At 40.4% G+C, this 254,995-nt stretch overlaps 4 protein-coding genes across 14 annotated transcripts; 1 reads left to right on the top strand and 3 right to left on the bottom strand.

The window, feature by feature from the left end:
* The first annotated feature begins 19,198 nt into the window (after positions 1 to 19,198).
* ABL2 (ABL proto-oncogene 2, non-receptor tyrosine kinase) lies at positions 19,199 to 139,986 on the top strand. Of its 6 annotated transcripts, none has more exons than XM_081216082.1 (13): positions 19,199 to 19,614; positions 112,408 to 112,470; positions 113,712 to 113,882; positions 117,375 to 117,670; positions 120,721 to 120,993; positions 122,295 to 122,379; positions 123,427 to 123,604; positions 124,221 to 124,405; positions 125,414 to 125,566; positions 126,456 to 126,545; positions 129,277 to 129,450; positions 130,238 to 130,471; positions 130,781 to 139,986. In XM_081216082.1, exons 1-13 carry the CDS (start codon positions 19,458 to 19,460, stop codon positions 131,935 to 131,937), a joined length of 3,216 nt encoding a protein of 1,071 aa, XP_081072208.1. In that variant the 5' UTR covers positions 19,199 to 19,457; the 3' UTR covers positions 131,938 to 139,986. The 6 variants fall into 6 exon arrangements, with proteins under 6 accessions (XP_081072208.1, XP_081072209.1, XP_081072206.1 ...); XM_081216085.1 differs by lacking the exon at positions 19,199 to 19,614 and adding an exon at positions 106,508 to 106,716; XM_081216083.1 differs by lacking the exon at positions 112,408 to 112,470.
* LOC308612692 (mitochondrial import inner membrane translocase subunit TIM14-like) lies at positions 50,262 to 50,965 on the bottom strand (the record flags this gene model as incomplete). The annotated part of the gene is made up of 1 exon (XM_081225336.1): positions 50,262 to 50,965. The coding sequence occupies exon 1, from the start codon at positions 50,727 to 50,729 to the stop codon at positions 50,262 to 50,264; it is 468 nt and encodes a 155-aa protein (XP_081081462.1). The 5' UTR covers positions 50,730 to 50,965.
* A 2,758-nt stretch (positions 139,987 to 142,744) lies between the features above and the next one.
* TOR3A (torsin family 3 member A) lies at positions 142,745 to 183,581 on the bottom strand. 2 transcript variants are annotated; one of them, XM_081216147.1, is made up of 6 exons: positions 183,247 to 183,581; positions 181,998 to 182,111; positions 181,136 to 181,401; positions 179,358 to 179,536; positions 144,220 to 144,344; positions 142,745 to 143,629 (listed from the first exon to the last, which is right to left on the bottom strand). In XM_081216147.1, exons 1-6 carry the CDS (start codon positions 183,509 to 183,511, stop codon positions 143,379 to 143,381), a joined length of 1,200 nt encoding a protein of 399 aa, XP_081072273.1. In that variant the 5' UTR covers positions 183,512 to 183,581; the 3' UTR covers positions 142,745 to 143,378. The 2 variants fall into 2 exon arrangements, with proteins under 2 accessions (XP_081072273.1, XP_081072274.1); XM_081216148.1 differs by lacking the exon at positions 181,998 to 182,111.
* Positions 183,582 to 187,442: 3,861 nt separating this feature from the next.
* FAM20B (FAM20B glycosaminoglycan xylosylkinase) lies at positions 187,443 to 229,473 on the bottom strand (the record flags this gene model as incomplete). 5 transcript variants are annotated; one of them, XM_081256288.1, is made up of 8 exons in its annotated part: positions 229,381 to 229,473; positions 216,935 to 217,443; positions 211,386 to 211,472; positions 207,687 to 207,796; positions 197,275 to 197,446; positions 196,866 to 197,057; positions 194,408 to 194,467; positions 187,443 to 191,874 (listed from the first exon to the last, which is right to left on the bottom strand). In XM_081256288.1, the coding sequence occupies exons 2-8, from the start codon at positions 217,309 to 217,311 to the stop codon at positions 191,643 to 191,645; spliced, it is 1,230 nt and encodes a 409-aa protein (XP_081112414.1). In that variant the 5' UTR covers positions 217,312 to 217,443; positions 229,381 to 229,473. The 5 variants fall into 5 exon arrangements, with proteins under 5 accessions (XP_081112414.1, XP_081112415.1, XP_081112416.1 ...); XM_081256289.1 differs by lacking the exon at positions 229,381 to 229,473 and adding an exon at positions 227,261 to 227,304; XM_081256290.1 differs by lacking the exon at positions 229,381 to 229,473 and adding an exon at positions 227,090 to 227,169.
* Positions 229,474 to 254,995: the final 25,522 nt, after the last annotated feature.

The raw sequence follows: 254,995 nt of genomic DNA, 5'->3' as shown, positions 1-254,995 counted from the left end.
GGAGATATTTTTTGAAGTACAAATCCTCCAGTGATATGGAGTGCTGACTGGCCCTTAAATCCTGCCTGCTTCAAACTCATTAAAAACCTGGGGTTGATTCCAGGACCATCTTTGGATTTGGGGTCCAATTCCATTTTAAATAAGAACCTTAATGTTCAGGCTTATGTACAATTACATGAAGTTTTAGCAACTTAGGGAGGGAAATTCTAAAATGCATTTAAATGGTTTGGGTTGATCCAGCACATGAAGATTAAGTGACCTCTCACAGTTTTAATCCTACATTATGACCTTGTGGCAGTAACTATCTATGAAGAAAAAGAATGATGACAAATGAAGACGAACTCATTATTTTGTAATGGCTTGATAGCATCATTACAGGAAGAAGTCCATGGACTTTGGAGCCAAACTACCTAAGTTTGAATCGTAGCTCTGCTACTTACTAGATATGTGACCTTTGGGCAAGTAATTTCATCTCTGTGCCTCAATGTCCTCATCTGCCCATTTAACCGAGCAGTTATAACAAAGGCACAATATTGAGCAATAAAGAAATCCTTTTAAAAAGGGATGGAAGTGGGGGAAACAAGTCTGAATACTTACGCTGGTTTATTTTTGCCCTGTGACTTTATTTATTATTCTCACATCTCCCAGTTTGCAATCTAGTTCACCTGTGCCAAATGTTTGTAGAATATATAAATTGAGCTTATGTATGTTCTGTTTAGAATTCTGAGGCATGATTAGACTCTTTGATCTATGTTGACCAAAGAAAAATGTATGTCTTCAAATAATGACTGCTCTGGAAAAGTCCTCGGTAGCAAATAGCTACAGATTTCTTCTATCCAAAGAGGACACCTAGAGGTTACTTTTGTAATATGGTTGCCTATCCTGAAATGCTTTCCAAATTCTGTTCTTCACAGATCCAATCATAAATCATTTATCACAGATTCAGTAAGTCCAAGTAGAATAAATGTTAATGTGTAGCTAATCTTTAAGGAGAGGAAATAGACCAAAAGAGGTTACATTTGTTTTCCAGGCAGAGTAGAAGTACATTACAAGGTACAGAAGAGCTTTCAAGTGTGATAGGTGGAGGGAACAGTTATGAAGGAATGTTTGGGGGACATTTGGGGAAATATGAGTATTGATTGAATGTTGGGTGACGTTATTGAGTTCATGATGATATTCTTAGGTATAGTTAGGGCATTGTGCTCCTGTAGGAGAATGTTTCTGTTCTAGGAGATGCAGGCTGACATATTCAAGGGTAATGTATAGTTGTCTGAAACCTAGTTTCAGATGTTTTGGCAAAAGGGAAGTGTCCACATATGGAGAAAGATGAAGCAGGTGTAGCAAGATGTCTACAGTTGGTGAATCTAGGTGGGGAGGAATATGAAGCTTCATTATACTGTTCTTCCAGCTTTTCTGCGCATTCAATTTTTTTCCAAAAGTTTCAAATTATAATGTAAAAGCATTGAGCTAAATCACTTAAAATGTTAACTGAATTTGTATCTTAACTTGTGACATCTCTTGTGCTGTTTTGTTCCTGTGTTGATATTTAACTTTTTAAGTCTTATATTCCCACTGTATTGTAATCACTCACATGATTATCCACTGCTCTTTGTATCTCTCATAGGAGACACAGCAAATACTCACAAATATTTGCTGATGCTTGAAAAAAACCTGATAGAAAACTTCATAGCTCCCCACTTGTGCCCTGCTCTTACTGACCTTATTTAGGGCCTGGAGGATGCTTCTTTCTGCCCTCTCTCCAACCCCCAGCTTCCCCTGGCTGACTCATGTTCATCTTTCAGATTCCCATTCTAGTGGAAGCCTTCCTTGCCCTGCCTCTGTGCTCTTAGGTCATTTCCTCTCTCTTAGCACTTCATTATATTACAGTGTCTGTTATCTCAGCCGAATACCCCATTAGACTATAGTTTTCTTGAGAAGGGATTTTTTTTTTTTGCCTTTTTACAGCTGTAACCTTAGACCCTGACACAGTATCTGGCACATAGTAAGAACTTAATAAATATTTAGTGACTGAATGGCCAGTGCTAGAGTGGCCAACTTTTTAGAGAGCCAAACTGGAATACTACCCTACCAGACTGCCCCCCTCCCCAAATATATGTGTGTGTGTGTAAACTATACACATATGTGTTATTAATTTCATATAAAACATTTTAAAATAAGTGTTTATTTTATATCAAAGTGTTTAGGAAAAGATACTATAATGCGTGTTAATCCATGTTAACTTGTTTGGTATGGCCTAACTAATTCAGTTCAGTCTATTTTAGACTGAGTATTGATGTCTTTGGGGGAGAGGAGAAAACTTATGATTGATTTAGAAGTACTTGCCTTTCTCACTCTGGATTTGTGAGATTCTCAAAGTCAGAGCTTTCACTTCCCCTTCACAATGTTCAATTCCAAATTCTTTTCTGCAAATTGTGTAGTATGCTCTGTTTTGGTTATTACTTTCTTAATCGTGCTGCATGGCTCCTTCCATCTACCTCTCATTAAAATAACACAGTTGTCTAACTTTCTTTTTCATGTTTAGATCATGCCGGTGTAGGTGTTGTAATTGTTATTTTTCATTACCTGAATTCTTAGAAAGTTCACAGTATTCACAGTGTTAAAAGTTAAACTAGTACTATCTTGATACAAAGCATAATAGTTAATCCACAGGCAAAGCCAAAAATGGATTGTTACAAGGCATTTAAATTGCCCACTTAAATTGTATCACTCCTAGCAAGGCAACAATGGATGATTCATTATTGTGAACTGGTAATTAAGGTTGCCAACATCAGCTTCAGGAGTAAAAACAGCAACCAGTGACTACACAGGTGGGGTAGTTTGTGTTGGAGCCATTTGACCCTAAAAACAGTGTTGCTTTCAGACTGTATTTTTGTGGGCTGCCACAAGGCTTTTGCAGGTTTCCCCTAACCTGTTGCACCAGTGTGGAAACTTTGTGTCCTGTGGAGGGGTTTCCCATTAAGTGGGACTTTTCAGTGCTACAACCCTGGCAAACTAGGACCATTGATCACGCTAGTACTGGCAGCAATCCCTAAAACGTCAGAAAGACATAAGCAAAGAGAACGTCAATAATCAATTTTCAGAAATATGTTCCTTTGAGACTGTAAAATCAATTCTTAACCAAAAGCTAATTAATAGGTAACTTGTCAGCATATATCAAAAAAAGCAGTAACCACTGAAGACAGCCTTTGTTCATTAAGAACAATTCTAATGTACCCTTGTTCATTTTAAAGTACCCTTGTTTCAGGACCTACTGTATAGCACAGGGAACTCTACTCAATATTCTGTGATAACCTATATGAGAGGAGAATCTAAAAGAGAATGAATATATGTGTACGTATAACTGAATCACTTTGCTGTACACCTGAAACTAACACAACATTGTAAACCAACTATACTGCAATAAAATTAAAATATGAACAAAATAAAGTACCATTGTTTCTTTTCTCGATAAGGTTATTAGATTAGTCAGTGAGGGTAAATTCATAGACCCATATATGTTGATTTTTTTTTTTTTTTTGGTAAGGCAGTTAAACTGTCAACTAAAAAAAATGCACAACCTAAAAGTTGAGAATTATGTTTTATGCAAGGGCATTACTGAGGACTATAGCCCGGGAAGATGCCTCTCAGACAGCTCTGACGACTGTTCCAAAGAGGTAAGGGAGGAGCCAGGATACATAGAAATTTTTGCTGAAAAAAAAAATGTAGTCGAACATCAAAAGATTACTGCTAATCACACACGAAAAACAAATGTCTCAAGTTAATGATTTTAGTGTTTTTCTACGTATGGGAAGATGCAAGTGTCTGGGCTTGTTAAATTTATTCCCTTGATACGCATCTTAACTATCTAGGGCCAGTATCCTGTTTTTCTCCATGCCAAATTCCCCTCAAGGTGCACCGTTGGGGGTGGCTGCAGCAGTGGCTGATCGCTTTATGGCCACAATATGCTTTGTTTACTGAAAAGGCAGGTGACATTCTTTGTCTACAGAACTATTTGAGAGTACGTTGCTGATGCGATGTGCCATTATTCCTTGGTACATTAGTATTTCCTATAAGCATTCTCTTGTATAATCACAATACAACTATCAAAATCAGAAAATTAACATGCATACATAGGTACCTTGTACTTCAGACCCTATTCAAGTTTTGCGAAATGTTTCTTAGAATAAACAGACCAATCCAGGATGATGTTGTCTTTAGATTGTGGTGCCTCTTTAGTCTCTCTCATTCTGAAATAGTTAACAGTCTTCCCTTGACTTTCATGATGCACTTTTGCAGACTACAGAATGTAGAATATCTCTCGTTTTGGGGTTTCAGTGTTTCCTGATGATTAGATCCAGACTCATTTTTGGTAGGAATATCCATGTTCTCTCCTTGCAACCTATCAGCGGGAGCATGATTTTGATTAGTCATGGTGATGTTATTTATTTTGATCACTTAATTAAGATGGTATCTGCCAGTCTTCTCCATTGTAGTGTCTCTTGATTAATAATTACTTATTAATAAGTATTTTGTAGGGAGGTTCTTGAAACATGTACATAACTCGTGGCTTATCAAACTTTCAAATTATTTATATATTAATTTATATAAGTATGGACTCATGGCTTCCTATTTTATTCAATAGTTTTCTCCCTTTCCATATCTCTAACATCCTTCTCAAATAGTGAGAAACCTTGATTTCATTATCCTGACTATATTTACTTTTTTCCTAATTATTTATTTTGATGCTCATATTTTCCAGATTTGTAAAAGAGGGCCCATTCAAGCTAGCCTTTGCGTTCTTTTGACGTGCCCCACCTTCTCTGAGCATTGCCTTCTGGCATAGCTCTAGAGTCAGCTATTTTCCTGCCCCAGACCTGTTTCAGACCATTTCTCTAAGAAGTTCTGGTTCCTTTTAGTAGAGAATTGTATTTAGAAGCCAAGATCTAGGCACTAGATGTGCTATTGCTATTGGGGTGTTTCTGATCTCAAATCTTTTCATGGATAGAGTAGGGAATATTATATATTTTAAATTACATATCATATTACATAATTAGTAATAAAAACAGATGTACATTTCCATCTATGTACATGAATACACCCAGGGCTGGCATCGTGGGTGTGAGACTATGTGGTTGCACAAGGCCCCCCACTTAGAAAGACAGCTGCACTTGGTTTAACGCTCTGCTCTCACCATCTTGAAATTCTTAATTTTGAACAATGGACCCCACATTTCCATTTTTCACAGAGCTCTACAAATTAAGTAGTCAGTTCTGAATACACCATAGGGTTCCTTTTAGTTTTCTCTCTTTCTGTATCTGTAACTCCTTTCTCTGATAGTGAGAAACCTGGCTGAAATTATGAATAAATTTACTTATTTGATTATGCCCCTTCTAGGTTACGAATCTCCCATAACTACTGCTCCCTCCCTGATGTGGATACTCTCCTCATGGCATCTAGGCTCTGACACCCCATGCTGAGCCACCACTTCCACATGGTTGCACTTCCCACATTATTCAGGTTCTGACAGTTCATGCAAGACTGCTTCTCCATGGAGATGCCCTGCTCACCCCACTTGGACTCTGACACTCTCTCCCCCCACTGGCTGGCTGTCCTCCCCACACAAATTCTCCTTTATCTTACTGGGCCTCTGACAACCCATTCCAAGCTGCCCCTCTGTAGGTATAGTGTTTATACAAACGAAGAAACGAATGGATATAGACGAGCCTAGAATAGAGAATATGAGTATATCACAAGAGTAAGCATTGTTTCCTGAAACTTTTTAAAGTTCAGTCATATATCAATGTATGTGTGTGTATGTGTGTGAACATACATGCTTGTATGTGTGTGTTTAACTGAATTGTAATGTAAAATATACTTTTTTACTATGGAGCAGGGTAAAATAAAATTCAAAAACCACTGGTACATACAGTATGATCCCAATTTTGCTTGAAAAAAGTGGACCCCGCCTCTATACACAAAGTAACAATATGAGGTGATGGATGTGTTAACTAACCTTACTGTGGTAATCATTTCACATTGTATACCTTAACCTTATACGATGCTATATGTCGATTATACTTCAATAAAGCTGGAGAAAAAAAGTGAACAAACTTTTAACAACTGAGGGGAGGCTTAAAGGACAACTTTCATTTCTTTTTTTTTTTAATTATTTTTATTTATTTTTATTTTTTTTGCGGTACGCAGGCCTCTCACTGTTGTGGCCTCTCCCGTTGCGGAGCACAGGCTCCGGACGCGCAGGCTCAGCGGCCATGGCTCCTGGGCCCCACGGCATGTGGGATCTTCCCGGACTGGGACACGAACCTGTGTCCCCTGCATCAGCAGGCGGACTCTCAACCACTGTGCCACCAGGGAAACCCCCAACTTTCATTTCTTAATCTATGTTTTGTATTACTTTAATTCTTAGGACAGAGGAAGTTGTGTATTACTTATTTTAAAGATAAAATTAACAAAAATGTGTGTGTGTGTGTGTGTGTATATATACACACACACAAACAAAAGAAAAAAAGTGAAAGGAAAAACACCAAAAATATTTATATCTGAATGGTGGTATTATAGACAACATTTGCATTCTTCTTTATAATTTTATACGTTTTCTAAGTCTCCTGAAATGAGAATTTATTACTCTGGTAGTTTTCCATTTATGTTTTCAAAAGAAATATATTTGACAAATTATTTGTAGAAATGATAGAAAGTAGAGATTTCTAATGTTCTATTAATAAATACTTAATGGCCACTTTGTGTATACCAGGCACTGTACTAAGTTGTTGGGAATACACTGGTAAATGAGATCAACCCACTTCCTGTCCTCATGGACTTAGAATCTAGTGAGGAAGACAGCTATTAAACAAGTAATTACAATAATGTGGGATAAGTGTTGGTAGCAGGTAATGAATTGCTTTGAAAGTGCGTAGCAGCATGAAGGTGAGGTAATCTAACCTAGACTAGGGTTTGGGGAGTCTTCCTAGGGGAAGACTTAGGCTAAGAGCTAAGAGATAAGTAGGAGTTAGCCAGGCAACCTGAAAAAAGGACTGCATTTTAGGCAGAGGGAACATTGAGAAGTAAGTTCGGCTTGCTTCTTTTGCTGAAAGCAGACTCACAAGAGATGTAGTTGTGGAGCTGGAGAGGAAACAAGGAAGCTGAGGAAGGTCTGGCAAACCCTCTTAAGGGAAACATGTGAAAATGTCTTTGCAGCTTCTTCCATCTGCACTTGCAGCTTTTCTAGATAGCTCAATGGAAAATATAGTAGTTCTTGAAGTCACTAAACTAGTCACTTATTGACTAAAGGAAGACATTTCTTTAGTGTGTACAATAAAGGACTGCACTTCTATGAGATTTTCAGCTTTTTTTTTTTTCAGGTCTTCATTTATTGCTAAAGGTTTCTCTTCAATTGTGAGAAAGTTTATTACTGATCACTTCAAAACATTAACATGCTGGGAAAGATCCTAATGGAGTAGCACAACTTATGAGCTCTACAGACATCATTCTCCTATTTACCATTTATGGATGAGTAATATGCATTAAATAAGCATGGTATTTTATGGCATTTGTATGGACTGTATTGGTTGTATTGATTAGGATTATAACAGAAAAACAGCTCAAACTAGCTTAAGAAAAAAAATGGATTATAAATATAAATGCTTGCTTTTTCTCCCTGCATATCAATTCCCTCCTCTTCTCTGCTCCAAATGAGGGGAAACATGGTTGCCAAAATATCTTGTGCTTTACATCTCACAGTCCAAGTTCTCAAAGAGGGGCTGGCCTCTCTCAATTCCAATTCCAAAATGTCCAGGGGAGGACTGTAATTGGCCAAGCTTAGGTCAGCTGACCATCCCTAGACCAATCACCATGGCTGGGGGTTTGAGAGTGAGGCAATTTTGTGTTGTTCTGAGAGCTTCACATATATTAACTCCTCATACAACCCTTGAAGGTATACATTATTATTAACCTCATATTATAGGTAAGGAAATTCAGAGAGGAGTTTTCAGAAGGAAGGCATAAACATTGTAGCAAATGCTGAAGTTTGCCCAAACAAAATGGTAGCACTTCTGGTATTCCCCTTCTCGTCTTTTCTGGTAACTCTTCCCCATTACCCCATCCAGAGAAGTTTTCATGTTCTTCTGTGACTTGCTATTTTTTTTTTAATTTTTATTTATTTATTTATTTATTTATTTATGGCTGTGTTGGGTCTTCGTGTCTGTGTGAGGGCTTTCTCTAGTTGCGGCAAGCGGGGGCCACTCTTCGTCACGGTGCGAGGGCCTCTCACTACCGCGGCCTCTCTTGTTGTGGAGCACAGGCTCCAGACGCGCAGGCTCAGTAGTTGTGGCTCACGGGCCTAGTTGCTCCGCGCCATGTGGGATCTTCCTAGACCAGGGCTTGAACCCATGTCCCCTGCACTGGCAGGCAGATTCTCAACCACTGTGCCACCAGGGAAACCCGCTATTTTTTTTTTTTTCAGTAAACTTTGGAGATATTTTTAAGCCCTATATACCTATTTCATTCTTTTTTTTTCAACCAGTGCTTAGTATTACATTAACTATTCCCATGTTGATGAACAGTTACTTTGGGTTCAATTTTTCACTATTAGAAACAATACTGTGGGATGAATTGGGAGATTGGGATTGACAGATATACACTAATATGTGTAAAATAGATAACTAATAAGAATCTGCTGTATAAAAAAATAAATAAAATAAAATTCAGATTTTCAAAAAAAAAAGAATTAGGAATAAAAAAAAAAGAAACAGTACTGGGTGGGACTTCCCTGGTGGTCCAGTGGTAAGGAATCCACCTTACAATGCAGGGGACGCGGGTTAGATCCCTGGTCAGGGAACTAGGATCCCACATGCTGCAGGGCAATTAAGCCCGTGCACCACAACTACTGAGCTGGTGTGCCTCAACTAGAGAGCCCGTGTGCTGCAAACTACAGAGCCCACCCACCCTGGAGCCTGTGCACCACAACTAGAGAAGAGAAAACCTGCACGCTGCAACTAGAGAGAAGCCCACGCACTGCAACAAAATATCCTGCATGCCTCAGCAAAGATCCTGCATGCCGCAACTAAGACCTGACGCAGCCAAAAATAAATAAAATAAATAATAAAGTCTTAAAAACAAACAAACAACAAAACAATACTGTGGGAATTCCCTGGCAGTCCAGTGGCTAGGACTCCAGGCTTCCACTGCAGGTGGCCACGGGTTAGATGCCTGGTCGGGGAACTAAGATCCTACAAGCCATGTGGCACAGCCAAAAAAAAACAAAAAACAAAACAAACAAAACCAATACTGTGACCATACTTGAACATGTATATTTGTGTAAATGTAAAAGTAATTTTTAGGAATTGCTAGGTAAAAGAATATATGAATTGTACACATAGTATGTATATTGTGTTTACGAACTGAGTATATGTATTGATAGATACTGCTACAAAGACCGGGTTTCAATTTACACATGGGCCAGTTTGTCCTTCATACTAACCTCAACAACTCTAAACAGATAACTTCTAAAGCCTGGGGCATAGATAAGGGTTAATGTGGGCCCAGAGAAGGGACATCTAATCCAGCATGTCAGTTAAGCCTTCTTGGAGGAGGTGACTCCTAAGCTGAGTCTTAAAAAGACAAATAGGAGTTAGACAGTAAAAGAAGTGTGAAATGGATTAAAAAGTTAAAGGATGGAAAATATCTAGTGTTAGTGAGGATTTAGAGCAACCAACACTCTCCTACATTACTTGTGAGAGTAAAATTGGTGAAGCCACTTTGGAAAACCATTAGATAGTATCTACTAAAGCTAAACATCACATATCCTTTGTTCCAGAAAAATACCTAACAAAATGCATATCTATGGTCACCAGAAGACATGTACTAGGATATTCATATGAAAACTATGCTCATCAGCAATAGAATGGATAAGTAAAGTATACTGTAATCTCATACAATGAAACACTATACAGCAATGAAAAATAAATGATCTGCAACTATAAATGAAAATATGAATGAATCTCAAACACATAATATTGGGTGAAAGAAGTCAGACACAATGATTACATACTGTCTGATTCCATTATATAAAGTACAAAAATATGCAAAAATCAGTGTATGTGATTAAAGTCAGTATAGTGTTACCTTTGTGGAGTTGGGAGGAAATGCATAGAGACCGAAAGGGAGCATGGAGAAGGCTTCTGAGGTACTGGTAATGTTCTGCTTTTGGACCAAGATGCTGATGACATGGGTGCATTTAGTTTGTGAAATTCATCAAGCAGTACACACACACATGCTTTTCTATATGAACATTATGCTTCAATAAAAAGATGGAAATAGGGCTTCCCTGGTGGCGCAGTGGTTGAGAGTCCGCCTGCTGATGCAGGGGACACGGGTTCATGCCCTGGTCCGGGAAGATCCCACATGCCATGGAGCGGCTGGGCCCGTGAGCTGTGGCCGCTGAGCCTGCGCGTCCGGAGCCTGTGCTCCACAATGGGAGAGGCCACAACAGTGAGAGGCCCACGTACAAAAAAAAAAAAAAAAAAAAAAAGAAGGAAATAAAAGAAGGGGGTATTTGCTTTCAAGACAGAGGAAACAGCATAAGTACAGACACAGAGGCTTGATGAGTTCACCTAGGAGCAGCCCTTAGAATGGAAATAGAAGGAGACCTTGGGAGTGGGAAGGAGGCAGAGGAAATTTATTCAGTAGTGGGAATAAGATTGGCCTGGGTCCCTCCTGATTCTAAGAATCTATGCTTTTATGATTAGCCCAAGGCCATATAGCTAGTTAACTGTCAAAAAGGATAAGACCCTATGGAAGACTGAAAACATGACCATAATATTTTGCTGGTCCTCTTATTAAGAGGTGGAGCCTATTTCCCCACCCTTTAAAACTGGGCGGGCCTGTGACTTGCCTTCATTAATAGAATGTGGTGGGAGTGATGTTGTGAGAGTCTTGGAGACTAAGACTCAAGGGATAATACAGCTTCTGCTCTTGCTCTCTTAGAATACTGAGACCACCATACTTTAAGGAAGCTCAGTGTTATGGCTTGAATTTGTTCCCCAAAATTCATATGTTGAAATCTTAACTCTTTTTTTTTAACATCTTTATCAGAGTATAGTTGCTTTACAATGAAATCTTAACTCTTAGTACCTCACCATATGACATTAAGAAATAGGGTCTTTACAGTACACACACACACACACACACACACACACGCACACGGAGAATGCCATGTGAAGACGAAGCCAGAGATGGGGTGATGCTATGCACCAAGGAACACCAAAGATTACCAGGAAACCACCTGAAGCCAGGAGGGAGGCAGAGAACAGATTCTCCCTCACAGCCCTCAGAACGAACCAACCCTGCTGACACCTTGATCTTGGACTTCTAGCCTCCAGAACTATGAGAAAATAAATTCCTGTTGTTTAAGTCACCCTGTGGTACTTTGTTACAGCAGCCCTAGCAAACTAATATACCTCTTGTTCTCCAATAGGTTAGACTGTTTACATTAGCTTGCTAGGGCTGCCATAACAAAGTACCACAGATGGGGTGAGTTAACAGAAATTTATTTTCTCAATGTTCTGGAGACTGTAAGTCTGAGATCAAGGTGTCAGCAGGGTTGGTTTCTTCTGAGACCTCTCCTTGGTTTGTAGATGGCTGTCTTCTCCCTTTGTCTTCACATGGCTGTCCCTCTGTGTGTCTGTGTCCAAACTTCCTCTTCTTATAAGGACATCAGTCATACTGGATTAGGACCCACCCTTAGGGCCTCATTTTAACTTATTTACCTCTTTAAAGACCCTATCCTCAAATACAGTCACTTTGTGAGGTACTGGGGGTTAGGGCTTTAACATATGAATAGGGAGGTGGGTATAATTCAGCCCACAAGAGCCCAATGGAGGAGAACCGAAACAGCAGCACCAAATGCCAGATAGGTGAATTGCCAGTCTTCCATCTCAGCTGAGCCTCCAGCTGAATGCCATCACATGAGTGAGCCTAGGTGAAATCAGCAGAAGAACTATTCAGACAAGCCACACAATTGCAAGAAGTGATAAATCGCTGTTGTCTTAAGCCACTAGGTTTTGGGATTGTTTCTTATTCAGCAATAGATAACTGAAAGAAAAACCTATTTCACATAAATTCTAAGCCAGGCTCAGTTCCACCACGCTAGTTAGTGGTAGGCTACATGTTAAATGGATTGTTTAGTCAGCTATTTCATTATTACCATAGAAAAGGAGTGGTACTAATTTATTAATTTAAAATGAATAGATATTATAGCTACTAGTAACTTTTTTTTTTTTTTTTTTTTTTTTGTGGTACACAGGCCTCTCACCGTTGTGGCCTCTCCCGTTGCGGAGCACAGGCTCCGGATGCGCAGGCTCAGCGGCCACGGCCCACGGGCCCAGCTGCTCCGCGGCACGTGGGATCCTCCCGGACTGGGGCACGAACCCATGTCCCCCTCATCGGCAGGCAGACTCTCAACCACTGCGCCACCAGAGAAGCCCTGCTACTAGTAACATTTATATAGCACTTTGCCAATTGTTTGAAATAGTCTCTTAATAATTTACAAAGTTTTTTAATGAAAGAAATATTGAATCATAGACCCTTGGGGCTAAAAGGAACAAGAGGTCATTTAATCCATCTCCTTATCTTCAAAGAGAATGACTTATTCTATGCCAGCCAGATAAGAATCCTCCTCCTCACTGTTATCCAAAAAAACTTTAAAAATGTCGATCTGTAAATGGAACTGTATTTGGTACTCTGTAAGCCTTTAAAGATTTACTACAACAACAATGCAGAGACAAACCATACATAAAACCCAAAGTACTGCATGTGCAAACAGCTTAAAAAGAATGGATAAAAAGGATATGGTGTACAGGCAATACTCGGACATACTATGGCTTCATTTCCATACCATTGCAATAAAGCAAATATTACAATAAAGTGAGCCAAACAAATTTTTTGGCTTCCCAGTCTATGTGAAAAGTTATGTTTACACTCTACTGGAGTCTATTAACCGTGCAATAGCATTGTGTCTAAAAAAACACCACAGGGCTTCCCTGGTGGTGCAGTGGTTGAGAATCTGCCTGCCAGTGCAGGGGACACGGGTTCGAGCCCTGGTCTGGGAAGATCCCACATGCTGCGGAGCAACTGGGCCCGTGAGCCACAACTACTGAGCCTGCGCGTCTGGAGCCTGTGCTCTGCACCAAGAGAGGCCGCGACAGTGAGAGGCCCATGCACCGCGATGAGGAGTGGCTCACGCTCGCCGCAACTAGAGAAAGCCCTCGCACAGAAACGAAGACCCAACACAGACAAAAATAAATAAATAAAATTTAAAAAATGCCACAATATACAGACTTCAATTAAAAAATACTTTCTTACTAAAAATGCTAATCATCATCTAAGCTTTCAGCGAGTCAGAGTAGTAACATCAAGGATCACTAACCACAGTGGTGCAGTGGTTAAGAATCCACCTGCAGGGGACACAGGTTCAAGCCCTGGTCAGGAAAGATCCCACATGCCGCAGAGCAACTAGGCCTGAGCACCACAGCTACTGAGCCCACGCGCCACAACTCCTGAAGACCGCGCATCTAGAGCCTGTGCTCTGCAACAAGAGAAGCCACCACAGAGAAGCCCATGCACTGCAACGAAGAGTAGCCCCCGCTCGCCACAACTAGAGAAAGCCCACATGCAGCAGCGAAGACCCAAAGCAGCCAAAAATAATAAAATAGATAAAATAAATAAATTTATTTAAAAAAAGATCACTAACTGGAGATCACCATAACAAATATAATAATAATGAAAATAATAATGAAAAAGATTGAAATGTTGCCAGAATTACCAAAATGTGCTACAGAGACACAAAGTGAGCAAACACTGTTGGAAAAATGGTGCCAACAGACTTGTGTGATGTAGGATTGCCAGAAACCTTCAATTTGTTAAAAAATGCAAAATCTGTGAAGCTCAATAAAGCAAAGTGCAATAAAATGAGGTTTGCCTGTATATACAACAGAATTTTATTCATGAGAAAGAAGGGAATCTTGCCATTTGTAACAACATTTGTGTTAAGTGAAATAAATCAGACAGAGAAAGAAGACTACTTGTATGATATCGCTTATATGTGGAATCTTAAAAAGCCAAACTCATAAAAACATAGACTAGAAAGATGGTTAGTAGGGGCTGGGGGGGAGCATGGAGGAGGAGGAGGATTGGTATTGGTCAAATGGCACAAACTTCCAGTTACGAGATGAATAAATTCTGGGGCTCTAATGTACAGCATAGTGATTATAGTTAATAATTCTGTATTACATACTTGAAAGCTGCTAAGAGAGTAGATCTTAAATGTTCTTACCATAAAAAGAAGTGGTAATTATGCACCTGCTAGAGGTATTCGCTAACTCTATGGCAGTAATAATTTTGCAGTATATAAGTGTATCAAATCAAGGCACTGTATACCTTAAACAATGTTATATGTCAGTTAAATCTCAATAAAGCTAAAAAAGGGTTGGTTGGCCTGGGGTGACCCAGCACTGGAGCCTACGGGCCCTTTGGTGGGGTTGATGACAGACTCTGGGAGGGCTCACGCCAGGGAGTGCCTCCCAGGGCTTCTGCAGCCAGTGTCCTTGTCCCCACGGTGAGCCACGGCCACCCCGCTTCTGCGGGAGACCCTCCAACACTAGCAGAATAGCACAAATGATTGCAAAATGTGGTAAGCTTCATGACATTGGTCTTGGCAATGATTTCATGGATATGACACCAAAAGCACAGGCAACAAGAACAAAAATAAACAAGTGCAACTACCTCAAACTAAAAAGCTTCCGCACAGCAAAGGAAACAATCATCACAGTGAAAAGGGAATGAGTGTCGCTATACTGGGACCCACGTTTCAAGATTTGGCAACAAGTGTGAATTGCAATATCAGCAGTCTTTCTCTGATTTTTGTGGGCCGTGACTTTGGATATTTGGGTGGCTCTGTGATTGGTGGAGTTCTTTTTGACAATATGAATCATTTTCTTCTTTTGGGGGTGTCAGTGTTCGCTACCACAATTGGTCTTTATCTTGTTCCATTTTGTAAGACTGCGGTGTTACTGATTGTCATGATGTCCATCTTTGGTGTTTCAATTGGCATTCTGGATACAGGTAATCCTATTGCTGGGAATAAACCTAACAAGGAGAAGACAAGCATACAAAGCCCAGGGACATTACTGGATATGTGTTGGCCCATAAAATGGTATAGGTATTGTGAAAATTGTGAAACCACAAAGCAGTCTCAATAACTGATGTCTAGTTTAAAAGTTTCTCTGTTTTATATAGATATATAAAATAGAAAGGATAATAAGAACAAAATAAAGATGAACAGGTATAGAATTCAAAGCATTCCTCCCTCAGGAAAAAATTTCTGTACTTGTACCATAGAATAAACTGTTGAGTTAAAAAAATAAAAAAATAAAAAAAATAAAGCTAAATAAAGAAGAAAAATGCTACATATGAAATTACATTTTTCTTCCAATTTATCTACACAAATATTTTGAGCCCATGTAGATAATATAGACAGAGATTAACATAACTATACAAGCATATGCATTATACAGGTAAAAGAAAAGATTTTGAGAAACATGACAGCTCCCAAATATTTGAAGGGCTGTTGTGTAGAAGAAAAGTGAAATTTATTCTATGTAGCTACTGGGTAGAACTAGGACCAGGGGTGAAACAGATGGAAGTTTCAGGGTGGCATGTGTCAGTTTACCTTTAGGAAGAACTTTTTGACAATTAGAACACTTCAAAATAAATGGAATCCCTCATTGGAGTTATTGTACAGGGAATTCCAGAAGATTATCCTAGATGACCTCTAAGGTTCTTTCTAACCCTATGACATTGAGCCATATGTCAAAATTAAACACATCTGGGGGATGTAGAGGGAGGTAATTGAATTTTATAGGCAAATAATTGTTAACCAGCTGTGGTTGTTTTAGGTATGGACCAAGTAGAGTACAGGGAAACTATTATGTCTCTATGGATAAGTCTGAGATTTTCCTAAGAAGGAGGGAGGATCTGAGTAGAACCCTGAATACTGTAAAGGGAGTCATTTGGGCACCATACTGGGGAGAACCTGAGTATTGCAAAAGTCAGAGTTAAAAGGAAGACATCCTAGAAATACGCCTATTGGATAAAACGTATATGCCTGCTATAGAAGGGGTGGGGATTTGAGGAACAGGAGCTGATGAACATTAGGCATTTATAATCCAGTGTATCCTGGAAAATAATTTTGAAACATCAGGTGAAAAATTTAGACATTGTACATGATGAGGGGAGGGGAAGCACAGTCAAAGCAATGAGAGGAAGAAGTATTTTTGTTTTAGTGAATTGCTTGGTGAGGAACCTAGAAAGAAAAGGCTAGTGGCAGGAGAATCCAGCAGAAAGATGATCTGAGTCTAAATGATCACTGTATCCATATAGACATAGAGAAAGAAATATTGACTAATATGGGAGAAAATGTAAGGATGTGGCAATAGCCTGGAAATCCAGATGGGTAAAGACAGGGATCAGTGAAGCATTGCTTACCAGTTCCCTGCTTCTGGAAATAGTGGTATTACTCCGATTATAGGGAAGGTAAAGATGATGAGCATCTATGTCTTCATTGTGCCTTGTTAGTGTTGATGATGAGTTTGATTTTTGGGGCCATCCCCTGGCCACGGTTCAGGCGAGGCTACCCCTGTGCTACTGTGCACCATCCCTGCTCCTTTTTTTCATCTGGTTTCTGCACCTGCCTGGAGTTCACAGCTGCCCTCATTTCAGCTTGAGCTAATACTACTTGGGATTGTTTTAAATGTTTTAATCGTTTTAAATGTTTAATTATAATTCTCAGGTGAGTCACTTGGGCTTGGTTACATTGAGATGAAATAGTGTCCTGCACCTAAGTAAGTAGGTTTCTCCCTGGTCTATCAACCGCCCCCCGCCCCCATTCTGAAAATTCCCATTTCACTTTGAAAAACATCTCCACTTACAAGATATTTGCTTCAGTCTAGGCAGGATCTTAAGACTCTATGGTAGAGGAATCTTCATATGCTAAACAAAGGTAATATTTCACATGCAATAGTTCACATGTGCAGGTAACTGGTGATGACCAGGTAGGAATGACTAATAAAGTGATGTATGATTCCACCTGTTTTTTATTGGTTGATTGGTGTTTTTGTTTTTAGTTAAATAAAGGTGGCAGGTGGTGGATGGGGGCTCACATGAATAAATACTGTAGAATTTGTTCTATTATCTAAGCATATACCACTTGAAAAAAATTAGGCCTGGAAAAGTTGATGGATTTCTGAAAACATTACATTTTTTGTACTAATAGTAAGTGCTTGTATGACGCTTTTTATATGCCAAATACTGTTTTAAGTGCTTTATGTATATTAACCAATTTAATTCTCACAACAGCCCTGTGAGGTAGATACTGTTGCTATCATCACTTCACAGATAAGGAACTGATGCACAAAGAGGTTAAATATTTGTCTAAGAGCAAACAAATACTGAGCCCAGTTTTGACCTCAAGCACTTAAGTGCCTCCCTTAACCACTGCACTATACTACACTTACCTGTTACATACTATGAAAGAATTAGAGAAGCCAGACCATTATCCCCCAAATTAAATTCTCTGATAATAAAAATCAAACAACAAACCAAATCATGGCTCTATGACCACCTTTATCCCTTGCCAATGGTTTTTTTTTTCTCAGTAGTTGCAACACTTCAGGAATTAAAAGGAAAAGACAAAGTATTTTAAACACAGGAAAACTTTGACTAAATGGAAAATTCATATTGTATCCAGTGCTAAAGCATAGTGTTTCTGTTCCCATTTGGTGGGCAATTTCAGTTATTTCTGGTCATACCCTGGATGGCAATGGAATAATTTCAGAGCACTTTTATAGTAGTGAGTATTAATGGTTCATCTAAGGTCAGCCTGGTTCTATGAAAGACATGTAAAGGAGAGCTGTATCCACCTTTTTCCCTGAAATTTATCTTCCCAATGGTTGTTTCGTTGCTTCTTTGCAATGGCTCCCACATCCTCTGCTTTAAAGCAAATTTTCATTGTGGTACCTCCAATAGTTGATGCTTTTTATAAAGGAAATAGGGAAGCTAAATGAATAGCTAAAGAATAATTATCAAATTCTTTGAGAATGTAAAAAACTGGATCAATATTAACATGCAAGAATGCTCAGTAGGGGGGAGATGGTAAGTGAATATTTATACATATATATGCATGTGTGCACGCATTAAAAACATTTCTCTTCTGCCTGAGTCACCGTCTTTAGACAACATAAGTTAAAGATAAGTTCTCATTCAGAAACAGGGTCAAAGGTAGTTTTATTTTTCTCCTTTGTCATCAAAGGAGACCTGACCACGTGCACTATATATAAAGCATGCCGGTAGGAAGATAAGCTTTACTGTCAAGCATGTAAGGGTAACAGAAACACACGTGGTTACACGGTAAAGGAGTTCAAGAGGAATTCATGGTAATACAATATGAGGAACCGGGTCATAACTGCTTCTCCAATGAGACTGTAGAGTGCAAACAACCGAGGCGAGTGCAACTTAACATTATGAAAGTTTCAAAAAATTACAATGAAATAATGTACCTTTTTATTATCTTCATGTACATTTTATATCATTTACTTTTGACTGTAGGTGGGCTTGGTGACGAGGGTATTTAAAGGAATTCTCCGGGGCATTTTAGTGAGCCTCACCTGGATGGCAAGCACCAAACGCCTTGTGCTTTTCTGTCCCAACTGTGCCTGCTAAAGAGTGAGCTGTGCACCTGGGGCTCTCAGCGCGACTGATTGATTTAACAGGTGGAGGTGGGACAGGGAAGGCTTTAGACCGACCAACCCTAAAAAAGGCGGTAGCATGTAGAACCTAACGTGGGAGGGGTTGGCTAAGGCGGATTCGGATGTGGGAGGCCGAGGTGCCGCGAACGAACCGAAGGTCCGAAAGACCTGAAGCAGCGGTAGACGTGCCAGTGAGGTAGGTACGGGGGCTGCGGGGGGCGGGGGCGAACCCACCCTCAGAGAAGAAGGGGGCGCGCGGGCGGGCCGGGGCAGGGGCCGGGGCGGGGCCGCCGGGAAGCCCTCCCTCCGAGTAGCGGAGGTGACTGGTCGGGTGGGGGGCGGGAGACGCTCTGTCCCACGCTCTCCCAGTGCTCGGTGGTTTAAAGATGGCGGCGGCGGCGGCGGCAGTGTTGAGGGCGCGGAGCCGCGGGATGGGGAGGGAAAAGGAGAATCTGTGAGGCGTCGAGAGGCAGCGCGGCGGCTGCTGTGAGGAGTTGGGTGCGGAGACGCCGGTGGCCGGACCGCTCAGGGCCGGGGCCTCGACTGGGAAGGAGAGGCCGGAACAAGCGCCTGGAGCCCGAGGCCGGAGCCGAGGAGGAATGTGACCACGGGTCGGCGGGTGCGCGGGAGTACGCAAGTGCAGGGATGGGGCAGCAGGTGGGCCGCGTCGGGGAGGCTCCGGGGCTTCAGCAGTCGCAACCCCGCGGGATCCGGGGCAGCAGCGCAGCCAGGCCCTCCAGCCGCAGGCGGGACCTGGCGGGGCGCACCGCAGAGGCCGGCTTCAATATCTTCACCCAGCACGGTGAGTGTGTCCGGGAGCCGGCGTGAGGGCGTGGGGGAGGCCGGAGGTGGGGTTGGGGCGGGGTGGGAGGCAGACAGGCAGCCCTAGGGGGTCGAGGGGTGGAGGGGTGCCCAAGAGTGGGGGCGGAATCTGCTGCCATCTGGGCCAGTCACGGGAGGCGAGTCACACCCCTCCCCCCCTCCCGTCTCTAGCCTGGCTGGCAGCTCTCGGGGGGCGGAGGAGGAAAGAGAAGTGGTCTTAGGGACCTTGGATGGACTGTCCTCTGCACTGGGACGCGACTGTGCGGCTCGCGGAAGACGGTGGATAGTGTCCTCAGGGGAGAGAAGGATGAAGGGAGGTGTGAGCTCAGTCCAGGTGTTAGTATAAATTGGTCGTTAGCGAAGGGAGCATGAGTTGTGCCTTGAGGGATTGGGAAATAGGAACTGAATCTCAGCAGGTAGTGGCCTATGAAGTATATACGTATAAATCAGGCAATGAGCAGTGTCAGGATAGTGAACAGTGTCCTGAAATACCCTTCTACGGGAAAGATAAGGGTAGTATCTTAGCACTTTGAATTTCTTTTTTTTTTTTTTTCAAACTGGAAATGAAGGGCTTTGCCAAACCAACCTCTCTTCTGCTCTTTTGAGTAGGACACATTTCTGAGATGGCTGGTAGGGGTTAGAGGTTGGTGGGCATCGTTAGGACTTTGGATACAAACAAGAGTTTTTCTTCCTACCAGGTGTGCATATATATATATATATATATATATCCACACATATACATACTTGCATCCTCTATATGGCCTGGAACCTATTACTTTATCCTCATTATCAAGGTATTTTTAAAACAGTTGTCTCCAGACTCGTGATCATGTACTCCAAGAATTTATGTATCTTTATTACTGAACTAATGGGTAACTTAGAAATGTACACAGAAATAGAATTTAAGAAAGGATGAGATGAAAAAATAAATATAACAAGGGTTCTAATAAATTGTTTCCTGCAGCCCAGTGGATCCTTTTGCACTTCCTCTGAGCTGCACCCACACCACTTTTGAGGCCACTTGTCTAGAGGAAGGAAGAATGGAGAAGGGGGGAAAAAAATTAACCTTCATGGAGTTGAGATACCCTAAGACCTGATAGAGGCTGAAGAGATAGATGTGACTTCTGTATAAACGACTGGCTAGTTGAGGTTGGATGAGAGGTAGCAAACTGGACTTTCACTGAAGAGGCATATGGAAAATAATAAAAGATAAAAGAGGGTACTCTATACTGCATGGTGTAGGGAAGACGAGGAAGGAAGAGAAGTGTGAATTATTTCTCAGAAATGGAGTTTTGGAGGAAGTTAAGACAAATGATAGTATACAGAGAAAGAGATGAACCTTAGAAGCTGTGGCTGCTAGGTGAGTTGTATCAGAGTTCTGGGTTTGGACTTTGTGAACAACCTGAGTTTCCTAATGGAAGAGATATAGGTGATTTGGGTCATTCAGGAGTTACGTGTCTACTCTAAAAGATGTGAGTGAGCTTCTCTTCCAGGTATATAAACATTTTATGAAGGTGCCATATAAGTTAGTCTGTATCGAAATCACTTCCAGAAACATTGGAGCAAAGAATGGGTAAATAGTTTTCAGGGAAGAAATGATCCAAGTAGCTTTGCTTTGTGGAAAGTGTTAGTTATGTATTAAACTTGGCCCAGTAGGTAGTGGTGATCCTCTTCCTCTAGCATCTATTCAGGACGTAAGATTTTCTGAGACGGAGGAGGTCATGAAGAATGGAATAGGAGGAGATTTTGAAGGATGAATAGGATTTGGATCTATGGAGCAAGAAAAAGAGGGCAGGCTGTGCAGGAGAAACAACTTAAGTGTGAACAATTGAAATGAACGTAATTTGTTGATGGAACAGTGAGGAGACACATCTGTCATGAGTGAAGCAAATCCTCCAGGAGTGAATCCTAGAGCAAAAATTGCAAGAATCAAGTCCTGGTCTTGGCTCCACCTGGCTGGATGATTTAGTCACTTACCGTCTTTGGGTTTCTTTATCTGTTAAATGTTGGATTGGATGATCTCTAAGGTACCATCTGACTCTTAAGATGTTATGATTCTACTGATAATTGAGAAGCAGTGGTAAGAAAACTTTGAATATGTTGGGTTATGGACTGGGTTATTGAAAATGTGGCAGAGGAGTTTATATCCATTTACCTGATTGGTTAGTTTATAGGCTATGTAAAGAAACCCAAGTGTGAGGTGCTGAAAGCCTTGGCCTTGAGCGGAGGCAGTGGAAACAGGTGGGGTGAGTGAGGGATATTTCATGCATTCAACAAAGAAAAGTTTTTTGAGCCCCTATTATGTACTGGGCCCTGGGGATGTTGCTGTGAGTATAACAGGGTCCCTGTCCTTGTGGAACTTAAGGATTTTATGATTTGGTTTAGAGGATGAAAGAAGAGAGGACGACTTTGGAATACTTAGGAGGCATTCTACCTGGATTTGAAACCTGGCTTGACTGCTTATTATCTTTGTGATCCTGGACAAATTATTTAACCTTTTTGTGCCTTGGATTCTTCATTTGTAAAATGGGGATAATAAGAATACCTGGTATAGTAGTACCTAGATTAATGAGTTAATATATACAAGGCACTTAGAATAGTGCCTGGCATGTAGTAAGGGCTAAATATGTGTTGGCCCCGGCCATTACTACTACAACTACTACTACTATTAAAAATAGGGATGAGTCCAAGATAATAAATTTTGAAACTGGCTGTATTGACAAATTTGGAAGTTAGAAGCTGATTGAAAGGATGGGAATAGGGTAAGTTTGTTGCCAAAGACTAGTATGTAAAGAATAGAATTGGCAAATAATATAGGAAACAAAGGTTAAGTGAGTACTGTTTTTAGACAGATGGGTGTTTATAAACTTCTATAGCTCAGAGTTTCTCAACCTTGGCAGTTATTGCCATTTTGGGGTGGGACGTTCTTTGCTGTGGGGGTCTGTCCTATATTTTGTAAGATGTTTAGCAGCATCCTTGGCCTCTGCTCAGTAGATGCCAGTAGCACCCCTTTCTGGCAAACTACCTCACCGCCCCCCCCAAGTTGTAACAACCAGAAATGTTTTCAGACATTGCTAGATTGCCCCTAGGTGAGAACCACTGCTTAGAAACACATGATAAATTCTGGCTTGAATAAATAAATTCAGTTAGATTCAAAAGCTTCTCAGTGGACCTGTTGTTTGACATTTACACAAAAAACCTCACAACTAGTGTACAAGTCACTGTCTTGAGTTTCAGTTTTGAGGTATTAGCACATAATTTCATATACGAAAGTTAGGTTTGACTGTTGAGTTTACATGTAGGTTTAAATATAGATTAAATATTGTACATAGTAAAAATGTATGTACGTTACAGAAATGGGTTTATCAGAGTCCATGATTTTTCTTCTGTAGATAAAAGAAATGGTGTAAATGAGAATGATTTTTTTATTAATATGTGAGTAAGTTGTTATAATAATTTGCTTTGCCAAAAATGCCTTTTATGAATGTAATTTAGAAGGAATAAAAATAATTGGGCTGTTTTTTGGTATGAAAGAGGTGAGTGCTGTGTGATTTTTCTGAAATCTGCTATTGAACCTTTTTGGTGAGCTGATGTTTTGTGACTAGTAATCTAAGGTTGAATATCTCCTTGTCTTTTTAATATCTGACATACATTACAACAGTTGAGTGATTTCACTTCAACTTTACTTCCTTCTCTCACTCATTTGCTGTAAATGCTATTAAAAATTAACCTTAAATTGTGAAGTTTTGAGTAATAAAACTTTTCCCTTAAACTCATCAGTTTAAGTGGTCTGATTTCTTTATTTAGAATTTGTAGTTCATGTTTTAGTCTTTGCAGAATGAAAAATGTCGGCACCACAGGTTGAAAATGATACTGTAGAAAAGAACAGCAAGGCTGTTGCAAGAGAATTTTAATTATGGTGACCTAGTACAGTGGCTACTGGTTCTTATGAAAACCAGACTTTTAAAAAGAAATCAGCTGTTAGGTTTTTGTTAACCTCCAAATCTGTGTAAGTTACAGGTATCTGGGTGTGTCTGTATTTTTAGAAAAGTGACAAAATAATTTGTGGTACAGATTCTTTTATCACAAGCCCAGTTGACAGTAAGGTCCCAGGTAAATTTTGAAGTCTGAAGTTTCTCCTAAGGGTCTTCAACTTGCTTTAAAAAGAAAAACCAGATCTTTCCCCCTTGCAATTATTACACTGTATCATTTTTTTTTCTCTTCACTCTCTCTGTCAAAATCAGTAATGATGATGGTAATACTAATTTATATTTGTGTAGTTTTTTTTGAGTTTATGAACACCTTTTATGTCCTTTATCTTATTTGATCTTTACAATTACAGTTGGCCCTTGAACAACATGGGTTTGAACTTGCAGGGTCCACTTACAGGCAGATTTTTTTCAATAAATATGTACTATAGTTTAATCGCGGTTGGTTGAATCCACGGATGCCAAACCTGGATATGGAGGACCACCTGTAAAGTTATAAGAGGATTTTCGACTTCGTGGAGCGTCGGTGCCCCAACCTCCGAGTTGTTCAAGGGTCAGCTGTACTCTGAAATAGGTGGGGACAGATATTAATCTTCCCATCTTATAGATGAAGAGTTAAGAGAATTAAGTGACTTCCCAAGAGCATATAGCTGTTAAGTTATGGGCCTGAAACTCAAGCCTTTGTCTCCAAATCTTGCCATAGTGTAGAGATTTAGAGAACATGGGTTTTATTTTATTTTATTTTTTTAAATGCATTTAAAAAAATATTTTTATTTGGTTGCATTGGGTCTTAGTTGCGGCAGGTGGGCTCCTTAGTTGTGGCATGTGAACTCTCAGTTGTGGCATGCATATGGGATCTAGTTCCCTGACCAAGGATCGAACCCATGGCCCCTGCACTGGGAGCATGGAGTCTTAACCACTGTACCACCAGGGAAGTCCCAAGAAGATGGGTTTTAAAATTAGATAGAATTGGGTTCAGATCCTGCCTTGTGTCTGACATTAGTAAGTGGTTTACAACTCCAACCTCAGCAGGTTGTTGAATTAAATGATAAAATTTTGTAAGGCTCTAAGTGCTCAGTAAATAGTAGTTTTGTTGTTGTCATTGTTATTTACCTCAAGATGTTTGTGAAGATTACATGAGTCTAATGTGAAAATGTTTTGTAAACTATCTCAAATGCTGCTATTGTCATCACGATAGCATGCTAAAGTGTAGAATTGTCTTAGCATTTATATATATATATATATATTAAATTTATTTATTTATTTTTGGCTACATTGGGTCTTCCTTTCTGCACATGGGCTTTCTCTAGTTGCAGTGAGCAGGGGCTACTCTTCATTGCGGTGCACAGGCTTTTCACTGAGGTGGCTTCTCTTGTTGTGGAGCCCGGGCTCTAGGCGCGTGGGCTTCAGTAGTTGTAGCATATGGGTTCAGTAGTTGTGGCTCATGGGCTCTTGAGCACAGGCTCGGTAGTTGTGGCGCACGGGCTTAGTTGCTCCGCGGCATGTGGGATCTTCCTGGATTAGGGATCAAACCCGTGTCCACTGCATCGGCAGGCAGATTCTTAAACACTGCACCACCCAGGAAGTCCAGCATTTATATTTTAAGTCTCTGTTTTGTCTAAGTCTCTATTTTTCTCACAAGTGACTCTTGATTATTAAAGAACTTTCAGAAAGCAGCAAAAAGGTAGGGAAATTTTGGGGATCTGAAATCACCTTAGACCTGCCTTCCTTGAGGGTAAATGTTACCTTCTTAGGATTATTTGTCTTATGGGTCTTTCTTACTCTTTTCATACTGGTGTTTTTCTTCCTTCACAGAAGGTGAACTAGAAGCACAGGCCAAGGCATATGTAAAGTTTAGGTTGAGACCTCATTCTAAGCTGGCACATTTGTTTGCTATTTAATATTTAATGATTTTTTATATTGTAATCTCCTTCATCTGACATCCTTTAAGAACTTTTTGTGCCTCCTTATATTATTTTTACCTCTGGTTATAAAGTTTCTTGTTAAAAGCATTTTTTTTTCTTTTTTCGCGGTACGCGGGCCTCTCACTGTTGTGGCCTCTCCCGTTGCGGAGCACAGGCTCCGGACGTGCAGGCTCAGCAGCCATGGCTCACGGGCCCAGCTGCTCCGCGGCACATGGGATCTTCCCGGACCGGGGCACGAACCCATGTCCCCTGCATCGGCAGGCGGACCCTCAACCACTGCGCCACCAGGGAATCTAAAAGGATGTTTTAATAGAACTTTTATATTCTTAATTTTGTGAGTCAAATTGGACTTTTTTTCATATACTATGTGTATAAGATTTTAAAATACATAATGTTAACCTCATCAATCTTAACAGATTTCTTCTGGAATAGATAAATTTGGAGTGTCACTGTTAATACTTCACCAGATCATATAGAACCGTTCTCAAACTTTAGTGTGGAGACCCAGATTGCTGGGTCCCACCCCCAGAGTTTCTTATTTACGTCTGAGGTGGGATTCAAGAATTTGCATTTTTGACAAATTTTTAGGTGTTGCTGAAGGCTGCTGGTTGGGGCCACACTTTGAGAACTGTTGGTAATGTGAGATTAAGAATAGTGGTGGATCAAAAGTAATTCAAAGTTTGTCAGTTGTCAGAAAACGTAATGTATTGACTCTTCTACTTAAAACTGGTTCAGAAGTCCATTTGTTGCAAGTCTAGTGTCCACATGCAGGTGTCCACTGTCTTATGCCACTTTTTTTGCGGCAGGAAGAGGTGCTTTGGCCTCAACTTTTTTTTTTTTTTAAATCTCTAAAAGTTCGTATGTTGAAGGTCTGTTGAGAGGTGCACTTTTGAAAGAATCTTGTGTCAGGGAAAAGGGAGGTAAGACACACAGAGTTCTGCTTAGAGTGGGCCTTAGTCCCTGGAAGAAGCTGTGAAGAAATAATTGCCACTTATTGAGTGCTGTGTGCCAGGCATGTTCTAAGTACTTAATTGCAGGGTTTTTTTCACGCAAACCCCATAAAACCTTGCTTGCTCAAATTGAAAAAGATAAGAGACCAAAGAAATTGGGATACCTATTTGTAATTCTGTAGTTATGTGTGATGATGCCTAGTTACCTTTTGGGGTTTGTGTATATGTACATATGTATATGTATGTGTGTGTATATAGGAAGATTTTTAGTCTTTTTTTTACCCTATCTCTCTTGAGACCAATGATGAGGGTTTCAGAATGGTAGACCAGGGTTAGATCTATATACTTACTCTGTGGCTATGGATTGAGACTTAGATATTATGGCCTAACAAATGGAGCAGTAGGCGCTCATAGTGCAATTTGAAATCTCATGGTAATGTTGAACTATTGGCTTAACCTCTAGACTTAGTATTACTAATATTTAAAGACTTTTATATCCCCCACTCCCTGTTGATAGATTACAACTCTCCTTTTCTCCTTGTATTGGAATCTGTGTAGCCACTTGAAGTGATCTATTTAGTTTATTATTGTAATATGCAACTTATAAAGACATTTCTTTTTCCTTTTTAGATAATATGATAGAATTAAAAAAAACTAGTTTAACACTCCAGAGTATTTTCTGTGTTTCTTTATTCAGTTATTTTACAGTAATTGCCTATGTTAATATCTCAGAGAATTTTTAGGTATAATTTAGAATTGCTGTCAAAAAGAATGATGCTGCTTAAGTAGATATTGATGAACACTCTCATGAAACAGTTAATAAACTAGTCTTGTTTTGTGTGTCTGTGTGTGGGGAAGTGTGATATTTTGTATAATAACTGTTGGTTACTAATCTCTGCCTTTTTGGGTTGAGGGTATAATTTCAGTATGTAAATTTGTGATCGTTGTACTAATTAGAATGATTTCTCAGTTCAATTCTTTTCTTTTTTATAAATAAATAGATTTATCTATCTATTTATTTATTTTTGGCTGCATTGCGTCTTCGTTGCTGTGCGCGGGCTTTCTCTCGTTGCAGCGAGTGGGGGTTACTCTTCGTTGCTGTGCGCGGGCTTCTCATTGCGGTGGCTTCTCTTGTTGTGGAGCACGGGCTCTAGGCGCACGAGCTTCAGTAGTTGTGGCTCGCGGGCTGTAGGGCACGGGCTCAGTAGTTGTGGTGCATGGGCTTAGTTGCTCCGCGGCATGTGGGATCTTCCCGGACCAGGGATCAAACCGTGTCCCCTGAGCTGGTAGGCGGATTCTTAACCACTGTGCCACCAGGGCAGTCCCAGGTCAATTATTGTCAATTGAACTTTCACTCAAATAAATGCACAGATTAATGCACATTAACTATAATACTGTGACAAATTTAATTTTGGTTGCTTAAAAAAATGAGACCTATATTGAGCTTCTTCTCTGTCTTTGCTTTGTGCTGTAAATGTGCTGAGTCTATGATGGTGGTACTGCGGGCTCCTCTGTAGTGAACTCTGCCAGTATTGGCTTTTGATCCAGCAGAACACAAAGTTCAGCAGGCCCAGGCAATTTATATTCCCTGGTTTGCTTTTCCAAGGAGAGGGAGGATTTAGAAAACCTTTCATTTGATGTGGTCAAGGTCAAAGAAAATGTTCTGTGGCTTAATATAATATACAATATGTACATACACAATTTTGTTAACATGTTCCTTTCTCTATGCTAATTTCAGCAAATTAAAATAACAATACTGAGTTAATACTAAAGATTGCCACTTGGCATTTTGTGGTTCCAGATAATTACTAAGAAAACTTGGTAATTTTCTTAGGAAATCTTAAAAATTTTCCTAAGACTAGCAGTACTAACAGGCATAATTCATATCACCGATCTTTTTCTTATAGGAAAGAAAGGTTGACACTTGAAGGTTTTTGTTATAGTAGCTTTTATTAATGTTGAAATTTGCATTTTTTAATTGTGTGAAAATATATAAAGAGGTATCTCAGTGTAAAAAAAAAAAAAAAACCATCAGTACAGAAGCATGTAGATGAGACATGAAAGTCCTCTTTGATGTCCCAACCCATGATCCATATATTCCCTTGTTAGAGGAAACTACTGTTCATGGTTTGATATGTTATCTTCCCAGAACTTTTTATGTAATTACATTTGTGTGAGTGCACATATTAATATTTCTCTTGCCATTTCATAAATGCAAGTAAATGCATTATACAGTATGATTTTTTTCTCCCAGATTTGGTTTTTGCATTTAATATGTCTGGAAGACCTTTCTATGCCAGGATGTGTACATTTCTCATTCTTTTCAGTAGCTTTATAGTGTTCTGTGCTCTTGATATATATTTTAACCATTTTGTTTAGATGTTAACCATTTTCTTATTGATGAGTATTTGTTTACAAGATTGTTAAAGATCTCCTGTTTTCCTCATATTTTTTCTTATTACCAGCTTGAACCTTTCTGAAATTTATATATACATATTTGAGGTTGGAACCAGCTTAATGTTTTTCCATTGTACTAATAATTGAATAGTTCATCAATTTCCACTGCTTTGAAGAGCTGTATTTCTTATATATTTAATTCTCAAATGTCCACAGATCTTTTTAAAACTCTTTCCATTGTTCCATTCATCTTTATTTCTTCCTGCACATTGTTAACATATTGTAATTATGGTAACTGTATTATAAGCTTAAAGTGTATATGTTTACCTTGGTAGCTCCCTATTATTGTGTTACTTTTCAAAGTTTATTTGGATGTTATTGCATATTATATCTTCCAAAGATTCTTGGGACCAGATTGTTAAGATTCAGAAATCTTGATGGGGTTTTGATAGTGATTGTACTGAATTATAGGTTAATTTGAGGGTGAATTGACATTGCTGCATTATTGTGTCCTTACATCTAAGAACATGGTGTCCCTTTGCCAGTCTAGGTCATCTTTGTGTCCTTAAGTAAAAGATTTTCCATTGGTTTCCCATTGTTTTTGGACATTTCTTGTTAAGCTTATTGGTGGGCTTCTTAAAATTTTTGTTGTGATCATAAGTGTAATTCTTCTGCATTACATTTCCTAATTGCTTATTGCTAGTATATGAGTAGTGATTTTTGTTTGTCAGCCCTGGGTCTGGCTGCCTTACTGTATTCGTATTGCATCTAATCATTTTCCCTTTAATTCTCTTTCTAGGAAGGCAGCCAGATTTTCTGTAGTAGTAACTTTCTACCAACATTTTTATTTTCTTAAAACTGATATTCCTAGAGGCCTTTTTTTAAAAATAAGGAAGAATTTTAAGCTGTTATTACTATTCATTCTTTATCACACTTCTGTACTGTAAGGCATTTGGTTGGAGGAGGCATGGTGGAAGTAGGAGTGGGTTGCAGGGAGAGAGACCGTCTATCCTTTTTCTTAATGAATTCTGGTTACTATTATTGGTGGTAACAATACATGTTTTGTCCATTTATTTTCTACACAATAGCTAAGGTATATATAGTACATATATCTAAAGTATATATGTGTGTATATATATATATATATATATTTTTTTTTTTTTTTTTGCGGTACGCGGGCCTCTCACTGTTGTGGCCTCTCCCGTTGCGGAGCACAGGCTCCAGACGCGCAGGCTCAGCGGCCATGGCTCACGGGCCCAGCCGCACCAGGGCACGAACCCGTGTCCCCTGCATCGGCAGGCGGACTCTCAACCACTGAGCCACCAGGGAAGCCCTGCCTGGTATATTTTAATACGGCAACTAGAGAAATTGTTTCTCTACATTTTCATTAAGAAGTGTCATTATTGGTGACTAGCGTCTAGACTAAAGCATACAATTTATGTTTTTGCGCTGAGGGGAATATTAAGTTTGGTAAATACATTCCTGATGTTGTTGACAATTCTTAGTCACAGTGCTACATCAGTAGTTGAGACCTCTGAACATTGATTTTTGGTAAACATAAGCCTTTTAGCTATGAAAAAATGTATTCTGTGGATACTATAGAGGAGTTCCGGATTCCCTCCAGATAGCATCTGGACTTGTGTTTAGCTCCTGAATCAATATATATATTTTTAACTATGCTGATAATCCATTAGGTAACTCGAAGACTGGATTCAGTGTGGAATGATTAATTTTGTGAAACTGAGAATTAACTTTAAGGAGGTATGAAGAAAGAATATTTTCTTTTATAAAAATGTATATTTATCAGAAGTTAAGTTTCTGATACCAGTAAACTCTGGTCTTTTCTTCAGAAATAGAAATAAAATGTGAAGAAAGCATTTTTTTTTAAAGGAAGTATTTCAAACATACAGAAAAGTAGAGCACATAACAGAATGTCCAGGTACCCGCCACCCAGATTTAACATATGTTAATGTTATGTCACATTTTTAAAAAAAGAAAACATTATAGAGACAGTTGAATACCCTTTGCAGGCCTTCTCAAACCCATTCTTCTCCCTTCCTATCCTGAGTTTAATACTGCCCTGATGGTGTTTATCCTTCCCCTCTAAATAGTTGCATTTTATATTCCACTTGTAATTATCTGTAGAGGGTGTGTGTGGGGTAGGCGCCAGTTTGTAGCTTTGTATGTTTGAAAGATTTACATAAATTCTATGCCAGATGTATCATCTTGCAACTTTCTGTTTCTATCCTGTGTGTTTCTGAGATATATCCATTTGAAATAATATAGTTCAGTATTCCGCTGTGTAACTATACCACAGTTTATTCAGAATTTTTCATATTGATGGTAGGTTGTTTCCAGTTTTGCATAAAATAGGTGCTTGGAGTTACTATTTGCTCTGACCAGAAAACTCTTTATAGTTATTTTTATCAGAGATATATGTGGAGAGTTTATAAATAGTCAAAGAATATGACAAGATTTGAAATGGAAAAAAAAGAAAGCAGCCCCATCCCTCTTCCTAGGTTGGCACTGTCCAGTATGGCACCTACTAGCCACATGTGACTATTCAGCACATGTCCTTTGTCCTCATTGAGAAGAGCTGTGTTAAAATACACACTACATTTCAAAAACTCAGTATGAAAAAAGAATGTAAAATATCATATTAATGTTTTTATGTTGATTACATGTTGACACGATAATGTTTTAGATATGTCAGATTAAATAGATTTAAAAAATATATGTATTTACTTATTTTTGGCTGTGTTGGGTCTTTGCTGTGCGCGGGCTTCTCATTGTGGTGGCTTCTCTTGTTGCAGAGTACGGGCTCTAGACGTGTGGGTTTCAGTAGTTGTGGTTCCTGGGCTCTAGAGCGCACGCTCAGTAGTTGTGGCACATGGGGTTAATTGCCCCATGGCATGTGGGATCTTCCCGAACCAGAGATCGAACCCGTGTCCCTTGCACTGGCAGGCAATTCTTAACCACTGCGCCACCAGGGAAGTCCCTAGAATAGATTGTTAAAATTAATTTTATGGATTAAAAAATTTAACCTAGCATTCAGAATATGTAAAATGACATATTTTTGCTCACATTTGTGGCTTGCATTTCTACTGGACAGTTCTGTTTTAAATGGTAAGCTCTATGAGAGCAGGAACTTGATCTTGTTCACCACCGGAGTCCCTGTACCTTTAACAGTGACAGGCACAAAGTTGACCCTCAATAAATTTAAATGAATTGGTACATTCAACAAGAGAAGGTATTTTTTGCATTGTTCACTTAGAAATATTATACCTGGCATGTTACAGTGCAGAGTTTATTCCGTAGAGGTGCTTTGAGTTTTCTTTGCAGTTACTGATTGGTAAAAAGTTACTTTAAATTTGGCTTTATTATCCAGTGTATGTTTTTCCTTTTACTACCCTATTTTTAACTTAACTGCACTTTTAAGTCTTAGGATTTCATAATATTTTCATTCTGTCTTTATCATTATATTTTTCATTTTCTATTTTATTCTGTTATTAATCCTGCTGTTTGGGAAAATTCTAATGGATTTATAAGTTCTTTGATCTAATTATTTCAAGTTATCTGTTTCTTGAAATTACTGTCTTCAAAGAGAAAAGTCATCTTGGCCATGGGCTGTATCAGGAGGGCTTTAGCTCTGGCAAATTTTCTACCACGCTGTTACTTTTTCAAGTCTGAGGTCATGCTTATCCTTTTATGTTTATCTGTTTATTCTTTTTTCTTGGCAGCATATAAAATCTTTTTATTTTAAAAATTCTTCCTCTTTTTTTCCTTCCAGTTTATTGGGATATAATTAACATATAACCTTATCTAAGTTTAAGGTATACAGCTATTGATTTGATACATTTATGTATTGCAGTGTGATTACCATCATAGCAATTAACTGACACTTGCATCAAATCACATAATTACCATTTCTTTTTTGTGGTAAAAACATGTAATATCTACTCTTTTAGCAACTTTCAAATATATAGTATTGGTATTATTAGGTATAATCACCATGCACTATATTAGATCTTCAAAACTTGTTAATCTTATAACTGGAAGTTTGTACCCTTTGACCAGTGTCTCCCCATTTCCCCCGCTTCTTAGGCCCTGTTAACCACCACTCTCCTCTCTTCTCTAAGTTTAGCTTTTTTAGATTCCACATATAAGTGATATCATACAGTATTTGCCTTTTTTCTGTCAGACTTATTTCACATAGCGTAATGCTCTCAAGGTCCATCCAAGTTGTTGCAAATGGCAGGATTTCTTCTTTCTCTTGGCTGAATAATATTCCATTGTGTGTGTGTGTGTGTGTGTGTGTGTGTGTGTGTGTGTGTGTGTATCTCTTCCATCTTCTTTATCTATTCATCTCTTGATGGACACTTAGGTTGGGTCCTCTCTTGGCTATTGTGAATCATGCTTAGTGAACGTGGGAATGCAGATACTCCTTCAAGATGCTGTTTTCATTTCCTTTGGGTATAAACCCAGAAGTTGGATCACTGTTCATATGGTAGTTCTATTTTTAGTTTTTTGAGGAACGTCCATACTGTTTTCTGTGGTGGCTGCACCAATTTACATTCCCACCTACAGTGCAGAAGGGCTCCCTTTTCTCCACACCCTTGCCTGCCAACCCTATCTCTTCTTTTTCTTAAATGATAGCCATTCTAACCAGCATGGGGTGATATCTCTTTGTAGTTTTGATTTGCATTTCCCTTGTGGTTAGTGATGTTGAGCACCTTTTCATGTACCTGTTGGTCATTTGTATGTCTTCTTTGGAAAAATGTCTATTCAGATTCTCTGCTCATTTTTAACTTATTTATTTTTCTTTTTGTCTTTCTTAAATTTTTGGCCACACTGCACGGCTTGCAGGATCTTAGTTCCCTGACCAGGGATTGAACTGGCACCCTCAGTGGTGAAAGCGTGCAGTTCTAACCAGTGGACTGCCAGGGAATTCCCTGCCCATGTTTTAACTGAATTGTTTTTGTGTTTTTGAGTTGTATAAAATTCTTCCTCTTAAAGCTTAAGAGCTTGGTAGGTAGATGTTTGAGGAGTCTGTCTTAAATGATTATTTCTCAGTCTTTATATCATATACCAACTGTCTTTGGTTTTTGGTTGTTCTTCTAGTTCAGGAAATTTTGACTCTTTCCCTGGTTTCCACATTATTTACCTTTTCTATTTCCTCTGTTGTCCTTATATTTATAGATTAGTTCTCATTGATCTTTTTTCTGTACCTCACCATTGGGTTCTTACTATTATAAAGTTTCATCAAATTTATTTTTGATTTACTTGTGTTGAAGTATTACTCTGCTATAGTCGATTCTTCTATCTTAGCAGTTTTCTGTGGGTAATGTATGTGAGTAGGACTCTTGGTTACAAGTAGGAGAGACCAACTCCATATTATGTAATACCTAGAAAATTTATATGGAGATAGTGGAGGCTCAAGAACAGGAATGCAGCTAGGCTGGCCCAGAAACGGGACGTGGAAGGCTGCTAAAAACTCAGGCAATATTTATTTTCTGTCTCTTGTTTTGGCTTCTGTTTGCTCACTTTATTCTTCCCTCTTAGACATTCAATTCATACCATACTTTCCTTCTTCTTTTTTTTTTTTTTTTGTAATCTCTGACCAAAAAGATGGTCTATATTGAACTTTAATTTCTTAGTCTCAGTTCCAGATTCCCAGGAGAGTAGCTGTGATTGGTGGTCAGATCACCTCCATAATATTGACATTTTGGGTTGAATGGTTCTTTTTGTGGGTTGTCCTGTGCATTGTAGGGTGTTTAGCAGGATTGTTGGCCCCTGTCAACTAAATGCCAGTAGCGCTCACCTTCTAACTGTAACAACCAAAAAATGTCTCTAGATATTGCCAAAATCCCCTTGGAGATAAAATCACCCCTGGTTGAGGACCACTGATCTAGAATGTATTTAGCTACTCTGGGCCTACCACAGTGTGAGATTGATGTTTCAGGAGAGTCTTTGCAAGCTAGGCAGGTACTCAAAATGCTTTAAGTATTTTCAGTTTTTTGTAGCAACTATAAATTAGCACTGTTTTTCATTATTTTTAGGTGTTCCTTTTTAAAATAATTTTTTCTTATTTAAAGTATTTGACATTAACATGTTTCTTATTAAAATATTCAACTGGAGGGACTTCCCTGGTGGCACAATGGTTAAGAATCTGCCTGCCAGTGCAGGGGACACGGGTTCGATCCCTGGTCCGGGAAGATCCCACATGTCGTGGAGCAACTAAGCCCGTGGGCCACAACTACTGAGCCTGCGCTCTAGAGCCCAAGAGCCACAACTACTGAGCCCATGCTCCACAACTACTGAAGCCCACGCACCTAGAGCCCATGCTCTGCAGCAAGAGAAGCCACTGCAATGAGAAGCCCGTGCACTGCAATGAAGATTAGCCCCCACTCGACGCAACTAGAGAGAGCCTGCGCACAGTAACGAAGACCCAATGCAGCCAAAAATAAATAAATTTTAAAAATAAATAAATAAATAAATAAAATCTTCAACTGGAGTTGTAGTGCTTACCAGTTTTGGCCATTTCCCTGAATCTCTAAATTTTTCAATCTGCTACAGGTTTATATTTTTTTTCCTTGAGGGTGAGTGTATGTATATGTGACGGTATTGGTTGTTTTAAGATAAAATTTATGACTTTAGTAGCCAGACAGACAGAGGTATAAAAATTTAGAACTGGAAGAGACCTTAGAAATTATGTATTCTGGGACTTCACTGGTTGGCCACTGGTTAAGACTTCACCTTCCAATGCAGGGGGTGCTGATTGCATCCCTGGTCGGAGAGCTGAGATCCCACATGCCTCGTGGCCAAAAAACCAAAACATGAAACAGAAGCAATATTATAACAAATTCAATAAAGACTTTAAAAATGGTCCACATCAAAAAAGAAATTATGTATTCTGATACACTTTTTTTTTTCTTTTTTTTTTTTTTTTTGGCTGTGCTGCACAGCTTGCTGGATCTTAGTTCCCTGACCAGGGATTGAACCCCAGGTGCTTGGCAGTGAAAGCACGGAGTCCTAAGCACTGGACTGCCAGGGAATTCCCAGTATTCTGGTACCCTTGATTTATAGGTGAATAAGCTAATGCTTAGGCAGATGAAACAAGTTGATCATGGACACATAGCTTAGTAGTAGAGCACAGAAAGATTAGAGTCTAACTTTTATTATTTTTCTAGGTTCAGTTTCTAGTTACCTTTGGTGCCCATTTTTTGCTTTTGGTAGTATTACTTATGTAGTAATACTTATTCAGCATTTATATGTTACTACTTCAGGTATTATCTCATTTAGTCCTTGGCAAAAAAATGATGAAAACGGTCTCACAATAAGACATGTCTAACTCTAAACGTTTTGCTCTTAACCATTGTGCTTTAGCAGTATAATAGCATTGGGAAAGGATTGGATGCTGTGTCCTGGATACTTTATTCTACCCTATCACTTAATCCTCAACACAACCCCAGAAGCTATATATATTTCCTGGTTTTACAGATGAAGATGTTTAGCTAAGAGAGAGTAAGTCTCCTACCTTAAGGCCACATAACTAGTAGGAAGCAGAGCTTGACTTAAGTTTTGTGGTTTTCCCAAGTTTGTGCTGTACCTAGGGGGAGATGTTCTGCACTGATTCTCCACTGTCTTCCCAAAGCTTTCATGGTAATAAAATAGAAGGAAAAATACAATATAACATATACAATTCACTTTATTAAGGATTAATAAATATTACCATTTTATTTTGAGACTAGCCTTCATGTACTTGTTTTGTGCCTTCTTAGATATTTTTTATTTTATTTATTCTTTTTGCTATGCCATGCAGCATGTGGGATCTTAGTTCCCTGACCAGGGCTCAAACTCCCACCCCCTGCATTGGGAGTATGGGGTCTTAGTCACTGGACCACCAGGGAAATCCCCTTAGATATTTTTTAGAATTGAATTTAAAAAAATACTAATAAAAGACAGCTAGATAATTACTATTAACAGGAAAATATTTCCTTGAAAAACTATATTTAAGAGATTACTGATCCTACCAGGAATGACTTTGTGTTTGTTCCCTAATCTTGATGTAAACAGATTTTTCACACTTGCAATTCTTGAAGCTTTGGGGTTTTCTAGTTGAGTGCTTTCAATTATAACATCAGTCAGTGCCATTTATAAGCATGCTGTTAATAGCTGTGGACTCTGGTGTTAGACTATGTGGGTTTAGATCCTGGATTAAATTTATGATTTAACATACCAATGTCTTGACATAGGTAGAAAATAAATAACTTGCATGGGAAGACATAATTTCTAAGGTCTCTTAGGGTTCTGAATTTTTTATATGTGTCTGTTTCCTCATCTGTAAAATAGTCATGCTAATAGTACCTGCCTCATAGAGCTGTGAGAATTAAATATATTACATGTAAAATTCCCAGAGGGTGCGTGGTGAATGGTAAGTACTCAAAAAGTCATAGCTATTAATGTTTTTTTAAAGTTGCCTTTCTAACATTTTTATTGGTTAATGTACTTAACAATTATGGTAGCATAAAGGCTGTTAATGTACTTAACAATTATGGTAGCATAAAGGCTGAGATAATCTTGAGACCTTAATACAAGATAGTGTATTGTATTTAGGCTTCTGTCCCTTGGTTTAATTCCCAGATTTCAGTGCTTCTGGATATATAGTTAAGTATAATGTATAGTTTTATTTTGGTACAGTTATCAGCATTCTGATTGGATATTTCTAGCACTTCACTTAGGTAGATCAGTCTTTCTGTCTCACAAAGGGCACTTTTCTCTCTCACAAAGGTGTCATCCTGAAATACCTTTCCATTCATATGAATAGGAAAGTTAGTTGTAGAGGCCTTAAGAGAAAAAAAAGGAGGGCGGGGAATGGTGAACCAGTGGAGCTAACTCCAGTGGAAGTGTGTGTTGTATGTGTGTACACTGGAGATCATGACACTCCGTCGGTTGGAGTCATGGTATGTCTGGGCCTCATGGAAACTGGAGCTAGTAAGCCATTCGAAATTAAGACTGCATACTCCATCTTTCTCTTTTAGGGGCTGCAAGGTTTTGGCATTGTTTTTGCTCTGTATATCTGTTCAGTTTTCCTTTCTTCCAGCTGGCTTTCTCGGTTTCAGCTTGTAGTACATGGAGTGTAATGGCTGCTCAGCTTCTTTATCATGATAACTCTCAATGTATTCTTTTGGCATTTATCCCTGCTGCTAAATGGCTCAGCCTTTCTCTTGTAAAATTTAAATCATTTATTTATTTATTGAATGCTCAGTATCTTTGCATAGTTCAAAAATCAAATGGTATAGGGACTTCCCTGGTGGCACAGTGGTTAAGAATCCGCCTGCCCATGCAGGGGACACGGGTTCGATCAGTGGTCCAGGAAGATCCCACATGCTGTGGAGCAGCAAAGCCCGTGCACCACAACTACTGAGCCTGTGCTCTAGAGGCTGCAAGCCACAACTACTGAGCCTGCGTGCCACAACTACTGAACCCTGCACACCTGGAGCCCGTGCTCTGCAACGAGAAGCCACCGCAACGAGAAGCCACCGCAATGAGAAGCCTGTGCACCACAACGAAGAGTAGCCCCCAATCGCCACAACTAGAGAAAGCCTGCGTGCAGCAACGAAGACCCAATGCAGCCAAAAATAAATAAATAAATCAAAAAAGAAAAATTTCTTTAAAAAAATGGTACAGAAGTGTTTCTGCCATCCCCTTTCCCTGGCCACTCAAATTTTGGCAATCCAAATCACCAGTTTCTTATGTATACTTACAGATAGGTGTGTGTGTGTGTATATATACACACATATATATACATATATATATATACACATAACATACATATATGCATGTGTATATGCATGTGTATCCCCCCAGGCTTTTTTTTTTTTTTTGAGAACAATGGAAGCATATATACTGTTTTGCACCTCGGTTTTTTTTTTTTTCCACTTAATTTATCTTGGAGATTCTTCCATGCTAGTAAGTAAAGAACTTGCTTTTCTTTTTTTTTTTTTTTTTTGCGGTACGCAGGCCCCTCACTGCTGTGGCCTCTCCCATTGCGGAGCACAGGCTCTGGACGCGCAGGCTCAGCGGCCATGGCTCACGGGCCCAGCCGCTCCGCGGCATGTGGGATCTTCCCGGACCAGGGCACGAACCCGTGTCCCCTGCATCGGCAGGCGAACTCTCAACCACTGCGCCACCAGGGAAACCCGCTTTTCTTCTTTTTAATGCATGGCATTCCATTGTATGGGTGAATTATAATTTGGTTGTTTCAAACAGTGCTGTAGTGAAAAATCTTATGTATCATTTGAAACGTGCTAGGTAATAGCTGTAGAATAAATGCCTTGAATTGGAATTGCTGACAAAGGATATAGGGATTTCAAAATAGCCATTTGTTGAATAAACTGTTTATTCACCTTTTTGTATAGTAAAATCCTGTGTGCATTTGATTCTGTTTCTGGATTTTCTGTTCTTTCTGTTGATTTGCCTAATCATGTGCCAGTATCACACTGTTTTAGTGTATTCTTATAATGTGTGGTATAAATAAGAATATATAGACTTTTGTGCTAAAGAATGGTGGTTAAGAATATATAGACTTTTGTGCTAAACTGCCTTGCTTTAAATCTTCACTTCCTTAGCTGTGTGATCTTGGGCAAGTTATTTAACACCCCTATAATTCAGTGTCCTTATTTTTAAAATAGAGATGATAATACCTATCTAATAAGGTTGTTATTAGGAGTAAATGAGTAAATTTAAATAAAGTGCTTAGAAATAGTGTTCGGCATGTAATTAGTGCTTTATAGGTATTAGCTCTTTGTTGTTGCTGCCATCCAGTAGGACTAGTTCATTTCTCTTTATTTTCAGAATATTCCTGGCTATGCCTGCTTGCTTATTTTTTATATTAACTTTAGAATCAGTTGGTTTGTCTAGTTAGATTAGGTTATAGGTTGGTAAGAACAGCTCCCCACCCCAATCTTAGTGCATTAACACATCAAAAGTTTGTCACTCACACTACCTGTTCAGTGTAGATCGGTGTGTGTTGGAGGAGGGGGTCTTGGCAGAGGTGGGAGAGGGATTCTGCCTATCTCTTCTCACCCAGAGACCCAGGCTGTTAGTCTTACACCGTCATTCTAGAATGCTGGCAGTTGCGTTGCAGAGGGAAAGAGAGAATGGTGAATCAAGTACTAGTGGAAACTTTAAAAACCAGAAGAGATGTTTGGCATCACATCATGTCAAGGGGATGGGGAAGGTGCAGTTTTGCTATGAGCCTGGGAGGGCAGCTAGAAATATTTGATGGAAAGCAGTAATGACTACCTTAAGTTTGCTCTGCTGGTTGCTAAATGTTGGGTCATTCTTTGTGTTGTATGCAACACACTAACTCCCTGCCTTAGAGAGAAGACCCAAATTTCTATCTAGTAACTATGTTGAGCTCAAACTCTACAACCTCTGAGTCTGTCAGATTCAGAGGAGGTTCCTTTAGGCCCACAGAGCTGTGAATGAAACAGATGTTATCAGCTGGACTATTAGAAGAGCATCCTATTAGTATCTTCTCAGGCTCCTTGGTGGTTGTGGGAGTAGAGATATGAAAGGAACTTCCACTTTCAACTCTACATATATCTATATTATTTGAAAAACAATTTTTTTTTACAGTTAGCAGGTGTTGTGTAAAGAGAAACATCTTAAGACAACCTACCACAAAAGAATCCTCTTATCTCCTATTTACACTAAATTAAATAATGTATAATAAGTGGCACAGCCAGAGCTGGACTGTAATGTAAGACTTTAGCCCACTGTGCTTTCCAGTATATCAAGCTGCCTCTCTTAATGCATGAGCTTCTGTGTTAGAGCTTTCTTTTTTTTAAAGACTATTTTAATATTTTATTTATTTATTTTCTTATATTTTTTTGGCTGCATCGGGTCTTAGTTGCAGCATGCGGGATCTTCGTTGATGCATGCGGGATCTTTCGTTGCGTGCGGGTTTCTCTCTAGTTGTGGCCTGCGGGTTTTCTCTCTTTAGTTGTGGTGCGTGGGCTCCAGGGCGTGTGGGCTCTGTAGTTTTGCGGCACGTGGGCTCTCTCTTTGAGGCGCGGGAGCTCAGTAGTTGTGGTGCGGCATGTGGGATCTTAGTTCCCCGACTAGGGATCGAACCCGTGTCCTCTGCATTGGAAGACAGATTCTTTACCACTGGACCACCAGAGAAGTCCCTAGCTTTCTAACAATAATATAAATGTAGTTTTTTTGGTTACTTGCAATGAATATAGAAAGAGAAAAAGTAGTTTACTTTGAGGAGGATAATTTTGGGGAAAATAATGGAAGTGAAGAATGATCTAAGGTGTAAGGAGGACCTCAGTGAGAGGACAGTCTGTACTAATAGGGAGGGTGATGGTGCATGTTAACTGGCTACTAACTTGAAGATCTTTCCTGGAGTATTTTGTTTTGTTTTATTTATTTTTGATCACTGAGTTTTGAGGGGACAGCTAACAGAAGAATGGCCGGCCAAGTGTGAAATGTTTGTTTTTTGTATTACTTGTACAAGTATAAAATATTTATTACAAAGATCTTGCTTCATCTTTAAACTAGAAAAAGGGGGGAAAAGCCATATATTTACTACTTGTTTCTTTCATTTCTTTAAGGGGAAAGGAAAAGAATTATTTTTTTCTTATTACAAAAGTGGTATATTTCATTATAAAGAAAAAGAACATAAGCAAAAAGTAAAACAAACCCCAAACTCATCTTCCTGTTTGGGGACAACAATCATTAAAGTTCTCGTGTGTAACCTTTTAAACCCTCTTTTCATAGTTTGTGTTGTTAATCAAAAAGTATATAAAACATACATGCAATTTTTGTTAACTATCTTTTTTTCACTTCATATATTTTGAAACTTTGTAAATCTTAAAGGAGAAAGGGGTTTTATTTTTTTGGTCCTCTTAGAACTTCTTTTGCATTTATTCTTCCTCACATTATTTAACACCCATACTTTTGTCTTACACTTTTGTTATTCCTGTTTCCTTAGTTAGATAAGTTCTTCATTGAAGGCTTCTGTATTCTTCATTCTTCTGAGCTCATTATTAAGTTTATTTAAGGACAGGATACATTAATGGGAGAGATTGTAGGGAAAAAAGCAGAAGACATTTCAGCAATTATTTCACAGTACAGATCAGTCACTAATTCAGTCCAGCATTGCTTAATTTGCTGATATAACCCCAACACTAAGAAAGTACAACCTTGTATATGTATATTTAAAAACCTTTCCTTTTTTTAAGCTAAAGTAAAATATTCCTAGGATGTTAATTTTTTAATATGACCCTTTGAACAGAGCATACTTAGTCTGAGGCATTAACTCAAAAATGTGGAGGAAGACAGCAGGGTTGTGTTCTATTCCTTTTAAAATGTCATGAGTTGTTTAACTTCTTTCAAGAAGAAGGAAGTGTGGGTTTACTGTCTAGTTTTTTTTTTTTTAAATAAATTTATTTATTTATTTTTGGCTGCATTGGGTCTTCATTGCTGTGCGCAGGCTTTCTCTAGTTGTGGCGAGCAGGGCCTGCTCTTTGTTGTGGTGCGCGGGCTTCTCATTGCAGTGGCCTCTCGTGTTGTGGAGTGTGGGCTCTAGGTGTGCAGGCTTCTGTAGTTGTGGCAGGTGGGCTCAGTAGTTGTGGCTCGCGGGCTGTAGAGCGCAGGCTCAGTAGTTGTGGTGCACAGGCTTAGTTGCTTTGCGGCATGTGGGATCTTCCTGGACCAGGGTTTGAACCCATGTCCCCTGCATTGGTAGGCGGATTCTTAACCACTGCGCCACCAGGGAAGTCCTACTGTCTAGTTTTTAGGTGGTGATTTATAAAAGGATAGCGCTCCAACAATGTTAGCAGCTGATTTGTAAATGTACATATTAACTAGAAATGTGTAGAAATGTAATGAAAGTGAGGTCCCCTTTTTTCCTTTTCCTTAAAGAAGCATTATAGTTATTGAGTCTGTTGCAGTATAAATGATCAATAATATCTATTAAATTGCATCAAATGATTTTATCCCAGTGTGCTAAGATTAATTTTTTACTGTCTTTAAATCTTAAAAGGATTTTTTTCTCACAGATATTCTCCTTAAGGTTAGATACAGAATTTAATCATAACATTGTGTATCTAGTGTATTTGTGGCTTGTAAAAGAGTTTTAAAAATTGGGCATAAGCAGCTGATAAGTTATAAAAAACATATAAATCTCAGGAAAGGAAACTTTAGTTAAAATGACAGGGAATGGAGGCACTTTTTTTAAAAAAAATATTTGGCTGTGTTGGGTCTTCATTGCTGCACGCGGGCTTTCTCTAATTGTGGCGAGCGGGGGCTACTCTTCGTTGCGGTGTGTGGGTTTCTCATTGTGGTGGCTTCTCTTGTTGTGGAGCACGGTCTCTAGGTGCACAGGCTTCAGTAGTTGTGGCATGCGGGCTCAGTAGTTGTGGCTCTCTGGCTCTAGAGCGCAGGCTCAGTAGTTGTGGCGCACGGGCTTAGTTGCTCCGCGGCATGTGGGATCTTCCTGGACCAGGGCTTGAACCCATGTCCCCTGCATTGGCAGGTGGATTCTTAACCACTGCGCCACCAGTGAAGTCCCTGGAGACACATTTTGGATAGAAAACAGGGATCACCAAAAACAAAACAGCAGCAGTACATTGTTTCCAAAGAGAACATCTCAGCGGTGCAGAAAAGACTGAACATAAGCAGGCTTGAGACCGATAATCCTTAGAACCCCTGCTTACAAAGTTGGCCCTTGGCTGGTGTCTAGGAACTTTGATTTTGGGAGGGTTTCCACCATTCCCAGAACTGTGAAGAGTGGCTCACTGTGTCTAAACTGTTAGTACAAACAATGTGGTTTATGCTCAGCACCTACTTTCCTTCTGGGAGTCTGGAATTTTGCTACGTGGTAGGTAGAGGGTGCCTACATGACCAGCCCCTAAGAGAAACCTTGGGTACCTAACCTCTAAGGAGCTTACCCTGTAGACAGCATTTTACACATGTTGCTAAAACTCATTGCTGGAGGAGTTAAGTGTGTCTTTTGTGACTCCCCTGGGAGAAGTCTCTTGGAAGCTTGTACCTGATTCCTGCAGACTGTACCCCATCTGACTTTTCCCTTTGCTGATTTTGCTTTGTATCTTTTAGCTTCAATAAATCATTACTATAAGTACAACTGTGTGCTCAGTCGTCATAGTGAATCATTGAACCTGGGAGTGATCTTGGGGAAGCCTCCCAACACAACAGTGGATCAGATAAAATTATAACTGGAATCTACCATGCTCATGGAAGAAGCCTCTACATGGAAGTATCCAATAGGTAGATGTCATTTTTTTCGGTTTAAGTTATGTCTAAATAGGGTAGTAGATAGAATAAATGAAACAAAGTAATTTTGGGGTTTATAGGAGAGGGAATAAAGCTCTTAATCTGTGACTGAGAAACTTGTGTTCAAGGTTCTATTTTTGTGAAGCTGGATCTTGGTGTCAGGCTATCTGCTAAGGTTCTGTACTTTATAAAAATGTTATTCTAAAAGGAGAACTTGAGGCAACAAATGTGACTCAAAGCACTATGATGTAGAAAGTACAGGAGTTTTGGAGCTAGACAGATTTGGGTTGGAATTGTGGTTTATTAACTATGTGAATTGTTTGAACTTATTTCCTCATTATAAAATGAGGATAATATCTGCTGTATGGCTGGCTTGATTATTAAACAAGATAATGTATACAAAGCTTCTCCCACTGTCTTGCACAGAATTGTCTTAAAAATTGTTAGTATACTTTTTCTGTTCTTCAAGATATAGAGAGATTGGAGAAATTTAAAGGGGAAAAAGGAGAGAACGTGAAGCTTGTGTTTCTCTTCTTATTGGTTTGATGTGAGATTGGGTGTGAAGGTTAGTGAGGAGAGAAGAATCATTAAGTTTTAGAAAATGGAATTTTAAATTTATCTCCAAAATCACCCAGGGGAACTTTTCATAGTTTAAGAACTAAGAATATCATTAAGTACAAAGTCAAGAAGGGGCTAGGGAAGGCATAGAAACTTAATGAATGTTTTTCTGTACCTTTATGGTGAGGTTGTCATGAATTAGTTGACACCTGTGTGTTATCAAGTTTCAGTAACTGATTAAATGCATCCAACCTCTATTCTCTCATGATGAATACTCCCAGGTAATAATGGGACAATTTGGACTAATTTATAGGCATGATTTCCTATTAGAATTTTTAGAATCAGTGTTTAGAAATAGTGGCATCTTAAAACAGAATTGTATAATTCTGATGTATGTATGTGTTTTTGTTCTTTTTATAACTTTATTTTTAAATTTTATTTTTATTTTTATTTATTTATTTTTTGGCTGTGTTGGGTCTTTGTTGCTGTGTGCGGGCTTTCTCTAGTTGCAGTGAGCGGGGGCTCCTCTTCGTTGCGGTGCGCAGGCTTCTCATTGCGGTGGCTTCTCTTATTGTGGAGCACGGGCTCTAGGCGCCTGGGCTTCAGTAGTTGTGGCACGTGGGCTCAGTAGTTGTGGCTCACGGGCTCTAGAGCGCAGGCTCAGTAGTTGTGGTGCACGGGCTTAGTTGCTCTGTTGCATGTGGGATCTTCCCGGACCAGGGCTCAAACCCTTGTCCCCTGCATTGGCAGGCGGATTCTTAACCACTGCACCACCAAGGAAGCCCTATAACTTTATTTTGAAAGTTAACATTATAGAATAGTTGCAAGAAAAAATTCAGAACTCTTTTACTCTTTGCCCTGTTTTCCTAATTGTTAACATTTTGTTTTGTTTATTTTGTTCCCTCCCTCTCTTTCTACCTTTTCCTCCTTTGCCTCCTCTGCTTAACCAGGAGTATGTATCAACATCAGCTGTAGAATATTAAAAAGAAAAAAAGTGCATTTCTACTGAACCAAGCAGGTGCATTTACTAGGCTAAATCCCACAGCCTTGAAGTATATCTGCTTTAGTGTTCACTTTTCTCAGTATATTATTTTATTATCTCCTGGGTTCCATTATTGCTATTGAGAAGTTAGCTGTCATTATAATTATCCTTCCTGGAGACAGTCTATCATTTCTTTTTGGTGGTTTTGTAAATCTTTTTGTCTTTAGTATTTAGCATTTTCACTACACAGTAACTACTAGGTATAGATTTCTTATTATTTATCCTGCTGGTAATTCTCTGTGCTTTTTTTTTTTTTTGGCCATGCTGCGTAGGTTGCAGGATCTTAGTGCCCCAACCAGGGATTGAACCCTTGAGCCCTTGGCAGTCAAAGTGCCGAGTCCCAACCATCGGACAGCCAGGGAATTCCCTCTTTACTCTTTTCTTTTTCAACATTGTTTAGACATATGTTGGACCTTTTGTTCTATTCTCATGTTGCTTAACCTCTGTTCTGTATTTTCAGTTGTTGTGTCACTGTGCTACATTTTGTGTATTTCTTCAGAGTGCTCTTTACCTGATCTAATGAGCTATTTAATCCATCAGACTTCTAATTTCAGTGATTATATTTTCCATTTCTGCAAGTTCTATTTGATCCTCTTTAAATTGTCTTTTTAAAAACTGTGGTAAAATACACATAATATAAAATTTACCATTTTAACAGTTTAAGTGTACAGTTCAGTGGCATTAATTACATTCGCATTGTGTAACCATCGCCACTATCCATCTTCAGAGTTCTTTTCATCCTGCAAAACTGAAACTCTGTACCTATGAAACAATAACTCCTCATTTACCCTTCCTCCAGTCCCTGGCAACCACCATTCTACATTTTCTCTATGACTTTGCCTACTCTAAGTACCTCATATAAGTGGAATCATACAGTATTTGTCCTTTTGTGATTAGCTTATTTCATTTAACGTAATGTCCTTAAGGTTCATCCATGTTGTAGCATGTGTCAGATGATATTTCATTGTATGCATGTTCCACATTTTGTTTATCTATTCATCTGTTAATGGACCGCTTGGCTTGCCTCCACCTTTTGACTACTGTGAGTGATACTGCTATGAACATCGGTGTACAAATATGTCTTCGAGACCCTGCTTTATTATCTTGGGGGTATATATCCAGAAGTGGAATTGTTGGATTATATGGTAAATCTATATTTGAGGAAGTGCCATACTGTTTTCCATAGTGGCTGCATCACTTTATGTTCCTCCCAGTACTACACAGGGGTTCCAGTATTACCACATAGTCATCAACATTTATTATTATTATTATTTTTGGTGGTAACCATCCTAATGGGTATGAGGTAGTATATCATTGTGGTTTCAGTTTGCACTTACCTAGTGATTAGTGATGTTGAGCATCTTTGCATGTGCTTATTGGCCATTTATATATCTTCTTTGGAGAAATGTCTATTCAAGTCTTTTGCCCAAAAATAAATCAGCTTTATTTTTTTGTTAAGTTGTTGGTCTTTTTTTTTTTTTTTTTTTTAATTGCGGTACATGGGCCTCTCACTGTTGTGGCCTCTCCTGTTGTGGAGCACAGGCTCCGGACGCGCAGGCTCAGCGGCCATGGCTCACAGGCCCAGCCGCTCCGCGGCATGTGGGATCTTCCTGGACCCGGGCACGAACCTGTGTCCCCTGCATCGGCAGGCGGACTCTCAACCACTGCGCCACCAGGGAAGCCCCTGTTGGTCTTTTTTGATAGTGTCTTCTGTTTCTTCATTTACTATCATCATCCTCTTTTTCTTTAAACATATACAGTACTTTATATATATTGCTGAGTAACCAGTTATTCCAGAGTTTAGCAGCTTAAAACTACCAATATTTATGATCTCACATGATTTCTTAGTGTCAGATATCCAGAAGTTTCTGAGCTCGGTGGTTCTGGCTCAGGGTGTCTTGTGAAGTTTCAGTCAAGCTGCCAGCTGGAGCTGCAGTCATCTGAAGGCTTGTATGGGGCTAGAGGATCTGTTTGCAAGATGGCTTATGCATGTGGCTGCTGGTGGGAGGCTTCAGTTCCTTGCCCCATGGGCTCCTCTGCATGGCTGTCTGAATGTCCTCATAGTATGGCAGCTGGCTTTCCCCAGAGCAAGTAATCTTCGAACAGAATGTCATAATTCCCTTTATGACCTAGTCCCCAAGTCACACAACTTTACATCCATCTTACTCTATTTGTTAAAAGCGAGTCCCTAAATCTACTCCAAGGGTAGGGAATTAAGCTCTGCCTCTTGAGGAGAGGAGTATCAAACAGTTTGACAAGGAATAGATGAGAACACCTCTAGTACTGTGTTAATGCTAGTAATGAAGTAGTTTTTAACAAACTAAAACTCTAGAGAATAATCTTAGATGACAGAAGCAAAGTTTACCTCTTACAGGTTTAATGGGGCCAATACTAATAGTATTTACATGTGGCTGGCATTGTTCTAGGTGGTTTACACACGGATCGCTTAATTTTCACAGCAACCTAATAATAGAACTAATGATAGAACTAAGTAACCTAATAAAATGAGCAGCCATTATTTAAATAAGTCAATAAAAGGTGAGATACATAGTGCTATGAGAAGCAATAATAGTGAAATTTTACCTAGTCAGGGAGGTTAGTGCTGATTTAGTTGAGATTTGAAGGATGGAGAGTTATTAAATATATTAGTAGATAGGAGTGGGGAAGAGTGTTTCAGATAGAGGGAACAGAATGTATAAAGACCATGTGGATGGAGAAAGCATGGTAGCATTATTTTCAATGTGTTAAGTATAATTGAAAAGGCTTTGTATACTTGTATTCTTCATTAGATTTTGCTCGATTACTTGGCAAAAATATGAAATAGTCTATTAGTTTTATGTATATAGAGTGTCTTAAAAATTTGTTTTTAAGTCATTCTTATTCTACATATTATCAGAAATTACGTGGTATGTAAAAACATTTTCAAGCCTTTGTCAGTAGTTTCTCAAATTCATTTTTTGTAACCACTAGCTCTTTAAAAGTATTCTGCTTAATATTCATAATTTGATTGTTCACATTTAGATCAGTGAGGTAATTTGAGTAATTTTCTTTTAGTATTCTCCCTTTATCTTTTAAGTTTTGTCATTTTGATTATAGTGTGTCTTGATGTCTTCCTCTGCGGGTTAATCCTGTATGGGACTCTCTGTGCTTCCTGGACTTGTGACTGTTTCCTTTCCCAGGTTAGGGATGTTTTCAGCTATTATCTCTTCATGTGTTTTCTCAGGCCCTTTCTCTCTCTCTCCTCCTTCTGGGACCCCTATAATGTGAATATTAGTGCGCTTGATGTTGTCGCAGAGGTCTCTTAAACTGTCCTCATTTCTTTTCATTCTTTTTTTTGTGGCGGTGATTTCCACTACTCTGTCTTCTAGTTCACTGATCCATCTTGGCTGCTCTCCTTTTTATGGTATTTTGAGTTATATTTGTCATATGTTGAAATGCCCCAGGAACACTTTGGCCATATACTGGGTTACTCCCATGGAACCACTGCAGTACCTCCAGACACAAAGCCTGAGGCTTTGGGCACCCCTGCCTGGCCACGGGCTTGGCAATCTCCTTCTTCCAAGTAATTTTTCTAGTAAACTTCCTTTGCTTTAAATTATGTTTTTAGGAAACTGTTAAAGAAGATTGATTTTACATTTCTAAATTCATGCCCAGTTTATAAAACAATTCTTGGAAGAGATTATATTTGAAACATTGGAAACAGTGTTTTTTCAAGAGGCAGATTTGGTTCTGTCTTACAGGGCCCCTACTGACTTCAAAATTACGAAATTTAAAAAATATATTAACATTGCTTTGACCATGGAAAAAATCTGCTTTTCAGGTAAGAGTTTTAGTGAATTTGTCATGCTCAAATACTTAAAAGTTCAATTTAATAACCAAAAACCTGTTCCTCACCAGTCCACTAGGGGAGACTCCAGTACTTAGGAAGAAAGTTCTTAGGAAGAAAATACAGTTGCTACTATAGTTTAAAAATCATCTCTTGCTTAATAAAATTATTACTTTTCTGCTTGCTTACATTAAAAAAAGTATACTTTTTAGGACTGGTTTGGGTTATTAATTTGACAATATTCATCTGTGGAAGAATTTACAGCATTTTTTCAGCTTTATTAAGGTATAATTGACAAATGGTAATTGTGCATATTTAATTAAGGCATCAAGTTGTATGTTTGTTATGTGTTGATATATGTTGATGATACAACAGGCATGATGTTTTGATGTGTATACATTGTGAAATGAACACCACAGTCAAGCAAATTAACATATCCATCACCTCACAAAGTTATCATTTTCCTTTTTTTTTAATGTTGAGAACACTTAAGACCTACCGTCTCAGCAAATTTCAAGTATACAAGTACATTATTATTATTATTATTTTTAGCTTTGAGGCATTTTATTATAAAAAGCTGGTACTCATATACATAAATGAGTAAAAACTTAAAACTCATCATGCATTTACTTCATTTTTTAGCTTGACCTTCTAGGAAATCTTTAGCTTCATTGATTTTGACTGCTGTATAAGGAGATCCTCCCTTGTCTGGGTGATTTAAAAGCATAATTCGTTGATGAGTATCTCTTATTTTTCCCTTATTGGCAGTAAGGCTTACATCTAGTATTAATGCTGCTACCTGTTTTGTCATTTTGGGCTCAAACCCACCTCTGTAATAGCCACCACTGAAGGCAGATTTTGGTAGACTTTGAAAAACTTGTTTTACTTGAGGCTCCATATGCTTCATCCTTGCAAAGCGTAATGGCCTGCAAATCCTGCAGCAGCAAATGGTTCCTGCTCGGCCCCTCTGCTTCCACTGGGAGCGTGGTTCATCCCACCCCACCAACTCTATGCCTCTACCACAAAGCGACGTGGCCACCACCAGCACGTGCAAAACCCCAGATACATTATTTTTAACTCCAGTCACCATGCTGTACATTAGACCTCCAGAATTTATTCACCTTGCGTAACTGAAACTTTGTACCCTTTGACCAACATCTCCCAGATTCAAGAAAGCAATTTAGGCTCTTGTGCTTACTAGGAAAAGGATATCACACTTAATGTTTCAGAAAATACTTCAGTTAGCCAAAAATTTATTCTTTATTTATTTTTCCTAAGCCCTTTTTTGATTTCGTCTATGATATGATTCTATGAATTTTCTACATATCATGGATTTCATTCCTGTATGCCTTGAACATAGATTCTTAAAGTGACTTTGTCAGATTTAACTCATCAATTCATCTGATTTCTGCTATTTATAAGTACAACAGACGGGTGAAATCATGTGCCATCATGATAGCATGCTTTGAAAAATGTTTCCATTTTTCAGACAGTCTGGGATAAGAGCAGGTATATATATTTGTCCATTGAAAATAAAGGTGGTATAGGAATTACTGAGAGTTTGTTTTAATTTGAGCTTGGGTGATGATTTTATAGGATATTGTGGTGATAACAGTGTTGGGTAGAAGGACTGTGTTTGACTTTCTCATATTGTGGGTTTTTTTTTTTTAATCTCCCTAGCAAAATGGGGAAAGAGCTAGAGAGTGTTGGGATAGTCAGGGCTTTTACTTATGCATCTGGTTAGATTGACTAGCATTACCTAGATATCAGCTATGTATACCTATGGTAGAATGAGAGCCAGAGTATTCCTATGAACCATTTTTCGTAACTAGTTCTGTAACTGCCGAGTATGGTTAAGTTCCCTGTTATGTACAATGATTAATCAATAAATGAAATGTGACTGGTTCATGTTTTGTTGTATTTTGACTAGAGGAAAGGCAAAATGTCACAGTGTCACTGTTAGACTCTCTTGCTTTTAATACTTTTTTGTTTGTTTGCAATGTGTTTTTTTTAAAGTAAACAAAACAAAAGAAAGACCATTATAGTGTTTTTGCTTAGGTCCAAACTTAATTTTTATATGACAGGTTCCAACTGATTGTCATTTTTTTCTCTGACTTCAATTGAGGGAGTAATTAATTGTTCCATCTTTCATATAACACTATATAAACTGTTTCTTGGTAGTTTTGGGAAAACTCTTGGGTTTTAAAAAAAATTTTATTAAGTAGAGATTACTTAAATGTTGTGGGAATATGTGTATATAGTTAAAATGATTTCATACAGGAAGATTGTCATATCACGTAACACCTAATATTTTAACATACAAGAGTTGGAAAAGTATTCAGCATTACCTGAATTTGAAAATTAAGTGCAGTGGTTTCTTATGTTATAGCTGGCAGAAATCAGTGTTTATTCTTTCAAGTATGGTTTTATAATTCTGATCCTTCGTGATATAATACAAGTATAAAGTCCCGGGAAGGTCCTTAGGTCTAGTGTTGATCTGTGAAAGATTTCATTACTATCGTCATGCTGGGTTTTCTCTTCTGAAGATGACCTTCTTCACAAGGCCTTCATGTCAGTTGAGAGGAGCAATGTTTTCAAGAGAACTGGGAGTAACTTCCTGTCTAACTTGGGGATTAGCTGTGGTTAGAGTAGATAACAGGAAGTGACTGAACAGCTGCTTCCACTTTTCCCTTCCCTTCTCACCAACCCCATTACCAGGGCTAGGACTTTAAATTCTGGCTATACTGGAGCATATCTTAGAATATTCTTTGTAATTGCTGTCTTTGGTGACAAAATTTCTGATAATGTCCTTGGCAAACAACCTTATAATTAGTTAGTAAAGGTATTACCACACTTGGCTGTTTTACCCTACCTGAATGAACTAGTTGAATGTAGCTAACAACTTTCTAGTGACTTACAAGAGTAAGAGAACTAGTTAATATGATTCAACAGTAAGGGAACATTTAAGAAGGGAACGTAAAAGTTCTTGTGCTCCGAGAAATTCCTGAAAAACCTCATTAAACTATCCCAGGACATGAATAATGTCATATTTTTACCAGTAGTGTTCCACATCTTGAAAATGCAGAATTGAACTGGGAAGTTTATGTAATTCCAGCATCAATATTACTATCAAATTTTAAAATGTTATTAAAATTAATAGAAAGTTAACACATTAATATAATTCAAGATTGAAGTTAACACATTACTATAATAAATGAAAAGTTAACACACTAATATAGTGTTAACACATTAAATAGTTCAAGATTTAAGAGGTATACATTTAATTGTCCCATATCTCTCTCCCTTTAGCCATCCGGTTCTCTTCTCCAGAAGCAATATTTCCAGTTTAAATACACTTTGAACAGTTATTATTTAAAGGACTTCTTTGGTATGTGTGAATAATTAAAGTTGATAGCATGGATTTTAGAGTCAGATGTTTAAATTTTTCATTTACAGTTGTCCCTCAGTATCTGCAGGATATTGATTCTAGGGCCCTCTGCGGATGCCAAAATCTGAGGATGTTCAAGTCTCATTTAAAATGGTGTAATATTTGCACATAACCTACGCATGTCCTCTGTATACTTTAAATCATCTTGTGATTACTTATAATGCCTAATACAATGTAGATGCTATGTAAGTAGTTGTAAATACTGTGTACAGTATTTTTGCCCTAAGAATCTTTGCTGCAAAGAATTATGCTGGAAGCAGGTTCACTGCACAACTACTTGACCATAAGACAATTTTGCCTTAAAAAATAACAAAAGTAAAAGAGAGACATTAAAAAGGACCTAATGGAGGGCTTCCCTGGTGGCGCAGTGGTTGAGAGTCCGCCTGCTGATGCAGGGGACACGGGTTCGTGCCCCGGTTCGGGAAGATCCCACATGCTGTGGAGCGGCTGGGCCCGTGAGCCATGGCCGCTGAGCCTGGCGTCCGGAGCCTGTGCTCCACAAGGGGAGAGGCCACAACAGTGAGAGGCCCACATACAGCCAAAAAAAAAAAAAAAAAAAAAAAAAGGACCTAATGAAACATGAAAAATTGAAAACAAAAATTTAAAAAGATCCTATTATGAAAAATGAAAGTACAAAAAATACTTGAATATATTTAAAGTGTTTGGAGATTCATGGTTATAGTTGTATTCGGCTGTATTGGGAATAAAGTGATACTTCTTTCTCAAAGTCGAACATTGAGGATTCAGGATCTAATGCTGGATGTAGGTTCTTTACAGTATAAAAACATTTGCTGTTAAGTGTCTTCAGCTCTCCCTAGAAGTAAAATGGAAAAGGGATGCTGCTATTTCTTATCAATATATTTAACGTATATAACTGGTAGTACACATCTGGACTGCATTTAAGTGTTCCATCACATGCCCAGTCCTTATATTTCATCATATCATCTAAGCCAGATTCAGTGCTAAATACCAAATTCTGTCTACATCACGTTCTTCACTATTGAATAGCAAAAAATTTTCACCATTTTCAAGAAACTTATACTCATCAAGAATCACGTGGACTTCCCTGGTGGTGCAGTGGTTAAGAATCCGCCTGCCTATGCAGGGGACATGGGTTCGATCCCTGGTCCAGGAAGATCCTACATGCCGTGGAGCAACTAAGCCCATGCGCCACAACTGCTGAGCTCATATGCCACAACTACTGAAGCCTGAGCGCCTAGAGCCCTTGCTCCACAACAAGAGAGGCCACTGCAATGAGAAGCCCACTCACCGCAACAAAGAGTAGCCCCTGCTCACTGCAGCTAGAGCATGCAGCAACGAAGACCCAATGCAGCCAAAAAAAAAAAAAAGAATCATGTAACCATTTCTTTTTGGGGGGATAGGAGGAGCTTGAGTCTTCTTTTGCCTCCAGCTTCTTATATCGAGTGATAAAATTGGTAAAGATGGCATTAGAGAACAAGCTGTTGTATCTGAATTAGCTAAAGAATCAATAATTAATGCTCTTGAAGGCTTGTGAATTATTAACTGTCTCTTTTGTGTTTGCTGTAGCTTGGTAAACTTTTGGTTTTTTTGGGTGGGAAGGATGACTGTGCCCCCCAAAAGATTTGCAAAAACTGATAGGTTATCATTTTCTAGTGTAATGAAACCTAAACTGTTGATCAGTTATTTTATCTTTTATGCAAAGTGGTCTTATGGCCAATCAGTTGTTTGGCAAAACTGCTTGTGGCTAAGTGTCTCATGGTGAAAATACCTAGATCCTGTAAATACAGTATAAATGCTATGTAGATAGATGCTGGCATGCTGCAAATTGGAGTTTTGCTTTTTGGAACTGTCTGGGTTTTTTTTTTTTTCTTCCCCTGATTATTTTCCATCTGTGGTTGGTTGAATCTGCCAGTGTGGAACCCACGGATATGGTGGGCCAACTACATTTAATAGTTGCGCTTTCTTGGTACTGGGAATATGGCATTGGACAAATGAAACCACCTACCTTCATGGAGATTATCCTGTAGTGGGTAGAGATAGGCTCTTTTTTTTTTTAAATTTACTATATCATGTGGTGATGAGTTCTGAGAGTAATATAAAGCTGGGTAAATAAGAGTGATAGGGGGAATGCTGTTTTGGATTGGGTGGTCAGAGAAAGCCTCTGGTAGGGTGACATTTCAGTTAGAGAATTGAATGATCTGAAGGAGTGAGACTTAGGACTTTCAGGAGAAAAAAATATTCCAGGAAGAGGACCAACAAAGGCAAAATTCTGGAGAATATTTGTAAAGCAGAAGTTTTTATCCCTCCAGAATGGCGGAGGAGGCTGGACTGGATAGAGAGGAGTGGCTCAGGCGGAGAATGCTAGGAGATAATACATACAGGGAGAAAGAAGGTAAAGGTTGTGTGTAGGATGGGGATCTATTGGTGTAGGGGGGTTATATTTTAAAAGGTTTAGTCTGTCCACTTTGTGGAGAATAAACTCTTGGGGGCAGAGGTGAAAGCAGAGAAACTAGTTATGAGTCTAAAATAGCCATAGGATATGCAGCAGTGTACTGGATACAAAGAGCTTTATCAAATTTAGTTTGGTGTCGGGCTTCTCTGGTGGCGCAGTGGTTGAGTCCGCCTGCCGATGCGGGAGACACGGGTTCGTGCCCCGGTCCAGGAGGATCCCACATGCCGCGGAGCGGCTGGGCCCGTGAGCCATGGCCGCTGAGCCTGCACGTCCGGAGCCTGTGCTCCGCAACGGGAAAGGCCACAACAGTGAGAGGCCCGCGTACCGCAAAAAAAAAAAAAAAATTTAGTTTGGTGTCACTTCTCTCTAGGATTTGACTTTTACTGTTGAATAATGGGGTAAGAAATGACAGTAAATTCATAACGCATATTCATTTTTAAATGGTAACTTTAGAAATTATAGTTAAACTCTGTAATGATTTAAATTTGTTTGTATAGATTCCCCAAGAATCACTTGCATCTTAAAGAAATATGGTAAGATTCCCAAAAGAACTTCCAATACCTTTTATAGTTATATTACAGTATGTAGTAAATTTTTTTCTTAGGCCTTCCAAAAAAGGCTATGTTGCAGATTTTTGACAAATATTGGGTGCTGTGTTTTCCTCTCCAGTTTGACTAGGTGACTTTTCAAATTTGAAACTGCTTTGGTTTCTCCAGCTTGTGTCGATATGCTAAAAAGTATTTAAAAGTCAAAATTCTTAGACTTTAAGCAAGTAGGTTGCTAGTGGTGAAAATAAATGGAATATAAAAATGTCAACATGTAAAATTTAAACTTTCGAGTCACTGAGTAATATATCTGAATTTGCTAGCGAACTTCCTGTGTTTGATATTGTGGAAAGGAATTGCGTCAAAGGAAATAAGTCTCAGGACTCTTAATATATAAATGGGTGAATAAAGGCATTTTGAATCAAAGTTGAAGTCATAGATAAGGGAGACATAAAGATCCGACATGGTAAAGATGTAGGAAATAGAAAATTGAAACAGACACTGTGAAGCATACTTAAATATAGTTAGTGTTGGAAGGAGAAGAGGAATAGAAAATGAAAGTTAAAGGGAAAGCCTAGTATACTGAGAGTTTATGAAATCTTTTAAATAAGGAATTGCTGGATCCAGTCAAATTTAGGGACTACATTGAAATAACTAGCATCGTCGTACACCCACTCAAGAAAGAACTCTGAAAATGAATTCCAAAAATATTATATTACACATTATATAGTTATAGCCTACAAGGGCATTGATAATTTTCTCTCTTCTTAATTTCTATTAATTTCATCTGCTTGTATAATGTTCCTATGACTTATAAAGTAGCTATTAAAAGTTTCACATTGATGGTGTAGAAGATAATTTCAAATTTTTTCAGATGTTTACAGAAGGAACTTTATCCAGAGAAGTAGTATGTATTCTTATTTATATATTTTCATACCTTTTCTTGGATTTTTATTTTTGCCATAGTCTTTATCTACAACTATCTTTTAGATAGTATAAGGCTACCTTTAACCCCAATTATGTAATAATTTATTATTATTTCTATTTAAGATAAGAAAATAAGATATAACCTCAGTTTGGTTCATGGAATCATAAGATTTGAGCTGCAAATAACCTTAGGATGATCTCTTCCCCTGCCCCTTAATTTTGCAGATGGGGAAATAGAAACACAGTAAATTTTCATATCTCTGATGGAGAAAAGATTATAGCTTAGGTCTTCTGATTTCTGATTCAGTGCTCTTCTGTAACATTTTGCTTTATGTTTGTTTTATGATTTTTTGACTGTTTCAGTTGTACACTAATAAAGACAGGAGTTATCCTTTTTTGTTGTTAAATTGCTGCTTTATGATTATCTTGAGTGCTTTGTGCATACATATAAAGATGCTCTCTTTATATTGAGAAGATGACAGCCTTGATTATCTTCCTCCAAGTGAAAGTCAACTTGGAATTTCTAGGAATACAGTATCTAAACCTCTTAATCTTAATTTCCAGCTTTCTAGTTATGTTTATTGCTTTCTTATTTATTTTGATTTGAATTAAATTTTGCATAGTTAACTTTATTTAGAAGAGTTAAGTATGCAAAGTATAAGTGGAAATTTTTCTGTTAAAAGCTTAAAGGCCTTACTAATTTTAATACGAAGAACCAGTTTGGCTTTATAGGGTTGTCTGATTTATGGAATATTTTAGGACATTCATTATTTTTTTGAGGTATAAGTAACTGCAAGTAGATTGAATGGTTTTGCTTATAAGAATCATTGGGACACTTGATTTAACAAATAGCTAAGGATGTTGATAGCATTTTAATATGCTTAATAGTTTAAAAAATTAAATGAAGAAAGTACCTTTAATTAATTTTTAAATTTTAAATAATGTTATTCTTAAATTTTTATTGACATTATTATTTAGCAAGCCAAATATTTACAGATATGTAGAAACAAACTTGGTTAACTCCTAACAAAATAGTTACAGTTTCCAAAACTTTGAGGTAATGAGACTGTTAAAACACCCATAAATATTGAACTCTAAAGCACCCTGTTGGTATGTAAATTAGTATATCTAGTGATTCTAGCCAAAGTAGAGGAAAAAACGAAAGCTGCTTATAACTGAAATGTGCTCTTTGTGGAAGAGTTGTGAAAGAAATTGCTTTCTTGAGCAATGTTTGATACTAATCACAGGCAGACATAGCCAGCTATACTGACAATTGGTTATAAAAATAATAATTGGCAGGAAAAGTCACAACTATCGTTGGCAAAGGAGATAACACCTCACTCCTTAATCACCCAGCATCTGTCTTGAAGGTGATGCACACACAGTGTTTTCCTTGATTGTGAATTTTAACCAGTAGCATTCTATGCAGTATAAATTGTGTTCCTTGATTAGTCATATCCAATTCGAGTTTTGAAAACTTACTGTAGGAGAAACACCTGTGCCTACCCCATTTACTTGAAAGATTTTAACTGGAAAGCACACTACAAAAATAAGTTGCAGTTATTAATAGCTACAGTAAAATACTGACCTGTAAATAGTTTCCAGTAAAAATAACACAAAACAAATATGTAGTCAAAAATTTCTCAAACTAAAAACAGCGTTGTTTGTTATACAGTAAATAAATTGAGTGGAAGAGTGGTTATATTTAGCATTAGTGTGTATTATTAGACTCAAATCAGTAGTTTTAATGGTTTAAGAATATAGTCATTCTTGGGACTTCCCTGGTGGCTCAGTGGTTAAGAATCCACCTGCCAATGCAGGGGACACAGGTTCGATCTCTGGTCTGGGGAAGATCCCACATGCCGCGGAGCAACTAAGCCTGTTCACCACAACTACTGAACCTGTGCTCTACAACCTGCAAGCCACAACTACTGAAGCCTGCGTGCCCTAGAGCCCACGCGCCACAACTATTGAGCCCGCGTGCTGCAGGTACTGAAGTGTGCACGCCTAGAGCCCATGCTCTGCAACAAGCCATTGAAGTGAGAAGTCCGCGCACTGCAACGAAGAGTAGCCCCCACTCGCCTCAATTAGGGAAAGCCTGTGCGCAGCAACAAAGACCCAATACAGCCAAATATAAATAAAATTAAATTTAAAAAATATAGTAATTTTATTATTTTCTTATTTTTGAGACATCTTTCTTGTCCCTTACTTAAACATTTTGATGCAGTAATTTTCTTGTAATAGAATACTATAGAAACTGACTGTTAAGTGTAATCATATCTTGTTTATCTTTTTGGTATGTAAGTTTTACCTCAATTCTGAATATAATGTAGATGTTTAAAAACTACAGTTTTTTTGGAAAATGTGTTTTAAGTTACTGAATCTAGCTAAGCTTCAGTTTCTGCATTTTTAAAATAGGGATAATTTTAGCACTTTTCTACTCGAAGGGTTGTAAAGATTTAATGAGATGTCCACTCTTGCCACTCTTATTCAACATAGTTTTGGAAGTCCTAGCAACGACAATCAGAGAAAAAAAGAAATAAAAGGAATCCAAATTGAAAAAGAAGTTAAACTGTCACTGTTTGCAGATGACATGATACTATACATAGAAAATCCTAAGGACACTACCAGAAAACTGCTAGAGCTCATCAATGAATTCAGTAAAGTTGCAGGTTACAAAATTAATACACAAATCTGTTGCATTTCTATACACTGACAATGAAATATCAGAAAGAAATTAAAGAAACAATCCCATTTACCATCGCATCAAAAAGAATAAAATACCTAGGAATAAACCTACCTAAAGGACGAGACCTGTACTCCGAAAATTACAAGATGCTGATGAAAGAAATCGAAGACAACACAAACAGATGGAAAGATATGCCATGTTCTTTTATTGGAAGAATCAATATTGTCAAAGTGACTATACTACCCAAGGCAATCTGCGGATTCAGTGCAATCCCTATCAAATTACCAGTGGCATTTTTCACAAAACTAGAACAAAACATCTTAAAATTTGTGTGGAGACACAAAGGACCCCCAATAGCCAAAGCAATCTTGAGAAAGAAAAATGAAGCTGGAGGAATCAGGCTCCCTGACTTCAGACTATACTACAAAGGTATAGTCATCAAAACGGTACGGTACTGGCACAAAAATAGAAATACAGGTCAATGGAACAGGATAGAATGCCCAGAAATAAACCCATGCATCTATGGTCAATTAATCTATGACAAAGGAGGCAAGACTATACAATGGTGGAAAGACAGTCTCTTCAACAAATGATGCTGGGAAAACTGTACAGCTACATGTAAAAAAATGAAATTAGAACATTCTTTAACACCAGACACAAAAATAACTCTAAATGGATTAAAGACCTAAATGTGAGACTGGACACTCTAAAACTCTTAGAGGAAAACATAGGCAGAACACCCTGACATAAATTTCAGCAAGATCTTTTTCAATCCATCTCCCAGAGTAATGGAAATAAAAAGAAAAATAAACAAAATGCGACCTAATTAAGTTCAAAAGCTTTTGCACAGCAAAGGAAACCATAAACAAAACGAAAAGACAACCCACAGAATGGGAGAAAATATTTGCAAATGATGCGACCGACAAGGGATTAGTCTCCAAAATTTACAAACAGCTCATGTAGCTTAATATCATCAAAACAACCCAGTCAAAAAATGGGCAGAAGAACTAAATAGACATTTCTCCAAAGAAGACATACAGATAGCCAAGAGGCACATGAAAAGATTCTCAACATCACTAATGATTGGAGAAATGCAAATCAAAAGTACAATGAGATAGCACCTCACACCAGTCAGAATGGCTATCATCAAAAAATCCATAGCCAATAAATACTGGAGAGGGTGTGGAGAGGAAACCCTCCTACACTGTTGGTGGGAATGTAAATTGGTACAGCCACTGTGGAGAGCAGTATGGAGGTTCCCTAAAAAACTAAAAATAGAACTACCATCTGACCCTGCAATCCCACTACTGGGCATATACCCAGAGAAAACCATAATTCAAAAAGACACATGCATCCCAGTGTTCATAGCAGCACTATTTACAATAGCCAGGACATGGAAGCAACCTAAATGTCCATCAACAGATGAATGGGTAAAGAAGATGTGGTATATATATACAATCTAACTTTACTCAGCCATAAAAAGGAACGAAATTGGGTCATTTGTAGAGACGTGGATGGACCTAGAGACTCATACAGAGTGAAGTAATTCAGAAAGAGAAAAACAAATATTGTATATTAATGCATGTATATGGAATCTAGAAAAATGGTATAGATGATCTTATTTGCAAGGCAGAAATAGAGACACAGGCATAGAGAACAAATATATGGATACCAAGGGGGAAAGAGGTGGGTTGGGAGGAACTGGGAGATTGGGATTGACACATATACATTATTGATACTATGTATAAAGTAGACAACTAAGGGGAAAATACTCTATAGCACAGGGAACTCTACGTAATGCATGTGGTGTCCTAAATGGGAGGGAAATCCAAAAGGGAGGCGATATATGTATATGTATGGCTGATTCATTCTGCTGTGCAGTAGAAGCTAACACAACATTGTAAAGCAGCTGTACTCCAATAAAAATTAATTAAAAAAAAAAAAACTGAAAACAGAGCTACCATATGATCCTGTAGTCCCACTCATGGGCGTATATCTGGATAAAAACATGGTCAGAAAGGATACATGCACCCCAGTGTTCATTGCAGCAGTGTTTACAATAGCCAAGACATGGAAGCAACCTAAATGTCCATCGACAGAAGAATGGATGAAGAAGATGTGGTACATATATACCATGGAATATTGCTTAGCCATTAGAAAGAATGAAATAATGCCATTTGAGAAATATCATCTGATATTGCTTATATGTAGCATCTAAAAAAATAAGTACAAAAAAGATACAAAACAGAAACAGATTCACAGACTTAGAGAATGAATTATGGTTACCAGTGGGGAAGGGTGGGATTGACAGGTACACACTGCTATATTTAAAACAGATAACCAACAAGAACCTACTGTATAGCACAGGGAACTCTGCTCAATATTATGTAACAACCTAAATGGGGAAGGAGTTTGAAAAAGAATAGATACATGTGTATGTATAACTGAATCACTTTGCTGTACACCTGAAACTAACACAACATTGTTAATCAACTATGCTCCAATATAAAATAAAAAGTTAAAAAAATTCAATGAGATGTGTATTTTGGTTGGCACATAATAGGTGTATCGGTTAAGAATGTAGACTTTCTGAGTTAAATCCCATGTCTGCTACTTATTTAGTTGCATGACCTTGTAAAAGTTATGTTACCCTTCTTAGTCTCTTTGTTCCGTCCCCTTGAGTCTTCCTTTTCCGTAAAATACAGCCTGTGTTTGCAGCTGAGTCATTTTCTCAGCCTGTTTCCTCCTCCTAGAAATGTGGGGAATCCAAAGGCCTATTTTCACTTTATACTGTCTCTGTTCTCTTTAGTTCAACCTGGCAGTGCTTCTGCTAGTACACTTTTTGTGATAGGAGAAGTTACAGCATTTTCGTATGCACTTCATATGCTCATGGAAGAGATCTAGAAGAAAGGAGGAGAGGGAGATACTGGTGATATAGAAGAGAGCAGAAGAATTGCTGGAGCTGATATTGAAAAACGAACAGATAGTTCATTTATTATAACAAGAAGGAAGGCAGAGCTTTTAGGTACAGATAGATGCTGATACTGTGGGTGGATATGGTAGTAATTCCTGGAAATTCTGATTTCTTTAATTTTCTGAGCAAAGTTATCAGCTGAGGGCAAAAAAGGGTATGGAAGAAGGCATTAGAAGTTTGAGAAGAGAGGAGAGCGCATGTAATTGTCATTTAGAGAAATGGGAGAGTGAAATGGCCTAGGAAAATACAGTATTATTCCCGGGCAGAATTAAGGGCTTACTTGAAGTTAAAGGTCATGAGTTAAAAGTGTCACCAGTCAGCTTGGTTGTGTGTGTGTGTTTTTTCTCCATCCATATTGATTTTAGGAGTAGGAGAATAGAGAATTTAATTTAATCAAGCTTGTGATTTTGCAAAGTGAGTGTATCCAAGTGAGAGGGGAGCGAGTGATTATGTTCATGGATCATGGAACTTAAACTGGGTAAAGAGAGAAGAGGGGAATTCAAGGGGTGAGGGACAATGAAAAACTAGTTGAGTTGGTAGATTTGAGGTCCTGATGGGATCAAATTATGATAAGAGTTCATGTACTGGAAGGAATGAGTTAGTAAGATAGAATATGTATTCAAAATGAGTTGCATGAAATTTAGATTATTGAGAAGGGTGCATTGCAGTGTGTGGCTGAGGTAAGGTTAAATTTAGTTCTCTGATCTTCACAGCAACCCTATAATGTAGGTTGTGTAAGCATCACTGTTCATGTTTTATAGATGAACAGACTGTAGCTCAGAGGTTGGACAATTTCCCCAAGGTCACAAAGCTAGTAAGATGGCTACCTAGGACTCAAACTCCGTTACTTTCTCAGTACTCACTCCTCTACCATACTGTATCAAGTTTCGAAAGATGGTGACTTGTTATCTTCTCTTTGAGCCTAAATGGCAGTCTCAAGTCAAGACTTTTGAGAAATACACATGAAAAAAATTATTTTCCTCTTCAGGAATCTTCAGAGACTAACATAGCGATAAGGGTGATGTTAGAGGGGTTCATTGCTACTGTTATTACCTAACTGATCTTACTGAACACACACACGCACACATACACACACACATTAGATGCTTAAATAAGACAGTTTTTTGTTTAAACGCCCTTTTGTAAGGGGGCTTAGGGTGGGTGGGGGACAGGACAAGTAGGAATGTACTGTTGTTTCAGCAGCACGCCTGGACAGACAACTGTGCTGTTAGAATGTGTCTGCCCAAATTCATGTGCATTCTTTATGGTGGCACCATGGCAAGTCTCTAGGAAAGGATAGTGGGCTACTGGATGGTGTCCATTTGGGATATGATTCTCCTCTCTCCCCCAGTAAGATAGTAATTATCATACTTTTTCTTTGTGGTCTTAAACATTTTGCTTTGTGGTAGGAGGCAGACTTTGAAGAGTTCTTTAATTGTGAAGGAAGAATGAGGGAATTATAATTAAGTATAGTATGAACTAATGTGTTTACATTTTTGTAAAATGTTTGCCAGAGTAGAAAAAATAGGGTGCCTAAATTGCAGTTGTTTTTCTTCTCTTTTTTTAAAATTGTTTTTAATTGTGGTAAAATACATACAACATAGAATTTACCGTCTTATCAGGTAATGTTTTAATATGCTCTAGTTTTATTTTGTTAATATAATATTCTGTTTAAAATTAGTAGTTCCCTGTGGATGGCCCTTATGAATTTTGGCCAGAGGAATTCCTCTACATTACCACTCTTCTATCTTCTACCTGCTACTGGTATGGAAACTTTGTACCCCATTAGAGTGGAGTCTAGTGACAGAACAAGAGAAGTAGTAGACTTTAGCTGCTGATGTTCATACAGTATCTTTGAAACATGGGTCATATCAGCTCCTTCCTTCTTTTCCCTTTGAAGCCTTCATGCCAGCTCCTCAGAGAGATTGTATAGGAAAGCCTGAATCAGAGTGCATTGATCTTGATCAGAGTGTATCTGATCTTGTCATTTCCTTAATAGCTTTCATTGATTTCTTACCATCTTCAGGATGAGGTCTAAACTCCTTAGCAGAGCCTCCAAGGCTTTCATAATCTGGTGCCTGCCTAGTTTCAGACATGCTCTCTAGGCTTCAGCCATACTAAAATACATGTTGTTCTCTAAACATGGCCTGTGCCTGGCAAGTAGTAGGAAGTCTAGAAATATTTCTTGAAAGAATGAAAAAAAATACATATATGTATATATATGTATGTATCACAGTTGTACTTTTATACATGCTAACATGCTGACTTTTATTCCACGGCTAGCTCTTGGCTTTCCTTTAAGACTCAGGCCAAGAATCCTCTTTTAAGAGGCCTTCTCTGTTTTTGGCTATACTAGTTGGCACTCTTGCTCTATGATACCAAAACATTCAGGCCACATCTCTGTATGTAACCATGATAATTACTTTTTTATTTCTCCCACTAGTATGTGAGGTTCTTGAGGGCCAGGGATCATGTCTTATTTACCTCGGTACTCCCTAGCTCTTGGCTTATTCTTCACAGATACTTTCTATTACAGAAAGCTTTTAAGATAGCTGTTCCTCTTGTTTCCTAATATTTACATTATGTAGCATTATATATTGAATATTCCTGGCTTTTAAATTTCACTTCTTTGCCTTCCCAAAGTGAAAATTGCTTCAGCACTTGACTTGTGAAATAATCAGTATTCCAGTGAGTATGTGTCATAAATCAAAATCAGTGTAATATGATTGCTTATTATGGGATTGGAATGTTAGGTAGGAAGATTAGAATTGCAGACTTCATCTTCATTTGGAGGAATTATCTGAGCTCTTTAAATAATTGAACAAGATTATGTAAGTCTTACCCTTCTAGATCAGTACATCTGAGTTTGCACATTTTAAATTGGTGATTCATTAAATTGTTCCTACTTAAGATGTAACTATTGTTAATGCATTTGTGTTTCCTAATTTCCACTCTTTTTGTCAATCTTGCTTTTCTTCCTATTCTTGACATCAAAAGTTGTGTCATCTGGGTATTCCTTAGAATTAATGACTTAGTCAGTGGGTGATACATGTTCTTACAAGATGGCTTTATGATAGATGTTCTTCCTTTTTAGAGTCCAGAATCTTAATCATTTTACTGTAAGTTTTTACTCTCTCTTTTACTAAATTTAGTTGTGAAATCATTAGGTGAAACAATATTCAAGGAGAGTATAAGCATACTAAAAATGTCTTGGATTTTTTGGCATGAATCTAGGCACCATAAATATTTATTATATAAGCAGCAACTGTGTGAAAACCTGAATTTATTTAGATTTATTTAAATTTATTTATTTATTTTTGGCTGCATTGGGTCTTCGTTGCTGCACGCAGGTTTTCTCTAGTTGCGGCGAGCCGGGGCTACTCTTCGTTGTGATGCGCAGGCTTCTCATTGCGATGGCTTCTCTCGTTGCGCAGCATGGGCTCTAGGTGCACGGGCTTCAGTAGTTGTGGCTCGCGGGCTCAGTAGTTGTGGCTCGCAGGCTCTAGAGCTCAGGCTCAGTAGTTGTGGTGCACAGGCTTAGTTGCTCCGTGGCATGTGGGATCTTCCCGGACCAGGGCTCAAACCTACCTGTGTCCCCTACATTGGCAGGCAGATTTTTAACCACTGCGCCACCAAGGAAGTCCCTAGATTTATTTAAAATAATTAAAAAAAACTAAAGTGTGGGATTGAAGACATCTCTGTTGTGTTTTTTCCTGGAGTAGACCAGATTTTCTGTGCCAGAACTACCTGACTCCAGCACATCAGCTTTTATGGGATTTACTCTTAAAATTTTTTTGTAGTGCTATAAAATATATATAACAGAGTTTGCCATTATAACCACTTTGAGTGTACAGCTCAGTGGCATTTATTACATTCACAATGTATTGCAACTCTCACCACTATTTCCAAACCTTCTCTAACAACCCAAGCAGAAAATATCACCAGTAAGCAATAACTCCATTCTTCCCTCCTCACAGCCCCTAGTAACCTCTAATCTACATTCTGTCTCCATGAATTTGCCTAGTCTAGATATTTCATGTAAGTTGAATCATACAATATTTGTCTTTTTGTATCTAGTTTATTTCAATTAGCATAATGTTTTCAAAGTTCACTGTGTTGTAGCATGTATCAGAACTTCATTCCTTTTTATGGCTGAATAATATTCTATTGTATGTATATACTACTTTTGTTTATCCATTTTTTTCTTTCTTTTTTTAAAATTATTTATTTATTTATTTTGGCTCTGCTGGGTCTTAGTTGCGGCACGTGGATTCTTAGTAGAGGCGTGCATCCGGGATCTAGTTCCCTGACTAGGGATTGAACCTGGGTCCCCTGCATTGGGAACGAGGAGTCTTACCCACTGGACCACCAGGGAAGTCCCTCCATTCATTTCTTGTTAGGCACTTGGGTTTTTTCTACCTTTTGACTATTGGGAATAATGCTGCAATGAACATTGGCGTGTTAAGTATCTGTTTGAATTCTTATTTTCAGTTCGTTTGAGTATATACCTGGGAGGGGAATTGCTGGGACACGTGATAATTCAATGTTAAGCTTTTTGAGGAACAACCAAAATGTTTTCCACGGAAGCTGACCATTTACATCCTTACCTGCAATGTACTGGGATTCATTCTTAGGAGATAATTCTACCTATAAGGCCTTTAACTAGTTATATATTACCTTGGATGAGTCTGTTAATTTCTCTTTCTATTTCAGTTACTTCATCCTTAAAAATGGGGCTTGGATTAGATAATCTATAAAGTTTCTCCTGTCTCTTAAATTCCATGGCTGACATTACGATGAATTTCCATGATGTTTACGTTCCCAGTTATTTTGTCCTCACCTCCCCTTTTTTTTAAAAAAAGAGCAGTTTGTACAGTGGGAGACAGAACCTCTATATGCCTGGTGGTACAAGTATATTCAAGTCTCCAAATACTTTCTAATTCTTATTTGTTAGATATGTTCATAGTTCAAAGTTAGTTTATTGAAGACTTTTCAAGCACATCTCCATTGAAATATAAACTTTTATTAAATTGTATTCTGTGGCTATGAAAATCATAACTTGGGCAGAACTTTACTTTTTGCACAATTTATGTCAAAAAAGGTTTTGCTACACACCATTCTACATTAGTGATATATATATTGTATTTATATATTATATGTCATATATATTGTATATTGAATCACATAGTAAAATACTTATCACTTATAAGAAAGTAGGTTACTTTTAAGAGTGTAGCACCATTTGCATATAGATAATTATCTCTAGATACTTAATGAAAACTTGAAATAAAGGGGAGAAAGCCATCAAGGATAACTGCAAACTTAAAACACACACAAGTATGTTTACACATAGCACTTCAATTACATACCAAAATGTATTACACATATAATGAGTAGAGAGACCAGAAGTCTTGGATCTTGTGTTATGGGCATTCTGTTAGAAGGCCATGACACTTCAATAGGCCATAATGTGTTAAGGTAAAGAAGTTTTAGTAAGAATTTTTTCCTTGGCTACTGATGACTGAACAGGGGGAACAGTATGAGTAGCTCTTATTCCTGGACCAAAAACTCACTTTTAAACTGGTTTTGTAACTTGTTAATATACAGTTGACCTCAGCTTTGCAGGAAAAGGGCCATCTTTTATTCTTAAGTATTTTAAAAGTTGATTTTAGCACCTGTTGTTTTTCAGGTAGCCCCAGAAAACAAGATTTGTGAAAGAGGTAACAGTTTTAGTCTGTTCTTGCTGTCCCCAATGAATTACATGAAGTAAGTAATTGCCATTAAATTAAATGAATTGGGAATTCCCTGGCAGTTCAGTGGTTAGGACTCCGCGCTTTCATTGCAGGGGGCATGGGTTCAATCCCTGGTCGGGGAACTCAGATCCTGCAAGCTGCGCAGTGTGGCCATGAAAGTAAATAAATAAATATATAAATAAAATTAAGTGAATTAATTGCTATTAAATCCAAGGCTCCTTATTTTCCTGTTTATTTGGGTTTCAGTGGATAAAGAAGGAAGCAGTGATAACAACTCATTGACCTTCTGATAGTGCCTTTAGACCCAGGGCAAGATACTCCCAAAGACTGACAGTCTTCCTGAGGATGACTGTAGTTGGAAGGGGATGGTATGTCATGACTATTCTTGGAACTTGACTTGGCTGTTTCTATACTTCTTTGGCAGAAGCCAGAAGGGTTGGGTTGGATCTCAGGGCATCTTTGGAATAATAAAGATGCTTAGTGTAGCAGCCCAGCTTGCAAGCAGTTTTTGTTTTATTTTGTTTTAAAGTGTTTTTGTTTGTTTGTTTTTTAATCTCTTACAGTATTTTTAATCCTTGTTCTTCTTGCCAGTAACAGACACCTGTGCCTCACTAGTCCCTCCCTTTCCCCTAGGCAAAGGTGTTAAGTTAAAGTTGATTTTTTTCTATTGATATACTCACTCCTAAGTTTGGCTCATCAAAATCTAGAGTTTTACTTTGAAAAAGTGATCAACTACTTGTATTTTTTTTTACCATAGGAAAATGTAACAACATTAAAAACTAGCTGCTGTTACCACATAGCACAGGGAGATCAGCTCGGTGCTTTGTGACCACCTAGAGGGGTGGGATAGGGAGGGTGGGAGGGAGACGCAAGAGGGAGGAGATATGGGGATATATGTATATGTATAGCTGATTCACTTTGTTATAAAGCAGAAACTAACACGCCATTGTAAAGCAATTATACTCCAGTAAAGATGTTAAAAAAAAAAAAAAAGGCTGACAGCACCAACAGTATATCAACTGGACGTGGAAAAATGGAACTCACAAATGTTGCTGATTGTAGGGCAAATGGTATAACCAGTTTGAGCAACTGTTTAGCACTTCTGCTTTTACTGTTAAGAATACACCTATCCCATGACCACCATTTCATTTCTAAGTATTTACTGAAAAGAAATGAAAGCAAGAAAAAAAAGCAAAAAAAAAAAAAGGATGTTCATAGCAGTTTTATTCTTGTTTTTTTTTTTTTTTTTTTTTTTGCGGTATGCGGGCCTCTCACTGTTGTGGCCTCTCCCGTTGCGGAGCGCAGGCTCAGTGGCCATGGCTCACAGGCCCAGCCGCTCCGCAGCATGTGGGATCCTCCCAGACCGGGTCACGAACCCGTGTCCCCTGCATCGGCAGGTGGACTCTCAACTACTGCACCACCAGGGAAGCCCCCAGTTTTATTCTTAATAGTGAGAAACTGAAAACAGCAAAATTGCCAATCAGGTTAATGTATAAACAATCTGTGGTATATTCATATAATGGAATATTAGTAACAATAAAAACATTTCTGATATACAAAAAAAAAACTAGCTGCTGTTAATAACGGCCTAATAAGGCTTTTGTTTTCTTGAATAGCACTTGACTATGCCAGATATTTGTCTTCATCTCCCAAAGTGAGAGGCTTTTAGAACTTTAAGAACTCTTCTATGCGTATAGTTAAAAAGGAGTGATAATTGATTTCTATCAATTTCTTAAGAACTTTAAGAACTCTTCTATGCGTATAGTTAAAAAGGAGTGATAATTGATTTCTATCAATTTCTTACAACCTCTTTTGATTATGGAGAGAGTGGTAAGAATTTTTCTAACCGGTAATCTCCTTTATTAATTTGCTTTATCATCCCTTTCATCAGCCTTAATGTCTTACTGGCTAGGGCATGAGCTCACATTCTCATTTATTAGACTTACAAGACAGCATGCCAGACAGTAGTAAAACTTCCTAGGATATTTGTCTGCTGAGAGATTAAGAGCTAGATGTTTATTCCTTTTTTAAAAATAAATTTATTTATTTATTTTTGGCTGCATTGGGTGTTTGTTGCTGTGCGCGGGTTTTTCTCTAGTTGCGGCGGGTGGGGGCTACTCTTTGTTGTGGTGCGAGGGCTTCTCATTGCAGTGGCTTCTCTTGTTGAGGATCACGGGCTCTAGGTGCACGGGCTTCAGTAGTTGTGGCATGCGGGCTCAATAGTTGTGGCTTACAGGCTCTAGAGCGCAGGCTCAGTAGTTGTGGCGCACAGGCTTAGTCGCTCTGCGGCATGTGGGATCTTCCCTGACCAGAGCTAAAACCTGTGTTCCCCTGCACTGGCAGGCGGATTCTCAATCACTGCATCACCAGGGGAGCCCTAGATGATTATTCCTTAAGGACATCTATTTAAGGAGAGTAGCTTCCCCCTCCCATCCTACTCCTCAGATAGCTAATTTATTTCCTTTAGGTAGCCTCAGACTTGTCTGTTCTAATATTCTAAATAAGCCACCAAATATTTGGTAGACTTTTACTATTGTGAAGTATTCTTGGCTGTGGAAGTCTAGTCTTTACCAGCTCCAAGTGACTGGTGGTAGCTTTTCTTTTTTGAGGCTGGCCAGGGAACAGAAGGCCAATTCAAGTGGTAAAGGGAATAGGGTAAAAGAGCTAGCTCAACATCCAATATCAGCCTGGTCTAATATTCTGCTCCTCTTTATTTTTTTTCTGGTTTTGGCATCCCTAATTTCCTATTCCTTCTCTGGCCATGTACATTTTCCACCTTGCCTATTTGTGCCCAAACCCAAAAACAAACAAAAACCCCAAGAACCCCCTATCTTATGTATTTTCTCCAGTTTTTGAAATAAAAAGTGCTCTAAGAAATTTCACAGGGAGTAGCAAAAAGGTAAAGGCACTAAGAGGAGGTCAGGGGATAATCTCTCTTTTATCTTTCTCTACCTTCTCTATTTTTGCTTAGAATCAATAGAAAAGTTGAGGGATATTAAAAAAAAGTTGTAGAAGGTTTTAAGACTATACTGTGGGCTGAATAAAGTGTAATCATATATATTTCAAAATATTTCAAACTAATTCTCAGGTGTATGTACTAGTAGAGGGGATTTCAGCGAAGAATATCAAAGAAGAATGAACTATAGTACTGGAACGGCTTTGGGTGTCTGCAAGTAGTAGGGATGGGGTAGGCTGCTTATTCCTTGATCCAAGGTGAGGAGGTAGTAGTAGGGGAGTAATATGTTTCCAGGGCATGCAGGGGAGGGGAGGGAAAGTCAGAGACAAAGGAAGAGAACATGTTATGAGTGAAGAGATGCTCCACAGCTGCTTTTAAGACATATACGTACATAGGTCAGAATACAAAAAAGTGGAATTTTTTTCTTCTTTACCTGAAATTTGATATGAATACATACATGCACACACACAAGTAGTTAATAAGGGGAAACCGTAATAAAAATGGTGGTTTACCAATATATTTGAAGCTTTTTTTTTCCCCCTTGCAAGCATGAAGTATCATGCTTCAGGGTTTTTTTGAGTGTTATTGTAATTTATTCTTTTAAAAAACATTTATTTGTTTTGCTTCTGTATAGTCATATATCCACTTAGGTTCAGAAGTCATTCTCTTCTGAATTAGTATCCAGATAAGACCTATTTATCACAATGACATTTTAAATAATTGATATAACATTTGATATCATATCTAATGGAATTGATATGTATCTTAAATCTTCATCTTTAGGTTCTCTCCCTTCACTATTTTTTTTTTTTTTGTCTGCGTTGGGTCTTCACTGCTGTGCGTGGGCTTTCTCTAGTTGTGGCGAGCGGGGGCTACTCTTTGTTGCGGTGTGTGGGTTTCTCATCGCGGTGGCTTCTCTTGTTGTGGAGCATGGGATCTAGGTGCGTGGGCTTCAGTAGTTGTGTCTCATGGGCTCTTGAGCGCAGGCTCAGAAGTTGTGGCACACGGGCTTAGTTGCTCCGCAGCACATGGGATCTTCCCAGATCAGGGCTCGAGGGAACCCATGTCCCCTGCATTGGCAGGTGGATTCTTAACCACTGAGCCACTAGGGAAGTCCCTCCCTTCACTCTTAATATTGTTTTGTGCAAAGGAAAAGGTTATTATTTCTAAAAAGACAGTGAAGGCCTTTGTAGCTTTAAAATTTGTTACTGTGTTACTCTAATTATATCAGCTATTTCCTAGAAAATGCTTCAAAATATATCCTGATGGTTTTGGAAGAGTGTATGGAAGTTTTTTTTTTTTTTAACTAAAACTTTTCTTTATAATTTATGATTTTTTTAAAAAATTATTTATTTATTCATTTGGTTGTGCTGGGTCTTAGTTGCAGCAGGCCGGCTCCTTAGTTGGGGCTTGCAGGCTCCTTTAGTTGTGGCTCGCGGGATCCTTTAGCTGCGGCTTGTGGGCTCCTTAGTTGTGGCACACGAACTCTTGTTTGTGGCATGCATGTGGGATCTAGTTCCCTAACCAGGGATCGAACCCAGGCCCCCTGCATTGGGAGCATGGAATGTTAACCACTGCACACCAGGGATACATCTTGAAGTCCCTAATTTATGATGTTTAATACAAGTTTCTAAATGTCCAGATAAGGTTTGTTATATACGTATTTTACCGAGCAGAGTTCCCCATAATATTCTGGGTAGACATTTGTCTGACCATTTTAATTTAGTATTGTCAGAAGAGATTTGCTTGCTTTCTGGCCAGAGTTAAAACAGAGCTAGTCCATGTGTAGTTTTTAATAGGGATAGAAGAATAGGCTTTATGGCATGATTTTAGGAACACCAGCAGTGTCTCTCTGTCTGCTAGTTAATGACTAAAATTCTTTTTTGGGGGGAATTTCTTTGATTTTTCACTGTGTAACCTATTAAGATGTAGATATCATTATAGTTAGGGAGGTGGTGGGATTCAGTGCCATTATATGTGCATTAACGTCTTAGTAGGGACTTCCCTGGTGGTCCAGTGGTTAAGAAGCTGTGCTTCCAATGAAGGGGGCATGGGTTCGAACCCTGGTCTGGGAACTAAAATCCCACGTGCCGCATGGCCAAAAACAACAACAACAACAACAAAAACATCTTAGTAGAAATTACTTATTATATTATCCTTACATTCTGAGACTCTAGAGCACAATTTTTCTGGAGACCTTGCCTGGAGGAGTAAACATCCTTAGCTCTTGTGTAGTGAAAATAAATGGAGTCCATTCTCTTCCCCCTAATACCACTCTCCAATCAAAGATAAAATCACTTCAGTCCTTCATATAGAAAGAGATCGACCTGGGACAGTGTGTATGTGCATTCATGTACGTGTGCATATAGAGGGTAGTAGGAGTATCGTGAGGGGTGAAACTCCTTGGGAAGTAAGGAGACAAATTCATAGAGAGGTCAGGAAAGGAGGGTACCTGTCCATCAAGACCTACTTTATGATCTTCCTTAGAACAAGACCTGATTAAGGAGTTACTTTTTCTTGAAGTGCAGCATATACCAACTTTTAATTCTGGTCTTCACTATTTGAAAATGCTGATAACCTCTTATTATTTTTAGGATGATTTAATTTGCTTTTTACTTTGCCATGAATTGTTTTTTTTTTTTTTTTTTTTTTTTTTTGCGGTACGCGGGCCTCTCACTGTTGTGGACTCTCCCGTTTTGGAGCACAGGCTCCGGACGCGCAGGCTCAGCGGCCATGGCTCATGGGCCCAGCCGCTCCGTGGCATGTGTGATCTTCCCGGACTGGGCCACGAACCTGAGTCCCCTGCATCGGCAGGCGGACTCTCAGCCACTGCGCCACCAGGGAAGCCCTGCCATGAATTATTTTAAGCTCTTGCTCTGTGATCAGTTTTAGTGAGGAGAAAGGTAGTTATATGTGGTCTCTGTTGGGATTTCCCCCACTGTGGGAGTGTTTCATAGCATCAATAAGGAACATTTGTGACCAGTAGTTAGGTTTGATGATTTTATTGTTCTTTTTCTGGGTACATGAAAACTCATTCTGTGAAGTTTGACAGAGTTCCTTACAGAATTTTATGTCCATTTCCTTGTATTTAGGTGTAGCATTATTAAGTACACGTTGTACTTTTATTTCATAGCAGTGTAAAATGAACCTATTCTAACCAAATCTCTAACTTAGATGTTAAGCTCTTTGAGAGCAGTCTCTATATCTTTCATCTTTGTATCCCCCTTAGTATCTTGCTAACAGTAAAACCCTGCTGTAAGTGGGTTCAAAATGTGGTGTGGTATGAAGAGGTTAGTAGAATTATCAACGAGCTTCTGCGCAAATGGCCCATCACCAGTCAGGTTATGTCACAATTATAGTCCCTGGAACAGGGTAGTAGTTCAAAAATTTTTGAGTGAATGAGGATTTCTGTGTGTATTAATTAATGCTAACACAGATTACTGAAGTTTACACTTTCCACTTAATTCTTTTATTCTCAGATACAACTGTGTTGGGGATTTGTATTGTGTATTTTTTTTTAGAGAGAGGTATTATTTAATGTTTTGGTCTTAGTGACTAAAATAACCTATACCTTGTTAGCAGGTTTTTCTATAGAGTTGGATAGAATGAAAACAGCGTTCTTAATTCAGCAAGAGCTACTTTAGGTTATTTCCTGTATTTGACTTTCTCTGCTTATAGTTTACATAATTGTTTAAAGTCCCTTGGTTTTGACTTTCAGTGCTTCTCCTGGTATGCTTGGTGTTTTGAGAGACTGGTTAGATTCCTTTTGTGTGCAAAAGGGTTTATTCTTGTTTGTATTACACTTTGATGATTTTCATCTGGAATTGCTCTTTAGAAGTGATATTTATCTAAATCTCAACTTTCTGAAAAATTAAGGCAAGCAGAAAATGGGAGGAAATTCTAACTCAGAGGTCTTTTAATACTTAATCAGTATAACCAAGCAAACCTGTTTAAAGATAAGAATAGTTTCCAGATTAAGTTCATCTATATCATCCTCTGGGAGTATTGTGGAGAAACTTAAGTTTCAACTGTAATGAACTCTGAGTCAGTAAGTGTGTTAACCAACTCAGTTTTGACTGACTTGAATATATTATTTGGCCCCCAGCGTAGATTTTACCATTACTTATTGGATATTTTTGGCATTATTAATATTACTAAATGAACTAGAATTTGGCTGAAAATTTGAAGCCTCAGTAACTGGACAAGTAAGTCATGCTAGTTAGTGTCATACAGCAGTGTTTTTCATACTTTTTTGTTCACATATTTCCTAAAAGGACTTCTGGAAGATCTAGGTTAGAAGAGGATGTAACTGTAAAGGGGTAGCATGAGGGGGATGTATGTATCTGTTTTGTATCTTGTACAAACAGGTGGTGATTACATGAATCTATACATGTATTAAATTCATAGGACGGTACACCAAAAGAAAGAAAATAGATGTGTACTCTCTTGCACATGTTTTTGGTGACATCTAAAAACTTTTTCCATCATAAGTTTAAATAATTGCAAATTATATAATTTTTGATATGTTATAAATAATGATATTTTAAAACAAAGCTCTTACATCATTTTAAAAGAGAAAGTATCCAGGAATCTAAGTACCGCAGTGATTTATCACTTACCATTACCATTTAACAGCTGAAAGTTGTAAATTATTCTTGTTTTCTTCGGATTTGTATTTCTGTCCTACTTCCCTCATAGAATTTTATCTTAATGCCACGTTATATTGACTCCCCAAATACCATATCATAGTTCTCTGCACCTAAGGTAGGTATATAAATTGAAATTGGATATTTTTTAGTTTCTCTATGTTTAAAAATTTTATGATTGATTTAGGATTTAAGCCTGTTAGTGCATAATCAAAACAATATGAATATATTTTTGATTATTAAAAGTAAGATTTTATTGGAAATGCATTATATCAGCTATTGCTGCAAAAATGCTATGTAGTAAATAATCTGAAAGTTTCAGTGGTTTAGAACAATGTTTTTTCCCTCTCCCTCATGGGTCTCTGGGTCAGCTGGGTTTTGGTTGATCTCAGCTGAGTTTGACTGGGTTCAGCTGGATTTGACTCCAAGCTCATAGGTCTGCTCTGCATGTCTCATAATCTTCCTGTGGAGAAAGTGGAAACACAAGAAGGGTGAGAAACAAACACACATGAAAGCTCTTAAGGCTCTAATTCAAAATTGGGGGACTTCCCTGGTGGTCCAGTGGGTAGTACTCTGCGTTCCCAATGAAGGGTGCCTGGGTTCGATCCCTGGTCGGGGAACTAGATCCCGCATGCATGCCACAACTAAGAGTTCACAGGGCGCAGCTAAGAAGTCTGCCTGACACAAGATCCTGTTTGCCACAACAAAGATCCTGTGTGCCGCAACTGAGACCCGGCCCAACCAAAATAAATAAATAAATATTAAAAAACAAAACAAAACCAAAATTGGGCAGAGAAAGTCATATGACCACACCAAACATCACTGAGGCCAGGAAACATACTTTCTCTATTCTAGTGGTAGGTAACTGCAGCGTCTTTTGGCCAAAGATTTGGATGTATAATTCTATAATAGGGAGGAGCTGAAAACCTGGGAACAAGAGTCCAACCTATTTTGTGCATCTTTTAATGAGATGCTTTCTCTCATGTCCATGGATATTATTTACTAGAATGAGATAGCTAAATTGAGATCTGAAGCAGTAGGAGTTAGCCAGGAAAAATCCGGGTAGGGGCAGTGGGGCACAAAGTGTTTGGGGGTGAGGGAACAATATTTGCCAAAAAAAAGAGGGTTTGGGGAATTATTGAGTATGTGCAAAGCATAAGATGAGAGGCCAGGTGTTTACCAAAAGGAGAATGGGTAGGAGAGTCAGGCCGAGGTCCCTGCAAAAGATCCTTTTATGCCATGTGCGGGAGATTAGACTTCAACTTGAATGCAGTGGGGAAATCATTGGAAGGTTTCAAACAGAGTAGTGATGTAATCAGATTTTCCTGTGAGCTAGAAGAAAAAAATCATCTTTGGCTGTTTATGCATATTAGATTGATGTTAGATAAGACCAGAGGCTGAGAGACCAGTGAGGAGACCACTGCAAAAACCCAGGTGAAGAATGAAGGTGGCCTAAACTAAGGTTGTGGAATTAGGGCCAGAAAGAGGTATTGTTGAGCCACAGAGAACTAATTTGATCTATTTTTAGCCAGATAGTACATTGGTAACATTCTCTCATTTATATGTAATTTGAATGTTACAACAAGGGCAGTTTTTCAATTAACATATGTCCTCAATCTTTAATTTTATAAAATGGTGTGAATGTTAGCAATATCTGTTAAAAATGATTTTACTAGGGCTTCCCTGGTGGCGCAGTGGTTGAGAGTCCGCCTGCCGATGCAGGGGACACGGGTTTGTGCCCCGGTCCGGGAAGATCCCACATACTGCAGAGCGGCTGGGCCCGTGAGCCATGGCCGCTGAGCCTGCGCGTCCGGAGCCTGTGCTCCGCAACGGGAGAGGCCACAACAGTGAGAGACCCGCATACCGAAAAAAAAAAAAAAGATTTTACTATTTATTTACTATTTGTAAATAGTAAAGTTTAATACAAATGTCAATTATTAATATTATGCGGGATGTTCTTCATTTGAATCCCTTGGGAAAAGAGTTACTAAGTGAATATGTTGTTCTATTGAGGCAAAGAGAAATACTATTTAACTATTAGCTCAGTGACGTAGTGTGTATTGTGTGTATTTTCTATTTCCTTGGTTTAACTATTTGTCCCTTCCTCCATAATCCAGAATATTCAAAATACATATTTGTCTGAAAGAAAAACTCTTGAAATTGTTACTGCTATTAATGGCTTCTAATTGCCAACAAGATAAATCTGAAATTTTTGGTGTGGCATTCAAGGTTCTCCAAGATTTGGTCCTTGCTTACCTCTCCTACTTTAATTTTCTTAGCACATCATTTCATGCACATACCTGCCTCCGCACAAAGAACAAACAGAAATCCTGGGGCCATACTAAGTTTTTTTCCATTTCCATCATGTGCTATGTAGTTTGCTGGCATTGATCTCACTTTACTTCAGATGGTTAATAAAAATGACTTGTATGTCTTTAAATTGGAGGTGGTGGATGAGGGCCAGATTTCATCTTTCCAGTTTACAGATATATCCCAAGTGCTTGTTATAGTGTTTGGTACAAAGTGGATGTTTGATAAATATTTGAATAATTAATAAATTGATGAATTAATACTGAGAGTTAGGCATTTTAGAATTTCCTATGGATTGAGTTATATTGTTTCTTTATGTGGGCACAGACACATCATATACATTCCATGCAGAAATGTGTGTGTGAATGTGTATGTGAGTATATGTAAGCAGTTGTTGCATGCTTCCCTAGTCTCAGTGAAACAGCTGACTGCTTGGATTACAGAGGATTGTATTGTAGATCTTTAGGAATGATCTAGGTTTATTTGTGAGTCCCTCCCTAGGAATGTCAGCTCTGAGCTTGCATTGAAGTCATTGTACCAGGTGCTAGTTACATTGACTTTTGAGAATTCCATGAGGGAAAGAGGATTGGCACATTCCTTTCATCCCTTAGATATTTCATTATCTTTTGCCTAAACAACATAGGCAATGATGTGTTTCTGCTAAGATGCAAAGATCTTGGAGTGCTGAATTCCACACATTTTATGTGTTTAGGAAGGCTATTACTTTCCTCTAAACTTTTGTCACAATTCTGAACAGAAGGGTATTTATATCTAAAATAAGTGTGGAAATCTTAGATTGTCAAGTTAAGCTGTAAATTCTCATCTGTAGGTATTACTAAAATTTAGTGTTCTGTGATATGGTATTTATGGCATGACTTTTTATTATTTTCATGTAACTGGTGTGAAAATGGGCTTCAGCCCCATTTTTTGCCTTTTTTCTCTTTATTTTTAAAATTATCATACAGTACAATTGATTTTTGTTTGTTTTACAGTTCTTTGGATTTTAACCCCTGCAGATCTGTGTAATCCCATAATCAGAGCAGTTACATCGTTCCAAAAAACTTACATGTGCTGTCCCTTTGTAGTCCCATCTTTCTTCTGCCCCTAACCCCTGGCAACCACTGGTCTGTTCTCTGTCACTACACAATTGACCCTTGAATAACGTGGGGGTTAGGGGTGTCAGCCCTGTGAGCAGTAGAAAATCTGGATATAACTTCACAGTTGGCCCTGGTATCTATGGTTCCACATTCATGGATTCAACCAGCCACAGTTTGTTGTAGCACTGTAGTATGTATTTAGGGAAAACTTATGTATAAGTGAACTTGCACAGTTCAAACCCATGTTGTTCAAGGGTCAACTGTAGTTTTGTCTCTTTAAGAAAGGCATATAAATAGAAGCATATAATGTGCTTGTGAGACTGGCTTCTATTGTAAATTTAGCAAAATGCCTTTGAGATTCAAGTTGTTGTGTATATCAATAGGTCATTCCTTTTTTATTGCTGAGTAGTATTCCATTGTATGGATGTACCACAATTTATTTGTAAATCTGTTGAAGGACATTTAGGTTATTTCCTGTTTGGGGCAGTTATGACTAGAGTTGCCATAAATGTTTCTGTATGGGTTTTTGTGAATACAAGTTTTCATTTCACTAGGGTAAATACCTGTGAGTGGAATTGCTGAGTCATATGGTAAGTGTTTGTTTTACTTTATAAGAAACAGCCAGGCTGTTTTCCAGAGTGGTTGTATCACTTTGCATTCTCCCTAGCAGTGTTTGAGAGTTCCAGTTGGTCAGCATCCTCAGCACTTGGTATTGTCAGTGTTTTTCATATTAGCCATTCTAGTAGGCATGTAGTGGTATCATTGTGGTTTTAATTTGCATTTTCTTAGTGGCTGCTGATGTTCAACATCTTTTCATGTGCTTATTCACCATTTATATAACCTCTTGGGTGAAGTGTCTGTTCAAGTCATTTGCCTGTTTTTTTTAATGGGTTGTTTTCTTAGTGTCTCAACCCATTTTTGTTTGGCCTTTGTATACCCTGAGTAAGTAATGTTTCTTGTTCTTATCACTTTTCTTATTAAAAGACAGTGTCACAGGACTTCAGAGAAAGACCAGCAGCCAGGTTTTAAAAGTGGGTTACTCTAGGGACGTCCCTTGTGGTCCAGTGGTTAAGAATCCTCCTTCCGGGCTTCCCTGGTGGCGCAGTGGTTGAGAGTCTGCCTGCCGATGCAGGGGACGCGGGTTCGTGCCCCGGTCTGGGAGGATCCCACGTGCCGCGGAGCGGCTGGGCCCGTGAGCCATGGCCGCTGAGCCTGCGCATCCGGAGCCTGTGCTCCGCAGCGGGAGAGGCCACAGCAGTGAGAGGCCTGCATACCGCAAAAAAAAAAAAAAAAAGACTGAGAAAAGAAATCTGAGATATGCTACATGCTGTAGCTGCCTTTTGGATGGCTGCTATAAACATGAGTATATTAATGACTCTAATAAGTTAGACATTTCTTTGTTGTAAGACTTGTTTTATTCAGTATTGTCCTGTGACATCTACTCAATGTACTTTCATGGAACATACTTTGGGAAATACTGACTTATTAGTATGTTACCCCAAATAGTGTGGCACATGATAAACACTCATTATTTGTTAAATATATAGATACATGATTTCATTTAGTTTTAAGTCTTTGAAACAAGAATTAAAAAATCATATGCTTTTTTTAAAAAAAGAAATCTCTTTTTATGACTCATTTATTCCATTTCTAAGGCAGCTCTAGGCAGTAGTTTGAACGTTTGATTCCTATACCAGTACCATCAGTTTCACCTCTGGGTGATAGTAGAAATGCAGATTCTCAGGTCCCACCCTAGGCCAACTGAATCAGAAACTCAGAGTGTTTTCTCAGAGGAAAACCTGTGTTTTCCAACAGGTTTGTCAGGTAATTCTTGTGTGCGCTAAGGCTGAAGAAACCCACTCTAGGGAATCACTCAGTTTGGGGTTTTGTTAGCAGAGGAACAACAACTGAGAAGAGAAGATTCAGATCATCTAGGTCTGACTATGATTAACCAGAATATCTTTTTGTACTATCTACTGATGTTGAAAAACTTTATAAAACACATTAGAAAACTCATACAACAGATTGACTCGTTTTATTGCCTTAGACAGTAGTTTTCCAATTATGGGTTGTGAAATCAGTCCAGTGGGGAGCCACACTAGCAGTTGAGATGGTAGAGAGGAAAAGAAAAGGGAACATAAGAATGTGTCACATGCAGTAAAAATGTTTTATGACCGTTTCATTTGTACATGTTTGTAAGCAAGGTCACACTATCACATATTTTCCTTGGATTACGGGTTGGGAGCATATAAGGTAGAGCAGAAATGCTGTAGAGGGAGGAACACTGGATTTAAAGTCTGAAAACGGGCTTGAGTACCACTCAGGATTTTTTTAAAGCCCTATATATTGTAGGATTGTTGTAAAGATTAACAGCGGGGCAATTTGCCATCCAAGGGACATTTGACAACCTTTTGAGGCATTTTTGGTTTTCACAGCTGGGGATGGGGTGCTATTGGCATTTAGTGGGTAGAAGCTAGGGATGCTGCTAAACATCCTACAGTGCACAGGACACCTCCCCAAAACAAAGAATTATCTGGCCCAAATGTCAGTAGTGTCATGGCTGAGAAACTCTCAATTAAATGATTCCATTAAAAAAATTGTAAATTGTCATAAAAGGTACATACTATTTTATTAATAATTTAAGTATTTTAGAAACACGTTTCAGTATTATCTTTCAAAGGTGAATTTTTATCATAAAGTATAACATGTAAGGAAGATGAAGGAAATTGGAGCAAATCTATATGATCTTGGATAAATTATTTACCTGACAGGATTATTATGAGAATTAGATAGTTAGATGTGCACTAATTAGATACATACTAATATGATAATTATATATATATTTATACATGTTCCAAAAGGTTGGTATTCAATTTAAATAGTGTTTTTTTAAGTTGAATTTTATTTTATTTTATTTTATTTTTTTGTCTAGAAGACAGTAAACAAAGCAATATTTCATTTTTAAACCATACGACCTCTTTATTTTATTTAAAAATATAAATTTATTTTGGCTGCGCCGGGTCTTAGTTGCAGCACGTGGGATCTTTAGTTGCCATATGTGGACTTCTTAGTTGTGGCAAGTGGGCTCTTAGCTGCGGCATGCATACGCGATCTACTTCCCTGACCAGGGATTGAACCCTGGCCCCCTGCATTGGGAGTGTGGAGTCTTACCCACTGGACCACCAGGGATATCCCTTAAACAGTGTTTTTAAAAAATTTTTTTAACATCTTTATTAGAGTATAATTGCTTTACAATGGTGTGTTAGTTTCTGCTTTATAACAAGTGAATCAGCTATACATATACATATATCCCCACATCTCCTCCCTCTTGAGTCTCCCTCCCACCCTCCCTATCCCACCCCTCTAGATGGTCACAAAGCACCGAGTTGATCTCCCTGTGCTATGCGGCTGCTTCCCACTAACTAACTATTTTGGTAGTGTATATAAGTCCATGCCACTCTCTCATTTCGTCCCAGCTTACCCTTCCCCCTCCCTGTGTCCTCAAGTCCATTCTCTACATCTGCGTCTTTATTCCTGTCCTGCTCCTAGGTTCTTCAGAACCATTTTTTCTTTCTTTAGATTCCATATATATGTGTTAGCATATGATATTTGTTTTTCTCTTTCTGACTTCACTCTGTATGACAGTCTCTAGGTCCATCCACCTCACTACAAATAAGTCAATTTCATTTCTTTTTATGGCTGAGTAATATTCCATTATATATATGTGCCACATCTTCTTTATCCATTCATCTGTCAGTGGACACTTAGGTTGCTTCCATGTCCTGGCTATTGTAAATAGAGCTGCAATGAACATTGTGGTACATGACTCTTTTTGAATTATGGTTTTCTCAGGGTATATGCCCAGTAATGGGATTGCTGGGTTGTATGGTAGTTCTATTTTTAGTTTTTTAAGGAACCTCCATACTTTTCTCCATAGTGGCTGTATCAATTTACATTCCCACCAACAGTGCAACAGGGTTCCCTTTTCTCCGCACCCTCTCCAGCATTTATTGTTTATAGATTTTTTGATGATGGCCATTCTGACTGGTGTGAGGTGATACCTCATTGTAGTTGTGATTTGCATTTCTCTAATGATTAATGGTGTTGAGCATTCTTTCATGTGTTGTTGGCAATCTGTATATCTTCTTAGGAGAAATGTCTGTTTAGGTCTTCTGCCCATTTTTGGATTGGGTTGTTTGTTTTTTGGATACTGAGCTGCAAGAGCTGCTTGTAAATTTTGGAGATTGGTCCTTTGTCAGTTGCTTCATTTGTGAATATTTTCTCTCATTCTGAGGGTTGTCTTTTCATCTTGTTTATGGTTTCCTTTGCTGTGCAAAGGCTTTTAAGTTTCATTAGGTCCCATGTCTTTATTTTTGTTTTTATTTCCGTTTCTCTAGGAGGTGGGTCAAAAAGGATCTTGTTGTGATTTATGTCATAGAGTGTTCTGCCTATGTTTTTCTCTAAGAGTTTTATAGTGTCCAGTCTTACATTTAGATCTTTAATCCATTTGGAGTTTGTTTATTTCTTTTTTTTGCGGTACACGGGCCTCTCACTGTTGTGGCCTCTCCCATCGTGGAGCACAGGCTCCGGATGCGCAGGCTTAGCGGCCATGGCTCACGGGCCTAGCCGCTCCGCGGCATGTGGGATCTTCTCAGACTGGGGCACGAACCCGTGTCCCTTGCATTGGCAGGTGGACTCTCAACCACTGCACCACCAGGGAAGCCCTGGAGTTTTTTTTTATGTATGGTGTTAGGGAGTGTTCTAATTTCCTTCTTTTATCTGTAGCTGTCCAGTTTTCCCAGCACCACTTATTGAAGAGGCTATCTTTTCTCCATTGTATATTCTTGCCTCCTTTATCAAAAATAAGGTGACCATAGGTGCGTGGGTTTCTCTCTGGGCTTTCCATCCTGTACTATTGATCTATATTTCTGTTTTTGTGCCCGTACCATACTGTCTTGATTACTGTAGCTTTGTAGTTTAGTCTGAAGTTAGGGAGCCTGATTCCTCCAGCTCCGTTAAACAGTGTTTTGATAAGTAGGAATGGTGCAGAAAATAGAGTAGTTGTATAAAGAAATGATTCTGTATCAATACAAGCAGCTTCAGAGAAGCTTATATTTAAACACATACATCAATCCAGTTCAGGTTATTTGAGAGATTAATATAGTTCTATGTTAGCCAAGTATAAGAAAGTGTAGCTACCCATGGCTTTTAATCAGAATTTCCAGAAGGCTGCAAGGTAATGATATTCAGTAAAACAGCCCGAAATGGCAAATTTTGAAGGGATAGGCAGAGATCCCACCATATTCTCTAGCCTCTTTCTTTTTTTTATTGAAGTATAGTTGATTTACAGTGTTGTGTTAATTTCTGGTGTACGTCAAAGTGATTCTGTTTTTTGTATATATATGTACAGACACGTGTGTATATATATATATATATATTCATATATATTCTTTTCAGATTCTTTTCCATTATAGGTTATTACAAGATATTGAATATAGTTTCGTATGCTATACAATAGAACTTTGTTTTTTATCTATTTTATATATACTAGTGTGTATCTGTTAATCCCATGCTCTTAATGTATCTTCCCCTGCTTTCCCTGTTGGTAACTATAACTTAGTTTTCTAAATCTGTTTCTATTTTGTAAATAAGTTCATGTGTATCATTTTTTTAGATTCCACATGTGATATCATACAGTATTTGTCTTTCTCCATCTGATTTCACTTAGTATGATCATCTCTAGGTCCATCCATATTGCTACAAATGGAATTATTTCACTGTTTTTTGATGACTAATATTCCATTGTATATATATATACCACATCTTCTTTATCCATTCATCTGTTGATGGACAGTTAAGTTGCTTCCATGTCTTGGCGGTTGTAAATATTGTTGCTGTGAACATTGGGGTGCCTGCATCTTTTGGAATTAGAGTCTTCTCCAGATATATGCCCAGGAGTGGCATTGCTAGATCATATGGTAGCTCAATTTTTAGTTTTTTAAGGAACCTCCATACTGTTCTCCATAGTGGCTATATCACTTTACATTCCCACCACCGTTGTAGGAGGGTTCCCTTTTCTCCACACCCTCTTCAGCATTTATTATTTGTAGACTTTTAATGATGGCCGTTCTGAGTGGTGTGAGGTGATACCTCATTGTAGTTTTCATTTGCATTTCTCTAGTAATTAGCAGTGTTGAGCATCTTTTTATGTGCCTGTTGGCCATCAGTATGTCTTCTTTGGAGAAATATCTATTTAGATCTTTTGCCCATCTTTTGATTGTTTTTTTTTAATATTTTTCTGTTTTTTTAACTTATTTGGCTGTATTGGGTCTTAGTTGTGGCATGTGGGATCCCTCGTTGTGCTGGGCGGGCTCTTTGTTGAGGCGCGTGGGCTTCTCCTTAGTTGTGACGCATGGGCCCCAGAGTGCACAGGCTCAGTAGTTGTGGCACCCGGGCTCTCTTGTTGTGGCATGCGGGCTCTAGAGCACTCAAGCTCAATAGTTGTGGTGTGCAGGCCTAGTTGCCCAGCGGTGTTTGGTATCTTAGTTCCCTGACCCAGGGATCGAACCCACGTCCCCTGCATTGGAAGGCAGATTCTTTTTTTTTTTTTGCGGTACGCGGGCCTCTCACTGCTGTGGCCTCTCCCGTTGCGGAGCACAGGCTCCAGACGCGCAGGCTCAGCGGCCACGGCTCACGGGCACAGCCACTCTGCGGAATGTGGGATCTTCCTAGACCGGGGCATGAACCCATGTCCCCTGCATCGGCAGGTGGACTCTCAACCACTGCGCCACCAGGGAAGCCCGGAAGGCAGATTCTTAACCACTGGACCACCAGGGAAGTACTGGGTTGTTTGTTTATTGATATTGAGCTATATGAGCTGTTTGTATATTTTGGAAATTAATCCCTTGTCAGTTGCATTGTTTGCAAATATTTTCTCCCAGTGCATACATTGTCTTTTTGTTTTGTTTATGGTTTCCTTTTGCTGTGCAAAAGCTTGTAAGTTTGATTAGGTCCCATTGGTTTATTTTTGCTTTTACTTCTTTTGCCTTGGGAGACTGACCTATGAAACATTACTATGATTTATGTCAGATAATGTTTACCTATGTTCTAGGAGTTTTATGGTGTCATGTCTTATATTTAAGTCTTCAAGCCATTTTGAGTTTATTTTTGTGTATGGTGTGAGCAAGAGTTCTAGCTTCACTGATTTACATGTGCCTGTTCAGTTTTCCCAGCACCACTTGCTGAAGAGACCATCTTTTCTCCATTGTATATTCTTGCCTCCTTTGTCAAAGATTGACCATAGGTGTGTGGGTTTATTTCTGGGCTCTCTGTTCTGTTCTGTTGATCCATGTGTCTGTTTTTGTGCCAGTATCATGCTGTTTTGATTACTGTAGCTTTGTAGTATTGTCTGAAGTCTAGGAGGGTTATGCCTTCAGGTTTGTTCTTTTTCCTCAGGATAGCTTTGGCAATTCTGGGTCTTTTGTGGTTCCATGTAAATTTTAGTGTTATTTGTCCTAGTTCTGTGAAAAGTGTCATGGGCAACTTGATAGGGATCGCATTAAATCTATAGATTGCTTTGGATAGTATGGCCATTTTAACAATATTAATTCTTCCAATCTAAGAGCATGGGATATCTTTCCATTTCTTTGAATCATCTTCATTTTCCTTTATCAGTGTTTTATATTTCTTAACATATAAGTCGTTCACCACCTTGGTTGGGTTTATTCCTGGGTATTTAATTTTTTTGATGTGATTTTAAAAGGGATTGTGTGTTTACTTTTTCTTTCTGATATTACACCGTCAGTGTAAGGAAATGCAACTGATTTCCATATGTTAATCTTGTACCCTGCTACCTTGCTGAATTCGTTTATCAGTTCTAGTAGTTTTTGTGTGGAGTCTTTAGGGTTTTCTATATATATAGTATCATGTCATCTGCATATAGTGACAATTCTACCTCTTTCCTTCCAATCTGGATACTTTTTATTTCTTGTCTGATTGCTGTGGCTACGACTACCAAAACTACATTGAATAGAAGTGGTGAGAGTGGGCATCCTTGCCTTCTTCCAGATGTTAGCAGGAAGTCTAGCCTTTTTCTTAAATAGATTAATCGCTTAAATTCATAGGCAGAAAATCAAGAAATCACCTGAACCAGAAATCCCATAATAAACAGCTGTTGCTGATAATTTATGAAACAGTCTGTTTGAGGCACTCTCTTGTCTAGGACTACTTACCACTCCTTCACCAGCAAGATGTGATAATCTTCATGTGCTCTGTGACTGTTACACTGTCTGTTACTTTAGTTGTGAGAAGAAAAGAGTTAGCATAGATCCCCTCTGTGAACTGGAAAATTAATTGATCTTGGACATCATGTTCTAAGGATTCCAGATTAAAGAGATTAACTGTCCTTAGAGTATGCATCTTACCCACATTAAAGTTGGATGAAACCAGCTTTCATCTGATCATCCAGTACAGTCTGATAGAAAAGGCAGAAACTTCATTGCTAAGGTCTGAAGATAGGGCTTGGAGTACATTCCTTCTAATTAGCCTTTTGTTCTTCACCAACCAAATAACTAACTTGTTATACAGCTCTTATTTTGTATCAGACACTGTTTTAACATCTTTACATACAATAACGTTTAATTCTTATGTCTCTTCTATAACAGTAGGTACTATCATAGTGTCCATTTTTGGTTGTGGAAACTGAGGCACAGAAATGTTAACTTGATGAAGGTCACACAGTTACTAAGTGTAGAACTAGGATTCAGACACAGGGAATCTGGCTTCAGAGTCTATGCTCTTAACTACTATGCTCTACTGCCTATTTATACTCATATAACAGCTGTCTTGAAGGGCAGTTTTAATTAAATCAAATTTCATGTGCCTAACACTTCACATGTGTTAGGTACTCACTAAATCAGTCATGATATTATCATATACTCTTGTTAAACACAACTAGAAAGAATTCTGCAAAGCATGACTTCAAAACGCCTCTTTTTATTTTTTTAATAACAGCTGTCTTTTTTTTTTTTTTTTTGGCTGCTCTGGGTCTTTGGTGTGTTGCTTGCAGCACATGGGCTCTTTGTTGCGGCGCACAGGCTTCTCTGGTTGTGGTGCACGGGCTTCTCTAGTTGTGGCACGTGGGATCTTAGTTCCCCGACCAGGGATCAAACCTGTGTCCCCTGCATTGAAAGGCGGATTCTTAACCACTGGACCACCAGAGGAGTCCCTAAAACATCTTTTAAAAGCTAGAAATTATATATCTAAATAGGAATGCTTTAGAAAAATTTTCCCATGTAATAAGGAGTTATTTTGAGATGATCATATGTTTTTTTCCCTTTAGTCTATTAACTTGGTGTATTGCATTGATTGAATTTTTTAAAATTTATTTATTTATTTATTTATGGCTGCATAGGGTCTTTTTTTTTTTTTTTGCGGTACACGGGCCTCTCACTGTTGTGGCCTCTCCTGTTGCAGAGCACAGGCTCCGGATACGTATGCTCAGCGGCCATGGCTCACGGGCCCAGCTGCTCCAAGGCGTGTGGGATCTTCTCGGACCGGGGCACGAACCCGTGACTCCTGCATCTGCAGGCGGACTCTCAACCACTGCGCCACCAGGGAAGCCCTGCGTAGGGTCTTTGTTGCTGTGTGCGGGCCGTCTCTAATTGCGCGAGCGGGGGCTACTCTTCATTGCAGTGTGTGGGCTTCTCATTACGGCGGCTTCTCTTGTTGTGGAGCATGGGCTGTAGGCACGCGTGCTTCAGTAGTTGTGGCTCGTGGGCTCTAGAGCGCAGGCTCAGTAGTTGTGGCATACGGGCTTAGTTGCTCCATGGCATGTGGGATCTTCCTGGACCAGGACTCGAGCTCTTGTCCCCTGCATTGGCAGGTGGATTCTTAAACACTGCGCCACTAGGGAAGTCCCGCATTGTTTGATTTTTGTATGTTGAATCAACCTTACATTCCTGGGATAATTCCCACTTAATATGCTCCTGCATTTGGTTGGCTAGTAATTTATTGGGGATTTCTGCATCTGTATTTATAAAATGTATTGATCTGTAGTATTCTTGTGGTATCTTTTTCTGGCTTTATCTTTTCTTTTCTCCTCCCTCATCATGGAAAAGACCTTGTTTTACTCCCCCATTTCCACCTTAGGTCAGAGGTTAGTTTTACTGCATAAGTACAGAAAGCCAAACAGGTGATTGTGGAGGTCCATAAAACATTCTGGTTTAGGCAGTTCAGGGCACGTGATCCTTGGCATAGGAGGATGTTTAATAAAATGCATATGATTTTGTAATACTGTCATGGTTCTGTTGTGCCATGCTGTAAATAGGGTGGCTTTATTTGTTTTCAGAGTTATTTATTTATTTTTATTGTCTTATTTATTTATTTATTTATTGATGTTTTCAGAGTTATTAATTGCCCACAACTTCAAGGCTTATAAATGTTATAGACAGAATTTCAAATCTTACTCCAAAATTGTCTCTGGTTATAGTCATAAATTAAAATAAAAAATACATATAGTTTGCATTATGTGGTCTGTTTATCTGAGAAAAGGATAATATTATATTTTTATCATTGTTAAGATGAGGATTAGTGGTGATAGATATAAGTGCTTGGTAATAGGTATAAGTGCTTGGCTTGATACAAGTACTTAGCAACTGTTAGATGTTAATTTTCTCCCATTCTTTGTCTTCTAAATTGCTTCTAAATGATATAGTGCTCAAAAGTCCAGAATTTAAGTTTTGCTCCTGTGAGGTTGATATAACATTGCTTTTTTCAGCCTCTTAACGTATTCTTCCCTGTCCCTCATTTCTTTTCCTCACAGTCTGGTTTAGCATTTAGGAAGAGTTTTGATATCTGATTTACATTCTTCCTCAGTCTCTTCTGTAAATGTTACTAGTGAGCACAGTATTCTGCCCTTCCATTATCAAGATAGAATCAGTGGAAATATAGCAAAACTGAAAGGGGAAATTGAAATTTGTAACACTTTTGGGTTAATTTAAATGCACAAAGCCACTGCTCTCTCTTTTTTTTTTTTTTTTTGCGGTACGAGGGCCTCTCACTGCTGTGGCCTCTCCCGTTGCGGAGCACAGGCTCCGGATGCGCAGGCTCAGTGGCCATGGCTCATGGGCCCAGCCGGACCGGGGTACGAACCCGTTTCCCCTGCATCGGCAGGCGGACTCTCAACCACTGCGCCACCAGGGAAGCCCACCACTGCTCTCTTGATCTGGGCCCAGATGTCCTGGTGAAGCAGTTCTACTAGCTCCTGCTCTTAAGGGTTCTGTATTTTTATCTTTTGGATACCTCTAAAGTATTCTTTTTTCCTCCTTTCCTCCCTCCTCCCTTTTCCTCCCCTTTCTTCCCTTTTCACCTACAACTCTCACCTGGATATTTGAACTAGTGACCTGGAAAGACATTATTGGCAGTGGTGGTGGTGTTAAAGCCGAGTTTTTTGTTGCCCTGTATGATTTTACGCCACATCATAAATTAAGCCAGTGATAATAGTGAACTTTGAGTCATAGTACACAGTTACATAATACATAGTATTTATGTAGTACTTATAGTACTGTGTATTCTCAGACAGATCTTTTAGTAAAAATAACTCTGAGAGCTTTATTAACTAAGATGTATCTTTAAAAATTTTTCAGTAATTTCATAATTTCACTGGTAGTCTTGTTTTAAGCTGGAGAGAAGTACAGAGTTTAGCAATGAAATCATACGTATTGAATCCTGAGCATGTTTTTATAGATTATTTGAACGAATATATATATATTATTTTGAGCCCCAAACCAAAAGAATTTTGTAATTTGAAGTATGTTTCTTTTCCTTCTTACCTCTAACACTTGTGCTGTAGGGAGGGTTCTATTGCTTTGAACAGCCATTGCTGCTGAAATAAGGGTAATGAATCAGGTCTTTGTTTCTTTTAGTTAAGGCCATTGGAAATATCTGAATTCAGCCAGCAGGAAATAGCTTGCAGCCAGGACCCAAGTATAGAGAGTGTAGTATATACACATACACATGCCTCTTCATAGACATTGGAAAACTAGCTCCACCAGTCGGAAACAGGAAAGACCAGCTTTTTTGATTTTTTAGCATCACATGCAAGGATTATGTTACTAAGTTATCTGCAGGGCAGTGACAGGTGTCCTAGAGGGTAAGGTTAGAGGACCTTTAGAACTATAAGAAATATTTCCTAATGAATGCCCACATATACAGTATTTTTTTTGTTTGAGATGTTTGTGAGATGAGCCGTACATTAAAGGAAGCCTTTTGTTCAGCTCATTCTTTCACATTTGAGGACAAATCAAAAGTAAAGACACAGTATTTTGTTTTGGTCTAAATAAGATTCTTCAAAGAAGAGATGAAAGTTGTCAGTTAAAGAAAGGTTATATTTTTGGATGCATTCTGAGTTCGGGCATGACCTACACAAATTTTTAAAACTCTTCTGAGTCATTGTGCCTTAACTCTGGAAAAATTTGTAATTACTCTGCTGCTGGGAGTAAATTCCAGCAGTTTCCAGTTTCCTTTAATGGAATCCGTTGGTTGGTGAGCACATGTATATCATTCTGATTAGTCTCTTAGGTTTGACTCTTAAATGTCATCCTACGTATGGACAGATGAATCAAGTTCATTCCACTTGGGAAGTCTGGCTGTCTTAAAATTCTTCTCTAGAAGGTAAGAAGAAAACATTTCCCAGTAGTTGTTTTTGTACCGCTCTCTATTAAGGCAGCCTTGAATAGCAAAAGGAGTATGGGCTTTGGAGTTATACATGACCTATGGTTTTGAATCCTGGCTTCACCAACTAGCTCTGGAGCTTGAATAAGATACTTAGCATTTCTGAGCATTTGTACATTGGTGATAATAAAGCCTGTCCTTCAGGGCTATAGTTAATAATATTATAATTTGTAATATATCGATTAAAGTGTGTAAAGTGCCTGGTTTATAATACGTGCTCCATAAGTGGTAGCTATTATTATAATCAAAGTGTAGAGAGAGCTAAAATTGCTTTGAGTCTTTTTTTTTTTTTTTTTTTTGTGGTACGCGGGCCTCTCACTGTTGTGGCCTCTCCCGTTGCGGAGCACAGACTCCGGACGCGCAGGCTCAGCGGCCAAGGCTCACGGGCCCAGCCGCTCCGCGGCATGTGGGATCTTCCCGGACCGGGGCACGAACCCGTGTCCCCTGCATCGGCAGGCGGACTCCTAACCACTGCACCACCAGGGAAGCCCTGCTTTGAGTCATTTTTAATTTGCATGGAAAACTCATGCTGGCAGAGTTTTTTGTGAACAGTAGTTTAAAAATACTGAGTGCCTACTATGTGCAAGGTACAGAGATTAGTGTAGAGGAAAATTAGTGATCACATTGTTGAATGCAAACAGCTATCTGTTTAAATAATCTTATCTGCAAATGGCTGGGTGACTCTTTCCCAAATGCAAATATTTTAATACTATCTCACAACAACTATACCTTCAAAAAGAGGGCAAATGATACTGTGAGAAATAATGAGAAGGGGGTGCTATTAGGGGATATTAAAGAATTCTCTTAGAGACAGCACAATCCCTAAGTTCCCCCTATACCACTCCTTTAAACAGGATTCTCTTTCAAGAATGACATCTGCACATGGAACTAATAAGCAAGGCAGGATACACTTTCTGTTATTTGAAGGAGTTTTTGCTTCAAGCCTATTGAAGAAATATAGTTAGCTAGGACCAAGTTATAGATCTTACCTCTTTTGTTGCGTGAAAAGACCATACCTTCTAAAAAGAAACAGGAGAAAAATACAGTAGACAGAGAAAATGTGGCCCAGTCAACGTCTCTGAATATAATAAATTATAGCAAGTTCTCCATTTTTTTGAGGGTGGAGTTGAAAGTCAAGATTCTAGTTCATTTTTGTGAGGAGAATAAAGATCTGCGAATGGCGAGGAGACATCAACTTCTCTTTTCATGGAGACCAATACATAATTAAGTGTGGCATTTGAAAATAATTAAAATTATAAGCTCATTAGAATAAATTTCTGAAATATTCAGACTTTGAAAACTTTGCTATTTGATTTTGGGAACATGTGAGGACTATTTTTACTTTTGGGCAGTTGATATTTTGGCCACAAAATGGGTAAAATACTTTAGGATAGATTATAACATATGTTTCTTTTAAATTTTGTTCATCCTTGAAAATTAAAATTGTTTATGCTTTATAAAGATATAAAAACTACTTACCTATTGATAAAGTTGCTTTGAATTTCTTTCTAAAAAGCATACTGCTTTTATAAATTTTGGATCTTAGGAATCTGAATATGTAGAACAAAAATCTAAGTGAAATAAATCAAATTTGCACATGTCCCAAACAAATCTATGAACTAAGTTCTTTCTATTGCCAAGTTCCAAATCTTAAGTTATAGGAATTGGTAGATTATATATTAATTTTAATCTCAAGGCTAAAAATTGATGTAAGAGTATGTGTTAGAGAATATATTTAAGAACAAGATAAGAGAGAGACTGGTTATAAATGTATGAAAAATATTATCAGTAGTTATTTCTGGGTGATGGGATCCTGATTGCTTTTACCTCTTTTTTTTCTTTTTCTTTTTTTTTTTTTTGCGGTACGCGGGCCTCTCACTGCTGTGGCCTCTCCCGCCACGGAGCACAGGCTCCGGACGCACAGGCTCAGTGGCCATGGCTCACGGGCCCAGCTGCTCCACGGCATGTGGGATCCTCCCGGACCGGGGCATAAACCCGCGTCCCCTGCATCAGTAGGCGGACTCTCAACCACTGTGCCACCAGGGAAGACCCTGACTGCTTTTAATTGTCTTCCTTCCTGTGTGTTTTGGATTCTAGAAAATGGGCAAGTATTGCTTCTAAAATTAGGAAAAATGATATGTCAACAGATATTAAATACATATTTTAGGAAAATTAGTGAGTAAGGCATATAATTTGCAAATATTTTCTCCCATTTATAGCTTATCTTTTCATGCTCCTAACAGTATCTTTCGGAGAACAAAAGTGGTTTTGCTTGTTTTTTTCACCTTTTATGCCTTACTATAAAAACTTTATTGGGACTTCCCTGGTGGTGCAGTGGTTAAGAATCCGCCTGTCAGTGCAGGGGACACGGGTTTGATACCTGGTCTGAGAAGATCCCACATGCCATGGAGCAACTAAGCCCGTGTGTCACAACTACTGAGCCTGTGCTCTAGAGCCCGTGAGCCACAACTACTGAAGCCTGCTCACCTAGAGCCAGAGCTCCGCAACAAGAGAAGTCACCACAGTGAGAAGCCTGCATGTCGCAATGAAGAGTAGCCCCCGCTCTCTGCAACTAGAGAAAGCCCATGGGCAGCAACAAAGACCCAATGCAGCCAAAAATAAATAAATATATTTTTTAAAAAAGAACAACTTTATTGACTTCTTTTTTTTTTTTTCCTTTGTGTAAATGAGAGTTTATTGATGAAGACAAAGTCAAGCTTCCCCAACTGCCACCCTACCCAAGAACAGATCCCAACAATAAAAAAACAGTAAGCATTCTTAGGGCAATACTTGCCCCCACCTCCCCAACTCCAGAGTTCCAAGGTTCACAACACAGGCACACGAAACTTAGGCAAGGACAGACACTTAGGGAATCTCTGACCAGCAAGAGTTCTGGGTGTGTGTGGGCTTCCCTTGCCCTTTGTAAGACACCAGCTGACGTTATAAAGACATATTGAGGCAGAGGAAAGGGGAATGCAGGGCAGTCTCCACTCTGTCCCCAATTCGTTCCCCAGTTCGTCCAAGCTTGAAATGAGCCCAAAGGGAAGCTGTGATGGAGGCAACAGGCTCTGTCTCTTTAGGAGAGTGGTCCTTTTCCATGGAGCAGAATCCCTCCCTAACTGCTCAGGGGCAAACTGGGATGCAGCCTCTTCAAGGAGTGAAGAGTTCACGATTGGCTCAAATACTTTATTGACTTACGATTTACATTCTATAAAACTTACATTTTAAAAGATGTACAATTCAGTGATTTTTAAAAAATGTATGCAGCCCTTACTACAATATAGTTGTTAGAACGTTTCCATCACCCATAATGTCCCTTGTACTAGTTTGTAGTCAGTCAGCATTCCTAACCCAGTCCGAGGTAACCACTAATCTCCTTTTCTCTACATATGCTCTTTTTGGAGATTTCATATGAATGGAGTCATGCAATATGTAGACTTTTAATCTGGCTTCTTTCATACAGCATAATGTTTTTAATGTTCTATGGAGATATAGATCCACATATCATAAAATTCACCCATTTAAAGTGTATAATTCAGTGGTTTTTAGTATATCCACAGAGTTCATCAACCATCAGTACAATCTAATCTTAGAACATTTTTATAACGCCCCCAAAGAAACCTTGTAGCCATTAGCAGTCATTCCATATTCCTCCCCACACCCCCAGTCCTAGGTTACCACTAATCTACTTTCTGTCTCTATGGATTTACCAATTCTAGACATTTCATCTGAATGGAATCACAGAATATATGTTCATTTTGACTGGCTTCTCTCACTTAGCTTAATGTTTTCAAGGTTCATCTATGTTATAGCATGTATCAGTACTTCATTCCTTTTTATTGCTGAGTAACTTTATCCATTCATTAATTGGTGGACATTTTGGTTGTTTCCACTTTGGGGTGTTATGAATAATGCTGTGAACGTTCATGTACAGGTTTTTGTGTGGACATACGTTTTCACCCTTTTATTTTTAACTTATGTGATTATATTTGAAATGAGTTTCTATTAGATAGCCTATAGTTGGATCATATATCTGCCATATGTCTGTGTTCAGGCCATTGTCTTTTTTTTTTTTTTTTTTTTGCGGTACGCGGGCCTCTCACTGTTGTGGCCTCTCCCGTTGCAGAGCACAGGCTCTGGACGCACAGGCTCAGCGGCCATGGCTCACGGGCCTAGCCACTCTGCGGCATGTGGGATCTTCCTGGACTGGGGCACGAACCCGTGTCCCCTGCATCGGCAGGCTGACTCTCAACCACTGCACCACCAGGGAAGCCCCCACTGTCCTTTAATGTAATTATAAGTATGTGGATTTAGGTCAACCATTTTATTTTTTTATGTTTGTTCCTGTTTCCCTTTTCCTGCTCTTTCTTGGGTTCACTTTTTTTTTTTGTAAGTATTGCATTGTAATTTATCTGTTGTGTTTTGAGCTATATCTCTTTGTATAGGTTTTCTAGTGGCTGCTCTAGGGATTGCAATATACATATTAAACCACGTTCTACTTAGATTCAACATTTTACCACCTCAAGTGAAATATGGAAACCTTACTGTCATGTAATTTTCTTTCCCCTCTTTATGTTGTAGTTGTTACATATTATATCTATATACATTGAAGAGTCCCTACAGATGGTGTTACACTTTTTGCTTCCAATCATCAAGCATATTGTAAAGAACTCAAGAAGAGAAGAGTAGTCTATTCTATTTACTATTTTTGTTTCTGTTTCTTTATTCCTAATGAATTCTGATATTTCCATTCTGTCTGAAGAATTTCCTTTAACAATTCTTTTAGAGCAGGTCGGCTGTCAATGAGTTCTTTCCTTCAACTGAGAATGTCTTTATTTCACCTTCATTTCTGAAGGATGTTTTCTGTGATTATGGAATTTTGGGGTGACAGTTTTTTCTCTCAGCACTTAAGATAATGTTTTTTCATTTCTTTCTAGCCTCCAAGGTTTCAAATGCCAAATCTGCAATATTCCAGTCTTTGTTCTCTTGTAAGTGTGATCCTGCAGTGAAGTAGTGAAACTCCCCACCTTACCTCATCCTGTTACATTTATCTCTTATGGACTTTATTTCTCACCTAGCACTTGATATATCCTGCCTAGCAAAATGCTTTGCACATAGTATCCACTCAGTAAATAATTGGCTGAATGAATGAAATATGCAGATTAAAAGGGCCAATATTTTAATAATTTAATAAGTGGGGGTGTAGAAGTGGGTAGTGTGTCATCTATTTATATATAGTTCCCAGATTTTCTATAATGAGTATATATTGCTTTTATAAACTGAAAACAATTTAAAAAGAAAACATGTCATACTAATAATTTTGTTGCATTTAATCTTAGGCTTTCATTTATCATTTTTTGGTGGTTAGTTTTTCATGGGCACTTTTTCATTTTATTTTTTGCTCTAAAATGTTAAAGGTGGTATTAGATGGTTTAGATAATTAAAAGCAGCATAGAATGACAAAAGTATCTTTTCATATTTTACTTTTAGAGTATTTTTTTAATATCTTTATTGGAGTATAATTACTTTACAATGTTGTGTAGTTTCTGCTGTATAACAAAGTGAATCAGCTATATGTATACATATATCCCCATATCCCCTCCCTCTTGAACCTCCCTCCCACCCTCCCTATCCCACCCCTCTAGGTCGTTACAAAGCATTGAGATGATCTCCCTGTGCTATGCAGCAGCTTCCCACTAGCCATCCATTTTACATTTGGTAGTGTATACATGTCAGTGCTACACTGTCGCTTTGTCCCAGCTTCCCCTTCCCCCCACCGTGTCCTCAAGTAGAATGTCTTTTCTTAATTTTTGTAGTTTTCTAACTTAGATGCTATCGTCATTTAAGTTTCATTTCCCACAGAGCTGTTTGCACATCCTTTGTATGTCTTTAATGACTTTGACTTTTCTGAACCTTGCCTACTTTTTATTGTGGGAGTTGTGTAGGTTTTCTCCTTCTACTTTTTTCTTTGACCAGTATTTAATGTAAGGGTGCTCCTGAATGTCCTATCATTATTATAACTATTCTTTTCTTACCCACGAATTATAAATAGAAAGGTGCTTATTGTCTGAACTTGGTTTTGTAGAGAAATGTTGAATTATTGAGACTTTTTTAGGGGTCCCTTATTCAGTTCTGTACAGTGCAATTCAGAGAGAGGTCAATGTGCTTTAGCAAAAAGTATATGTTGATTTGTGTTTGTGTGCGTAAGTTGATAACAACTGGAGATGTCTAGTTGCCTAAATAGGAGTTGAACAACATAAACAGCACTGATTAGTTCTTCTCCAACTTCATGAAGGAGCCATTTAAATGTAACTGGCATTTTTTCACATTCATGATCCAGAATAAAGAAACCTTACTATTTATTCTAAATTGTCCTCATTTAAGAGTGTGGTAATTGGCATGAAATATTATGCAGCTGTACATAGGAACAGAACTATTTCTGTGTGCTACTGTGGAGTGATCTTATAGTTAAGTGAGAAGAGCAAAGTGGAGAAAGAGTGTGAAATATCCTACTGTTTAAGAAGAAGGAAGGGTTTGTGAGTATGTATCCATTTACATTAAAACAGTGTAAGAATAAAACACTTAAATTCAGGTTACCTCTAAGGAAGGAGTGAATAGGGTAGAGAGGGGAGGGTACCACATTCCGTAGATTCAACTTTGGAACCATGTAAATATTTTATGAAATGAAATGAAATTTTAAAAGCAGAGCTTAAAAATTGAAAATAAAATGAAACATTAACTCAGGTGGATTATCCTAGAGGCAGCAATTCTCAGAATCTGATTGTGGGGCTTCCCTGGTGGCGCAGTGGTTAAGAATCTGCCTGCCAATGCAGGGGACATGGGTTAGAGCCCTGGTCCAGGAAGATCCCACATGCCACAGAGCAACTAAGCCCATGTGCCACAACTACTGAGCCTGTGTGCCACAGCTACTGAAGCCTGCGCGCCTAGAGCCTGTGCTACGCAACAAGAGAAGCCACTGCAGTGAGAAGCCTGTGCACCACAACGAAGAGAGCTCCCGCTCACCGCAACTAGAGAAAACCCGCACGCAGCAGTGAAGACCCAGTGCGGCCATAAATAAACAAACAAACAAACTGATTGTGTTCAACAAATCTCTGTGCTGACATTTGCACTGATGGTGCCAAAGCACTACAGGTAAAACTGTTTATGCCCTTAATAGAAATCAAAGTAGTGACATTAAACAGTACCTAGTAGTCATTGCATTGTAGTTGCCACGTTCTTGCAGTTAAAAGTCAGTTTTCAGATTGGTTCAAGATGGCAGAGTAGAAGAACGTGTGCTCACCCCTTCTTGTGAGAGCACTGGAATCACAACTAACTGCTGAACAACCATCCACAGGCAGATGCTGGAACCCACCAAAAAAGATACCCCACATCCAAAGACAAGGGAGAAACTGCAGTGAGATGGTATGAGGGGCACAATCATGATAAAATCAAATCCCATAACTGCCGGGTGGGAGACTCACAAACCGGAGAATAATTATACAGAAGTTTTCCCACTGGAGTGAAGGTTCTGAGCTCCACGTCAGGCTTCCCAACCTGGGGGTCCAGCAACAGGAGGAGGAATCCCCAGAGAACTGGACTTTGAAGCCAGCAGGATTTGATTACAGGACTTCCACAAGACGGGAGGAAACAGAGACTCCATTCTTGGAGGGCACACACACAGTCTTGTGCACACCAGTACCCAGGGGAAAGGAACAGTGACCCCATAGGATACTGAACCAGACCTACCTGCTAGTGTTGGAGGGTCTCCTGCAGAGCTGGGGGGCAGCTGTGGCTCACCACAGGGACAAGGACACTGGCAGCATCAGTTCTGGGAAGTACTCATTGGCATGAGCCCTCCTGGGGGCCGCAGTTAACCCCACCAAACAGCCTTTAGGTTCCAGTGCTGGGTCGCCTCTGGCCAAACAACGAACAGGGAGGGAAGACAGCCCCACCCATCAGCAGACAAGCTGATTAAAGTTTTACTGAGCACAGTCCTGCCCACCAGAGCAAGACCCAGCTCTACCCACCACCAGTCCCTCCTGTCAGGAAGCTTCCACAAGCCCCTTACATGGCCTCATCCACCAGAGGGCAGACAGCAGAAGCAAGAAGAACTACAATCCTGTAGCATGCGGAATGAAAACCACAATCACAGAAATTTAGACAAAATGAAAAGGCAGATGATTATGTCCCAGTTAAAGGAACAAGATAAAACCCCAGAAAAACAACTAAATGAAGTGGAGATAGGCAATCTACCTGAAAAAGAATTCAGAATAATGATAGTGAAGATGATCCTGGATCTCAGAAAAAGAATGGAGGTGCAGATTTAGAAGATGCAAGAAATGTTTAACAAAGACCTAGAAGAACTAAAGAACAAACAGATGAAGAATACAATAACTGAAATGAAAAATACACTAGAAGGAATCAATAGTAGAATAACTGAGGCAGAAGAACAGGTAAGCGACCTGGAAGACAGAATGGTGGAATTCACTGCCACGGAACAGAATAAATAAAAAAGAATGAAAAGAAATGAAGACAGCCTAAGAGACCTCTGAGACAACATTAAGCGCACCAACATTCGCATTATAGGGGTCCCAGGAGGAGAAGAGAGAGAGAAAGGACCAGAGAAAATATTTGAAGAGATAATAGCTGAAAACTTCCCTAACATGGGAAAGGAAGCAGTAAACCAAGTCCAGGAAAACAGAGAGTCCCAGGCAGGATAAACCCAAAGAGGAACATGCTGAGACACATAATAATCAAATTGACAAAAATTAGAGACAAAAAATATTAAAAGCAACAGGGGAAATGCAACAAATAACATACAAGGGAATACCCATAAGGTTATCAGCTGATTTCTGAGTAGAAACTCTGCAAGCCAGAAGGGAGTGGCATGATTTATTTAAAATGATGAAAGGGAAGAATTGACAACCAAGAATACTCTACACAGCAAGGCCCTCATTCAGATTTGATGGAGAAATCAAAAACTTTACAGACAAGCAAAAGCTAAGAGGATTCAGCAACACTACACCAACTTTGCAACAAATGCTAAAGGAACTCCTCTAGGCAGGAAAGAGACTAGCAACTTAAAACAACCTTGTACCTATATAGACTGCTATATCAAAACCTCATGGGAGCAGCAAACCCCAAAGGTACAGTAGATACACACACAAAAAAGGAAGAGCAGCCCAAACACAGTAATAAAGAGGGTCATCAAACCACAAGAGAAGAGAACAGAAGAGGAAGGGAAGAAGAAAGACCTACAGAAACAATTAAGAAAATGGCAATAGGAACACACATATCAATAATTACCTTAAATGTAAATGGATTAAATGTGCCAACCAAAAGACATAGACTGGCTGATACAGAAACAAGACCCATATGTACGCTGTCTAAAAGAGACCCACCTCAGACCTAGGGACACATACAGACTGAAAGTGAAGGGATGGAAGAATGTATTCCACGCAAATGGAAATCAAAAGAAAGCTGGAGTAGCAATACTCTTATCAGAGGAAATAGACTTTAAAATAAAGACTGTTATAAGAGACAAAGAAGGACACTACATAATGATCAAGGGATCAATCCAAGAAGAAGATATAACAGTTGTAAATATATATGCACCCAACATAGGAGCACCTCAATATATAAGGCAAATACTAACAGCCATAAGGGGAGAAATAGACAGTAACACAATAATACCAGGGACTTGAATACCTCACTGATCATCCAGACAGAAAATCAGTAAGGAAACACAGGCCATAAATGACACATTAGACCAGATGGACTTAACTGATATTTATAGGGCATTCCATCTAAAAGCAACAGAATACACATTCTTCTCAAGTGCACAGGGAACATTCTCTAGGGTTGGCCACATGCTGGGCCACAAAGCAAGACCTGGTAAATTTAAGAAAATCGGAATCATATGAAGCATTTTTTCTGACCACAACGCTATGAGATTAGAAATAAACTACAAGAAAAAACTATAAAAAACACTAACATGTGGAGGCTAAACAATACGCTACTGAACAACCAATGGTTCACTGAAGAAATCAAAGAGGAAATCAAAAAAATACTTAGAGACAAATGAAAATGAAAGCACAACAATCCAAAACCTATGGGATGCAGCAAAAGCAGTTCTAAGAGGGAAGTTTATAACAATACAATCTTACCTAAGGAACCAAGAAAAATCTCAAATAAACAACCTAACCTTTCACCTAAAGCAACTAGAGAAAGAAGAACAAACAAAACCTAAAGTTAGCAAAAGGAAGGATATCATAAAGATCAGAGCAGAAATAAACAAAATAGAGACAAAGAAGACAATAGCAAATCAATGAAACTAAAAGCTGGTTCTTTGAAAAGATAAACAAAATTAATAAACCTTTAGCCAGACTCATCAAGAAAAAAAGGGAGAGGACTCATCAATAAGATTAGAAGTGAAAAAAGAGAAGTTACAACTGTCACCACAGAAATACAAAGGATCATAAGGGACGACTATAAGCAACTGTATGCCAATAAAATGGACAACCTGGAAGAAATGGACAAATTCTTAGAAAGGTATAGTCTCCCAAGACTGAACCAGGAAGACATAGAAAATATGAACAGACTAATCACAAACACTGAAATTGAAACTGTGATTAAAAAACTCCCAACAAACAAAAAGCCCAGGACCTGATGGCTTCACAGGCAAATTCTATCAAACATTTAGAGAAGAGCTAACACCTATTCTTCTGAAACTGTTCCACAAAATTGCAGAGGAAGGAAAACTCTCAAACTCATTTCTACAAAGCAACAGTCACCCTGATACCAAAACCAGACAAATACCACAAAAAAAGAAAGTTACAGGCCAGTAATTCACTGATGAACATAGATGCTAAAATTCTCAACAAAATACTAGCAGTCCGCATCCAACAATACATTAAAAGGATCATACACCATGATGAAGTGGGATTTATCCCAGGGATGCAAGGATTATTCAGTGTCCACAAATCAATCAGTGTGATACACCACATCAACAAATTGAAGAATAAAAACCATATGATCATTTCAATAGATGCAGAAAAAGCTTTCAACAAAATTCAGCACCCATTTATGATAAAAACTCTCCAGAAAGTGGGATAGAGGGAACATACCTCAACATAATAAAAGCCATTACAACAAAGCTACAGCTAACATCATAGTAAACGGTGAAAAGCTGAAAGTATTTCCTCTAAGATGAGGAATAAGACAGGGATGTCCACTTGCCATTTTTATTCAACATAGTTTTGGGAGTCCTAGCTCTAGCAATCAGAGAAGAAAAAGAAAAGGAATCCAAATTGGAAAAGAAGAAGTTAAGCTGTAACTGTTTGCAGATTACATGATACTATACATAGAAAATCCTAAAGACACTACCAGAAAACTACTAGAGCTCATCAATGAATTTGGTAAAGCTGCAGGTTACAAAATTAATACACAGAAATCTGTTGCATTTCTATACACTAACAAAAGATCAGAAAGACAAATTCAAGAAATAATCCATTTACCATCACATCAAAAAGAATGAAATACCTAGGAATAAACCTACCTAAGGAGACAAAAGACCTGTACTCCAAAAACTATAAGATGCCGGGCTTCCCTGGTGGCACAGTGGTTGAGAGTCCGCCTGCCGATGCAAGGGACATGGGTTTGTGCCGCGGTCTGGGAAGATCCCACATGCTACAGAGCGGCTGGGCCCGTGAGCCATGGCCACTGAGCCTGCGTGTCTGGAGCCTGTGCTCCGCAACGGGAGAGGCCACAACAGTGAGAAGCCCGCGTACCGCAAAAAAAAAAAAAAAAAAAAAAAAGAGTCTAACAAAACAGTTTTACTTAAGAATTTCCTTGATTAAGCAGTAAAAATGATTAATTTTATAAAAATCTTGATTCTCAGATACATGTCTTTTTAGTATTCTATGTGACAAAATGGAAAGTACGCATAAAGTACTTCTGCTGCTTGCCAAAATATTGTGGCTGTTTTTAGAGAGAGCCATGTGCAATTTTTGTGTGTTTTGAGCTGAACTGGCTGCTTTTTTCATGGAACACTATTTTCACTTGAAAGATTGAACTATTCAGATTTGGGATTTGGTAGACATTTTCTCAAAAATGAATGAAGTGAGTTTGCTCTTTCAAAGAAGACAGGTATTAATTGTTGGAAATGGTAGAATTTGAGCTTTTAAGCAAAAATTAGAATTTAATAAAATTAGTAACCATCATTCTGCTCATGACAACTTCTTACTTAAAATTTTTGTGATGAGATTGATAGTGATAGTAATGAATAGAATGTTTCAATGTTATATAATGAAGTATATCAACATTTAGTGAATCATGATTTCCAGATGATCAATGCATGATGTTAAAAAATGCAAAGTACAGAATAGACCCATTTCAAGTACAAGGTAAACCCACAAATTTTAATTCGACAGATTATGAAAATTTTGTCTGTGTGGTTTCAGATTTCAGTTTACAGTTAACCTTTGTTGAGTTTGGTGTGGTATCAAAGAAGAATATCCATAATAATCTGAAAGAATGTTAAAATATACCTTCCTTTTATACCTCCATATCTGTGTGCAATAAGATTTTCATATACTTAAACAAAAATAACATCACAACAGATCAAATGTAGAATGAAGATTCTACTGTCTTGTTTTAAGCTAGATATTAAAGAGATTTGCAAAAAATGACAATGTTACTCTTAGCTCTTAATTTTCTTTTCAAGGGTAGTTACTTTTAATAAAATATGTTAACATGAGTTTATTGTTATTTTAAAATTAATATTATAGTATCTTAGTTTTAATTTCAAATATGGTAAATAATGATAGATGTAACCCACATAACAGAGGTCTTTGGAGACATCAGTAGTTCTTATTTTTTAATTGAAAAATTTTAATTATAAAATATAACATAAAACTTACCTTTTAAATTATTTTAAGGTGTACAGTTTAGTAGCCTTAAGTACAGTCACCCATTTCCAGAACTAGAACAACTTCTAGGTATTTCACATAAGTGGAATCATACAATATTTGTCCTTCTGTGCCTGACTTATTTCACTTAGCATAATGTTTTCAAGGCCCATCTATGTTGTAGCATATATTAAAATTTTATTCTTTTTTATGGTTGAATAATATTCCATTGTATGTACCACATTTTGTTTATTTGTTCATTCCCTCTGTACTCCTGGTAACAATATAGGAGCCTTAAGAAATGTAACTATTAATTATTGGTAATTTAAATAGCAGATTTACTGATTAAATAGTGAATCATATGGTACAGAATATAGATATGTATAAAATATGAATTGTGGAGCTCCTTTGCCTTTTATTTTGTGTAATTTAGGGAAGGAGAAATTCAACCCAGTATTTGGAATTCTGAGTCATTAATTTGAGGTAACCCATTAGTCATATAACTCTTGCTTTCCCCATGATGTTAACAGTACTGGCTTCATAAAGGTTAATTTCTTTGAGTGCATAAGGTTTGTTTTTTTTACACTGTTAATAATTACCTACATCAAAGTCATTCTTTCTTTAAGTTTACATTATAATTTTGTAACATCTTTATTGAAGGCTATTTCAGTTCTACTATCTATAATTTTACCGTTACCTTTATTGACCTGGAACCAAGCACAGTGGCTGGTACATAGTAGGTACTTAACAAATATTTCCTGAATCAATGAGTGTTCTTAGGTGTACAGTAACACATTCTTGTATTATTTTTGTAGATTATACCACTAAAGTCATCCATCATTTGTAGATTTTACTAATTTCCTATAAGGTTCTTAAGTTTTATTTAACTTTGTTCCTATGTATTAGGAACAAAGATTAGGCTTTCACTTTTAAAAGTTTTAATACTCAAAAGTTTTCAGCACTATCATGCCATGTTTTTAATCTTTATTAAGCTATAATAGAGCCAAAATTTTACTGAAGGCCTTCATTTCCTGGTTTCTGTGCTTATGAATCAGATTGTAACTATTTCTTTGACTTTGGATTTGTGGTTTCGTGAACTAATTTAAGTGATGCAAAAGATGAGTCTTGTTAGGCGTTTCCTCTCTTTTAAAAGTGTAAACACTTTCATTGTAAACGTGTTTTCTTCAAGGAAACTTTTCTCTACAGCCTTACTTCATTATCACTTAGGAATGAAACCCCACCTATATGTACTAATCCCTACGTGTTTTATTATTTGTTACTCGTGTGTCGGTTTTTACTTATTTTTTCAAAATGTTCCAGAGGTTTTGAAGTATCTCCATTCTGACTCAATGTTTTGCTAATTACTAGACATTTTCCTTTATGTAACTCTTCACCCACTTTGGACTTGTAAATGCTTACCCTTCCATTGGTTCCTTCTGGCTACTGAGTACATGAATGAGTGTCACATGCATATGGTATTGCTTGTCAGAGAGTGGAATTCCAAGACTTCCTCTGTACAGAGATTAGTTAAACTTCTGTGCTTCTGGGCATAGGAATGGTCTTTGGGGCAGCTCTGCTTCTACCTAATTGTTATGGCGGAGATCAGGAAACATTGCTTTGCTGCCTGTGCAGTGAGGCCTCAGAAACTGCTCTACCCAACTTGACAGGTATGATATAAGGGTGATAGTTTGGGGAGGGTACATAATCACAGTAATCAAGCATGAATGGAGATTTCAAAAAATTAATATTATCTACTATTATCATCTTTATTCTTGGCCAGTGAAGCTTCATGTGTTTTTTTTTTCCTGGTATTTCATAGTAGGGCCTTAATAAGTACCTATTGAATGAAAGAAGAAATGAATAACATATGATATTTTGTAGTATTAAGATACATATGGCTTGATATTGAGAGCAATTGATTTATCTAACCACCTTACACAGTTTTTAAAAGAGGTGTTAAAAATTATTAGTTTCTTAGGGACTTCCCAGGTGGTCCAGGGGTTAGGACTCTGTGCTTTCACTGCCGTGGGCCTGGGTTTGACCCCTCGTTGGGGAACTGAGATCCTGCAAGCTACGCAGTGCAACCAAAAAGAAAAAAAAAAAAAAAGTATTAGCTTCTTAGAGAATGTGCAATCAGACAAAGTAGAATTCTAGCAAGATAAGTGTTTGTGAAAATGCTTGGAGGGGCTTCCCTGGTGGCGCAGTGGTTGAGAGTCCGCCTGCCGATGCAGGGGACACGGGTTCGTGCCCCGGTCTGGGAAAATCCCACATGCGGCAGAGCGGCTGGGCCCGTGAGCCATGGCTGCTGAGCCTGCGCGTCCGGAGCCTGTGCTTCGCAACGGGAGAGGCCACAACAATGAGAGGCCCACATACCGCAAAAAAAAAAAAAAAGAAAAGCTTGGAAATGCCTAAACTGAAAATTTCGAATATTACTTTCTCCAATTACTACCTGACAAATTTCTACCTAGAAATTTCTTAAACTTAGAAATTTCTGCTAGAAGTTATTGAATGACTAATTGGTAAAAAGTGATTTTAATAAAATTAAACATTAATTTTAATTAAACAGACATTGTGTAAACAGTAATTAAACATTAAACGTTAAATTTAGGAATTATCTCTGAATTTGAGTTTTATTCTGGATTTTAACTTGTTTAATCCTGATAATTTACTTTGTACAAGCTGCTACTTCTATGTTTTACCTTATTTTTATTGTTTGCTACAAGTGTATTAGTAGAAAAAAGTAATAAAATTACCTCTTCTTAATAGTCACAATGTATTTCTGCTACCTGGGTCCTATATTCCATAAGTAAAAATTAGAGTCTTCTGTTGTGTCCTCTTAAGTCCATGATATACTTCAACAATAGTGAGTAATGAAAGATAACTCACTATCTAAGTTACCTCATGTATAGTAGTCACTTGACATTGTTCAAAAATAAAACATTCGGGCTTCCCTGGTGGCACAATGGCTGAGAATCCGCCTGCCAATGCAGGGGACACGGGTTCGAGCCCTGGTCTGGGAAGATCCCACATGCCACGGAGCAACTAGGCCTGTGAGCCACAACTACTGAGCCTGCGCGTCTGGAGCTTGTGCTCCACAAGAGAGGCCGCGACAGTGAGAGGCCCGCGCACCGCGATGAAGAGTGACCCCCGCTCGCCGCAACTAGAGAAAGCCCACGCACAGAAATGAAGACCCAACACAGCCAAAAATAAATAAATAAATAAAAATTTTAAAAAAAGTAAAAAAAAAAAAAAAAGAAAAAAACATTCCCAGCCTACACACTTGTATTTGGGCAGGTGCAGTACATCTGAATCATCTGGATTTGACTGTCTTCAGCCGATGAGGAAAGTGGCATAGACTAGACCTACTAGATAACACGGTGGCATTTACTTCCTATAGGTCCTCCCCGCTCTTTTTGTCTTCATTCCTTGGCTTGCTCTCCCCCATTTAGTTCTTTAACTCTTTATGATTTAACACATGTTCATCCCTGGCCTCAGGAAAATGTTAGGATGTTTCTTGTCTTTGAAAAATTTCCCCTTTTGTTTGGTGCTAGTGGGTAGGATGGTGTTTAAGTGGATATCCTGTGCAGGCGGATTGTACAGGAAATAGAGCCTTAGTACTGTGAGAACAAAAGAGTGGGAAGAAAGAAGAAACGAAGGAAATAAGATCTTTTGACTTGACCAAAAAGACTGTAAAACCAGAGATGGGAAGAAGGGGATTGGGGAATAAAAAGGATTGTTTTCCAAGTTGTGGTTCTTTTAGTACTTTGGTCTCAGAAATGACTGTTTTCCTGTATTTATTATTTTGTATATATTACAGAAATGTACGGTACTTTTTGGCCTGTATATATGTTTTAAGTTTTCATAAAATTGTGCCATAGGTCTCATTCTCTTTTCTCCTTTTGTCAAATAACATGGTTTGAAGAAGCCGACTTGCCTTTAAAAATCCTCCTTTGAGCTTGATGGCGTTCCTCTCCAGTACAGATGAATCACATGTCATAGACATGTTCTTGCACTTTGACAGTCTGTCATTCTACTCTCATCAGAGCAGAATTCCTGCTCATCCAGTTTAAATGCTTTCTCTTCTCTGAAACCTTTTCTGACTGCAGAGTTTTGTTTTCTTATCCTGTCCTCTCATAGCATCCTCTGTGAGTATAGCAGTATGCATGGTTCATTTATTCAACAAATTGTTTTTAAGAGCCTCTTATATGCATTCACTGTTTGGGGTGCTTGGAATTTATTAGTGAACAAAGCAGGCAAAAATATCTGTCCTCCTGAAACTAATATTCTAGTGGGGTGAGGTAATAGTTGATGTGAATGTGATGATAAATAAATTACATATTTTGTGGTAATAAGAGTGATGGAGGGACTTCCCTGGTGGCACAGTGGTTAAGAATCCACCTGCCAGTGCAGGGAACATGGGTTCGAGCTCTGGTCCGGGAAGATCCCACATACTGCGGAGCAACTAAGCCCGTGAGCCACAACTACTGAGCCCACTCACCGCATCTAGAGAAAACCCGCACCCAGCAACGAAGACCCAACACAGCCAAAAAAATAATAATAAATTTATATTTAAAAAAAAGTGATGGAGAGAAATACATTAGGAAAGGAGGCATGGGGGATGTGGAAGTGTTGTCAGGAGTAGATGCATTTTAAAATAGGATGGTCAGAGAATGCCGTACCAAGAGGGTAACATTTTTCTTTTTTTTTTTTGCGGTACGCGGGCCTCTCACTGTTGTGGCCTCTCCCGTTGCGGAGCACAGGCTCAGGACGCGCAGGCCCAGCGGCCACGGCTCACGGGCCCAGCCACTCTGCGGCATGTGGGATCTTCCCAGACCAGGGCACAAACCCGTGTCCCCTGCATCGGCAAGCGGACTCCCAACCGCTGCGCCACCAGGAAAGCCCTCAAGAGGGTAACATTTGAGTGAAGTGTCATGTGGATGTCTTGGGGAAGAATGTTTTAGGTGGATGGAAAAGCCAGTACAAAGGTCCTGAGGTAGGAGTGTGCCTGTATTGTTCAAGCAACAGCAGGGATGCCAGTAGTCAAAATGAGGTAAAATGGGAGAGGAATAGTAGGAAGATGAATTGGGAAAGGTAAGTTGCAAAGGGCCTTGCAGGCCCCTTGTAAGGACTTTAGGTTTTATTCCAAGGTAAGGAGCCATCAAAGAGTTTCGAGCAGAGGAGTAAAGCAATCTGACTTACGCTTTCAAAGCTGGTTGGTGTGTTGAGAATAGACAGTAGAGAGCTAGGATAAGAAGCATGGAGATCAGTTAGAAGTCTGGTGAAATAATCTAGCTGAGAGATGATGCTGGTGACAGGGCAGTAGTAGTGGAGGGGGTGAGAAATGGATAAATTCCAGGTATATTCTTGGAGGCAGTGTCAATAAGATTTCCTGATGGATTGGATGTTGTATTGGAGAGCAAAAAAGGAGTCATGAATGATTCCAAGGTTTTTTGTTTTTCTTTCCCCACCTTTATTGATATAATTGACATGTAACATTGTGTAAGTTTAAGGTATAATAATACATAAGCGTTGATTTGGTACACTTTAGTAATGCAAGATGATTACCATCATAGCATTAGCTAATACCTACATCATGTCACATAATTACTATTTTTTTTGTGGTAAGAACAATTTCAATCTAGTCTCTTAGCAATTTTAAAATTTATAATACAGTATTATTAGCTATAATTACTGTGTTATACACTAGATCCCCAGAGCTTATTTATCTTACAGTTTGTACTCAAACTTCCAAGGTTTTTGGCCTGAGGAACTGAAAAGATGGACTTGCCATTAACTGAGGTGGAAAATTCTGTGAGAACAGCACATTTGGGGGAAAGAATGGATGCTAGTTTTTTATAGTAAGTCCAAATAATGTTATTTGTGATTTTTAATCTTTATATTCTGAGGCCCAGCATGGTGCCTACTGTATAGTAGATGTTCACTAAAATCATTAGTTTTGTAAATCTTAGATTTTTAATATACTGGGTTTCACAAAGTAAGGTATAAATATACAGTATTTGTTGTTTTTAGCCTGATAGGATTTAAGAGTTGGCTTCAGTGTCTACTTGATTACTGTTTCTGACTTGGTAGTACAGAAGTTCTTGTTACCTTTGATTTTTGTTCCTCTTATAATGTCAAACAAGGGGACTTTCTTTTATCTAAAAAGAAGGAAATATACTTGAACTGTTTGACAATCATTAAAACAAATAATAATCATAAAACATTGTAACGTGTTACCACTATCACTGGCAAGAAACATTTATCATTGTGGATGGAACATGTGATATTCAGTATAGAACCCAAAAAATATTAGAATATTCTCTGTACTTCTTTTTGGCAGTTCTTTTCATTTTAATAAAGTAGCCCAATGGAAATTCCATTAGAGTAGATAATATTTCATTAGAATGAAGAAAAACATAGTACCTGAGACCAGTTTGAAGCATGTTTTATATGATATAGTATTTTGTTTGTTTGGTAATCCTAATTTGTTATCTTAGTATAATACAGCTGTTCCTATCCCACTGTAATTCTGCATTTAAACAAGAAGTAAGGTAATCTGTTTCAAATTAACTTTTCAGGACATATGGACATATGTTCAGGTTTGTTGTAACATTCTTAATGTAAAACAATTTAATTAGCTGTGAAATTTAAAAAAATATATTCTTTTTAAGAGGAGGAAGGAATGTGAAGAAGTGAAATAAACTGTTAGAAGAACATTCAACCTATAAGAGGAATTTCTGTCTATATGATACAGACGGTTATGAAGCCATTTTAAAAACATTGGTTAATGCTATTTTAAGTTTAAAAGACATCTCACTGTTTCCTGTCACTTACATTTTTGTGTAATTTGGTTATTCATTCAGTCAACAGTTACTGAACACATATTATGTGACTCTTGCTAGAAAAGAGATCCAGTTCTTATGCCAAGGAGCACATTGTGAAGTTGGGGAACGAACATAAATTGAGGATAAAGATAGGAGGTGTTACTGCAGCAAGTGTAATGCTTTTGTGAGCACAGGGAGGAGGAGCATGTGAGGCTTCCAAGGGGAGGTTATATTGGAGTTGAGTGTCATATCAATAAAATGAATAGAAGTCAGCCAGTCAAAAAAAAGGTGGAATGAGTTCACATTCTAGGTAGATAGGACTATGTGAACAAAGGCAAAAAGGTAGGAAGCATCATGGTGTATGTTCAGATGTAAAATTTGAGGTGTGGAATGAGGGAGAGGTGAAACTGGAGGAATAGGTAGAGATCTGATAATAAGAGACCTTGTAGGCCATGTTAAAGAGATTTTAGCTTGATGGTGAACTATTAAAGAATCTTAAGAAGAGTGACATGGTCAAATTTTTGTTTTAAATAGATCACTTTGCCAGCTGTGTGGAGGATGGATTTGAGGGAGACAAGACTGGAGGCAGTTGTCCAGGTGAGAGATGATGGGGATCTGAACTAAGACGTTGGCAGTACAGAAGGAGAGGAGGGAATGGATTGGAAAAGAAATAAAATCACAGATTCAAGGGTTTGTTTCCTTCATGTATGATAAAACCAAGTTTAAATTAAAAATGAGTGGAAGGAGAGGGAGAGAGAGACATACTAGGAAAGTGTTGTTTTTATGACAGAGGCAGTTGGATAGTGGCAGATTGCCACAAAAACCAGTTTTTAGTGATTAAGAACATTGCTACTGAAAGATGAGTGTATTTTTTTGTATAATCATCCTGAACTGTGAGAAGCAGGTGATCTTTAACTAAGATGGTATAGGGATCACCTGTTTGTGTAGTATAACTAAATCTAAGAACCACAATGCCTTGAGGAAGAAACCAGGTCTTACAGGGCTTCAACCAGTACACATGATAGAAACTCAATAAATCATGTCCACTGCTGGCAGTATTTTCTAGAGCCCTAAGTTAGTTATTTTATAAAAATGTACCACTTAGGAAAAGAAAATAGGGTAAAAAATTTTTTTTCATTAAAACAATTAACAATTGAAAGCTGTTATGTTATAGACAGTGCATGGTAACACAAAGGTATTTTGGGATGCCAAAAATATTTTGTATTAAACCAAAATATTTTTGTGTTATTTAATAGATAATTTTAGGATTTTTTTCTAAAAGCACGATTTCTGTAATTTTCTATATGTAAATGGAAGGTCTGGATTAATACAATCTGTACATATTTCTTATAATCTCTGTTATCTTTTCCACAATTTGTTTTATATGGAGAGAGTAAGGGGAGAAAGGTACTTTGGGAGGACTTATAAAACATAACTATTCCTTCTTAAAACCACCGTCACCTAGACAAAATATCTTGTGTGTTTTATAAAATGAGCTGCCATTTCTTTTTGAGATTTCTTTTTTTTTTTTTTTGAGGAAACTGTGCCTTTCCTATTCATTTATTTCTGATTTTGGTTAATGCAGATAACAGCTAAATGCTCATTTTGTGTTCTTTTCTCTATCTTGTTGTATTTTCAACAAGTAGACTTCTCTCCTGCTTAGGAGATGGTGCTATTTTGCTCATTCTTCATGACTCCACAACTATGTGTACAGTTTTGTTCCACCCTGGAGCCATCAGTATAATGCCAGCAACTAAAATATTGTGTATGTACTGAATTCAAATGAATTTCCATCTCTTGGACTTACTCTTTATGTCCTTTCTCCTTATGTCTTTCAGAAGCCTTGCACCGTCCCTATGGTTGTGATGTTGAACCCCAGGCCCTGAATGAAGCCATCAGGTGGAGCTCCAAGGAGAACTTGCTTGGAGCCACTGAGAGTGACCCTAATCTCTTTGTTGCACTTTATGATTTCGTAGCAAGTGGCGATAACACACTGAGTATCACTAAAGGTGAGCTTCTATGTAACATCCTCTCACTTTTCAGTTTTTATTAGTGGTTAAGAAATAAAGGGGTGTATTCTAGATTCTGCCTCTGACTAAAATTAGCTAGGCGGTTTGGGCCCAGATACCTTTGGTTCATTCTTTTTTTTTTAAACCTGTGTCGTGGATAATGCCACTTTATCTACTTTATAGGATTTTTATTAAGGCTAAAATGAGACGAAGTACTTTAGAAAAAACACCACACGATATATACATAAACTTTACTCATTCTCAGAATTCTGTACTATACGTAATATGCCAGCATTCACCTGCCACAAAGGTAAGGTTTACCGTACACCTCTTCTCACTGAACTGTGGCTAAGATGTCATGTTGCCAGACCCCAGTGCTACTCTAAGTGTCGTTCGTGGACTGACTGCCTACTTGAGAACCATTCGTTACCAGTCTGCACTGAGATTAAGAACTTTCACTCAAAATGTAAGACAACTACATTGCTAAGTACACTATTTATTATTTAGTTCAGCTGACATTTTCCTTTTTTGGAACAAGACTTTCACCAGAAGAAAGTAATCCAGTGATTCACATTCTGGCACAAGCATCTTGTTGTGGACCTGCTTTGAGTAACACTGGCCTAGACAACTTACCACTCATTTGTGTTTATACGAGTTAGTGAAATGACTAGTAGGAAGGGTTTCTATTGTAGTAACACTCTCAACAGAGTAGTAGTTTATTTTCAGTAGTAAATTCTTAACAAAGGGAACATCGAGAACATGTCCAGGTAAAACCAACCATTATTGGTTTTTTGGACAAGGACAGAAAACGTGAAACTTTTCTGAGAAAGAAATAGTATAGGACATTCTCATTGTGTACGTGAGTTGGATTGCTAATCTGCTTAAGCTTTTCTTGTCTTTTGCATTTATGAAAGCTTCCTACTGGGAAAAAGTAAGATTCAGGATAATTTTCAGCTAAATGAAAATGCAACTTAAATGATTATTTGTCGAACATATTCTTTTTATTTGTAAGGGTTCAGAATGAGGTATTAAATGGGAGTGCATATACCAATTAAGAAGACAGGTCTCCACTCAAGGAATCTTACCGTTAAATAAAATTTTTATATACATCAGTTTTTAAAATCCAGCCAGATTCTTCAAAAGCAGAAATCCTTAAAACTGAGTTTCTCAAACTGGGGTATAGGTATGTCCCAGAGGTACATGTGCAAGGAGGTTTCAAAAGTACAGGAAAAATAAAGCGCGTTATTATCTCCTAACATCAATTTACTTAAAGATTTTGGGTAGTTTTGGGGGCAGCTGGTTGGTAATGGTATTTGTACATGTGTGGGGGGCTGTGTTTTATGATGGGAGGAAAGTTTTACACAGAGGTTTAGGATAAAACAAAGGACGTCAAAAGCATTTTATACTGTGTGGTAGGTAGTCTCTCTGGGCTACAACACACTCTTTTACCTTAAGATGCTTAAGTGGAGAAGTTGGTGAAGTGAAGACTCAGAACATTCTTTCCTAGATATAATTTTCATGTCAGTTATTTTCCAAGATAGCTCAGTCACCAAGGAAACATTGATAAAGAAAGCCTGTTGATTCATCAGTTACCAGTAATGGCAACTACTAGTGTGCAGCCCAAGAAGTGGGATTCCCGTTATCTTATGACCAACAATGATTTCTTTTAAAACCTACGAAATGCCAGGTTTTTATCCAGGTTCTTATTAATATAAAACAATGTCATGCTAAAGCTAATTTATTATTTTAAAAGACAAGAAAATATTTTAAAAATAAAATAGCAATACTTATTTTAGTTCCTTCTTCAAAGATGATATTTTTCTTGAATTAAAAAACAAAGTTCTCCCAGGATTCCTCTGGCAATAGGGCCAATGTTTATATCCATTGTCAATTTCCATGGTATTCAAAACTTCCAGAGTGGAAAATTCTCCTCCTAACTGCTAAAATGAGAAAAACAAACAACCAAAAACCTAGGGAGTTTGACTGTATCCTGATTATGATGACATGTCATTATCAGTTCTTTGTAAGGAAGCAACAGTAATGTACTTGGTAAAGAACTTAGTCTTTAATTCTCATTCTCATAGAGTAGTGGAGAAAAACTACAGACTGACAAGTCTTATTTAGCTTTTCTGGCAGCAGTAAGATTTTTTTTCCCCTGCAGATATGGTTGGGGAGTATTTATCAGTACACATGCACTTCCACCACCACATGCACATACACTACTATATACCTATACGTATGTATATTTTTTGTATGTGTGTGTGTGCAGATGCATATACTCATGTTTTTTCTCATTGAAGTGTCTCACATCCCAGGGTCTTGGGTGAGGTGGTAGGGGCTAATAGAAAGTTACCCTATGGCAAACATTTCTGTAGACCGCTGAAAAAAGTTAGATGGCTGCCAGAATAGTAATTTTGAGTTTTTCCTCAACAGCCTTTGCCTGATAACTACTGAGCCATGTGCTTTGGATCGCTCTGGCTTTCTTCTGTTTTCTGACACTGAGAAGTCAATGTGAACTCTGTAGGAAGGCTTGCATCTCTCAGATATGGGAGCCTAAGGCCTTATAAGGATTCTTTAAGTTATCATTTATCACTAATGATACCTCTTTCACCTTCCCTGTTTTGCCTGTGCTGCAAGTACAGGGGCAGGGTGTATGTTTGGGGAGCCTAAAGTTGATGTTCACAGCTTTATTAGATCAAGAACATTGAAGTTGATAGCAAAGATAACTCCGAGTAACTTGTGTCTTGTGTTCCAACTTCAGACTCAGCTTCCCTTTGCCACACACTAATTTGAGAGGAGCTGATAGGGGTGATTAATTCATCATGGGGAATGGGAGGGAAATTGGGAAATTCTAACTGTTTTAAAACTTGAGTCCTGGAAAAGATTGTGCTTCGGGAGTCCTCACTGCCCACCTCCACCTCCAAGTACTTTTCTTTCTGAAAATGTTGCTGAAAGCTCTGTGGTCGGTTCCTTTTTGTTCTTTGTTTTTTTTACATTGATGGTTTTTGTAGCCTTTGTGCCAACTGAAATTTAGAAGTAACTTTGTATTTTACATGTCTTATCCTTAATCCTTGATTGTGGTTAACACTGGACCATATATAAGATACATTATTCCCTGACAGACTGTTTTGAGGAAAAAATTACTTTCATTTTTTTGAAGTGAGACTGTGTCATTTTCCAGACATTTGAGTAACCTTTTTATCTTTGTATGCTACCTTAGTTGCATACATGGAGTTTCTGGTTAAAAACCTTTAAAACTCTGTAGGTAATGTCAGAAAACCATCTCTTAACTATGCTGCTTTTGTTTAAGCTACGAGCTAAAGATATCAGTCAGGCTGTGGTGACAGCCAAGTTTTCATTATTTTTAAAAATTTTGTTGGCTTAAGGGTTCTTGACTCATTTTTCAGTGAGTTTTAAGTTTGACAGTAGACTGCTTCCATTTGAGATAGTCTTAACATCTTTTCTTTCATTCTGTAATGACCTCCTGGCCAGGTGAAAAGCTACGAGTCCTTGGTTACAACCAGAATGGTGAGTGGAGTGAAGTTCGCTCTAAGAATGGCCAAGGCTGGGTGCCAAGCAACTACATCACCCCAGTGAACAGCCTGGAGAAACACTCCTGGTACCATGGACCTGTGTCTCGCAGTGCAGCAGAGTACCTACTCAGCAGTCTAATCAATGGCAGCTTCCTGGTGCGAGAAAGTGAGAGCAGCCCTGGGCAGCTGTCAATCTCGCTTAGGTATGAGGGGCGTGTGTATCACTACAGGATCAATACCACCACAGATGGCAAGGTAAGACTGGCTGGCAGCCACCTCTAGGTGTGGACTGGCTGCTCTTTAGAAACAATATTCAGAACGACTAAAGAATATAGTTTTTATGTCTGACATGAAATAAACTAATCACTGACGTGAGTTTGAGCTATTTGGCCTGTGAGAGAGAGCTTACTCTTTTCAAAAGAATATGGTAATGGAAATTAAAAACAGTATTATGTTAATAGTTTAATGATGAGCTAGATTTGAAGGTGAAGAATGAAGAAAACAGCTGTATAAGTTAACTTATCATCATCATCAGTATACAAGTATGCATATATGCATCCAATACATTATGTAGAATTTATAAATTAAACCTTGTATCTATGAAAGTTATAATGATCTCTACCAGAAAGTTTACCGAGTAAGAATTTAGGCTTCTGAGACTGATGTTGATCATTAATGTATGTTAATATAAATATTTCTATCAGTCATTTAGCAGTTTATGTGTTAGAAAGACCAACCATATAGAAATGGCCATATTAGAATGGAACTGTTTTACTTTATAAATGGTAAAGTATAGGCTTATGTCAGTTCTTCTGTTGAACAGTAAATTTAGATTGAATTGTTTCTTCCACTCTTTCTCTCTTTGTGATATGCATAGTAGGGGCAAAGCACACAGGCTTTAAAGCAAGCAGATCTGGTTTGCTGGGTAACTCCATCATTTATTAATGTTGTGACCTTACTTAAGCCTCAGTTTCCCATCCCATATTATTGGATTCTTGTGAGGATTCAGTGAGATAATTTCCATAAAACAGTCGCTGGTAAAAAGTAGGAGATAGTAAATTATTAATTTTCTTTCTCTTTTGCATCATCTTACAGACATATTTTTTCTTGATGAAACCAAATAGAATCAGATAATGATATAAGAGAGACTCAACAGATCTACTCCTGGTTGTATACCCAATAGAAATGAGTGCATATGTGTACAGAAGACATGTACAAGAATGTTCACAGCAGCATTATTTATTGTAGTCAGAAACTAGAAACACCCAACTGTCTAACCACAGTAGAATGAATTAATACATTGTGGTATATTCATAAAATGGAATCTCATACAACAGCAAAATTAACATAGTACTGCTACACACACACTCAGGAAGAACTGTGACCCACCAGCTGCCTACTTTTGTAAATAAAATTTTATTGGAATACAGATACACCCATTTGTTTATGTATTGTCTACGGCTGCTTTCTCAATATTATGGCAGATTTGAGTAATGACAGAGACGCTATGGCCACAAGCCTAAAATATTTACTATCTGGTCCTCTAGAAAAGTTTGCTGACCCCTGTCATAGATGAATCTCATACACATAAAGCTGAGCGGAAGGGGTTAGTGATTGCCAGGGGATGGGGATGAGGGGAGTGGGAATGACTGCTAATGGGTATGTGGTTCTTTTGTAGGGTGATGAAAATGTTCGGGAATTAGATAGTGGTAGTGGTTGGACAATCAGTGAATATATTGAAAAACACTGTATTGTACACTTGAAATCATGAATTTTATGGTGTTATATATGAATTATATCACAAAAAAAAGGTTGAGTGAAAGAAAGCAGGCACAAAACAGTACTTATTGTGTGATACCATTTGTATAGGTATAGGTATAGTTCACAAGCAGGCAAAGCTAATCTAAGGTGTTAGAAGTCAGCAGAGTGGTTACATTTGCAGGGGTAAATAGCTGGGAGGGCACAAGGGAGGCTTCTGGGTGCTGGTAATATTATAATGCTCCATGTGGGAGATGTTTACATGGGTGAGTTCACTTTATAGAAATCATCAATTCTCCATTTATTAATTGTATACTCTTCTGTATACACTAGAAATTTCTTTTTTAAAAAAATAAGCAAGCTCCCTTGGGAGATAAGGCCCAAAGACTGCTATCTTACTTTATACTTCTTGCTGCTTATCACAAATTAACTACTATTTTGTTAACAACTCTCTGAAATAAAATTGTGGCTTTTTGTAAAATGGCCTAGACACTCAAAAGCACATCCTAATGAAATAAAAATTATAAGATATTTGAATACCCTCTCCCTACCAAAAAAACTGAAATCAGTGTTTTTCAGATTATGTTCTGTGCAAGATTCTGAGGTGGTATTTCATAAATTTTTACAGGAAGCCAGTCCCCTCTTACCTACTTTAATCAGCGTTTCTCTTCCTTTATCTTATATATTTGGGTTCCGTGGTCTTTTTGCATAAAAATATTTGAAGACCAGTGATCTTGGCGATCCAGAGAGAGATTTTGGAAGCTTTTCCCCCTCAAGACTAGAGCTACTTTAGGAACCATAGGAAGAGTGGTTTAAATGAGATTAAACTGAAGTTCTGTTTCTCCCTGCCATCATGGTTTAATTCTTCCATTTACCTCAATAAGATAATTCCTTATTTTCATATTTTTAATCGATATTTTTTAAACTGAAGTATAATTGGTATACAATGTTGTGTTAATTTCTGCTGTACAGCAAAGTGATTCAGTTATACATATATCGACATTCTTTTTTATATTCTTTTCCATTATGTTTTATCATAAGATACTGAATGTAGTTCCCTTTGCTATACAATAGGACCTTGTTGTTTATCCAGTCTATATATAAATCTTACATCTGCTAACCTCAACCTCCCACTCCATCCCTCCCCCAGCCCCCTCCACTTGCCAACCACCAGTCTGTTCTCTATGTCTGTGATTCTGTTTCTGTTTCAGAGATAAGTTCATTTATGTCATATTTTAGATTCCACATATAAGTGATATCATATGGTATTTGTTTTTCTCTTTCTGACTTACTTCACTTAGTATGATAATCTCTAGCTGCATCCATGTTGCTGGAAATGGCATTATTTCGTTCTTTTTTTATGGCCAAATAGTATTCCATTGTATATAGGAACCACATTTTCTTTATCCATTCATCTGTCAATGGACATTTAGGTTGTTTCCATGTCTTGGCTATTGTGAATAGTGCTGCTTATTTTCATATCTTAAGACCAGTGAAATAATGACCTCTTTTAGGTTGGTTTAGCTTTTTTCCACTCTCCTCACCAGGTGTATGTAACTGCTGAGAGCCGCTTTAGCACCTTGGCCGAGCTTGTTCACCATCACTCCACAGTGGCTGATGGACTGGTAACAACACTACACTACCCAGCACCCAAGTGTAATAAGCCTACAGTCTACGGTGTGTCCCCTATCCATGACAAATGGGAAATGGAACGAACAGATATTACCATGAAGCACAAACTTGGGGGTGGTCAGTATGGAGAGGTTTACGTTGGCGTCTGGAAGAAATACAGCCTTACGGTTGCTGTGAAAACATTGAAGGTGGGTTGCTGAGAATTACAGTTTTCAGGCCTCTTTTTCTTTTGTGCTGAATCACTTGGACATATCAGCTTGCCCTTCTTTAGCTTTGGAATGCTTTCCACCCACTGGTGCCAAGCACATCAGCAAATTGTGATGATTAACCCTGGTGCCGTTGCTGACAATGCAGGGGCAGATTATTCACTGAAATGCAGTGAAATCCACATGTGGGGAAGGTTTGTCTCTGGAGGCTGTTGATGTAGATCTTGGTGGGAGGTTAGAAGCACATTATTACTTGTAAAAGCAAAGCAAGCTGCTTTCCTTCCTCAGAACAGCCCCTGCTGGACAGAATTCTTCATGCATTGTTGGAGAATCATGGGCACTGTCTTGTTTCGTCCTTTATCTCCCTGCTGCTTGCTCCTCCCATCTCCATGAGATTAGATCACTTTTTCTTGTTCTTCATATTCACAGAAATCTTTTTCCTGATGCCACCCTCTTTCTCCTTTAAGCATCCTGGTATCAAATTACAAGTTTTGTCACTCATTCCATTCTCTGAAGATTTTCTCCTGTGCCTCAGTAGCTCTGGCATGTCACTCGAAAGGACTGCTCTTCACCTATGAGTAGTATTCAGTTCTTTTGCAAGCACTTATTAACTGCTTGTTCTGAGTGTGAAACAGTATGTACAGCCTTGCAGATATGCTTTGCTCCTTAAGGAATTTGTCAGGAAGACAAATGTGTAAACAGCTAACTGTTCTGTCTCCTCTTTCAGAGGCTTGAGGTATCTAGGGAAGTAAACTAGCAGAGAACTGAGTTATCTATCCAAGTCTTTTATGTTTCACTTGTGATAGGACATGATTGCTGAATTTTACTCACCCTACTAAATTTTACTCCAGTTTCAAATATTGAATAAATTCAAGGAGACATTTTTCTTTCTTTTTTTTTGTGGTACGCGGGCCTCTCACCGCCGCGGCCTCTCCCGTTGTGGAGCACAGGCTCCGGACGCGCAGGCGCAGCGGCCATGGCTCACGGGCCCAGCCGCTCAGCGGCACGTGGGATCCTCCCGGACCAGGGCACGAACCCGTGCCCCCTGCATCGGCAGGCGGACTCCCAACCACTGCGCCACCTGGGAAGCCCACATTTTTCTTTCTTAATTGGACATGTATAGAGCATATTATTTTGTGATAAAATTTCTTGAAGTAAGTGCTAAAATATTCAAAAGATACCACCTTTTAAAGCTGAAGTTTTAGGATTGTGAGTTGACTCAAATGATTAAGATGGGGCTTGTCCCTTTCCTCTTTTTCTTTCTTATCTTCCCCCCTTTCCAGGAAGATACTATGGAGGTGGAGGAATTCCTAAAAGAAGCTGCAGTGATGAAGGAAATCAAGCATCCTAATCTGGTACAACTATTAGGTGAGGACGCTTGCCTGAACCATAGGTTTCTTCAAAGATACTTGTCCCCCAATCCCCTGTTATCTCCAAATCCTCCTTTTGAATCACCATGCTGGAAGCTCCTAGTACAAATCTATTTCAATAAATGGTTGTTGTTTTAATCAGCAGTCTCTGTGTTTAAAAATTACCCAACAAACGTGACCTGGATTGATTGCAATGTATAAAACTGCCCAGCTTATGGTAATTGCCCCAGACCAAAGTTCAGAATCATTCAAAATGATACTAAACCAAAAACTGTCCCAGATTTTTTTGCAAAATAAAGAGGCATTAAGCAAAGGACTATGATTAAAGTCCTTCTTTTATCATAGTCATGAAGAGGTATTAAGCAAAGGACTAAGATGAAAAATTGTGACCACCCATCAGTTTACCTTTATAAGCAGAAAGTGCTGTGCTGTGATAGACTGGCTTCTCACCTGTTCAGATCACAGAGAAACCTTTGACTGAAACCATTGCCCTTTTAAAAATAGGGCCAGTTTCTTCGGGTGTTCATTGCACCAAACTATCCCAAAGGAAGTAGTTTCTTTTGGTTTTTTACAAGGAGTCCTCCATGTATTAGTGAAATCCTTAACTATGGAAACAGTTATAATCTTTTTAAAAAGCATTATTACAGTCTGGGCTCACATAGCCTTCAACATATGCACAATTGCTATTACTTTTAGATAAACACTGTTAGCATGCAGTTGAGGACGGGAATTGTGGGCATGTACAGAACTCTAGAAGTATCGATAGTCCTGACCCCTTATGGAATTAATACAAGTAACTCTGCTTTTGCTCAAACAGGCACATACTCAAAATGCATGTGAATTTCCAGAGTGTGATATCAATGGAAGTAGAGACTTCCTATGAGCCAGCTTCTTAACTTTGCTGCATTATTTTCAGAGAATGACATGGCAAGAAAGGAAAAGATTACTGCTGAACTAGACTTTAAAAATTGTCCATTTTTCTTGCCAAAGTGGTTTGGAGTGTTTGAATATATACTAATAAAGCAAGCTCTATTTGAACTATCAGGTGTATGTACTTTGGAGCCACCATTTTACATTGTGACTGAATACATGCCTTATGGGAACTTGCTTGATTATCTCCGAGAATGCAACCGAGAAGAGGTGACTGCAGTTGTACTGCTTTACATGGCCACTCAGATCTCTTCTGCAATGGAGTATTTAGAGAAGAAGAATTTCATCCATAGGTGTGTAAAACCTGATGATCGCCTGTGATTAACCATGAAGCTGCCTTGCCTGACATGCAGATAAAGGAAAGAATATGAGAACCTTCCCAGAAATTTTCAGATAACTCAGGAAAGTAATCTTCTCTTTCACAGGGACCATTGTAATGTCATTTCCTATAAACCTACTGTGTATTCTGATTAAAGTATTAATGCAGGGCCTTTGCTGTTCTCAGAACAGAAAGCTGTTTATTTTGCCCAAGACTATATCCAAGATCTTTTTGCTCCATCTAGCGGCTTAGGTTTAAAAATAGCTTTCTGTCTTAGTAAAGAACTTGAAACCTTGTAGAAGAGCATCTGTTACTCACCTCTGAAACCTATCCCACTGTACTTACAAATAGGAACCCGTTTTCTGAAGCCTGCTTTATTGTGGCATCACATAACCGCCTCTTGATGAGTACTCTACAAGTGATGTATAATTAGTGGCTTTCTACCATGTCAGCGATTTTCATAAAATACCGTATCTGTCAACAGTTACTTATCAACTCTGCTTGTAGCACAAAGAACCAATAACAGAGCATTCATGACCATTTTCCAGAACCATCCGATTGGAATCACATTTGGCTTCTCTTTCCCACAGAGATCTTGCAGCTCGTAACTGCCTGGTGGGAGAAAACCATGTGGTAAAAGTGGCTGACTTTGGCTTGAGTCGATTGATGACTGGAGACACCTATACTGCTCATGCTGGAGCCAAATTTCCTATTAAATGGACAGCACCAGAGAGTCTTGCCTACAATACCTTCTCAATTAAATCTGACGTCTGGGGTAAGGTTGGAAGGGACATTTTTCTGTGTTTTGTCATTTTCTTTATAAGTAAATGCTTAATTCTTTAGAGGTTCTCTTTTATATGATCAGTATCCTTTGCCTTTACACCCATCCTTCTTCAGTCATTCAGCAAGCATTTATTAAATATTTACTATCTGCCAGGCATTACTATCTGCAAGGCACTTACCGTAGAAAGAAGTTGTAAAGAAAAAAGTAAAAAAAGTCCCTGCCTTCAGAGCACTTACAGTCTAGGTATTATATTGCACTGAAGTTCTAATGATCCTCTCTGTGAAGCTCCCTGTTTTCCACATTAGACTTTATTGCTTGTTTCTAGAGCACTGTGACACAGAGTAGAAACCTCTTTTCAAGGAAGGCATGATGAAGTTTCATCTAGAATTTGTCCTTGTAACTGATCTTGTTTCTACTGCCCTGAAAAGAAATATGATTTAGTAGAGACTCGGAGGAAAGAACAAGTCTAGAAGTTTGGATTGTGGGCCAGCAGAAATAGTTGAGGATTCTAGGGCATATTTTACCAGAAATCTCAAACTCAGGAATAACCTGTGAGAAAATCAAGCAAATTCTTTTTTCACATGCAAATTTTATCTGATTTTAAATGAGTCCATTTTTATATTATTCCTCTAGTATTAGCTGACTTAAAAATTGTGAAATTCATTAAATGGATCATAAATTGCTCTAAGAATAGTTTGCTTATGTCCCAGACTTCTTATATGGTCATAGTTTATTTTCCCTCATTGAAGTAAAGGAAATCCAAATAAAAATTGGGAAATTTAAAGAAAACTGTCTTTAAAGTGAAGTGTTCCTTCAGTGAAGTGTTCCTGTGGAAGATATCTTCAAAGAACAAGTCATGTTGTAAGAATTATAAGAGTATACTAATGTTGTAATAGTGTGAATGTTACCCACAATTTGAAAGAGAAGTTACCTAATGGTATAAAATAAATAATAAATCAGAAGAAATATAAAGCTCTTTTTTTTTCATCCCTTTTGCAGCTTTTGGGGTGCTCTTGTGGGAAATTGCTACATATGGAATGTCACCATATCCAGGTATTGACCTGTCTCAGGTCTATGATCTACTGGAAAAAGGATATCGAATGGAACAGCCTGAAGGATGTCCCCCTAAGGTGTATGAACTTATGAGAGCATGTGAGTATTTTTGCATATTTTAATTTTGAAGGTTTAAGTGAGCAATTCAGGATGATTAACAAAATTGAAAACATTTTTCCTCTCAGTGTTTTAAGATTGTGTCCAGCCTCATGACATAGAGTTAGTCATTGATCAGCCAGTTGGGATATCGTATGCTGTACCAATGAGTCTTATTGGAATCCGAAGAGTCATTCTCTGTGGCCCAAATATTCACCCAATTTTCCACAAACATTTGCATATATAATAGGATAATAAGAAATTGGGTTTGGAGATTAGGTAGGGGAGGGCTGCTTTCAGCTACACAAAATGATGATTGTTAAAGACTATGGAGAATGCATGAAATTGAGTTCTGTGATGAATAAACAAAAGCATCTGACTTCTTAAAGATGAGAAAGTAGGAAGGTGAGTAGTGAATTAAACTGCAGTGTGTTTGAATATGTCTTGTTATTTTCCCATTGAGCGTTGGTGTTGCCTACTGCCCTGTCTTTGTCAAATGTGAATTCCAAGCTCCACCTTTCTGATATACTGTTACGTTTCCAAATGTGTACAACTGATTATAAGAGTGAGTTTAAAGACAGGTTTTACTACTTTTCATTTTTCCATTGGAAGAAAACTTGTCATTTTCTAAACCATCTCCCCACCCTTCTCCATCCTATAGTAGAGGGAATAGGAGCTGAGGCTACATAGAAGGAGTGGCCCTAGGAAGTGGGTTCATCACACCTCTGAGTCTGGAACTAAGAAACAGCTGCCTCACTATCATTGTGAACTTGCTGTAACTCTGCTTTAAACAAGCATGTGACCTAATGCATGGAACTCACCATCAGGGTGCCCCTGAATATTTAATTCCTGCAAGAAGCTATTTTAATACTGTTCTTCTTTTGTTACATAGGCTGGAAGTGGAGCCCTGCCGACAGGCCCTCTTTTGCTGAAACACATCAAGCTTTTGAAACCATGTTCCATGACTCCAGCATTTCTGAAGGTGAGAATCTGGTGATTTACTGTCAGTGGTGGCTAGTTCTGGTGCTGGGGATGATAAAAACATTTCAAAAATTATAGATTCTTACAATTTGGGACTCCATTTCAAGATACTGAATTCTTGGCCTTTATTATTCTTGTTTTGCTTTTTTTTTCTATTTTAAGATGTATCTTTGTGTCTCTAGCTCATATTAATTAGAAATTGATTCAGTCTTTTCAGGAAGAGAATAAGTTCAAGTTCAGTGGTTAAGCATTAACACGATGCAGGAAAGAGAAGAGGAAAAAATGAGAATGAAAAATATTCAACTCTCTAAACCACACCTATCAAGGCAGAACCAAGTCATAAAAGCAATATCCAGAAATTCCATTTCTGGAAATAGATCTTAAGGAAATAATTAAGAGTATGAACAAAGCTTTAGCTGTAAGGATGTTACATCAGAGTGTAGTTTATAATATTGGAAAATTAAGAACATTCTAAATATTTAGTGTGCTAATTATTATATCCATGTAATTGAGTAGTTAAAATGATATTCTTAAATATATTGACACAGAAAGTTTAGAATGAGAACGTTAACCTATGAATAGTGAGAATCTTTTTCTTATCTAAAAAACAAACAAGTATATGGACACATACAGGAAGTTTTCTACTTCTGTGTATAATGTTTCTTTAAAATTATCTGCAAAAGTGAAACAATAAACTTACTTGTTATAAAGAGAGGGAGACTATTCCTTGAGAGCTAAAAACAAACAACTCTTAGTTATACTTGCCTGTTAGACATTTTGGTGTAGTTCCAGAATTGTATACATATTTTTCAATTTTTTTTCTTCATAATTGAACAGAGAACTTACTGTTTAAGTTCAAGTTAAAAATGTTAGAAGAGGAAATAAGCTAAGTTGATTTTTGTCTGCTTCCCTTAGTGATTTATCATGTCTAGGTAAGAAGAAAGGAAGAAGTACAACACCAAAGTTTAATGAAAAGTATTTTCATCCTCGTCCTTTGATGTATGGAACTTCTGCAGCTTGGGGAGGGCACAGCTCGCCCTTTGGGCCAGATTGAGCAGCTGCCTATCACAGCACTCTTCTTTCCTCTGTCGCTTTATAGCCTATGCAGTCAAAGTGGTAGAAGTCGTAAATATGGGTCAAAGAATTGGGTGCTCTGTGTAAACGTTTAACTTCTGTTGAATCCTTAGCTAAATATTGCTGCTTCTCTTGAAAATGTTATATCCTGTTAGAAAAGTAACCGTATCAATTTTCAAAGCTAATTTCAATTAAAAATTGCTAAGCAAAAAATTTAACATTATTTAACCCACATTTTATTAAGTATTTAATCTGTGGTAAGCACTATACTAGGTCTGAGGACATAGAGATAAGACACAGTTCTTACCTTAAAAGGATGTATATTGGTTGTAAGTGAAAGAAACTTAGCTCAAACTTTTCTTAAGCAACAAGAGGAGGATTTATTGCCTCATAACCAAACCATGGAAAAGCAGGGATGACGCTAACCTCAGGGTCACTTGAAGCCATGGACTCAAATAGCTTCAGGTCTCTTTCCCTCTTCTCTTTCCTTCCTTCCCACACCTTCTCCCACCCAATATCTCTTTACATTTGTTTCTACGTTAATCTCATCCTCCAAATCCTCCAGGTGGCATAGAACACAGTTGTCAGCATCCTCATGTCTGTCTCGCAGCTGCTCTGTAAGAAAGGAATCTCATTGGCATGGCTTGGGTTATGTGCCATGTCCCCACGCTTGTGGGGGGTCAGTTTTGAAAAATAATTACCAAAAAAAGTTGTAAATTAATTACAAAAATTCACAATTTAATTGATCCATACTTCATTTTTGTTCAGGAATGAATAGCAAAGTATGTCTGCCTTATTAGTAAAAGCCGCAAAACCCATGACCGCTTTTAATCAGCTGAGGCTTACTAATGGGGTGAACACATTTTCAGGAGCCTCATTTGCTTCACTGGCATGAAATGGAATGGATTTTATCTACCTTTTTATGCAAGGCGCAACCTGAAAATAAAAATATGTGCAAACATCCATTTGCTTTGTTTAACCTCTGAACAAGCGCTTAGTAAACAAGGATATCCAAATGACCAATGAGCACACAAAATCACCCATCATCAGAGAAATACAAAATAAAACAGTGAGATGGCCACTACACATCTATCCCAGAATGGCTAAAATTAAAATCAAACAAAAAAAACTAACATCAAACTTTGGTAAGCATGCATGGTAACCAGAACTTTCATACAAGTTAGTGGGGATGTAGATTGGTCCAGCCAGTTTGGGGAGGTTTGGCAAGACACAACAAAGCTGAATTTATGAGCCCCCTGTGACCTTCCTGCTCCTATACCCAGCAGACCTGCATGCCACTGTGAAGCCAAAGACACATAGTGCAATAGGATGTCCCTAGCAGTATATTCATAATAGCCAAAAACTAGAAACAAATATTCATGAAGAAGAGAATGGATGAATTTTGGTGTATTCATGCGTTTGAACAATACACAGCAACAAGAAAAACCCTTGCCACATGCAGTAACACGGATGAATCTACAGATAGAATGCTGAGCAAAAGAAGCCAGACACAAAGAGTACATAGTGTGTGATTCCACTTACATATTTTATACTCCATTCTTCAGTTCTTCTCAGTTGTATGCCTTTCTGAAAAGAGAAACTCCCATTTTTTGGTCATGAAATTGTTCTTTTTATCATTCCCCTTGCCATCCTCACAGAGGTAGCCGAGGAGCTTGGGAGAGCTGCCTCCTCCTCATCTGTTGTTCCATATCTGCCCCGATTACCTATACTTCCTTCTAAGACCCGGACGCTGAAGAAACAGGGAGAGAACAAGGAGAATATTGAAGGGCCACAAGATGCCACAGAAAATTCTGCTTCCAGTTCAGCACCAGGTATGAATGAGTCCCTAGGCAGGTAGAGTCAAACTGCCTTTTTTTAAATTTAAAAAAAAAAAAAAATTTTTTTTTGCGGTATGCGGGCCTCTCAGTGTTGTGGCCTCTCCCGTTGCGGAGCACAGGCTCCGGATGCATAGGCTCAGCGGCCATGGCTCACGGGCCCAGCCGCTTCGCGGCATGTGGGATCTTCCCGGACGGGGGCACGAACACATGTCCCCTGCATCGGCAGGCGGACTCTCAACCACTGCGCCACCAGGGAAGCCCCCAAACTGCCTTTTTTAAAGAGCCTTGGGGTATGATGCTTTTATTTCCACTTTCCTGCCCATCTTCCCTGAGCAAAGTGTGGCTGGCATCTGTTTTCTTTACCACTCTAGTCCTCAGCTCTGCATTGCCAGTGTTAGTTAGTAGTCCTGATCTGTCCGTCCAGCATACAACTCTGCCTCCCACTCCATTTCCTAAACTCCTGATTCCCAAATAGTTACTGTCTTTACAGTTCCGGCAAAAATTTCTTCATTGAGTCTGATAGATGAAGCCAGGTTGTGCTGTAGTTTCTAGAGAAACGTTGAATGCCGAGGTAAAAACCAGCGGATTATTTCTTTCCATTTATATCCCATATTGCATTTGGAACAATAGTGTGAAATGATAATGTATTTATTAGTTTCCTCTGAGTCCTGCTAACACTTGACATTTAATAGATGCCGACAGCATTCTTACGGTTCAGCCTTAGTAACTCAAATGAGTCACTTCTTATTTTTCACATTACTGATTGGCCGTTTTTTATCAGGGTTCATTAGAAGTGCACAGGCCCCCAGTGGGTCCCCAGCACTGCCTCGAAAGCAAAGAGACAAGTCCCCCAGCAGCCTCTTGGAAGACGCTAAAGAGACATGCTTCACCAGAGATAGGAAGGGAGGCTTCTTCAGTTCCTTCATGAAAAAGAGAAATGCTCCCACACCCCCCAAACGCAGCAGCTCCTTCCGAGAAATGGAGAATCAGCCCCACAAGAAATATGAACTCACGGGTAACTTCTCATCTGTTGCTTCTCTACAGCATGCTGATGGGTTCTCTTTTACTCCTGCCCAGCAAGAGGCGAATCTGGTGCCACCCAAGTGCTGTGGGGGTAGCTTTGCACAGAGGAACCTCTGTAATGACGACAGTGGCGGGGGTGGGGGCAGTGGCGCTGCTGGGGGTGGGTGGTCTGGCATCACAGGCTTCTTCACACCACGTTTAATCAAAAAGACACTGGGCTTACGAGCAGGTAAACCCACAGCCAGTGATGACACTTCCAAGCCTTTTCCAAGGTCAAACTCTACATCTTCCATGTCCTCAGGGCTTCCAGAGCAGGATAGGATGGCAATGACCCTTCCCAGGAACTGCCAGAGGTCCAAACTCCAGCTGGAAAGGACGGTGTCCACCTCTTCTCAGCCAGAAGAGAATGTGGATAGGGCCAATGACATGCTTCCCAAAAAATCAGAGGAAGGTGCCGCTCCAACCAGGGAGAGACCAAAAGCCAAACTTTTGCCCAGAGGAGCCACCGCTCTTCCTCTCAGAACCCCCTCTGGGGATCCAGCCATTACAGAGAAGGACTCTCCAGGGCTGGGGGTGGCTGGAGTGGCAGCTGCCCCCAAGAGCAGAGAGAGGAATGGTGGGGCACGACTTGGCATGGCTGGAGTCCCAGAGGATGGCGAGCAGACAGGCTGGGCTGCCCCAGCCAAGGCTGCGGCGGTCCTCCCAACCACTCACAACCACAAAGTGCCAGTCCTTATCTCACCCACTCTGAAGCACACTCCAGCTGACGTGCAGCTCATTGGCACAGACTCTCAGGGGAATAAGTTCAAGCTCTTATCTGAGCATCAGGTCACTTCCTCCGGAGACAAGGACCGACCCCGCCGGGTAAAACCAAAGTGTGCCCCACCCCCGCCGCCAGGGGTGAGACTACTGCAGCATCCGGCCGTGTGCTCAGACTCCACAGAAGAGCCCACGTCAGAAACACAGGAGGGAGGGAAGAAGGCGGCTCCAGGGGCAGTGCCCATCAGTGGGAAAGCTGGGAGGCCTGTAATGCCTCCACCTCAAGTGCCTCTGCCCACATCTTCCATCTCGCCAGTGAAAATGGCCAATGGCACAGCAGGTACTAAAGTGGCTCTGAGAAAAACCAGACAGGTGGCTGAGAAAATCTCAGCTGACAAAATCAGTAAGGAGGCCCTGCTGGAATGTGCTGACCTACTGTCCAGTGCAATCACGGAACCTGTGCCCAACAGCCAGCTGGTGGACACTGGACACCAGTTGCTCGACTACTGCTCAGGCTATGTGGACTGCATCCCCCAAACTCGCAACAAATTTGCCTTCCGCGAGGCTGTGAGCAAACTGGAACTCAGCCTGCAGGAGCTGCAGGTGTCTTCTGCAGCTGCTGGTGTGCCCGGGGCAAACCCTGTCCTTAACAACTTACTGTCATGTGTACAGGAAATCAGTGATGTGGTGCAGAGGTAGCCACCGTTAGCCGGGTGGGAAGATGCACACATTTCTGAGGGGAGAGGAAAAGGGACTTGTTTTCCTGTGTTCTCGTTTCAAAAAGTGGAAGACTGATACTTGAGTGTGTTTCTGTGAAGTACCTCAGATCTCTGAGTTCTCACGTTTACAGGTTCATCTCAAAAATAACAAAAAGCAAAACCTATAGGAGAGGGAAAATAGATGGGGGCAGGGCAGTTGTGGACCGGATTGGAAGCTGCACTGGGACATCAGGGAACATGCATATGTCGTGCCATGAAGAACCAAATCCAGCCAGTTCTTACCTGGAGTGATGTGAGCTGGTTAGGGCTGCTCCAGCAGGGCCGCAGGGATCGTGCCCAGACAGTGCGTTGGCTGTGACACTCATTCTGCACCACACGGAAGGGAATTGACTTGGGGCCCTAGTAGGTACTAATGGTGATTATGCTCCAACTCATCTAACTGATTGGGTGGGACAGAAGAAAGCTGGGAATGTGCCAAGAGAAGTTTTGTTCAAGGCTGTTGGGAGCTGCTGTTAGCCTCGCTTCCATAGGTCACTGCTGCAGTAAGAACTGCAGATCAGATGGCTAGATGCAAAACTGGGAAATGTGGCTCCGTCAGTATGCTCCTGTCCTGTTTTCTATTGGTGTATTAATTGGTACAGGAGGTAAAGAATGCTAGGAAGTATATTTAGGGAGATTGAAACCTCCTCCCAAAATCTTACATTACTTAGCAGAAGCCACTTCTCCCAGGCTAGTATATTGTTTCCAAATGGATCAGGATCGGCTTTCTGCTTGTTGGTGCCTATCTTGTAAACCATAGGCATAGGAGTCTCTTTGGTGATTCTTTTCTGCCCCTTGCTGGGCAGGCTGTCTTCCTTTATTCCTGGCAGCATTCAGGGCATTAACCAACACTGAACATTATTGAAAACAATGGTCATGTACAGGTCTCACAGGGGAATCCTTTTCTGTTACAGTGCCCCTGCATACTGACATACTGGCAAAGGACTTGAGCAGCTATATGTTTCTTTATCAACTAAAATGCCAGGGAAAGGGTGTCTTCTTGAAACCCAGTGGTCAGCCCAGAGGTCTGTGACTGAGAGGAGAAGCTGGCTTGGTCCTAATGGCTGTTTCCCCTCCCTCCCTTATCACCTTAGACCCAGTCTAGGTAGAGAATAGGGAGACGCATTCTCTCACTCTGTACGGTTTCAAATGAATCACCCTAAATTATTCTCACATGCTTTTCTCCTCTCACATATTCCCCCTGCCAATGGTTGTGCTTGTTTGTAAAGATCATATTGGGAATATTCTTTGATATTTATTTTATCATTTCACCTCTATTTTAAGAATGCATAGTTGAAGGAGCAGGTTATTTTCGGGGGACACCAATTAGATCCCAGAAACCTAATGGTTCCTTTTCCTTCCCTATTCAGTTATTGTTATGGAAGTTAATTAGGATCGCTTCTTAATTTAGAACCAAGTCTAATTGGTTAGATATTATTAATACTCTTGATATCAGGTCTAATTCCAGTGACCACTTCATTCTCTTTTTAGAACTTTATGCCCCCTCCATTCCTGCCTCCAAGGAGAACGCAATAATAAAAAAAAATACATTATTTTTTCCTCCCAAAGGAATATTAACTTAGGAAGATAGGAATTCAACATTGATGAACAGTGAGTTTTCTTCCTGGCTCTGTCATCGATCCACTGTCAGGCCATAGCCCCGTCTCTTAATCTATTAAATGGAGGTAATGATACATGTTCTCAAGGGTGTTTTGCAAATAAGTGTATAGTTATCCCTTTGAGAGCCTCTCTGGAAAGCTCTTCGGTGCAGTATTGTTATATATGAATATAAGTTTTTCATTCTCTTCTTTGCTCAGCAGCAGATAATGAAATTTAAAACTGCTGAGATTATACTAATTGGGCTAGAATACTAAGGGGGAAAAAGCGTTTTGGATAGAGTTTGGCATCTTTGACCAAGGAGGAAATTTAGTTTTCATTAGAAAGAAAGGAACTGGTTCTTACCGTGGGTGTTCCAGACGAGTCCCAGGCCAAGAGAAGGATAAGAAGGGAGGAGACAATACGGGACATTCCTTTCAGGGGTTGGGTGATCCCTGTCTGTCTGTTACCTACAAGTGGAGCACAGGCAACTAGTGTCTGGCTAATCTCCCTGTAATGGTTGGAAGAGTTCCCTTTAACTTGGATTTAAAAACCAACAGTCCTTCTACCTTCTTCTTTGCCACTCTCCTTCATCATATATTTCCATAAACTTGAAATCGTTTTAGCAATTAGCCTTTTAAGGGTGGGGCAGGGAAAGCTAAAACTTTGGAATATTGTTATGCTGCTTTTTAAGTTTATCCCTGTCATTGTGGATGCAACTTGAGGGATTCTAATTGTTGTTCAGGGGATTTTTTTTTTCTTTTTTTTTTTTTAAAGCAAGGGATCTTTCCTTGAGAGCTCTGAAAATAAGCCTTGGAGGAACACTACTGAGTGTATTTAAGCTCCCTGGTTTTCTCATCGAAGAACCGTCTTTGAGGGTGGGGGCTGGGCCTTTCTCAGGGGCCGCACCTGGCTCTGCCTCGTCCGCAGTAGGTGCTCAGTACGTTCATGAATAGAATGGATTTTTTTCTCATCACTGTCAAGAGTAGCATTGACTGTTGTAGCACACCCAGCCACGTGATGCTTTAACTGTGTAACTTCAGGAGTTGAGGGCTCAGGGTTCAGGTTAAAGAGGCACTGTCAACTTACTATAAAAGTGTAACTTAGGTTTTTTCCATTAGCTACTTGAAAAGGACCAGATATTTAAAATAACAATAGGTAAATTTAAAAGTTTGAATTCAAAGCAGAGAAAACTGCTTTTAGAAACTAAAAATGTAGTTTAATTCTGTCTAGTTTGAAAACAAAGCAGATGATAGCAAAAGCCTTTCTACGAGGTGTTGAAAACTTTCTAAAGTGGTTATACATATTGTATACCTTTGGGGTTACCACAGCTTCAGTCTTTTCATGCACAGATAATATGATTTCAGTTTAGATTTACTACCTTAAAATGCAGTGTTTAGAATACATCTTGATTGTGCTTTACGTGAAGTATTTTCTTAAAAGGCTTTGTGTAAAATTAAAATGTGTATATTTTCCTACAGACCTCCATCATGATTTTCAGAGATATAGCCTTAAAAAAAAATTGGCCCTGAGAAATTTATTCAGTATTTCTCCAGATGACATTGAGGTTCTTATAGTGGAGACCCTTTCTCAGCTGAATTATGGGGTTTAAGTTAGAATTTTCTTACAATTCAGTTGCAAGTTAGCTAGTGAAATAGTGCCCAGTTAATAAAATGCTGACTTTCCTAAGGCACCACCCATATTTATTTAACAAAATCATGGAGATTTTGAGCTTCAAGGATACAGTTTAGATAGTGATTAAGAGTTCAGACTCTAAAGCCAGTCTAGAAGGCAAGTCACTTAACCTTCCCGGGCCTTAGTTTCCTCATTGGAAAACAGGGATAATAATAGTAACTACCTCAGGGTTGTTGTAAGAATTAAATGAGATAATGTGTGTAGGATAGTTAGCTTGAGTGCCTGGCATGTAATGAGTACTTCATAAATGTTAACTACTACTACTGTTATTATTAACGCTTATTCCAGTGAGTCTTAGCCAAGGATGTGCAACAAAATTTCCTGGGGTTTAAAAAAAGAAAAACAAAAAACCTGATGCGTTGGCTTCACCCCAGATCAAGAATTCACTGTGGGGTTGGGTCTCAGCCAGTGTGTTTTCCAAGAATCTCTCCAGGTGTTTCAGACACCCAACACTGTGTGAACACTAGCAATACCCCAACTCTTTTTTTTTTTTTTTTTTTTACAGCTTAAGAAATTGGAAGAGAGGATGGTTAAGTTACTTTCCCATACTCTCAGAGCAGTTAATTAGTGGCAGAGCCAAGGCTAGAGTTGGGTCTTATTCACTTTCTCATTGTGGGGTCTTTCCACCATTCCTGTTGCCTTGTGAGACGCTGCAAAAAAAAGTGGCTCATTTAGACAATCAGTCTGCACAGTGCTGCACACTTTCTAAAGCACACGTTCCTGGCACTCCCTGACCTTAAGGGACTTGAATGTTGAGTAATGGCAACACTAGCAAAGCAGGCATTCAGTAGAACTCAGTAATTTAAAAAATTATATGGGGTCATTCTTTTGGACAGACCTCAGCGACACAGCAATCTGCACTTTGTAATAAAGAAACAACAACTTAAGTTTTAAAAAACCTAGTCCTACATTCCTTTTTCTTAAAAAAAAAGCAAACTTTATTGTTCCATATCATTTTGATAACTGAGGTAATGTATATGAAAGCACTTTGAGAAAAGTATCAAGTGTAATATAACTATAAAGTTGTATTATTAATGTCTATTGAGAAGTTAAAACAGTTAATTAGATGTTGATTGACTTACAAGCTTTTGCCTGTGGGGGACCTGAAAATGCAGATATATGAACAATCAGCTTTGTAATTTATCACATTTATAAATATGAAACTGCTAAATGAATATGTGCAGGTATAGTAAGTGTTTTGCTAAAATTGTAGCTCTGCTGAATAACTTCAGAAAACTAGGGACCAACTTTCTGGTTTAATTATGATCTTTAAAAAATAGTAACATGTATTCACTCTAGAACAAAGAAGCTCTTCTAGGGACCTTGACTCAAGAAGAGTGAGGCCCTCTCATCCTTGAACGTTTATCCAGCACATGCTCAGCCATTTAGTCCCCCAAATATGGTGGGAGCAGACTCGTTACCTGTTCATGTTGACAGTGTCTTTTTTAACCTATGTCCTGCATAGTTTTGTTGGGGTTTTTTTGGCGGGGGGGCAGAGATGGGATGGCTGTAGAACCAGTGCACTTTGGGAATTACTTTTCTGGGATTTCCTACCAGATGTAGATGAGCTTGATATTCATCATCCCTGTTTTTTTTTCCCCCCCTAAGAGGAGTAGCTGAACATAACTCACCTATTAAATAATTTAAAAAAGAGTAAATTGCATTGGTGGCCACACCTGAGTTGTAGCTCTACTGCATTCTGACCTCTCCCACTCCCTTCCATTTTTGCTACCGATGTCATTGTTACTATCAGGCTATGCTCCCACAGGAGTCCATATTGAGCTGACAGGGTTGTCTACATTTTTATTCTTGATGATTTTGGGGTTTCATCATCTTGCTTACATTAACTTGTTCTACCTGGATTTGGGAGCCATCTCTGGCCATGCTCCAAGCATCTGTTATGACCAGTCATCTTTAGGTAAGTTTCTCCGGACATAAGTTTCTTCGTATGTATTGGTGGACTTCAGATATCTATATCTCTGTCTTAGCTTCTGTCAAGCTAGTAGCTCACTTCTTTTGTAAATTCCTGCTTCAGTCTGGGATATGTGGGAGCAGGGGAGAAATAGGGAAAGGCAGCCCTAAGGTTGCCTGTAAGGTTGCCACGTGAAAACACAGGGAAATTGCTGTAGGCCTCACTGGTCAGAGAGGAGAGGCCTTGGGCTGGTTCTGAAACTTGTCTCACTCTTAACAGTCAGGATAGAGTTCCAGTTTTCCAGCTATCAGACTTTTAAAAATATAATACAAGGCTAGCTTTTTTTGGCAGGCCAACAGTGCCTGGAGTAACAATTACTGTTACCTGCTTTGTTGCAGCTCTATTACAGCCAGAACTTCATTGCCATCCTCTGCCCTCCTGTATTACTTGGCAGGGGCGGGGGGTAGATTTCAGGGCTGCGGAATGAGCTGCACCCTGCTCCAGAGCATCTACCCAAGTGACTGTCTTAGCTCCACCCTGTCTTTTGCGAAGTTTACTGCAATGTCCCAAAAGATGAGTTTCTGCTCTGGGGCTGCTGGTTTCCATGCCACCCACCTGAGGTGTATATGTTCTATTGTATCTTGAGATAACAAGTGTGCATGATATTTCCTTCACTTCTGACTCAATATCCTAGATCCAAAGGACAGGAAATTAGGGAAGATTCCACCCTGTGATAATCAGGGTAAGAAGATCCAATGTTTCTCTCCGGGTGAGAAGGCCTGGGCAGGTCATCTTGATTCTGGGCTGACTTGGAGTGGTAGAGATCATTCCTAGAGGATTGTGCCTTCAAAGGTGGGTTTCATGTGTTTTTGCAGAGGAAAAGATTGTCAGCTAGGTTGATGTTGCACAATTATCAAACTAAAACTGGTGGAAATGAACTTTTTGATAGCAGTGGCTCAAAGCCCCCGTCAGTGAGATGTTCTCTCCACACGGGGGGCTGATTTGGTAGATTGCTGCACTTTTCTCCATCCCCTTGGTGAGCTGGGGGGAGGACGCTCTAACTGGACCCTTCCCGCCCTCCAAGTGCACTATGTACAATTATGAATTTGAAATTGTTTACCTCTCCTAGAAAAATTATATCCTTTACCCTCTCCATTGCTCTGTGACCTGAACACAGTAGCAAGGCCCTGTTACCTCAGCCTGAGGTCACAAATGGCGTGTGAGCAGATCTTCAAACCTGCAGACCATCTAAGGGAAGGGATGTCTCCTTGTAAGCTGAAAGGCCAGGCCCCCCACACGTACACACCGACTATGTCTGTTCTTTGAGATTCTTTCTTGATCGTTGTACTCGAAGCAGCAAGTTTCTGGATGCTGCATGTCATTCCAAGCTGCTGAGCTATACATACAGGGCTTGAGGTCTTGGATCATTCTAGTTAACTCTTTAAAACACGGTGAAGTTGGACTGTCAAATGCCAGCAGGCTTTAAGAAAGGAAATATGGTTGGAGTTTGTTTAGATTTGCTTCTGAGCCTCAGGATAGGAGTTTTAAATCATGTAATTAAGCACCATAAACTTTAGTTGCAGAATGGGACTTCTGGTTAATAAATTTTTCACATATAAAGGCAATTAGTCTTCAGCAATTCTAACACAACAATAACACAGATAATGCCAAATAAATTTATTCTTGATTCGGAAGATACTGCAGGATCCTGCAATGCTTTAGGGTCATTGGTGGAGAATCCATATTCTGTTCTGTACAATTCTGAAGTACCGTACCATGTGTTGTAAGTGGCAAGAATGCCAAGAGGCAGATGTTTCCGGTAGATGAGGGCCAGATAACCAGCCTTCCTCCATTTTGACAAACCAGTTTTCACTATGGCCACTCTTGGGACTTCATCATGAGGGAAATTTGCTGAGGTCTTGAGAAATCACCCTGATTAGGCTGATTGTCCTTCAGAGAAATGAGTATTCAGCAGCTAGAAGGAGCAATGAGGTACTCATCTTACAGTTCTTTAGGGCGTATGTTTGAAAACCCTCATATCTCAGATCTGTGTAGAGGGTACATGCGATTGATTCCACATTACGTACATACACTGTTGTCATGCTCACTAAGAAAGAGGGGAGCGAGAGAGGAGTTAATCAGATCTTTCCCTGTGGTGAATGGAAGCTGTGCCCTGGTTAGTGTGTTTGCCATGAACAGGCCGACTGAGCTGTTAATGCGTACTCAGAACCCCGTCTCCTGGGTAGACCCCACGCTTTTCCTTCTTTGCAGTCTGATTCTGTCATGACTATCAGTGGAGAAACCTCCGTTTTGTGCTTGCTTGGCAAAAATAAGTTTGAACATTTCAAGGTGGTTGATGGAAGTTTGTCCTTAAAACATGATTCAGATTCTTTAAAACTTGTTTAATATTTATACCAAAGGTCACGCTCTGCAGGTGTATGTGTGGTGGGTGCACAGAGGGGGAAGTCTGGAGGGCCTACCCCTGTGTGCATTGCTAAGGGGACACAGTGAGACAATATGGGATTTAATTGAAAACACATCAATCATGGGTCACACTACCAGTGTTGTCAGGTATTTGTTCTTAATTGTTATTGTAATATATTTTCAGGTGTTTTGTTTTTCTAATTTAATACTTTCACCCTGTTGTCTGACTGTGAACTGCTAACAGTGTTAAACTTGATGTAAATAATGAGGCCCTTGAAAGGGGAATGCTGTCTGCCTGTTGTCTCACAAGGCTTGCCAACTTGTGTTTTATTTTAAATAAAGGTTGCAATATTTTATTGGCAATGTGGGCTTGTGATTGGAGTGTTTCTCCTATAATTTTAACTGATGGGTAATCTAAGCATAATTTCTCTCTCTCTCTACATAAAATAGATATCTGTAAGGTAAAGAAGCTGATTTTAGCAAGCATCCCTCTGGCATATTCTTTAGAATGGTCCTCTATGGGGGTGGCTACTCACCCTTTGATGGATTACAGTTTTGGAAATGGCCAAAGGCATCATCTGGAACCCAGCTGATACATAAGGTGGGTGATGTGTGTGTGGGTCTGTCCATCCATCCAACATGAGGTGACTGTAAAATGAGGCTTAATTCTCTCAAAGTTCATTCTGAGGACAGCTTCAAATAAGCTGTAAAAATGTTTTGAGCCAAAGCAGCATTAATGGAGTAAGTGTAGAACCTCACAGGGAACATTCTAGTCTTGTTTGACTTGGTCTTCAATTAAAAAAAAAAAAAAGAATGACTCATTGCTTTTAGAAGTAACATTTTAATTCCGGATGAGTAGGATATACTCAAGCGATGCACACATATGGTCCAATCAGAATGGCTGTTGTAGGGGAGCGGAATTTGCCACCCCAAAATATGCCTCTTTCGCATAAGGGTTATTTTAAGCTGGTTATCTTTAAGAAACTGCAGACACAGGCGAAACCTGAGTAACTAAGTTACCCTTTTGTAAGAGCGATTTACAGTTGTGAGGGAAATCTCCATTTGTTACGGATGTCTGTCTCCCTTGCTCTGCCAAGAAGAGGAGGATGACCAAATCTCCAGAAACTCATCAGTGGAGAAGGTGAGGACTTAAATTTGCATAACAACCTCACAATTGTTTACTGTGCTTTTCCTGGTAACCGTCCATAACTGACCTCCCAGCCCCAGTATCTGCTTTTGTCTTTAGCTGAAAATAGTAGTTACGGTGATAGTTTCTGCCATTTTGGAATTAGTTTTCCTGGGTCTCTCCCATGTGTTCATTTTACTAAACTTTTTTCTCCTGTTAATCTTATGTCAGTTTAATTATTAGGCCAGCCAAAGATGCTAGAAGGGGAAAGGGAAAAATTGTCCTCCCTGACCCTGTTAGCATCAGTTTATACACCTCCTTAACACGCCACTTTCAGTCCTTTTCTCCCATGCATTTCTGGTTTAGTTTAGGAAGGCTTGTTTCAGAGTCATTCAAGGAGAACCTCCCATTGTTTCCACCCACTTTCCAACCTCCCATTGTTCCACACACTTTCCACACCCGAGGCTATGGCATTTGCCAAGAAAATCATTTTAGAAACATTAAGTCATTAATGCATAGGAATTGGAGTTGGACTGCCTGTGTTGAATCCCACTCCTTCATTGACTAGGTCTGTGACTTAACCCAAGTTATTTAACCTCTCAGAGCCCCAATTTTCTCAGTCATTAAATGGTGATGAAATTGGTCCCTAAGTGTTAAGTATTACATGACTAGGCTATAGAGCGCTTAGCACGCAGTATGACACATGGTATGTTTGCAAATGTTACCTAAAACAAAACTCGCATGGTTCCATGAATTAGAATGGAGGGAAAGGCCCAGCCTGGGCTTTGAGTATGGTGCCAAAACTGACAGCAGTTTTGCTAGGTTTTATTATTCTTAAAACACCTAAAGCTCTGTGTCCTGAGTACTTGATAAATATTAATTCATTTAATTCTCACAGCCCTGTGAGGTGGGTACAGTTATGCTTTTACAGAAGTGGAAACCAAGGTTAAACTGAAGCCAGTAGCTTTCCCCGTGGTCTCACCAGCAAGCGGTAAGTGGCGGAGCCGCTGAGCAGAGGAGTCTGGCTCGAGAGGAGTGTTTGGAACCATTGCAGTCTGCTGCTTGTTTTGGATCCCGAGGTGTAAGAGATTCAGATCCACTGTTTATGACATCAAACATGGCTGGCCAGTGCTAAAAGCATGTCAGCTGCTCTGTGGCTCCGAGACCTAAAGCTATAGAACATACCTTTTAAAGTGTGTATTTACAGAGTTTAGATCTGGGTGTGTTACAGGATTGGGTGGCTGCATGCTATTCCTGAAATGCTCTAGAGTGAGACAGGGAGCCAGCACCTAAAACTGGCCCCCATTTTATTGTGCAGTTAGGGCAGGTTTACGTCTGTCCCATGGGTGGTGTAAAACTAAGTTCCTTTAATTCGTGTGAGTATTGATTGGGTATCTAATGTTGCTCAGGCTAGGTACTGCCTAACCTAGAGGTAAATGAATTCAAGTAAATGAATGTAATAAAGTGTTAAACAGGAGAGAAGCAGAAGTTTTCCATTTTACCACGGCTAAAGGTGAGAGGGTTGGGAGGACTGTAAATAAGAGGGCCACTTGAGGTGATGACACATATAAAAGAGCCGTGTGTAATTCCAGAAGTGTGGTAGAAGGGAAGAATCAAGGGAAGGGGAAAAACACATAATGAGCACCTCCTGTGTATAGAGGCACAATGTACACATTTACACATGGCCATTCAATCCTCAACGATGACTGTTTTTCTTTTTAAAGCTGGGAGCACAGGAGTGCTGTTTTCTTATATATAAGGGCAATATGCTGTGGATGCCTCTTCAGTAAGAGGTTGAAATAGCCTGGCTCAGCTGATGTGGTCTCAAAGCAAACTGAAGTAAACTGGCAGACCCGGCAATCACCCTGTCAGCTCTGTGAGTGCCAGTATATGTCCCCCGTCTCCACCAGTCCCCATCAATATTACCTGGCATGTGGAATTTTGCTGAGTGAGCACGATTATTAGGGCTCGGTAAGAAGGTAAGTAAGCCGAGGGTTTTAGAAAAATACAAAATTTTAATCTTTACATATGATACAATCATGTCAAGGTCCCTAACTTTAAAAAATTCTTTAATTTTAATTGATTTAAATCTGCAGAGCAGAACAAGGCTTAGCCTACACTGACCTGATTTTAAAAGCGAAAAAATCTTCCTCTGTGCACTTTTTCCTTCAGCCTGAGGCTCTTTCCTGATCTCACAGATAGAAGCTGATCAGCTTCCCTCTGGGAATAACAACTTGAAAGCTAACCCACCCAGTTCCTGCCACTGGGAAGCAGAAGTTCCCTTTTCCCTTCCCTGTCACTGAGGATACTGCAGCCTCAGGCCCAACACCCATGTCCAGGCATCTGCAGGCAGGAGCTGATATGCTAGTAAATCCTTGGGATTTATCTCCCACAGGACTTTCTCCAACCAGCTGGCCCACATTTTGGAATGTGGCTCTGTAAGGCACCAAGTGATTTTAAGAATTGGCTCTGTCTCTGATTTAAGGCCTCCCTTTTACACACCACTTGTGCTCGTGGCTGCTGGATGCTAGCCTGCCCCTCCAACCCGTTACGTCCTGGACAGTGTGCTGACAGGCCCCAGGATCCTATTAGTGGAAGGAAGGCAGCTTTGGGAAGTTTCCATCTAGCCTCAAGGCAGGAAATAGTTAATTCTCTGGGAAATAGATTTGCATCCCTGAGAAGAGAAGAGTTGTTCCTCCTTGGGGACGTACACCATCATCTTGGCGATTTCATCTAGTGCCTCTTCCGTATACAGGAGCTCCTGGCTCAGGAAAGCATCACGTGCACACAGCCTCACGTGGCGGTACTCCAGTGGCAGGAAGGGGATGAAGAAGTCAATCAGGTTTTCCTTCACCAGACAGCTGTGTCCAAAGCCACTGTCTAAAATCAAGAGCAAAGTTACATGGAGTCTGACCTGGGGCTGAACCCAACTGGAATTGTGAGGTGTCCCCCACCCTTAGGCCTGGGTAAGGTTTGTTCTCATATGCCAACTCCAGGAGGGCTGTCTGAACTTTATGTCAAAAACTACGCAACTGTGTCTTCCTTTAGGGAAACAGGGCCGTGATTAACTGGATGTGTGAGAGGGGGAGAGGGGCTATGCCTGCCAGGTTATGGTTTCATTGGATGGCAGAAAGCAGAAGGTGGAGTGACCCTACCTATCCGACTGGAGGCTGAGCCACTGAGGCTCTCGCAGTGAGACTTTCTTCCTCAGGGTCTGCATACTCCATAGACCACTGCCTGTATGGCCACGGCCAACTACTCCCTTACAAAGGACTTTCAGAAAAGGACTTCAGCTTTCTTGGCACTTTTCTAGTGCCTATCTGAAGTTGACAACAAGATGATTTTATATGGCGCATCCTCTGTGATCCTGAATACCCTATCTCATGAGTACACCTTCTAGTACATACACATTACCCTCCTCCTCCCCTCTCAACAGAGGCTTATTTTCTGCAAGGCTGGGAGTCACTTACCTGTGGATTCCACAATCTCAGCCTGGAGTTGGGGCTCCAAGTGCTCCATCCCAATTTCTTCCCGGGACCACCCAGTCTTAAGCAGGTTCAGGACTACCTCATTGATGATATTGCCCCCAAGGTTACTGAAAGAGACAAGCCCGGTTAACAGATTCTGTTGTTGATTTTTTTAAATTGAAGTAGAGTTGATTTACAATATTGGGTTAGTTTCAGATGAACAACAAAGTGATTTAGTTTTATATATATATATATTTCAGATTATTTTCTATTATAGGTGATTACAATATAGTTGGGAAATTTTTCCATTATAGGTGACTGTAATATTGTTGGGAATATCGTCCCCTGTGTTATACAGTAAATCCTCGTTGCTTATCTATTTTGTACAGTATCTGTAAATCCCGTACCCCTAATTTATCACCCCCCCTTTCCCCTTTGGTAACCAGAACTTTGTTTTCTACGTTTGTGGATCTGTTTTGTATATAGATTCATCTGTATTATTTTTTTAGGTTCCATATATAAGTGATGTCACATAATATTTGTCTTTTTCTGACTTACTTCACTTAGTATGATATTCGCTAGGGCCATCCAGCAAACGCAATATTTCTTTATTATGGCCGGTTAACATTCCATATTGTGTGTGTGTGTGTATACCACATCTTCTTAAACGAATCGTCTGTTGATAGGCATTTGGGTTGTTTCCATGTCTTGGCTATTGTAGAGTGCTGCTATGAACACTGGGGTGTTAAAGAACAGCACACTAGTGCTGCTAAAGAACACTGCATGTATCTTTTCAAATTAGAATTTTTATCATTTCTGGATATATGCTTAGGAGTGGGATTGCTGGATCACACGATAGCTCTATTTTTAGTTTTCTGAGGAACCTCCACACTGTTTTCCATAGTGGCTCTACCAATTTACATTCCCATCAACAGTGTAGGAAGGTTCTCTTTTCTCTACACCCTCTCCAACATTTATTATTTGTAGACTTTTAGATGATAGCCATTCTGACCAGTGTGAGGTGATACCTCATTGTGGTTTTTTTTTTTTTAATTTATTTAACTAAATAATTTATTTTTGGCTGCGTTGGGTCTTTGTTGCTGCACGCGGGCTTTCTCTAGTTGTGGCGAGCAGGGGCTACTCTTCATTGTGGTGCGCCGGCTTCTCATTGCAGTGGCTTCTCTTGTTGTGGAGCATGGTCTCTAGGCCTGCGGGCTGATCAGTAGTTGTGACTCGTGGGCTCTAGAGTGCAGGCTCAGTAGTTGTGGCACACGGGCTTAGTCGCTCTGCAGTATGGGGGATCTTCCCGGACCAGGGATCGAACCCATGTCCCCTGCATTGACAGGCGGGTTCTTAACCACTGAGCCACCTCAATTGCTTGGGTACTCTGAGGGGACCAGGGAAGTCCGCTCATTGTGGTTATGATTTACATTTCTCTAATAATTAGCAATGCTGAGCATCTTTGGATGTGCCTGTTGGCCATCTGTATGTCTTTGGAGAAATGTCTATTTAGGTCTTCTGACCATTTTTTGATTTTTTTTTTTTTTGATATTGAGTTGTATGAGCTGTTTGTATCTTTCGGAAATTAAGCCCTTGTTGGTTGCATTACAAATATTTTCTCCCATTCTGTAGCAGGTTGTCTTTTTGTTTTGTTGATGGGTTCCTTTGCTGTGCAAAAGCTTTTAAGTTTGATTAGGTCCTATTTGTTCATTTTTGCTTTTACTTCTTTTGCCTTGGGAGACTGATCCAAGAAAATACTGCCACAACTTAACGTCGAAAATGTTTTGCCTATGTTCTCTTCAAGGAGCTTTATGGTGTCATGTCTTAGATTTCATTATTTTTATATTTGGCTTCCAAATGGGTAAGCTGACCACTGAAGCCATTGCATTGGTGACTGGAAGAATGGAGGTTGAGGGGCCTGGACCTGCCCTCCTCAGGGAAATCTTATCACAACACACCATCCTGCTTTGTCACCCACTCTCCCTGCCTCACTCTCTTGTGACAAACACTGAGACGGTACTAGGTGCAGAGTGCACAAAGATGGTATGATGTAGTTCTTTCCCTTGACTTCTGTGTGGAAGGAGAGGCACATGTGTGTGTGATTCCAGAACAGTTTGGCAAGGGCCAATGTAGGAGCAACTAGGGCCCAGGGAGAAGACTTCAGAGGGAAGATGAGAATTCTGGGCAAATGTAGACTGAGTAGTGATCGTCAGACACAAGGCAGGGAAGGCCATGTGTCCAGGCACGGACGATCAGAGGGCTTGTGGGGTTCAGGGGCTGCAAGTGGCTTGGAGAGGCTGGAGGAGCATAGGCATGAAAGGTAGGCTGAGCCTGGCCTCAGGTCTTTGTGAGCCATGCACGTGGATTTTAGCTTAGGCGCCATGGAGAGCTGTTGAAGGGTTTTGAACTTGAGAGTATAGGGTAGTAGGGTAGTCTGATCCACTTTACTTCCTAAGAAAATCATTCTTGGGCCACAGTGGCTGGACTGAAGAGAAAGCCAGTCAAGGGAGCTTTTTGCAGTAGTCCATGTTTGGAGGTGACGTAGGCAATGAAGAAGGGTTTAGAATTAGTGTAGGAGGCACAATTGACAGGACCTTGTAAGTGATGGATGTGAGAAGTGAGAGAAAGGAGGTCAACAAAGAAAACAAGTGTCTGCCTTGAGTGGCCTACAGCCCCCTCAGCGAAGGTGGACTATAGGGGAAGGTGGAGATGCCAGCTTGGATTTACACACGTTAGTGTTGTGCACTTGCCTGTGACCTCGCCAGGGGTTGTGATTTCACTGGGCAACTGGAATCGTGGGTCTAAATACAGGAAAGGGGAGTGAGTTAGAGAGATGAAGGGGAGAAGAAATCTTAGAGCTGGGAAGGAGGGAGGGGAGGCTGGGACTGGCAGCACGTCGTCCTCCCCACCCCACCGCACTCATCTCCTCTCCCAGGCCGTCTGCCAGCTCCTTAAACAAACCAAGCTCTGCCCTGCTTTTTCCTCAGGCCCAGCAGAGTGAGGGAGTATAAAGAGTGAAGGAAACAGGGAGACAGGTGGCAAGATGAAGGGGCGGGGATCTAGTATTTCCATTCTGTTCTCATCAAGCTCTGACACTCAGGTATGTTAGCTCATTTGTCTTCTCATTTAGCATTTGAGTGTATCCTAGGGGCCAGGCTTGGGACACAGAGGAGGAGCTGGGTGGTTCTCTCCCTGCCTGCCTCCATGGACGGGCAAGGAGAGAGAGGCTGGGGCGGGCATCCTTTCCTGCCAAGTGGTCCAATCTTCCTTCTTGTAGGGGCCAGTGTGCCCCTCATGGCTAGATTTTACCTGAGGCCATGAGTCCCCAGCTAGAGAGCCTGGGGGCTCCCTGCTCAAGTTCAGCTGCTCAGCCAGACTTCCCCTGGCATCTGTAGCTGGGGAAGCTGCTTATGATGACACTCTTCTACTTCCTGAAGCTGTGGCCCTCCTCCTCCTCCGGCAGGAAGGCCTGCCAGGCAGGTCATCTGTGTACACGCAAGACCACAGTTGCATCAGCTGAGGCAAGACCTGCCCACTGCCAAGGGATTGCCCAATCCTGCATTCCTCACAGGAGGCAAAGGAGGGTTTACCTTTCCATGGGCTACAGGACAGGCATCCAGGGTGAAAGGGAGAGGAAGAGGATTCACTTGCTCAGCCCCAGGGGCACGGACTCCGGTGCCTTTCCCAGTTCTACCCAGAAAGCCACCTGACACGTAAGTTTCTTGAGCGCGTAAGCTTAGCCTCTTTGTGGTAACCCAGTGCCTAGCACCTATCAGGCGCTCAATATTTATTAAATGTTTATTGAATAAATGGACATCTCTGAATGTTTGTCTACACTATCTCCACCTCCCTTCTGAATTTCTCCTTTTCTTTTGTCCCACAGCCAATGTCCCTCTTCTTCCTCCATGTTACAGGCTTTTATCTCACCCACCAATACATAACCTGGGCCCCTTTTTTATTCCAACCCCACCCCCAGTCTTCAGCTTCTCAGGCACCAGCAATTACACCTTTAAACAGATGTTGCCTTCCCAGAACACTTCAAATCCCTTGCACAGCCCCCCAGGTTGCCTGCTGACTGGGAGGTCTGAAGGGATCAAGGGACAGAAGGCACCTCTAGAGATGACCTCCCTCCCGGCTCTGGGACAGGACGACACGAAATCTCACCACAGAGGAAGGAGGCTCAAAGGCCTCTCCAGAACTGTGGTCACAAAACCCAGCCTTAACTGCTAAGTCTTCCCTGAAGAAGAGATACAAACCTGACTCAATCATAATCTCTCTGAACCTTAGTTTCCTAATTTGTAAAATGAGAGGAGACTTGAAGCAGACAAGTTAAGAAGCCCTCCTTAGGTCACCTTGGATTCAGTGGTCAGTCAACAAATAGACACTTCTGTGAGCACCTGCTATGTGCTGGGGTACAAGGCCTTTGATTCCATGAATAACTGACATTTGTATAGTTCCTTGCATTTTTCAAAGCCCTTTCTATCCATTCTTTTTCTGACAGCAGCCCACAGAGAACAGGCATTAATTACCCTCTTCACTTTACAGCTTCAACGGGAGAGGCCAGTAGCTCTGATCCCCAGAGTTTCACTGTGCCTGTCCTGCCCCGTGACTCCACTCCCAGAGCCCTCTGGACTTGGTAGAAATGGGCAAAAGTGGTCAGTTACTAACTACTAACCAAGTAGTTAGTACTTGGCCAGGGGCCCCAAATTCCTCAGGCCCAGATGAAGGACTGGCTGAGTGAGTGCTGGGGCAACTCGAGCCACAGCCCCGCTCCCCACTACACCCCCTGCTTCAGCTGCTACCCCCTCCTTTCCGCCACCTGACACCCACCACTTTGCAGGGGGGCCAGCAGAGCTGCCAGCGCTTCAAATAGCAGGTTCAGGATGTTTTTCAGGATTAAACCACTGGCCTTACACGAGTCATTTGTTTACACCATCACTTTGAATCAGCTGTGCTTTTCTTTTAACTATAAGAGTCCTCGCCACAGGTAAGGTTATTGTAGAAATCAAGTCCAGAGACACCATCTTCCCCCACCTATCACTAGACTAGCTGAAAACTTCGGGGTTTAGAGGTGCTGCTTTCTGGCTGCCCAAGGCAGGGGTGCAAGGTGCTGCACCGCACTGACAGCCTGGCTGGCCCACGGGCTCCAGACAGTCCACCCAGGCCTGTTGGGGACCACTGGCTCTCACAGGCCAGGCCCACACCGGGGCCACTGGAACTGGAAGCCATGTCCTCACCTCTCTGTCACCAGTGTGCATCCTCCCTAGGGGCTCAAAGGCTCCTTCAGGGCCAGTGCAGCCTCTGCATCCCCTGCCACAGTAGGCCCACAGGGCAGCTTGTCTGCAGTGGCTCTCTTCCTGGCCATGCCTCCACTCTGCCAGTTTCTGGTCATCAGGACCCCGTGGCCTCAGACAGTGCACAGACGCCAGGTCACTAGGGGGAAAGGGCAGGTGGTGGGACGGGCACTGCCAGCAGGTCAATGACCAAAGTACTACAAATGCAAACATTTGCCTAGAGATAGGGTCACCTGGGTCGCATTAGGAAGTCCTGGCAACAGCAAGGGTGAGGTTTTCCAAGCTGAGAACTGGTGGGGAAGTCAGTGCCCTGGCACCTCGAGCCGAGCTGGGGCAAGGTCGGCCACAGCCACAAGGCAGAAGCGGGCTTGGCCTGGTAGGAGGAAGGAACCAGGCAGTGGAGGGGGGAGGAAGAAGCCACGCACAGAGTCAAAGGATCCCTGCGATAGAAAGGGCGTCCTGAGGTAGCTGGGCACTAGGCTTCCTTCTGTTCTGAGGGAAGGACTCTGCCTGCAGGAATGGTTCCAGGGGTCCCCTGCCCCCACCCCCTGCCAGGGCTTGGGTGGAGAAGCCTTGGGGAGCCAAGGTGATTCCTTTTTTTGCCTCCTCTGCATTTTAGAGCCCCTACCCAATTCACTGCAACAGGAAGAGATCTGCAGTTCTGGGCTACCTCAGAAGGTGATAAGTAGTATCACAGAGTTTACTGTCCTTGCCTCCTAATTCTGATCACTCAAGTCATATCAGAAAATCTTTCTCTGCTTTTCTCTTATAATCACCTTTGGGGGCTCCCAAAGGCCCTCCTTTGCAATGCATTGTAGTGTCCCCTCAGCCTTACTTACAGACCAGGAAGGACTTGCCACTAACACACCAAAATCCCAACCCAGCAACAGTTTAAACCGGTTCCACCTTGTCTTGTGGGTCCACAATGAAACAAGATCTGCCCTCCACAGCTCACTCCTTCATACACTCCAAGCCTGGATAAAAAACCAAACCCCTTACTTCTCCTCACAGGGTGTACCCTTAAAGCTGGGGGAAATCCCCTAGCAAGCATGTACTGGCCTGCGGGAAGCAGGTGACAGTGGGGAGGAATGGTTTGGCTTCCACTGAGTGCAAGAAGCTGCTTGTGAGGCATTCAAGTTGGGCCACAGGGACCCAAACTTGACTGCTAACAGACCTTAGGCAGGACTTTCTGTTGGAGCTGCCATGAAAAGATAGGATTGGACAGCTTAATTTCAAAATTAACTTTTTGCAAGCTATTTCTAGAACCTGTGGCACACAGAGGGAACTCCTAGTGTGTACATTTCCAACTACATTACAAAGCTTTAGCAATAAAAGCAGTATGGTATTGGCATATAAACAGACACACAGATAAATGGAACAGGATAGAGCCTGGAAATAAATCCACACACATATGGTTAATTAATTTACGACAGAGCTATAAATATGCAATGGGGAAAGGACAGTCTCTTCAATAATTGGTACTGGGAAGCTACATGCAAAAGAATGAACTCGACCACAAAAAAATGCTGGAACTGACCAAACAAGATATCCTACAACCAAAGAAGAAGCCACAATGAGACGGTAGGAGGGGCATAATTGTGCTAAAATCAAATCCCATACCTGCTGGGTGGGCAACCCACAAACCAGAAAATAATTATATCACAGAAGTTCTCCCACAGGAGTGAAAATTCTGAGCCTCACCTCCCCAACCTGGGGGTCTGGCAACAGGAGGAGGAGCCCCAAGAGAATCTGGCTTTGAAGGCCAGTGAGGTGTGAACACAGGAATTTCACAGGACTAGGGGAAACAGAAACTCCACTCTTGGAGGGTGCACACAACATCTTGTGTGCATCAGGACCCAGGGAAAAAAGCAGTGACCTCATAAGAGCCTAGACAAGACCTGCTTGCTGGTATTGGAGGCTCTCCTGTGGAGGCAGGGGGCAGCTGTGCCTCATTGTGGAGACAAAGACAATGGTGGTGGTAGTTCTGGGGAGTGTTCATTGGCGTGAGCCCTGCTGGAGGCTGCTATTTTCTCACCAAGGCCTGGTCCCACAACAGCCTTCAGGCTCCGGTGCTGGTACCTCAGGCAGAACAGGGCAGGAATACAGCCACACCATCAGCATACAGGGTGCTTAACGTCTTCCTGAGCATACAGCTACCTGCTAAACACACCCCTTAATAAGGCCCTGCCCACCAGAGGGACAAGACCCAGCTCAACTTCAGTCACAGAAAGTTATACAAAATGAAAAGGCAGAGGAATGTGTCCCAGCTGAAGAAATAAGATAAAACCCCAGAAGGACAACTAAATGAAGTAGAGATAGGCAATCTACCTGAAAATGAATTCAGAATAATGACAGTAAAGATGATCCAAGATCTCAGAAAAAGAATGGAAGCACAAAGATCAATAAAACTAAAAGCTGCTTCTTTGAGAAGATAAACAAAATTGATAAACCATTAGCCAGACTCATCAAGAAAAAAAGGGAGAAGACTCAAATCAATAGAATTAGAAATGAAAAAGGAGAAGTAACAACTGACACTGCAGAAATACAAAAGATCAGGAGAGATTACTACAAGCAACTCTATGCCAATAAAATGGACAACCTGGAAGAAATGGACAAATTCTTAGAAATGCACAGCCTGCCAAGACTGAATCAGGAAGAAATAGAAAATATGAACAGACTAATCACAAGCACTGAAATTGAAACTGTGATTAAAAATCTACCAACAAACAAAAGCCCAGGACCAGATGGCTTCACAGGCGAATTCTATCAAACATTTAGAAAAGACCTACCACCCATCCTTCTCAAACTCTTCCAAAATACTGCGGAGGAAGGAGCACTCCCAAACTCATTCTACGAGGCCGCCATCACCTTGATACCAAAAGCAGACAAGGATGTCACAAAGAAAACTACAGGCCAATATCACTGATGAACATAGATGCAAAAACTCTCAACAAAATAGTAGCAAACACAATCCAACACCACATTAAAAGGATCATACACCATGATCGAGTAGGGTTTATTCCAGGAATGCAAGGATTCTTCAATATACGCAAATCAATCATCGTGATACACCATATTAACAAATTGAAGAAGAAAAAACATATGATCATCTCAATAGATGCAGAGACAGCTTTCGACAAAATTCAACACCCATTTTTGATAAAAACCCTGCAGAAACTAGGCATAGAGGGAATTTTGCTCAACATAATAAAGGCCATATATGACAAACCCGCAGCCAACATCGTCCTCAATGGTGAAAAACTGAAAGCATTTCCACTAACATCAGGAACAAGACAAGGTTGCCCACTCTCACCACTCTTATTCAACATAGTTTTGGAAGTTTTAGCCACAGAAATGAGAGAAGCAAAGGAAATAAAAGGAATCCAAATTGGAAAATAAGAAGTAAAGCTGTCACTGTTTGCAGATGACATGATACTATACATAGAGAATCCTAAAGATGCTACCAGAAAACTATTAGAGCTAATCAATGAATTTGATAAAGTAGCAGGATACAAAATTAATGCACAGAAATCTCTGGCATTCCTGTACACTAATGATGAAAATCTGAAAGTGAAATCAAGAAAACACTCCCATCTACCATTGAAACAAAAAGAATAAAATATCTAGGAATAAACCTACCTAAGGAGACAAAAGACCTGTATGCAGAAAATTATAAGACACTGCTGAAAGGAATTAAAGATGATACAAATAGATGGAGAGATATACCATGTTCTTGGATTGGAAGAATGAACATTGTGAAAATGACTCTACTACCCAAAGCAATCTACAGATTCAATGCAATCCCTATCAAACTACCACCGGCATTTTTCACAAAAATGGAACAAAAAATTTCACAACTTGCATGGAAACATAAAAGACCCCGAACAGCCAAAGCAATCTTGAGAACAAAAAACGGACCTGATGGAATAAGGCTCCCTGACTTCAGGCTATACTACAAAGCTACAGTAATCAAGATAGTATGGTACTGGCACAAAAACATAAATCTAGATCAATGGAACAGCATAGAAAGCCCAGAGATAAACCCACACACATACGGTCACCTTATCTTTGATAAAGGAGGCAGGAATGTACAGTGAAGAAAGGACAGCCTCTTCAATAACTGGTGCTGGGAAAACTGAACAGGTACATGTAAAAGTATGAGATTAGAACACGTCCTAACACCGTAAGTTCAAAATGCATTAAAGACCTAAATGTAAGGCCAGAAACTATCAAACACTTAGAGGAACACATAGGCAAAACACTCTATGACAGAAATCATAGCAACATCCTTTTTGACCCACCTCCTAGAGAAATGGAAATAAAAACTAAACAAATGGGACCTAATGAAACTTCAAAGATTTTACACAGCAAAGGAAACCATAAACAAGACAAAAAGACAATCCCCAGAATGGGAGAAAATACTTGCAAATGAAGCCACTGACAAAGGATTAATCTCCAAAATTTATAAGCAGCTCATGTACCTCAATAACAAATAAGCAACCCAATCCAAAAATGGGCAGAAGACCTAAACAGACATTTCTCCAAAGAAGATATACAGACTGCCAGCAAACACATAAAAGAATGCTCAACATCATTAATCATTAGAGAAATGCAAATCAAAACTACAATGAGATATCATCTCACACCAGTCAGGATGGCCATCATCAAAAAATCTAGAAACAATAAATGCTGGAGAGGGTATGGAGAACAGGGAACACTCTTGCAGTGCTGGTGGGAATGTGAATTGGTACAGCCACTATGAAGAACAGTATGGAGGTGCCTTAAAAAACGAAAAAATAGAACTACCATCTGGCCCAGCAATCCCAATACTAGGCATATACCCTGAGAAAACCATAATTCAAAAAGAGACAAGTACCAAAATGTTCATTGCAGCTCTATTTACAATAGCCCGAAGAGGGAAACAACCTAAGTGTCCATCATCTAATGAATGGATAAAGAAGATGTGGCACACGTATACAATGGAATATTACTCAGCCATAAAAAGAAACGAAAGTGAGCAATTTGTAATGAGGTGGATACACCTAGAGTCTCTCATACAGAGGGAAGTAAGTCAGAAATAGAAGGACAAATACCGTATGCTAAAACATATATATGGAATTTAACAGAAAAAAAAGTCATGAAGAACCTAGGGGTAAAACAGGAATAAAGACACAGACCTACTAGAGAATGGAATTGAGGATATGTGGAGGGGGAAGGGTAAGCTGTGACAAAGCGAGAGAGACCCATGGACATATATACACTACCAAACATAAGATAGATAGCTAGTGGGAAGCAGCCACGTAGCACAGGGAGATTAGCTCGGTGCTTTGTGACCGCCTGGAGGGGTGGGATAGGGAGGGTGACGCAAGAGGGAAGGGATATGGGAATAGATGTATATGTATGACTGATTCACTGTGTTATAAAGCAGAAAGTAATACACCATTGTGAAGCAATTATACTCCAATGAAGTTGTAAAAAAAAAAATCTAGAAACAATAAATGCTGGAGAGGGTGTGGAGAACACGGAACACTCTTGCAGTGCTGGTGGGAATGTGAATTGGTACAGCCACTATGGAGAATAGTATGGAGGTTCCGTAAAAAACTAAAAACAGAGCTACCATATGACCCTGCAATCCCACTACTGGGCATATACCCTGAGAAAACCACAATTAAAAAACAGTCATGTACCAAAATGTTCATTGCAGGTCTATTTACAATAGCCCAGAGATGGAAACAACCTAAGTGTCCATCATCCAATGAAAGGAAAAAGAAGATGTGGCACATGTATACAATGGAATATTACTCAGCAAGAAAAAGAAACGAAATTGAGCTATTTGTAACGAGGTGGATAGACCCAGAGTTTGTCATACAGAGTGAAGTAAGTCAAACAGAGAAAGACAAATACCGAATGGTAACATATATATGGAATTTAAGAATAAAAATTTCATGAAGAACCTAGGGGTAAAACAGGAATAAAGACACAGACCTACTTGAGAATGGACTTCAGGATATGCAGAGGGGGAAGGGTAAGCTGTGACAAAGCGAGAGCGAGGCATGGACATATATACACTACAAAACGTAAGGTAGATACATACTGGGAATCAGCCACGTAGCACAGGGAGATCAGCTCGTTGCTTTCTGACCGCCTGGAGGGGTGGGATAGGGACGGTGGGAGGGAGGGAGACGCAACAGGGAAGAGATATGGGAATAGATGTATATGTATAACTGATTCACTGTGTTATAAAGCAGAAACTAATACACCATTGTGAAGCAATTATACTGCAATAAAGTTGTAAAACAAAAATCTAGAAACAATAAATGCTGGAGAGAGTGTGGAGAACAGGGAACACTATTGCACTGCTGGTGGGAATGTGAATTGGTACAGCCAGTATGGAGAAGAGTATGGAGGTTCCCTAAAAAACTAAAAATAGAGCTACCATATGACCCTGCAATACCAATACTGGGCATACACCCTGAGAAAACCATAATTCAAAAAGAGTCATGTACAAAAATGTTCATTGCAGCTCTATTTACAATAGCCCGGAGATGGAAACAACCTAAGTGTCCATCATCCGATGAATGAATAAAGAAGATGTGGCATATATAAACAATGGAATATTACTCATCCATAAAAAGAAACAAAATTGAGCTCTTTGTAATGAGGTGGATAGATCTAGAGTCTGCCATACAGAGTGAAGTAAGTCAGAAGAGAAAGAGAAATACTGTATGCTAACACGTATATATGGAATTTAGGGGAAAAAGATGTCATGAAGAACGTAGGGGTAAAATAGGAATAAAGACACAGACGACTTGAGAATGGACTTGAGGATATGCAGAGGGGGAAGGGTAAGCTGTGACAAACCGATAGAGAGGCATGGACATATATACACTACCAAATATAAGGTAGATAGCTAGTGGGAAGCAGCCACATAGCACAGGGAGATCAGCTCGGTGCTTTCTGACCGCATAGAGGAGTGAAATAGGGAGGGTGGGAGGGAGGGAGATGCAAGAGGGAATGGATATGGGAATAGATGTACATGTATAACTCATTCACTTTGTTATAAAGCAGTAACTAATACAGCATTGTGAAGCAATTATACTCCAATAAAGTGGAAAAAAAAATCTAGAAACAATAAATGCTGGAGAGTGTGTGCAGAACACGGAACACTCCTGCACTGCTGGTGGGAATGTGAATTGGTGCAGCTACTATGGAGAACAGTACGGAGGTTCCTTAAAAAACTAACAATAGAACTACCATATGACCCTGCAATCCCACTACTGGGCATATTCCCTGAGAAAACCATAATTCAAAAAGAGTCATGTACCAAAATGTTCATTGCAGCTCTATTTACAATAGCCCGGAGATGGAAACAACCTAAGTGTCCATCATGCGATGAATGGATAAAGAAGATGTGGCGCATGTATACAATGGAATATTACTCAGCCATAAAAAGAAACGAAATTCAGCTATTTGTAATGAGGTAGATAGACCTAGAGTCTGTCATACAGAGTGAAACAAGTCAGAAAGAGAAAGACAAATACCGTATGCTAACATATGTATATGGAATTTAAGAAAAAATAATGTCATGAAGAACCTTGGGGTAAAACAGGCATAAAGACACAGAACTACTTGAGAATGGACTTGAGGATATGGGGAGGGGGAAGGGTAATCTGTGACAAGGCGAGAGAGAGGCATGGATATATATACACTACCAAACATAAAGTAGATAGCTAGTGGGAAGCAGCCACATAGCACAGGGAGATTAGCTCGGTGCTCTTGGACCCGCTGGAGGGGTGGGATAGGGAGGGTGGGAGGGAGGGAGACGCAAGAGGGAAGGGATATGGGAACAGATGTATATGTATAACTGATTTACTTTGTTATAAAGCTGAAAGTATAAACCACTGTGAAGCAATTATACTCCAAGACAGTTGTAAAAAAAAATCTCAAAACAATAAATGCTGGACAGGGTGAGGAGAAAAGGGAACACTCTTGCACTGCCGGTGGGAATGTGAATTGGTAAAGCTACTATGGAGAACAGTATGGAGGTTCCTTAAAAACTAAAAATAGAAATACCATATGACTGCACTCCCACTACTGGGCATATACCCGGAGAAAACCATAATTCAAAAAGAGTCATGTACCAAAATTTTCATTGCAGTTCTATTTACAATAGCCCAGTGATGGAAAAAACCTAAGTGGCCATCATCTGATGAATGGATAAAGAAGATGTGGCACGTATAAACAATGGAATATTACGCATCCATAAAAAGAAACGAAATTGAGCTATTGGTAATGAGGTGGATAGATCTAGAGTCTGCCATAGAGAGTGAAGTAAGTCAGAAAGAGAAAGAGAAATACTGTATGCTAACACATACATATGGAATTTAAGGGAAAAAAATGTCATGAAGAACGTAGGGGTAAAACAGGAATGAAGACACAGACGACTTGAGAATGGACTTGAGGACATGGGGAGGGGGAAGGGTAAGCTGTGACAAAGCGAGAGAGAGGCATGGACATATATACACTACCAAACGCAAGGTAGATAGCTAGTGGGAAGCAGCCACATAGCACAGGGAGATCAGCTCGGTGCTTTGTGACCACCTGGAGGGGTGGGACAGGAAGGGTGGGAGGGAGGGAGATATAAGAGGGAAGGGATATGGAAACAGAGGTTTATGTATAACTGATTCACTTTTTTATAAAGCAGAAACTAATACACCATTGTGAAGCAATTATACACCAATAAAGTTGTAAAAAAATTAAAATCTAGAAACAATAAATGCTGGAGAGGGTGTGGAGAACAGGGAACACTCTTGCACTGCTCGTGGGAATGTGACTTGGTACAGCCACTATGGAGAACAGAATGGAGGTTCCTTAAAAAACTAAAAATAGAACTACCATGACTGTGCAATCCCACTACAGAGCATATACCGTGAGAAAACCATCATTCAAAAAGAGTCATGTACGAAAATGTTCATTGCAGCTTTATTTACAATAGCCCAGAGATGGAAACAACCTAAGTGTCCATCATCCAATGAATGGATAAAGAAGATGTGGCGCATGTATACAATGGAATATTACGCAGCCAGAAAAAGAAAGGAAATTGAGCTATTTGTAATGAGGTGTATAGACCTAGAGTCTGGCATACAGAGTGAAGTAAGTCAGAAAGAGAAATACCGTATGCTAACACATATATATGGAATTTAAGACAAAAAAAATGTCATAAAGAACCTAGGGGTAAAACAAGAATAAAGACACAGACCTACTTGAGAATGGACGTGACGATATGCAGAGGGGGAAGGCTACGCTGTGAGAAAGCGAGAGAGAGCCATGGACATATATACACTACCAAAAGTAAGGTAGATAGCTAGTGGGAAGCAGCCGCATAGCACAGGGAGATCAGCTCGGTGCGTTGTGACCGCCTGGAGGGGTGGGACAGGGAGGGTGGGAGGGAGGGAGACGCAAGAGGGAAGGGATATGGGAACAGAGGTTTATGTATAACTGATTCACTTTTTTATAAAGCAGGAAGTAATACACCATTGTGAAGCAATTATACACCAATAAAGTTGTAAAAAAATTAAAATCTAGAAACAATAAATGCTGGAGAGGGTGTGGAGAAAAGGAAACACTCTTGCACTGCTCGTGGGAATGTGACTTGGTACAGCCACTAAGGAGAACAGTATGGAGGTTCCTTAAAAAACTAAAAATAGAAATACCATATGACTCTGCAATCCCACTACTGGGCATATACCCTGAGAAAACCATAATTCAAGAAGAGTCATGTATCAAAACGTTCATTGCAGGTCTATTTACAATAGCCCCGAGATGGAAACAGCCTAGGTTTCCATCATCAGATGAATGGATAAAGAAGATGCGGCACATGTATACAATGGAATATTACTCTGCCAGAAAAAGAAAAGAAATTGAGCTATTTGTAATGAGGTGAATAGACCTAGAGTCTGTCATAGACAGTGAAGTAAGTCAAAAAGAGGCAGAAAAATAATGAATGCAAAAATATATATGGAAATTAAGAAAAAAAATTTCATGAAGAATCTAGGGTTTACAGGAATAAAGACACAGACCCACTTGAGAATGGACTTGAGGATATGTGGAGGAGGAATGGTAAGCTCTGAGAAAGCGAGAGAGAGCCATGGACATATATACACTACCAAATATAAGGTAGATACCTAGTGGGAAGCAGCCACGTAGCACAGGGAGATCAGCTCGGTGCTTTCTGACGGCCTAGAGGAGTGGGATAGGGAGGGTGGGAGGGAGGGAGACGCAAGAGGGAAGGGATATGGGAATAGATGTACATGTATAACTCATTCACTTTGTTATAAAGCAGTAACTAATACAGCATTGTGAAGCAATTATATTCCAATAAAGTGGTTAAAAAAAATCTAGAAACAATAAATGCTGGAGAGTGTGTGCAGAACACGGAACACTCTTGCACTGCTGGTGGGAATGTGAATTGGTGCAGCTACTATGGAGAACAGTACGGAGGTTCCTTAAAAAACTAAAAGTAGAACTACCATATGACCCTGCAATCCCACTACTGGGCATATACCCTGAGAAAACCGTCATTCAAAAAGAGTCATGTACCAAAATGTTCACTGCAGCTGTATTTACAATAGCCTGGAGATGGAAACAACCTAAGTGTCCATCATGCGATGAATGGATAAAGAAGATGTGGTCCATGTATACAATGGAATATTACTCAGCCATAAAAAGAAACGAAATTCAGCTATTTGTAATGAGGTAGATAGACCTAGAGTCTGTCATACAGAGTGAAGCAAGTCAGAAAGAGAAAGACAAATACCGTATGCTAACGTATGTATATGGAATTTAAGAAAAAATAATGTCATGAAGAACCTTGGGGTAAAACAGGCATAAAGACACAGAACTACTTGAGAATGGACTTGAGGATATGGGGAGCGGGAAGGGTAAGCTGTGACAAGGCGAGAGAGAGGCATGGATATATATACACTACCAAACGTAAAGTAGATAGCTAGTGGGAAGCAGCCACATAGCACAGGGAGATCAGCTCGGTGCTTTGTGACCGCCTGCAGGGGTGGGATAGGGAGGGTGGGAGGGAGGAAGACGCAAGAGGGAAGGGATATGGGAATAGATGTATATGTATAACTGATTCACTTTGTTATAAAGCAGAAACTAAAATAGCACTGTGAAGCAATTATACTCCAATAAAGTTGTAAAAAAAAAAATTGAGAAACAATAAATGCTGGAGAGGGTGTGGAGAACAGGGAACACTATTTCACTACCGGTGGGAATGTGAATTGGTACAGCCACTATGGAGAACAGAATGGAGGTTCCTTAAAAAAGTAAAAATAGAACTACCATATGACTCTGCCATCCCACTACTGGGCATATTCCCTGAGAAAACCATAATTCAAAAAGAGTCATGTACCAAAATGTTCACTGCAGCTCTATTTACAATAGCCCAGAGATGGAAAAAACCTAAGTGTCCATCAGGCGATGAATGGATAAAGAAGATGTGGTGCATGTATACAATGGAATATTACTCAGCCAGAAAAAGAAACGAAATTGAGCTATTTGTAATGAGGTGGATAGACCTAGAGTCTGTCATACAGAGTGAACTAAGTCAAAAAGAGAAAGACAAACACCGAATGCTAACATATATATGGAAGTTAAGAAAAAAAATATCATGAAGAACCTAGGGGTAAAACAGGAATAAAGACACAGACCTACTTGAGAATGGACTTGAGGATATGGGGAGGGGGAAGGGTAAGCTGTGACAAAGCGAGAGCGAGGCACGGACATATATACACTACCAAACGTAAGGTAGATACGTAGTGGGAAGCAGCCACGCAGCACAGGGAGATCAGCTCGGTGCTTTATGACCGCCTGGAGGGGTGGGATAGGGAGGGTGGGAGGGAGGGAGACGCAAGAGGGAAGGGATATGGGAATAGATGTATATGTATAACTGATTCGCTGTGTTATAAGGAGAAACGAATACACCATTTTGAAGCAATGATACTCCAATAAAGTTGTAAAACAAAAATCTAGAAACAATAAATGCTGGAGAGGGTGTGGAGAACAGGGAACACTCTTGCACTGCTGGTGGGAATGTGAATTGGTACAGCCACTATGTAGAACAGTATGGAGGTTCCCTAAAAAACTAAAAATAGAGCTACCATATGACCCTGCAATCCCAATACTGGGCATATACCCTGAGAAAACCATAATTCAAAAAGAGTCATGTACCAAAATGTTCATTGCAGTTCTATTTACAATAGCCCGGAGGTGGAAACAACCTAAGTGTCCATCCTCCGATGAGTGGATAAAGAAGATGTGGCATATATAAACAATGGAATATTACTCATCCATAAAAAGAAACAAAATTGAGCTATTTGTAATGAGGTGGATAGATCTAGAGTCTGCCATACAGAGTGAAGTAAGTCAGAAAGAGAAAGAGAAATACCGTATGCTAACACATATATATGGAATTTAGGGGAAAAAATGTCATGAAGAAAGTAGGGGTAAAACAGGAATAAAGACACAGACGACTTGAGAATGGACTTGAGGATATGCAGAGGGGGAAGGGTAAGCTGTGACAAAGCGATAGAGAGGCATGGATATACATACACTACCAAATATAAGGTAGATAGCTAGTGGGAAGCAGCCACATAGCACAGGGAGATCAGCTCGGTGCTTTCTGACCGCCTGGAGGAGTGGGATAGGGAGGGTGGGAGGGAGGGAGACACAAGAGGGAAGGGATATGGGAATAGATGTACATGTATAACTCATTCACTTTGTTATAAAGCAGTAACTAATACAGCATTGTGAAGCAATTATACTCCAATAAAGTGGTTAAAAAAAATCTAGAAACAATAAATGCTGGAGAGTGTGTGCAGAACACGGAACACTCTTGCACTGCTGGTGGGAATGTGAATTGGTGCAGCTACTATGGAGAACAGTATGGAGGTTCCTTAAAAAACTAAAAGTAGAACTACCATATGACCCTGCAAACCCACTACTGGGCATATACCCTGAGAAAACCATCATTCAAAAAGAGTCATGTACCAAAATGTTCATTGCAGCTCTATTGACAATAGCCCGGAGAGGGTATCAACCTAAGTGGTCCATCATCTGATGAATGGATAAAGAAGATGTGGCACATGTATACAATGGAATATTACTCAACCAGAAAAAGAAATGAAATTGAGCTATTTGTCATGAGGTGGATAGACCTAGAATCTGTCATACAGAGTGAAGTAAGTCAGAAAGAGAAAGAGAAATACCGTATGCTAACACATATATATGGAATTTAAGAGAAAAAAAATTTCATGAAGAACCTAGGGGTAAAACAGGAATAAAGACACAGACCTACTTGAGAATGGACTTGAGGATATGGGCAGGGAGAAGGGTAAGCTGTGACAAAGCGATAGCGAGGCATGGACATATATACACTATCAAACTTAAGGTAGATAGCTAGTGGGAAGCAGCCACATAGCACAGGGAGATCAGCTCGGTGCTTTCTGACCGCCTGGAGGGGTGGGATAGGGAGGGTGGGAGGGAGGGAGACGCAAGAGGGAAGGGATATGGGAATAGACGTATATGTATAACTGATACACTGTGTTATAAAGCAGAAACAAATACACCATTGTGAAGCAATTATACTGCAATAAAGTTGTAAAAAAAAATCTAGAAACAGTAAATGCTGGAGAGGGTGTGGAGAACAGGGAACACTCTTGCACTGCTGGTGGGAATGTGAATTGGTACAGCCACTATGGAGAACAGTATGGAGGTTCCTTAAAAAACTAAAAATAGAACTACCATATGACTCTACAATCCCACTACTGGACATATACCCTGAAAAAACCATCATTCAAAAAGAGTCATGTACCAAAATGTTCACTGCAGCTCTATTTACAATAGCCCAGAGATGGAAACAACCTAAGTGTCCATCATCTGATGAATGAATAAAGAAGATGTGGCACATGTATACAATGGAATATTAATCAGCCAGAAAAAGAAAGGAAATTGAGCTATTTGTAATGAGGTGGATAAACCTAGAGTCTCATACCGTGTGAACTAAGTCAAAAAGAGAAAGACAAATACCGAATGCTAACACATATATATGGAATTTAAGAAAAAAAAGTGTCATGAAGTACCTAGGGATAAAATAGGAATAAAGACACAGACCCACTTGAGAATGGACTTGAGTATATGCAGAGGGGGAAGGGTAAGCTGTGAGAAAGCGAGAGAGAGCTATGGACATATATACACTACCAAATATAAGGTAGATAGCTAGTGGGAAGCAGCCACGTAGTACAGAAGATCAACTCAGTGCTTTGTGACCGCCTGCAGGGGTGGGATAGGGAGGGTGGGAGGGAGGGAGACCCAAGAGGCAAGGGATATGGGAACAGAGGTTTATGTATAACTGATTCACTTTTTTATAAAGCAGAAACGAATACAGCATTGTGAAGCAATGATACACCAATAAAGTTGCAAAAAAATAAAAATCGAGAAACAATAAATGCTGGAGAGGGTGTGGAGAAAAGGAAACACTCTTGCACTGCTCGTGGGAATGTGAATTGGTACAGCCACTATGGAGAACAGTATGGAGGTTCCGTAAAAAACTAAAAATAGAACTACCATGTGACCCTGCAATCCCACTACTGGGCATATACCCTGAGAAAACCGTCATTCAAAAAGAGTCATGTATCAAAATGTTTACTGCAGCTCTATTTACAATAGTCCAGAGAGGGAAACAACCTAAGTGTCCATCATCCGATGAATGGATAAAGAAGATGTGGCACATGTATACAATGGAATATTACGCAGCCATAAAAAGAAACGAAATTCAGCTATTTGTAAAGAGGTGGATAGACCTAGAGTCTGTCATACAGAGTGAAGTAAGTCAGAAAGAGAAAGAGAAATACCGTATGCTAACACATATATATAGAATTTAAGAGAAAAAAAATGTCATAAAGAACCTTGGGGTAAAACAGGAATAAAGACACAGACCTACTTGGCAATGAACTTGAGGATATGGGGAGAGGGGGAAGGGTAAGCTGTGACAAAGCGAGAGAGAGCCATGGACATATATACACTACCAAACGTAAGGTAGATAGCTGGTGGGAAGCAGCCACATAGCACAGGGAGATCAGCTCGGTGCTTTATGACCGCCTGGAGGGGTGGGATAGGGAGGGTGGGAGGGAGGGAGACGCAAGAGGGAAGGGATATGGGAATAGATGTATATGTATAAGTGATTCACTTTGTTATAAAGCAGAAACTAAAATAGCACTGTGAAGCAATTATACTCCAATAAATTTGTAAAAAAAAAATTGAGAAACAATAAATGCTGGAGAGGGTGTGGAGAACAGGGAACACTATTTCAATACCGGCGGGAATGTGAATTGGTACAGCCACTATGGAGAACAGAATGGAGGTTCCTTAAAAAACTAAAAATAGAACTACCATGTGACCCTGCAAACCCACGACTGGGCATATACCCTGAGAAAACCGTAATTCAAAAAGAGTCATGTACCAAAATGTTCATTGCAGCTCTATATACAATAGCCCAGAGATGGAAACAACCTAAGTGTCCATCATCTGATGAATGGATAAAGAAGATGTGGCACATGTATAGAATGGAATATTACTCAGCCAGAAAAAGAAATGAAATTGAGCTATTTGTAATGAGGTGGATAGACCTAGAGTCTGTCATACAGAGTGAACTAAGTCAAAAAGAGAAAGAGAAATACGAAAGCTAACATATATATGGAATTTAAGAAAAAAAATTTCATGAAGAACCTAGGGGTAAAACAGGAATAAAGACACAGACCTACTTGAGAATGGACTTCAGGATATGCGGAGGGGGAAGGGTAAGCTGTGACAAAGCGAGAGCGAGGCAGGGACATATATACACTACCAAACGTAAGGTAGATACGTAGTGGGAAGCAGCCACGTAGCACATGGAGATCAGCTCGGTGCTTTCTGACCGCCTGGAGGGGTGGGATAGGGAGGGTCGGAGGGAGGGAGACCCAAGAGGCAAGGGATATGGGAACAGAGGTTTATGTATAAATGATTCACTTTTTTATAAAGCAGAAACGAATACAGCATTGTGAAGCAATGATACACCAATAAAGTTGCAAAAAATAAAAATCGAGAAACAATAAATGGTGGAGAGGGTGTGGAGAAAAGGGAACACACTTGCACTACTGGTGGGAATGTGAATTGGTATAGCCACTATGGAGAACAGTATGGAGGTTCCTTTAAAAACTAAAAATAGAACTACCACGTGATCCTGCAATCCCACTACTGAGCATATACCCTGAGAAAACCATCATTCAAAAAGAGTCATGTACCAAATGTTCATTGCAGCTCTATTTACAATAGCCCAGAGATGGAAACAACCTAAGTGTCCATCATCCGATGAATGGATAAAGAAGATGTGGCGCATGTATACAATGGAATATTACTCAGCCAGAAAAAGAAAGGAAATTGAGCTATTTGTAATGAGGTGGATAGACCTAGAGTCTCACACAGTGTGAACTAAGTCAAAAAGAGAAAGAGAAATACCGAATGCTAACACATATATATGGAATTTAAGAAAAAAAAGTGTCATGAAGAACCTAGGGATAAAATAGGAATAAAGACACAGACCCACTTGAGAATGTATTTGAGGATATGCAGAGGGGGAAGGGTAAGCTGTGAGAAAGCGAGAGAGAGCCATGGACATATATACACTACCAATATAAGGTAGATAGTTAGTGGGAAGCAGCCACGTAGTACAGGGAGATCAGCTTGGTGCTTTGTGACCGCCTGCAGGGGTGGGATAGGGAGGGTGGGAGGGAGGGAGACGCAAGAGGCAAGGGATATGGGAACAGATGTTTATGTATAACTGATTCACTTTTTTATAAAGCAGAAACGAATACAGCATTGTGAAGCAATGATACACCAATAAATTTGAAAAAAATAAAAATCGAGAAACAATAAATGGTGGAGGGGGTGTGGAGAAAAGGGAACACACTTGCACTGCTGGTGGGAATGTGAATTGGTACAGCCACTATGGACAAGAGTATGGAGGTTCCTTTAAAAACTAAAAATAGAACTACCACGTGACCCTGCAATCCTACTACTGGGCATACACCCTGAGAAAACCATCATTCAAAAAAAGTCATGTACCAAATGTTCATTGCAGCTCTATTTACAATAGCCCAGGGATGGAAACAACCTAAGTGTCCATCATCCGATGAATGGATAAAGAAGATGTGGCATATGTATACAATGGAATATTACGCAGCCATAAAAAGAAACGAAATTGAGCTATTTGTAATGAGGTGGATAGACCTAGAGTCTGTTATACAGAGTGAAGCAAGTCAGAAAGAGAAAGACAAATACCGTATGCTAACATATGTATATGGAATTTAAGAAAAAATAATGTCATGAAGAACCTAGGGGTAAAACAGGAATAAAGTCACAGAACTACTTGAGAATGGACTTGAGCATATGGGGAGGGGGAAGGGTAAGCTGTGACAAAGCGAGAGAGAGGCATGGATATATATACACTACCAAACGTAAAGTAGATAGCTAGTGGGAAGCAGCCACATAGCACAGGGAGATCAGCTAGGTGCTCTCTGACCGGCTGGAGGGGTGGGATAGGGAGGGTGGGAGGGAGGGAGACGCAAGAGGGAGGGAGTACGGGAACAGATGTATATGTATAACTGATTCACTTTGTCATAAAGCTGAAAGTAATAAACCGCTGTGAAGCAATTATACTCCAAGACAGTTGTACAAAAAAATCTCAAAACAATAAATGCTGGAGAGGGTGTGGAGAAAAGGGAACACTCTTGCACTGCTGGTGGGAATGTGAATTGGTACAGCCACTATGAAGAACAGTATGGAGGTTCCTTAAAAACTAAAAACAGAACTACCATATGACCGTGCAATCCCACTACTGGGCATATACCCTGAGAAAACCATAATTCAAAAAGAGTCATGTACCAAAATGTTCACTGCAGTTCTATTTACAATAGCCCGGAGATGGAAACAACTTAAGTGTCCATCATCAGGTGAATGGATAAAGAAGATGTGGCACATGTATACAATGGAATATTACGCAGCTATAAAAAGAAACGAAATTGAGCTATTTTTAATGAGGTGGATAGACCTCGAATCTGTCATACAGAGTGAAGTAAATCAGAAAGAGAAAGACAAATACTGTATGGTAACTCATATATATGGAATTTAAGGAAAAAAATGTCATGAATAACCTAGGGGTAAGACGGGAATAAAGTCACAGACCTACTAGAGAATGGACTTGAGGATATGCTGAGGGGGAAGGGTAAGTTGTGACAATGCGAAAGAGAGGCATGGACACATATACACTATCAAACGTAAGGTAGATAGCTAGTGGGAAGCAGCCTCATAGCACAGGGAGATCAGCCCGGTGCTTTGTGACCTCCTGGAGGGGTGGGATAGGGAGGGTGGGAGGGAGGGAGATGCAAAGGGAAGAGATATGAGAGCACATGTATATGTAAAACTGATTCACTTTGTTATAATGCAGAGAGTAACACACCAGTGTAAAGCAATTATACTCCAATAAATGTGTAAAAAAAAAAAATTGAAGCATAGATCTAGAAGATATAAGAAATGTTTAACAGACACCTAGAAGAACTAACGAATAAGCAGACAGGGCTTCCCTGGTGGCGCAGTGGTTGAGAATCTGTCTGTCAATGAAGGGGACACGGGTTCGAGCCCTGGTATGGGAAGATCCCACATGCTGCGGAGCAAGTAGGCCCGTGAGCCACAACTACTAAGCCTGCATCTGGAGCTTTTGCGCCGCAGTAAGAGCGGGAGAGGCCCGCACACCGCGATGAAGAGTGTCCCCCGGATGCCGCAACTGGAGAAAGCCCTCGCACAGAAACGAAGACCCAGCACAGCCAAAAATAAATAAATTAATAAATTCAAAAGAAAAAGAATCTGTTACAAAGTGAGGAAGGGAATCCTCATAAAAGTAAAAAGAAAAAAAAAAGCAGACAGATGAACAATACAATAACGGAAATAAAAAATACACTAGAAGGAATCAATAGCAGAATAACTGAGGCAGAATAACGGATAAGTGAGCTGCAAGACAGAATGGTGAGAATCACTGCCATGGAACAGAATAAAGAGAAAAGAATGAAAAGAAAAGAGGACCGTCTAGGATACCTCTGGGACAACATTAAATGCAACAACATTCGCATTATAGGAGTCCCAGAAGGATAAGAGAGAGAGAGGACCTGAGAAAATATTTGAAGAGATAATAGCTGAAAAATTCCCTAACATGGGAAAGAAAACAGTCACCCAAGTCCAGGAAGCATAGAGAGTCCCAGTCAGGATAAATGCAAGGAGGAACATGCAGAGACACACAGTAATTAAACTGACAAAAATTAAAGACAAAAAATACTAAAAGCAACAAATGACACACGAGGGAATTCCCATAAGGTTATCAGCTGATTTCTCAGCAGAAACCCTGCAGGCCAGAAGGGAGTGGCATGATGTATTTAAAGTGAAGAAAGGGAAGAACCTAAAACCAAGAATACTCTACCCAGCAAGGCTCTCATTCAGATTTAGTAGAGAAATCATAAGTTTTACAAACGAGTAAAAGCTAAGAGAATTCAGCACCACCAGACCAGCTTTTCGGCTTCTCTAGGCAGAATAGAAAAGGCCACAACTAGAAACAAGAAAATTATGAAGGGAAAAGCTGACTGGAAAAGGTGAACATACAGTAAAGGTAGGAAATCACCCACACACAAATATGATATCAAAACCAGCAATCATGAGAAAAGGTGAGTACAAATGCAGGATATTGGAAATGAATTTGAAATTAAAAGACCAGCAGCTTAAAACAATCTTGTTTATATATAGACTGTTATATCAAAACCTCATGGTAACCACAAACTGAAAATCTACAATAGATACACAGAAGAAAAAGGAATCCAAAAACAACCTAATGTTAGTCATGAAATCACAAGAGAACAAGAGGAAAGGAAAGAAAAAAGACCTACAAAACGAATCCAGAACAATTAACAAAATGGCAGTAAGAACATACATATCAGTAATTACCATAGGGGGTTCCCTGGTGGCGCAGTGGTTGAGAATCTGCCTGCCAATGCAGTGGACATGGGTTCGTGCCCCGGTCCGGGAAGACCCCACATGCCACGGAGTGGCTGGGCCCATGAGCCATGGCCGCTGAGCCTGCGCGTCCAGAGCCTGTGCTCCGCAACAGGAGAGGCCACAACAGTGAGAGGCCCGCGTACCGCAAAAATAATAATAATTAAAAAAAAAATTACCATAGGACTTCCCTGGTGGTGAAGTGGTTAAGAATCTGCCTGCCAATGCAGGGGACACAGGTTTGAACCCTGGTCTGGGAAGATCCCACATGCCATGAAGCAACTAAGCCTGTGTGCCACAACTACTGAGCTTGCGCGCCACAACTACGGAGTCCACGTGCTACAACTACTGAAGCCCGTGCGCCTAGAGCCTGTGCTCCACAACAGGAGAAGGCACCGCAATGAGAAGCCCGCATACCGTGATGAAGAGTAGCCCCCACTTGCCACAGCTAGAGAAAGCCTGAGCACAGCAACGAAGACCCGACATAGCCAAAAATAAATAAATAAAAAATAAATAAATTTATTAAAAAAGATTACCTTAAATGTAAATGGATTAAATGCTCCAACCAAAGGACACAGACTGGCTGAATGGATACAAAAACAAGACCTGTATATATGCTGTCTATAAGAGACCCATTTCAGACCTAGAGACACATGCAGACTGAAAGTGAGGGGATGGAAAAACGTATTTCGTGCAAGTGTAAATCAAAAGAAAGCTGGAGGAGCAATACTCATATCAGACAAAATGGATTTTAAAATAAAGACTGTTACAAGAGACAAAGAAAGACACTACATAATGATCAAGGGATCAATCCAAAAAGAAGATATAACAATTATAAATATATATGCAACTATATATTTGAGCACCTAGATACACAAAAGGAGCACCTCAATATATAAAGCAAATACTAAGAGCCATAAGAGGAGAAACTGACAGTAACACAGAAGAGTGGGGGACTTTAACACCCCATTTTCATCAATGGACAGATCATCCAGACAGAAAATCAATAAAGAAACAGAGGCCTTAAATGATACATTAGACCAGGTGTACTTACTTGATATTTATAGAGCAATCCATCCAAAAGCAGCAGAATACACATTTTTCTCAAGTGCACATGGAACATTCTCCAAGACTGATCACATGCTGGGCCACAAAGCAACCCTCGGTAAATTTAAGAAAACTGAAAGAATATCAAGCATCTTTTCCAACCACAACACTGAGATTAGAACTCTACAGGAAAAAAACTGTAAAAACACAAACACATGGAGGCTAAACAGTATGGTACTAAACAACCAGGGGATCACTGAAGAAATCAAAGAGGAAATAAAAACATACCTAGAGAAAAATGAAAATGAAAGCATGATGATCCAAAACCTAGAGGACGCAGAAAAAGCAGTTCAAAGAGGGAAGTTTATAGCAATACAATCTTACCTCAGGAAACAAGAAAAATTTCAAACAACCTAACTTCCTAAAGCACTAGAGAAAGAAGAACAAAACCCAAAGTTAGTGGAACGAAATAAATCATAAAGATCAGGGCAGAAGTAAATGAAATAAAGATGAAGAAAACAGTAGAAAAGATCAATGAAACTAAAAGCTGGTTCTTTGAAAAGATAAACAAAATTGATAAACCTTTAGCTAGACTCATCAAGAAAAAAAGGGAGAGGACTCAAATCAATGAAATTAGAAATGAAAAAGGAGAAGTTACAAAAGACACCGCAGAAATACAAACCATCATAAGAGACTACTACAAGCAACTCTATGCCAATAAAATGGACAACCTGGAAGAAATGGACAAATTCTTGAAAGGTATAACCTTCCAAGACTGAACCAGGAAGACACAGAAAATATGAACAGACCAATCACAAGTAATGAAATTGAAACTGGGATTAAAAATCTTCCAACAAACAAAAGTCCGGGACCAGATGGCTTCGCACATGAATTCTATCAACCATTTAGAAAAGACCTAACACCCATCCTTCTCAAACTCTTCCAAAAAATTGCAGAGGAAGGAACACTCCCAAACTCATTCTACGAGGCCACCATCATCCTGATACCAAAACCAGACAAAGATACTACAAAAAAGAAAATTACAGACCAATATCACTGATGAATATAGTTGCAAAAATCCTCAACAAAATACTAGAAAACAGAATCCAACAACACATTAAAAGGATCATACACCATGATCAAGTGGGATTTATCCCAGGGATGCAAGGATTCTTCAATACACACAAATCAATCAATGTGATACACCATGTTAACAAACTGAAGAATAAAAGCCATATGATCATCTCAATAGAGCAGAAAAAGCTTTTGACAAAATTCACCACCCATTTATGATAAAAACTCTCCAGAAAGTGGGCATAGAGGGAACCTACCTCAACGTAATAAAGGCCATATATGACAAACCCACAGCAAACATCATTCTTAGGTGAAAAACTGAAACCATTTCCTCTAAGATCACGAACAAGACAAGGATGTCCACTCTTGCCACTATTATTCAACATAGTTTTGGAAGTCCTAGCTACAGCAGTCAGAGAAGAAAAAGAAATAAAAGGAATCCAAATTGGAAAAGAAGAAGCAAAACTGTCACTGTTTGCAGATGACATGATACTATACATAGAGAATCCTAAAGATGCCACCAGAAAACTACTAGAGCTAATCAATGAATTTGGTAAAGTTGCAGGACACAAAATTAACGTGCAGAAATAGTTTGCACACCTATACACCATCAACGAAAGATCAGAAAGAGAAATTAAGGAAACAATCCCATTCAACACTGCAACAAAAACAATAAAATATCTAGGAATAAACCAACCTAGGGAGGTAAAAGACCTGTACTCAGAAAACTGTAAGACACTGATGAAAGAAATCAAAGATGACACAAACAGATGGAAAAATATGTCATGTCCTTGGATTAGAAGACTCAATATTGTGAAAATGACTATCCTACCCAAAACAATCTACAGATTCAATGCAATCCCCATCAAATTACCAATGGCATTTCTTACGGAACTAGAACAAAACGTCTTAAAATTTGCATGGAGACACAAAAGACCCCGAATAGCCAAAGCAATCTTGAGGGAAAAAAACGGAGGTGGAGGAATCAGACTTTGACTTCAGAGTATACGATGAAGCTACAGTAATCAAGACAATATGGTATTGGCACAAAAACAGAAATACAGATCAATGGAACAGGACAGAAAGCCCAGAGATAAACCCACACACCTATGGTCAACTAATCTATGACAAAGGAGGCAAGGATATACAATGGAGAAAAGACAGTCTCTTCAATCAGTGGTGCTGGGAAAACTGGACAGCCACATGTAAAAGAATGAAATTAGAACACTCCCTAATACCATACACAAAAATAAACTCAAAATGGATTAAAGGGGCTTCCCTGGTGGCGCAGTGGTTGAGAGTCTGTCTGCCGATGCAGGGGACACGGGTTCGTGCCCCAGGTCTGGGAAGATCCCACATGCCGCGGAGCGGCTAAGCCTGTGAGCCATGGCCACTGAGCCTGCGCGTCCAGAGCCTGGGCTCTGCAGCGGGAGAGGCCACAACAGTGAGAGGCCCGCGTACCGCAAAAACAAAACAAAACAAAATGGATTAAAAACCTAAATGTAAGACTGGACTCCATAAAACTCTTAGAGGAAAACATAGGAATAACACTGTTAGACATAATTCACAGCAAGATCTTTTTTGACCTATCTCCTAGAGTAATGGAAATAAAAACAAAAATAAACAAATGGGACCTAATGAAACTTAAAAGCTTTTGCACAGCAAAGGAAACTATAAACAAGACGAAAGGCAACCCTCAGATTGGGAGAAAATACTTGCAAATGAAATCAATGGACAAATGATTAATCTCCAAAATATATGAACAGCTCATACAGCTCAATATTAAAAAAACAAAAATCCAAAAATGGGCAGAAGACCTAAACAGACATTTTTTCAAAGAAGACAGACAGATGGCCAAGAGGCACATGAAAAGCTGCTCAACAGCACTAATTATTAGAGAAATGCAAATCAAAACTACAATGAGGTATCACCTCACACCAGTTAGAATGGGCATCATCAGAAAATCTACAAACAACAAATGCTGGAGAGGGTGTGGAGAAAAGGGAACCCTCTTGCACTGTTGGTGGGAATGTAAATTGATACAGCCACGGTGGAGAACAGTATGGAGGTTCCTTAAAAAACTAAAAATAGAATTACCATATGACCCAGCAATCCCACTACTGGGCATATACCCAGAGAAAACCATAATTCAAAAAGACACATGCACCCTGATGTTCACTGCAGCACTATTTACAACAGCCAGGTCATGGAAGCAACCTAAATGCCCATCAGCAGATGAATGGATAAAGAAGATGTGGCACATATATACAATGGAATATTACTCAGCCATAAAAAGGAACGAAATTGGGTCATTTATAGAGATGTAGATGTACCTGGAGACTGTCATACAGAGTGAAGTAAGTCAGAAAGAGAAAAACAAATATCGTATATTAATGCATATATATGGAATCTAGAAAAATGGTACAGATGAACTGGTTTGCAAGGCAGGAACAGAGACACAGAAGTAGAGAACAAACGTACAGACACCAAGGGGGGAAAGCAGTGGAGGGGTGGGGTGGGGTGGGATGAATTGGGAGATTGGGATTGACACATATACACTAATATGTATAAAATAGATAACACGGGGTCTACTCTTCATTGCAGTGTGCGGTCTTGCATTGTGGTGGCTTGTCTTGTTGTGGAGCATGGGCTCTAGGTGCACGGGCTTCAGTAGCTATGGCACATGGGCTTAGTTGTTGTGGCTCATGGGCTCTAGAGCACAGGCTCAGTAGTTGTGGCGCATGGGCTTAGTTGCTCCGTGGCATGTGGGATCTTCCCAGACCAGGGCTTGACCCTGTGTCCCCTGCATTGTCAGGCGGATTCTTAACCACTGCACCACCAGGGAAGCCCCCTCATTTTCGCCACTTTTATTCAACATAGGTTTTGGAAGTCCTAACCATGGCAATGAGAGAAGAAAAAGATATAAAAAGAAAAGGAATTCAAATTGGAAAAGAAGTAAAACCATCACTGTTTGCAGATTACATGATACGATACACAGAAAATCCTAAAGATGCTACCAGAAAACTACTAGAGCTCATCAATGAATTTGGTAAAGTGACAGGATACAAAATTAATACACAGAAATCTGTTGCATTTCTATACACTAACAACAAAAGATCAGAAAGGGAAGTTAAAGAACAATCCCATTTACCATTGCATCAAAAAGAATAAAATACCTAGGAATAAACTTACTTAAGGAGCCAAAAGACCTGTACTCCAAAAACTGTAAGATGCTGATAAAGAAATCAAAGATGACACAAACAGATGTAAAGATATACCATGTTCTTATATTAGAAGGATCAATATTGTCAAAACGCCTATACTACCCATGGCAATCTACAGATTCAATGCAATCCCTATCAAATTATTGTACCAATGGCATTTTTTCACAGAAATAGAACAAAAAATTTTATAATTTGTATGGAGACACAGAAGACCCCAAATAGCCAAAGCAATCTTAAGAAAGAATAACAGAGATGGAGGAATCAGGATCCCTGCCTTCAGACTATACTACAAAGCTACAGTCATCAAAACAGTATGGTACTGGCACAAAAACAAATATAGATCAATGGAACAGGATAGAAAGCCCAGAGATAAACTCATGCACCTAAATGTCCATCAACAGAGGGTTGGATAAAGAAGATGTGGTACATATATACAGTGGAATATTACTCATCCATTAAAGAACGAAATAATGGATGGACCTGGAGATTATCATACTAAGTGAAGTAAGTCAGACAGAGAAAGACAAATATCATATAATATCACTTATATGTGGAATCAAAAAAAATGATGCAAATGAACTTATTACAAAACAGAAACAGATTCATAGACTTAGAGAATAAACTTATGGTTACCAAAGGAGAAAGGTGGGGGGGGCATAAACTGGGAGCTTGGGATTGATATATACACACTACTATATTTAAAATAGATAACCAACAAGGACCTATTGTATAGCACAAGGTACTATGCTCAATATTGTGTAATAACCTAAAGGGAAAAGAATTTGAAAAAGGATAGATACATGTATATGTATAACTGAATCACTTTGCTGTACACCTGAAACTAATACAATATTGTTAATCAACTATACTCTAATAGAAAATAAAAAAATTTTTAAAAATGGATTAAAGACTTGAACTTAAGACCTGAAACCATAAAATTCCTAGAAGAAAACATAGGTGGTAAGTTACTTGACATTGGTCTTAGCAAATATTTTTTTGGATTGGACACCAAAAGCTAAGGCAACAAAATCAAAATAAACAAGTGGAACTACATCAAACCAAAAAGCTCCTGCACAGCAAAGGAAACCATCAACAAAACTGGACAGGGACATGTAAAAGTTTGAGATTAGATCATTCCCTAACACCATACACAAAAATAAGCTCAAAATGGATTAAAGACTTAAATGTAAGGCCAGAAACTATCAAACTCTTAGAGGAAAACATAGGCAGAACACTCTATGACATAAATCACAGCAAGATCCTTTTGGACCCACCTCCTAGAGAAATGGAAATAAAAACAAAGATAAACAAATGGGACCTAATGAAACTTCAAAGCTTTTGCACAGCAAAGGAAACCATAAACAAGACCAAAAGACAACCCTCAGAATGGGAGAAAATATTTGCAAATGAAGCAACTGACAAAGGATTAATCTCCAAAATTTATAAACAGCTCATGCAGCTCAATAGCAAAAAAAACAAACAACCCAATCCAAAAATGGGCAGAAGACTTAAATAGGCATTTCTCCAAAGAAGATATACAGACTGCCAACAAACACATGAAAGAATGCTCAACATCATTAATCATTAGAGAAATGCAAATCAAAACTACAATGAGATATCATCTCACACCAGTCAGAATGGCCATCATCAAGAAATCTAGAAACAATAAATGCTGGAGAGGGTGTGGAGAAAAGGGAACACTCTTGCACTGCTGGTGGGAATGTGAATTGGTACAGCCACTATGGAGAACAGTATAGAGGTTCCTTAAAAAACTAAAAATAGAACTACCATATGACCCAGCAATCCCACTACTAGGCATATACCCTGAGAAAACCATAATTCAAAAAGAGACACGTACCAAAATGTTCATTGCAGCTCTATTCACAATAGCCCGGAGCTGGAAACAACCTAAGTGTCCATCATCGAAAGAATGGATAAAGAAGATGTGGCACATATATACAATGGAATATTACTCAGCCATAAAAAGAAACAAAACTGAGCTATTTGTAATGAGGTGGATAGACCTAGAGTCTGTCATACAGAGTGAAGTAAGTCAGAAAGAGAAAGACAAATACCGTATGCTAACACATATATACGGAATTAAAAAAAAAATGTCATGAAGAACCTAGGGGTAAAATGGGAATAAAGACACAGACCTACTTGAGAATGGACTTGAGGATATGGGGAGGGGGAAGGGTAAGCTGTGACAAAGCGAAAGAGAGGCATGGACATATATACACTACCAAACGTAAGGTAGATAGATAGTGGGAAGCAGCCGCAGAGCACAGGGAGATCAGCTCGGTGCTTTGTGACCGCCCGGAGGGGTGGGATGGGGAGGGTGGGAGGGAGGGAGATGCATGAGGGAAGGGATGTGGGAACAGATGTATATGTATGACTGATTCACTTTGTTATAAAGCAGAAACTAATAAAAAATAAATAAATAAATAAATAAAATAAAATGTTTAATCAACTCCACTTTAAGTATAAAATACCAAGTGTGATAGTATAATGAGCAAATCAAGTTATACATAATAAATTTTTTCAATCTAAAATAATAAAGTGATTACATTAATAAGGAAAAAAAAAAGGCAGGGATTTCACTGAGGTCCAGTGGTTAAGACTCTGTGCTCCCAATGTAGGGGGCCCAGGTTCGATCCCTGGTCAGGGAACTTGATCCCGCATGCTGCAACTAACAGCCCACATGCCACAACTAAAAGAGCTGGCATGCCACACCTAAAGATCCTGCACGCAGCAACGAAGATCCTGTGTGGCACAACTAAGACCCAGTGTGGCCAAATAAATAAATAAATAAATAAAACAAAACAAAACAGCAACCTACTGAATGGGAGAAAATATTTGCAAATCACATATCTGATAACGGGTTAGTGTCCAAAATATATAAAGAACTCATACAACTCAATAGCAAAAAAATAATCCAATTAAAAAATGGGCAGATCTGAATTGACATTTTTCCAAAGAAGACATACAAGTGGCCAACAGGTAGACAAAAAGGTGCTCAACATCACTAATCATGGGGGATATTATGGAAATCATAACAGGCATGGATACCACCTCATACCTCTTAGGATGGCTATCATTAAATAGACAAGAAATAACCAGTGCTGGTAAGGCTGTGGAGAAAAGGGAACCCTTGTGTATCATTGGTGGGAATTTCAATTGGTGCAACCACTATGGAAAACAGTATGGAGGTTCCTCAAAAAATTAAAAATACATCTACTATATGATCCAGCAATTCCACTTCCGGGCATTTATCCAAAGATAATGAAAACACTAACTTGAAAAGATATCTGCACTCCCATGTTCACTGCAGCATTATTCACAATAGCCAAGATAAGAAATAACCTGTGTCCATCAACAGATGAATGGATACAGAAAAAAATGTATGTGTGTGTGTGTGTATACATACATACATACATACGCACACACACACATTTTTTTCTATATCCATTCATCTGTTGATGGACACAGGTTATATATATATATATATATATATATGAATATTATTCAGCCATAAAAAGGAAGGAAATCTTGCTACTTGCAACAACATGGATGGACCTTGAAGGCATTATGCTGAGTGAAATAGGTCAGACAGAGAAAGACAAGACAAATACTGTACAAACTTCCAGTAATAAATAAGTCATGGGGATGTAATGTACAGCATGGTGGCTTTAGTAAATAATACTGTAGTGCATATTTGGAAGTTGCTAAGAGCATACATATTAAAAGTTCTCATCACAACAACAAAAAGGTTTTGTAACTAGTATGCTGACAGATGTTAACTAGACTTACTGTGATCACCTCACAATATAAACAAATAGCTAATCACGTTGTCCACCTGAAACTAATATGTCAATTATACCTCAATTAAAAAAGAACACAATGTCCTTCTAAGAGGGGGCTCCCAGTGTCCCTCCCTCAGGAGGCTATGTACTAACTGGGGAGTCTGAGGGGAGCCTCCCCATCCTAAGAGAACCATGGACGAGGTCAGATGAGGGACAGCTTGTCCTCCCCAGGCTGGTCCTGGGAGCTAGTTAGCTGGCCTGGGCTGGGGGAGGGGATGTCAGAGCCCTTCAGAAGTGCTTGGCAGAATCAAGGCAGGAGCAGGGAGACCTAAGGCTCTCCGCCCCTGCTGCCACCCAGTCAGCTGGGCTTCTGTTTTCTCTCCCGGAGTTTGTGTTGGTCTCCCTTGTGGAAAAGGGTGGGCAGCCTAGGAGAGTGTGGAAGCCCTCCACCGCCGGCTTACAGGCCAAGTAACAGCTCCCAGGCCTGGCACACACAGCACCTGGACAGGGTTCTTCCTCCCCTCACCCAGTCCTCCTGACTTTTGTTGCCCAGACCTTACCTGAGAAAAAGAAAGATGGTTCTCGGGGACTTGGCCCTCGGGTTCTCGGGGGCCTGGCGTTCCAGGTGTGGCCTGAGGGCCTCTAGCAGTCCTGAGTGCAGCTTCTCAGCCTCATCTAAAATGAACAGGGTCTGGTGGCAGTGCTCCTGCGTCTTCCTGATCTGGCCTGCCAGCTGCTCCTGCACAGAATACAGGGAGCTGCTGAGGTGCAGTGGGAGGCACCTTCTAGCCCCGAGGACCCTGGTGAGGCACTGGTTTCCCCAGGGCGCCTGCAATGGATCACCTGGAGCTGGGTTCCACCGCAGAACCACCAATCCAAACCTCTGGGGGTGGAGCTAGGGCATCTGCCTCTAATGAGCTTCCCAGGTGATTCTCCTGTGCCCTGAGGTTTGAAAGCCAACTGGAGACAGCCTGGGGAAAGGGAGAGGGCCCTTGGGAAATGGCCCCAGCCATGCTCCCTCCCCTTCAGGATGAGGTTGACTCCCAAAACTAACCCTAACTCACCCTCCCCAGGAATAGGATTCAGGCTCTCACAGGGGGGTGACAGGCAGAGATAGGCTTAAATGCCCACAGGTGCCGTCTTGAACTCCAAGCACAGCACCCGCTGGCACCAGGCTGGGCTCTCAGGGAAGAACCCAGGGGAGGACCTGTTTGGGACCCAGCCAACTCAAAACTGGGGTTCCCCACCTCAGGCAGGATAGTAAGCCCTCTAGTGAAAAGATGCTGCTCTACAGGGTTCAGGAGAACAGGGCTGGCTCCTGCCCCAGGGTGGGGTGTTTTAGCGGAGCCCACACTCACCATCCACCTCTAGCCTTCCTGGATTCTGACTTCAGCCCCGTCTCCCCATAGTGTGTGTGAGAGGATGGGCAGGGTATGAGAGAGAGTGCACACATCGACTTTCACAGTGGGGAAGCTGAGATTCACAGTTGTTTTACTGCAAAGCCAGCCAGTTCTTTCTGGGAAGGCCCGGCTGACCAGCTGCCTCCCCTTAGAACACGTTAGCCTACCCCTGCCCTCCCGGGCTGCACTGAAAGATTGCCAGGCAATCTGTGCTCAAAGGCTTACATAATCTTCCCAGGTTAACACATTCCAGATATTGGAACTAAAAGCCAAAGGTAGACACAGCTGCTGCAATGGGGTTTGGTCGTCGTCTGGCTAACATGTCTGAATGGAACGCAAAATAGCAGAGCAGCAGAGACACTTTCTGCCCTCCACTTGTTGACATATAATGAGTAGTTTGGGGAAGACATGGAAAAATCACTTACGATAAGCCTGTTTAAAAAAACAGTGGAATATGCAACTTTCTGTCCAATATAATTACAGTGACATAAAAGAGCGCAGGGGAACGGCCTGAAGGAAGTACACCAAAATGCTAACTGTGGTGGTGTCCGTGTGGGGAGATCATGATAAAGTTTTTGCTTTCTCTGTTCCACACTTCCTGAGGCACTTCCACTACTCCTGCGACAGAGAAAATCAACACACGAAGTCTCTGGTTAAGCTCAGTGTCTGGCCTCTCCTGTATGGCTGGGAGGGCGACAGCTCGGGACGAAGAGCATTTGGGACATCACTCTTTCCTCCACGTGTTCAGGGCCTCATCTGTGTGGAGTGGATGCCTCTGTGGGTTACAGGTTCCCTCACAACGGCGCCCCCGTCCTCCAACTGCCACAGCCAGGGCTGGCTTCAGCCCCCCTCCCAGCACAGGGGCCTGCGCCTCAGCTGCCGGAGCCTCAGCCGGGCTCAGTCCCGCTGGCCCAGCTCCCCGGCACGGCCAGCCTCACCTGGTACAGGTCCACATACTTGTGGTGAGGGAAGTGCAACGTGGCGATGAACACCTTGACACAGTCGCTCCTCAGCCCGTCCCGGTACAGGTTCTCTGCCAGCATCCGCGCCACGAAGTTCTTGCCTGTGCCAGACCAGCCGTGGAACGACAGAGCCAGGGCCTTGTCTGGCCGGGGCAGCTCCAAGTAGCCTCTGGCTGCTGTCAGGACCAGCTCCCGGGCCAGGTGCTGGCCGTGCAGGCGCACGCGCAGGTCCGCCTCTAGGCCTAGGGCCAGGAAAGAGCCATGCTGAGAGGTGCCCACAGGTGCGTCCCCACCAGGCTCGGCGATAGCCGAGAGACTGAGCACTGATAGACTGAGCATAGACTGAGCATCTATGAGGTGGGAGCCATTCTGTTTGGTGGCCTCAGGACAAGAAGCCACTGGGCAGACCTTGCAGCGGAAGAGATTCAGGGCTATTTTCTGCAGAGTTTGAGAAATCAAGGTTGACTTCACCCTTTCTGAAGGTCCTGAAGACACCCCAGAAGGGTTGGCAGAATCCTATCCGGATAAGGAAGTTGCTCCCACCCAGAAGTTTTAGGACCCCCTAAATATTTTATGGAGACACGCTCATTTTATTCATTCTAAATCAATTCAGCAAACACCTACTGGAGGCAGCTAGTGTGTGCAAAGCCCTCCTCCAAGGCTTTCCTTCCTCTCAGCCGTGAGGTCCCAGGGTTTCGATCAGGAGCCGTGGTGGAGACAGGAAGGGTGTGCTGCCAGCTGTGGGCAGGCTGAGGTTGGGTCCCTTCACCCTAGCATTTTCCTGAATTGCCTCCCCTCCCCACAGATTCCTGGGCCTTAGGGCCATGTAAGGTCCAACCTGTGAAGTTATTGATGATCCTGCAGTCCCCACTGTCACAACAGTCCTGGAAGCTGCAGTACCAGGTGGTCAGGATATCCAAGTACTGCTGGCCCAACAGGGGAAGGCTCCAGCCTGGAAAAGGAGGAGCTGTGAGATAGGGACGGAGCCCAGGGCCCAGGGAGAGCTGAGCGCTGCCTCCCTTCTCCCGTCCTCTCTCCAGAGCCACTCCCCGCTGCTCTGCCCTGGGCCTTCCGTGCGCCGCACTAGGGAATGGGCACAAATGGGCACCTCCGGCTATGAGGAAGTAGATGGCCTTGCTGTATACAGATGCAGCTCCAGCTGCAGCAAAAGCTCAGTTTACTCAACAAATAAGCCTTAAGCATTTGTGCCAGACGTGTAAGAAACCCAAGCCCTGCCTGCAAGGAGTTTGGAGCCTAGGAAGGAGACACACAGTAACTGGTGATTATCATTCTTCCTACTTGCTTTGGATTGCAGAATCATCTGATCACGGCCAACCCCAAGTGTCTCAATTCTTTTATCAAATGTCAATTTGAATATGCCCAGCATTAGCAAAAACGAAACAAAAACCATTCACTGGAATTTAGAACTCTCGATTTAAATGGAAGATGTTTCTAGCACCACTGCAGCATTACCATTACAGTACTATTACAGGACCTAGAAGTAACGGCATCGACTGCAAGGAGCTTCAGAGATCACTGGGTCCACGACCGTGACGTGACAACCCTGCCTCACAATTTGTCAGTGACAGAGAATAAATCAGAACTCGGGTCCGGTGGACTCATAGCCCAGCCTCCGCCGCCATAAGCAGCAAAGGGGAAGAAGGTACTTGGGGGTGTATCCAACCGGGGACTTTCCTTAAAGCCATCAAGAAGGTGGGCAAACGCAGCTCCTTGGAATAATGCCAGGGCAGGTTCGGAGACAGCAAGGAAGTGTGAGCCGTCTGGAAGAGTCAAGAACGGGCGACGTGGGGGAGCGCAGCCAGGCCCACGCGTATACACTAGGGCGCTGCGCCAGGGCTGGGAACGAGGGCAGTGACGGGCCTTCCTGGTCCCACAGAGGCTCCCTGCCCTCAACCTGGCCCAAAGGCTGGGCGGAATAGCAAAGCCGGCGGCTAAGGCGCCCGCCTGGAGACCCCGATCACAATGGCCCAGGGCAGGCGCGAGGCTCTGACCTCCGTGCCTGGATTCCATCGTGCCTCGCGCACCCAGCCCGCGCTCTCCCGCCCTCCTGAGCCGGCGGGTCTTACCCAGGGGCCGCGCTGGCGCCTCCTCATCCTGCCTGCATCCCTCGGGCCACACGCGGCAGCTGAAGAGAGCCCAGTAGCGTCTGCAGAGGGCGCCGGCCGCCCTCAGCCGCTCCCGCAGGCCCTGGAAGGCCGGCCAGGACCCGGCCGAGCCCGCCTCCTCGGCCCCCTCCCTCGGCCTCGCGCTGCCGCCGTGTCCCCACGTGCCCGGGGGCGTTAGCAGCAGCAAGAGCAGTAGCCAGAGCGGACTCCGCGGCCCGCGACTCATGGCCGGGTCCGCGGCCGCGGCCGGTCCCTCCGCCGCCCGTCCTCCACGGCCCTTTCCAGCCCTCGGTGGGCGGGCGAACGCCGGCACTTCCGAGGCCCGGATTGGCTGGGGATTGGCGTTGCCACGGGAACCGCAGTTGGGCGGAGCTCGCCTTCCATGTGACCCAGGGCGAGCCAGACACCGGCCGGGAACCGAAACCCGGAAGGTGCCCCGGAGGGCATCCCGAGTCCGCTTGCAGGCGCCGCCCACCCACCGGGGACTCGCTGCCAGGCAGCAAGCGGTCTCTTCTGGGTGATTGTGGTTGCAAAGAAGTTGAAGTCAGGCCTTAAGATGGCCACTGTCAGTAATCACCCAGATACTTTCGGGCAGCTCTGGTGGCCCATCTGAGGCCTACCTAACACGGGCACCCACTTGTGCCCTGTCTCGTGTCTGCAGATCAACTTCTTGCCAACCTGTTAGACAAAGTCGGGCAACCATCTCACCCAGGAGCTTGAGTTGGCCAGGGCAGTCAGCCCAGGCGTGGCTCCTCTACAAAGGGAAATGAAACAGAGCAGCAAATAATCAGCGGGTTTCCACAGCTGGAGTCCACCAAAAGCAAGAGGAAGCTGGTGGGCTCCAGTCTGGAGATATTTGGGTTTTGGAAGCTCCCAGAGTCATGGGAAAATCACGAGGTCTCATATCAATGTTATCATAGCCCATTAAAAACAAGTTAGGCCGAGTACTGGGTGCACTTCCTTGGCTTTAAGTTTGCAACTTTCAAATGCTTGTGGCTGTGAGCAGCTTCTCAGACACCACTGGCAAAAGACCTGCGAGGCTCTTTCCTGGGACTCTGTTCTCATAACCTGAGCAGGTAACAAGGTCGCTAGATTTTGTAAGAGCTTAATGCATTTTTCAAAATCACCTGAGTTATTGAAGCCACTGGCCTAAGAGCCGTCTTGTCCTAGGAAGAAACTGCCGTCTCGAAATCAGGGGACTTGACTAATTTCATAGGCTCAGTGGCTTTGAGGCTGGCCTCCCCATACAATAAGGTGCATCCTAGCACCAGATCTGTCACAGCCAAATTGATTCATATGTTCATTCCAGTCTCTTAGATAACACTCAATGCCAGGTCTGTTCCTTCCTCAAGAGCTCACCAAATGTGCTCCTGCCTTTAATTCAAACAGCAATAGAGAAAGAAAAAGACTTACAAAAACAAATCCAAAACAATTAACAAAATGGCAATAAGAATATACATATTGATAATTTACAAAAGAGGAAAGAAAAAAAAAGACAAACAGCTGCATATATCAGATAAGCACCTGTGTGAGGATACCAAGAAAGTGAAATTGAAAAGCTACATTATGTATGCATATTGTATGTTTTAGTCATTCAGAGTGATGTCAGAACTGAACTCAAACCTTCCACAGAGCAGTCGCTAGTACACCAGTGCTGAGTTATCTGCAATCAAGCTCGTGAAACCCTTGGAAGGACAGTTAACAAGGAACACACCATTATGCTTATTTGGGAATTGAAAACATTAACTCATTCAATAAATGTTGTTTGAGCATGAATGGCAATCTAGTATAGTGATTAATTGAACGGCCCCTTTTCTGATATGTCACTTTGGGTGTTACTTAACTGTTCTATGCCTCAGTTTCCCCACCTCTAAGATGCGGATAATAAAATGGTCATTTCATAGGCATGCTGTGAGGGCTAATGAGCTTATTCAGTTCTACATTAACCTTTATTATTGTAAATGCCCCCGCCTTGGAGGAGACTGGATGGTCTACACAGGAGGCTTTGGAAGACTTTATTTACACTTGTGAACTTCACAGGTGAATTTATGGTGATAAAATTACTAGTATTTACCCTGGCTTCTTTTTTAAAAAAAATCCATGTTTTAAGACTGTGGAAATAATTCTCTACTGGTAACTTTCATGTAGGTCTGCTAATTTTTGAGATTGGATTTTTATTTGGATTTCACATTTCATGGTAAATAAAGCAGGTAGCTTGGAAGTTCTTGGACAATTTGATTTCAAGACATCTTTTTCCGGAAAGAGTAAACTTTTTTTTTTTTAAACCAGATCAGTCCCACATAGAAACAATGAATCCAAACACCAGTTTTTAGCTAAGCCTCTATTTCAAGTAAATTGCTAATATTTCATTCTCAGTGCTTGGAAGCTACTGGTTGTAACTCTAGGAGCAAGATCTCATAGATGATGGGGACATCTAGAGGCTTTTGTGAAAACTACGGGTAGCTTTGATTCCTTAGCAAGCAAACAGTGCTACTCATGAATGGCCCAAGGACCAGTGGCACTGGCATTGCCCTGGAGCTTGTTAGAAATGCAAACTCAGGCCCCAAACCTACTAAATCAAAATATGCATTTTAGCACTGTCTTTCAAAGAGAAAATGGGCACACAGCACCTCTATTGAGGTCATCTGAATGGGACCTAGCTTAGCAATTAGACAACTTCCCTACCCCGCTGAAGGCCGTCGGAACACCATCCGCCTTGAAAACAACCTCTGGGTAAAAATCAAGTCTTTATCTCCAAATAAATTTGGCATGTAAAAAGCAAACTCTGAAAAGATAAAATGAATGTTTCACAGCTACTCTATAAGCCAATGGCTCCTTTAACATCTATGAAGTACAGCAACTGAAGCATCACAGTGGACTGAGACTTCCTCTCCAGAGGCAGGGCACACCTGATGAAAACCAAGGAAACCCCTGAAGGGTTACTTCTGGTGACCCAGGTACTGAAAACAGAATACAGGCCCAGGAAGCTCTGTATCTTCCACACGTACGGCTTTGCATTTCTGGAGTCAGGGGTTCTACACACACGTCAAGCCTGGATTGATCTCCCCTTCTTCCCCAAGGCAGGTCTGCCTACCTCTCACTCTCAACCTCCTGTGAGTCTTTCCTGCTCCTTATTTCCACTCTAATTCACACGACTCCTGAGGCATTTGGCACTTCACAAGTAGTCTCTTCTGCTAGGACTATGGGCTCCTTGAAGGAAGGGACAGTCATTATCATCTTGACGGCCTCCAGCACAAGGCCCAAATGTCTACTGAAGACCAATACTTTACACACTGTGACTTCATTCTCTAATTCCCTCGCATTTATAAAGCGGCTTATCTTACAATTATTCACCCATGCTAAACCAGTGGTTATGACCATTCTTGTCTATTTTACAAAATGAGGGCTGCTAAAAATCAGTTTTTATAGGCAGATACAGTGGGTAAAAATGAGCCCATTAACAGAACCTCTCCCTCCCTACTTCCAGCTACCTTTTCAGGCTTTAATACTGGTCTTTCTGGTATGCTTGAGAAGAAAATGAAGCCTGAAATCTCTCCTGGAAAATGATCATATGAGGTAAGTCAGCGAGGAACCTGTTAACTAGGCTTTAGCCTCCCTTTGGTATTCAAGTACAAGTGACAAAAACTGGCACAAACAAAAATGCTACAAATCAAGTAAAAATCTTGAGAACTCTGCTCAGTTGTCTGGTTGAGGTGTATGATGCTGCATTTCCATTTCAAAATTTAAAAGTCTGGGTGTCCTAAGAATTATATAATCAGGGCAGCTGGGCCTCTTCTTGATTCTTCTGGGCCTCTATGATACTGTGCTGACAAGTTCTTTGGGATTCATAATTCTTTCTCTCTAAAGAAGCTGCAAGAAAGAAGTTAACTATTAAATAAACAAAAAGCACCTAAGAATTATCCTACTGAAATTCTCAGGTCAGTCACAACCTGATATGGGCCTTCTGAAGACCAGTGAGAAGTGTAAAGGTCTTATCCGTAGATTCTGTGAAACAATCCCTGTGGAAGTTTATGGGGATGCAGAAGATGTAATCTTCTGTCCCCTGACGAAACAGGAAACTGGAATTGAAAACAGTGGAAGTATCCCGAGCCGGGGTGGGGAGGTGGGGAAAGAATGAGGAAAAGATGGTACATCGGTACTTATTAAAATCTTTATTCATTTTCTTTCTTTCAGAATTGAAACCCATAGAACACATAAGAAATTTAGGTGCGTATCTGTCTTGTTTGGTATCTTACCAAGCACAACCTCTATTTGTGCAACAGCTCTGAGAGGAAATCCTTGGCAGATCAAAACAGAGGGTAGTGGTTCCTACACCTCTCTTTGAAACAAATAAATTAACTTCCCAGTAAGTTATTCCCAGTTCCCCCACAGACATTTTGTATTTGTAACACCTTAGTTCCTTAAAAACCTGTGGCAGTAGAGTATCCAGCCCTCACCTTTTCAGCCCAGACTTGAGGCGTTGAAGGGGGAAAGCTGGCCTTCCCCTGTACAACAGTCTCATGAGGCAGGTTTATGTGCCTCGGGCGTCGGCCCTGGCTAGCACAGGAGGTGTTTGCTGAATGGATATCTTTATGTCACTTAGATTCACTCTCAGAGACTAAGAGAACCTTTTCCTAGCTTCAGGTTCTTCAACAACAGTGTTTCCCTGTGTCAAAATAAATACATTTTTTCTTGTTAGAATACATATATGACTATATATATACATATACCTTGACTCATGTTTCCTGAAGCCCAAGCTCACAAGATGACTCACATAAGACAGCTCACTGATAGATGCTGTTTACCATCATTTGAGGTGTGGTCAGGTAATGGTCAAACAAGAATACGGAAGCTGTGGAGAAGGGAGGGTGAAGGAACATGGTGGATGGGAGGGGAAGGCCAAAAGCTTTTTTTTTTTTTTTAAAGAAAGGAAAAGATGGCTTTCTGTGGAAGAACATGTTGCCTTCAGGTGACACGGAATTTCTGCCATGTATAGGATTCATCTTTCCCCAAATAATAGGATGTACCTGAATTCTCTCATTTCCTTATTAAATTTCATTTGACATATTAATCCTGAGTGCAAATAGGGAGAAATGCCTTATTAATAAATTATTGAGCAATACTCTAAGTAAATCAGATCCTATTAATGTTTTGCACAGAAAATTATTTACCCCCAAACCCAAAATACAGCTTCATATTAAATTACAATTCTAGAATGAAACCTCTATACCCATATTCACCCAAACTATGGAATAAATATATTGGGTTGGCCAAAAAGTTCATTCAGGTTTTTTGTAAGATGGTGTGGAAAACCAGAATGAACTTTTTGGCTAACCCAATATTTAAGAAGTGGAAGAAAGGGGGCAGGAAATGGTACTCGGTTCTGGTTTTCTTAGTTTTATAATATTAAAATGTACCCACATCTACCTTTAGATGTTAGCTAGGCACGCCCAGCTTAGGACTGATCAAAAACCCTTCCAATGACCTGTTTGATTATAATAGTCCTTGATTCTAAAAGATAAACCATCAAGAGGACAGTGTTAACAAAACTTAAAAAAAAAGATATCTACCTCTTTTTTGAAACAGAATTTAGTGTTTATGAATTTTAGGGCTATAAGCTTATGGTTGGTTTTTTCCAAGATTCTAAACGTACTTTTGCAGCTTAATCCGATCCTGACTTAGAACATAAATTTATATTCTAAGCATCAGTTCACACCACTCTATTAGCATAATTCTAACTTTAACCACTATACATCTGAACACCTTTTAAGATCATGAATTTTAAAATAGGGAAAGAGAATGAGACTATACATTTTCTGCAATGTTTGGAAAAAAGAATGAGGCATTTTTCAAAGCAGCTTTTCTTCCTGCTTTTTTCCTTAGCAGAATCTTCTGTCTTCAACATCATGAATAAAGTTCCCAGTTTGAGAACAGCTCTTATTCATTTCACTGGGGCATACTGAAGGTATCACATGTTTGAAAGAAATTTAGTTCAGCTAACATTTACCAAGGAGAGCAGCGTTGACTTCCTTCCCACTGTCCCTCCAGCTGGCTCCCTGATGCTCTGAGGTAAGCACCATCCAAGGTATTCTCAAGCTCAAATGTGAACTTCCCTGGATGCACATAGTAAATGAGTTTAAAATTGGAATTAATGCTTCCTTTTGTTAACCCTAGCTCAGTGTTTTGTGCTACTACCTGTCTTCTTAAATTCAATACCCATTCTGTGTACATACTAAGTACAAAAGTGTCCTAATTTCATGTTACTTTAAAGTAGTTATGGGGTACTCAGTTATATTTCAATTTGAGAAAATTGGGGCATAAATTCTAAACTGTTTTTGAAAGGGTGATTACCTAAAACTGGTCTCCAATGGCTGGCAGTAAATTTGTTCAACCACACTGTTTAAATATTAGTTTGCTAATATTTAAACTGCTTCACAGAAGTCAAAACCGGAACAGTCCCCAGACAAAATGCAGGAGACAAGCACCCACCTCTGAGGGCACGTGAGTGGGCACACCAGGCCTAGTTTCCTCTGCCCTGTATTTTTTTTTTTTTTTTTCAGTATGCGGGCCTCTCACTGTTGTGGCCTCTCCCGTTGCGGAGCACAGGCTCCGGACGTGCAGGATTGGCGGCCATGGCTCACGGGCCAAGCCGCTCCGCGGCATGTGGGATCTTCCCAGACTGGGGCACGAACCCGTGTCCCCTGCATCAGCAGGCGGACTCTCAACCACTGCGCCACCAGGGAAGCCCTTTTTTATTTATTTATTTATTTATTTTTTTTGCGGTGTGCGGGCCTCTCACCGTCGTGGCCTCTCCCGTTGTGGAGCACAGGCTCTGGACACACAGGCTCAGCGGCCGTGGCTCACAGGCCCATCCGCTCCACGGCATGTGGCATCTTCCTGGACCGGGGCACGAACCTGTGTCCCCTGCATCGGCAGGCGGACTCCCAACCACTGCGCCATCAGGGAAGCCCCTTCTGCCCTGTATTTTAATGCAAGTGCTTATATGTCAAATCGCTTTGGCAGAACACAGAACTAAGCCTGTTTTAGCAACCTGAAATTTGAAAGTGCTAACAGGAGACGGAAGGACAATACTACATCGTGGGTTCAGAACTCCAAACAAGATTAAATGATGAAATCAGGGTTTGAAATAAATCAAAATCTTAAGGCTCTTCCTGGTAACCACCTTAATTTTAAGGCTCAGAAGGCTTAAAATCTTTGTTTCCAGACTTCCACATGGCCCAAATCACAAAATAGGTCCAGCCACCAGCAGGATCTGAACTATATTATCCGTAGGAGCGAGCTGGCTTTCCTCACAAGAAAGGCACAAATAGGATCGCCAATCTCTTGGGAACAGCAGCTTTAATGACCAAACGCCTTGAAGACAGAAGTGGAAATTCATTTTAGAAATCAGGATGGCAGAGAAGACAGGCAACCTAACTCTTATTCAAGCTGTTATTTCAGTTTGCTTTGATAATTTGCAAAGGATTTGCCTGCTTTGGGCAAAAGGAAAAAAAGTCTCCATAACAGAATTGTGCTTGGGTTGTAACGGTGGGTTCTCCAGGGACGCTCTTTTGGATTAATTTGGACACAATTATGAGAATGCAAATCTTACTTAGGTACAAGTCATGCTTGCTTTTATATATGTTAAGAACTTAAATACAGGGGAACCTGTTTTTCACTAATTCAATCACCGCCTTGATTCTGGTTCTACCAAGTAGGTCTCTCTCTCTTCTTCCCTCCTTTAAGAATCATCAAAAGCACCACCTACTCAGTTAAAAGCCCAAACATCTTTCCTGCTTTTGTCCTTCCTCTAATTCTATCTTAAAAACATAGTCCCTCCAACAGAGCATGCTACTTTGGCTCAACAGAATGCTGGGTTACTTGCTGCCACTCCTTAGGAAGCAGTAAAATTCCCAATTTGACTAGTCCTGGTAAAAAAGGACTCAAGAGATTACAAAGTGTTTTCGGAAAATCCACAAGTGTGGAGAAAGGATTATAAGGATGGACTCAAAACACACACTCCAGAACCAACCCCAACATTAACCTATTCAAATGTCACACCTCTAATTTTTCCTTTGGCATGAGAATTAATACTGACCAACTGTGACGCCCACTGCTAGAACGGGCATACGCCAAGGAAGTCAGAAGGTGGTTCAGCAGGTACAGCTCCGTGGTCTGAAACTTGTAGTCTTTGCTTCAACGTCTACTACAGCAAACATCTAAGAAATCCAAGGCCACCCTGTCCCCTATCACCAGAACGTGCTGCTGGCCATTTCCAATCTACCTCATACCATTCAGAATTGATTGTGCTGTTTCTCTATCTTTGTAAAAACAAGTTTCACTTATTTTGTGGAGAATTACAAGTGGGAGAGAGGCATCCTGTCTTCCACCAGCACTGCGTCCATCCCAAACTGGTCAGTGCACTGCTTCACGGTGGCCAGGACACTCAGGAGCCGCTGGTCCACAGCGTCTAGGTGAGGATCGGAGAGCACTGGGGAGATGGGGTCATGGGCCATGGCAGATTTTAAGGCAGACCTCAGCACACCATTCTTCAGGGAGTTCAGTCTGTTCCAGGTAGAAACCCGAATGCTGGGAGAAAAAAAGTTTTAGGACAGGTTACATAAAACCTCTCACTATCAAATGGAGATTAAAGCCCACATGGCAGACAAAAGTAAAGAAATAATTATGTAAAATATCTCAACTAGAAAAATCATTTCTGTTTTAGAAGTAGCTCTACATTATGAGCAAGTAACATTACCACATTTTGGTATTTCTTTCTCAGTAATTAATGAGAAATATATACAATATTTATACATGTTCATTGCAGTGCTATTTGTAACAGGAAAAATGTGAAACAATCTGAATGTCCAACAACTGAGAAATAGTTAAATAAATTACGGCTTATCCATTCAAGGGAATACCATGCAGCCATTAAAAGCAGTTATGAAAATTCAGTGGCATGGGGAAATGCCCATGATATAATATTGAAAATAGTTGGAGGGAAAACACTCTTTTACTCCAAACCTGTGGGGAAAGAAAATGTGTGTATAAGCATACACACAAACATACACACACGATTACAATGAAATCACTAGAGTGTTAACAGGAGTTATCCTTACATCTTAATAATTAATTTAATTTTAATTTCCTTCTTTTTATGTTTCTTAATTAAAAATTCTAGCGTTAATATTATAAAAAGAAAAAGTTTAAGGATACCTATTTTTCTCAATTATTTTACCAACTAAAGAGGATCTTTTGTTATCTTAGAAAAAAAGCATTTACCTCCCTGTGGGTAATGTGGGAATTACTAGGTATGCATTAAAGTCTGACTCTGCACGAGGCAGGCAACTTGTTCTGCAACCATTTAAAAAGGAAGAAAGTAAGGATCTTCGGATAAAGCATGGCAGGGATGGACAAGCACAGAGGCAGTGTGGTTTTACTCTTCTGAAAAATACTACAAGTGCCTAGAGCATTAGAGTTCCCCCTGTGTGACAAAGGTATCACTTGATTGCCTCTCAGCTCCAAATTCACTCTTCATATATGCCCTGCTATAATGGACAGAGGTCCTTTAAGCATCTCTCCTCTTAAGCTTTCTCGGTAGAGGACACTGGAAGGAGACTGCAGAAGGAAGAGGTTCTCCAGACGCTTCTGGCTGCTGTACAGTGAGTGGGTCAGTAGTGTGTGGGGAAGGTCATCAAATGAAACTCTGCCTTGGCCCCATTTCCAGAACAGGCAGGCCCACCATGATGTTGTGGCCTTGGCCTGGCTTGGTGATAACTTTCCTAAGGCCCTCTTGACGTGGAAACCAGAGCCCCCAAAGCCACGCACCCATGCTGGTGCCCCAATTCCCTGTGCAGGCCCACAAATAAGGCTTGCCTGTAGCCTGGAGGGTTTCTACTGAGTTGTTGCTCTCTCGGTATGCCGTGCTACCACCTGCTGATTGCTTGTACCCTGTCTGCATTCTGGAGGGCTGCTTCCTGCACTCCCAGCACCTGCAAACTAGCACACTTCTCTGCTATTCAGTGGGCTGAACTATACCTTCTCCACTGAGGTCAAAACCCCAGGCTTGGGGAGGGGGATCCCCTTCCAAGTTTGTTCTTCCTTGTTCTTCTGTTCTTCTCTGTTCTTCCCTCAGCTCTAGTTTTCTTTTATAGTCACTCTTGTATGAAAGAGTTTAATAATCCTTATACTAAACTTTCCTCTTTAATCCACCATGTCTTTTCTGTCTCCTGACTGGACCAGACTGATAGCACTATTAAAACAAAAACATCTTCCTTCACAGAAACAGGTTTTGGTTGGATGTATCACTGCTTCCTAATATTAATGAAGATAATTAAGGGTTGCCTAGGTAAACACTTTCTGCAGAATATTGTTGTTATGAAAAAAAGAAAGAAAAGAAAAGTAAAACAGACCAGTCGCCAGAAGAGGCAGTCTCACATGACCAGTGTGTCTCTGGGAGCCGAGCAGTAGGAAGCGGCTCTCCTGGACCTGCACTTTTGTGTAGCCAAGCAAGGTGGGTCCCAGCTGATTCTTAGTGCTCACGCTTTTAAATCATACTGGCAATGAAGATCTGAAAAGGAGCTCCTGAGAGTCCAGTCTTTATCTCATTTTCTTGATTTACTTTTTAATTTCTTTGTTATCTAATATAGACTTTTAAAAAATCAATTACTAAATACCTATGGAGAAAGCTACTTTTGGTTTACACAATTTCAAACTGAGATAAGCAAACCACAGGTGGGTTGTGGTGTTGAGTGAGGACTTGAAACCACAAGGTAAACATAGTACAGCAACTAGGGGCATGGGCTGCACTAGATTTTGGGTGGGGGGGGGAGTGAGGACTATATTCTGATATTAAAACAAACATGGATATACACTATTGGATAAACTGAAAATTTCTACTCCTACAAAACTCTAAATGCATTCTGAGCTTTGGGCTACACTGCTGTGGAAACCTTTCCCTGATCCCCTACAGCTCGGGATCTCCAGGGGGTTCGGGGTTAGAAAAGCATGAAAAGCGCTGCTCAGGTATTAGGAAGTTTTAAAGCCAAGAAAACTGATGTACTGTTACCTGAGCCTGGAAAGGAAGGCAATGCAGGCAAATGTACTTGACTGCATAACTTACATGCAACACTGATAGAGAGGGGCAAGAATGCTTCTTTCATCCAGCGAGGGGTTCCCAAAGCTGAAAATTAAATGGAAAGTTAGTGAATTAGGTGGAAGTACCTGTCCCCTGCTTAGCATCAAAGCAAGAACAAATTCTATAAGAAACCCGAATGTGATCCTGGATAATTTCATGCTCCCACAGCTCAAATCACTTAAATTAAAAATAAACAGGGCATGACCAATTAGACACAGGATTCCTAACAGCTTGTACTGCAGCATCAAACAACAAATATACTCCTTTACAAGGATCCTTTCTCCTGCCAGGATACTGCAAGGTGTTGAAGCATAACCATCCTAACATGGTATGGAGTCCACAGACCAAGGGAGAACCTGAAGACCCCCAAACCTGAGAAGGTTTTAAGGGTATGCAGAGAAATAAAGGCTATTGATATCAGGTTCTCGCAAACAAGCAGAAGGTCATTACCTGTAAAAAGAAGTTATACTTGTTCTACTTTAATATTACCAATCAGAAAAAGACTTAGATTATCGTATTCCCTACAAGAAAGTATATGGTCAGATTCAAACTGGAAAAACTGCTCACAGAGGCTGAGAAAACAGTGATTCAAAGCAGATGTAAAAATGCTTTTAGTAATTCCGAGTTAGAAAAGGAGAACTGATTCTGGAAAAACTGTCAACCTTCCACTCTTTTCCTGGAAGTTCACCTTAATAGGTGGAGGGTCTGGTAGCCCTCAGCACAGGGCAGGCCCTCAAATAATAAAAGGCAAAGGCAATTATTTCAATGTGTATTTCCACAGCACACGATCATTTTTACAAGGATAAAGATATTCAGGAACTGAAAATATAGTATAAATGCAAATGAAATACATAGCACTGGTCACTACCTGCTTTGCTGGGAATGGGAGAGGCAATGTTTGCTGGCCTCTCACCCTCTGTAGCTGTCACCCCCTTTCATGGAGTATGAGGCACCTGGTGCTCAGTATGAGGTGGTGGCCTCCTCAGCAAATGCTGCCCAAGCATTCTTCGCTGAGTGTCCATGTCTCAGCTTATTCTCAGCAACCAACGTTAACAACAGTGACTCATCTTCTTTATCCATTTGAAAGAAGATATGGTACATACATACAATGGAATATTACTCAGCCATAAAAAGGAATGTGGATGGAACTAGAGACTGTCATACAGAGTGAAGTAAATCAGGAAGAAAAAATCAAATATCGTATATTAATGCATATGTGTGGAACCTAGAAGAACGGTACAGATGAACAGGTTTGCAGGGCAGAAATAGACACAGATGTAGAGAACAAACGTATGGACACCAAGTGGGGAAAGCGGCGGGGGTGGTGGTGGTGTGATGAATTGGGAGATTGGGATTGACATATATACACTGATATGTATAAAATAGATAACTAGTAAGAACCTGCTGTGTAAAAAAGTAAATAAAATAAAATTCAAAAATACAAAAAAACAACCAAAAAAACCCCCCAAAAAACCAATAGTGACTCAGAGCCTGACAATTCCAGCTCCAAGGAAGTATTCTATTTAGCAAACATTTATTATGTGTAACTAAAAGTGTGGCACTTAACTGGGTATCATGGAGAATGCAGAGTGCAAACTGAAAATACAATGTGCTCTTCAAATAGCTCAGGCCTAAATAAGGACATTCCATTTTTTCAAAATTAATAAAATTGTCTTATTCAAGATAAAAGTAACTTGCCTTTATATATAATCACTAAGCAACTAACTGCTCTCCTACTCATAATAGAAAAAATCTGGGCCTAGACTGCCATAAAAATAGCAAAAACATCCTATCAAATAAACTAATTTTTTAAACTGTATGAACCTTTGGATAGAATAATTTAACAACAGCTAAATTTCATGTTCCATTAACTATGTATTTCTCAAGATTCTAAACATCCTAGTCAAGAAAGAATGATGTAAGTAGCAATAAATAGAAGACCTTGGTTTCCAGTTGTCTGTGAAGAGAATCATACTCTTTGACTCTTTGGAAAAAGTGAGTTTTCCACTTTTTTAAAGTCCTCAGGGGCTTCCCTGGTGGCGCAGTGGTTGAGAGTCCGCCTGCCGATGCAGGGGACACGGGTTCGTGCCCCAGTCTGGGAGGATCCCGCATGCCGCGGAGCGGCTGGGCCCGTGAGCCATGGCCGCTGAGCCTGCGCGTCCGGAGCCTGTGCTCCGCAACGGGAGAGGCCACAACAGTGAGAGGCCCGCGTACAGAAAAAAAAAAAAAAAAAAAAAAAAAAGTCCTCAGATCCCTGAAGGTGAAAGGAGTACAAACTCTGAACAAGTTGGAAGGATGGGTGCCAATGGCAAAGACTCCGAGTGGAAACAAGAAGGATGCCTTCTGTTGAGCCTGTTCTGGAGGTTTTCCAGGATACCCCAGAAAGCATTCTTCTTGTATACACAGGACCCCTAACTGACAAGGAGAGTCCTGCTGGTCCTACCTTTTGGCATTATCGAGAAGGATGAGCATGCTAGCGCCTTCATCGTCTTGAAAACTCTCGTAGTGATGGCGGTCAGCATTGCCAATCAGGTAATCAAAGACAGCTGTATCAATGATGTCCAAGAGGCGAGGGCCGGAGTCATAAGGGGACGTTTTCTTCACAGCGTCACAGTAGCTCTCATCATACTCCCACCTGGAGGGAAGCAGCATCAGCAGGGTTGTTCACTGAGTGCCAGCACCACACGTAACATTGTTTAAAACACAGAGAAGAGAGAGTCCCTGACTAGCAGGTTTCCCCCTGAACCCCCCATAGTCCTTTTTAGTCTTGGACAGAACCCTGGCGCCTACACAGGGTTGGCACCTGTCCAGGCACAGGAGAGAATGAAGTAGTGGCTCACAGGAGCACTTACCTGGCTAATTTGCCCTCTCGGTAAGTCCTGCCCCATGGGTGTCGGTGTTTCTGTAGAGGCCACACATCTGGAAGCCAAAGCGTGACAGACCCCTCCATCGTGTCTCCATCAGCACAGGCTGGCTCTGTTTCTCGGCAATAATAACACTTCCCATAGAAACAAGTATTATTTCCTAAAGGAGAGAATGGAACCATATACACTTACAGAAAAAGAATGACTCCAAATTCTCCCCAAACAATGAAGAGAGCAGCTCTGTGTGAAAACAAAGATCCTGAGCTTATTTTTAAATCTTTATTTATTTTCTGTATAGGAAATAAAAGCACATGGTGTAAAAAAATTCAAAAGGATATATACGAAAAAGTTAAGTCTCCCTTTCCCTCTCTGTCCCTTCTACCCAATCTCTCCAGAAGTCAACTACCGTCACAAGTATCTTTCTGAACTCACTTTAAGCAATGTCCTCTCTTCTCCTTCAGCAGGACTGACATTTTGGCCGGAATGCCCAGGGGAGGGAGAGAGGGCATGTACAAGGCCAAGCCATGGACCAGGACTTTGGTTACATACGGAGTGGGGAGTAGGGTCTAGAGCAAATGAGTAAACAGACTGAGGATAATGGGAACCAGGTTTCTCATAGGTGGAGAAGGGAGTTTAACATATAAAAAGAGAGAAGGCCAGAGTAAATCCTGCAGTGCTGAATTAGAACTGGAGATATTGGTTTGAATTGATGGTTTTAAAACACAGAGATATAAAAGAAAGTACAAATGTTTGTGTATGTATATGTATGCATATATATACATACACATGCATATATATACATATTTTGCCCCTCTAGAAAACCTGGAAACAATAACACTCAGGTAGTAATGAACACCCTCACATATCAGTTTCTAAATATCATTTTAATACTATATTAAAAGGAACCAGGGCTCCTTGGAGAAACAGATGACCCCTAGGGCAGGGGCAGGGAAAGTACAAGATGAGCCTGGGTCATACATTGCTATGCCAGCTGTAAGGAGGCACTCAGAGAATGACGGGGACATTCCAAATAACACAAGAGACAGTTTTTAGGGTTCCCACTGGCCAAATCTGGGATAGTTTGAGCATCAGAATAAATAATAATAGTAACAAATTGTAACTGAGTAAATTAAGAGTCTACGTGTTCATAGTGATATAAATAAATAAGTAAGTAAACAAAAGTGGGGCAGGGCGACGGGAGTTCTACTCATCAAAAGAATGGCAACCTAAGTCTAGAAGAAATGACAGAATTAGCAAATCACCATTTGGCAACTATCACAGTAGTAACTGATTTGGGTAAGAATTATCAATGAATTCCAAAACTGGTGGGCACAAGTTTCATGAGGATAGAATATTTATATAGTTTTGAGTTTCTCCCTACAAAGTACTTAGTAATTACTTATTAGTAAGTATAAAATACTGGAGAAACCTTGCAGACACTCACCATCTTAATCAAGTGATGAGTTAACATCACCAGCAATGGGACCAACATCACGTGCCTCTTGATATGATGCACTGAGAAGTGAACAATAGCACTTTGCTAGCGTTTCCACCAAAGTTTTTAAATCATGAAGAAACATCAGACAAACCTAAACTAAGAGATATTCTAGAAAGTAACTGGCCTGCACTCTTCAAAAATGTCAAGGTCTTGAAAAACAAGAAGAGTGAGGAATTGTTTCAGCCCAATGGAGGCTAAAAAGACATGACAAGTGAATGCAACTGAATGCAATATCCTAGACTGAATCCTGGATGTACATAGGCCATTACATGGACAAGTGGCAAAATCTGAATAGGATCTATGAATTAGATAGCAATATTGGATCAATGTTCATCTCTTGATTTTGATGGTTGAATGCTGTTGTGTAGGAGAGTGTGCTGGTAGTTGGGATATACTCACTGAAGTCTTAGGGGAGCATATAATGCTGTAATGGATATTCATGTCTGCAACCTGTTCTCAAATGATTCAGAAGTATTAACAATTGAGGAATCTGAGGGATTCTGGGTCATTTCTGCAACTTTTATGTAAATCTAAAATTATTTCAAAATAAAAAGTTAAGGTAAGTAATGCTTTCTTTGCTCTCCACCTCTACGAAATAATAGCCATCAAATGAGCTAATTCCCTACACCCAGAAAACCTCACATACTCCTTTAATGATTGTTTATGTTCTCATGTATATGTGTCCTTGAAGAGACAAACAGCACTCAAACTTTTTAGTATTTCCAACCTCTGGCAGAGTACACACTAAATAGAAACTAATCCACTATATACCCACCCACAAAGCTGATTCTATCACTCTCCATTACTTTACAAAGTTTTCTAGGTAAAGAAGATTTGAACACTAATTGAAAGATATACCACATTTATTTTTTAATTATAAAAATATAAACTTGTAAGTTTAACTTGATCCATCAGAAATACCAACAGATCTTTTAGAGGGTAACTAGGTATGACAATTTTAAAGGTCATAAGAAAAAATAAATAAGAACTGCTAGAAAATTGTTAAAATAACTGCAAAGAGAGGGGACTAGACCTACCAGATATCAAAACATAGTATAATGCCTCAATAATTAAAACATTATAAGGGACTTCCCTGGTGGTCCACTAGGTAAGACTCCACACTCCCAATGCAGGGGCCACAGGTTCAATCCCTGGTCAGGGAACTAGATCCCACATGCATGCTGCAGCTAAGAGTCCACATGCGGCAACTGAGAGTCCGCATGCCACCAGAAAGATCCCAAGTGCCACAATGAAGACCCAGAGCAGCCAAAATAAATAAATAAAATAAATATTAAAAAACAACAACATTATAGACCAGCTCATAAACAGACTTAATGTTCAATGGAGCAGAACAGAAAGTCCAGAAACTAAAGCTAAATAAAGAAACTAAATAAAGAAAATTTACTACAGGGAAAAACAAGAGACTCTTTAACAAATGCTATTGGGACAACTGATAGCTATCTGGGGAAAAAAAAAAACCAACAACAGTGGAGCCATACTTCATTACATATACCAGAATAAATTCCAACAATATCAAAAACTTAAATGCAAAAAATAAAACTATAAAGGTACTAAAAGAAAAAAAAAGCAGAATTCCTCCATAATGTTGGAGTGAGCAAGGCTAACTATGATTCAAAATCAGAAAATCTATCAGAAAAGATGGACTGATTATATTAAAAACAAAAAGTTTCTGTAAGGCAAACCACCCCCCCCAAAAAAAAACACAAAAAACTATAAGCAAAGTCAAAAGAAATTAAAGAATTGGGGAAAATATTTATATCTCCTATCACAAAGGGCTATTATCCTTCTTATGTATGAGCTCCTGTAAATCGATAGGACCAATGACAAAGCTAAAAATGAGCAAAGGGGACTATCCGGGTGGTGCAGTGGTTAAGAATCCGCCTGCCAATGCAGGGGACACGGGTTCGAGCCCTGGTCCGGGAAGATCCCACATCCCATGCAGTAACTAAGCCCATGCGCCGTTACTGAGCTGGCGCTCTAGAGCCCGTGCTCCATAACAAGAGAAGCCGCCGCAATGAGAAGCCCGCGCACCGCAACAAAGAGTGGTCCCCGCTCGCTGCAGCTAGAGAAGGCCCGCTCGCAGCAACAAAGACCCAATGCAGCCCAAAATAAATAAATAAATACATAAATATATTTTAAAAAATGAGCAAAGGATATGCAAAGACAAAATACAAATGGCTCTTAAATAAAAAGATGCTACATGTGAAACAAATAAAACCCAAAGTTTGATAATACGTTGTTGTTGAGACTAGCGGGGAAGAGGCATTCTCATACATCACTGCTGAGAATGTAAACTAATTAAACATATATGTAAAAATGTATGTGCCCTTTGACCCAGCACTTCCACTTCTGGATATATTTGATCATGTATGAAATAAAATATGTACAGGGTAATTTTGGGCAACAGTGGTTGTAAAAACAAAATACTGGAACTTTTATGTCCAACAAGGGCCTGGTTAAATGAATTATGGTAGGTCCATGCGATGGAGCATGATGTAGCTGGTAAAAAAAAAAAAAAAAGAAAAAAAAGAAACTCTTTACATGAGATAATAGATTTCCAAGATGTATTACATAAAAGAATAAGATGCAGAAGTATGTACAGTATGACATATGTTGTATAAAATAGTAGAGTTAAATAAAAATATATATTCATATTTCGTACAAAAAGGACATAAAGAAATTACTAATAGAGGTTACCACTAGGAAGAGGGAGAAGGAATGGTCAGATGAGAGGAAGGCTTTTCATTGCAGTCCTTTCAATATTTTTTAAAAATTGTGAGTTGTGGGAATGTATTACTGATTCAAAAAACATAAAAAAACAAAACAAAACATTGCTTGGTGTAGGAAACCTGTTGCCTATGTGACAAAATCCAAACTTCTGAGTTTGGTAAATAAGACCCTTTATAACCGAATGGAGTCAGGTGTACTGGCTAAAAGTGCAATCTAAGGTCAGGTTTGTGGGATCAAAATATAGACTAAATAGTCATTAGACTGCATGACATTGGGCATGTAATTTCACCTATCTAAGCTCCCTCTGTAAAACGGAGATAATGTAACAGTTCTTCCACCCTTGGGTTGTGAAGAGTGAAGAGACAATCCCCAGTAATTCTCAGCACAGTGCCTGACACATTGTCAGAGACCAATCAATGCCAGCTATTTATTATGAATAATCTGGTTCCAATCTACCTTTCCAGACCTCAATATTCCGGTTTTATAGCCATGAACCTGAGGCTCCGAATCTTTCACTATTTCCTGGATGCGCCAAACTTTTAAAACTGGTTTTCTGATGACCTCGATCTCCATGCTCTCCTTGGATGAACTACCACCTATGATAATAAAATCTACAACTCCAGCCCACACTTCTCGCCTAAGCTACAGATTTTAGCTCCTAAATAACTAGTCAACATTTACTCCTGGATGTTCCTGTCAAGGTGAGATTCTGCACCCAATTTCACTGTGTGTGGGTTTTCCCCCACCACCAAGCAATTCTTGGACACCAGCTGGGTGTCCTACAATTTAACTTAATTCTGACACTATCTACCCGGAGATAGCATCAGACTCCACAGGTTAAGGGCTCAGTCCCATAGGACTGCCCTCCACTTCAGATGGCAATTGCAAGTCCCGGTTGTCACCTGTGCTTCTGACCAGCTGGCTATAAATTAGAGGTCCCTATGAGCCCCTGTTTGGGTTTGATTAATTAATTAATTAATTAATAATTAATACAACAGGGAGAGGACAGTCTCTTCAATAAATGGTGCTGGGAAAACTGGGCGGTCACATGCAAAGGAACGAAACCGGACAACTATTTTATAACATATGCAAAAATTAACTCAAAATGGATTAAAGACTTGAACTTAAGACCTGACACCATAAAACTCCTAGAAGAAAACATATGCGGTGAGTTCCTTGACATTGGTCTTGGCAATTATTTTTTGGATTTGACACCAAAAGCAAAGGCAACAAAAGCAAAAATAAACAAGTGGGACTACATCAAACCAAAAAGCTTCTGTACAGCAAAGGAAACCATCAACAAAACAAGAAGACAACCTACTGAATGGGAGAAAATATTTGCAAATCATATATCTGATAAGCGGTTACTATCCAAAATATATAAAGAACTCATACAACTCAATAGCAAAAAAATAATCCAATTAAAAAATGAGCAGAAGATCTGAATAGACATTTTTCCAAAGAAGACATACAAGTGGCCAACAGATACATGAAAAGGTGCTCAACATCACTAATCACAAGGGAAATGCAAATCAAACCACAATGAGACATCACCTCATACCTGTTAGAATGGCTATCATCAAAGAGACAAGAAATAACCAGTGTTGGTAAGGCTGTGGAGAAAAGGGAACACTTGTGCATCACTGGTGGGAACATAAATTGGTGCAGCCACTGTGGAAAACAGTATGGAGGTTCTTCAGAAAATTAAAAATAGAACTGCCATATGATCCAGCAATTCTACTTCTAGGTATTTAACTGAAGAGAGAACAAAAGCCCTAATTCAAAAAGATATCTGCACCCCCATATTCACTGCAGTACTATTTACAATATCCAAGGTATGGAAACAACCTAAGTACTCATCAATGTATGAATGGATAAAGAAAAAAAAATATGGTATATATACAATGGAATATTACTCAGCCATAAAAAAGAATAAAATCTTGCCATTAGCAACAACACTGACGGCCCTTGAGGGCATTACACTAAGTGAAATAAGTCAGAGAAAGATAAATACTGTATGATCTCACTTACAGAATCTAAAACAAAACGAAACAAAATAAACCCAAGTTCACAGATACTGAGAACAGATGGGTGGTTGCCAGAGGCTGGGGGGTCGGGAGGTGGGGGAAATGGGTGAAGGGAATCAAAAGGTACAAATGTCCAGTTATAAAATAAGTCATCAGGATGGTGACTATGGTAAATAATACTGTACTGGATATTTGAAAGTTGCTAAGTGAACAGATCTCAAAAGTTCTCCTCACAAGAAAAAAAAAAATTCTGTACCTATATATGGCGATGTTTGTTAACTAGACTTATTGTGGTGATAATTTCACAGTATGTACAAATACTGAATCATTATGCTGTACATCTGAAACTAACATAATGTACAATTATACCTCAATAAAAAAAAATTTGCTAGGGCGGCTCACAGGTCTTGGGAAACCAGTTTACTCCCTAGATTACTGGTTTATTACAAAGGGTATCAATCAAGAGACAATGAAGAGATACATAGGTCGAGGTCTTGAACAAAGAAGCTTCTGTCTTTGTGGAGTTTGGGGCCTAGCATGGTGGCACATGGAAACTTTTGGTTCACCAACCTGTAAAATTCCCCGAACCCCGTACTGTTGGAATTTTTATAGAGGCTTCCTTACATAGGCAAGATCAACTAGTAACTCCAGCCATGATCCGTTATTTCCAGCTCCTCTCCCTTCTCTGGAGAAAGGGCAAGGATGGGGGGCTGAAAATTCCAAGCTTCTAATTATGGCTTGTTCTTTCTGGTGAACAGCCTCCATCCAGGGCGCATCCAGGAACCAACCCAGAATCACCTCAATAGAACAAGATATGCTCCTAGTGTTCCTACCACTTAGGAATTTACAAGGGTTTTAGGAGCTGTGTGTCAGGAACTGGGGACAGAATCCAATATATCTATTTCTTATTATTTTACGCAAGGAAACAAAATATCCAGAATTAAATTCATTATCTTCCTCTGCTCCATCTCCCTAAGTCTGCTCCTTTCTATATATTCCTAAGATAGCTAACAGCGTCATTATACACTTAGTCATCCAATCCAGAAATTTAGGAGTCATTTTTAACTTTTTCCTCTCTCTCAACTGTCTCACTCAGCCCAAATGTTCATCAAATTCCTTCCATTCCAGTTCTTGAGTATCCCCTAGATGTCCAGGTTTTAGTTTGGACTCACTGCATGTGCATTTACTACAACAGCCCCCAAGGGCTCTCATCTCAGCTTGCCCTTCCCCATTCATCCTCCACAATGCTGCTACAATTCGTTTTCTGAAACTCAGATCTGATCTTTCCACATTCAAACTCTTTTCCATGGCCTCCCAGTGCCTAAGGAGAAAGTCTCTACTTCAGCTCAACCACACAGTCTCCTGCGCTTGCCATGCTCTTCTCTCATTTCTTGTCGCTCTTGTCTCTGCTCTGTCCTCCACCTAGAACAGGGTTAACTCAGGGAGCCTGTGAACTGGATGGAAACAAAATTACATTTTTATTTTCACCAACTTCTACCTGAAACTTAGCATTTCCTTCAGTTATGATGGTAGGCAGCAAACCACAGTATTAGCATTACCTGTGACTTTCTCAACAGAAGAAATCAATAAATTTTTCATATCATATTAGCATTGTTGCAGACACTGCAGAGTATCATTTATATTTCTGGTCCGAAATTATGGTAGTTACTAGATCACTCTAAATCTTGTTATTTAATGTGTAAATAACGAAGCACAAGTTACTCTATCACAAATTAGCTTTTTGTAATTTTAGGTTAAAAAATATATACTTCAATATTATTAGTTTTGTTTATAAGTCTACGTATTTTAATTTATGTATTTAAAAACATTATTTTGAGAAAGGATTCAGAAACTTCTCTAGACTGCCAAAGGAGTCACCTGCACAAAAAAAGGTTAAGAGTCCTTTTCCAAACCTAGGGTGTTCTTTCCCACTGTATCTTCCTGCAGGATTGCTATTCACCCTTTAAGACTTTGTTGAAACTATCACTCTAGCCCTAACTTCTAGACACCCTCTTCTTCCCCTCCACATTCCCACAGGCCCTCTGTATATGTCTGGCTCCCCCATTAGATAAAGCTCCTTGAAGGCAGGAAGGTGTCATTCATTTTTGTATATTCAACACCTAGTTCAGAGCCTGCCACACAGAGTGAAACAAAATTTTGTTCAATAAATAAATGAATGAATATAGAAGAATACAAGCAGATCAAATATTTTAGTCTCAAAATCTGGGTTTGAATCCTGGCTAACAATTAGTAGCTTTGTGAATTTGGGAAAGTCATTTAACTCTTTTAAACCTCTTTCTCAGGTCTGAAATGTGGATAAATCTCCCCTACTTATTGCACTCTTGTCAAGAGGATTAAATAAGGTAACTGTGTGAAAGTGCTTTGTCAAGTTGCAAGGGCTATACAAAATTTAGTTATCATTATACCAAGTTATCCAGTTAATACATTTTAAAAATTGTGCTAAGGTCAGTCCATTATTTAAAACCCATCTCCAGCCAATCCCCCTACCTGCCTGCTATGGACTGAATGTTCATGACCCCCCTAGAATTCACAGGGTGAAGCCCCAATATGGTGGTATTTGGAGGTGGGATTTTGGGGAGGAGTCCTCATGATGGGATTAGTGCCTTTATAAGAAGAGACATGATAGAGATGATTCCTCTTTCATTCTTTCTCTGCAATGTGAGGATACAGAAAGAAGACTGCTGCCTGTGAATCACAAAGAGGGCTTTCACCAGAACCCAACCATGGTGGCAACCTGATCTTGGACTTCCAGTATCCAGAACTGTGAAAAATAAATCCCTATTGTTTAAGCCACACAGTTCATGATATCTTGTTATAGCAGCCACACGAAGACACTGCCCTATGCTATAGAGTGTATCCAGGAGCTTTTCTCTAAATGTACCAGTCCTTTGTACTTTCAGGTCTTTGTGCCCTCACTTCCATTATACTTCCTGTTATTTTGCCCAATGCCCTTCCCTCTTGGCAGCCTGGGTAGCGTCTATGGATTCTTCAATACTCAGCCCAAGTGTTAATAACCTCCTCTACAAACCTTTTTCTGGCCTCTCCCTTCCCCTGCACCTTGCACAATATATGAGAGTTAACCTTCTCTGAGTCTCTAGACAGCAGGCCTATTCTTCTCATCCATCAGGAATGCATGTTTGCCTAAGCATAAAATTGGACAAGCAGAAGTGATTAGAAAATATATGAAATGAATCAGTGACACTGTATGCTTCTGGTTATTTGTAAGAACAGCAGAGCCCTAGCCTGATAAGTTTAAATTCTGAATGATGAATCTGTCAAAAGTGCTTTAAATATTCAGTTTCACCTCATTATAAATGTAAATCCATTCACTCTAGCAAAGCAAGTTGAAGTTCATCTTGCAATGTCTATTTCAACAGTCATATCAACGCAGAGTACTGTGTCATTGAAAATGGCACCCTGAGGAGGCTCAGACAAGAGACCACAGCACCTCTGAATTCCTCCCATTCTCACTATGTCTGCAAGGAGAACAGGAGTGAGAATTCTAGCCCAGACCCCTTATCTCAGAGTGTGACAATGGAGAACAGAGGCCAGAGGGATGGCAGTCAGTTCCACACACAAAGAGTTACATAGGCTAACCTTTGCAGAGTAGGAGGAGGCAGTGGTGATCTTCCAGGCCCAAGGGCAACTCTACAAGGGAATTGCTGACCCTCTTATAGAGTTGCCTTAAGGTTTGCTCAATTCTCAGGAGACAGGAAACAGTTCCCAAGAAAGCACAGGAGTATGATAAAAACCACCAAGGCAATGATACACAGACAGTAACTGATTTACACCAAATTTCGAGTTTGAGATTTAGTTTAAGATCAAGCAGAAGGAAATAAAGTTATCCCCTAATTACACTGTCGTAAATGATCTCACTTCCTACTTCAGAGACACACAAAGCGTGCATTAGGGAAAACTTTCAATTTCCTGCCATCCACCTTTAGATCTATTTCCCCCAGTACTCTGAGAACAAGTTGCCTGATTTGCTTTTGTAGTCCCTTGAGTTCTTCAGTTCCTAAAAGTCATGAGCCAGCTTGCTCAATGATGCCCCATTTAATTTATTAACTATTCCCTTACCTAAACGTCCTCTATAACCTCCTTACCTACAGTTAGGAAGGTGCTCAAGAGCTGCTCCGTGGCAACAGGCTTGATCTCTGTCCGCAGATTAACAAATCTGCCAACCACCAAGGGGGCTCGGCGGAAACCCAGAATCCTGGTTTGGAAGGTTGAACAGAAGAGAAAAATCTTTGGGGATATATTTTAAACAGTAGTTTTTTCTTTTTTTTGGCTGCATTGTGCAGCTTGAGGGATATTAGTTCCCCAACCAGGGATCGAACCGGGCCCCTGGCAGTGAGAGCGCAGAGTCTTAACCACTAACCACAGGACTGCCGGGGAATTCCCTAAACACTAGTCTTAAAAATCATGGTTAATCATATTAGGTGTGTAAAGGTATTGCTGATTGCTGGTAAGGTACATATTACATTACATTTTACAGGTTTACATTACATTTACATTACATTTTAGAGGTACATATATTTATGAATTTAATATCAAGATGTAAATAATTTATGTAAGACAAATCTAGCAAAATGTGAGCAACTGTTAAACCTAGGGAGTGGGTATATGGGTTCACTATACTATTCTTTCTACGTCTGTTAGAAATTTTTCATAATAAAATTTTAAAATTTAACAAAGCATTAAAAAAAATTGGGCCTAAACCCATACAGGGCTTCAAACCTTTACATAAAACATTGACAGAAAACTAGACAGATTAATCTAAAAGGATAAACTCACAGGACAACTTATACATAGATACATTTGGAGATACTTCTAATGGTCTAAGAGTGCAACCTTATTGTTGAGCACCATCATTTTTTTTAAAAAAGGAAATTTTCTGGCTAAAAAATACACACTCGCTGAAGAAAAGTTGGAGGGGCAGGATTTCGAACACACAGAAAATTTATGGGAGAAAATTAAAATCATCCATAATTCCACAACCGAGAAGTAACTACTGCCATTTCGGCATAAGACCATTTTTTCCTTCACATGTATATATAAACACATACTCACTCTTGTGTGTATATACACAATTGAGATTATGTTATATGCACTTCTGTCTCCTGCTTTTCACTCATCATTGTATCATGAGCCTTTTCTCATGTTATTAGAAAAGCCTTTAAAAATGACTGTGCACATGGGCATATGTATATGTATAACTGATTCACTTTGTTATAAAGCAGAAACTAACACACCATTGTAAAGCAATTATACTCCAATAAAGATGTTAAAAAAAAATGACTGTGCAATAAATAATCCATTGTTCAGGGCTGCTGACTGACTCTGTCCTAAACTTATTTTTAGAAAAGCCACAAAAGCAAGGAGATCAATAGATGTCAAAATAACATAAAAAATGAGAGAACTTCCTGAAGCCAGAGGAGGTGGTTAAATCCTAATGTAATGGAGAAATAGCAACCCAGAGCAGAAAAGTATAAGGTGGGAAAGAAAGTGGGGAAGTATTTTTTCTCCCCATTGACTGTTGGCAGACCTTCAAAGAACAGCAGCCACTTAGTGCTGGGAAGCCATGTCCAGTGGCACCTGAGCTTGGATGGGGCAGTTAACAAAAGGGGTAGGGGGACTGGCCACAGAATATCCTTCAGACTCTGAGGGAGGGAAGGGCTTTAAAATACAAGACCCCCAAAGCACAGGTGATAAATTGAAACGTTATAGAGACTTCCCTGGCAGTCCAGTCGTTAATACTCGGTGCTTCCACTGCAAGGGGCACAGGTCAGATCCCTGGTCAGGGAACTAGGATCCTGCATGCTGTGTGGCGAGGCCACAAAAATAAATAAATAAATAGAAATGTGATTACATTTAATTAACATCAAAAGTAATTTCCATACAAAGACCACTTCACTCTAAGTTAACAAACAGGTGTTGTGCTGTGCAAAGGAGGTACTAATCTCTACCCATAATTGGGGGAATATAAAATAACAATGAGATACCACTTTACATATATTAGATTAACTAAAATTAGTATGTTGGATAATATAAAATATTGGTATGGATATGGGAAAAAGATCTTCATGAACTGCTGGTGTCCATCAACAGAGAAACAGGAAGGGGTCTAGGGATGAAGAAAATAAGGAAACAAACGAGGTCTTGTAAAGACTGATACTAATGTGCAATTAAGTGATGAGTAGGATTTATCCAACTCTTTCCCACTAGGCCTTAGAAGAGGCAGTGAAAATTCATGGTATTGTGAACAAACATTTATTTAATTCTTCCCTTTCATTAGATGTTTAGATTGCTTCCATATTTTCACTACTGAAAATACTACCAGCTAAGATCTTGGTGTATGTATCTTTGAATTTCTGATTCTCTAGGGTACTTCCTAGAACAATCTGGGATGTTTGCATAAAAAGGTAGTTACTCATTCAAAGGGTATGAACATTAAGGTTTTTGATACATAATGCCGGAGTTCTTAAAAGAATGACTGAACCAACTAACAATGACAGAAGCAGTATACGAACGTTAATGTATTCCTGCCAATAAAGTATTATCTTTTTTCTAATCTTTGCCATTTTCAGTAGGAGAAAATAGTATCCCATTGTTTCAATTGGATTTTTTTTTGGCCACGCTGCACGGCTTGTGGGATCTTAGTTCCCTGACCAGGGATTGAATCCTGGCCCACAGCAGTTAAAGTGCAGAGTCCTAACCACTGGACCACAAGGGAATTCCTTGGATTTTATTTTATTACTAGTGAAGATGAACTCCCTCTGTCATATTTATTAGCAATCAATAATTTCTATTCAACCAACTGTGTTCTTAGACCATTTTCTACTAGCGTTTTAGAGCATGTATAAGATTTTCTAAACATTTATATATTAAGGCTATTAATGCTTAGATTATATTAGATTCAAGTATTTTCCTAAGTTTGCTTTTAAATTTTGTTTGATGTTTCTTGACATGAGTTAATTTTTTTTTAATTTAGTTGAATCTATTTTTTTCTTTGTGATTTTTAAATTATGGCTTTTATGCTTAGAAAATCCTTCCTAATCCAGAAAAAAGACAAAAATTCACCTTTATTTTCTTCTGGTTTCCTTATAGATTCATTTTTAAAATATTGTGAATAATTTCTTTTAAAGTCTACCAATATGCCCTGATTAAAGAGCTGATCAGAGGAGCAACTGGGATACTAGACAATTCAGTTACAAGGATCCTGATTAGTAACTTGCTAAAAAAGTATTAATTTTCCTAGTAAACTTATACATTTAGAATTCACATCTATTTTCCCTGTTAGAATTATCCTCGTTATTGAAGCTGTGCATATTTTGTATGAAGGACAATAAAATTCACATATATGTCATGCTATATGTTTCTAGCATATGAGGATAAGTGAGTATTATTTAAAACAAAATCAAAACAAAACAAAAATCAGGACTGCCAGGCCCAATTAGTGACCAGTTCAATTTAGGGACTTGAATTCAAACTCTGGTTTTCTTCCTGCCATTTTATTTACCAAGAACATCTTCACTCATGCCAATGAGAGAGGGCATAACAGAATGAAATGACCTAAAAAAGCCTGGAGTTAAGACATTTACTTTGGTACTCCTAGTACCACCCAAATAATGAGGAACTCATACAAATTTAATGGAATTAATCAGTTATCTAAAGTAGGTAACAAGCTAAAGTTATTAGATTTCATTTTTTTATTACATTCCTTTGAAAGGCGTCCACAAGTCCTCTCTAAGATATTTCTAAAAGGAAACAAAATGAATGTAACCCACTGTGATTACACATACCTGTCCAAATGAAAGGCTGCTACCTCTGCATTGTGTCTATCATAACCAGCATAAGGTTCCCCTTCTACCACATAGTCTCGGTTATACCTGCAGAGTGAATGGGAAGCACAGATGTAGACATGAATTACATCAGTACCAGAGGCAACAGCACAAGAGGCAGAATAGAAATTTGCAAGCCTAATTTTGCTCTAGAAAACTTCTTTGTCAATCCTGAGAACAGTCATGGATTAGCATAGATCACTGGTTGATGTGGTGAAGATGAAGTGGAGAAGAAAACTAGAATTATACATCTACCTCTGCAATCATTCTATGAATAAAACACAGATGTTATTTTTATCCCTCTAAAAGACTTTCAATGTAGCTTAAGTAAAACTATAAGGTACTTTTCTGGAAGGTGAGGACCATCTTTGTATCTTCAGCACAGTGTTAAGCCTATAGTTCATGCTTAATAAATGTCTACTGAAATGTTTATTAGACTAAGCTGAAGTAAAAGGAAAATATGGCAAGGCTTACCAGAATGGCTATGGCAAGGCTTATTAGAGAAGTTTAAATTTCTTGGGGAAAAAAATGGTCTGGATATGCCTCTGTTTTTGTTAACAAGGAGGCAAAGGTACATTTGCCTTCCCTGTTAATGGGAAGAACTAGACGCAATTCACCTATGACCTCTACTGTTCACTTGCATTTCCTCAATCAAAAGGAGACCTATCAGGCTTTACAAGACAGAAATAAGTTGAGAATGACGTGAAGAGGAGCCACTCCACTAAGGACACTTGGATCTCCAATGCTGAAAAGGCCATGGGGAAGTGGGAAACGGTACTATACAAGGCAGTGACCTTCAACATAAATGACCACAGAATAAAAGTAAAACCATGTCCACCAAACACATTTTCAAATCAAAGTGATGAAACATTTATGTTAGAAGACAGATACGCAAAACCACCTGGTTGGACACCAGTTTCTTCCTAGCATGGTCAATATACTCAAACATGGGCTTCCCTGGTGGCGCAGTGGTTGAGAGTCCGCCTGCCGATGCAGGGGACACGGGTTCGTGCCCTGGTCCGGGAAGATCCCACATGCCGCGGAGCGGCTGGGCCCGTGAGCCATGGCCGCTGAGCCTGCGCGTCTGGAGCCTGTGCTCCGCAACAGGAGAGGCCACAACAGTGAGAGGCCCGCGTACCGCAAAAAAAAAAAAAAAAGAAAAAAAGAAAAAAAAAATATATATACTCAAACATATTTTTTTGTTTCTAGTGTCAAAGCATCATTTAGGCTGCCAAGGATTACACCTGTTACCTCCAAATTAAAAGTCTCAATTTTTACACAGGACTGCAGCAAAAGCTGACACTATTCAAGCACTTCTCTCTCCACTACAGCTGCAGGCTGTCCATAAAGCTGGGCGACAGTCCTTGAATACCTTATTTCTCAGGACTCCAGAGGAGCCACAGGAAGATTTGTGGTGATGTGCAGTCCACTCCTTTCAGTGAAACATTAGAGAACTTTCCAGTACATGGAAAGGCTGCTTGGAGTGAAATGTAAAACCCTAGAAAAATCCAGGAACTTTGGGAGTAGGCTGGAGAAACAGGGAGGGAAGGAAAAGGGAAAGGAAGAAGAATCAAAATGAAAGAACTGCATTGGAGTCCAAAGGTGTGAATCCTTAGTTCATGCTTTGGTTATGAGAAATACGGAAAGTCAGAACTCTGGATCTCATTTTCCCCAGCTGTAAAATGAGTAGTTGGACTAGTTGACCTCCAAGGTCCCTTTCAGCACTTCCTAAGATCAGTCACTGACTTCTACCCACCTCCAGGCCCTTGCCGTCTTGTTCCTTTCCCACCATAACTGCAGTTTTTGCCTGTGAAAATCAATTTACTTCCAGAAAGGATACAGCTATTGGGTTGGCCAAAAGGTTCGTTCAGTTAGTGAACACGCTGTTCAATAAAGATCTTCATGAAAGTGAAAAATGTCTTTTTTTACTTAAAGCCCCATTAACTTTTTGGCCAACCCAATATACTGAAAAAAATCACTTTTATAATAATGTAGTAAGGAAAAATGTATAAATAAAGGCATCACTGTATTCCTATATATTTCATGTACTATACAAATCTTCCATCTCTGGCAGGAGGACATGGACAACCAGGCTCCAGAAATGCTGAACCACAAGTGGCTGTTAAAGAAACGTGCACGTCTCGACTTAGCAGAAAGGTCTTAGATCCTCCTCTCAACAGAGCAATCCATCTTAAGTCACTGACAGAGCAGCAAAATTCATACAGTAACTGCCAATAAATCACTCCTATCCTTCTGGTGAAGGACATCAGAATGTGACCAAGAACATTAATTTGCACTTACACCAGGACTAAATAGCCTCAGAGGCCCGCAGGGTCAGAATAGCAATTTGCTGGGTGTTTGGGGGCTGGAGTCAATTTCTACAAGCACTTAAATATGCACCCACTTTCCCCACCCCGGGAGAGTGCCGGGTGTAATCAGCCCAGGTCAGTGTGTGCAGTGACTAGAGCGCTATCACCTACTGCAGGGGCTCGACAGCTTGCGGGATGTGGGGCAGGAGCATCTCTGGAGCTGGGCGTAGACAAGGGCTCTTCAGAAGGTGATGGGGGAGGAAGGGGCCGCACTGACAAGAATAAAGAGCTGGGTGTAGAGAGGAGGACCAGGCTGTGAGGGGCTGGCCACTAGGCTGTGCAGGCTGGGTTTTGTCTGGTGAGCAATGGGAATCCCTGGATGTTTTAAAGTTGGGGAGCACAGTGATTATATGGGTATTTGGGAGAAGAATGAAAGTGGATTTCAGGATGGTCTGGAAGAGGAAAGCAATGGGAAGGCTGCAGTGGTAGTAAGAGATATGAGATGAAGCAACAGTGACTAAGGTTAGCTTATGCATTTATCTGCTGCCACGTCCACTAGTCACCAGTCTGGCCTCTTCCTCCCTCCAGGTATGCTTTGTCTGAATACCCCAGTCCTATCTGCAAAGCACCTGGACTAATACTAATGTTGCGCACCATCAGTAATATCTGCCTTCTAACACTTCCTGCTGTCCCATCTCACCTTCGATTCTTAGTGTACAGAGAGTGGGTGTGGAGAGGGTATCCTTTTATTTAAACACAAAATGCCTGCAACTCATCTCTTTTCACATGAATTTAATTTTTGTTTTTAGTCTGTCTTCTTTCTATCACCCTGCTTATGCTGCGATCTCTCAGGCTACAAATCAAGAGGTCAAAGATCATATTTCAAAAGGAAAGTAGCAAATTTTTGATGATGGGTGATCCATGTCATCTCTCTTACAGGAAGGCAAACAAATTTAAGAGAATCACACGTGTGTGGCAGAACACAAGCTGCTCACACTCTGACAGCTCCCTTAGTTACTGCAGGGTGATCTTGTCAAATTGTTCTTTCTCAAGTTATTCTTTCTAAGTCTCAGTTTCTTACGCTGGAAATAAGAACTGCAACTGCCCACAGTTGTGACAAAGGTTAAAAGCATCAACAGATACAAAAGTACTTAGTGTAATGCCCGGCAAATGGTGTGCATGCAACAGAAATTAGATCCAAGTCCCACACAACTATGCTTTTTCCTCATTACCTGCCAATCAGACTTTCTTTCTCCAAAAGTCTACTGCATTTTAAACCTTTCCTAATTTCCACATCTTCCACACACCATGCTTCCCAGTTCCAGGCAAATGCAGATTCCTTCCATTTCTGGAATTCCAATAATATTAGCTCTCTGCTTGCCTATTATCTACTGATATTTGGGTCATGAAGGGAGCTAAGCCAACTACTCTGGTCACAGTTGATTTCTGCACCCCTTCACCCCATATTTCTTCTCCCACTCCAGCAAGAGACCCAAAGTGATGTGTTATAATTTTCTCAAACGCTCTACTGAGGAATGAAAAAAATGTTTAGTACACAGAAAATTTTAGACATTACAAATTTTGAGAAAATCCACTAGTAACTAATTCCTGTCAAAAGAATATAAATCACCATGATGTTAACCTATTTCAAGTTCATATACAAACAGAAAACTTAAAAAAAATTAATTATACTGTAGAATGGCCACATGAATTATCTCTGTAGATCCTTAAAAAAGTCCAAAGGGATCACTGTCTAACAACATATGATCTAGCCCTCTCTAGTTCAAATTTGGACTGAGGCAACTAAAATGGCCCAGTTCTCTGCTTAAAACAGGTAAAAGAAACAACAATGAGATATCACTACACACATATTAGAATGACCAAAATCCAAAACACTGACAACACCAAATGCTGTTGAGGATGTGGAATAACAAGAACTCTCATTTGCTGCTGATGGGAATGTAAAACGGTACAGCTACTTTGGAAGACAGACTGGCAGTTTCCTACAAAATTAAACATACTCTTACCATATGATCCAGCAATTGTGCTCCTTGGTATTTACCCAAATGAACTAAGAACTTACATCTACACAAATCCTGCACATGAATATTTATAGCAGCTTTATTCATAACTGCCAAAACTTGGAGGCAACCAAGATGACCTTGATTAGGTGAATGGATAAACAAACTGTGGTACAGCTATACAATGGAATATTATTTAGCAAAAAAAAAAAAAAAAAAGCTATCAAGCCACAAAAAGACATGGAGGAACCTTAAGACACAGAGAGAAGCCAATCTGAAAAGGTTACAAAAGGTATGATTCCAACTATATGGCATTCTGGAAAAGGCAAAACCATGGAGACAGTAAAAAGATTAGGGGTTGCTAGGGGTTCAGGGGGAGGAAGGGAAGGATGAATAGATAGAACACAGGGGACGCTGAGGCCAGGGAAGCTATTCTGTATGATACTGTAATGGTGAATACTTATTATAAGTTTATTGAAACTCTCACAGAATGTACAGCACAAAGAGTGAACTTAACGTAAATTATGGACTTTAGTTAATAAATTAATATTGGCTCATCAACTGTAACAAATGTACTAATTTGATGGAAGACGTTAATAATTGGAGAGACTGGGGAAGAGAGGGGAGGGGGTATATAGGAACTTTCTGTACTCTCCCCTTGATTTTTCTGTAAACCTAAAATTGCCTAAAAAATAAAATAAAGCCTATTAATTAAAACAAAACCAAAGCTCAAGTGAAAGAATCACAGCTTTAGTGCTAAAAAGGACTTAAGTCACCCACCCAAAACCTACTCCAACTGTGGGTAACTCCTACTCCACAGCATCCCTGACATGTGGTTGCCCAGTCTTTAATTGTACACTTATGGTGACAAGTTGCTTATTTCCTAACCAATTCATTTTGTATCTCTAACATCTGGCACATAGTAGATACTTGACAAATTTCAGAATCAAGGATAGCTCTAACTGTAAAATGTGCAATCTAATATTGAACCAAAACATATTCCTATAAATTTCCCTTGCTCAAAGAATCATGGAACATTAAGAGCTAGAAGAGACTTCAGAGATCCTCTGGTCTCTCCTTCCCATTTTACTGAAGAGGATACCAAGAGAGGGAGATAAGCACTCGTATAAATCCCAAGTTACAACTAAACAGCACAGATAACTTCAAGATGAAGACTTACCGCTTAGGTTTGAAGACAACTTTCTGTCCTCCTTCAAGTATCAGTAAGGCTTTCAGTTGTGTCCCTTTATAACCTACATCAGCTTTAATGATTTTCTTGGTGGCCATGGCATGCATGATTGCCCCCAGCTCTGGTGTCTCTTCAGGGTACACTTCCCGGGGAACCACCCACTGGGCTGCAATCTCCCAGGGAGACTGCAAGGTGTGGTCCAGCTTGGACACCAGCTCTACCCGCAAGCCAGCCATCATTCGGTGAAAGGCCCTCTGGTCCTCCCGGTTGGCAGCTGATGTATCTAAGTTGTCAATCAGGAAAACTTTGGTGAAGATAAAGATGACAAGGAGAATTGCTAACAGCACGACTCGCTGCTTTAGCTTCATGTTGACCTCTTTGCCTTCTCCCCTGACTACTCTCTCTCACTTATCAAGGAGAGCAGGTGGTGATTGTCAGCAAGGAGATTCCATGATTATACACACTGGTCCATTTCTTCACTGAGGTGCCTCCCACAATTCCTGCAAGCCCAAGTATAAAGCACAATTCAATCAGAAATTCTGTCCTTCCACCCCTGAATCTTTTGCAAGCCTCAAATATATTACTCACCATTTTAGCCTTGCTAATCCTATGCCCGAGAAGACCCAATAATTTAAAATGAACTGGTCCAAGGAAGGACCTAATAGTTAAGAACCGGGTACAATGAAAATTTTAAAGCAAATACTACCATTTTAATAGGGTGCAGAGCCATCTAGGAGCCATTTGGATGGCTACCAATTCCTAGAAACCAAAACAATAGGAAAAAGCACAAAAAAGTAAAACATTAAGATATGCATAACTCCTTAACTTTCATTTTTACCTTTCAAAATCCATAAAGGACTTTTGAATATCCAAAACCACCAGTATTTGGTAACTTTTCAGTTATATCCTCCAAATATAAGTCTTATGACACGTTATAAGACAGGAACTCCTAAAAATGCCAAAGAGGGTACAGAGGAGAGTGATAACTCCCTCTCCAAATTCAAATACCTAGCAATTCTGGACATGTCACATCTGCTATTCATGTATTTAAATACAACGAACACCCAGATATGTACCTCTACTTAATCAGTCTTCTACTAATTATTTTTCAAAATTAAAAACCCTGTAAAATATGGATAATCAAATCTGGATAAATTAAGTAAAGGAAAAACATATCCCTATACCACCTGGCTATTAGTAGAACGTGACCAGAAAACTAATGAAACCTGGTACTAGAGCAACACAATGAAATCTGGACTGGTCAGGCACATAACAAAGATACTGATGCTACAGACATAAAGAAGTGCTGCTTCCGGTGCGGGGCACACCACCCTCTGGTCAATTCTGAAGCTAAAAGATTCCAAATACAAGATTTTTGCAAGGGTGTCAAGAACATACAATTCAGCCTCATTTGCATGCTGACAGGTTGCTTTCCACTCCACAGGGCCATTTAAAAACATGCACAAGCTCACTTTGCTACATGCCTACAGGCAGCACGCACTGGGCTAACACAAAGATGACAAGAAGATAACAGAGTGTTGCTTCACTCTCCAATTCATTTAACAACTCAAACCATTAATTGAAGAAATAAAACCAATACAAAAGATAGGACAAACGATTCAGGCTGAGACACTCCCACCCAAACTGGAGACTGCTCCCCTAATAACAGCTGGAAACACATCCAAAAAACAGTCTACTAGAGCAACAGTGTGTTCTAAGGGCAGCACCTTGCTCAGAGCTTGCTGACATGCAGTTTATTCGTGGTGATTAACCTCTCTTCCTATTCATTTTCATAAAGATGGGAAAGCGAGAGTCACATTCAAATTCTAATTATCTCCAGCCGCCTGTTTTGTTGTATCATCATCTCCCAGAGAGTACATAACACTATTAGCTGAAACACAGGCAACTCAAGTACATCCAAAATGTAACTGTGATGGTATCAAGTTTGGTGTGAAACTCAGTAAAACAGTTCCCTGTGATTACTGATAACAGCAATGCTAGTAGAGCAGATTTCAGAGATTTTTGCTAGTTCCAACATGACCTAAACCACACAACTTCTTCAATTATTTGTTCAGCAGTACACATCTCTGGCTGCAGTGGTAAAAGGTAACATGGAAATCTCCCTGTGTCAGCAATCATTTCCTCAGCACCCCCAGCTGCAACTACCTCCCGCTGAGGTACAATTCTGGCACAAAGGGGTCAGATGAACAGCCTTTCACTTCCTACAAAACCCTCCTCAGGACCAAAGACTGGTTAACCCGTGAACTTCTAATGATGCTGCTCATTTCCTTTAGAACGAAGAAAGTCCTCCCTTATGCTATATAAACAAATTATATCTAAACATTTATCACAAAGGTTAGGGAGAGTGAGGGCTCTTTTTTTTTTTTTTTTTAAATCACCAATGCAACAGGAAGTTCTAGTAGCTCCAAAATTCAAACAAAACAAACTGAGTCTGTATGCTTTTCAATTCTGAAACCTCATTACCTTCTGATGGGCCTCAGAAGAGCACATGCATCAGTTCAGGGCTGCAGATAATTCATCCACTCAACTAGGACAGAAATTTCTATTGTGAGCTGAAGAGTTCAACTGTTACCTCACTTCAGTGTTTACCTCTGCAGATTAGTAGTGAGGGCAGGTTTAACGAAGGGGCTGAACAAGCTTTCTTGTTTGGGATTAGTCACCACACCCTGGTAGAACAAGTAAGATTGCAATTTGACAACTGCCCGTCATGCCCACAGCCATCGACTTCATTTAGTGCTCAGCACCTTCTACTGGATCCCTGAAAGAACTGCCTCTGGGCCTCCAGGTCCTCCAATCCAGACTAGATAATGCAGCAAAATCATATTTCTAATCACACACCATTTCTGAGTTCTATAAATCCCTTAGCAAGGCATTAAGGCCCCACCCTAAATGACTTCGGCCAATCTACATTGCTAGGCATCACTCTCATTCTCTTCACTCACTTGTCAGCTTCCACCACAAACATGGTCCCCTAAGTCACTCCTCACTGGAACTCTCTCAAAATTCCTCTAGCTCTTATCTTTTCTTCCCAACTTCTCCTGTTTAAAGCCTACTTAAGCTTTCAAAGGCCATCTCCAAAGCCATTTCTGGTCTCTCCTCACACTCTATAGTAACTAACCTCTCTCATCTTTAGACCAGTACTTAACTACATTCTGCCTCATCCAGTGTCTTCTTGTAGGTCGTTCTCAATCCCCCTCTCAGAATCTTGGCTCCTTAGTGATGGTAACTACCTTTGCACTCCCTGCAGTACGTAGCATAGTAAGGGTAGATGTATTATTCACCTAAACTGAACAAACTACTGCAAATGAGGCTATGCAAGTATCTTAGGACTCTGCTGTTAATTTCCTCCGTATTCGGTATCAAATGAGTGTGTATTAACTGGCACCTTAATGCTGGCTGTCCTCAATTAGCTCTCCTGTGTTTGGGAATCTACTTCTCTACCAACACTCTACTCAATTTAGTTGGCGGTTTCAGAGTACAGTCTCTTTTTCTGAGTACTGACAGTTCAGAAAGAGGTTTTCCTTTAGCTGGAAACCTGCTACTCCTTCAGCCTACAGGGCAAGCACAATGATATTCAAGAAATCGACAAGGTAGAGGTTTTAGCGGAATTTTTACAAAAAGTCTATGAGTTTGCAAGACTCCTATTCCAGAAAAATGTATCAGATGCACGATACAGGATAATTCCATCCTCTAATAACGGTAGACTCTTTCACTCTTTACAATGACCCCCTTCTTTCCTGTATGCTTGAGAGGGGAGGGTACCCAAGACAGTTTCCATGCTGTATTATCTTCTTTTCTTACTTGAGACAACAGCATACTATGCACACTCTGCAAACTGGGTTTCTAAGAGGATCCCCCCTTTCAGATACTAAGAAAATGAAAGCAAGATCACTGGGTATATCCCAAGTTATTCATGAAAACTTCTCTTGCATTCCCAGGAGCCTGCCTGCTACATTTCATGCCCTCACCTCCTGTATAAATGCATCCAACAGTGTAACATTGTCCAGTTATATTATGGTCATTTATTTTAATGTTTCGGTTATGTGAAACAGAGCCTACCTCAAAGAACAGTCTCGAGGTAATAACATAACTCAAAAAATGTTAAATATAAAAAGGCAAGTGTGTAAGTCTTCACACTAAAAGCTGGTATAAATTCCCAGACTGGAGTTCTGGAAGGTAGAAGCTTATTAAGGAATTTTCCTACTGAACCCTGGTTTCACTCTCAGCTCCATCAGTGAAATGAGGCTTGATATGGAAGCTAATATTTCATTCCTCTCTCACTCTCCCTCCCTCCCTCCTTCCCTCCCTCCCTCCCTCTCTCTCTCTCTCACACACACTATCTTACACATTTGATAAGTGTTTCATAAGGATAAACTTATGACTAAAAATTGTTTTGCAAGAAACAGGTTCACATAGAAAAAGGTGAAGTCTTAGTATAAAGACTAGAATCCTCTGTTCAAGAATCTGGCTGATGTCTGGAGGAACACATACAGAACTACACATCAGTGCAAAGATCTGTTAGTCATCAGCTGATAAAATTCAATATATGTGGCTGCTGTGGAACATGCAAAGACCTCACCCCAACACTTATTATCTTATCAAGGGCTCCCACAAGCCACCAGTGAGGTTCCAAGCCTTATCAGTAGCAGTGCCACGTTGAATCGCCCTCTGATCAAGTGACAACCTCACGTTACTTCTCCGAAGGTCACGGAGAAGAAATCCCAACTTCTGCTCATAGCAACTAAAGTAAAGCCTTCAGTAATACTCTTTACTGAGTAAAGAAAAAAAAGCGGTCAGCGGTCAAATCAAGTTCTTACCACATGAAGGGAATGTAACATGCTTTGTGAGTGTCAAATACCGGAAGAAAACATTCCATATGAACATTTCATGCAGAGGGCTATTAACAAAGGAGATGGTGAAGGGGGTTGGATTTATTATATAACTAGTAAAACATCTTATCATGTTTACTCACACAATCTCCTCACCCTTGATCTTGAGTAGAAATTACAAGGCCATTTTTCCAAACTTCTTTGGTCACTGTTGGTCTCAGCAAACCTCTGAAGGTTTGGTTAGTATAAAAGGTAAGACCTGAATTTAATTAAGAGTTTTTGGTTGACTGTCTACAAAGACAGACACCAACAATTCCTCCCATCGGGAGGTGGAATCTATTTTTCCTTCCCCTGAATCTGGCCTAGCTTTGTAACTTGCTTTGATCAACAGAATGCTGTGGAAGTGGCTGTGTGCTAGGTGTCTTAAAAGACCTAGCAGCTTCCATTTGGGGCCAAGCTACTATGTAAAGCAGCTCAGGCTAGACTACTGAATGATGGGAGACCTGGCCAGCCCCTAGTTATTCTGGCCACTCCAGCTAAGTGTCAGACACAGAAGTGAAGCCATTAAGGGCATTCCAGTTCCAATTGAGGCCCCAGCTAAATACAGCCACCCATCTGACTCCAGCCTATATCATTTGGGCAGAAGAACCAGTCAGCTGGGCACAGTTGATCTATATAGTCATGAGAAACAACAAATCGTTTAGTCTTAAGCCACTACATTTGGGGGTAATTTGTAAAATCCAGCATTCTCACATCTATTCTGTCCACATCAACTATTTGGGAGACATTAAATTAACCATTAATACAAATAAAGATTGGATTAATAAATAATTAAGGTCTCTTAAAGGTAACACAAGAAAAAACCAGAATCTCAAACGGATCATTTACTAAAGTCCCTTTACATACTTTAGAGCAATCAAGGCTAACCTTACACACTCAGAGACTCATACAACTATACACACCCAGTTTATAAAGCCTAACCTTTAAACTTCAGCCAAAATTACAACCCTTTAGTACAACAACAAAAAAAATTTAAAACACACATACTTTCACCTTGGGGTAAGTCTGATATACTGCCCTTTTGTTAATTGGTGGTGACATTAGAGCACTGTGCTACATTCTTACCAGCTACCCCCTAGAAATAAATGCAGTCTCTCCTGATGGTTAGTGACAATTACAATAAGTAAAATAAAGAGCATTCAGAAACCTCTCCACTTATCATTGTGTTTCTAGCTAGGAAGTCAAAACCTCTCATACCAAATGGCATCCAGTTTTTATTACATGAATAAATCCCTATTATCCTCAGAAAACCAGCCTACTCCTGCACTGCCACCACTGCCCACAACAGCATAATACTGTTCTTTTTCACGTTCAATTGGGAATCTTCAACTAAGACAAAATCTAACAAGTAATATCATAAATCAGTATCTACGTAGTTTTCCTTTCCCTGCTAATTCTCCACTTAAGAAACAGCTTAATTCATCTTCTTTCTAAATATAAACTCTTCTGTAGCAGAGGGGTTAAGAATATGTGCTCTGGATTCAGAATGCCTGGGTCTGAATGCCTGCTAACCTCTCTGGGCCTCAGTTTCCTCATATGGAAAATGAAATAAGAACACTACTACCTGACTCACAGAACTGTTAAAAATGAATGTCATTACCATGTGTACTGTGCTAAAAGTAGTGCTTGGACAACCTATAGTAATTCTTGTTGGTCATTATTACCGTATCAAAAACCCAAAGATGACTTCCTGAGGAGAAAGAATGACAAAGAAAATAACCCTCATTGGTTATGTTGTCTTCTGGGTTACACAGTCAGGGGCTGGATACCTATGTTGCATTACCAAGAGTTCTAGTAATCTTATATTCCTGAACTAAATCCTTTCCTAAATTTGAGGAGTAGCTAAGGCTGGAAGCAAGTAGGTTTCTTCAGAGAGGGTACCAAGTGAAGCAGAAGACTGGGAGGTTATGTCACTAATCTGACCAACCTGTTTCTCTTCTCTACAAAGTTCAATTCTACCACATTCAATGTAAGTGAAACAGATGGGGAGCATGAACTTTTTCTATTTCACAAAAACAGCCGAATAGAATGCCCTTCACAATATTCTTCAGTTTGGAAAATTAAATCTGTGCTTTAAAGATGACAGCTTTGCAGGTCCTAAAGCTTTTAAGATAAGCTCTGAAGTAACCTAAGTTACAGGTACAGAAAATCAAATCTCCATATAGTCTGAATTGGTTCAAGTGTTATATATTCCTCACAGTTTTCACTTCCACTTAAATATTTATTCACATATGTAAACTTTTTTTTTCGGGAAATCCTCTAACAGCTCCCTGTGAAGGAAGGAACGAAAATGATCACCAGGCATTAATGAAGCAAAAAGTAGCCTTTCTTCCTGGTGTGAGAGTAAAACTGTAACAGGCTATGGAGTATTTGTTCCCTCTTTGAAAAAAAATCAATTCCTGCAACCTATCCCATTTAAACCTTGATTTAGGGCAACCTTCTAATGCTCTTCCTTGAAAAATGAAAAGAAAAAACCTTCAGCTCATACTGCTAGTGAGATTTGTTCTAAAAAACCAACACATGCAGTGTTCATTGATCTAGGAAACTCTAAGGAAATGCCTAAGAATCTGCATTCTCTTTCAAATGCACCAGGTATAATGAACTTTCCTAAGTTCCAGGTATTTCACTGCTCAATTATCGGTATCTAACAACCATTTAAGGCTATATAGAATATAATTACTATATAGCATAGAAATATGGAATTTCAAATCATATAACGTTTACTTCAGATTTTCATGTTTTCCATCTTTATTGTTCAGTTCACTACAGTTCTTGAAAAGGTATGTCAGCTTTATTCAACAGTGACACCTCACACTTTTAACTTTATGTTCTAGGGTATGTCAAGCTGACAGGCCACAGATCACTTTAGAAATAGGAACCCCAAGCAGTTCTGTGTTGAGTTATGGCTGAGTGGCTCCAGGCACGATCCCTTGTTATATATGAATATAAATGCACATACACACATACATACACACATATATTTTTTGGCATGCCTGTCTCCTCTATCCTATTGTAAGTTCCTCAAGGACAGGGGATATATTTTACTCGCTTTGTAGTTCCAAGTAACCTAGCACAGTGCAGGGCACATGAGAGGTACTGGATAAAATGCTTATTGAATAAAAGGAGTGAAGAGCAAGGGAGAGAGACCTTTATGGTTATAAGAATTTCTTCAGCTCTTTGGTTTAAAGATGGCTTTTTTTTAACAGACATAGGGAAACTAAGTCATGTAATGAATTCAGATATACAGTACAGTAAGAATGTTGAAATGTCAAATATGTATACCAACTTTATATACTCAATTTTAAATTGCTGCCTTCTGTATACCTTACTTCCATCTTTCAAGGCAACTGCTATTGCCAAGCTGGTGTCTGGTGTTGGTTGGGACTGGGAGTAAAGATGATCTGGAAATGCTAAAAGGAAGATTGGAGATGGTCCAACATTGCCCAAGAATGATACAAGACCAGGCTGGAACCAAATTTTCAAGTATTATTGGCAATGCTTTCTGAAACGAGAACCAACACTGGTATTTCCATATCATTTTCTTTTTTTCTACAGAAAGAACTACAGGGACATAAATGCACCTATACAGAGTGCAAATTCACTATCTAAACCAAGGATAAGAAACAAGAAATGAACAAAAGGTCTTTGGGCAGCCAAAATAATGGTCACAAAGTTCATCCACTAATACAGAAGAGGCAGGCAGACCCTCACTAAGCCTATTTAGCTGTTTTGCATTCAGTTTCAGGAAGCAGTGTTATCTGGGTTGCTACTCCACAGAAGATCAGAAGCTGCAAAAATTTTTAAAAAGGCAGCAGGGATGCTAACAACAGCAAAAGTACAGCTTTTTCACCTCTGAAAGAAGAGACAGATTGACTTCTGAAAGCAAATTCAAGAATTCAAAAAGCAGAGGGGACAAACAACTTACATATTTCAATCACCTCAAAGCCATACAGGATTACTGTCTGTAACCATAACCTCAAGTCTATAAAGGTTACACTATATTGCTTAAAAAGCAAACAAAACATACAATACATTGTAAAAAATTCTTCACAAAAATATAGCTAAAATAAGAATTTTTGCACCCAATATCTTATTCCCACACTGCTATATAGATAAAGCAGAAAGTTAGCATTTAAGAACATGGAATGATCAACTTCACTGCCTCATCCTGTACTTGGTTGTGTTTCACATTCATAATTTCATATTCCTTGATCTCCTTTTAAAATGTACTCAAATTAACATCTTCCCCTCCATTGGGTAGTTACCGTGCCAGAAAGTAGTCTGCTAAACACACAACAAAGCTCAGTATCTTTCTTCATCAGCCTTCGTTTCTTATCTCATACTGGGATGACAGATGCAACCCCCCAAACTCACCAGGTCCAGAGCTAGGCCTTCCCTCTTCTGATTTTGGATACGAATGACAAAAATCACGAGTGAGAGTTTTGCATTACATTCTCTCCTAAATGGCTCTAGCAGTCATGCTGACATTATAAGTTGGTCAAAAGCTAGTTTTAGTTGCAAAGTAAGGTCTTCTGTTCTGTACCCCAGGTCTGTGCCAATGAATTCATTACTCCCTGAGTGTTACAGAGGCAGCTCAAGGAAGGAAAAGAGGGAGAGATTTACAGGTGTGGAATGCGGAGCACTTCGGGGAGCGATAACTCCCCTCTCCCACCCCCCAGTATGAAGGACCAGAAGATGGACAGTCAGGGTCAATGATACTGACATGGCCAATACCAAGAGCTCTAGTTCTTCTATTAGTGCAAAAACATTGTCTACCAATCCAACTGCTCAGTGAGCCTAGCTAGAGAAAGGTGCAGGAGCAGGTCTGTGAAGCTGCACCCAGGCTGCAGGTGGCTAGAACACCACCCAATCACAAAATTAGATCTCAAGGCAGCTCCAGCAAGTAACACCCTTTACAGATACCCATCTCAACAGAACTATTTTCAACAGGAATCAGAAACACACTTTCTTGGCTTTTTTTTTTTTCTTGTAAAGAGGAGCTAAACAATTTATTATCTGCACTAGAATACTTCCTCCTCCCGCATACCGTTTTCCATTCATTCATTCAACCACCAAACATTTACTGCACACCTACTATGCACTATGCACTGTTAGGTGCAAAAAGAAAAGTACATCAATCATCATCACTACTACACCAAACTGTAGTGCCTCATTGTAACTGTGCTTCTCACCCCACCACTACCTGGCCCTTAGTCCCAGAGTGGCCTGACATCACCTTCAGAAGACAGTCTCCTTTTTACCGTTTCCAACTATGGCCACAGAATACAAAGAGCAGCCTCCTGTTTCTATTATGAGATTGTAGCAGTCACCGAGAGACACCACTGTGATTGCTATTGTAAAAAGTTGTCAATTCAAGAGCTGAAGTATCTTGCTTCAGGGTTTATACCATTAAAATGATGGTCACACAAAGTGTAGGAAGCTGAAGTCTGCCCTGCAAGTAGAGGAAACAGAAAATTTCATTTAGAAATTCAAAATTCAGAAAAAACAAAAAGCAGAGGCTTTAACGCTGTGTGAAAGAACTGGAGTCTACAAATGGAAGTCAACAGAATGGACTAAAAGTCAAGGAATTATCAACTCAACAAAGAAATTCTATGACATAAAGGATTAGGTGATAGAAACAGGGATCTGTTTGTTCCCTATTCAAAGAACCCAGGGTGTGTGTTTTCCAATTTTCATTCTTTAACTAAATCATGGCTATTTTCCTACTAGCTCCAGAGAAACAAACAGAACAAATCAATCTCACATTTTTACCAGTCACACTGAAGAAAAGCTATGAGCTCCAAGATTTCCTGATCATCTTTTACCACCATTCATTTCTATCATTGCACTTTAATGTAAGTGAGGCTGACTCTGAATTGCTTGCTTGTGCCTCTTAATTCTCTTTTGACAAGCACTTTCAAAGGTGGAAGGCCCTCCTGTTGGTTGATTCCACTGAACAGTTCTAGGGGCCAAAGTCCAACATCTCCACAAACTTCAAAAGTTATTAATTTAACACAAAACAATTTTAAACCTACCTTAGACTGGCTCTAAGTCTAGGCAAATAACTTAGCATCTTTAACATCTGTATCTCAGTTTCTCAAGGACATGTCTTGATGATAAATAACAATATCTGTGGAAGAGCTCTAAGGCTTAGCTCAAAGGTCCTGCATAAATTCCAGGACTGCAATACATAGAGCACACTGAGGTCTCTAACCCAATTTACAATAATCAACCCCATGGGACTTCCCTGGTGGTCTAGTGGTTAAGACTGCACTCCCAATGCAGGGGACCCGGGTTCGAACCCTGGTCAGAGAACTAGATCAACTAAAAAGATCTCGCATGCCGCAACTAAGACCCGGCACAGCCAGATAAATAAATAATAAAAAATAAAATAATCAACCCCAATGAAATTTATGCATTAATTTACAACAAAAGGAGGATAGGAATAGTTAGTAAACAGTAATCATAGTTATTGTTTTACATCAAGTCCTGCAATTTGAAAGCTAAAAGACCCACATTCCTGTTCCTTCTTTTCAAGGTGAGAAATCAAACCTCTGAAGAGAAACTAGCTAAGTGGGGATGATACTGATACTTGGTCCTAAACTCAAGTCACTGTACCCAGCATCCCCCGTTTTCCCAAATTATAAACTCCTCACCCTTCCAACTGACGATATGGCCATTTAAAGGACTAATAATTCCCTAACAACCAATCACGTCTTGTCCCCTCCACTTTCACTCCAACATCCTCCTACCCCTTCTCTTCCTACCGGGAGACTTGCAGGTAACAGAAGCTTGATTAGAATTAAACTCTTATCACACCCCACAATCAAGGACGCAACTTGACAACTGCTCACGCTCATCATTAATGGCAACGTTTCGGTTCGCTTTTAATTGCGGGACCACAGCACCCGGAAATGAAATCTCAAGCGCAACCCACTTGGGACAACCATATCACTTCCTTAAGTTGTGCTCGACTGCGAGCGCGGGGTGCACGACCCCGAGGAGACCGCGGACCCCTAGGCACGGTTACCCTGCCTCCTGCCTCGGGCCTGGAAGTCACTCGCGCTTCTCGGCCACGAGGTGGGCCCGCGGGCGCGCGATACCCCCCCCACCCCGGGCCGCCGCAACGGGCACTCGGCGGGACACGAGGGCGGCACCAGGGCCAGTCGCCTCTGGGGACCGCGTCCGGGCGCGAGGGTGGGTCACTGGACGGATCCCAGGCGGCTCAAGGCGCCCCCAGGTAAGGCCCGCGCCTCAGGCGGGCCGAGGAGGCGACGGCCTCGGCCGCGTCCCTCCAGCCACGACGGCCGGTAGGAGCCCTCCCGGGGTCAGCGAGGCGGGGCGCGCGGCCCGGGCCGGTCTCTGAGGCAGCCGCCGCTCGTGGACCGCTCTGGGCACTGGTGCCCGGCCCCTCAGGGAGGCGCCCCGCCCCCAGACGGCCCCAGCCCGGCGCGCGCCACGCACCGCGCCCCTCCCGCGGGTGGGCCTGCACTTTCCCGCCCGCCCTCGCGCCCCCAAGCCGCTCACCTGCGACGCCCTAAGCTCGCTCCATGGCCGCCCGCACGGTGCGGTGCGGTGCGGCGCGGCCCCGGCCGCCCCGGCCGCCCCCGCCACCTCCGGGAAGGGGCAGCCACACGCCGCGCTCACCGCCCCCAGCCGCTGCTACTGCGGCTCCCGCCCACCCCCGGCCCGGCCATTCCCTGGCCACCTCACCCCGCGGTCCCACACCCACCCCCCCGCCTCCGCGGCTCGCGACTGTTGGTACCTTCCTAGCGTAACGCCTTCCCCGCGGCCAATCCAAGGGCTTCTTCCGCGAGGCCACACCCCCGCCCCCCGGTGGGCGGGCCTACCGGACCTGATCCGGACCGCCCGCCTTAACCTTTTGCGTCCCGGGCCGGTCCGCTTAACTCTCTTGACGCCGGCTCACGCCTCTCCTGCTTCTCCCTGCCGCCCCGCCCCGCTTACGTAAATGGACCTCTAACTTCTCTCTGGCCTTAGCTTTTTCTTTCCTGGTTTTCGTGAGCAGCTAGGCAGTCAGCGGGACTGGAAGTAGAGGTCCCTTAGGTCAAGTTCTGTTTGTGAGAAGCAATTTCCGTCCTCCTTTTGCCCTTTTCATTTGCCTCGGCTTCTGCTTCTGCCTATATAAGTGAATCCCCTTGCCCCAAAGAGGCCAGCCTTACCATAGTGAGCGCTCTTACTTCGGACCAGAGAAAAGCTCCCTGCTACATTTTGTAGCATTTAATAAAAGTGTGACTAATTTATTGTAATAGTTTCTTAACGTCTGTCTTTTTTGCAAAGGACTGTAAGGCGCATGAGGACAGGGCAGTCGTGTCTGGGTCTCCAATGCCTGACACTCAGTATACTCCCTATAAATTGTCTTGTTTTGTTTTGGCCTCGCCGCGGGGCTTGTGCAATCTTAGTTCCCTGAGGAGGAATCCAACCGTGCCCACGACAGTGAAAGCGCCAAGTCTTAACCACTGGACCCCCAGGGAGTTCCCTCCTTATAAATAGTTTGAATTAAAGATTCTTCCTTCTCTTAAACTGTCTCCTTTCCACTGACTCCCTACGGTGCAACGCATCCATGTATAACGCATCCATTCATTTATTCATCATATACTAAGCTTGGACTTAGTGTGCCTGTCCCTGAAATATTATAATGCACACTGATCCATGCGATAAGATGTGTGACAGGAGAGACCCGGCTGACACTTTTTTCAGGCTCCATAGTTCATGTAAGCAAAGGAAAGAACTCCTTACTGGCTGTATGATATCAGGTGTGCCACTTAATCTTTCAGAGTATGTTTCCTTACCTGGCAAATGGGAGTTTATCGTAGTACATACCTCACAGGGTTGTTGTGAGGACTAAATTAGGAAATGTGTGGGGAGAGTACTTGCAGATTATTGTATAATGTTAGTTATTATTCATTTGTGTATTTTTTGAGCACTTAGTATCAGATGATCCTAGAGAAATAATTGGTTTTGATATCTGCTCCAGACAATCTAGTTAGGGAGGCAGCCCCTTTGCAGAAAACATTACGTCATTGCAAGGAGTACACAGTCAAGTGCAGGAGGAGTTGTATCAGCCTTTTACTGGATATATTTGAAAATGCTTGGCGGTCGTTTTCTGACCATGGAACACATAATTCTTGGGGAAATGATCTGGATAGTATTGAGAGTCCACCTTATTTCTCTACACAGTAACATTGGTCTGCCTGCAGTCAGCTAATCCTCCTAAACCTTGTTCATTACGTCCGGAGATCATAAAGCAAAAGGGCAAATCAATATTTCCTCTAAGATGCTTTACCCCCCAAGGACTCTTTCTTACCTGTAACTCTGATAAAGACAGCAAGGATGGACTGTCCAAGTGGTACCCCTCAGGAGGCCAGTCAGTGCATCCTGTACCCTCAGTTTCCTGGTGATCCCTTTGTCTTTAGGGACATTCAGAGAGAGGGGTTCATGACCTCTCTAGGCAACCCACTCCTCTGCTTAATTTCACATCCATCAAATCCTTCCATCCACCCCACATGCTGCAGGACAGACACACCTTCTCTTCTGTCCTCAGAGAAGGAGAATCATGGATTTGGGGCCTCTGTGTCAGAGGCTTTCAGAGAGCAAAACTGTTTGGTCCCCCAGTTTTCTCTCCACTAGGCCCCATTATCCAGGCTGTTTGTGCATGTATGCACAGCACTAGCACTGTGCCTGCCACCCCAGGATGTGAGTTTCTGCCCCTCCCTCCTGTAATGGGCCTTATTTCCCAACCAATCAACAGTCAATATATTCTAGGTATTATGGGGGATGCAGTCATTTAAGAAGGGGACTCCGCCTTCAAAGAGTTTACATGACTAGCATACAGGAAGCAGCTGCAAGGAATATGGAGTACTTAAATTATGCAGCACAGACTCTGTGATCACTGAAGGAATCGAGGTCCAGGAAGATAGTGTGGGCTGGTATTGTCAGCCCACACTAACAATAAGGGAGGGAGGACTGAGGTGAGCAAAATATGGGTGGGAGCAGAGAGGGACAGTAAGAACCAGAGTTAGGCAGTGCTACGTGAATTTAAAGCCAGACTTCCTCAGCAAATGATGGGAGAATTTTTCCTTCCTTCCTTCCGTCCTCCCATCCTCCCTCCCTCCCTCCCTTTCTCCCTTCCACCTTCCTTCCTTCGACGAATGTCTATCAAGTGCCAGACACTGAGCTAGATCCAGGGCATGCAAAGACAAAGAAGCCCTGGTCCTCATCCTTGAGAATTTTACAGTCTAATATTGAGAAACAGAATGGAAGGTCAGGCAGAGCCCCTGTTAGTTAGGTCGGAGCACTTTGCCAAGGCTTCTGTGATGCTTCTTTTCACAACGCATGTGATATCTTGGGGTACTAGGTATCTTTGTCTAATCTCCCCCTTTGCCTCTGTCTTCCCTGTCCTTGAATTGCAAGGCTTTTGAAGACAGTCTGACTTGACTTCACCTTTATTTCCACCTGTGGACTGCCTCACGCAGGGTAGTGTCTCTGCACTGATATTGAGTTGAAATCAGAGCAGGGATCTGGCTGTCCCCCTCCAGCCAATGGCAGCACACTTCCTGCAGGACTCCCGCCTCACTCCACCCCGACCTTCATCTGTGAAAATGTTACATATCTCTCTAAAGTCATTTGCTCAGGAAGGCTCTCCTGACTTTTCTAACTGTACGTGTTTTCCTGGGCTTCTGAGACTCAGTACTTTGTACCTCTCTCGCGGTATGGTTTGTATTGATGTCTTTGGGGATATGTCTGACCTCTTCCCCTGAAGAGTAAACCCTTTGAAGCTGAGGACAGTGTTTTATTCACATCTGTATCTCCCATAGCACTAACCCTGTACATGGCGCATAGTAGACCCTCAACACTTGAAAGAGCTTTAGGAGAGCAGGTCCTGCAGACCTGGGGAATCGGGATCACTGGAGGTTTCTTTCTTGGCCCCTTCATCACTGTAAGCATTTTCCTTCAACTCTTTCAGAATTTCTAAGTCTCTGACATCTGTCAAGCCCTAGGTACAAGGGGAACATAACAGTCCAGCAATCCCAAGGTATGAGGGGAGTGCTATCTCAAGGTGCCTGCATACACGAACACAGCACACACACTCCTTCTTTTCAGAGAATACACCCACAGTGATGGATCCTAATGAAACTAATTAAGTCATTTCTGCATCAAGAAAATTGAAGGGAGCTGTAAGAGAGCTCACGCTGGTCCAAGGTGCTCCAGCCTGGGAGGAGGTGGCGGGAGGATTAGTAAGTGAAGGAGCACTCGTGTCCTTTTGTTCCCTGCTAGGAGGTGTGCTGTGTCTCGTTGCCTCCGGGGCAGGTTTTTTCCCTGTGTGGGGCTCTCTATGGATGCTGCTTCTGCATTTCTTTCCCAACCGGGCAAACTCCTTTCTCTCATTTTGCCACCGGCTCTGCAGAGCGACTCCTAGCCCACCCCTTGCTTACAGCATCGGGACTGCCCACTTAACCCTTCCTGTGGCACCTCTGTCAGTGCCTTCTGAGGGAACCTCTCAAGTCCCAGGGACAGCATCTCTCATACACACACAGACACACACACACACACACAGCTTCTTTGCCAGGAAATTCAGAATTTATATTAACTGTTTTCAGTTCTTTTTTTCAACCCTAGTATTATGGTTGTTTTTTTTTTTTAAAGAGCAGCTTTATTGAGCTATAGCTTACATACCATAAAATTCACCTGTTTAAAGTGGACAATTGAATGGTTTTATTATATTTAGAGTTGAGCAACCATCACGTAATCTAATTTTAGAACAGTCATCACCCCAAAAGTAATATATGCTATCTTCTCTTTTATTCTAAATATATATTTATCTATTTACTTAGTTTACTTTTTTTTAATCTGCTCATTAAAAGAAAAAAGACATTAAGGGGAAAGTGAAACTCCTAGAATTACTAAGAATGCAATGGAGTTATAACTCACAAAGAGTGTTTCACTAGGAGACTTCCGGGTAAGATGGCGCAAGAGTAAGACGCAGAGATCACCTTCCTCCCCACGGATACACCAGAAATACAGCTACACGTGGAACAACTCCTACAGAACACCTACTGAACGCTGGCAGAAGACCCCAGACCTCCCAAAAGGCAAGAAACCCCCCACATACCTGGGTAGGGCAAAGCGGAGAGATCCCCACACAGAGGATCGGTGCCGAGCGGCACTCACCAGCCCGAGAGGCTTGTCTGCTCGCCTGCCGGGGCGCGCAGCGCTGGAAGCTGAGGCTCGGGCTTCGGTCAGAGCGCAGGGAGAGGACTGGGGCTGGCGGCGAGAACTCAGCCTGAAGGGGGCTAATGTGCCACAGCTAGCCGGGAGGGAGTCCGGGAAAACTCTGGAGCTGCCGAAGAGGCAAGAGACTTTTTCTTCCCTCTTGGTTTCCTGGTGCGCGAGGAGAGGGGATTACGAGCGCTGCTTAAAGGGGCTCCACAGACGGGCGCGAGTCGCGACTGAAAGCGCGGAGCCCAGTGACGGGCGTGGGACGCTGGGGCTGCTGCTGCCGCCGCCAAGAAGCCTGTGTGCGAGCGCAGGTCACTGCCCACACCGCCCTTCCGGGAGCCTGTGCAGCCCGCCACTGCCGGGGTCCTGGGATCCAGGGGCGGCTTCCCTGGGAGAACGCACGGCGCGCCTCGGGCTGGTGCAACGTCACGCCGACCTCTGCCGCTGCAGGCTCGCCCCGCACTCCGTGCCCCTTCCTCCCGCCCGGACTGAGTGAGCCAGAGTCCCCGAAGAGGCTGCTCCTTTAACCCTGTCCTGTCTGAGCGAAGAACAGACGCCCTCCGGCGACCTACACGCAGAGGTGGGGCCAAATCCAAAGCTGAGACCCAGGAGCTGTGAGAACAAAGAAGAGAAAGGGAAACCTCTCCCAGCAGCCTCAGAAGCAGCGGATTAAAGCTCCACAATCAACTTGATGTACCCTGCATCTGTGGAATACATGAATAGACAACACATCATCCCAAATTGAGGAGCCCGGAGTCAGTGCTGTGCCTCTGAGGTGGGAGAGCCAACTTCAGGACACTGGTCCACAAGAGACCTCCCAGCTCCACATAATATCAAACGGCAAAAATCTTCCAGAGATCTCCATCTCAACACCAGCACCCAGCTTCACTCAACGACCAGCAAGCTACAGTGCTGGACACCCTAAGCCAAACAACTAGCAAGACAGGAACACAACGCCACCCATTAGCAGAGAGGTGGCCTAAAATCATAAAAAGTCCGCAGACACCCCAAAACACACCACCAGACGTGGACCTGCCCACCAGAAAGACAAGATCCAGCCTCATCCACCAGAACACAGGCACTAGTCCCCTCCACCAGGAAGCCTACACAACCCACTAAACCAACCTTAGCCACTGGGGACAGACACCAAAAACAACGGGAACTACGAACCTGCAGCCTGCAAAAAGGAGACCCCAAACACAGTAACATAAGCAAAATGAGAAGACAGAAAAACACACAGCAGGAGAAGGAGCAAGATAAAAACCCACCAGACCTAACAAATGAAGAGGTAATAGGCAGTCTACCTGAAAAAGAATTCAGAATAATGATGGTAAAGATGATCCAAGATTCTATTTCCCAGATCCAAAATCTTGGAAATAGAATAGACAAAATGCAAGAAACAGTTAACAAGGACCTAGAAGAACTAAAGATGAATCAAGCATCGATTAAAAACACAATACATGAAATAAAAAATACTCTAGATGGGATCAATAGCAGAATAACTGAGGCAGAAGAACGGATAAGTGAGGTGGAAGATAAAATAGTGGAAATAACTGCTGCAGAGCAAAATAAAGAAAAAAGAATGAAAAGAACAGAGGACAGTCTCAGAGACCTCTGGGACAACATTAAACGCACCAACATTCGAATTATAGGGGTTCCAGAAGAAGAAGAGAAAAAGAAAGGGACTGAGAAAATATTTGAAGAGATTATAGTTGAAAACTTCCCTAATATGGGAAAGGAAATAGTTAATCAAGTCCAGGAGGCACAGAGAGTCCCATACAGAATAAATCCAAGGAGAAATACGCCAAGACACATATTAATCAAACTGTCAAAAATTAAACACAAAGAAATCATATTAAAAGCAGCAAGGCAAAAACAACAAATAACACACAAGGGAATCCCCATCAGGATAACAGCTGATCTCTCAGCAGAAACTCTACAAGCCAGAAGGGAGTGGCAGGACATAATTAAAGTGATGAAGGAGAAAAACCTGCAACCAAGATTACTCTACCCAGCAAGGATCTCATTCAGATTTGATGGAGAAATTAAAACGTTTACAGACAAGCAAAAGCTGAGAGAGTTCAGCACCACCAAACCAGCTTTACAACAAATGCTAAAGGAACTTCTCTAGGCAAGAAACACAACAGAAGTAAAAGACCTACAATAACGAACCCAAAACAATTAAGAAAATGGGAACAGGAACATACATATCGATAATTACCTTAAATGTAAATGGACTAAATGCTCCCACCAAAAGATACAGATTGGCTGAATGGATACAAAAACAAGACCCATATATATGCTGTCTACAAGAGACCCACTTCAGACCTAGAGACACATACAGACTGAAAGTAAGGGGATGGAAAAAGATATTCCATGCAAATGGAAACCAAAAGAAAGCTGGAGTAGCAATTCTCATATCAGACAAAATAGACTTTAAAATAAAGACTACTAGAAGAGACAAAGAAGGACACTACCTAATGATCAAGGGATCAATCCAAGAAGAAGATATAACAATTATAAATATTTATGCACCAAACATAGGAGCACCTCAATACATAAGGCAAATACTAACAGCCATAAAAGGAGAAATCGACAGTAACACAATCATAGTAGGGGACTTTAACACCCCACTTTCACCAATGGACAGATCATCCAAAATGAAAATAAATAAGGAAACACAAGCTTTAAATGATACATTAAACAAGATGGACTTAATTGATATTTATAGGACATTCCATCCAAAAACAACAGAATACACATTTTTCTCAAGTGCTCATGGAACACTCTCCAGGATAGATCATATCTTGGGTCACAAATCAAGCCTTGGTAAATTTAAGAAAATTGAAATTGTATCAAGTATCTTTTCCGACCACAATGCTATGAGACTAGATATCAATTACAGGAAAAGAGCTGTAAAAAATACAAACACATGGAGGCTAAACAATACACTACTTAATAACGAAGTGATCACTGAAGAAATCAAAGAGGAAATTAAAAAATACCTAGAAACAAATGACAATGGAGACACGACGACCCAAAACCTATGGGATGCAGCAAAAGCAGTTCTAAGAGGGAAGTTTATAGCAATACAATCCCACCTTAAGAAACAGGAAACATCTCGAATAAACAACCTAACCTTGCACCTAAAGCAATTAGAGAAAGAAGAACAAAAACATCCCAAAGTTAGCAGAAGGAAAGAAATCATAAAAATCAGATCAGAAATAAATGAAAAGAAATGAAGGAAACGATAGCAAAGATCAATAAAACTAAAAGCTGGTTCTTTGAGAAGATAAACAAAATTGATAAACCATTAGCCAGACTCATCAAGAAAAAAAGGGAGAAGACTCAAATCAATAGAATTAGAAATGAAAAAGGAGAAGTAACAACTGACACTGCAGAAATACAAAAGATCATGAGAGATTACTATAAGCAACTCTATGCCAATAAAATGGACAACCTGGAAGAAATGGACAAATTCTTAGAAATGCACAACCTGCCAAGACTGAATCAGGAAGAAATAGAAAATATGAACAGACCAATCACAAGCACTGAAATTGAAACTGTGATAAAAAACCTTCCAACAAACAAAAGCCCAGGACCAGATGGCTTCACAGGCCAATTCTATCAAGCATTTAGAGAAGAGCTAACACCTATCCTTCTGAAACTCTTCCAAAATATAGCAGAGGGAGGAACACTCCCAAACTCATTCTACGAGGCCACCATCACCTTGATACCAAAACCAGACAAGGATGTCACAAAGAAAGAAAACTACAGGCCAATATCACTGATGAACATAGATGCAAAAATCCTCAACAAAATACTAGCAAACAGAATCCAACAGCACATTAAAAGGATCATACACCATGATCAAGTGGGGTTTATTCCAGGAATGCAAGGATTCTTCAATATACGCAAATCAATCAATGTGATACACCATATTAACAAATTGAAGGAGAAAAACCATATGATCATCTCAATAGATGCAGAGAAAGCTTTTGACAAAATTCAACACCCATTTATGATAAAAACCCTGCAGAAAGTAGGCATAGAGGGAACTTTCCTCAACATAATAAAGGCCATATATGACAAACCCACAGCCAGCATCGTCCTCAATGGTGAAAAACTGAAACCATTTCCACTAAGATCAGGAACAAGACAAGGTTGCCCACTCTCACCACTCTTATTCAACCTAGTTTTGGAAGTTTTAGCCACAGCAATCAGAGAAGAAAAGGAAATAAAAGGAATCCAAATTGGAAAAGAAGAAGTAAAGCTGTCACTGTTTGCAGATGACATGATACTATATATAGAGAATCCTAAAGATGCTACCAGAAAACTACTAGAGCTAATCAATGAATTTGGTAAAGTTGCAGGATACAAAATTAATGCACAGAAATCTCTGGCATTCCTATATACTAATGATGAAAAATCTGAAAGTGAAATCAAGGAAACACTCCCATTTACCATTGCAACAAAAAGAATAAAATATCAGGAATAAACCTCCCTAAGGAGACAAAAGACCTGTATGCAGAAAATTATAAGACCCTGATGAAAGAAATTAAAGATGATACAAATAGATGGAGAGATAGATGTACCATGTTCTTGGATTGGAAGAATCAACATTGTGAAAATGACTCTACTACCCAAAGCAATCTACAGATTCAATGCAATCCCTATCAAACTACCACTGGCATTTTTCACAGAACTAGAACAAAAAATTTCACAATTTGTATGGAAACACAAAAGACCCCGAATAGCCAAAGCAATCTTGAGAACGAAAAACGGAGCTTGAGGAATCAGGCTCCCTGACTTCAGACTATACTACAAAGCTACAGTAATCAAGACAGTATGGTACTGGCACAAAAACAGAAAGATAGATCAATGGAACAGGATAGAAAGCCCAGAGTTAAACCCACGGACATATGGTCACCTTATCTTTGATAAAGGAGGCAGGAATGTACAGTGGAGAAAGGACAGTCTCTTCAATAAGTGGTGCTGGGAAAACTGGATAGGGACATGTAAAAGTATGAGATTAGATCACTCCCTAACACCATACACAAAAATAAGCTCAAAATGGATTAAAGACCTAAATGTAAGGCCAGACACTATCAAACTCTTAGAGGAAAACATAGGCAGAACACTCTATGACATAAATCACAGCAAGATCCTTTTTGACCCACCTCCTAGAGAAATGGAAATAAAGACAAAAATAAACACATGGGACCTAATGAGACTTAAAAGCTTTTGCACAGCAAAGGAAACCATAAACAAGACCAAAAGACAACCCTCAGAATGGGAGAAAATATTTGTAAATGAAGCAACTGACAAAGGATTAATCTCCAAAATTTATAAGCAGCTCATGCAGCTCAATAACAAAAAAACAAACAACCCAATCCAAAAATGGGCAGAAGACCTAAATAGACATTTCTCCACAGAAGATATACAGACTGCCAACAAACACATGAAAGGATGCTCAACATCTTTACTCATTAGAGAAATGCAAATCAAAACTACAATGAGATATCATCTCACACCAGTCAGAATGGCCATCATCAAAAAATCTAGAAACAATAAATGCTGGAGAGGGTGTGGAAAAAAGGGAACCCTCTTGCACTGCTGGTGGGAATGTGAATTGGTACAGCCGCTATGGAGAACGGTATGGAGGTTCCTTAAAAAACTACAAATAGAACTACCATATGACCCAGCAATCCCACTACTGGGCATATACCCTGAGAAAACCATAATTCAAAAAGAGACATGTACCAAAATGTTCATAGCAGCCCTATTTACAATAGCCCGGAGCTGGAAACAACCTAAGTGTCCATCATCGGATGAATGGATAAAGAAGATGTGGCACATATATACAATGGAATATTACTCAGCCATAAAAAGAAAGGAAATTGAGCTATTTGTAATGAGGTGGATAGACCTAGAGTCTGTCATACAGAGTGAAGTAAGTCAGAAAGAGAAAGACAAATACTGTATGCTAACACATATATATGGAATTTAAGAAAAAAAATGTCATGAAGAACATAGGGGTAAGACAGGAATAAAGACACAGACCTACTAGAGAATGGACTTGAGGATATGGGGAGGGGGAAGGGTAAGCTGTGACAAAGTGAAAGAGCGGCATGGACATATATACACTACCAAACGTAAGGTAGATAGCTAGTGGGAAGCAGCCGCATAGCACAGGGAGATCAGCTCGGTGCTTTGTGACCGCCTGGAGGGGTGGGATAGGGAGGGTGGGAGGGAGACGCAAAAGGGAGGGGATATGGAAACATATGTATATGTATAACTGATTAAATTTGTTATAAAGCAAAAAATTTAAAAATAAATAAATAAATAAATAAAAAACTTTAATCAAAAAAAAAAGAGTGTTTCACTAAACTGCCATGTATGGCTGGAATGATTTAATTAGCCCGGCCAAAATGCACACTTTGTTGTGGTGTATGCTCTTGAGGGCATGTCCAGGGCCACATCTTTGAATGTTTTTCCAGTTTGTTGTGTCTTTCTCTAGTGCCACTGGGCTCTTCAGTGGGTTTGGCAGAGACAATATTGCAAATTCCAGATTGCTAATTCTCACAAGGCAGTCATTTTGTAATGTGCTTAGGATGGTACCACATGCACATGTGTATTTAATACACTTTTTTTTTTTTGCTGTGATGGAAATTCTTTAATTTTTATTAACTCAATTTAACGCATGAAGTAATTGCAGCCACATGGAAGCTCTGGGCTCCTAAAACTCAGCTCCCATCACCCACAGGTAATATGCAAAGGAGTTAAGCTGAAGACTCTTTTTGAGCCTCTCTCATGACTGACCCAGTGATGTGCTAAAGCTGCAGTCCTTAATCTGGCTGCACAGGAACTTTAAAAATATCCCTGTGCCTGCCCCCATCCTCAAACATTTGAATTTAATTGTCTTAGGGGGAGGTCCTAGCAAGGGTAGTTTTAAAAAGCTCCCAGCTTATTCTAATTTGCAACCCAGGCTGAGAACCACTGTTGTACTAGTGACTAAGTCAGGATCATGTTAATCAGTTGAACCATGTGAAATTACCATCTTCAGGGGGCAAAACCAGTTCAGTATCGGCAATTTCATACAATTCAGTCTAATATAAGGGCAATTGGTTTTTATTTTTGAGGGGGAGGTAAGATTGTCCTTCCAAAGGCATTCTACAGGAAACCCCTGTCCGGTGACAGGGAAGCCAATGAACTATTCTGTCAAGATGCTGCCCCTTGATGGACCAGACGCCCTGCATCTCCCCTTCCAGTGGAGCTTAGTTCAGAAGCCTGAAGCTGCCAGGCATGAAGGGAAATGAGCAAAGCAGGCCAAGAGTGAGACAACCAGAGGTTTCCAGGGAACATGACAAAGAGAGAACCTTGGTCCCTCCTTCAAAGGCATTTACATTTAAGAATATATATATTTTAGGGCTTCCCTGGTGGCGCAGTGGTTGAGAGTCTGCCTGCCGATGCAAGGGACACAGGTTTGTGCCCCGGTCCGGGAGGATCCCACATGCTGCGGAGCGGCTGGGCCTGTGAGCCATGGCCACTGAGCCTGTGCGTCCGGAGCCTGTGCTCCGCAATGGGAGAGGCCGCAACAGTGAGAGGCCTGCATACCGCAAATATATATATATATATATATATTTTTTTTTTTAAATACAGGGCAGGCCAAATAAAACACATGGTTGGGGGAAATCTGGTGCTCAGGCCTGCAGTTTGTGACCTTGTCCTGAAAGGTAGATGTTCATGGAAGAGGGAGGTGGCCCAGAACAGGAGAGGACAGGATACTCAACACAGCAGGCCTAGGAGCCCAGGGAGAAAGCAGCCAACAGCTCACTGCCATGCCTGGTGTGCTCTGGGGGACCCTGTGCGAGAAACAGGGAGGCAAGACACGTTGGCACGGGGCCCTTTTGGGAAGGGAGTGCAGGGGACCCATGAGGGGGGTGTGTAAGCATTTCGAGAGAGGTTAGAACATCCCTGGCAGAAATGGTACTACCAGGATAGCATTTCCTCCAAGACAATGCACAAGAAAAGGGGGAAAAGAAAAACAGTTTAAGACAATGCTCAGACACCCTCTGACCTGTTTCTCCTCTGGCATTCTGGTTTTTTCATTCACTGTGGCAAGCACTCAGCCAAATCCAAAACACTGGGTGTCCTAGACGCATCGACCTCACCCACCTCCAATCAGTACCAACTTCCACCAACCCTCGCTCCTAAAGACTCCTCGAATCCAGCTCCTTCCCTCCAGCCTTACCACCACTGCTCCTGTTCAGGTTCAGGCTCCGTTTTCTTCTCCTGGATTATGGCAGTGATCCTTTTTCCAGCCTCTCTGTCTCCAATCTTTCCACCTTGACTCCTTGCAATCTGTTCCAGAATATCCACATAGACAACTCCATCTGGAAGGATCTTTCCAAAAGGAAATCTGAACCACATTATAGGCCTGCTTATAACCTTTCAGTGACCCAAAGAATAAAGCCGAAGGTTCTCAGCAGAGCATATAAAACCCCCAGGGTTGGGACCCACTTACCCCTATGGCCTTCTCAGCCTTCTTTGCCGCACACTTTACATTCTGGAAACACTGAACTGTGTAAAGCTCCTCTGCATACCCCATGCTAGTTCATGCCTGTGTGCTTTTGCTCAAGTTGTCCTCTGTTTGGAATTCCCTTCCCACGTTCCTCCAGACTTACTCATTCTTTAAAATGTCATCTTTATGGAAAAGGTAAGTACCCCATCTCTCAGCTCCCCTAAGCCTCTGCACATCCCTCTATCTTACAGTGATTTAAGATCTTTCTTCTGTTTAAAATACAGGCATTGACTATATGTTTCCCTCTAAACTTTAGATACGTCCTATAAATTTTGGTACCTTGCATTTTGTTTTCATTTTCTAATTTCCCTTGTGATTACTTCTTTGATCCATTGGTTTTTTAGGAGTATGTTGTTTAATTTCCACATGTTTGTGAATTTCCCTAATTTCCTTCTGTTACTGATTTCTAATTTCATTCCATCATGGTTATAAAACATACTTCGTATGACTTTAGTCTTTTTAAATCTATTGAGGCCTGTATTATAGCCTAACACATGAGCTATCCTGGAATGTTTCTACTACACTCAAGAAGAATGCACATCCTGTTTTTGTTGGGTGGCGTGTTCTATAGATCTCTAGGTGTAGTTGGTTTATAGTGTTGTTCAAGTCTCCTAGTTTCTTGTTGATTGATATTCTGTATAGTTGTTCTTCCATTACTGAGAGTGGGTATGTATTAAAGTCACCAACTATTATTGTTGAATTGTCTATTTTCCCTTCAATTCTGTCAGTTTTTGCTTCATGTATCTTGCAGCACCATTATTAGGTGCGTATGTGTTTATAGTAGTTATGTCTTCTGGACGGATTCTGAACCTTTATCGTTATAAAATGTCCTTCTTTGGGACTTCCCTGGCCTTCCAGTGGTTAAGATTCCACATTTCCATTGCAGGGAGCATGGGTTCGTTCCCTGGTCGGGGAACTAAGATCCCACATGCCGCACGGTGCAGCCAAATTAAAAAAAAATTTTTTTAAATAAAATGTCCTTCTTTGTCTTTAGCAACATTTTTTTTTTAAAGTCTCTTTTGTCTGATATTAGTATAACCACCCAAACTCTTTTTGGTTACTCTTTGCATGGAATATCATTCGCCACTCTTTTTCTTTCAATCTAAAGTATATCTAAAGTATCTCTCTTGTACATATCATACAGTTGGATTGTGTTTTTTAATCCATTCTGGCAGTATCTGCCTTTTAATTGGAATGTTTAATCCAATGAATGTAATTACAGATAAAGTAGGATTTGTTTGCCATTTTAATATTTGTTATCTCAATGTCTTATGACTTTTTGTTCCTTTATTCCTCCATTAATGCTTTCTTTTGTGTTAAATCAGTATCTTCTAGTATACCATTTAATTCCTTTGTTTCTTTTACTATATAGTTTCTGAATTATTTTCTTAGTGATTTCCCTGGTGATTACAATAAACATCTTAATTTATCAGTGTAGTTCAAATTAATGCCAACTTTAATAGTACATAAAGATTTGCTTCTATATAGCTTCATTCGTTTTTCTCTCCTCTGTGCTGCTATTGTCATATAAATTAAATCTTTATGCATTGTGTGTCCATCAGTACAGATTTATAATCATTATTTTCCTCTTAGTATTGTGAAATCATCTGTTTCTCACAGTGACTGAAAGCTCTTTGAAGGTATGAACTATGTCTTACTCATATATGTATACCTAGGATCTGGAAGAGTGTCTGGTACACAGTAAGTTGCTCAATAAATATTTGTTGACCAAAAATAGAATGAACTGAACACTGAACTGATAAACTGAGACTATAGAACTTTTGCCAGATCACTGAATAAGGATGCACTGGTGGTTGAACTTAATTCGCTTCATCGTTAATTGTGATGCTTATATACCTATTTAGGGAAGTCAGTTAGTGAGTTATTATTAAGTTATTCTGAGGCAAATCCATTTGTTTAGTTCTAGGAAAGTATTGGTTATGTAAAAAAATTTGATTGTGGGTGGTACTCATGTGGTATGTTGGGAGGGTAGTGGAGATGGATTACTCCCTGTTTAGGTCTAACAGGTGTGAGAGAGAGAGGAAAGACGATGTCAGAAGGATGGAGAATTGTTGTGAGAACGGTGCTTCAAAAAAGTGCTTACAGGGCTTCCCTGGTGGCGCAGTGGTTGGGAGTCCGTCTGTCGATGCAGGGGACACGGGTTCGTGCCCCGGTCCAGGAAGATCCCACATGCCGCGGAGCGGCTGGGCCCGTGGGCCATGGCCGCTGAGCTTGCGCGTCCGGAGCCTGTGCTCCGCAACGGGAGAGGCCACGGCGGAGAGAGGTCCGCGTACCGAAAAAAAAAAAAAAAAGTGCTTACAGAAGGAAGCAAACCAACCTCAAAAACACCAAAAGGGAAAACCTTTCATAATAACAGTTGGGCAACATTATCTAATGTCAGCAACAAAAGCAGTTCAATGTCCTCCTTTCAAGGACCTTGAAGTAATGAAGTTTCATGCAAGATGTACTGACTTTGGATTTGGTCCAGTCTCCTCATGTTACTGATGTAGAAACAGGTCTAGAGTTGAAGTAAGTTGCCCACAGTAACACAACTGGTTAGAATAGAGTGGGAACTAGAGATGGGATTCCAAGTCCAGTTTTCCCTCCTAGTACCTACTTGATGGGGCTCTCTGATATCCTAGGACCACCTTCTTACCTCACTTAGCCCTCCCTATCAGAAAGGAGCTATATCTCTCTGGATCTGGCTAGTGATTAAGTCTTTCAGCAACATGTATGACTCTTACTATATGGCGTGGACACTATTGGTTTCCCATCCTATAATCGTTCCTTCAAACTTCCCTCTCCTTTCAGCCTCTGGTAGGGGGCTGGACATGCCAAAAGTTGTGTTTCCAGCTTCCCATGCTGCTAGAACAGGGGCATATGACCAATCCCAATTGATGGGACCTGAGGAGAAATCACCCAGAGGGTTTCTGGAGAAGGTTGTCCTCCTTACTAAAAGGAGAATGACAAGGAAAAATGCCCAACTTCCTGCCTTTGGATGCATCCCTGTAAAGAGTTTATGTGTGCAGTCTGGCAGCAACTTTACAACTATGAGGGTAGAAGCCTGAAAATAGGGCCAACCATCTGAAGAAGACAGAAAGGAAAAATAGAAAGTACCAGACACTTTTTTCTCCCATTTTTAAACTTCTGAAGTATAACATATATGTAGAAGATTATAAGCATACAGCTCCATGAAATTTCACACATTGATCACACCTGTGTAAGCAGCATCTTCTAATCACTACCTTCCCCCAAGGGTAGACACTATCCTGACATCTAACATCATAGACAAGTTTGTCTGCTTTTGTACCTCATATAGATGGAAACTGATTGGATCCCGACAAGTCCTTTTCTGAATGCACAGTATTCTTCTGCGTCTGGTGTCTTTCACTTAACATTACATTTGTGAGATTCATCCATGTTGTATGTAGTTACAGATGATTCATTCTCATTGCTGAATAGAATTCCACTGGGAGAATATGTTACAATTTAGTTATCCATTTTTATTCTTGATGGACATGGGGATAGTTTCCAGATTTTGGCTGTTACAAATATTGCTGCTATGAGCATTCTTCTGCCATGAAGAGTGTTTTTGTCACCTATGAGTGGAGCTGCTCGGTAATCGGGTATGTTTATGTTCAGACTTAGCAGATAGTGCCAGTTTTCCAAAGGGATGGTACCAATTTACACTCACACCAGCAGTGCACGAATGGCAGTAGCTGCACATTCATGCCACCTGGATCCTTTCTGAGCCACTGAATTGACCTGACCTGGAATGGTCTACTTCCAATTGTGTGAGTGTTCAAGCAATGGCTAGCCAGACTCTCTGTTACCTGCAGCCCAGAGCTTTCCAACTAAGGCATTCTACAAGGGTAGATCCTGTGCTTTGCTCTGAAGACATCTTTCCTTAAAGACCAACCACTTTCTGACCTGGTGGGTCACCCACTGCCATGGCTGAGGCCTTAGTGTTTCTTTAGGGTGTGGCTCCACCCACCCAGACCCTCCTCATTTCTTTCCTAGGCTATTGAAATTCTCTGCTAATGGATTTTCTCATCGATCTCCTAACTCCAGTATATCCACATCTATTGTCACATATACCTCACAGTTGAACTCCTGAGGTCTCGTGGATAATCGAAAAAGAACTGAGGGCTTCCCTGGTGGTGCAGTGGTTAAGAATCCACCTGCCAATGCAGGGGACGCAGGTTTGAGCCCTGGTCCGGGAAGATCCCACATGCCACGAAGCAACTAAGCCTGTGCGCCACAACTACTGAGCCTGCGCTCTAGAGCCCGAGAGCCACAACTACTGAAGCCTGCGCACCTAGAGCCCATGCTCCGCAACAAGAGAAGACACTGCAATGAGAAGGCTGCACACCGCAGTGAAGAGTAGCTCCCATTCGCCGCAACTAGAGAAAGCTTGTGCACAGCAACAAAGACCCAACACAGCCAAAAATAAATAAAGTAAATAATTTTTTTAAAAAAGCTTTAAAAAGAACTGAAATTGTTTTCTTTGATAATCCATTTAGCTACCCAAGAATACACTGAAAGTGTTCTTTGCTAACAGCCAACTAATCACCCGGTAGAGTAACTACCATTAACTGAGAACTCATTTTATTTTCCAAGCCCTGTGCTAAGAGCATCACATATTTTATCTGATTTTATTCTCACAATAAACTTAAAAAAGATCTTTGTGCCAGTTATCAATTTATGGCCTCTCAGCTCCAATCTACCCTTCATTGCCTGCTCTGTGAGAATCATATTGGACCTTTTAAATAGTTTTCCTTTGCTGGGTGGCACCACGTTAAGCCCTGTCAGTAGCAGGTGCCGGAGAGACACTGCAAGAAGGAAGGGGCTTTCCATCTCTATTCTACTGTGCCCGTCTCGGATGTCCAGGCTCCTGTAGTGCACAACGGCCAGGGGCTTCCCTAATTCCCCTTCTGGTGTCTCTAGTGAGACACATCTCCATAAATGGCTTTTTCTAGAACCCTAGAGGGTGGGTTTTAAGCAAGTTTAGAGATTTCCAGCAAGTCCCTCTGTCACAGCTCCACGGAGACTTCTCCGCTACTCAGTGAGCTGGATCTTAGTCCTGGGAAGGGAGGGGCTTCCTTGGTGCTTTATCTCAGCTGGAGGGGCTGGTGGCTGCCCCTTGTGTCTGCTATCTTTGAACGCTATAGTTTTCTTCACATTTTACCAGCCAATCCCTCCTTACACTAATCCACTATTATAGTTAATAACTCTTTCAAATTACTGTATAATTTCTATTTCCTGCTTGGATCCTGATGGATATAGTCCTTGTCTGATTACCTTTTTTTTTTTTGTGTTAATGATTGTTTTTCCTTTTTATTTGTTTAGTTGTCCTTATTATTATTTCAATCCCCAAATCTCTGCCAGTTGCCTATATCTCCTCTCTGTAAAGTCAAACATATTAGTTATTCCAACAATTTCACCTTCCTTAAGAAATCTTTCCTTGGAGCCTTCTGATTCACTCCTACACAGACTTTTTGCCCTTTTTACTTGGTCTCCCTTCAACATCAGGTTGGGAATCTCCTTGGACTCTCCTGTGTGGATCACTCATCCATGTGCTTCCAAATTTTGTCACTTTCTTTTTTCCTCCCTATGTTTGCAAGTGTATGCCTTTAAAAATACCCTTTGAGGCCATAGTTACAGGCCCAGGTTTATGTTCCTTTAGTCTTGCTTTAACGCAAATTTTCATTGTTTGCTATCCGTTTTAGAGAATCTGTGTTTATTAATATCACTGCTAAGTTTCTAACAAAGAGCTTATTTCATTTAGGAAAAAAAATCATTTTATTGTTGTTTTAGCAGGGTTTGGGGAGGAGCCAAAAAAATACACGTGTGTTTATTCTGTCATCTCTACCCAGAATTCCCTGTATATTATTCCTTTGAAATCTACTTTTTATTTTTAACTTAACAGTATATCATTAACAACTTCCCACACTATTACATATTCTTTCATTACATTTTCTTAAATTAGTAAAACATTTAAAAATATCTTTGGTAACCTCTGCTGAAGATATGCTATAGTTTATTTAGCAGTTTTCCCTTTGTTGGACATTTAGGTTGATTGCATTTGTTTGCTCCTGAGAAATTTTTATAAGGGTTGTGGGGTAGACCAGCACAACAGAGAGAGGGGTGCTCACCCAGGACTCTGGCAGACATAACAGAGAGACCGCTTGTCATGTTCACAGCCCAGTTATACTCCCAGGGGCTCTGGAGAATCCATAAATGACTAGAATTATCTTCTTTGATGACCCATCCAGCTGCCAAGGGCAGAACATCCTGACCTCCGTCTTAGCTAGCTGCCTGCTAATCAACAGCTTACCCAAGAAAAGGCAAAGTTCATTATTTCCAACTTGTCTTCAGTTTTTCCTTCTCCCTTTTCTCCTCTATTTTGCATTTAACTCCTAATTTTGCCTTCACTATATGAAATAGATCTGCTATTGGCTTCCCTTGAACACAAGTACGTAGTGTGCTCTTAATTAATTTTCTGTCTTGGAGTTAATATTTCACACTATAACCTACAATGTTTCTGTGCTCATTCTCCTGGATAAATCAGTGTGTTCATCCAGCACCATCTTCCATGGATAAATGAGGCCCCGTCTAACTTCTGGGTGGGTCTGGATTCTGTGGCGCCATCTTGGCTCATCTGACTTGAGCACAGAAGTGGGATAGAACAATTTTAGCATCTCTGGTCATAAAATGCACCAAATAATGGCATAATTACACAGAAATAAATATAGGATGCGCAATGAAAAGCTAAGTTGTGGAGAAATTTACAGGGAAACTGAAAATAGTTTTGACCCTTCAAGTCTTTACCCTCCTCTATACATAAACACAGACTGGCAATTCACAAGTAAATGCAAGGTTTTCAACATCCAGCAGTTTGGAGTAATAAAAAAAAGGTCAGAAGTAAAACATTTTACACAGAGCCTTTCCTTGTCCTTTTTAAAATGCGAAAGAGGATCAAGCAACAACATTCTCCTTCTGAGTTGAAACCCACAGGGCCTGAGGCTGCCCTGGGACAGTGCTCCTTTCATGAACTATGAGTGAAGACTGGGCTTATTCATAGAACTTGCTGGGCAGTTAGACCACACCCTTCCTGGGCTGCTGCTTTTGACCCAGTCTGTGGTGTAGGCTGGGCCTTGATGGCATCACTGACCTCCAGAGGGCAAAGCGGGACCCGCTTCTGAAGTGGCCTTCTTTGGGGAAGCATGCTGAAGGGGGAGCTTTAAGGTCAGGTATGATCTGTTGCTCCTGGTAGTCAGGCTTTCAACCTGCAGTTCCTGAGCTGCTGCCCCGTGCAAGGCCCGGGAACAATACAGAGCGCCAGTCTAGAGGGGAGACAGACATGTACAGATAGAATCACAAGACGGTCTTTTCACACTCCTTGCTCAAATAACAAACTCCTACCCACCAGCTGTGTGTGCCAGCTCCACAATTTCAATAGAGAAGAAGTTTAGGGCAGCCTGTCTGGTTGGAAGGGCATAGCCAGGGAACTGGATGGAACAGTTTCTTCTTAGATTGTATACTGCACACCAATACATATGGCAAAGTTTTCCAAAGATGCTTTCATTGGTGTATATAAGGTTGAGAAAATGTCAGTTTTCCATATTACATATTTCACCACATTTTAAAATGTTTTTCTTATTTTGTTATTATGCAAGGAGGTAGGGGAGCCAGGGGTGGAGAGGGTAGGAGGGCAGCTAAAGCCCCCAAGCCCACCTTGTGCTGCCTCTAGCCAGGCCCTGCGTTAGGCACAGAGGACGTTATCCAGCACTGTCCCCACTGCAGAGGTTACCGCGTCCAGGAGACTCTCCATGAAAATAAAAAAGGCCATAGATGGGCTTTCCTGGTGGTGCAGTGGTTGAGAGTCCGCCTGCCTGGTCCGGGAAGATCCCACATGCCGTGGAGAGGCTGGGCCTGAGAGCCATGGCCGCTGAGCCTGTGCGTCCAGAGCCTGTGCTCCGCAATGGGAGAGGCCACAACAGTGAGAGGCTCGAGTACCACAAAAAAAAAAAAAAAGGCCATAAAGGGTAATAAGTGCTGATTATTCTTCCACTGTTTATTGAGTACCTACTGCAAGCCAGCCACAGGGCTGGGCCCTGAGGGTACAGGAGTCCTTGTTCCCTGATCTCACGGGGCAGGGAGAGCCTAGGAGTGGGGTTGTCTGATTTAATACAGGACAGCCAGTTAAATTGGAATTTCAGAGAAACAAAGCACAATTTTTTAGTACAAGTTATGTTCCATGCAATGTTCTGATTTGCTAAGTCAGACAGCAGATAGGAGAGCCCATAAAGAACGCAAAGTGCTCAGGAAGAGGGAGAGGCAGGGATGCCCTATGTGTTATCTCCTCAGCGAGGCCACCGCGACCGGCCCTGCACCTTCATGGCTCTAAAATTACAGTACGTGTGGGTGTGTTTATCATCAGTCTCGCCCGGGAGAATGGGAGCTCCCCCAGGGCAGCGTCCTTATCCATCCTACCCACCGTTCTGATTTCCAGCAAGCAGGTGTTCAGGAAATACTTGTTGACTCGATGAATGTCCCTGGGGAGATGGAAGGAGGGCATGGTGCTCAGGGGAGGTGGGATTGGAGTAGGGTCTTTACTAAATAGACAGAGGGGTAGGAAGGACCTTCCAGGTAGGGGGACCAGTGTGAGCAGGGATGTGCAGGGGCCGAAGAGCGGGTGGCTATGTTGTATGGGCGTGTAGGGGATGCGTCTGGGAAGGAGGTGGAAATGAGAAAAGCAGCAGGGGTCTGGCTGGGGCAGGTTCTCGTGTGCCTACCCCACTGAGGGGAACCATGGGAGGCTTTAAGGTTTAAGGGAGAATCAGAGAAGTGTGCGGTCAGAGCAGAGAAGGTGGCCTGGAGGCTATCTCAGCCTCACGAAGGTCTGAGTGAGAGGGTCTGAACTGAGGCCAGGATGGTGCTAGTGCAGAAGAGGGGACCATTGGTGGGTATTTAGGGGAAGAATCAGCAGGACTTGAGTATGCAAAGTGCTAGAAGACAAGGTAACGGATTCTGCCTTGGTTGGGGGGAGAGAGGGTGACATTTCAGCAGGGTCCTGAACACTCCAGGGGGGCAGGGGCAAGGTCTTGGGTTGGGAGGAAGGAATTCTAAGCAGAGCCAACCATCACAAGTACATGTGTCAAGGAGTGATGGGACACAACCTGTGGGGAACGGTGGGCACTCTGTATAAATAACCAAGAACAACTGACCTGCAATTCTCTCCATGTGGATAAATAACAGCTCACACCCTGACCCCACCAGCTGGGAGGAGCCCTGGGTTATGGCTACGACGAGTCTAGTACGTGATAAGTTTTCCCCCAAAGGGCCATGACCTCAGAGAACAAATTCTCCCTTGGAGAGTCACGTGGGTAGCTCAGCTGTTTCTGAGTGGTGAGGTCTAAGGATTAAAAAGCAAACACGCAGAGATGGACAGTGAGCTAATGGCGTTTCACAGGACAGTGATGATTCTAAAGCCATGTGAACGGTTGGATAGGAAATTAAGATCATGAATATCTGCTCTGAGCCAGGCCCAGCCCTAGGCCTTGAGGTCTCTGCCATCTGCCCTTCCTGTTCGAGCTTAGAGTGAAGGTCAGGGTCGGTGAAGAGAGGACAGAGTTTTATTGTGGATCTTTGTTTTTATGTATCATTTTATCTTATTATTTTTATTATTTATTTATTTATTGTTTGTTTATATTTTGGCCATGCCACGTGGCTTGTAGCATCTCAGTTCCCCGACCAGGGATTGAACCCAGGCCATGGCAGTGAAAGCCCGGAATTCTAACTACTAGGCCACCAGGGAACTCCCTTGTTGTTTTTTGCTTTTACTAAATTGTTTTTTATTTGCATACAGTGAAAGTCACTTTTTTGGGGTGTATAATGTATGCATTTTTACACACCTATAGATTCTTGTGACCTCAGACAGGGTATAGAACAATTCCAACACCCCAAAGATTTCTCTAGTGATGCCCCTTTTGTATTCAGACATTTTCTCCCATCTCTAAACTCTGGCAACTACTACTCTGTTCTCTGTTCCTATATTTTTGTCTTGTCCAGAATGTCATAGAAATGGAATCATGTAGTAGGTACCTTCTGGAGATTGGGTTTTTACTCAGCACAATGCATCTGAGATCCAACCATGCTGATGCAAATGTCATAGTCTATTCCTTTGCACTGCCCAGTAGTTTTCCGTGTATACTTGTAACAGTTTATCCACTCGCTGTTGAAAGACATCAGGTTATTTCCATTTTGGGGCCATCATCAATGATGCTGGTATAAACATTCATATACAGGTTTTTGTGTGAAATACATTTTCATTTCTTTAGGATAAATACCAAAAAGTGGATTGTTGGCTCCCATGGAGATGAAGGTTTAACTTTTTAAGAAATTGCCTGTTTTCCAGAATGACTGTACCATTTTGCCTATGAGAGGGCCAAGTTTTGTTGATTTTTCTTTTCATTTGTCTCTTCCTTTTTTTGTGTCTTCTTTCTTTCTTTTAAATTTTTATCAAAGTAGAGCTTACATGCCATCTTTTTTTTTTTTTTTTTTTTGGCCATGCCATGGAGCTTGTGGGATCTTAGTTCCCTGACCAGGGATCGAACCCCGGCCCCCTGCAATGGAAGCATGGAGTCCTAACCATTGGACCACCAGGGAATTCCCTTACATGCCATCTTAAGTGCAACATGTGTAAAACTAGATGAACTTTTATCTATATACACACCCATGTAACTACCACCCAGATCAAGATATAGAACCTTCTGAGCACCTCCTCCCAGTAAATACCCCACAATCCAGCAGGGGAATTGCTATCTTGACTTCTATCACCGTAGATTAGTGTTGCCTGTTTTAGAGCTGCATTTATATGGTATCATACTGTATGTAATCTTGTGTCTGCCTTCTCTTCACTCAACGTCACGTGAAATCCATCCAGGTTGATGTGCGCGGCAGTGTCTGTCTTTTTTGTATTGCTGGGTAGTGTTGCAGTGTATGACTATGCCTCAATATTCACTCTCCTCTGATGAACATTTGGGTTGGATCCAGTTTTGTGGCTGTTAGGAATAAAGCTGCTCTGACTATTCCTGGGTGTTTCTGTATGTTTTGGGTAGCCACAAGCACACATTTCTGTTGGGTGCACACCCAGGAATAGAATTACTGGGTATGTTTAGCACTAGTAGAAACTGCCCAAGAGTTTTCCAAGAGGGGAACCAATTTACAGTCCCACCAGCAAGGTAGACATGTGCCCTGCAACCAGACACTTGGTGTCGTCAGGTCTTTTCATTGTAGCCATTCCAAGTGGAAGTGTAGTCATATCTCATTGTGCTTTTAATTCTCATTTCCCTGATAACTAATGATATTGAGCATCTTTTCACATGTTTCTTGGCCATTTGTATATCCTCTTTTGTGAGGAGCCTGTCTAAATCTTTTGTCCGTTTTTAAGGTTGGGTTATCTTGTTGACCTGTCTTTGCAGGAGAACGGAGGCCGTATGAAGTATCTAAACTTAGCCAGTGACCACCTCAGAGAGAAAACTGACATTGGCCTGGGGGCAAAGGATGTTTTCTGTGGTGTGAGTGGGAAGAAGGGAGAGGGGAGCCGTCTCCTCTGAAATCTTGCACAGCCTGATTCTATGGGGGGTTCTATGTAGTTGGCCCACCAGCCTTAAAGATCTGGAAAGCCCCTTTCCCACTCCTGGTCTTTATCACAAGCCCCTTTGGTATATATTGGGAGATTGGGGTCTGGGGAGGGACCAGCCTCTCCTCCCAGATCAGTGCTGACTGCTCTGCACAACAAGCTGGGCCCTTGATTGAGTGAGGACCATACTGGAGGGCAGAGTGAGACAGGGTGCTGTCTAGGGCTCCTCTAACGCAGTGAGACACCCTGAGAGAGGTGTCACCCCGGGCCCCTGGCAGGGTGTCCAACGGGGCTTACGGGACAGCCGGAAGGCTTCACCTACCATACCCCTGGGCCTGTGACTGTATCTGACTGTGTAAGTTATACCTACATCACTTGTCTTTTGGGGAATAGAGTCTAATCACTGAAACAGTTTTTTTTTTTTAATTGAAGTGAAATGTGTTTACAGAAAAGTTTAAAAATCAGAAGCTAACAGATAAATTATCACAGAATGAACACACCCATGTAACTACCACCTAGGTCAAGAAATAGAACATTTCCAGCATCCCAGGAGACCCACCTACCTTCTCCCAACTGCTGTCTTGTTTGTCTTTCTCGAAGGTAACTACTATCCTGGCTTTTAACAGCAGAGATAAGTTTTGCCTGGGTCTGAACGGACGCTGTTTCTGGATAGT

This window comes from Mesoplodon bidens (assembly GCF_964165515.1).
Source record: "Mesoplodon bidens genome assembly, chromosome: 2".
NCBI lineage: Eukaryota > Metazoa > Chordata > Mammalia > Artiodactyla > Ziphiidae > Mesoplodon > Mesoplodon bidens.
Note: the sequence above shows the minus strand (reverse complement) of the source record. Positions and strands in the feature narration are given on the sequence as shown.

What these genes read in the sequence shown, in the direction of transcription:
- TOR3A (XM_081216147.1), bottom strand. Translation starts at nt 183,511, where the DNA reads ATGAGTCGCGGGCCGCGGAGTCCGCTCTGGCTACTGCTCTTGCTGCTG. An exon ending in ACCATCTTTCTTTTTCTCAG is followed by an intron (nt 144,345 to 179,357) that starts GTAAGGTCTGGG and finishes TGTCTCTTTCAG; the next exon opens with TAACCTTGGGGGCAATATCA. An exon ending in TGAGATTGTGGAATCCACAG is followed by an intron (nt 143,630 to 144,219) that starts GTAAGTGACTCC and finishes TCTTGATTTTAG; the next exon opens with ACAGTGGCTTTGGACACAGC.
- ABL2 (XM_081216080.1), top strand. Translation starts at nt 19,458, where the DNA reads ATGGGGCAGCAGGTGGGCCGCGTCGGGGAGGCTCCGGGGCTTCAGCAG. An exon ending in GACTGGAGGCAGTTGTCCAG is followed by an intron (nt 112,471 to 113,711) that starts GTGAGAGATGAT and finishes TATGTCTTTCAG; the next exon opens with AAGCCTTGCACCGTCCCTAT. An exon ending in TGCTTCCAGTTCAGCACCAG is followed by an intron (nt 129,451 to 130,237) that starts GTATGAATGAGT and finishes GTTTTTTATCAG; the next exon opens with GGTTCATTAGAAGTGCACAG.